The following is a 225,334-nucleotide window of genomic DNA, read 5'->3' on the forward strand; positions in this document are numbered from 1 at the left end:
ATAAAAGTTATCTTATTTACAAGATTTTTAATATGGTGCTGGATATATGTGATTTTATTGTTATTGTAATTGGGATTTAATAGAGCTTTTAGGACAGACTAAGAATCACTGTAAATGTTGATAGACAAAGTTTTGTTTCGTAGTGAAGTGGCCCACTGAACAGCTTGATAGACAGCATCTTCTTCAGCTTGATATGTGGAGATATCTGTACCTTCTAACATATTTTGGGCAAAATATGTTAGTTTGGAGGAAGATACAGATACTTGAGCAGACACGAAGGGGGCTTTTGGACCCATCTGTGTAGATATTAATGTCTGTGTGGTTATCCATGGAGCAAGCAGATGACACCAAATGTGCAGTACCCTGGGTATAACCTTGTTTACAGGGTGATGATCAGAGATAGGGTAATTGCAATATGGTAGCATTTGAACAGCCGTAGATAGGAGTAGAGACTGTTGTTGAGCCTTGATGTTTGTAGTTCTGATGTAGTAATTCAGAACCTTTTCTACAATACATAGTGGCAAAGAAGGAGCTCTGCTAGAATCAGAGAGGCATTAGTAGAAAAAGTTCTGCAGCACTTTGAAATTCTGATGGCAAACTGTCTTTGAAGAGAGAGTAATTTACTTGCTACTGAATTTTTACTAGTTACATGACTCCAGCTAGAGGCCGCGTAAAGTAGCATTAGTTGTATTGCCCCATTATATAGAGTTTTATAAGCTTTATGACTTAGTCCCCCGGTGCACCTAGCACATTTTAGCAGCGTGTAGTTTATTTTCTTGGCCTTAGCCAAGATGTAACCAATATGACAACGGAATGTGGTTTCTATTCTCTCTTGTTTTATTTTGTATGACGTTTCTGTTTACACGTGCACTAGCTGGTCGATCTGTCAAAGTTTTTTGCGTCCTTTTGTGAAAATTAAAATTAATATAAAAATGAATATTATGATGTTGGTTAATGATGATAATAAAAAGATTGTTAATAATTAAAAAATAAAGTTATTAAAATAAATTGTTTATTCGAATTTATTAAACTTGTAGATAATAGTACATATTCAATCACTACTCAACCGATCTACATAAGACAAGGGATATTCCAGGGTCATTCTCTCTCTCCACTGTTGTTCTGCTTGGCTATAAACCCGCTTTCATTCATACTAAATAAGTATGAAAGGAAAGGCTATAAACTGAAAGATAGTATCTGGGTTAATCATCTTTTATATATGGATGACCTTAAGGTTTATGCAAATAGTAGAAATAACCTAAAAGTATTATTGGAAAGCGTCGAGATTTTTGAAGCGTCGAGGACAAGTGATATAGGGATGGCGTTTGGACTGAATAAATGCAAAGTAATACATATAACTGCAGGACGCAGAAGCAGTGCAGTAGGAGAAGGACATATACTACTGAATGGAGAAACTTTCGACCAACTTGCAATAGGTAATAGATACATATATTTAGGAGTGCATGAATCAGGAAAAATAGAGCATAGTATTATTAGGGAACAGATAACAAAAGAATATTTTAAAAGGATTAAAAAACTTTTAAACACACACCTTAACTCACGTTATCAAATAAAGGGTATAAATACGTATGCTATCCCGGTCTTTACTCATTCGGTATAAGCAACTATAAAAATAGTGACCTAAAGAAAATAGATGTTAAAACACGAAAGCTACTAGCAGTAAAAAAAGTACATCAGCAAAAAGCAGAAGTAGAAAGGTTGTATTTGCTAATAAATCAGGGAGGAAGAGGACTATTAAATATAGAATACATGTATAAAGCACAAATAGTTAAATACAACCAATACCTAAAAGAGGAAAGTGATCATCTGATTAAAGTAATAGTAAAGCATGATATAGGCAGGGATAAATACTCAATAATAAAAGAAGCACAAGAGATAGAAGGTGAATTACATCTACCACGAGGAAATACACATACAGATGAAGAAATTAAAAAATCAATAATAAAACGGCATAATGATGTATGGAGAAACAAACAATTACATGATCAATTTCCTAAAAGGGTATTGGATCAGGGCAATATAGACAGAGAGCTTGCATTTGAATGGATTAAAAAGCAACAAATAGCCCCAAGAGTTGAATCATTAATATTTGCTATTCAGGAGCAAGCTGTAATGACACGACAATATCAACGTGACATATTAAAGGAGCCACTGGATGGGAAATGTCGCCTTTGTACGACCAAAGACGAGACCACGCAGCACATTATATCAGGATGCGAAAAATTGGCGGAGACTTGTTATGTAAAACGTCATAATAACCTTGTCCAGTACGTCTACTGGTGCCTGGCCCGAAAACATAAAATAGAAGTTCCTAACCAATGGTGGAAGGAAACATTAATCCAGCCACAAGTTAAAGAAAATTGCACGGCCAAGATCTTATGGGAAACTGATGTCACTGTATCTCACAATAGACCGGATTTAATTTATGTTGATAAAAATTGCAATAAAACATTCTTAATAGATATAACTGTATAATCAGATTACAACATTGGTGCTAAAGAAATTGAAAAATTAAGTAAATATCATCTTTTGAAATCTGAAGCTAGCCGTCTATGGAATACACAGATAACTGTCATCCTTATAGTAATAGGAGCAACAGGAATAGTAGCAAAAACCATAAAGAAATACATAGATCAATTAGAATCCAACATTGACATCAGCATTCTTCAGAAACAGGCAGCCATACACACATCCCTCATACTCAGTAGAGTGCTTGATAATACTATCTTTGTGGTCAACACACCAGATCCAGTCAAGCATAATATGCAGCAATCTCAAAACATACAGCAATCTTCAGACACGCAGCAATTATCAGATAGGCATCATTCATCAGTTAATCCAGAGTTACCCAATACGACTGTTGAGACTAGTACACAATGCTCATCTGGAAACCTTTTAAGAAGAGGAAAAGGGAGGAGAAGAGGAACTACTTGCACTTAAAGTGCATCTAATGCAATAAAGGGGTGGAAACAGATACCTTCTTTTCTGTGGGTTACGGGACGAGGTATTTTTTACTCCGATGTAAATCGTGCAGAAATAAAATAATAATAATAATAATCAGTGCAGAGCCCAAACAGTTAGGAATTGAAAGTTGAAATTTGGTACACAGTTAGGGTACGTCACGAGAACGCACACTAAGAAGGGATTTTTTGAAATACCTCTTCATGGTGAAGAGGGACAGGATTAAGGCTTAACACTTCCATCAACAATGGAAGTGTTACGTAACAATGGAATTGTTAAGAGAAAGCGACGTGCAAGACGCAGATGCAGTTTTTTTCGTTTTTGCGGGAAATCGAACATATTTTTAGACCCATCTAAAAATTCTGTAATTAGTCTGGAAACAGGGAAGACCTAATTCTTGCATTCTGTGAAAACGGGTAAGGTTGACTATTACGTAATAATCTTCATTTTCGTTAAAACGGTTAGGAGTTGAAAGTTGAAATTTGATACACAGTTAGGGTACCAAATTTAAGTTCTAAAGTGTTAAGCAAGGGCGTCGCCAGAGGGGGGCAGAGGGGCAGTTGTCCCTCCCTAGACATGCGAAAAAAATTATTTAAATGCTAAGTCATTTATTGCCCGATTTATAATTCCCGCGCGAAAAACCCAAGAAGATTATGTTTTAATTAAAATAATAGTCTTAAGCTTCTTAAAATTTATGAATCGTTTTTATTTTACCTACATACAATTCATATCCTCTATCAATTTATATCATCTTGCCCCCCCTGGCCCATTGGCTGGCGACGCCCTTGGTGTTAAGTAACAATGGAAGTGTTAAGTAACAATGGAGAACAAGAGAAAGCGACCTGCATGATTTACGGGCTCTGGAAAAAAAAAAAAAAAAAAAAAAAAAAAAGAAAAAGAGTAATATGCTAGAACATATTCGATTTTCAAATTTAAACAGATTAGTTCGGTTTTTCTCGACCTTTTTTCTTTAGAACATTCGATGAAAATCGAACGATATAATCAGAACACGTCGTGAAAATCGAACAATATTAGAACATTCGAGTTTTAAATTTGAACTTTCTTTCGAATACTTAGTTTGTTGATAAAATTACTCTTTTTCTTTTGTGACTATAACTTAATAATCTTAATTACCGCTATCGTTACTTTTGCCCGAGCAACGCCGGGCCTACCTGCTAGTAATTATATATTTTGGACCTAAGGTTTTTAGGGTTTCATTAAAAAATTTATTTTTGTTAAAATCTTTCTGTAAAACTAGCTGACCCGGCCACACGTTGTTATGGCTCAAAATGTATCTATTATAAATGTATAACACTTCCCCGTAGGGGGAATTTCAAAAAATCCCTTCTTAGTGTACATTCTCTTGACTTACTCTATTAAAACGCAATCAAAAACGCATCTAAAATAGTATAATAAAAGCCGAGTTCTTCACAGTAAGCCTTAATCCCGTCACTTTTCCCGCTGGGGAATATCGAAAAATCCCTTTTTAGTGTATATTCTGTTGACGTAACCTATTAAAACGCAATTAAAAACGCAAAAAACCGCACGTAAAATAGTATAATAAAAACCGAGTTCTTCACAGTAAGCCTTAATCCCGTCCATCTCCCCCCACTGGGGGGAATTTCGACATGTATATTATATAAACACACGTGCGTATTCGAATGCAACGGTAGAAACAAACGAACGTTATATTTTATTTATGCTTATAGAAAATGATCTGCTTCAGTCCATTCTCACAGAAAAGCAGAATGCCTCACAGAAAAGCAAACTTAGGTCGTCAGAAGGTAGCGCCATCTGTTGGACATAAAAGCTTTAATCCATATATAAATATATTTTTGAAAGGGGGGAAATGGTGTAGGGGTATAAAAAATAGATAGTAGCCGATTCTCAGACCTACTGAGTATGCATACAAAATTTGGTAAAAATCGGTAAAGCCGTTTCGGAGGAGTACGGTAACAAAAATTGTGACAGGAGAATCTCTTATATATAAAATTCTCGTGTCACAATGTTAGTTACCGTACTCCTCCGAAACGGCTTTACCGATTTTTACCAAATTTTATATGCATATTCAGTAGGTCTGAGAATCGGCTACTATCTATTTTTCATACCCCTACACCATTTCCCCCCTTTCAAAAATATATTTATATATGAATTAAGGCTTTTATGTCCAACAGATGGCGCTAACTTCCGACGACCTAAGTTTGCTTTTCTGTGAGAATGGACTGAAGCAGATCATTTTCTATCTATCTATATAAATAAAATATAACGTTCGTTTGTTCCCACCGATTCCTTTGAAATTTTGACACAACGTTGCATTCGAATACGCACGTGTTTTTTTATAATATACATGTCGAAATTCCCCCCAGTGGGGGGAGATGGACGGGATTAAGGCTTACCGTGAAGAACTCGGCTTCTATTATACTATTTTACGTGCGGTTTTTTGCGTTTTTAATTGCTTTCTAATAGGTTACGTCAACAGAATATACACTAAAAAGGGATTTTTCGATATTCCCCAGCGGGAAAAGTGACGGGATTAAGGCTTACTGTGAAGAACTCGGCTTTTATTATACTATTTTAGACGCGTTTTTGATTGCCTTTTAATAGGGTACGTCAAGAGAATGTACACTAAGAAGGGATTTTTTGAAATTCCCCCTACGGGGGAAGTGTTATACATTTATAATACATACATTTTGAGCCACAACAACGCGTGGCCGGGTCAGCTAGTTATATATATAAGATTATGCCTAAATATTATGTAAGATAGGGAAGGGGAGGGGTATCAAAGAAAATATTACGGTTTATTACACAGGGGTGGGTGGAGGTCTAGTACGTAATTTATGGATGGCCCCTAAACTGCAACTATATATAGCTTAAAGAAACAGAAAGATAAGTTTTTGAACTTTTACAGTAACGGTGATGATCAAAAACTAATGAAAAATAAAAAAAACACACATTACATAAAGCAAAAAACGAAAATCTTGACCGTGTGATGATTGAATGGGTTCAACAACGAAGTGAAACTTGCCATTGATTGGTTAGTCATGAAACATAATAGAAAATACCATGAAGAACTAAACATTGAAGTTGAATGTGAATATTCGGAAGGCCGGCTGCAGAAATTTAAAAAGCATTAAAATAGCTGAAAATCTGTAATGAAAAAGCTTCTACTAATTAGAATGCAACTGAACGCTACATTGAGAAATTTGTCAATATGGTATCTGTGAAAACCTTAGTTTAGTTTTCCAAGATCCAAAAACAAGTTGTAATGTAATGTTGCATGTACTGTACATTATGTATATTTTTAGATGTTTTTCATAGTTTTAGCCAGTTTATGTTTGAAGTTTTACTGTATTCATTACTTAAAAAGTATGCTAGTAATTTTATGGCCTATCTTTATCTCACATCATTTACTACACTTTCGCTTTTTCTAGCACCTTGTCAATGTGATGTGAGAATCACATAAACTATTGATATAATATTATTTATAGCCTTCATTTACCCCATTCATTGAGAATATTTGTAAGGTTCATTGCAGAGACCCTTCTAGTCGGAGCGTGTGTATTTTGCATAAATCTGAAATATGAGAAATTTTTAAGTCAAATATGTGTTAACTGTAAATTGTATTGATATCCCTACAGTAGGGGTATCCATAAACTAAGCACATATGATTAAGAAAATTTGGAAAAGAACAAGTATTCAGACTTACAGTACTCATCATATCAAAACTAACATAATAGCTAGCATGATTAATAGTAACGGTATAACCAATTTCATTCGTTCGGTGCTAATACATGATTCAACATAAATTTGAATTGCGTAATTATATTGTTATTTTGTTACTGCATATTATTTCAACAGATTTTAAAAACAGGAGTAGCTTTGTGATTTCTATAAGTTCTTTTACGTATTAGAATAATAAACTTAACGTTCCGCCGTTGCTATTCTGTTATCCTGGGACAGAATCCCTAGTGTGATAGCACTGACTGTAGTGTATCATTTATTTCTTAGGGCTGCTGATTAGTGTTTCACGTGTTTTATGCAGTTATGTTAGTCATACTAAATAACAAACATTTATTACATATAATACAGTATTAAATTATATACATATTACATTGTATTTGTAGGCATATTTTTAGCACGAAATACAGCTAAGAAAATAAAAAGAGAATTTATTTTGAAGATCAGGAACAAATAAATCCATTTTATTTTGTTTGTTATCGGAAAATTTGTTTGGTTTTATAACAAATTTTAGGAACGAATTATGTTCGAATATCGAGGTTTGACTGTATATATTTATATAATATGAAAGTTATATGATAACAATGTAAGAATTGTATGCACTACATAATTCAAATATTAAATTTTAATCTATTTTAAGAACGATATAAGATTTTATTGACTTTGGAAGAAGTAGAGTGTAAATGCCTTGTGGAAGCTGCCAGTTCTTATGAAGAGATAATCGAATAGCTTCAAGATGTTTCAGTCCGGAAGGATACAACGATCGTTGCACTAGTTGGGGTAAGGCCCCGTCTCTTCGGCTATCTTGACCAATTCGTAACTGCTCGATGCGTTGTGATCGAACAGTATCCTAACGTTTATAATCCTCAGATCGACTTAAGGTATACATCTTAAGAGATTATCTGACGCAGATCTGAACTTCTGCAAACAGTCTGGTGTCATTCAGTTAGCAACTCGAGATCGAACAAGTGACGTAGAGCGATACCAGCCACAGAAATAGAATCAATAGCAATAAGAGAGTCTGATTTTGTCCAAAATAGCAAGAGTAATCGGAACTGTAATTCCAGATAGCAAAAACACACGAATGGATTCTATTGTTATAATACAATGATCTGAGAATGGTTAAAAAATAATAGAAATTCGTGATTGTCGGTATAACATTGTATAGTTTTCTCGAATAAATCCTTAAAATGATAATAGATAGGATAAAACTCGCACAGAATATCAGCGACTAATGAGTGTGCAATATATACGAAACACACACGTACCAAGTGATTGAGTACCATCTAAGAATCGAGTGTAGATACGAAACTGAAATGTATCTTGATATAGTTGACATTCGTTCCTGTAAATATTCAAAGCATTCTAAAATTCTAAATATCACCTGCAATCCGGTTAAAATGAACACATTTATTATAAGAACAAACGTTTTCAACTGTTTTTATTATGGATTCGGATTATGGAATAATAAAACAAATTTCAAAAAAAAAAAAATTAAATAAAATAGAACTCATTAAACATGTGTGGTTGTCTCATGGGTGAAAGAAAGATGAAGAAAAATAAAACGAAATCAAAATAAAATACAAAAATAATACGAACAATTATTTATTGTTACATCGTCACAATGCCGGGCTGCAATTTTTAATCATATTTTTAATTTATTTTATTTAAAATATATGCTCTCCACCTCAAATTAGCAGTGTCTTTCCCCTGTATATCATACTTTTCCTTTAACAATAGAGTCGTGTAGTAGATCCAGTTCCACCAGCTGTTTTTATTTGCACGCGAATCTTATAGTGTATTTTGCATTTTGATTTTCACTAAAAGTAATAATCCCATATACATTTTAATATCCTTTTTAAAGACTGCATAAAATGACTTCAAAATTTAAAATTTTTCTGTATACAGTGATTTCATGAATTATTCCCTACTCACATTTTGCGAAGAACTTACTCAGATATATGAAATGTAAAATTTTTTCTCATATTTATTTAGCAAGAAATCAACTAATATACGAATTTATGAATAACATTTGAGATTAACTCGAAATTAATTATTCTTTCTAGAATTAAATGCGTAGGAATATGCTGCCATCTGTTACCAACTAACTTAATTAATTGAATTACTAAAACTTTATGTACCTTTTTTACAGTTTTTTAATTTTTTATTTTTTGATATTATGTAATAACGTAGTTGTTTTCAAAATTATTCTTTTATTGTCTTTTACTTTTAACGAGTAATCTGCTCAAATTTTTCAAATGAAATTAATTTAATCAGTTGCATTAATGCTTATTTTTCTTAAGTCTACTAATTATTGACGTTGATGGGATATTAATATTTTAAGAATTGTAATATTTTTAAATCAAAATATAGAAATTTTTAATAGATAACTGAAAATATATAGTATCATGATATACAGTATTAATTAGATTTGTTATTATATAATACAGGTTTCATAAAGAGGTCGCGAAAAGTAATTCATTGTATAGAGGGAAAGAGGAAAAGTGGTATCTATGTAAAATTTTGTATTATATTAGTGACATACGAATTTATTCTTATAAACCTACTTTGATAGTCACGTGAGTAAATTATCAGTTAGAAAATTTTTGCAGAACTTTTTAAAATAATTTCTTCAATGACAGGGAGATTCGTGAACTATTGTACACATAATTAAAGGGGAGGGAGTTTATTAAAAGTACCGTATGCCATTGTATACAACTGAAACGGAAGGCGTCAAAAGTGGCTCAAAACTTTACACATTATTAATGTTGGTTCTAGTAAATCAATCATGAAAAATTTCATTTAGATATACCATATATTTAACTGTTAATTTTTAAAAGTTTTATTTTTGCCATTATATAACAAGAATGAGTTTTTAAGATATTGTCCGTTTATTTTTAGAGTGACATATTGTCAACTTGCTGGCAAGTTAAACGTTTTCTCAATTTTCTTCAAATGATTTATCATACGATCATTTTCTCTTTCTAATTTTAAAGAATGTGTACAGTGTAGGAAGCGATTTGAAACGTTCTAAATTTTTCTAACTCGCCATTATCTGCCAGAACTTTAAATAAATTTCTGTTCGGTTGAGCATTCCATACAATTCTGGATACAAACATACAGTATATTAGCCCATGTGTGAATAAAAAGTATACTCGTTTGTGGGTCTATAAAGTACCGTACAAAGCAGTTGAATACATAGTACGGTGCCCTATGCAACACTCCAGAAACAAAAATGAATCATTCTGTTACTCAAAGGTTGAGACCCTAGCGTTACGTAACGTTTTTGTAAACAATCCATCCTCTTGTAAAATTTCGTAACGTTTACCTGAACATCCATATTTTCGTTGAGTAATTTATGGACAATCTCATTATATATAAAGATTAATTAATATTATGTTAGCAGGCTTTATTTTAATTATTTATGTATATAATTAATATTGCTCGGGCCGCTGTTCACCATCCCTAGCGAACGGTATTAATGGCAAAATTGTCGTTGTCTATGTAATCTTTAATGTGCGTTGACAATCAAGAAGTTCATCAGGAAAACATATTAACATGCCAAAAATTTATCTTCATTTCACGTGTGGTACAAAAAGGCATTTCGGTATTTATATTTCTTATCCAATTTGTAACGTGATACATTGACTGGGTTGTATCAACCTGCCTCTTTGAATGTTGATCAAAATTGTAACTGTTTTTATCTTTTTACGTAAATATTGCACTGTAGTCATTTTAATCTACCAGTATCGTTTCTACAATGTAAGAACTGCTACTAGATCGGGAATGCCGTGACTATTCATATGAACATTGGAATAAGCAGAGTGCCAAATAGTGCCAATGGGATGGAAAGAGTAAAAAAAAAACTAAAATATTAATGTTTGCATATAATTGCGATATGCTAATATCTTAAAAAAGGCATTACTAGTTATATATTTAATTTTCAATGATATCTTTCTTAGTCTCAAGCATTTCCTATTCGTAAATAAAATACTTTTTCATCTGTTTTTATAAATTATTTTCTAACGTTTGACAAAACCTTGACAATTTCACTTTTTTCCACCAAGTTGTATTGATTTTTTTTTCATTAAAGTATTTCGTTGCTTTTTATCGTTTAATTACTTTGTTTAGTTTCATTCGTTAAAAACAGTTTACCTAGCTTCCATTCCGTTTTTCAAATATCAATATGTAACCGGTTCAAACACCGTTATTCTCTAGGAATTATCACATCCACAGATTCCCAAAATTTGGGTAAAATAAAGTTGTAGATTGGCTAGTATTTTTGGAATTTGTGGATGTGATAATTCCTAGAGAATAACGGTGTTTGAACTGGTTATATATTGATAGAACTAATTATGAGGAGTTTGTTGTAGTAAAGAATACTATGTATGTATCAGTGTTTCACAACCCGTGTGCCTCGACTTACTTGTGTGTCGCGAGAGTGCCCCAGGTAGTCGCGAAAATATTAAATAATTTTTAAAATTTTATTTATCTTTCATCATTTTACCGTGGCCAACCGAAGGAGAAGGGAGAAGGAAGTATTCACTAAAATGCTGATTATTGCGAAATTTGTGGCATCAGCCTACCCCAATTCACAAAAGTTGAGTGCATCTATGCGTGTGCCCGGGTACCAACTCTTTGGTTCTTCTATCAACGTTATGTCACACCAGTTTAAAGACTGATACTAGCTCTACGCATTGGTTCAAGTAGTCTTTTTATTTTTTATAGTATATTGTATTTGTAAAATTGTGAGTTTTTGTCTAGGTAAGTTTAACTGCTGTATTTTCAATTTTTTTTATTAACCGTAATTTATTTTAAATTTTAAATATTTTAAACAATGAATAAAATTAAAAGCAAAAATCGTGAAATTCTACTTTCTATGGGACAAGAACACAGCGTCTCCTTGTCAAATATTTCTCCCCGAATAAAGAAGTTACGCAAACAACAGACACAAATATCACATTAAGATTAAAACTTTTTTTTACTAATTTTTGTTAAATAAATAACTGTTTTAACTGTAGCCCACTTGGTTCCATCGTATTTGAATTATTTCTTTCGTAATAAACAAAAACATATGTGAAACGTGATTAGGGCAATTTTAAACATTTTATTTAAAAAATTATGGTAAAACAATCCCAAAAGGTTGAGAATTACTACTGTGCTGTTGTGTATGATAGAAATATATTATTATTATGTTGGGTTAAGTGAGATATAGTCGGTTAACACCGGTGGCTGTGTACTATGCCGGACCAAAGTCAAGGCATAGTAACCAAAACAGAAATTAAAGAAGTGTATTAGTGTGTGTGTCTGAATTCAGGAATTTTCTCACAATATGACATGTATTCAATATAGTGGCCTTCTGTAGTGTGATGTATGTGTTTCTATTCAATTGTAATGTGCCCAGGCTTTTGTGTAGTGTGTGTGGTATGACACCTGTAGAGGAGAGAACAACAGGTACAATAAGCACCCTATCCATCCTCCACAGATGCCTTATTTCCTGGGCGACTTCTGTGTACTTGCTAATTTTTTCAGTGCATGCGTTTTGTATATTGTGAGTGTTTGGAATGGATATGTCTATAATGTATGTGATTTTATTGTGTTTGTCAATGAGTGTTATGTCTGGTCTGTTGTGGTAAATTGTTTTATCTGTGATTATGGCTCTGTCGTAGTACATTTTGTGCGTGTTGTTTTCCCAATACTGTCTGTGGAATGTATTTGTAGTATGGTTCGTGGATGTCTACTAATTTGTGTTTCTTTGCAAGCTCTTGGTGTATTATATTTGCTACTTGATTATGTCTGTGTAGATAATCGGTCTGTGCCAAGAGCTTGCAACCGGAGGTCATGTGTTGTATAGTTTCTGGCATGACGTGACATTTTCTGCATGTGTCATTTGTGAGTGTTGCATCTTTGAGTATGTGTTTTCTGTAGTTTTTAGTATTTATGACCTGATCCTGTATGGCAATCATGAATCCTTCCGTCTCACCAAAGAGGCATCCCCGTGCTAACCAGCTGTTTGACGCAGTTTTGTCAACAAAATCCTGGGCCAGATCATAAGGATGCCTGCCATGGAGTGCCATTCGAGCTCACGATTGCTTAATGGTGTCTATGCTTTTTATATGTTGCGGTGTGTCCATATGATGTGAGTGTAAGTTTAATGGTGTGTTATTTGAGTCTGCTAGAGTTACTGTTTATGTAATTGTGATGTTTCTTATTTTTTGTAGAAAAACTCTCGCAGTGACTGTATTTGTTTGTAGTGAAGGTTAACTATGTCAATCAGGCCACGTCCGCCATCTTTACGTGGAAGGGTTAATCTTTCTGTGGCAGATTTAGGATGATGTTGTTTATGCTTAGTAAGTGTTGTTCTTGTTTTCCTTTGGAGTTGCTCAAGATTTGTGTGAGTCCAATGTGTAACTCCAAAAGAACATGTAAGTACTGGAATGACATATGTGTTTATTGCTTTAACTGTATGTTTTGCATTTAACTGTGTTCTGAGAATAGCATTTAACCTACTTTGGTATTCTTTAATTAATCTTTGCTTTATTTGTGCATGTTCTGTTAGTTTGGCCTGTTGGAATCCTAAATACTTGTAGAACTCGCCCTCTTCCATGGATTCAATAACATTTCCATTTCCAAGTGCAAAATCTTTTCTTCAGGATTCCTTTTTCTATGTGAAGTGTTTTGCATTTATCTAGGCCAAATTCCATTTGTAAGTCCTTGGTGTATGAATGTGTGATTTGTAGGAGTTGATGAAGTTGTTTTTGTGTGGTATATATAAAGTTTTATGTCATCCATGTACTGTACATGAGATGTGACAGTGTAAACTGTGTTGTTTTTTCATGCCTGATATTGTAGCCATATTGTGTGTTGTTTAACATGTTGAATAATGGATTCAAGGCTAGCAGAACCAGAGAGGACTCAAGGAATCTCCTTGAAAAATTCCTCGCCTAATAAAAATTTGGTTTGTTTGTATGGAAGTGTTATGAACCCTGAGATGTAGTGTTGTTCTCCAGTGCTGCATAGTGTTTTGGAAGAATGTAATGAGTGATGGATGTATTTTGTACATGTGTAGAATATGTAGCAGCCAACTGTGTGGAACACTGTCGAATGCTTTTCTGTAGTCTATATATGCCATGTGTATGTTTCTGTGTTGTTTGTGTGCTTGCCGTAGAATCATGAATCTATGAGTAACTGTACTTTGCATCCCCTGTGATTTCTACGGCAACCTTTTTGTTGTTCCGTTAGAATGTCGTGTTCTTCAACATGTCTGTATATTTTGTTTGCGATACAGGATGTCAATAATTTGTAGAGTGTTGGAAGACATGTAATTGGTCTGTATTGTGTGGGGTCTGTGGTATTGTTGTTTTTAGGTTTCATGTAGGTGATGCCCTGAGTAAGAAAATTTGGCATGTCTTGTGGATTGATGATGATGTGTGTTAGGTGTTTAGCTAGTTCCTGGTGCAGTGATGTAAACTTTTTGTACCAGAAATTGTGAATGTTGTCTACACCAGGTGTCTTCCAGTTGTGTGTTCTGTTAACAGTGTAATGGAAATCATGTATGTTTATTTCAGCACAGGGCATAGTTGGTATGTTGTGCAAGTTTCTGTTCTCCTCCTCGATCCAGCCTGCATCAGCATTGTGCGTGACAGCACTGGACCAAAGAGAAGACCAATAAGTTGTGAGTTCTTCTTCTGTTGGTGTGCCACTGTGCTGTGTATCAGTGCTTGCTTTGTTATTAATTTGTCTGTAAAAGAGTTTTTCATTGTTTGTAAATAATTTATTTTGTTGTTTTCGTAGTGTACATGTTTTGTATCGTTTGAGTCTACGTGCTTTGGCAGCAAGTTGTTGTTTTAGTGTATCAATTTATTCTGTAATGCGTGTGTTGTGATGTTCGTGTTTTGTGTGTGTTTTTATTTTCTTGAAAATGTTTTTGAGCTGTTTCCTTAATTGTTTCCTTATGTTGTTTTTAGTGTATTGTATCAGCCTGCCTAATTGCTGTCTAATGTCATTTATTTGTGTTTCTATTCTTCTCTGCCAGGCAGGCTTATGATAGAATTGTGTTTTCTGTGTATTTGTCTGTGATTGTACTTTCAGTCCATGATGTGTCACTACTGTGACTGCCCCAGCATAAACTAATGTATGAATGTCTGCGAGTGTAGAAATTGAATAAATGTAGTGTGGTAGTAAGTGAGTGTTTACATAATTTAATGTTTTTCCTACTTCCTTCGACGTGTTGATTTTTGGTATTCGTGGTCGTTGTGTGGGATCTGTGCCTGTATATTTAGTGAGTGTTTCCTGAAATATAAGTGAGAGCATATTAACTAAATCCATGTCTATGTTATCAGTGATGGATGAGGAAGTGTCTGTAGTATCATTAGTGGTAATTGTTGTATGTGTGTTATTATCAATGCTTGTTGCTAGATTATCCTGACAGGTTACATGATCTTCATTAATGTTAGATGTTTCTGTGTGTTGATGTATTTGATCAGCAACCTGTTGTTTGATAAGTTCAAGTGTTGTTTGTGGAATAAGATTGTTGTGTATAATTGTTCTTTTTTGATCAACAACCCTTTGTTCGGTGACAGTGAGATGAGGATACTGTTGTGTGAATCTAGTTGTTGTAGTGGTGTAGTTGTTGTCTGTATGCTGTCATGTTTGTTTCGAGTTTTGTGATGGTGTAATAAGTATGGATGATAAACTCGTTCATTTCTATTGTCCATTTCATCCGTTGGCGTGGTTTTCCAGCCTTTGTGGTCTGTGGATGCATTGCCACAGAAACACCAAGGCTGGGTTGGTTCTTCACATCTGTTGAGGGCATTGCAGTAGCCATGCTTGGGCCGGTGCTGCTTTCGCCACCGGTAACCAAGGGAGACTGTGGCCTATTTTTCGAACGTGAACCTCTGCCTAACCCACGAACGCAGACCTTGTTAACCCGGGCGACGTCCGAGCCGGTATCACGCTTTGATCTGGTTATTACCATATTAAATATCTCCACAAAATGTGGGTGTGATCAGTCTTAGCTTCATTTCTCCCCATAGACCTTACTGGCATGGGTGTCCCTACCAGGAGCTTGTGCTCCAGCCTGCATTGCCCTATGGATCAGTAAAATTACTGGGCTCTTCCACCACGACCAGGTGATGACCACGGGAGAGTTGTTATTATTATTATTATCATTAAAAAATCTATATAAAATTTAAAGCGTTTATTATGTTTTAATCAGTGAAAACTTCTCTATTACGAAAATAAAGTCGAAATAAAACAGAAATCGTAGATACAAAACTGCCTTTGAGGTAAATGGAATCAAAGGTTCATAGTAAAAACAATGATCGAATACTTTATTACATTGAACTCTTAACCAGATTACTTTTTATATCAAATCAAAAATGATCAGCATTTTAATGATATAAATGAGGTAATTCATTAATCTAGAAATTATTAAGGAATGTAGAAAAAATTAAATGATAATACAATCTCTGAAAAAAATGAATAGAGTTATCCTTGACAAAAAAGAGACAAACATCTTAAAGCCGAAAATCCTTTATAGTAGGTTTTCCGAATGCAATAAAAATTGAAAAATTAGTTATTTTATCTATTTGTACTTATGTACAGTACATATGTTTGTGTAATTAAAATTAGGTACATATGAGAAGTTTAATTTCACAGAAAATTTTTCTATAGCCTACGTATTACTATTTATATAGGCCTACTCACCGTAATTCTTAAACTGTAAGAAACAAGTTAACGATCTAAATCGAAATAAACAAACAATGTTCATAAAAAACACAATTTAAATTTTACAGAAACAAAAAGATTCTTATTTATTTGTCTTCGGATGATGTTATATCGAGACATTCCGGTTATGGCGAGAAGTTAAAAGCGGTGACTCTTGAATTTGAAAAAAATAAAAATAGAAATAACCTGTTAATTTAATTACGTATAAAAAGCATTTTAAAATTAACAAGAAGTTAATTTTCATATATGATATAAGGATCGGAAACTTTGTCCGTTAAATCGAGGTTTTACTGTATTGTAGATGAATGTATCGATAAAATAGAAGACAGAGCGCTGTTTTATACTTGTCAATAATATATACATAGGTTATATCTTTTATTATTTCTAACATTTTAAAAGTAATTAATTTGTTATATTAATGAACGCATTTATATACGTAATTAAATTAACAGGTTATATACAAGTGATCGTCGTGCCAAGTGATCGTCGTAAGCACTATATTGTGTTCATAGTCAACCAGGTTATATACATATAAATCAAGAATATCTGTAGAATAATTCTACAGATATTCTCGATTTATTCTATTATTTTAGCTCATTAAACAATACAAGCATATGATCGAAACGTGAGCAATAGATTTGCATATTATAAAGCGACTTCTGTTCCCAGAGAACTGAAATTGTAGAATGTCTTATTAAGGTACGAAAATTTTATTTATTTTTTCTGGTATATACTACAATTCAGTGACGTGCCGTCATTGGAAGCGATGGAAGCGCCGCTTCCACCTTCCAATGACCTTCCCTTGTATTTTATAAAATATAAATTTTCATATATTAACGTACTTTGCATTAATTAAAATTAATATTTTATTATAACTGCATTATGTATCTTTTACAAATTTCTATACTATCATACATGTGAAAAAAACGATAAGATTGCTATTGTATATTCGAATAATTCAGTGGCGGAAAGAATGTCGAAACCGGGTCAGTGTCCAATCAGCCAGATTATAGGCATTGGCACATGCGGTTTACAGAGCACCAACCTCACCCGGTTTAGCTGGTGAAAGCTGCACACGTATAACGCTTCTAATTTTATATCTCGGACCGGTTCTGGGCTGTTAGCCGCCTGCCTGTCAGCTTCCAAGCAGCCAGATTATAGGCATGGGCGCATGAGCTTTACACGGTTTAGCTGGTGGAAACAACACACGCATAAAGCATCCATTTTATATCCAGGACCGGTTGTGGGCTGTTAGCCGCCTGCCTGCTAGATATTCGGCCGCCCTCGCCCGATTATGTGAATCATGAGTAGACTAGATCAACGGCGGGCAATCCTCGGCCCGCGGACCAGCTACGGCCCGCGAAAAGTTTCTATCCGGCCCGCGAGATCTTTAATAGATTATTCAATTGGTAGTTATTTTTCCAATTCTTTGTAATTTTCGAAAACGATAAGAGAAATAAATGTAGTAATTAACTTTTTATTTATTTATTTCATAAGAGCCAGAATTTTACTTAAACAAAAGCTTAACCGAACCAATCACTAGCTCAGTACAGTGGGGAACTGATTTCCGTGTACACCTGGTACTGAAACGAATTACTGTACAGTAGTTAGAAAACAAATGACTATTAAGTTTAGCATATTTAGATTTATACATCTATGGTGAGAAACGTTTAAAATTTACAACAAGGGCTGTTGTAAATTTTAAACGTTTCTGTCGCGTCCTTTGAGATATATTAGTGATGCGACAAAAGAGGCATTTGACATTGACCGGTATTGGCACCCTCGGGATTTGTCATGCATGAATGCACTTCACACCTACCAAAATCGTCTCTGATTTCATTCATGAGTCACTCGTAGGGAGCAATTTTAACTAAGTGGATTGTTTTAATATTTAAAAAGTAAAGAATATTTTATATTATTTTTATATATGTTTCTTCGCAAAACTATATTTAATTATAACTTTCTTTAAAAGTATATTCATACAATTGAATATTTTGTACCAGGTATGTATAATTGTATATTATCACAAATTTTATTTTACTAAGTAAGTTTTAATAATTTTATTTTTAATTTTAGCCTTTATATCGTGGCTAGCGATTTAGACTGTAATTGTGATATTGAAAATTTACTTTAAAAAAGTTTCGGCTCAAGACCATATAATGAAAAAGAAAACATTATTAAAAGAGAAAGACCAATGCCTAAATTAAATATAAATACTTCAATAAAAAAATTTGTTTGACATTTTCACGATAAAATTTACGAAGACATAAAATGGCTTTGTGAATGCATAAAAATGAAAAATTGTTTTGTTGGCCTTGCCTATTATTTTCAAATGAAATTAGTGTGTGGAATAATAATGGCTTTGACGATTTAAATAATTTGAGTAAAGCTAGAAAAAGACACGAAAATCGTAAATGTCACATCAATTTATTCGTAAAATTGAAGCAATTTGGAAATCAAAATAGAATAGAATTTAACATTAGTAAACAATATAGAATTAATATTGAAAATTATAACAAGATAGTTACGGCTAATCAGTGGCGTGCCGTCATTGGAAGCGATGGAAGCGCCGATTCCACCTTCCAATGACCTTCCCTTGAATTTTATAAAATATAAATTTTCATATTTTAACGTACTTTGAATTAATTAAAATTAATATTTTATTATAACTGCATTATGTATCTTTTACAAATTTCTATACTACATGTGAAAAAAAAAACGATAAGATTGCTATTGTATATTCGAATAATTCGGTGGCGGAAGGAATGTCGAAACCGGGTCAGTCTTCAATCAGCCAGATTATATAGGCATTAGCACATGCGGTTTACAGTGCACCAACCTCACCCGGTTTAGCTGGTAGAAGCGACACACTCGTAAAGAGTACAGCTTTATATCCCGGAGCGGTTGTGGGCTGTTAGCCACCTGCCTGTCAACTTCCAAGCAGCCAGATTATAGGCATTGGCGCATGCGCTTTACAGAGCACCAACGTCACGGTTTAGCTGGTAGAAGCGACACACGCGTAAAGAGTACGCGACTTTATATCCCGGAGCGGTTGTGGGCTGTTAGCCGCCTGCTAGATATTCGACCACCTTCGTCCGATTATGTGAATCATGAGCAGACTAGATCAACGGCGGGCAACCCGCGGGCCAGCTACGGCTGGCGAAAAGTTTCTATCCGGCCGGCGAGATCTTCAATAGATTATTAAATTGGAAAAATAACTAATTAATAGTTATTTTTCCAATTCTTTGTAATTTTCGAAAACGATAAGAGAAATAAATGTAGTAATTAACTTTTTATTTATTTATTTCATATTTGCAGACTAAAAAAATTACGAGTCACAAGAAGGCGTCAATTAACTACTACGGCGCGGAAAAAAACGTAAAATTTATTCTGGCCCATGTTATAAAAAGGGTTGCCCACCCTAGACTAGATTTATAACAACCCAACCGATAGGAGTTTACTGGCACGTTTTTATGATAGTTCTGTATAGTTGACGGGAGTTTAAAAAAACTCCATTAAAATATTTGATATATTTATTCTGCGTTTATTCCGCTCTCCCATCTTATATTACTTACGGATTTCAATGTTAAACCGGTGATATTACGATTTAGTATGTCCCATCTGTAAAGGAATGCAAAAAAACGTGTACAATTCTAGTACAGTGTTAAAAATTAACTGTTACTTTGGCAGCATCATTTACAACCAAATTTAATGAATGAGACGTACAGTACATACAATGGTACAAAAAAAAGCTCTAGAATTTATTTTCCTTAAATTTACGATTTATATATCCGTTGTCATAAAAATTTGTCTTTCCACTGTTTTCCCAAGACTACAGATATTCAGGTACAAAGTAACTGGTTTCGACTTATTTCTACTTAAGAAGTGACTGAATAATTAAGAGATTAGGGAATGGGGACATAAATAAAACCCTGTTGAAAGAGCCAGAATTTTACTTCAACAAAAGCTTAATAGAACCAATCACTCGCTCAGTACAGTGGGAAACTGATTTCCGTGTACACCTGGTATTAAAACGAATTAGTTAGAAAACGAATGACTATTAAGTTTAACATAGTTAGATTTTTACAGCTACGGTGAGAAACGTTTAAAATTTACAACAGCCCTGTGGCGTCCTTTGAGATATACTAGTGATGCGACAAAAGAGGCATTTGACATTGACCGGTATCGGCACCCTCGGGATTTGGCACGCACACACTCACTACACACCTACCTGGACCGTCACTAGTTCCATCCATTAGCTACTCGTATCAAGATATTTGACTAAGTAGATTGTTTTAAGATTTAAAAAGTAAAGAATATTTTATGTTATTTTTATGTACGTTTCTTTACAAAGCTATATTTTAATTATAATTTTCTTTAAAAGTATATTAATACAATCGAACAATACATTGTACCAGGTATGTATATCCACCGCACATTTTATTTCACCGAGTAAGTTTTTATAATTTATTTTTAATTTTAGCCCTTATATCGTGGCTAGCGATTCAGAATGTAATTGTGATATTAAAAATACATTTAGAGAAGTCTACAGTTTTTACTGGCTTATCGAACAAATGAATACGAATGGACCCTAGACCAGTAATTCTTAACAGGGGGGCCGCGGCTCCTGGGGTCCATAAGAAGTTTGCCGGGGGCCGCCAAATTATGCAAAATTTCCTTCAGAATATAATAAAAAGAAAATTGATGTATAATCCGAATATCGTATTGAAAAGTGAAATAAGAAAGATAAAGTTTTTCTATTTAGTTTTTATTTATTTATTTTGTATTTCTTCCTACATACAACTTTGTTAGTACAGAAGAAATAAATGTAAATATGCTACTTACACTGCAGTATTTACTTCTTTTATTCCAAAGCAATTTTAAGAAACTATTAATGCTTGGAATTTTAAAAATAATTAGGAAAAATAGTAGGCTTTGAAAATTTAAATATTTTTGCAAAAGTTATGCAAAATCCTTACGACAAGTGGGCGTTTTAGTTTTAGTTTAGTTTTAGCATCGACGTTGAATCGATTTATCGACATGTTTCTTATTTTATTTTCTGTTAAAAATTAATGAGTTTTCATGTTTAATTGTGAAGTTTGAATGTTATTTAAATAGATAATGAAATAATAAAGTTATGATTTACATTTATTATATAAAAAATAAAGCAATAATAAAAAAATCAATTTATTATAGATAAATTATCAAATTATCAAATATAAATTATTATTAAAAAATGGGGGTCACAAAAAATTATGAAATATTTGGTGGGCGGCGATTATAAAAAGGTTAAGAACCACTGTCCTAGACCATCACTGACGCGCAATTAACTGATTGCCCCTGGAAGTCGGCTTCTTACAGAAACACAGCTTCCCTGTCATCAAATGTCACGGCACGCCATTGCGGCTAATAGATGTAATATCTATTAATTTAGATACAATATATGTTTTTTATCAAAGCAAGAATTGGCATTTAGAGAGCATAGGAAATGTATTGAATCTAATAACAGAGATAATTATATTGAACTTGTTTATTTATTAAGTACGTCAGATAATCAATTAAAAATGCATTTAGAGAAGTCTACGGTTTTTACTGGCTTATCGAGCAAATGAATACGAATGGGCCCTAGAATCTAGGATGGGCAACCTTTTTTATAACATAAACCAGAATAAATTTTACGTTTTTTCTGCGTTTTTTCCGCGGGTTTAGTTAATTGACGCCTTCTTGTAACCTGTAATTTTTTTAGTCTGCAAATATGAAATAAATAAATAAAAAGTTAATTACTACATTTATTTCTCTTATCGTTTTCGAAAATTACAAAGTATTGGAAAAATAACTACCAATTTAATAATCTATTAAAGATCTCGCGGGCCGGGTAGAAACTTTTCGCGGGCCGTAGCTGGTCCGCGGGCCGGGAGTTGCCCGCCGTTGCCCTAGGGCCTAGGCCATCACTGACGCGCAATTAACTGATTGCCCCTGGAAGTCAGCTTCTTACAGAAACACAGTTTCCCTGTCATCAAATGTCACGGCACGCCACTGCTACAATTTATAAAACGTTATTTAAAACGTTAAAAATCATAGATTAAACAGAATGATAATAAAAATTAATTTTCACAATTTACAATTCCGTATCTTTCATCGATGCGGAAGACTTGACCCGCAATGGAATATCATTGCAATCAAGTGTCTTCATAGATGTAATTGTAACCAGTCAAATAGTTTACAATGTTTCTGTGGTTTACCTTAATTAAGTAATCAAGATTAAACAATCATTAATAGAAAACAAATAAGTGATATTTTATATCACAACTTATATATATATATATGTATAACTAATACACTTTTTCAATATTACTTCCTAAACCTAACTTAGATTAGCTTCAAGTCCTCAAAGTGGAATGATGCCCGAATCAGTCACAAATATGATCATTTTCATATTGTGTTTATATATATGTGGTGCCCGTCTCTCACGCTGATATGACTTGGTCGAGTCCGATATCGTGCGCAGACATCCTGCGCAGGCGGGAAAAAAGACGAACCGTTAGAGTTAGAAAAAGAAGAAACGAAGACGTAGCACGAACGACGTGCCCGCTTCAAGACGATTAATACCCGTTTAATAATTAGTATCACGATGATTTGTTTAGTGTTCTTCGTTTTGTAATGTTTTCTGTATTGTATTAAAATATACGTCATTATATGTCATAAGAAGCTCTTCGTATTCTTAAACTGCGTTCTGCATATGCTTCTTAACGCCCAACCCAGCCATCTTTGGACACCACATATATATATTATATATAAATCTGAATTTTTGGATACTCTAAGTCCAAGACTGGATCAAATGATCATTTTGGTACTTCCTATATCCGATTCCTTCAATATTGGAATTATCTAATTACCAGATATGCATAATATTTGCCTAAACTTGTATATTTTACAATACAACTTCTTCGTCCCTTCCATTATCCATTTGTCTTTATATTTTATAATTTTCAAAATTTCTCAACTTAAGTTAGAGTTAAATTAATGTGTAATAAAATTACTCAATTAATTACGCCATTAATAATATTAAAGGTGGTTTTTGAAGAGAATTTTAAACTAGACTTTGTCATTGACCTTAATAATTTCTCTTCATATATCTGTTACCAGGCATATTATAACATTTCCTGTATTGTGAAGGTAATTCTAGTTTACACGAATGTTCTTTCATAATAAATAATAACGATACATTAATTCAAGAATTTTTTAATATTTAAAAAATTATGCAATGAAAAAAGATAATGGTTGCATTTGATTTAATTTAAAATACTAGAATAAAATTTAATAAAATATTAATTTACAAAAATCAAATTTAAATGAAAAGAATAGTAAATTTAATACTGTAATTCCAGCAGAACATCACAATCTACAAAAGAATATACTGTATATATATATTGTAGTGTGTCTTTCATTGAAATTTAAGATCACATTTAAAAAATGTGATCTTAAGTAAAATGTACCAATAACAAAGTTAAATATAGTCTACATTATGTATTTTCCTGTTGTAAATCCTAACCTAACCTTAATTTTTTTTAAATTAATAAATGAGCACAGATAAATTTTTAATCACTTAGTTGTAAAAAAATTAGACTAAAATACACTTAAGAATATGAGACGATGCTTCTGCTATCCTTTACATAAAAAAACTTCATTAAGTTTTTCATGGAGGATGCGAGAGTAATTTTAAAAATTCAAGGATGCGGGACAGAAATATAGGTTAATATCCACTGGTTAAAGCATATCTGAATATCTTAAAAATCATGCGGGAGAAAATTAATTAGATGACTTATTTCTCTTCAACTTTAAGGTTATTTACTACATATTACGTATAAATACTTTTTTATTGCCTTACTATTTTTTTAAATTAGTAAAGCAATAAAAAGTATTTAAAAAGTAAAGTGGTAAATAAAAATTTTTAAAATTATGTAAGTGCAAAAAATATATTAAAAATAAACGTTGTCAATTACCAATGCCAGATTTGCTCATAAATTTTTATAATAATAAAGTCATACAACAAGTAATGTCGAATATTAATGTAAAATGTATTATTTACAGCTTTGAATAATATGATTTTGTTTAAATATACTGTACTATTGAAGAGCATAATCATTTTGTATTTTTCATTTCGTTCGTTTTATTATTTTTCTCATTCTTAAATTTCCTATTTTTCTTTCTTTATTGTTATTTTTTTAAATAAATTATCACTTCACTTAGTGTTACATCCACTTCACTTGCATCTTTCTCAGTATTTCCAATTTTTTCATAATAAGTTAATTAATACGATTTTCTAATGTTTAAAAATCGTTTAACAAAGTTCATTTTTTTGCATTTAAATTGCATTTATTTTGAATACATTAGCATTTATATAAGCATCACTATAATTTTGTGATAAGTAGAAGAAAGTGGCATATTGGCACTACCCCAAGAAAAAATGGCTCTTACAAATACTAATTGTGCAGGTACAAAAAGTTCTTTATAAACATAATTTATATGATCTATTCTTTTAATTGAAAAAGCACAATGAATTGTCCTAACATATTTTACACATAAAGAAAAAATTTGCAGTATGCCTCACCAATCGGGGTAATTTTACCATAACTTACGTGTAGTGTGTCCATAATCTACGGCACAGAATTACTTGACAGTTGCAGTGAATTTTAGAAAAGCAATGCACGTTTTTCAATATTAGATCCCAGTCAAAATAGTCAAATACAGCTTATTGTGATCATTATATTGCTTGAAATGACTACTGGCAAGGAAGAAATATCACAGTCACATTCAAATTAAACCTTCCAGCGCAATCTTCTGCAGGTCGCATCTAGAAAGAGTTTTTAACGCTTACATACGATAAAAATCACAATGAATGCACATGGTAATGTAGTTATATGACGGCATTTTTTCAATTATTGTGACGCCATTACCCAACATAATATTGCGAAGAACTGTTATATTTGAGAACAAAGTAGGTAAGAAGTCTGTTGCATATGTATGTCAACTTACTCATTAATAAACGTAGTTTCATAAGAAAGTTATAAACACAATAGAAATTGTTAAGTCCATATGTTTTGATTTTTCGAGTAAATAAAAATTACATCGTATCAGCATCAAAGCACAAAAATAAACAGCACATGGAAGAGCAGTAATGGCTTCAATTGAACACGTTTGTAATTGCAGCTGCTATCTATTGGGAATGCTGCCCGATTTCTGATGTACAGTACATATCGAATTACTTACTAAGGATGGCGGCAGTATCCAGGATAGTGGCTATCTCCTACTTATTCCTAAAATTTGCCGGACACTATATCGGGTCAGATCGGAACCTCTTTTACGAACGAAAAAGAATTTTGCCTGCACATTACATCGGAAGTGTTAGTATTTATAATTCAATTTAATTTCATAGATTTCCTCCCAAGCTCTTTCTTTCTTGACAGTGTCACAATAATAATCGGAAACTGCTGAATTAAATGTATTAATTTCTCTTTATCAATCATTTTGAATAGAAAGAAATCATAATTAATCGAAAATAAAAATTTCCAGCAAACAGAAACAAGTATCTGTTTGCAGCCAATGATGCAATAAAAGGAAGTCGTCAGAGTGTCTGAGCACCATTTCGAAATCAATCAAACTACTCCTCTGGAAATCGATTCCTATCTGATCCAAATTAGTGTAAGTGATTCCATTTGAATATTTGTTATTAAAAAATTCCTATCGTTCCAATCCGACGTATCCTAGCGTGCGGCAAGCTTAAGAGTTTTTATCAATTACCATATTTAACACTTACATATATATATATATTAATACATATTCTAGAATAAATAATATCTTTTAAATTACCATACAAAGTTATTTTAAATAATATTGTTATGCTAATATATACTTATTTATTATAAACTAAGCATTTTAGTAAAATTACCACAGCATCTACAAATATGCCCACTTTTGATTTTCATAGTATAATTCTCTATCTATCTTTTTCTCATCACTATTATTTATATTAATAAACACACCTGATTTATATTTGCCGAGTTTTTTTTTTCTTTATTCCGAACGTTTTCAGCCTACTTGTATAGGCCATCTTCAGGCTTTTACATTATTCGTTCCAAATGGAACTCTTTGTTCGAATTTATTTGAATTTGAACTTTTAATAATTTATGTATATACGAGAGTAAATAAAATAGGCCGCGTTTCTCTATGCAGCGCTTGAGAATCGCTTTATAGCGAACACATTGAAACTGGTTTCTAATTGGCCAACACTGCTTGTGACGTTCATTTCGCTTACACTCTCGCTGCATAAAGAAACGCGGTAAATAAAATAGTTAACTAACAATAATCTCAAAACGCGTTGCAATTTAACGAAAAACACAAAAACATAAAGTAAAAATTAAAAACAAAAATAAATAACAATAATTATATCAAATTTAAAGGAGTCTAAATACTACTTCCTATAATTTCCAGATCATATTCTGGATTATCAAAAAAACTCGGCAAATATAAATCAGGTGTGTTTATTAATATAGTATAATTCTCTATGTAACTTTTACTAAAGTAATAAAAGTTAAATGAAAATTTCGTCTTTAACGTTGAAGAATTAAAAATCAAAATAATTTCTGTATTTTCGCGGATTGTCTGGCATGTCGGCCTATCCGGGAGAGACCATGAAATCATTTTTTTCCGTATGGTAAAAACCGGCATGCCGGTTTGGGTGAGATTATACATCCCTTTTTAGAACGCGCATTAAAAAACAAACGGGTTTTTATTCTAAAACTGTGAAATTGTCAGTATTACATCAAAAACTACTATTATATCTTTAATTTCTTCATTTTGTCCTATTTCTAACGACTTAAAGAACTCGTGGAATTCCGAAAGTACTTTTGTAATTTTATTGCAATCTGGTTCAAAACGCAAAAATAAACATATTAAATTTAAGAAACTCGCTGTAAATTATCTCAACTTACACCAATCAGCTTTGTATGAATTTGAGAGGAAGGTGTTATTTTTAAGGTCAAGGTAACCATCTAGGTTAATGTAGCCCACACTGACTAACTACTGCTATTACTAATGTCAATATTCAATAATGAATTTTAAGGCAATACAAACAAAGTTTGAGTCCTTTTTTCTAATTTGCATCCTTTATTCCGATCAGGAACCACAAAACAGCAAGCGACTTGAAGTCAAAAAAACTTCTAAAAATAACAGACGAAATACTATTAAATGATTCACAAACAATTAAAAATGATCTTCGACGCCGACCTGTTTTTGTAGGCTACGGCGTCGTCAAGATCATTTTTAATTGTTTGTGAATCATTTAATAGTATTTCGTCTGTTATTTTTAGAAGTTTTTTTGACTTCAAGTCGCTTGCTGTTTTGTGGTTCCTGATCGGAATAAAGGATGCAAATTAGAAAAAAGGACTCAAACTTTGTTTGTATTGCCTTAAAATTCATTATTGAATATTAACTAAAATAATCCTGGGCTATTATGTACAAGTCGTTAATTGTTTTATTGTCTTGTAAAAGTAAACAAAAACCCTTCCTGATTTTAAGTCAGTCGAATTACAATGTTATTATTTTATTGTACTCGGAAAAATGTTTTCTTTAACGTTTAATTCACAATTACTTTTGTTAGATCTGATTAATTTTACATTTTAGTTGTACAGTAGAGCGTCGATAAGTGGAACGTCGGTAAGTGGAATGGCCGGAAAGTGGAACGATTTTCAGTCGGACTGTGTCGTGCTGAATCGAATGTTTTTGATACTAAATTTACTTCTAAAGTATAATTTTCATGTTTTTATATTCTTTAATATATTTATTTTGTTTGTACAAAATGCAGAAATAATTTTTAACGATACAATAGCCTCGATGATTATTATAAAAATTTTCGTTAGGCTTAAAATCGACGAAAATTCAACACGAAGCGACACGCAACGGAGAAAAAATTCAACAGGAAGCGATACGCAACGGAGAAAAATTTGAACATCGGACAGGTTAATGTATTTTTTCGTACAAAGTCGGAAACTGGAACAAATCATTAACTGGAAGGACCCCAGTCCCCAATTGGTTCCACTTTTCGACGCTCTACTGTATTTTAATTGGTATGTCGGTCTTTCCTGTTTATATAAGGCATGCCGGTCATTCCGCGAAAATACGAAACCAGTGTATTATTTTGGATTTTCACACGCAAATTCTTGAAAAAAAAAAATGGTATGAAAATTATAGACATGAAAGAATTTATTAACCTGAAGATTATGCGTGGAAATATATTCAAAACTAAACACGAAGGTTTTACATAAGGGTTGCCCAAAAGTCATGTTTACTTTTTGTATGTTACAACTAACCTTGTGAATATGCAGCGTAAGCTGAGTTTATAACAACGTATTTTTATTTTTCCTAATTGATATAAAATTGTACTGCATCAATTTTGTTACAGTTGATATAATGGATTACAAAATAAGAACAATTTAGTCTTTACGATGATTAACTGACTTTTGGTCCACTGTATATAATTACTGATTTTTTATTATTATTATTATTAATAACTGCATCTTCTGTAACGAGATGAAGTTTGTTTTGTGAATTTTTATAGTTTAGGATTATAATATTGCTTTTTGTTGCAATTTACATTTAGCCTAATGATTTTTCTAATATTCTAATGACTACTTAATCTCATTTTATTGTTAAATTTAAAAATTCTTTTTCATAATAAGCTTACTTATTTATGTGGTATTAACCTAATTTAACATAATCAGGTCAATAACGCGAAAATAGGTTACTGTCTCTTTGTAGGCCTGTCATTGATAAAAGCAGTGTTAAGCAATGAGAATAAGCAAGTCACATATACAGTAGGACAATATAAAACATATTGTTTCTTTGTAGAGTATAATATAGAAAGAGGAAGGACATTTCTTATTGTTAATCAATATTCTGAAAGATGTATCAAACAAAATGTCTCGTTGTCTACTACTATTACCTCCAGTAATAGTAACAGTAGGAAGTGCAGTAAACGAAAATGGCAACTTCGCAATAGAGAAGACTGTAACGTTCTATGTTCTGCAGTTTGTAAAATCGAAATCATTCATCATTATTCAACGTGAATAATTTGCAGGAGCTGTAGAACTGTAGCTGCCGACGGAGGGGTGACTGTAGTAAGAATTTGAGTATCCGTTAGATGTGTGCCATGTGACAAGAGGTACACACACTGAGAAATTTTAACAGACAGATGTGAAACTTAGACGTTTTCTAATGTTTTGATGTACTGTACATTACAATGTTCTCAGATAATAATAAACATAATTACTATCATTTAAAATTGTATCATTCTTTTTGGAAGACTGTACGGGTACAGTACATGTCGATTACGGCATAACCTGCACATCTGAAAGCAAACAAAGCACAACAAAAAATTCTAATTTATATCGTTACACAGAAACATCAAAGATTTTCCGGTAACTTACCTTTGGTTCTAGAGCCTTGTCGAATTTACCCAGTTTGTTATATTAATAAAGGTCATGTAATAACAATAATAACTTATATCTCTGACCCATTAATTACGTTCACCGTGACTCTAAAACACCGCGAACTGATAAAAACTTTCTGTGTCATAAAAATCCGAAGCAAAAAATGAATAAACAAACATCAAAACTAAGTATTTTTGTCCTGTTAAAAAAAATATATTATTGGCAGTGTTCTCAAAACAATTCAAGCAATATGATCTATTCATTTAAAATTTATAAGAAAAATTTTACGAGAGTGACTTGCCTAATGACATCTTTGATCGCTCGTTGATCTAGTTCGTCGGTTGCAAGAATTTCAAGTGCAATCTAGTAATTTTGTCTGGATTAAAGAAAGTGCTAGACGGATACTCTATGGTGTGTATCTGTAATACAGCATCAGAAATATTCATTTTTAATTATATCATTTTGGCATCATTAGTGATACTATTCTTTGCATTTTCAATGTAAGAAAATTAATATTTTAAAATAATTTATTTAAAGATCGTACATATTATTTTCGTTTGTTGTTATTTGCCTTATTCAAGAATAACTATTAGATGATGGAGAGATTTAGAAAGTAATAATTTTTTGTAATTAACTTCCAGAATGGTTCTAGACTCTTTCTAACGACAGCATTTATTACATTTATCTTGAAAAACTGATCTAATTATCATTTCAGATGGATTTAATAAAATAATTTAAATTATTATAGATACTTTAATATAAAATAATTATCATTTCAGATGGATTTAATAAAATAATTTAAATTATTATAGATACTTTAATATAAAATAAGTTATGTTGAGTTCATGTACTGTGTAAACTGTACGATAAGTATTCGTGTATAATAGTCTTATATAGGCTAAGTATACATACTAAGAGTATACTTATAGGAACATTTACCGTAATCCTCAGATAAGTATATTTACTGCATGATAAGTATAGATTATATCAGGTATATAAATAAACTTTCGACATAATAAACTCTCGAAGAATTGAGCTAAATTATAAATTAAACATATATAGAATGTCAGAGACTAACAAAATTGTTAAATATATAAAGAGATCACTGTAGTGTATAAAATAAAAGCAAATATTAAAATTACGTTTAAAAAATATTTACAATTCAAAAGATATAAACTAGAATATCTCTGAAGAATTTTTATTTTTGGTTTGAAAAAAAGAAAGTTTGGTTTTGAAAGATAAATAAGTCTCTAGTCTCTAGTTAACGGACTGCAGAATTAAATTTTGACCACTTGTTTAGCTATGAAATTGACATGAAATCTAATGTGCCGCTAAATCGAAGTATCTCAACAATAAGAATAAAGTTGGAAAAGCCCATTAATCCTACCAAGTTTGGATTTTTTTTTTTTTTTTCAAAGATATTAATAAGCTATCACCTAAACTATATGTGATAGCTTATAGCTGGGAAAAAATTGGAATTGATCAAAATAAAAGTCCAAACTTGGTTAGCCTAATGGACTCCCTTACCTTATATAACTTATAGTATCGAGATCTATACAAGACCGTATGAGACCCGGGGGGTAGAGCGAGTTCCTTTTACTTCTTATCAAGCACCTTTAGCCTGCTTTTTTCACAAATGAAATACGCAGAATGTTTCTTTATTAATAAAAATCAATCTTAAAGATTTTATTTCTTGTTTGTAAATATAACATTAATTTTATAGTGGCCCCTAAGATTTCTCCGGGCTCGAGAAAAAAATTCCTTCTCTACGGATATGGATTTACATACAAATTTAATTTTGACAGTTTGAAATTCATTTGATTGAATGATTTCTAAATTTATAAATAAAAACATTGTATAGGAGCAAAATCAAATAAGTTATTCTCAAGTCATAAATATATATTATTTTTCCACAATTGAATAAAAATGAGGTTATTATTTAAATATTGTTACTAGGATATTACTGTACTTCTGAAGATAAGTTACATTCCAGATAGGGAACCAAATTTGAACTTTATTGTCTAATCGCCAGACAAATTTTATCTTTTAAAATTAAGATATTGCATTATCCGACAAAAGATCAAATAAATAAATTGATAGCCTAAATATCACTCATCGCTATCATTGTAAAAGTTTTATTCGTTTTCAGGTATATTAAACACACGTATTTTTCATAATAAAGCATTGATAAAATATAATTTTTTAACAGAGAAATCATTTTCTTAATTACGATTAATTTGGAATTAGATTTAATTGGAAGTAACTTGACAAAATTTAATGTAATTTGCATTGAATAAATATGTAAACTGTAATCAATTATTTAATATTAAAATGTTACAGATAAGGAAAAATATTTAAATTAAAAAACATTGTTTATAGACAGACTATAAACCTGTTTAATTACAAAACAGTTATTACGCTTAGGAATATAGTCAGTAACAGCGCCGGATTAAGCCTCTAGCGCGCCCTAGACAAAATTTAAATTGGGGCCCCATTTAAATAAGTTGCTTCTAAACAAATATTATACAGTCAAACCTGTTTTTATGCGGGGATAGGGACCTCATAAAAGAAAATGCATTAAAAAAAATCGCGCGAAACTTCACGAGTGGCTATAAAAAATAGTTTTCGCAACACAATTTAAAAAATATTTTTTTATGCGGTGAATAGGGACCGCATTAAAAAGTCTCACGTAGAAAATAACTCGAAACCGTACGAAATAACTAGGAATTGCTTTTTTAACTCCTTGGGCCTTTTTCTGCAACACCTAATGGGGAAAAAAATCCTCTAAGAATTTTAATTTTTATATTAATTAATTATTTCCACTTAAATACGAATCTAACATTAAAAAGTTAAAAATAATCGTTAAATAATGATTTTATTTGATAAATATAGCTGCAGGAAGTGTTATTTCATTTAACAAGGCCTGAAATTTCACACCTGCAGTCTAAAGCTGGAGGGAAGCTAACTTACCGCATCTGTTCAAATATAACATAATATTTATGGTTTTTATGCTATTAAAATAAGAGGGGACCGAAATAAACGTATGAGAAAAAAATTTTACTGAATAAAAAATGAAAAAACCTGCTTATGTCATAGAAAACAACCAATAGAGTTTTTAAAAATTCTACAGGAGTCAATTATGTTTCAATTTGATTGAAATTTTCATATACCGCACAAAACAAATCGCACAAATAAAAATCGCACAGAAAAAGACCGCACAAAAACAGGTTTGACTGTATAATGTGACATTAGCGTAGCTAGCATGGGTGACACCCGGTGCGGATATCGTAGTGTCACCTTTTAACTCTTTTATAAAACACTATTGAATTGTAATATCATCAGCACTCAGTTTAATAAGAGGAAAAAATAGAACTATATTCCTTCAACAAGTGAATGAAACTTTAAAATGTATTTAAATACTGTATTATAATTTTAAGATAATTTACTTTAACATTAGTATCTTATTACCGATTCCGAATTTAGTTATAATGAATCATTATAAAGTTCAGATTGTATCCTGGAAGATAAAAGCGATATGACCTTCGTAAAACTGCATGATAAATGAATTCTTCTCTACAAATGAATGATCAAATTCCAATATTTATAAATAGATCCATTTACGTATAGAAGGTATCGTATTTCCATGATTTGTTTCCGCTAATTTGAATAAATTTTTGTGATATTGAAAAGATAAAAATATAATATAGGCCTACGTAATGAATCTACTAATAACCATTTCAGGAGAGTTTATATTTTCTATAGAAATTACACGAATTTACAAGCTTGAAGGTTTTAATTAATTAAATTTTCATATAATAAAAAACTTTAATAAAATAGATATTCAATAAGCTACATGGCAAAGGTGCCGCCATATCGTTCTGAAGGATCCTGCTTCGAATCCAAATAAGGCTCAGAAGTTTTGAGTGGATTGATGTTATCACTACCCGGCCTTTCCATTGTGGACTGGTATTATTCGCAAAATATTTCATAGAATTTTTGTTTTAAAAATAAAATTAACTAATGTAATTTGTCTTGCTGGTAATAAGAAGGACTTTTTTTCTATTTTGTTATAGCAGATCTACATATTGTATTTCAAATTTCTAGATCGATAGATCTTTGAATATGAAAAAGGAAATTGCCCATGTATCTATTTATTAAAATATGTTTAAAAATACAAGGATTTTGGTATTTTTAATAAATAGATGCCTATTTAGCTGTAATAAATACATTGTAAACTAGTTATCGGTTTATAAAATAAATTGCAATGAAGTAATTAAAACATACCGAAGCAATTACAATGCTGTAAGACGTTTTGAACATGTAATTGATGCAAATGGATTGCACATTGAACAAATGTTGTGAATAAAAACTTTTTGCGTGTTTCCATTTTGTGTTTCTTGTTCTTCATGCGCCCTTTTTTCACCTGGTGGTAAAAATTTGAACTAAATATTTTTGCGTTTTCCTTTTCCCCATGGTCCATATAACATACATACCAAGTTTCATCAAAATACGTCCACGAGAACGAGCTCTAGATAGATCTGAGTAGGGTAACTTTAATTATAACCACCCTGTTGTTCGTTGTGGATCAAGATCAATAGAGACTACTCCACTCAGACATATAGACACATATACTACGAGAACATACAAAAAACAAAAAAAAGAAAGAAAAGAAAACCTCACTATTAGGTAATAAATATATTCTAGATCTACTCACAAATAGAATTGATTAAATGCTTATCTTACTCTGATAAAATATTCTAGAAAGTAGTTCACTAATTTATATCATTTCAGCCGATCTTTGGACGAGAATGAATCTTATATAGAGTTAGCCTAAGTAAAACAGAAACGTCGCTAATTACATTACATATAAAAACATAAAACTATAAAAAATGGATTTACAAAACTAATAATCATGCTTTTTTTAATACGAGAAACGGTAAAGGTTAAATAATTTTGTATTTTTTGACAAGACTGTTGCCAAGACTTACAAATTCTTTAACTAAAAAGTAAAATTAACTCGATATAAGCAGAAAACAATCATTAAATATTATGAATTATATAAAATTAGTTCGAAATCTAACTGATTATTTTTCTAATTTAATTAAAATTTCGTTTATCTCTTTTAAAATTATGCATTTGCTTTCATATAAAAGCATATTAAAGTTATTTCATAAAGTATTTAATATTTTTATTGATAGTATATGAAGCATATCAGCTTCGAATATATAATTTTATATATAAAAAACGTTGTACTGTATGTACTGTACAAAAATTTTTTAAAAAGTTGCAGAAATATACCAGAATTGCAAACTAATTGGTACGTAAATTTTAATATGTAGCATCAATAATCTAATCAGTGGCACAAAGTAATCTTTTCAATAATATTACTTTGTACCACTATTAAAATGTGCTGGAAATTAGAAAATAAATTAAATTGGCGAAAGTTAGCACAACACGATATTTACTTTGTACAGTACAGTAGGATCAATTATCTAGGTATTCTTGAAACTAATAGAAGTGGAAAAGTGCCAAGTGTTTAATAAATAACACGGTCTTGTGTTTGATGCTCAGCTCATCAATTATCTATTTAAAAAATTAATATTGACAAAAAAAACAAAGAATTTTAGAATAATAGCTAAATTATTTTTTTTATTTGTTGTACATTTAGTTGTACATTATTGTACATTAAGTACACAAAAAATTTAATTTCAGAAAATATTTGTACGAAAAAGAAAGAACTTTTAAAGCCAGATGTTTTCAAGTTCTGGGATTTCATACAGGCCATGCTTATTCTGAATCTGCTTCGGCGGTTTGATAGCTCTCAATACACCTTCCAGACTAAACTTCATAACATCAGCAGAATTTGGCTACTTCAGGCTTTGACTGATCATTGCATGGCTGCAATTACAACCCTATTAACACTGCAATATTTTCACTCGTGTTCAAAAATGACAAACTTCCCGGTTGGTTTTACTTACATTTTCATTCTGAAACAAATACATCTTATTTTGTGTGCACTCAAAAACCGACAATGAGAAATTTTTCTTGCTCATTGTCGTTGTTGGCCCTTCCCTTCATTATTTATACAGATCAGCTCCAATGGGTCTTCCCTGGTTTTATTTATATACCAAGTATATAAATAAATAATTTAATTGTGCTATAAATTAATTATTAATTGTAGCTCGTTTTAATAAAGTTTCGATTCAAAGCTCCGAACCTCCTTTTTTAGTAAAGTCTGTGATGAAGTGTAATAATTACTGTATAACATATTCTAAATAATAAAATAAAAGCATTCTAATCAATTATTAAAAACATAATTATATTAATTTTCTTGAATGATGTAGTTATGGCTAGTTTTCTGATATTTCTTATATTTTATTTTATAAATCTTTCAATATTTCAAAATGACTATTAGGCGAAAATCCTTAAATCCTCACTACTAGCACTTAAAAAAGAAAATTTTATTTAAACATCAATAAAAAACATAGTGTTACCTTCAAATACAATTCACCTTGGTGACTCTGCCAAGGCCTCCTCAGTACAGTTTGACACCACAAAAATACTTTAAACTTCAAATCACAATTTAACCATGGAGTTTGTAATATTTTTGTGCTGTCAAACTATATTGAGGAGGCCTTGGCAGAGTCACCAAGGTGAAATGTATTTGGAAGTAACACTATGTTTTTTATTGTTGTTTAAATAAAAAATTTCTTTTTAAATGCTAGTAGTGAATTGTTCTTGTCATACCTCTAGAACAGTGGTTTCCAACCGGTGTTCCGCGGAACACTGGTGTTCCGTAAGCATCTTCCAAGTATTCCGCAGATTTAGTCGCAAATCGGAAAGTGTACAATCGTATTCGAGCCGCCGAATATCAAAAAATTAAAATCATAAAATTTTCATAAACTTAAATATATATGCACGACTCGTACTTATGGAGTGTACTACTGTTTCGAATAAGATAAAGGCAATGATAAAAACTGAATGAAATATGTAAAAAACATCAGGCACAAGTTTCCCATTAAAGTTATTTAGATATATTTTTTCCTGTCTTAGAATTGGCGTTAATAATATGAGTAGAGATTTTGAATTATAACTGCTCAATTCTAATAAAATAACTGATGACAAGCTTATGTATTTCATATTAACTTAAGTAAGTGTTCCGCTAAAGAAAATTGCTCACAAAAGTGTTCCGCATCCTAGAAAAGGTTGAAAACCACTGCTCTAGAAGTAAAATTTGAACGAGAGTTTTCGTAAACCGACCCCATTGAAAGTTTTACTTTGCAGTCTTGTTTACTTTATCATTTTCTTATCAAAGTGGGTATACTTTGTACATTAAGGGGTTACTCTGCGCCACTTACCAGGTGACATTGTCTGGCCTGTTGTGATAAAATCGTAAACTATAATGATTCTAGTTCTCAGTTACTCCTATAAATAGCATCACAATCCATCCACCTTCTTGAAATAATCAGACTTTCCATAATTCTTGTAGTTCAGCTTAAAAATTTTTTCTTTAAAAAGCTGGCAAGAGCTCTTGCTCGACTTTCCCGATACTCAAGAACTGCTGCAGTTATTGGTTTTCGAAGACGAGTAGGGAGGGATTCGTGCTTTATTCCAAATTTTGATGGCAGCTTCAACAACTAAAGTCGCACGTTCCCGGACAATGTTTTTTTCAGTCAGATGTAAATGAAAAAAATAAGCCATTACCCGTCGCTTCGAAAGTAACTTATTTCTAGGTATTTCACGTCACTGCTGTCCGATTAGTCAAACATTCGTCATTATAAAACCTGAAACTAGTCGCACTCAGCCTTAGTTTACATTACAATCATAAATTTGGAGTGCACTGTATTGTAATTTCCTGACAGCCAGAACATTACTCTTGAGTCTTTACTGGGAAACACTCTTGGATAAACTGTACTCCTTGGTTGCCTGAACTCACTGCCACAACTGGTTTGAATTTATAGTCTACAGTAGGACCTAGATTGTTCCAGATAATTCGATATAGACTATTATAGAACATGAGGTAACAATATTGTATTCCTACTGCTGTACTTAAGTAGGATTTCTATTTAAACAGTGAGTGGTCTTACGCTTTGTGTTGTGACATATTGCAATTTTATCACATCATGATAGTGACCCATAAATATTATTCAAAACTAATCAAATTTTACCAAATTTGTTCGTTTTTATGGACGGATACTGGAACGGATTAAACCGTTCCAGTATCCGTCCATAAAAACTTGCCCGTTCAATTTTCCAAAACTTAAAAATAAAGACCGCCCTAATACTGTATATAGACCATACTTCATCCACAGCAGAGTGGCTATGTCCATAGTAGTTAGTATGGGAGTGATTGTAGGTTTTCACGTTTTTATAACTGGTCCCATTTACGATATTGTAACTGGTCCCATTACTTCTTACTGATATGTTATTTATGTATTTCTACTTTAGCCATAATAAGGATTGGGCAATATCATAATAATTAACTTTATTCTCATTTAATAATCACATTTATTAATAATCACTTCTTGTCATTAGGATTTAAACAGGTAAGATTAGGTTTATATTTCTCATAATCATTGGGTTGCAATTTGAAAAAAATTGTCGACCTATAAATTCCCACTGTTATCTGTCCATCTGTCTGTCTTCCCTTAATCTCGAGAACAGAGTTAGATAGGTGAACATCGAGACAGATATGGAAAGCTTGAGGACAGGAGGTCCCGAATAACTATATACAAATTTCAATTCAAAACTTTTCCTCTGAAAAGAGTTGGCTAGTTGATCGTCACGACTCTATTGCTGACAGAAATGTATGATGTACTGTACAGGGGCAAGACAGTACTAATTTGAGGTGGAGAGCAAATATTTTAAATTAAATAAATTAAAAATATTAAAAATTGCATCTCTGCATTGTGACGATGTCATAATAAGTAGTTGCTCAGTTTTCTATATGTAATCATGTACTCATTTTATATAATTTATCTAATTTTTGATTTCATTTTTTAATTCAATACGATTTGGTTCTGTTTTTTATCTATATATAGTAGTATTTTTGTTAATAATTAATTATGCATTCTTCTCGTGATTTTCATTAAATTTTCTTATATATACAGTCTATACAGAGTAATTTCATTTATCAATATCAATATTTAATCAAGGAATTATGTTACATTGGAATTAAAAGCGTTAGAAAGCATAATTAAGATTATAATAACTTCAAGATAAATAAAGAAATTTAAATATAATTTTTAATTACACGCATAATAAATTTAAATTTATTATATTGTAGTATAAAATACTTTTTTTATTTACATTAATTATAAAATTATCGATTAAAGAGTTAAAATAAAAACATAAAGTTATTTTTAAAAAGTAGTTAAAAAGTAAATTTCCAGGACGTAAATTTTTTTTTGTCTTAAAGAATAAAAATAAAGTTGAAATTTGGCAAAAGTGCAAACAAACGATAACGTACTTTTTGAGAAAACAACAAGCGAATAATTTCTAATGTCTTTCAATAGATAATATATATCTTACTTTGCAATATATTGTTTTCGAAATATCTTTATTTTAAAAATTACTGGCAATATACTTCTAGTTTTCAATTTTTTTTCAAATAAATAAGTTTATTATTATTATTATTTTAATGGAAATGGACATAAAATTCGATTTACAAACTGATTTTTATAAGCAAACTGTGACCAGATCATGCAATATTATTTCATTAGAGTAATTTCATTCATCAATATAGAATATATATATTTTAATATATATATAGAATATATATATTTTAAATAGTATTTAAAATATATATATTCTATTTTAAAGTTAATCGTTAAAGTACAGTCTAAAATTTGTGTTTAAACGCCAAAATCACAATCCGATTTTATGAAGTGTAAAGCTATTTTTAACTAAAATTGAATCTTTTTGCCAGATATTTTGCATTACAAGAATTTTTTTTTATTTGAAATTCATGCTTTTTAAAGAAAAATCCAATAAAACGTCACGAAAGAAATTATATATTTTTAATTAAATTAATATTTTAAAAAATTGGATACTAAATTAAATTAATATTTTATAAAATTGGATACTATAAAATTGGATACTATTAAAACAAGCTTTTTTTAAATGATTAATTTAAAAAATGTCATGCTTTTAGCTATTAATAAATTTATAATATTAATTAATTCTAGTAACTATACATTGTTATAAATGAAAATCTAATATTCAATATAAAAAACCTCTATAAATTATATATCAACCATAAACAGCAGTAATGGCGGATCCAGAAATCTCTAGAGGGATACAGAAAGGAAACAATACGCCTTATAAAATTTTTTCTACTCGAGATATCCAGCTTTACTCGGGAAAAAATCCCAATAGGGAGTATAATTGCGCTCTGCACACCCCTAAATTCACTTCTAAATAGCAGATAGCAATAAGATTCATGAAGAAAACCAAATCTTATATAGTTTTTTTTTTCCATAGTTAGGCGTTGAATCTGCATATTGACCGTAAGTTTAGCTTCTAGCTGCGATTAGAATTGTGTCAGACTCAGTTTTCTGTTAGACTGTACAGTACATAATATATAATTCTGCAAAGAAAGATGTTGAAAGGAAATAAATTCAGCTCCTATTTACACATTTTTCCTGTCAGATATATTCACCTCAAAATTCTCATCTTAATGCGAATGGACATTGTTTACATAATAAAGTCTACATTTTAATATAAATTTCAATTTTATTTTAATCATTACTTTTTAATATATAAAATAATTAAAAAGTATAAATGCTATTAATTATTAGTTTACAAATAATATATTTTTGTAGTTATATCCTTTTATAATTTATCACTCAAAAATTTATTAGGAAAAATATATATATCGAATGCTTCGAATTTAATCTAAATTACAATAAAATAAATGATTATACTTAATTAAAAATTATCTTGAAAGATGATAAATTGAAGAGAAATGAATCACCAGGTCTCTTCCGGTACAGTAACCCCATTTCTCTTCGGTTATTTTTGTATGTTCTCAAAACCGATTTGCTAAATTTAAAAAAGATTCAAACACTTAACATACCAATTATCTTTAATGACGTAAACCTCTTCACTTTCTCTAAATAAACGGTTTCGTTTACATTTTAAAATTAAATAATTTTTTAAAAATTCTTTCCAGAATTATTAAATATATTTATATAAATCTTTCATGTTAATAATTTATTAATTATTTAAAATTTCACAATAAAAAAATATATATGTATATTAAATATAAAATTAAATAATCATGTGTTGTTAGTAATCAGGTATAACATTTTATAATTATAAATATATTTTTGTTGTCTATAATTATATTATTTATAGTGTAATGTTTATATGAGGTATGAGAAAGTAAGGAAAGTCTTCGTCTCAACCAAATGGCCCTACTGGACCGCTTATCATAGGGGAAATAGGGCCATTTCGTCAAGCCACATTGTACCAGAGCCTCAAAACAAAAAATACATTGTTACAAATTATTCAATCCATCGCATTTCTTGTTTATTTAGGGCAAAAAAAAACTCTATTTTTTGCTAAATTTTATTATTTAAAAATATAATACAATTTTTTAACGTTATTTTGTTCCTTAATATTCTGAAGCTTCAAAAAAATTAAATGGTTTGGCCTCCCTCGACAGATTCTAATTATAATGCACAAACTAATTTTAATTTCATTATTTCACTCTCTAATTATTTCTATCTCTAAGTATATAAATAAATAAATAAATATAAAACGTAAAATTTTCAATTCTATTACAGGTAATAATTAAATCAAATTTTATTAATTTATTAGTTTTTATAGATCTTGTAAAGAGGAAGAATAAGATCTGTCAAGTCCCAATAGCCTAAACATTATTTCAAAAGATAACATCTTGAATTCTTTTAGTCTTGTGTGAAGCATTTTGGCTTCCTCTTCTACCACTGTTTTAGATGATTCGATCAATCTCTCTCTAATTCAACAAATTCTGACATTCAAACATCAACATTCCATATAAGTCCGCCAATTCTAGAATAGAATCTGAACCTTGAACCACAGTTTCTCTTTCTATAATAATATGTGTTATTTTTTTTTAAGGTTTTTTTTTAGAAGATTGGGTTGTTAGCCCGACACACAAGTCACAACCTTCCTCATTTACAACATAGGTTTGGCTCAGACAACGGCAGTGCTAAAATATATATATATAGTTAACCATGTTTTGTTTTAGTGTACGAGACACGCTTGCTAATATAAAACGTAAATCGAATTTAAAATGCGTTTTTTTATTTTAAAAATAAATGAACGATAGTTAACTTACTTTCGAGTCACCTTATATTTATAATTAATGAGACATTTGTTAGTAATAAAAAGTGACTAATGTTAACTACTAAAACAACCCAACTTGTTTATTTTTAGTTTCATTTGTTGTGGATAATCGATCGGATAATTTCAGATATAAATTTAGATATAAATAACTCTAAAAATAAATATTCAATGAAAAACTAAATGCGAATGACACTGTGTGTATATATACTCTATAGCAGTTATTTTTACATAAGATATCGTGGTTTATAAACGATACACAGAATTTAATTATAATTTTATATTATCAGGATCATCAAGATGGGGAGTTGGGGATTTTTTCCGGGAACGGAGAAAATATAGAAGCCCGTTAATGGTTCCTATCACTATAAATTAATGTTATTCTTTACTAATAAAAAATAAAATCTTTAAGACTGCTTTTTATTAATAAAGAAACTTTCTACTTATTTCATTTGTTCAAGTAGTAATAATAACAACAACAACAACAACAAAGGAGCCCGCTGAGGAACGAAAGAGTCCCGTTCTACCCCGGACCCTATACAGCCATGAAGATCTTACAAATATACGTGGCACTGTGGCAGAATCCGAGGAAAAACGGAACTCCCTATATTTTTTGGTACAACTAACGAGATCTTCAAGAACTTCATAACAGACCCTACAGCACATGTCTGCTCTGTTGTACTTTAATATTGCCCTTAAAACTAGATTCACGGATTTACATTGTATATTAAGGTGGTTAGTTTCCCAGGTTGCCTCAAATGGTCCATAATTCGTGTGCTGGAGTAGACAGTGACAATGAAAATGCTACTCTCATTCATTTGCGAATTTTTTTCGTTATTTAAAAAAAGAATAAGTTTTTTACTTAATCTTTAAAATTTTTTCAAGCAAGTGTTCCATGCGCAATACAACTAATTTGACAAAATAATGTTTAAATAAAGCAAAATAAACTAAAAAAACAATGTAACTTTATCATTGGTTATTTTTAAGTAATAAAAATAAGGGATAGAACGGCATATTTCAAAAATAACTTATTTTACAATATTTAGTATTAGAATATCGGTAAAAATGCATGTAGCATTATTAGCTTTAACAGAATAACGTATGTTAACGGAAAATTTAATTAGTATAAATTAAATCGATGATTAAAATTTAGTATTTTTATATAAAAATGTAAATAATTTAACGTAAAGAAAGTAAGTAAAATTGCGATACGTTTACAAAAACTATGTTTATTATTGTAAAATAATTATGTTTCTAGTCTTTAAAGTAAACAACTAAAGTATCTAACAATATTATTTATATGGGATTTATTATTTAGATTTTAGTAACTATAATAATTTTTTTCATAATTTTTCATAGGATTATAAATAAACTATATTATAGACTAACGTTTACAGATATAAAATTCGAATGAAAATTCTCTTTTTATATCACTTGCACGTCAATAAAAATGTATCTGTGTTTAATATAATAAATATGCTTTTATATAATTAAAAATTCGGTATTGATTATTTTCATATTATTTTGAGTCATTTTTTCCCACCTTTGATGTAAGCAGAAAATTGGAAAACATGGGAAAATCAGAACTTAGTTAAATGTATTTTTATTGAAAAGCACTCATTTTGTCAACGTAAGTAACCATTTTCTTGCACTAGATATTCTTATTCATATTATTTGATGTTTTGTGCGGTTTATCTTCGAAAAAATTAAAGATTTTCATTTTTATTCTTGAAGAATTCTTATGTAGATCTATATAAAATCCTATAGATCTGGGCGTATCCAGTATTTTGAGACTATGGTGGCTGCTCGAGGCAGATTCGGGGGGACTGCGGCAGTGCCCCTTTTGTTTTTCGAAGAACGTTACTCAATCACCTTAGAATTACTTTAGTTTCCTAATCTAACCTAACTGAAGTCGTGTTATTATGTTTATTTTTGTTTTAAAGTAACAAAACTGATTGCTTTGGTATGAAGAGGGTACTGCGACACCATAAGCAATCCTTTGGTGTCGCCTCGAAATTCAGTTATTTTGGTCTTCTATAAAACCTTTGTTATATCAATTTATTCCTACTTATATTTCTATAAATAAAATTTAACAGAAATTAAAAACAAAAATGTTTAAGTTAAAGTTAAAAATTAATATATATATATATATAATACATAATTTTATTATTACCAATGACTTGTATTTCAGTCAGAATTTATTAAATTAATTTAAATTATTTAATAATTAAATTAAAAGATGAATATATCTGCTAGTTAAACAATTATTCATTTTCTCTATTAAAATTTTATTTGTATCAATAAATCTATCTTTAATTTAGGAAATTATATATTTAAAATAATAGCTAATATGATATTTTAAGTAACATTTATCACGAAATTATATAAATAAAGTTATTACATTTATCAAGTGAAATGACTTGATTGCATTATATTGAAGTATTGAAAGACAACTGTTCAAGATAACAATACTAAGAATTGAATTTCGTTTTAGATTGAGTGCAAAACGAAACTAGATTCAATCCGAAGTTGCAGTTATTATGTTTATAAAAGTTTCTTGGTTTATTTACATATAAAACTTTTATATTGAATTTATTAAATTACACTCCAATACACCGTAAACTATAATATAATCTTAATTTCTCTTTTATTGTGAGCGAAATCTGAAGTATGGGTGGAAAACGAACTCTTAAATTGTTCGTTATCCATGTTAATTAGCGAGAATTCGAATTTAAATTTCTCATAAAGATATAGACCTTATTACCCAATTCATCTAAACCCAGAAACATATATATATATACCAGAGGCGTAGCGAGGGGGCAAGGGGGTGTATCTGCCCCGGGCGCCACTCACAGAGAGGCGCCCAAATGGTCTCCAAGACAAACTATATGTGTTTCTAGAGAGGGAGAGGGAAGGGGGCGCCAATAAAGTGTCGTGCCCCGGACGCCAGTTATGTTCGCTACGTCACTGATATATACATACGTACATATATATATATATATACATACATACATACATACATATAGAAAGAGAGAAATTTCAAAAAATTACCAGTATAAAGTAAAATGTTCCGCTAATGCTAATAATTTAATGTTTAAAAAATTGTGTTTTATTAACACGAATGCATTATGCTGAAACATACACAATAATTATGTATATGTATCACACTGAGGTATATTTTCGGAAAAATCTGGCTCCTATCCATTGTAAATAAAGCATTTATTAAATAATACTTTAGTTTTTACGTTTAAACAATTCTGAAAAAAATTATCATTAATAATTTTCTTCAAAGTTATTACTTTATTAAATACTTACTGACAAATATTTATATGAATTTTTAAATTTCGTAATTAAGATCGTATCAAATTTATGTAAGAATAAAAGTAATATCTACAACATTTATGACAATCTTCGAATAGTAAAAGATGTTTACTTATTAATAAGAATTCGTCTTTCAAAATCCAAAACTAAGAAATATTTTCAGAATAAACGAGATATTTTGCTCTAATACATCTATTAATAGACGAGATATTTCATAATAATAGTTTTGAGATAAGAAAATTGAAATTTTATTCATTTATTTCACGCATTTATTCAATTCCTGTAAGTGAGGTTACATGAACTACAAATACACAGAATCGTAAATGGAAATACAATAAATATGGCATATACAACAAATCAGTATGATACCAATAATTTTGTTTTTAGCATTAATATATGAATATGCTCCACAGTTTTACATGACTCTTCAGAAGGCGTCATTCTTAGAAAGTTTCTTAATATTCAATAGTATTGGTTTCTAGATTTGTACTTACTTGTTAGTCAGAGGTCTGATAATACTAGTTACCCTGTGATGTATTAAAATAACATAGTAATAATAAATTTTACTATACTTAACTAAACTTTGTTACAGGGAGAGTATCAGACTCGTCTAATATCATTTATCATACGACAAAAATATAAAAATGTAAATTTGCATACATCATGAAAAAAATTACTGTATATAATCTGTAAAGAATATTATTAGCAGTTCTTAATCGATTATTATAATTATTTAAAGTTATGTTTCTTAACAAATTCTTTTTTCTTATATCTACTATGCAAGAATTAATCGAAAGATTAATAACAGACATTTTTTCCTAAGCAGTATAAATCATAAAAATTTTAAATTCCTCCTTAATCAAAACAAGTTTTTAAGTGCAATTGAATAGATACAAAATTAATTTAGGCCCAATCACTATTTTAACGTCTGTAAATATTCGTTATGTCACACATCAAACTATAAGTAATCTCTTATTGTTGTTAAGTCAATACTTCATACATATTTTTTTTAAAAATTAAAATGAAAGTTTTCTATATAATAATGGAGTTAGAGAGATTTTAAAATTAAAAATCTAAATTTTTATTTATATTATCCAACACAAAATTACTCTATAAACTTTTAAATTAAGTTTATAAGTTTGTAACGTAGTTCTTTTATCAGTCAATGTTATAGAGATCTGACGTACATCGCGTATCATTATAATCACATGCTTTTGATGAAGATCACTTGAATGTCTTTTAAAAATAATTTCACTAAATTTAACAAATTATTTTTGATATTTCTAGATCTAGAAGACTTTGTAAGTTCAGAATAATGGAGGTTAACTCAATTTCATACACCATATTAATGTATAATTGCATCACAGTACAGTAGCATCACATAAGTGATACATTACTCAATGTATATATGATGTTATATATATAGACTAGTCTAGAATGCCTATTCGTATGCATACGTGTATACATGCATTTACTGTACAGTACAGTACATGTGAGTGCATGAGTAAATACGTCTGAAGTCAGTGGGCGTGTTCTTGCACGTGTATGCATAAAGCTAAATTAAAACAGCACTTCCTTTATAATTAACGTTAAAGTGTTAATTATTAAATTAACAACTTCTAAGGAAACTTAAATACCAATTAGGCATATATAGATTTGGATAAATGATATTTAATTACTTGAAATTTAATTTCAGCACGAATTCCTCTAAACATGTCGAAAATTCCCCTTTATTCCTTACTTAGAATGCATTTACTAAATGATTATATTACTTAATTATATATTAAGCATAAAAATAAATATTACGATATTCTTCTAGAAAATTTTTCATAAAATTTCTAGAATAATTGAAATTGCGCAATTGAAATAGCGTGACGTAAAATTTACGCTAACGAATAACATCCGTGAATGGCTACAGACATCAATGTAGATGCATTTTGGAAATAATTCAAATCTCGAGACGCCGTCTACCATCCAAAATAGTTTTGCAACTTAATGTGACTAAGTTAAGACGAATGTAAGTATTATAAATACGGATTTAGTCCATTGAATGTAAACAACAATCTTTAAACTTAAAATTTATAATAATAATAATAATAATTCATATTAAATAATTAATTAAATATAATTACCGCTTTTATATATAATTTAACATTTATTATTGTATTTTAATACGTGAACTTCGCTACGAAACGGACTTAGCAACAAATATCTTATCCAGAGAGTAGGAGAGATGAAAAACAAAAAAATAGGTTTTAAAATTATCTAAAATTCTGATTAATAAAAAAAACTCTTAAATTATTTTATTTCTTTACATATTTACTATATTTCACTTTTTAAAATTAATTTAAAAATTATAATATAATGTTTCGTTTTACAAAACTTTAATTATATTTTAAACCAACAGATGGCGGAATATATATATATTTAGATTATATTTAGTAAAATCTCGTATATAATTTATTAAAATTAACCGGTTATTTAAATGATAATCATATTTAATATAAGAATTTAAATAGGAACTAAAATAATTTGAATAAAACTTTTTTTCATTGGATTAAGTCGAAGCGTGCGAACATTAATTCATAGATTAGATCTTTGACGTCATATACCCTCCTCTTTCAAATCACTGTTTTATTGGTTAATTTCGCAGCTACGAGAATCACACGTTGTACCAATGATACGATTGGACGAATTTAAGATTTCACGTGAACAGTAGTTATAGTCAGAGACCGAAATTGGAGCGAAAGGAAAAGGACGTTTAAAATTACTTCATGGTGTTTGAGGGAGTTTAAATGGCCATGCATGCTAAGGTAACTTCTATAAAAATTTTTTATTTTTATTTTTTACTCTATACATAATAAAATTTTAAGAATAAAATAAATATAGTTGCAATATTGGCTATGTGTCAAATTTGGATATTTTTTTTATTTATTTATTTTTGAAGTGGTCCAACAAGTTGTCGCTCCTCTCAGCAGGAAATATTCTTTATATTAATTTTATAATAGGTGACATTGCACTGAAAACGAATAGGATAACTATAAATGTGCATTACTGTGCGCCTGTATTATAAATGACGTCATTTTTGATCACACTGTGTGACATTTAAACATCAAATTTATTTTATTAAACTAAATTATTCAGCAAAGTAATTTTTAATTATTATTTAATAAATTTGCAGCTATTTTATTTATACTTTTTGGTTAGCGCAATATCCTGCAAAATATACTGTAATTAACGCTACGTTTCTGTTTTATTTTCAATTTAAAAGCCTGTGTTTCTTGTAAAAGTAATTTCCAAACTTTTCTTGTTATAAAATAACATATTAAAATTGATTTAGCATTCTTTATATAATAACAGCTGTAATATTTAACCAATAATTTATTAGAAACTATACGCCGCTACGCATTCTTTGTTCAGAATAGTATTTTGCATTAAATATACACATAATTTATTATTATTATTTTAATAATAAAATTGATATTCCTAGGTTTATTGCTGACATAAGAAATACCTCAAAACCACAATGCCTATCGATCTAGAGATGTTTTTATCTGCTAGTCCACCTTCCTTTACCCATTCTGCATTTTTGGACTTTCATTATGACGTTTACTATCGAAATGCTAAAAACAAAAGACCCATCCCACAAGTGAAAACACAATTAACAAGATCTTGTATTAGCAATCAAGTTACTTCGGTGAAATCGAAAAAGAAAGTACAGTTTGCTGATGATAAAGGACAAGCTCTGACCATTGTTCACATATTACCCGAATTACCTCCAGAAGGAGCCGATCTTCAAGAGGTAACAAGGGGACTTAAACCTCAAGTGGCATCAGATACAACATGGCAACCGGCTTTTGCTCAACCTTCGACCAATTATGCAGATTTTCGCTCCAAACTGGATAGCTGTAACGTTTGTTTAGAGAATGCTGTCGTTCGCGAAGGAGAAGATACGATTACGGGTACCATCAAAGTCAAAAATATATGCTTCGAGAAAGAAGTTTTAGTACGAGTTACGTTCAATCGTTGGATGGAATATTCTGATTATTCGGCATCTTACGTGAATAGTGCATCGCTGATGGATCAGACTTCTGTTGACACTTTTGCTTTCTCTGTTCCCATACCGTCTTCGGCTGAAAAATATGAAGTGATTTCTTTTTGTATCTGCCTGAAAACACCTACAAGTAAATTCTGGGATAATTACGATGGTTCAAACTATCGTATGGTGCTAGTAAGGAGGAAAATAAGAGAACCTTCGTGCACCGAAACCCAGAAAAAATTTACCGATCTTGATACTGCTGATTTTGACAGATGGTCAGAGTTTGCTAGTTGGAACAATTTAATAACTATTGGACCTTATTGGTAATTGGTATGAACAAAAATATTCTTGTACATAAATGTAAATATAAACTATAAATACTTGTATATAATGTGCTATTAAAGTAATTAATTCTTATATATTAAAAATATATAGTTAACATCAATAAGATTATTCCCTTATAATCAACGAAACGAGAATATTTAAGTCAAGAATTAGATTTATAAGATATGTAAAGTAGGTCGAACCGGAAATTTTAATTCATTTAATAACGCGCAACAATTAGGAATATTTTCAAAAATTAGTTTTATTTTCACGAATAAGTCATATCTGTTACTATTGAATTCAATATTCTCATATTATTGAAAATATGTTAAAATTTAATAAACAATTTTATTAGTAAATAATTTAATCGGCAAATTTCGAAATTCTTACGAACATATTTAAGTGATTTCGAATGCTCTTAGAAGTTACAAGATTTTTACAAATACTCTTGAAGTTACAAGGTATTTATGCAAATAACTTTAAACTTTAAGTATATTTCAACAGATGAATTGCTGTTTATTTCCTTCATATTTCTTAGATAAAAAAAACCTGTCCTTGTCAAAAACTAGACTAAATTATCTGGCTTCATATTTGACCTAATAAGCAATGGCTGAGTTTTCATATTAAATTATTGCGTTTTTTTAAATCAAAACTATTTTCTTTTCGTTGTTTTTAATATCAAATTATTAATTTAAAAATTTATCAAATGAAAAATAATGAGAGCATTTTTATCGTTTCTTTTTATCAGTTTTGTTACGCGAATTTTGATCGATAAAGCATATTAAGATAACTTATCGAAAAACTTAGAAGATACGCAGAATAGTGACAATATCTATTCTCTTATTTATTTTCTTATGTTTTATTTACTTAACGAAAAACTCAAATTTTATAAACAAGGTATAATATATTTTATGTAATATAATATACGCTTTTATATATTTCGAAATTAGCAATTTTTATACCAAATTTCATTGAAAATACACCGAGTTTATATCGACTTTTAAAATACAATTTTTTATGGAGCTTCCAAATTAAAATTTTTATAAACATTTTTTAAGAATATAAAACAATTTATATAAAATTTATGCATTTTAAACAATTTTAATATACTATTATTGACCTATATTAATTTAAAAACTTTGATATTTATCAGATATATTTTTTTTATATATATAAACTTTATCACGTCAGCAGTTGCGATAGACAAGCGGATTTAAATCTCTTTTTTAGCAATTCAACAAGAGATTATTGGCTTTAGTGGACGGCTTGATTTTCCTGTAAAATCTGCATTCGTTCAGCCATTATTTATCGATTTAGCAAACGAAAAAAATATTTTTAAAATCATTAAATTTTTGTATATACAGTATTTAATATATGCCACGATCACTATTAACCAAGAGAAATTTTTAAATGTAATCATATTTTTTCCATATAATTGCATCATAAACGGTGTAAAATTCATTGCTTAATATTTAGAAACTTCTCAAAAATTTTTTTAAAGAATGTTAAAAATGATTTCATCTGCATTTATTTTTAATCTTTATTTAAATATTTAAATCATATTTTATCAACTTTTCAACTTCACACGTTGACCAACATTTCATTTAAAAACAAATGAATAATTTATTTTTAAATACAATTTTAAAATAATATAAACAATGAAATTATCACACGTATTTATAATAATAATAATATAAATGAAAAATTATTAAATAAGCTTTAACAAAATATATATTCAACGCACTTATTAATTAGTTATTTTAGATTAAAATTTAGAAAATTTAATTAATATTTTAGGTTAATATAAACTTTAGAATTATATTATTTATTATTATTATCATTATTTATTAAATTTTGTTTGAAACGTCTGGAGAAAAACACTTCTATCAAAAGATCGAACGTTAACACTCGTTATTGCAACACATCGTATCATATTTTACAAGATGTTTTATTTTTATTATATATTATATATTTAAAAAGTATTAATTTATTTTAATTTTAAAAAATTATTTAAAATTCTATAAATAACAAAATTATTTTCGAAAAATATTCATGTATACACTTTCAATTGCCAATAAATAAAACTTTGTTATTTATTAAAAATAATTACTTACATTAAATAATACTTCTGTACAAATAATTCTACATATCTCCTCCATTTAATTAATAAATATTTCTATAACCTTAACCGTAAAGATCAAACATAAAAAAAAAAACTAATTTAGGAGAATTTATAATTTTTCCTTTTATTAAAAATATAAAATAAATTTCAAAATATATTTAATAATTTCTCGTTAAATTTTCACAAAAATAATTACAGGAATTATTCGATAAATAAATTCAGTTTATTTGCATGTAACGTTCGTGGAACGGGAAAATGCCCAATCCATAACTGTACTCGAGGCCGGATTTAGACTTGTTGAGATCCTAAGAGGCCTTAATAACTCTAAATCCGGTGGTGAAGAAGAGAAGGCCATACAACATATAGGAGGTCCTCCGCTTTCACAAGTAATAATAAATTTAAAAGGCCCTAAACCTGCAGCTCGTTTAGGTGCGTAACGTCAGCCGTACTGCACTAATATTGATGATGATGTTTACGGCAAATTTAAAAAACAATTTAAATTGTTAACGTAGCATTTTGTAAAAGATAATCTAAAAAATTTTATCTCGCTGTTTCTGATAACAGATTAAAAACATAAAAAACCTTACTGTATAATTTAGATAATATACTCAAAATTACGATATAAAAAAAATATATATATATTTTTTTTCTTTAAATAATCTCATTTAATCTCTTAATATTTGCATTCTGTCTTTATAAATACATTTAAAAATAACAAAAATATATGTTAATTTTAATAAAAAACAAGATAAGATAATACTCACATGAATATAAATAATTGCATAATGATGAATTTTATAAATATAAATGCAAAATATTACATCTTTAATGATAATAAAAATAATAATATTTTGGTTTAATTTTCTCATAAAAACGTCATTAAAAATGAATCGTGCTCTTTGTTAAGAGTCATAAAAATCAAGATTTTAGTAATTCCAGGATATTGTAATTTTTATTACTCGAATGTAAGGATTCTAAAAGCCTGATGATCCATTAAAAATATTAATTTTTGGTGTTTCTTTTTAAATATTAATACTTTTATTTTCTTACATATCCTGTATTGTATATGCCCCAAACAGACTGTAGAGATAATATTTATCTTGAAATTATCGAAGGAATTTTTGATAAGTGTTTCTTAACACCCAAACATTATGAAAGATTCTATTTAATACGGATATATAATTTTAAATTTTGTCATTCGGCAATAAAGTCTGTTGTTGCCGGTTAAAGGAACAACCACTTGAAGGATAAATTATGACCTCTCGAAAAACATCCGTTTCTGTTTATAGTTGGGGTGAATGATTCGTTATTTTAACAAGAGATGTTTTCTAGATATTAAATTATTAAAATAAAATTGAAAGTTATGTTTATGAAAATTTAATTATATCATCGCATATTTTAAAAAGTTACACGTGGTATTTAATTTTGTAATTTATTATCGCGCCATCTGTTGAGAAATAGAAATTATTTTTTAATAATTTAATTAGAATTGAATATATTTTAATTAGTTTTATAAAAAAAAATTCATTTTTTAAAAAGTTTTATATTATAATTAATACGTATACGAGATGTCTTTATTCTTTTAGACGGTGTTGTAATTATTTAAATAATAGCGCCATCTGGTGAGAAAGAAATAATTAGGAAGGTTTTAAAATATTTTATGTGTTATTTTAGCTATCGTTTAAAAATCGTTTATCAAATAACAGGAAAAAAATATTTTAGAAGTTATTTTAATTAGACACATAATTACGTAAGACAAGAAAATTTTTACGTGGACGTTTCGGATTTATTTTTAGATATACGAATATAAATAAAAATATGCACAAATTTAAAAAAAGAGTTTAAAAAGTTAAATTTATAAAAGCAAAAAAAAAGAAATAAAAAGAAGTAATAAATAAAAATAGAAAAAAATAAAGAAAAAAAAGGCACCGGTGGGATTCGAACCCACGATCTCCTGTTTACTAGACAGGCGCTTTAACCAACTAAGCCACGGCGCCACGTAGGTCCCTTTTCTTAACGTTGAATATCAATACACATCCATAATTGTTTATTTATATTATCTGCTTTAAATGCTTTTCTTATTGCAAGTTAAGCTCATATATATCATTTAATTAAAAAACAATAACGAAAAACTAATTAAGTCTTAGGTCGTTTTTAATCGTTTTAAGTTCGAGAAAAGTTAAAAATAAAAAATGTTTCCATTATAAAATACTAAAATATAAATAAATATAGAAAAATATAATATGACCACAATACCTTAAAATAAACCATCATATATAGGTCCTATCATAAGGGGAGGCCACTCCTGATAGGACCTATATTTGGCCCATAGATCATATTTACAAGGGCCTCAATAGCATTACAAATTATTTATTCATTACACTGCATTTTTTTTCCTATTAAGAAAAAGCCCTTGTTCCCCCGCATTTTATTATTTAAAATTCTCTCGTCATATGAAGGACCTCTCAAAGATCAAAAGGGTCTGATCTCTGATTGATCACGTTGAAACTCCAGGAGTCCAAATCATATTCACCGATATCTATCAAACCGAAGCTTTATTAAAGAAAAATGAAAGAAATAATTAACAAAAAAATATGATATTTAAGTTAAATTTGATATTCATGACCACAAAAAGCAGAAATGCCAATGTCATTTCTATTAATATTTTCAAATATTTATTTTGGACTAATTTTATTTTTAATACTATCTGCAATTATATAACACTACATTTTTGTTTCACTTTTATCTTCATGTCTATTTAATTTTATGAACTGAAATAGAAATGCATATAAAATTTCTTGGCAACTAACATTGGCAAGTGAAAAAATTTGAACTTTGGGTTTCACAAGTGTCAAATATTTTTTTTATTTTTGTTCTTTAAATATAGTGAATGAAAATAATTTGGAAGAGAATTTCATAGTATTTAAATCTTATATACTCTAAATAACTTCTTATGTAACTTCCATACATCATATTCAAAAAAAATAAACATGAAGTACGAATGAAAACAATGCTTTAAAGCAATTCAATTATTACTTCATTAACTATTTATAACTTTTAAAACATCTTACAATTAACTGTTTTAGTAAATAGAAGTGTTTAAAACAAGTTCATTTACCTCTAAAATTTATGCCAACATTTTATTTTTGGAAAATAATTTAAATATTTACAAAGGTAAACAAATTGTTTAGTTATTTACAGCGTGTTTAACGATGATAATAATTAATTAAAACTGTTTAATTAGTGAATATACAGTATATCAAAGTTTGATAAGAAGATGCTATAATTATTCTCCAGTATCTTTTTTTAAGGGGGTAACATATATTTACAGCTTCACAAATGAGTTGACATTTAACTAGACCAAACTTAAGTCAACAGTAAGAGAGGTGAATGTAGTTATTGTAGACGAAATGCCAAATGAACTTTCAACAAATTACATAAGCACAAAATATATATATTTAAATGTTTAAATAGATAAATATATTAATTTACTTAACACAGTTGTTATTTTAAGAACAGATAAACAGTGAGTTTAGGTTATGAAATTCTAAACAGAAAAATACACTAACTGTTTCTAACACATTTCACTTGGTACAAATTTAAAGATCATTAATAATTTTAAACATTTTCAAACATAATAATCCTCTATATACTTTTTATTTAAACTGTATATTGACTTAAAATAGTTTATAAAAAAATTCATACCTATTCCTTACATTCAAATACTGTATATAGTTTTTAGGGATGTGACTTTATATTGTACACACAGTATGTATAAATAATTCCCTATTTATAAATACAGTATGTATAAGTAATTGACTATTTTTAGGTCTGCGTACACTATTTTTGAAAGATCAAAAGTGACACGACTTTTATAGGAAGTTTTTATTTCCTAAAATGCATTAATTATCTGACTAATTTTATTTTTGATAGTAATCGTTTGACGAAAACACTATTTTTTTTATAGTATTTTACAGAATGTTTTAAACATTTATAAGGCATTTGAGGAGAGGAATTATTCATTTTTTGAATTTTTTAATATGTTTTTGATAAATGTTGTTTGTTTATGTATAAATAATCATGTATATAAAATATTAGTCTAATTACAATATCAGGAATCCGCCAGCGCTAAATCTGAAATTGACACTATCTTTTACAATTAGCAAATTGTTTTATTTTAAAAAAAAACACTTCATATATTTAAATTAGTTCGTGTACAATATTATAATGTTGTGACATAGAATATCGTTAAAATGGAAAACTGATAATACACTTTTTTTAAAAATTTTAAAAAAATTTTTGTGATTTCCTTAATGTTTTTCAAATGGTTGCCGATTGGTTTGTCAATAGTGTAATTTACAGAACACAGCGCTATATGAGAATTGTTAGATTGGTAGATGAGGTGGTAAAACATCCTTTTGGAATTCGTAGGTTTTTTGGTTTTTAAAGTTTACAGAGTTTATTTTATTTAAGTAAGTAAATGTAGAAAAAGTTCTGTTTTAGACCTGTAGGGTTAAAATTATGATAAAAAACTGATATCGAGAATGTTAAAAGCCTAAGCGTCGTCTAATTTCTGCTGTGTGTGTAATATCCATGCTGAGGTGAGGTATGGTTTACAAAGAATTTATGTGAGTTTTCTGATTTTTATTTGTGTCCTGTAAAATATTTTATATATTTAGTTAGCTGAAGAGGGGCTGATGCCCGAAACGTTGATGTATGGAAAAAACGTACTAACTAAATAAAAGATTCAACTAGCCTAGTGTTGAGGAAAATGTCACTTCATTGTGCCTGTACACAATAAGCAAATACAACACGGTTTCAACAACATCATCAAATACACTTTGCGTTGAAGTCGGACAGACATTTGAAATCTTTGATAAATTAGATTTGTATTTTTGTATTGATAAGTTAGATTTAGGCCTACAGAAAGCATGATAACAAAGCAGTAAATGGGCATAAATGGGCATAAATTTCAGATTTAGAGTAGATAAATTATCCTATTCAGAATGCCTAATACTTTAAAATAGAACGAATCGTTCGATTTAGATAATCGAACGATTCGTTCTATTTTAAAGCATGGTAGGCAATGTTTAAGTTAGAGAAAAGTTCATTCAAGCGGTTACAAAAATGCCTTATTCCACAATCGAAATTTTGCACCAAAAATTATTAAAGGATTTTCATAATTGAAGGATTAGTATTTGAACAATCAAATGTTTATACGAATGAACTTTCCCAGTTGGAAAACACTGTACTAGATAGTTGAGCAGTTTTCTATCACATGCTGTAAGGACAGTTGGTAATCAAACGAGATACTTAAATGTTTCTTGCTTTGTTATTATGGTAGACAATTGATAAAACATACTTATTTAAAATGAAAACACGTCTTCGACAAATTATTAATTTATCAGTTAAAGTGGTAGTAATTAGGAATAGAATTTTAAAAATTGTTTGCAGAATTGATACTGTTACGCATAATGGGGAAAAAGTAAAGTGATTTAATTATAATTTTAGTGATGTTTAAATCATCTGGGAAATTGCAAGAATTTAGCTAAAAGAGGACATTTTACAGATTTGAATAATTCATTCGTATAAATATTTGGTTATTTAAATATTAATCATTCAATTATGAAAATCCTCTGATGAAATCATTAGTGATAAATGTTGTAACTTGTGACTATTTGTACTGTACATAAACATTTATAAAATAAATCCGAAAAACAACTTTTTCAAATTTTGTTTTTAGAACATTTAATGATAATTAGATATTCTAATGTAACTTCGAAAGAATATAGCTATTTTTTCATTTATATTATTAAATACTATCAATCTCAAGATGTTAAAATAAATGATAATTTGACCAGCATTCAGAAACATTATGGATCATTTCCAGAGGAATTTCACTTTGGCGCTCACCGATGTAAGCAAAGTTGAACTTTACATTCTTTTTGAAATAATAAAATTATTCCGCGTAGCAAGGGCGTCGCCAGGGGGAGGGGGAGAGGGGCAGTTGCCCTCCCCTAGAAATTCGAAAAAGTTATTTAAATGCTAAGTTTTAATTAAAATAATCTTCTTAGGCTTCTTGTAAGTTAGAGAAAATGTTTTATTTGAGATATTTCTTTTCCGATACATAGTAAATGATTAGAACTTTATGAATCGTTTCTATTTTGCCTACATACAATTCATATCCTCCAGTGGCGTGCCGTCATTGGAAGCGATGGAAGCGCCGATTCCACCTTCCAATGACCTTCCCTTGAATTTTATAAAATATAAATTTTCATATTTTAACGTACTTTGAATTAATTAAAATTAATATTTTATTATAACTGCATTATGTATCTTTTACAAATTTCTATACTACATGTGAAAAAAAAAACGATAAGATTGCTATTGTATATTCGAATAATTCGGTGGCGGAAGGAATGTCGAAACCGGGTCAGTCTTCAATCAGCCAGATTATATAGGCATTAGCACATGCGGTTTACAGTGCACCAACCTCACCCGGTTTAGCTGGTAGAAGCGACACACTCGTAAAGAGTACAGCTTTATATCCCGGAGCGGTTGTGGGCTGTTAGCCGCCTGCTAGATATTCGACCACCTTCGTCCGATTATGTGAATCATGAGCAGACTAGATCAACGGCGGGCAACCCGCGGGCCAGCTACGGCTGGCGAAAAGTTTCTATCCGGCCGGCGAGATCTTCAATAGATTATTAAATTGGAAAAATAACTAATTAATAGTTATTTTTCCAATTCTTTGTAATTTTCGAAAACGATAAGAGAAATAAATGTAGTAATTAACTTTTTATTTATTTATTTCATATTTGCAGACTAAAAAAATTACGAGTCACAAGAAGGCGTCAATTAACTACTACGGCGCGGAAAAAAACGTAAAATTTATTCTGGCCCATGTTATAAAAAGGGTTGCCCACCCTAGACTAGATTTATAACAACCCAACCGATAGGAGTTTACTGGCACGTTTTTATGATAGTTCTGTATAGTTGACAGGAGTTTAAAAAAACTCCATTAAAATATTTGATATATTTATTCTGCGTTTATTCCTCTCTCCCATCTTATATTACTTACGGATTTCAATGTTAAACCGGTGATATTACGATTTAGTATGTCCCATCTGTAAGGGGATGCAGAAAAAACGTGTACAATTCTAGTACAGTGTTAAAACTTAACTGTTACTTTGGCAGCATCATTTACAACCAAATTTAATGAATGAGACGTACAACGGTACAAAAAAAAGTTCTAGAATTTCTTTTCCTTAAATTTACGATTTATATATCCGTTGTCATAAAAATTTGTCTTTCCACTGTTTTCCCAAGACTACAGATATTCAGGTACAAAGTAACTGGTTTCGACTTATTTCTACTTAAGAAGTGACTAAATAATTAAGAGATTAGGGAATGGGGACATAAATAAAACCCTGTTGAAAGAGCCAGAATTTTACTTCAACAAAAGCTTAACAGAACCAATCACTCGCTCAGTACAGTGGGAAACTGATTTCCGTGTACACCTGGTATTAAAACGAATTAGTTAGAAAACGAATGACTATTAAGTTTAACATAGTTAGATTTTTACAGCTACGGTGAGAAACGTTTAAAATTTACAACAGCCCTGTGGCGTCCTTTGAGATATACTAGTGATGCGACAAAAGAGGCATTTGACATTGACCGGTATCGGCACCCTCGGGATTTGGCACGCACACACTCACTACACCAAGGCCGGATTATCGAATAGGCAAAGTAGGCAAATGTCTAGGGCCGTAATTCGGAGGGGCCCGGCTCCATTAGCCATTGCCTAAAAAAAAAAAAAAAAAAAAAAAAAAAAAAAAAATAGGCCAACAGCCATCCGTGCGTGAGAAGTAATCTCTCCCACGAGATCTCTCGCACCATCTACAAATATTCCTAGGGCCGCCTCTCATAGTAATACTGATGTATGGTTATGATTCATTTTCTAAATTTATACTTATACGTCGCGACATCGCATATTCGATGTAGCGTTCAAGTTGCTCGAGTGCAAAGTTATTACAATTCAATAGTGTTTTATAAAACAGTTAAAAAGGGTAACACTACGGTGTGACTTGGGGTGACACCACGATATCTGCACCGGGTGTCACCCATGCTAGCTACGCTAATGTCACATTATATAAGATTTGTTTAGAAGCAACTTATTTAAACAGGGCCCCAATTTAAATTTTGTCTAGGGCCCGCTAGAGGCTTAATCCAGCGCTGCACTACACACCTACCTGGACCGTCACTAGTTCCATCCATTAGCTACTCGTATCAAGATATTTGACTAAGTGGATTGTTTTAAGATTTAAAAAGTAAAGAATATTTTATGTTATTTTTATGTACGTTTCTTTACAAAGCTATATTTTAATTATAATTTTCTTTAAAAGTATATTAATACAATCGAACAATATATTGTACCAGGTATGTATATCCACCGCACATTTTATTTCACCGAGTAAGTTTTTATAATTTATTTTTAATTTTAGCCCTTATATCGTGGCTAGCGATTCAGAATGTAATTGTGATATTAAAAATACATTTAGAGAAGTCTACAGTTTTTACTGGCTTATCGAACAAATGAATACGAATGGACCCTAGACCAGTGATTCTTAACAGGGGGACCGCGGCCCCTGGGGTCCATAAGAAGTTTGCCGGGGGCCGCCAAATTATGCAAAATTTCCTTCGGAATATAATAAAAAGAAAATTGATGTATAATCCGAATATCGTATTGAAAAGTGAAATAAGAAAGATAAAGTTTTCCTATTTAGTTTTTATTTATTTATTTTGTATTTCTTCCTACATACAACTTTGTTAGTACAGAAGAAATAAATGTAAATATGCTACTTACACCGCAGTATTTACTTCTTTTATTCCAAAGCAATTTTAAGAAACTATTAATGCTTGGAATTTTAAAAATAATTAGGAAAAATAGTAGGCTTTGAAAATTTAAATATTTTTGCAAAAGTTATGCAAAATCCTTACCACAAGTGGGCGTTTTAGTTTTAGTTTAGTTTTAGCATCGACATTGGATCGATTTATCGACATGTTTCTTATTTTATTTTCTGTTAAAAATTAATGAGTTTTCATGTTTAATTGTGAAGTTTGAATGTTATTTAAATAGATAATGAAATAATAAAGTTATGATTTACATTTATTATATAAAAAATAAAGCAATAATAAAAAATCAATTTATTATAGATAAATTATCAAATTATCAAATATAAATTATTATTAAAAAATGGGGGTTACAAAAAAATTATGAAATATTTGGTGGGCCGCGAGTATAAAAAGGTTAAGAACCACTGTCCTAGACCATCACTGACGCGCAATTAACTGATTGCCCCTGGAAGTCGGCTTCTTACAGAAACACAGCTTCCCTGTCATCAAATGTCACGGCACGCCACTGATATCCTCTATCAATTTACATCATCTTGCTCCTCCCCTTACCCATTGGCTGGCGTCGTCCTTGCCGCATAGACTTTCTGTTAATAGTATTCTACATTTGAAGTCTACGTTTTCATTATGGGCAGTATTTGATTTTTATTATCCGCATAGTAAATTTCATTTCCTGGCATTTACATACCGGAAAGAGAAAAGTACTGTACTTCTCGTCCATTTGTTGCAATGTTAATAGCAAAATTACTAGTAACTACCGGTAACTATATTGCTCAATAGAAGATCGTCGACAATTATTATGTAAAAACTTCTAGAATTAGGCAGAGCCCGCGCTCTGCCTAATTTTGGAAGAGGTCCTGCGCGCAGAGTGGCCCTGCACTTTCAATTTCTAAAAAAATTTGATATAATTTTTGTTTTATATGATTCTTTTTCGATATAACTACAGTAGAGCGTCGGTTATCCGAAAGCTTTCCAGTCGGACTGTGTCGTGCTGAATCGAACGTTTTTGATACTAGATTAACTTCTAGAGTATAATTTTTTTGTCTTTATATTTTTCAATATATTTATTTTGTTTGTACAAAATAAATAATTTTTAACGATACAATAGCGTCAATTATTATAAAAATTTTCGTTAGGCTTAAAATCGACGAAAATTCAACACGAAGCGACACGCAACGGAGAAAATTGTCAACATCGGATAATATATTTTTTCGTACATAATCGGTTATCCGAAAAAATAAGTTATCCGAACAACCCCAGTCCCCAATTGATTCGGATAAACGACGCTCTACTGTATATGTATTTAATGTAAAAGCTAAAGTGACGAATAAATTATGCTTATTAAAGTTTAAAACTTTTCGATAAAAAAAATTTTTGCACATATTTTGGACCCCACTAATTTTTCCCGAGGTCCCGCAAAATCGCCAGTTGGTCCTGGCTCTGACTATTCGTATTACGATGAATAAATTAAATGAGATTCTCTGCAGCAATATTAACATAAACTATAGATGTAATATTTGTTTGCAGAAAAATCATTTCACACGAATTATCGCGGAAAATTTGCGTAACTTGAATCATCAATGCGATTATTACATTACATTTCTAAATTTACAAGAAAAATGTTAATCTTGAGCGTCCTATCAAAATTGTATTGTATTCATTGACAATTAAAGTATCAGCCTACCGCTCTGGCGATCTGGAAACAAATCTACATATGCTAAAAAAAAAACTCTAGGACTTTTTCGGGAATAGTCCGTCGCAGATACATCGAGCACAGTCCCTCACCTCCCGGACGCTACCGTTTTAGGCCTGGACAAACCCACAATGGGCTTTACAAATGGCTTTCTTAGTGCCCACAGGGCGGAAAGAATAAAGAGGAAGAAAAGGTCATAAGGGAACGAAATCATCATACTGCTGGCGATGAACTGGCAGCCTCGACGTTGGAGTAACGATTGAACAGTTGAACGAAATCTTTTATAGCTATTTTCTGATACTATCTTATGGCACGAAATGATAATTTTTGATGATGATTTTATAATACAGATAAAATGCAAATAGAACACGTATGTTTTGCAGTGCATATAAAGTTTTTATAAGTGTTGTTTTTAGGGATAACCTGTTTAAATACTCTTTTGTGAACACAAGAACAGACTTCTTTAGTTGATGATTAATGTATAAACATTTATAATGAAGTTCACACGAAGCTTATTTGAGAGAGAGAACTTTAAAAAGTACTTGTGAAAAAATAAATTAGTTATCACAAAGTGATCTTATACATAGAAAAACCATAAAATTATTTATCACATCAAATTAACTGGTTATCAGAAAAGAAAATTATGTTTAAAATGCTACTTTGCATGTTAATAATACGTTTTGATTCATTAAGTTAAAGCACAACCTTGTTTTGAATTTTTAATTTGAGTGATCAAAAATGTGACATAATATTGTGTAAATAAGTTTAAAATTTTATAAAGGGATGACTGGTTTTATCAACAGAAATGATTTTTGCATAGGTGCTAAATTTTATCCACCTATTTACAGGTATACCTCGTCTTATGTCGGTAATTGGTTCCAGGAGAGGCGACGTAAGTCGAATTCACTTGTGTAGTTACGACGTAAGTCGTAGTTTCGACTTACGTCGATAACTAAACGCCAATAATGAGCACTTAAAGACCGCTAAATAAGACGACAACACAGAAACACGTTTTCATGTTTTCTCCTCTAGGATTTATGATGATTATATTAACATTTACTGTAAATGTGCATATTTTAATGATTTTATATGCTTTTAACGCTTTTCTAGTGATATTACGACTTCAGTGTTTGTGGCGGACGGATTTAAAGTCAAATAAACTGACTTAAACTTGATTTTTATTTTTCCATATACTTTTTTGACAAACGACGTATAATCGGGAACGACGTAACTCGAGAGTGACGTAACTCGAGGTATACTTGTATATAGAAATAAAATGATGATGATGATATCCTGCATTCTATTGTATTTGATAATTAATAAATACAATATGAAATTTGAGCTTTTATAACAATTCCTTTGTTTTGTTATAACAAATCATACTTTTTAATTATAAGTTACTTCCATTGAATAATGATTGTATTTTTTTTTTTTTTTTGCAATGAATCATATTTTCTAACCATTTTAAATATTTATTTTGAACAAATCACTCATAAAATTGCAAGATTTCTATTTTTATACTGTAATGATATACCTTAGAATTAGTAACAATAATCATATGTTAAAATTATTATTGATATATTTAAAATATATAGGCCTATGATTATTTTTATACTGTTTATATATTATTTCTATATTGTCACGAATAGGTTATATCTTCATTTCTAACATATACTATTAATTCATTTAAAATTTCCATTCTGAAGATTGCTGCAAAAGAATTAAATTATAGTGTTTATTTATTTTAAACATTTCTTTGGCTAAATATTTTGCTTACTGAAATTAGTGATAGATATCAATATATATAATGAATTATACACTGTTTGTATATAAAGATTGTGTTTATAATTATTTCTTTAAAATTTAAGTGATGTACTTTATAAAACGTTTGTAAATTTATGGGAATATTTATAGATATACTTTTAATCTTAACACACAAAATTTCAAACATTATTTAGAGTCCATTATTTTTTCATAATGTTTTCAAGAGAGGATAAATCTTATCCATGTCAATTAATGCTTAATTGAAGAGTTTTTAATAAAATTCTAATTAGAATTACAAGAGTGTTTCAAAGGAGGAATTCTATCTGATCAGTATCAGGTTGAGCATTGATGATGACCTCTCCCATGCCCTGATTTTGAATTGTCAACTGGAGACAAGGGAAAACTGATAAGAATGCAGAATTGAGAGAAATCCTTTAAAAACTCATGTTTCAAGTACTCGATGTTCTTTTCTCCAAGAATCATTCCTTCTCCAAGATCTATCCTTTCATTGCCAATCTGTGATCCACCAAGATATACTCCCACTGCTTAACAAAATCCAAGTTCTCTATATTGTGCATTTGAGCAGCCAATTGTGGAAAAATGATGCAGTTGATCTCACATACCAATCTAATCCAAACTTCCTACAAAACTCCCTTGGTGATGATCCCATATTGATTAATTTTTTTTTCTTATATAAATGAAGAAACTAAACAATATTCCAACAAAGAAATTAAATTATGATGATCTTAAGTTGGTAATAACTTCAAATGGTAAGTCATTTTATATTTATAAGAATAGATATATAATGGATTACGTTGATACACCTCATGGAAGATTTTTACATATTGAAAGATGAGTGTTTTTTTATATTGATAATTTTTTTTTCCTATATAAATGGAGACATTGAAGAAACTAAACAATATTGGAAAACTTCAAAATATTCCAACAAAGAAATTATGAGTTGGAAATTGATTATGAATATCCAATTGAATATATTAAAACAATATCCACTCGCTTTGGTGAGAAAAATTTAGTAGTTCTTAGGGATAGAGAATTGGATGAATTTCAAGTTTTTCTTCCTGATCGTTTTAATAAAAAATTACAGAATGAAGATTTAAAAGAGATGAATAATTTTAAATTTGTATATGGGGGTATGAGAAATTGTGGGAATAAATATAAAGCTCATATTATTGAGTTTGTTTGACTTTTTTTATATTTTCTTTTTATAAAAAATAAATTAATGAGATTTAATTTTGTTTACATTTATTGATTTTGTTAAAATTCATAAAATTTAAAAGAATTTAAATTCAATGAATTTGATTAAATTTTTGTTTAAATTCAATGAATTTTAGTATTGATTTTGATTAAATTCATTTAATTTTAAAAATTTAAATTTTGGGGGCAGAACTCTCATTTTCTTACTACTGATCGTTAACAGGGTCATTGACCCTGTTAACGATCATCACCAAGGGACCAAGTGAATATGTCCAAAGTGACTTTCAGAATTTCCCTAAACTCTTTCTCCTCCAACTGATTAACCAAAGGAATATTGTAAAGACAAAATTAGCAAAATTTTGTAAGAATGTTTTTAATTTTATTAAACAGGCTCAAAGTGTAAATGGTAAGCCTGTCTCAGTGTCTACATCACACCCATGTATGACTTTCTCGGCCCCTTGACCACCCCAAATTTGCACCCCATCGGCTACCCTACACTTAGGCAGCAAATTCAGCCATCAACAAGTGTAGAAAATGTGGAGGGAAAAGACTTTCCCAAAGATATTTGTAACCGTAGCAAGATAGCCGTAATGATGACTAATTACTTACCTACATTGATTTTGTTTTCTAGCAAGATAGCATAAGGTATCTCTTTCACTCCATACAAGATTTATCTCTCTTCATATATAGATGCAAGAGGGGATGCCACAAGATAATGATTGCAACATTGTACAGTCATTTCTAATTAAACAGCACATTTGCTGTGAGGTTATAATCAATTATTTCCATCATCATTATCATCATCATCATCATCAACATATGCAATTATATTTGTGAAGCTTCATTCAACTCTTAGGCCTGCTTTTTGGTACACAAATTTTAATCAGAGTGATAATTATATCAGCATCAATGACTTCTTGTACAACTGCAAGATGTAAGCGAAATAAAAACAACAGATTTCAAAGTTACAATGAATTGAAGGTTGAATACTTCTTTCAGAATGATAATTTAATAACAGATATATCAAAATACTTGATGAAATACATTTTTCTGAATTTAGAATTGCAGAATGTTTTTCTGAATTTAGTTAATGAAATAACTACCAAATGTAATGCCAAAACCTGCAAGTAATATTTCATAAAGCATGTACTGATTAAAAAAGTAATTGTCATAATTTCTTTAGGGCAGTGATGGCAAACCCATGACCCATGTGACAATTTCAAGATACTTTCTAAATATTCAACATGGGTATTAGATTTTATAAGTTATGAAAAGTTTTTAAATCTATTAAATATATTTTTATATATAGTTTGAAAACAAAATCTTAAAGACTACTACTGTGATTATGAATGTCAAGTAGGAAAATTACATCAAATGAAGAGAAGCAGATCTCACAAAATGAAATATTTGGTTTCTATATACATTAGCATTTTCTTCTTATTATTTAAAATTTATTTTGTATTTTTCTGATAGAGGTTAAAATGTTACAAAGTAAAATTGTAAGCAATTTTTATTTTTTTTAATCACTCAAATTGAATATTTTACCTGTAATTTAGAGTTACTAGGTTTAAAATTCAATTTTGACTCACCTTGACCCACCTTCAGAAAAAGGTTTGCCATTTCTGCTTCAGAGTTAAAAAAACCTATTATGCCTCATACCATTCTTACAAATAATTTTAGTACATCACACACATTTTTAATTTCTAGTTCTTTACTAGCACTTTGATATGTTTCATTACATACAGCAGTATTTATTTACTAATTAAATATGTTCAAGTGAAATAAGTGAAAAAATTTCTCTCATATTAAAAAAAAATACAGTACTGAATATTGTTATATATTTCTAATATTAAAAATATTTCTATATAATATTTATGTATATTTATATATAACTGTTTACAGAATTATTATTATAATGTAATTAACTATTCATCACGTAAATAATTCAAAAAAACACACACAAAAAATACAAAAACATTGTATAATGAGATTATAATTTCCTAAAATTTATGTTACTATAAACCATTTATATAATGTAATAAGTTTGTTTTATGTTTAATGTAAGTTATACATATGTAAGTCAGGTAATAAGTCAGGTTAGTAAACCATGTCTTGTATGCTTTCATATATTTAATATATCTTGATACATTACTGGGTATATCTTGGCTCAATAAATACCTTTATTTCAATATGAAATGCTTCATATTTCACAGAAATGTCAGATCACATAATTATCACAGATGCACTGTACATAACTTTTTTAAATTCAAATTGTTTTAATACAAACAATTAGAAGACTGCAAATGTTTACATGTATTAACATAAATCTAATTTTTCATCAGTGAAATTCATCTATACAATTCTAATCATATAAGTTATAGAATTTCTTCAATATAAATCTATTATAAATTATTTTCATAATAAAAAATTGTTCCAAATAAATTTTAATTATGTTAAACAGATAATATTAAACTTGTTTTAACAGAAATATAAAATGATATTAATATAATATGTAGAATATAAATGCACTGAAGTATTAAGGCCAACACGTACAGTTGACAAATTTGAGGTTATCATTAGTGTCAATGAAAAATCTAACCAATGATCTAGGTTAATTAGCAAGATCAAAAGAAATCATTGGTTGGACCTGTCATCTTAATTAGTCATCCACATTCATTGACCTTTAAATTTCAATATGAACACAATGTATAAAGTGAAAAATGATACCTGTAACTTTGCATCTAAGTTATATTTGATACATTGTTTCCAGAAGTTTCTAAAATTCTTTAAATTTTGACTTATATAAATTTTTTATTAATGCAAATATATTGCATAATAAAATATTTATTTATTTTTTAAATTTAATTTCTCTATAAATATTTAGAATATAATTTAAATTTATTTTACTCGTTATAATTTTTTTAAATTAAAATTTTATTTACATAATTATTACTTACTTTCACATTGAAATTTTTGGCATTCTATCTGTTCAATATACTCTTTAACTAATTAGTAAATTTATTCTATATGCTTTCACTTGCAAGTTATAAGTAGTAAATATATTTAAAAATTAAACTGAATAAAAAGTTATTGCATACTGTAGAAATATTTTAAACAAATATATATATAAATAAATATCACTTAAAATAGTTAAACAAACAAACATCTCAAATTAGTATAAAATAAATATTTTACAATATTACTAAGCTATCATATTGCTTTATAATGCAACTAGTCCTTCAGCAATAGATAGATTCCAGAGAAAATTTTCAAGTGAAGGACCAAGTTTCTTTTCTTTCAGATCTGATAAAGATATTACAGGAAGTCCTTTTGTTTCAGTACTTGCTAATGATTTTAAATAAGTCAAAAGTTCTGTTGTTTTTACTGAAATTTCCTGAAAAAAAAATGATTAGTTATGTCTACTTTCTTTGAAAAATAACAATATAAAATGTAATTCATAATGTATAAAATTTTAAAAGTAAAATATTAATTTTATTATATTGTAAGATTAAACTTAATATTAAATATATTATAGTGTGTATTAAGAATTTTTGTTATGTAATACAAACAAACACAAATGAATTACAAAAATCTATAATTACACTTCATCATCTCAGATAAAATACCCCAAAAAAATATTTTCAAATATCACCAAGTTTTGTTTATAAAATAAGATCATAAAGTATATTAAAAATTTTAAATTCTCAATTTTGTATAATTTACAATAATTAAAAATAAATAAAACACACAGGTAATCCTTGACTTTGAAATATAATAATTTTATACTTCTAAATTTTCATATGCCAACTTCACCCTTTTTCATACATTTTCATAAAACAAAAACAAAATTTCAAACTATCATTTGACAGCATTTCTGCCAGATTTGGTTTCAGTAACAACTAATTTATTTGTGAAAATTAATTTTTATTGTCAGTTTTCCATTTAAGCTATGGTTTTAATGTTTTATGCATATAAAATATTCACTATAAAAATGTGAAACTTTCCTATATTGGTAAAAGATTTTATTGTTTTTTTTCTAATTCTTTGTGGTAGCTCACAAAGAATTAGAAAAAAATAATCTTTTTGAAGGTTGAGAAACAGTAATTAGTTCACTTTATCGAAAATTCATATTAATGATTTTCAGGGTCAAGGTTGTATAATTTAGATAGTTATGGCTTAATAGGTGTCAAAATCTGTAAATTTTATTTTGAATTAAATTTACTAAATAAAGATAAATAAAATAAAATTTATTTAACAAACAAATTAATGTTCCAAATGATTTACAAATCGAAACGCGAGGAGACTGCATTTTCCATTTAAGTGTGTAGCACTATACTGGAATGGTTAAACAAAGCATAGCTAAAAGAAATCCATGTTTTTCTATTGAAGATCAGAAAATATTTTCTGGCACCAAAAAAGTAAAAAAGGAGCCAAATTTGGTGCAAAAGTAGCCAAATCTGGCACCACTATGTGCACATTCCAATATGTGACCTAGCATATTTTTGAATGGGACCATATCCATTCAAAGAGGTGGGCATCTTTAAACTTTAACTCCTATTTTCCAAGTACAGTAGAATGATCTGCTAAAACCAGATGTTTGAATTGTTCTACAATCAGAGGTCATACCTGTCTTTGCTTACTAGAAGAAGAAAATCTAGTCCACTCAAAAATGGAACATTTCTTATAGTACCACTTTTTATTGATCACATTGAAAAATGTAAAAAGCAACTATTACTGGAAATAGTTATTTCTTGAGGTTGTAAAGATAATTTATACAGTAGTTCTGTTTAATGAATTCTGGTAAAATTTTTGTTCACTTTAATGCTGAAATTTAAGATTGCAACAATGGTATTTTGCCAGGGCAATAGTAAAATTCACTTTATGGATGTTTGTTTTAAAGGTAAGTTGACTGTATTTCTTATCCCATAAATGTTTTTGTACTCAAACTGGTTTATTAAGTTTTACTTTTGATTAATTTAAGTTTAAAGAATTCTTTACATAACACCTAATTTTTTTCTTTTTTTTTACAAATAGAAGACAAGTCGCTCCAAAATTTTTTATCCTAATTTTTTAAACCTAATTTTTTATCAAAATTAATCAGGAATTTCAACAATAATAATACTTAAAATATTAAAATAAATGAGTTTAAAATTATTTACAGAAGAAATCTCAAAATATTTCTTCTGTAAACTGAATTATTCAATAAGAAATTTTTGTTACTTAAAAATTTTAAAACAACAGAAAATTAATATATCTTTCTTTGTTACCAATTTGTGTTATATAGGTAAACAGAGAGTGAGAGAAAATTAAGCACTTAATAATTTCAAAATTTCTAGCAAGTTTTTCAAAGTTGTTAATCACTTCATATTTTCCTAATCTTATAAATCATATAATAAAAAAGTTTGCAAACAACAAAATCTTAAGTTATATTTAAAATCTTTTATTTTATAGATAAAGTAGGATACAAATGCAAGTTTAGAACTCACCTTAATAACTTGTTGATCTGAAGAATTTTCATTTTCTGCATGTCTCACCATATATACAGCAATATCTTTGTGCATTTTACTCATAGTAAAAGTTTCTGTAATAAATTAAAATATAAAATTAACTGATAGAAAGTGATTTCGTAAATAAATTAAATTTTTTTTAATATTTAATTTCTATTCAATGAATATAAAAGATTCTAGTGAAAAATGTTGAAAATTGATTTAGTGTAGTTTTAAAATTTAAATATCTTGTTTATAAAATATAATGCATCAATATTGCTAATAGACTATACTTAGAATTCTAAAGATACCATAGACAATTATCTAGTTGAATTTTAAATAACTTAAAAAAAAAAAAAACTGATTTAAAGCTTAGAATATAATATAATATAATATGAAAATTAGAACTATTGAAAATATTTTTGATTTTCATTTCAATAAATATATTTTCACAGTTATTAATAATTATCCTACAGTTTATCCAATAATAAATATCAATTTATAATTTAATGTTTTTATAAATTTTATAGTTTAGATTTACAGTATTTAAATTAAAAATTAAAAGTAGATGTTACTTAGGAATTAGAACTAAGCTACAAATTATAAACTAAATTTATATTATTCAATAAACATAAATCATAACACTATGGTATCTAATTAAGTTCTTAATGTGTTTTGTTATATTTTCATAGAAAGGAAATTCAAACTGCTAACTACCCACAACTAAAGTGAAAAACGTTAATTGGATGAAGTTAATTGAATAGCAGACTGAACAATAGGTGAAAATGTCCATAACAATTCTTATTTTTGACTTCCTTAACAGGTAGTTTGAGTTTCCTTTAATTTAAATATGATTTCTGAAAACTTAAGAAAAGTTCTAAATAAAAATTTAATCTTGAAAATGGATAAAAGTTCAGAAACCTTTTGTTTGGTCAAAATCATATCTGTTTAAAATGAAAATCAATGCATTGATAAACTAATGAGATTATTCCAGTGTTAAATAAAAGCTAAAATCATATTTAAATAAAATTTGAAAATATTCCACGTGTCATAATTTATGTTGAAATCAAACTTTATTATTTACTTTATATGTGCGCATAATATTACATAATCCTTTTTAATGATTTCAATAATCAGATGAGACTATAATTCATATAATGTATCATACATAAGCAAATATAGTTTTTATATATTGGGTTGTTTGGAAAGTAATTTCATTTTTTTTTTCATGGAATAAAAACTGGAATAAAAACAATTTTCTTATAATATACAAATATTTTATTGAATTATATATTGACCATTTTGGTCAAATACCTGTTGCCATCTTTCTAGTAGTAGCATGATTCCACATTCATAAAAGTTTTGATCTTTGCTTGCGAAAAACAAATCCAAGTGATTTTTGACATTCTCATTTGAAGTAGATGTTTTACTGTTTAAAAATTTTTGTAAAGACTGGAACAAGTAATCAGAGAGTACCAGATCTTGCGAATATGGTGGGTGTGGTAGTACATCCCATCTAAGCTGTAACAGTTTCTGACCAGTTATCAAATTTGTGAGAGATCTGTCATTATCATGGAGAAACACTACACCGTTTCAGTTGATCAATTCTGTTCTTTTCTGTTTGATGGTATCACTCAATTTGTCCAATTGACAGCAGTACACTTCCAAATCAATTGTGGAATTGTCTAGTAGAAGCTCGAAAAAAATTCCCTTAAAATTCCCACCAAAGAGAGCATCTCTTTCTTTAAGAACATATGGAACCCATATATTAAGCTTTGAAATGAAACCAAGTCGTTTCAAATGATCATAAACGATTGAATTTGACAAATTTAATCTCTTAGCAATTCTCATGTTGTTATTCAGCAGTTGTTATTCAGCAGTTATTCAGCAATTTCTCATGTTGTTGTTTTCTTCAATCAATACTTTTATTTTGTCTTCATCAGCTTCAACCGGCCTTCCAGAATGTGGTGCATCTTCAATATCAAAATTGTCAAGACAAAATTTTGTGAACCAGTTTTGGTACTGTCATTCTGTCAACACATCTTCTCCATACATGTTGCACAATTTTTTTCTTGCTTGAACAGCATTTTTATGTTTTTGGTAATCAAAAAGCAAAATATACCAAAAATGCTGCTTTCAATTTTCCATATTTGATGGGACACCAAAAAAAAAAAAATTTCACAGAAATAAACAAAATTTCTTTACAAATAAGCCTTGAAATGTCAGCTGTCAAAATATATAATGACAATGCGATTTACAATTAAAATTGCAGGTAAAAATACAACTAATTCCTCTGGTAGTAAGAAATGAAATTACTTTCTGAACAAACCAATATTTATATGTAGTCTTCTTCATCCTGGCCTATATCCCAAATTATTTGGGTCCCAGAATGTCAATTCACGCCACGTTGGTCTATCCCTAATTGTTTCTTCATCCACTCCACAGTCCAGTATATCCTTTTTTACACATTCAATCCATCTCTTCTTAGGTCTTCCTCTACCTCTATATCCCTGTACTCTCATATTAAAGTGCCTTTTTAGTGCCTTTTTTGTTACATGTTCCTCATTCCTTCTCACCACATGCTCAAACCATGTCAGTCTGTGGCTTTTTATTTTTTCTGAGATAGGTGCTACCTTTAAACTTCCTCTGATGTAGTCATTTCTAATCCTATCCATCCTCGTGACCCCGCACATCCATCTCAGCATTCGCATTTATATGTACAGTATTTAGCTAAATACAGCAGTCTCTCTTTAGTGTCAACTTCGAGACCATAAATAAGGATTGACATTAAGTGCTAGTTGACCTTAACAAGTATTATGCAATTTTAGCCTCAAAGAAAATTATATTAAACAGATATTTCACTATACATTTCATTGTAAAACTGCAATTTGTTTTTATATAAATTTTTTTATTAAAAAAGTACAGAAAAATGGCAAATATATACAATACATATACATGAAAGATCCTCAGTTATAAAAAAAAGTCACATATAAAAATACTTTGTTCTTTTTCTTAAAATCTGTTTTGAAGAATTGTATTTGTTCTCAAGTACCCTTTTGTCAATGTATTCATAATTTATCAATATAAGTAAATGCATTTTCAAAATTTTCTTCACTTTAAACAACAAAAACAAAAAAGAGAGCATCTTTTAAAATAACTTAGTAACTATTGTATCATCATACTCACAGTCATTAACTTCACTATCACTTTCTTCATTCCATTTACACATACTTGTTAATTTAGATTTTGACATTATAAAAACAAAAATCCTTAATACAACTGTTTAATTAAACAATACACTGGTCTTTCATATAATATGCATGCTGACAGATTTTTAAACCATATTAAGACAGCCAAAAGCCTGAAAAATTATGAAATTGTGAATATAAAAACAAACTATATTGGTGTATATTTTGCTGAAACTTCCTGAAAACACAATATTAACTCTGGCAGGTGTAATTGGAAAAATTACTGATATTACTTAATACACTATGAATACACTTCAAACTAGAAAAAAGATTGACAGTAACCATTAACTGTTTTCTCCTTAAATACACTAAAGTATATGAAATCAAAAACTGATGATACTAATAGTTGACACTAAATGGGGTAACAAGTGTGCACTGTAATATCTGAATAAACCATCATCCTGCACTTTTAACAAAAATTTATTCTTAGCAATTAAAATTTTTGTTATAATTTTAGAAGTGTTTTCATATTTAAATTTAAATTCTATCAAGGATTAAAAAAAAATACATATGTCAATAAGAATTGTATTTCTCTATACAGAAATATATGGATATTTGAGATTTTATAATCTCAAATAATTTAAAAATTTCAAACAATAAATATTGTTTGGTCAAACATACTTGTGAAAAAATATTTTAAATAATTGAGTAGAATAGTGCAAATACTACCATCTTATAATCTTCATTAATTAATTTTGATGACTGGGTGGCCGGCCTAGATGGCTAAGACCTGCTTCTACTTTTTGAGGAACCTAAATTTAAATCTAGGTTAAATTGTCAGAGTTTTTCAAAGTAGTTTGGTTCAGATATATTAGATCCTTCCTTACCTGGTCATCCTACAACATAGCACAAGATGTGTCAATGATAGAGGAAAATTTCCATCCATAATTATTTGACATGAGTTAAAGGATTTACAACCAAAAATTAAAGATAAATCATTCTAATTAATTATAAGTATTCTAATATATTTAAAAACTATTTAATAAAAAATTTTAAATATGCTATTATTATATTTTTGAATATTGCATAATTATTAAACATACTGCCAATAGTCAATAAATTATTTTGAACAAAAATTTAAATAGATAATCCATTGTTTACCAAATCTCATCACAACTCTCTTATTATGTGTAAGTGAGGTTATTATTAAGATTGTCTATTTCTACCTACTTGTTAAAATCAATGTAAATTTGGAAGTAAGTTTAGATAAATATTTTTGTGCCATTAAAGCTATAAAATATGAGAGAGAGTTTTCTGACTTTCATTTATTATGTTGAATAAATTAGAATAAAACAAAATAAAATGCAATTTCTGTTGTACCAAACAAAAAAAAAGAAAAAATTTAATAAATTTATCTAATTTAATTAAATTTTCTAACCTTTAGCATGTGTTGCTACTGATATTTCAGTGGCTGCAAGATTCACAAATATATCATATAATTCATGCCTTCCTTCAACTGCTGCTATTTGAAATCCTGCAACATAATTTGGATTTGAAGTTAAATCAGCCATTTCTTCTTCTATCATATCAACATCAGGATATAAAATATCCCAATCCTGTCGATGCCACACTAAAGCAGGAAGTGCCCTAGAATGAATAATTATTTTATAAGTAATAACAATTTTGTTTCATTTTGTTGATAAAAATTTTTTAATTATTTCTAATTAAAACAATATAGTATAACAAAAATATAAAAAAAATAATCATTATATTATTAATGATCATTTTATATAAAGGAGTAAAATAAAATTATAAGTAAAAGTAACTTTTCATTATTATTTTATTAGACATGTAACAAATACTGAGTCAATAGTGATATATTGGTTTATGAGAATGTTCCCAATATATTAGAATCAGTACATTTTACAAACATACTTCAATCATTTTTGTTTTTTTATACACATCCTTTTTCCATGGCAGGCATTCAAACTCAGCAATGGATATATCATACTGTAAAACTAATCCACAATACACAATGTCTTCCCTGCATGTGATTTTCCACCAGTGTCATGACATGGTTGTTGTCACGTTTGGAGGGCATCAACTTGGTAGGGGCTGTTGCTTACTGATGGGTGCAGATCTGGCAAATTTTAAATGTTTTTGAATTTTTTTTCCTAAAAACAATGCTGGAATAAGACCTAGGCAAACTGGAGTTACAACTGCAGATCTAAAAGATGTCCATAAATCAATTTGTAAACTTTTATTTTTTATGTTTGTATACAACAATCCAATTCAATTAGTATTGTCAAATGATTCACCAGATTATTTAGTAGACTATATTAAGTCTAATTTAACAATTAAAGCAATAGAATAAGACAGCTGAGAACCACAGACCTAAAGCCATTCACAGTTTGCACCATGAGTAATCAGTATAGTCATACGTAAATTAATTAATAGCTCTGAAAGTAACAATCAGACAAAGATGTGTGTAGTGATGTAGTGTGTAGTGATGTGTGTAGTGTAGAGTTATATTATTAATGATCATTTTATATAAAGTGTGTAGTGATGTGTGTAGTGATGTAGTGTGTAGTGATGTGTGTAGTGATGTAGTGTGTAGTGATGTGTGTAGTGATGTAGTGTGTAGTGATGTAGTGTGTAGAGTTATATTATTAATGATCATTTTATATAAAGGAGTAAAATAAAATTATAAGTAAAAGTAACTTTCCATTATTATTTTATTAGACATGTAACAAATACTCTGCTTCTACTATATAGGCAACACATCTGCATGGCAAGCAGAAGTTATAGATTCAAATCCCATTCTGTGCCAATTTTTTTCTTCCAGAATATTCTAAATTTAAATTAAAAATTAACTTATTTTTAATTATTAAATATATCAGAATTTATCTAATAGCCTACCTCTAGCTGTTTATCTAATTATTAAATTAACTTCAATATAACTTGATAAATAATCTGGTGGATCATTTGACAAGACCAAAAAGGAATTGAACATCCAAAATACATCTGAAACCTTGTGTGTAGGAAAAAAGAAATAAAATTGTTTCAGCCAAAACCCCATGCTAAATTAAGCAAAATCATTTATTATTATTTTTGAAAAAATTATATAGCAATTTAAAAACATTTTTAATTATTTATATAATTATTATGAAAAAATGAGATCTTATTTGTATTATACGAGGGCTATTTTTTAAATAAGGTCCGTTTGTGAATGAAAGTGAGAATAATGCACAATCATGGCAGTATGCATGCGCTTCTGCTCCGAGCAAGCTTGGCGCGTGTTTTGACGCCATTTGCAGCCATATCGTCTGTCTGTATGCTGAGCTGTAGAAGTTTAAAATGTTTAAGAAAATTGAGTCTCCCACCAACTGTGAGATACGATCTGTTATTCGATTCTTGAATGCAAGAAACTTGGCAGCAGTGAAAATTCACCGTCAGATTTGTGAAGTTAAGGGTGATAATGCTATGAGTGAAAGTTTGAAAATGGGTAAGAATGTTCAAGGATGGGCAAGTTAATGTGCATGATGAGCCACGCCCTGGCCGACCTTCTCTGATTTCTGAAGATTTGATTCGTGATGTGGATAACAAAGTTCAAGAGGACCGACGATTCACGATTTCAACGTTATCAATTGAATTTCCACAGATTTCAAGATCAGTTTTGTATATCATTGTTTCGGAGAAACTGAATTATCGAAAATTGTTTTCTCGGTGCGTTCCAAGACTGCTTTCTGACGATCACAAAACAAAAAGATTAAACAGTGCTTTATCGTTTTGACTCGATACGATCATCCACACAGTCCAGACCTTGCACCCAGTGATTTTCACTTGTTTCGATACTTAAAGGAGTTCCTTGGTCAACATTTCAACAACAAAGAAGAAGTGAAAACTGCAGTCGTGGATTGGGCTTCTTGACAGGCGGCATATTTCTTTGAAGTCGGAATTCAAAAAATTGTTGAGCGGTATGACAAATGTTTAAACAAAATGGAAATTATGTAGAAAAGTAGATAAAAGTATGTAGAATATGGAAAAAAATATATTTTAATGATATTTACAGTATTTTTCTTCTTATTAAAAAACGGACCTTATTTAAAAAATAGCCCTCGTATAATAAAAACTGAATGTAAAAATAATATTTAGATATAAATAACAAAATCCATTTATATATAATTACTAAATCATAAGAAAAAAATAGTCAATTTATATTTCCTAACATTTGTCTTCAGATTACTTTTAGCCATTTTCTTAATATCTAATCAATATATATTATAAAAGTAAGTGTACAATGTGCGTGCCGCTAAAACTCAAAAATGAGTCCTGGTACGATCAAGGGAGTTATATGGTGTGGTAGCCCTCTATCCCCCATCCATGAAGAAGGTTCCCGTTTTTACCTGAAGGGTGTGCTGTTGAAGATATAAGGGCTGGAAGTTTTGCCCTCTAGAAATTTCTAGAACAGTCCAGAACATTCAAGAGTATTCGAGAGCATTCCACAACATTCCAGAAACATTCCAGAACATCCCAGATCATTGTCGAACATTCCAGAACACTCTCAAATACTCTCGAATGTTCTGGACCCAGCACAGAGCCCAAACAGTTAGGAGTTAAAAGTTGAAATTTGGTACACAGGGTACGTCTTGAGAACGTTTAGAAGGGATTTTTCAAAATTCCCCCATGGGGGAGAGGATTATAGCTTATCCTGAAGAATTCTGCTTCTACTATACTATTTTAGATGCAGTTTTTTTGTGTTTTTGACTGTGTTTAATAGGGTATGCTACGAGAATGCACACTAAGAAACGATTTTTAGAAATTCCCCCATGGGGAAGAGGGAAAGAATTAAGACTTATCCTAAAGAACTCAGCTTCTACTGCACTATTTTAAATGCAATTTTTTGTTTTTAACTGCATTTTAGTAGAGTACCATGTGGGGATGAAAGAAGTTCATTCCTTAACAATGGAAGTGTTAAGAGAAAGCGGTGTGCAAGATTTACAGGCACAGATGAGGTTTTTTGTGGAAAATTGATCATATTTTTAGACCCATCTAAAAATTCTCTAATTAGTCTGGAAACAGGGGGAACTAATTCTTACATTCTGTGAAAATGGGTAAGATTGGCTATAATGTAATAATTTTAATCTTCGCTATCGTTACTTTTTTGCCTGAGCAACGCCAGGCTTATCTGCTAGTTGAGAATATATGTAACTAATAATAACTGGTTTAAACTAATCCAATTGTTATTTATTTCATAACATTCTAGAAAAACTTATTATAATCATTAATAATAAAAGTGTGCATGATACTGCTAATGTATAACAATAAGTATGATACAATTTCTAACAAATAATTTTAAATTAAACAATAAGTTTTTATTTAAAAAAAATATAGTTTAATTAAACAAATTTAAAAATCAGAAACTAATATTATAACTGTTGTTTTAAGCCCTTTTTATTGTCTAAATCTATCATTTTCATGAAATAAAGAATATCTTAAAAATTTCTTAAGCCAAAAGTTCTATTAATATCTGGTTAAAAAACATTTGGTTAATTTATCTTATAATATGCTGTATACTAAAAGTGTGTACACTATACTACTGCAGTAAAACTACTTATACTACTTAATCATGATATTAAAAATAAAACACATTTTATGATGTAAAATTTATGCTGCTTCATTTCACAAAATAAATTAACACGAATTATTGTAAACTTTCTTCCTTATAAATAGAAACATTTAATTACAGAAGATTGCTTTTAAAGTATATTGATGTATATATTATGTATTTTGCCTGATGCAAATCAGTTAGTTGACATCAATTAGAACCTAGGTATACAGAGTTATTCAAAAAAAATGATGCAAAAGTAAAGCTGGGACCATATTCTGGTCACTTATGTTTTGTCTCTTCTTTCAGAGATGAATGACATCAAAACGAAAGAGAAAATTTCTCTCTCAGAGACAGAGGCAATTCTGGTTGTTCATAACAACCTTGTCTTTGTTGTTAACATTCTATTAGATTGATTATACATGTTTGGATTATCTGTGCACACAACACAGTACAGAATTTTAACCAATGAAATTGTAAAATTTTTGAAAATGCAGGGTACAAAATTATAGATCATGTGATAAGGAAAGCACAAGGTTCAAATAAACAACATAAGTAGACAGATATGTGAGATCTGGATTTTATCAGTCACTTTTTGTAATAATTCGTTTTAGGAATTTTCCCCTAGTATAAACATCCTGTCGAAAAACGGCCCTGGACGAGAAACTATGCGTCCCCGGCCAGATAACTGTCAACAATCCTTTGTTCTTAACTTGTAGCCTAGATCGTCTTGCAACCTTAGTTTACACTTAGCGTCCGAATTCGTCATGTATTTTGAATCCCGGGAACACCTATGACACAAATCGTCATCCGCTTACAATCACGTGACCGATTTCCCAGGCAAAAACTATAAAAGCCACTCCTTCCACCCCCTCGGGGGAGTCTCTTATCATCTGCCGGACAAACGTCGTCGCTTGTCGTCACCGACTCGGACCTTCTCCGAACGTCTCCGCGCGCAGTCGCGAATATATAAAACAGTGCCTAATTCGAATACTAATCTCCCCATCGAGGATATCAAGTGCTAACTCTATAAGGAACTAAAATGAGGTATGAACCGAAAATGTAAGCTCTCTCTCTCGAACATTACGCGACTTAGGGAATTTAGTCAGATTTTGTCTTTGCGTCCTTTGTTAAATATTAATAAATCTTGTTTTAATTGTTATATGGTCTCCTCTTTGCCTCGATTATCGCTTTGCCTTATTGTCGACCCCATCAGTCTCACCTCCTATCCACTTGCGTAACACGTAACGATCAGAAACGAAACAGCCATCCTTGACAAGTGAACCGGAACCAGGAGATACGACTTTCTCCTGACCTCCCCCGTTCTCACATATCGGTTAGACCGATCTCACATATTGGTGTCAATCGAGTGGGGTTTCGACTTATTCGGCACCCCCCCGTTTCACAGATATGTTTTTGTTTTGTAATGATTTTATAGATTGTAATGTCAAATTGTCTTAGGTAACATTGTGTCTTAACAAATAGAAATCTCAATAATCTAAGTTAGTTAGAAAAGTTTGTGTACTTAGTTAAGGAGAAATTAAATGGTAATATTTCAGAAAATACTTAGAGATGGATTGCTGGAAGTGATAGATAAGATTAGCAGCATATTCAATGGTTCAATAATTGATGTAGAATCATTTTAAAAAGATGGAGATAGTGGCATTCCCAAGTAGTAGATCAGAAGCATTGTCTCTATGTCAAAATATTCTTTCCTAAGATAGAGAAGGTTCTCTAATACATTGTGTAAGACAAAGAAGCATCTAGTTGTCCATATTGGATATAAGTGAAATTAAGGTTACACATGAAAGACCAGTAAAAAGATGATTATCACCTCATCTCTGGTAGACAAGAGAATCTTCAAGAGAAAAAGTCATCCAGAATTGCATTTTGAGAAAAGCAATGGTCTCTCAAGACGTAAACAAATGATTAGCCAATCAGTGGCCAGCTTATGATGTATGACTGTCTCTTAAAGACGAGAGATGACGACCAGAATATGGCCCCTGTCTTATTCATACCTGAAATAACACACAGTAACAGTAATGAACTGTGAAGACAAAAGAACTCACCAATTTCCACATACACATTACAAATGTTCAAAGTCAAAACTATTGGTCACAACAATTGTCAAAGATAGTAGTCCAGTTCTACTGAAATGTGTCCCAGCATATCGTCTGTATCAATTCCACTGATTCAAAGATGCTTTGTTTCAGGTCTTCAAGGTGCTGTGGTATTGGAGGATGATAGTGTCCATCTCCAAAGTCATAATACATGAACAACGTGAACATAAAAGCATCTCTAAAACAGTGGAATTGATATCAGAGGATATGATGGGACATTTAGCAGAGCTAGACTACCATCTTTGACAACTGTTGTGACACCAATAGTTCCCACTTTGAACATTTGTAATATGTATGTGAAAACTGTTGAGTTCTTCTGTCTTCCAGTTTATTACTGTTACTGTATATTGTTTCAAGTATGAATATATCAGGTTTACTTTTGCATTATCCTTTTTGAATAATCCTGTATATCAAATAATTAAATATAGAAAATCAATCTTAAATACAAACAGTAATATAAAGGTAAAAAATAAAGTAAACTGCAAAATAAGATAAGATAAAATAAATATCCCAAAATATTTTGGAATATTTATTTTTTTTTGGTTTGGCATTGCAATTTATCACTTAAGCTTCATTTGATTCTATATTTGAAAGATTAACAGACATATACTTATATAATTATCAATAATTTACAGAATATTCTACTTTATATCAGTTCAGACTAAAATGTTAGGACTTTTTGAAAATGTTGAATACAAAATACAACATACCTTAAAAAGCTTAAAAGGTAATCCAAATGATGATGATAAACAACAATACGTTTCTTCAAAATTAAAGCTGTATAAATTAAGATAGTTTCAAGGCCAAACATCCTAATGACAGCTAAAATTGTAGTAAGTCTAGTTAGAAATAAAAGATTTATTTTTCCATGAATCTAATAAATAAATGATATTTGAACTTATTTAATTGTTGAATGTATTTCTTTTACTCTTTAAAATGCTAATTAATTAAGGAAATTAAATATATTACATGTAAAATTTTATTTGTTGCAATCTGCTGTATATAAGCAGAACCCTAAACCCTGTTCAAAATTTACTGATAATTTTATGTTCACCATGATGTAATATAATTAGAAACAAAATTGATAATTGACTGGAAATTAGATAGGCATGATTTTAATGATGTAAATAAATCAGTAATCTTTAAAAAGTTTCCCTTAAAAAATATATTTAATATAAAAATATGATATCAGTGAATATGAAATCATATGAAATTTTAAATATACATGATGAAATCAATAATTTCAGCTCAAAATTTGAATCATTCTTAAAAATTATGCCAGAAGCAATCTTTTAAAAATAAAAAGATAAAAGCATAAAAAACACCAAATTATGCAACAACAAAATGTCGGGTAAATATTGAAGAGTGAGCAGCTGAATTGAATGTAAAAATCAGAAGATTGACACTATTAATGAAAAAGTCTGTTATATGAGTTTGTCATCTTTGAGCAAGAAGCAAGAAATCAATGTTTTCAATCAACTGTCTCAAAAGCATCTTTTTTTTTTACGAATGTACAAGGAGATTCCAAAAAATAAGAAGGCCACTGGTGGTCAAAGTGGAATGTGCTTAAGCAGATGTGAGAGAGGAATATTTGGTCATATTCTGATGTATATGCAGCTCTGTGGAGGCAGTTTCTGTAGTGCAGTCTTAAAGGAAAGATGGCTGCTCCTCATACAGTCTCCTGAATGCAAAGTATGTGCCATAATCAGGTTTTTACATATTAAGAAGTTGATGCCAGCAGAGATCCACTGGCATTTGTGTGAAATGTATGAGCCAGACATCATGAGTGACAGTATGGTCAGATGATGGTGCAAGCAATTGACAGAAAACCAATCCAATATGCACAACAAAGACCATAGTGGCTGACCATCCCTCGTTAAACCAGAACTAGTGGATATTGTGCAGCAAGCAATTGAACAAAAATGGACACTTTACAGTATCAGAACACTCCTGTCAGTTTCTGCAGATCTCCCATGCTCTGCTATATAAAATTCATACATTTCACTCACCAATAATTTAGTAAGTTGTCAAATCACAGAAATGTTTGTTACATTTTTAATTTTCAAAATCTAAACTTTTTTTTAAAGCACTGAGATTTGATTGGTTAATTTGTTTTTACAAATAAGATTATTACTATAGGGACAAAATGTCATAAAATTTTGAATTTTATGTTGTGCAATCAGAGGCACAATTTTATACACTACTAATCTGTCAATTTCATATAATCATCATCCTTCACATTAAAAATGGGAAAGAAAGCACACAAAATTAGACATAAAATAATCTCCAGATCTTAAATTTCAAGTTAGCAAAATTATAACTATTTTCATTTATAGAAACATTATAGCAAAAAACTATTTTGATTTATAGAAACATAATCATTGAATCTATAGGAGTTAAATTGGGAAAAAAATAAAATTTTAAAAATTCAACCTAAAAAAGTTCAACTTATCAAGAGTCTACAGTATAAAGTGTAATTTATAAATCTTTAACAAAACAAACCTTTTATTGGAACTGTAGAAAAAGAAGTTTTCTGATCAAAATCTTTTGTTAGAAAAGTTCCATTTTCTTCTGTTGCACAACATCCTTTAATAGCAACTGATAAGTAAAGACGAAGCATTGCTGCAGGATCTCCAGTTTTGCAATACGTTTTACTTAATATTCTACACAAGGTCTCATATTTCTCAGGATTAAAATCCTTAGTTTTCAAGACAAGAACAAATTGTCTAACCTAATAATAATAATTAAAATTTGTTTTATTTATATTTATAAAATTATTTTATGATGATTAAAAGAGTGTCATTATGTTACTAATTTCTTAGTTATTAAAAGAACACTTTATTCTGTTGTGTCTATTGAGCATAATAGTAATAATATATTAACAACAGAACTTCACACAATCAAATGATAAAACTGAATTCCTTACTGGGCTATAACTTGGCTAATTAAATATACAAATATTAGCCAAATTATATATAATTAAATCTATATATTTAATTGACCAAGTTATAGCACAATATGAAATTTAGATTTACCATTTAATTATTAGTATAATTCAGTCTTGTTTTCTATAATATATAATTAACCATATGCAATATTTAGCTTTTTTTTTTTTTTTTTTTGAAGCAATGATATAGTTTTTCAAAAATAATAATATTAATTATTATTAGAATGCAAGAGAGCTGTTTATTTTCATAGTCTCCAAAATTACTTTTAAACACCATCATCAAGAGCATTGTGCTTTGTTCTTTTTCATATGCCTACACAAAAGAATATAAAAAAAAAACAAACAGAAAAACACCAAGATACAGTATCTACAATACTTGCCGATAGCTGTACTTTTTACAGTTTTTATTATATTTCATTTTTGCATATTTTGTTTATTGTTTTTTTAAATTTATATACAGGGTGTATCAAAAATAATAATAGTGTTTTAAATTTGTATAAACTTGTATAAGTAGTGTAATTTGTATAATCTTACTTGCAGTATAAAATAATATACCATACCTAATATAAAAACTTTGTATATTTTTCTTTCATAACACACATCCCAAGTGCTCTTGTATAATCTTACTTGCAGTATAAAATAATATACCATACCTAATATAAAAACTTTGTATATTTTTCTTTCATAACACACATCCCAAGTGCTCTTGTATAATCTTACTTGCAGTATAAAATAATATACCATACCTAATATAAAAACTTTGTATATTTTTCTTTCATAACACACATCCCAAGTGCTCTTGTATAATCTTACTTGCAGTATAAAATAATATACCATACCTGATATAAAAACTTTGTATATTTTTCTTTCATAACACACATCCCAAGTGCTCAATGTGGGAATCTTTCAATCACAGAACATATCCAACTAATATGCAGTTCTTCCCACACATGTCAACATGTCTGGTATAATAGATGCAACAGTCAACAATCCTGTGTCTCAAGTTTGGTATGTTCAAAGGTAGTGGTGGCATACAAATGTAATTTTTTACATACCCTCAAGAAAGAAAATCACATGAATGATGTCAAGGAATCTTGGAGGCCATGGGAACAAAGCAATGTCATTCGGGAAGTAACAGCCAATCCAGCAATGGGAAAATTTCATTCAACCATTCTCAAACATCCCACAAAAAACGGGGGCATACCATCTTGTAGCCAAATGACATTCCATAATCCATCCTGAAGCTAAGGGAAGGCTCAATTCTAGAGCATATCAAAGTATGTATGTCTTGTAACAGTTTGTTCCTTGAAAAAGAATGGGTCATACACTTGCTGATTGGAAATGATAAAACTGCTTTACAGTATTAACAGTCAAAATTTCCACAGCTACTTTCTTTCCATGTGTAGGTTACAAAGACAAATGTTTGTTTATACAGGGTGTTCAGAAAGTCACTGTGCACTTACATATCTATTAACAGACATGTTTCAATGTAGAATACAAAAGGTAAATAGAATGTCAATTATAAACAATGTTGAAAGTGACCTCAATTAGCATCAATACAGGCTTGGATCCTTCTTAAGGTCCATTTACACACAACAGTGACATGCCAGCACAGTGATTAGTATTTACACACAACAGTGATGTTTCCATGTTGTTGGCGAGTCGTCATGGACTTTTCTGAGGATGAATTGGCTATGATAGCTATATGTTTAGATCAAGAATTAAAAGAAATGCAATCAAGAAAGTGCTGCAAGTGGGTACATCAAGCATAGACAAAAAATATCAACAGAATAGGAGTTTCATACTCTTTATAAAAAATTGAGATGACAAATCTATATTTTTTGAATTTCCCAACATGCATTTTGTATTTTATTAAACAAAACAGAGAAAATATTCATTTTGTACCCAATGTCCATGTATTTCGAATGAGATAAATCAAATAAAACAGGATGTTGACGCACGATTTCAATTAAATGTTTGTCATCCATTGAAAAACAAAATTTACTGTCAGTGAAAATATTGATCCTGTCAAATGTACTTTCAGAGTACGATCATGCCACTGCCACTGTGCAACACTGTGACGGACAAGTCTGGACAGGATGGTTTAAAACTAGGTCAACGATTTCCCACAGGCAAAAATTCAGTGTACTGTGCTGGCATGTCACTGTTTATTGGTTTTTAAAATAATTTTTATAAAAATAAATTTATATCATTATAATTAATTTATTTACAAAATAATAGATTCTTCTCTAACTGCATTTAGCTTATACTTGAACTTCGACACAAAAACTTTTAAAATGCAACCTTTTTTCTTCAAATTTAACATTTTCGGCCATTTTGAAAGGCCTTTGTCAGAAATAGAACAATTGAAAGATTCTGATTTCTAAACTGACATTTGTTCTGGAACTTTTTAGATGTCTGGTGCATAGCTCATATATAAATAATTACAATCTATATTGGTACTTATACCAATATACACAAAATATATATATATATAAATTACATGAATAAATAACTAACTAAAATACAATAACATAAATAAGTAAATAAATACGTAAATACAATAAATATGTAAATAAATACAAAAAAATACATAATACAATTGCTAGTATAGAGAATCCCACCACAGTGCCTGCTTCTTTAACTGTTCATCCCTTTATTTTATAATAGAATATTCAAATTAAGCTCACTCTCCAAGCTGCTGAGACTTTACTGGACTTTCTAAAATTTATTGCTAGTCCTTCTTAGTACGTCTTATATATCTGCCATGCTTCTACATATTTCATGTCTCTTGTCCTGGATTTTTTGTATTATTTTAGCCCTTTGCCAATCAAGAGTGACTTCTGTCAGGTCTGCTATAACCTATGTTGCTAGTGTAGTAAAAGTTGCTCATTCCGCACATTCCTTTCATACTCTTTTAGTCTTTCTTTTAAAGATCTCTCTGTGGCTCCAATGTAGTATAGTTCTTTTTGTCGCCTTTCATCTTGTACTGGTATTCTATATACTCCTGGAGTCAAGCTCTGGTCTATGTCTTCCTTGTCTGTGCATAGCATTTGGTATATTGTAGGATTCCTGCTCCTACTTCTTTGTAAATATTGCTTAGAGGTGCCATATATTCCATTACTAGGGAAAGAATAAAAGAATACACTGTAATAGAATATATGGTACCTCTAAGTTAAAGAAGCAGGCACTATGGTGGAATTCTCTATACTAGCAATTATATTATGTATTTTTTTGTATTTATTTACATATTTATTGTATTTACATATTTATTTATTTATTTATGTTATTGTATTTTAGTTAGTTATTTATTCATGTAATTTATATATATATATTTTGTGTATATTGGTATAAGTACCAATATAGATTGTAATTATTTGTATATGAGCTATGCACCAGACATCTAAAAAAATTTAAAAAGTTCCAGAACAAATGTGTATTTAGAAAACAATCTTTCAATTGTTCTATTTCTGACAAAGGCCTTTCAAAATGAGCAAAAACGCTAAATTTTAATAAAAAAGGCTGCAGTTTAAAGGTTTTTGTGTTGAAGTTCAAGTATTACAAAATAATAGTATCATTAATCATTAATGTTTAAAATTGTGCACATTATAATTTATATTTCTTATACTATAATTCTTACCCTTGGTAGTTTATCTGCTTCAAATACTTCAGATAAATATAGGTAAAACCAAACACGTTGGAAATGATAATAACGAAAAGTAATTTGTTGGGAAACAGATGTTACTTCATTGTCTAAGTTGCATTTTCTTAATAAAAAGGATTTTTGACTAGGTGTAATTGATGGAAATGACCAGGTCCATAAGACATCTTTATTTGTGTCTTTCTCTGAAATTATTAAAAACAACAATTAAAGCAACTGTTTTGAAATATTTTAAAAATTTATTGGTGACTCTGCTATGTTGCTTATATTCAGACAATATCACTCAGCTGTGGTTTTCATAGTCCCAATGAAGAGAAGGTTTCACATTAACATACTGACAATATCTGGAAATCATCCACAGAAGAATATTTAATTGCTGGTAGCAGAAAGTCACTATTTTTAGTTTTAAAATAATGTTACACTCAAAATGAATCACTGTGGTATCTCTTCCTCCTATGAAATGAGAGGACATAAAACGTATCTAATGCAAACTCTCATACTCATTTTCAAATAATTCTGAATAAAAATAGACAGGTTTCCCATAGACCACAGTTACAAAGATTCCAGATAGTACCAAACCATGTTGTCATAAGCCTTTTCAATATGAAAAAAATAGAAACAAGATATTCACAGAAAAACATTTCAAATGTTAATCTCTAAAAGTGATAAATTGTCTGTTGTAGACTAGCTGTGTTGAAACCTACTCTGATAAGACAAATAGTAGTTTTGTATCTCTAGGCAATACACAAGGCACTCACCATTCTATTCATAACTTTGCATAGATAGTTGGTAATAGCAATAAGGGTGATAATTAGAAGGACGATTGGGATAATACCTAGTTTAGAGAATGAAGTACAATGGTTATAATGTCATGCATCAGGAAATTGCAAGACATTTCAAGATTCAAAATGTCATAGAAATGACCATTGCAAAGTTAATAAATTTTTTATATTTTACAAAACTATAAATGTCAGTACTGGACTTTCTGGCTACAAAACAAATTATAATTTCAACAATAACTATTATAAAATTCAAAAGTTACAAATAGCAAATTCAGTATTTAGAACAATAAAATTTAGTAATTAGTATAATGTACAAAAACTACAATTATTCAAAATTGGTAAACCTGAAAAGAATCTATCCTTAATCAGCATCAATTAATCAATCATTTATTATTCAACAGCAATATACTGATCAGCAGGATTGAAGACTGACTAGCTTGCTTTATCAGTTTGACAATGGTCTCTTATACAATGTTGATTTGCATATTGAATGAATATGCATACAAAAATATCAAATATGTCTTAATACCAAATTCTGAATAAAAATAGATAGGTTTCCCTGTAGAACAGAAATGAAGATTACAACTATCTGGACTTTCTTGAATGGACACTATCCAGAAAATGGAACATTGAACATGCCAATGATTATGGTATCAATTAGATATCCCACATGTACAGTACACCGATGGTTAGATCAGCATTTTCCAGCACAGTGGAATGGAAGGGTGGTCCTGTGTTATGGCCAATACACTCTCTGGATTTTTCATCGCTGGACTGTTTTCTTATCATCGCTGGACTTTTTTCTTAGGGGTTGAAAAAAGAAATGTTCAGTTTCAAGATAGAAAGAAAACAAGGAACAACTTGTACAAAGTATTCATGCCGCTATAGCAAAAGTATTGTACAACAGTGTCGGTGACTAGAAAATATTCGACATTCAGTTTGTTGGCATGTTGAGATGTGCTTCAGGAGAGGAGGACATTTTGACCATCTACTCCATTAATTAAATTAGGTAGAAGTGAATGTAAGTAGCTCCAATAGTGGTACTTCCAAGACTATGGCATTTAATTACTTAGCCTATGTGACTATGCCAGCTTCAAGTAGCCCACTTGACTCTTTGAGGAGTAATTGATGTTATAGTTATTTGTAATAGTAATTTGTGGAAATACTATAGATTACCACCTATGGAATTTCAGGACTTTGAGTATATATCTGAACTGAGGGGGCCGAGACGAGTTCAACGATTCCCTACTTTTGGACCAGAGACGAAAAATAAGAAAGTTATAGTTTTTAAGTTGTCATACTTTTTTAATGTTTTCTTGCAGATGGCACCGTAGTTGTTAGTGCTGCCATCTCGTGGTAAAGTCTGCAAACAAATTTAAAAAAGCACTCTGAACGGCAAGAAATTGCACGAACAGTCAAATGCCACTTCCTTTTTTCTCTTTTATTCAAGAACTGCTGTGAATCAATAACTAGTGACGTTAAACAATTGACGACCTGCCGGCGGTTCCCCTCCCGGAGGAGTCCGTCGACAGCACGAACAATCAAACGCCAGTTCCTTTTTTCCCTCTTGTTCAAGCATCGCAACTCCCGATTGCAATAGCATGGTCGGCTCGTAGTACTAGCCAGCTGAAAGCGATAACGAGACTGAGGAGCAGTAGCATAGCGAGGGGGTGCAAGGGGGTGTATCATGCACTGGGCGCTACTGCAGAGGGGTGCCCAAATGGTCTTCAAGACAAACTATATGTGTTTCTGGAGGGGGAAGAGGGGTGCCAATAAAGTGTCGGGCGCCAGTTATGTTTGCTACGCCACTGCTGAGGAGCCATAGCCCCAGAGGTCAATAAGCGCGAGAGTGTGAAAAGACTTAACTCGAACTGTAGATGATCAGTGTGCTCGTGGATCAACATCTGCCTTTGTTGAAGGTATATATGGCCGATTTGCCGGACTGCCTGTTAAACACGGGATAGGCTTAGCGGAGAGAGCGATGCGACTCCCGGTCATTGCACGATTGCCGAAAAAAGTATGATAACTTTCTTACTTTTTGCCTCCGGCTCAAAAGTAGAGTACCGTTGAACTCGTCTCGGTCCTCTGAGTTCAAATATATACTCAAAGTCCCGAAATTCCATAGGTGGTAATTATAGTACATCCATATTGGTATAGTAATTGATGTTAATTTTAGAGGGGGCTTGCACCCACCCAGGCACTGATAGCGAGCACAGAGGCACACATCTACATGCAAAGCACGTAGAATTGACAATAGACTGATATGTGATAAAAATTGACCTTCGTACCACAGGGGCTACCTAAGTGCAATTTTACCATTGATTATCAAACATTTTCAGACAGCTCATTTTGAGAGAATACTCGTTTTGTAAACAAGGAACATATATCTTATAACAACATATAAGTTAATAATTAAAATGACGATATAACCTTTGAAACACCGTAGTTACTAAACTATAGCAAATACACTAAATTTCCATGCATTATTTACTCTACACAAACTCTTCTATCACCTGTCAGGTTGACCTTATCTTTTGGATCGCCCTGTAAATTAAAATTTATTCAAACATGTTTTTGCATAAAATACAATAAAAATAAGTAAATAAATAATTTGATCTTATTACAGTAAACTGTTATTAACTTTAATTAATTATAAACTAGGATTTATTTCACTACAATACTCTAAATACATAAAAATACATATATTTCACCTATCAAACCCGAAGAAATCAAATCACTGAAAGCTGCCATCTTTGAAACTTTTACGACTGCTGGAAAAAAATTTTCATTTAAGATTCTGTTAAATTAATCACTTTTTTAAAATTTTCTAATACTTTATATTTATAAATTTAAATTATTTAATATAATTTTAATTAACGAAATAGTTTATAATAATATTCATAGACATCAATTAATAATTTTTTAAAATATCTTATTTTAATCTTAACATTGCTAATAATAAAAATAACAATAGTTACCAAATTAAAAAATTTTTAAAAATTTCTTTTTCCCCCTATGAACTCTAAAAGAGACTTTTTTTTAAACAAGTTCATTATGGTTTCGACCGAGTGTTTTTTAACTCTAACCGCCCTGTGGGCACTAAAATGGCCTCTTTTTTAGTAGACTCATTATGGGTTCGGCTAGGCCCACAATGGGACGGCCGGGTTCCGACATATCGGGAGGATCACTCTCCGAAATATTTCTGGGGATTTATCGACCCGTCTGGATTCGAAAAAATTTTCGGAATTTTCTGGTGGCAGCCTACCACCCGATATGCTGCCACTTTAACCGCTCAGCCATCCGGACATTTAAAAGAGGCGGTCGGATAGTAAGGATGTTGTTATTGGTATTATTTCGACCTGTCCGGATTCGATTCCGGATCTCCAGAACGATAGACTGCCATCTTAGCCAGTCAGCCATCCGGCGTTTAATCAAGACATTTTAATTTTTTTATGTTATACAATAAATGCATTGTCTGGTGAACCCGCTTTAACCAATCCAATGACATAATCCGTTTCAAATGAAACAAGTTTTTCCATTGTCTTGCTTACCCAGTTATATTAACCATTCGGTTAAGCGTTTTTCCAATTTCTGAATAACACCGAGAAGTTTAAGTTAATATTGACACAATGATTCTATGTAATAAGACCCAGGGAAAATGACGTATAGATAGTTTATCATGGTTCATGTTTATTATCGATAAACCAATTCACAAAATATTGATTTTTAGTCGAACCTCCGTAACTCCGAGAATTTTTAACTCAAAGTCCGAAAGTTTTCTTCAACTGACTCGAGTTAACCATGTTTTACTGTAATTATCTTAATTCAGTTTCTTTTTTTCAATTTCCTGTATAGCTTATTTATTTATTTATTGTGTAAGTTTCGCACCTAGAACAGATCTGTATTTTTTTTTTTTTATCACTAAAAAACCACTCTTTAAGATTGTTATATTTTTAAAATTTTCCCGCAAAAGTTAAAATTTGTATGTAGAATCGAATTATAAACGTTTTTTTTAAATTAATTTTTTTAAAATCTTTTAAATTTTTTAAAAATATATATTTATAACGTCAGGTAGTCGGGGAAATCCATGAGCGATCAAATAATAATTGATAGTTTATTAGATAGATGAACGTTAATTTTATTTAAATTAAAATTTCGGAGAGTTTATGAAAATACTGTATCAAACTCCAGTTCGAGGAATTCAAATTAACCAGTTTGATTTAACATGTAAATCCCTGTTTGATGATCGAAAAAAGAAAATAACTTCCAGTAAACGCGACTTCAAGTTATCTCGGTTTGAGTTAGCCAGGTCTCACTATATTATATTCTATTGTTTAAATTAATAACAAATAAGTAATATAATAACAATTACTTTCTAAATTAACAATGCTAATAGATGAACACTTGTTTAAGAACCAGTTTATGACTATGAAATTTCGGCAAATTTTAATACTTAATGTAATACTTTTTTGCATTAGTGTAGGTGTAGAAAGCAAAAATGAATTTAAAGTGTTAAGGGAAAAGTCTTTGCATAATATTATTGACGAGAACACTATAGGAAACATAGCGAAACATTCAAGTTTAGAGGCGAATTCAGAATGCGATGAATTTTCTTTCTCTACATCAGCACAATCATTCAGAACAAAAGCGAAGAATATGTTCAAAGAAATTTCGAAGAAAAATGTATTCTGTAAAAATTTGCAACAAAAACTAAAACCACGTAATATCAACAATGCGCTATATTTTCCAGTTTTTAACATCATAAAACAATTAATTTTGAAAAGAAACATTAGAAAAGCGGCTGAAAAGAATTCGAAAAACAGGAAAATACTCGCACGCCGAAAGCGTAAATTATTGTTCTCATTTTCGAATAAAAGAAATCAGATTTTCGGTGCAGACAACAGAGAATATGTGATGAAGGTACCTGGAAAATTCAATAGGAGAGCTGAGAAGAAAAAATTATTTTGGTTAAACGGAAAGCTAAAATCTAATGACAGATATATATCACAAAGTACTAAGAAAAGATTTTCTGTATCAAAAAGAAATTGGAAAAATAATGAAAAAAAGGACAGATTAAAACACAAAGAAAACTATTTAGACAACTCCCAAATTTTCGATATTGATAATAATATTGAACCGTTTAATGATATTAGAAGAGCACATAAAAAATCTTTGATGAACAAATATTTATACATTAGAAAACTGGATTCGGTTTGGAATAATAATAGACATAAATTATTTTGGAAGAAATCAAACAGGAAACAAAACAAAATAAGTGCTCGTTTGTTAAGGAATTTGAAAAATGTCGCAAAGAAAACTAAATATAGTAGTCCGGACACATCTAATATATTTCAAGTGAATAAATATGAACACACGAAACGTAGTACTCAACTACTATATATTGTCGAAGTGCTTGCAATAATAGTCATGGCAGCTTTTGTTGTTCTTTATATTTTAGCACTGATCATATTTTTAGTACAAATAACTATAAGACAATTACGCAAAATAAAAGCAAAGCAACAAGTTGTGAAAAAAAGAAAGCCTCTTAAATCCACTACTAACATCCAACCTACAGAAAAACCTTTACTTAAAAGCTCGAACACGTATCGAACAGAAATGCCATTGTTGGAGATTGACTCGCCCAGTAAAAATGATAAGGAAGAATTATTTATATCTAAGAAGGGTCCAGTTAATAATTATGTATCAAAGAAATATAATGTTTATGAGAATCTTTCCAATGCATCGTCGTGTGAAAAAAATACAGAAGAGCCTGTTAAAGTCACATTTGAAGTCAACTACTTAAATTTACCTACAGAGGATGATCCATTATTAATTGATCAAGATGATGATAAATTAGGATAAATAAAATAAAATAAATAATTTTTCTAATTTTGTAATTTTAAGTAATTTCGTAATTTTAATAAAAATAACGACGACGAAATTTGTCTGTATACACAGTAGACCCGGGCTTACACGGTACTATACTAAATATTTTTCCGGTTTGGCAGGTTTCCATTTTGACCAGATTTTTAACGTGCGTTAAGTCGGGCTCACAGGCGCCGGATGGCCGAGATGTGTAGGTGACAGCCTACCGCTCCGGTAGACTCGGGATCGAATCCAGACGGGTCGGAAAATCCCCAGGAATTTTTCGGAGGTGGTCCGTCCGGATATGTCGGGCCCCGTCCCTCACCACCCTGCTGCCCCATTGTGAGCCTGGCCGAACCTCCCCGTGGGCCCTCTTAGTGCCCACAGGGCGGAAAGAGTTTTAAAAAATGGTCGGACTTACGATGGGATAAACCGGATAGTAAGAACGAGAGCTAATATATCCGAAAAATTTCCTGTGATCATCAATTGGATTCGATCCCGAGTTCCCCAGAGCTGTAGGCTACTTCGGCCATCTGGCAACAATAACATATTAGTATTAATTAATTAATTAAAATATTTGCGAAACTTTCGAACTAAAAATTAGACATAAAATCAAGTATTTATATTTATTTAGCATATCGATCTTATTTCTTGGATAAAATTTTATGATGATGTCACAATGACGTCAATAAGTGGTAATTTTGAATTTATGTTTACGTTTATCGAAAAATAAAGGTGGCGCATCGGAAGAAAAGCCGATAACGGCCACACCTTCCAGTATAAACCCACGAACAAGAACAAGAACAAAAAATAAAGAAGTTATGGATGATTATATTGCTATACTTCATTCGAAAACTAAACTGCATTTATTATATAATTTTATGAAACAAGTAGGTATTTTTATAACAGTTTCTTTACTGAAAATTATTTTTAAAGTTTTATATCAACATATTGGGAGTTAAGAAAGTGTAAGAACAATCTATAACAGAGGGGAAAATGAACGTTACAAGATAAATAATGACATTAACGTACCGTATGATACATTAAAGCTTTCATTTTTACTTTTACTATTTATTGCAATATTATGTACTAGTTATGCTTGAGATCATAATGGGATATTTTGTTAATCGAGTTAAATATTCAGATGCAATAAACATTGTTTTGAACTTTTCATTGTCTAAAATTCAGTGAAGTAACTGAAATAGTGTTAACAGTGTGTAAGTTAGAGAAATGCTACATTTTGATCTAGTTAAGAGGCCATCTTTAGTTATGAATGTATATAAGGGGAATGCCAGTACCAGATAGGAAAGATTGGAGTGCACTGGCATTGAAAATGTTGTCATTTCTTCAATCTTACTCATTGTTAAAGGTATATTGATTACTTTATTAACTTAATTACAGTAGTTAGTTTAACTTTATTGTTCAAAATTCAGTACAGTATCTAATTATATTTAAGCTTCCATAATATATTTTTTATTGTTACAAGCAATTGAAATTCAATGTAATTTGTTACAAAAGAAAGATTCTGCATAATATTGAACATAAATTTAAATAGCTATGTCAGCTGAGAATCATCAATTGTTTATCAGTAACTTATTTATACATATTTTATTAATATAGATTTTAATATCATTATCTCTTTATCTTAATGTACTTTTAGGTGGAAAACTTGTTAAAGACAAACTGTGGAAAAATTTCAAAAGAACTTCTTAAAAATTCAGAAGAAAGTGCTGTTTTAATAAATATAGAATTTATCTTGAAAGATTTAAATGCCATTTGTGATCTTAAAAATAATTTGTGTGGAAAGTATTATATTGAGGTATTATATTATTTATATTAATATAATTTTTTATATTTTTATAAATTATTTCTACATAATGAAATTTAGAAACTATATATATATATATATATTTTTTACAGGAATTTAGAAATCAAGTAGATGATGCTTATTATCAACTGAAAAGTGCTATAAGAATTCTAAAGGCTTCAGTAAATAAATTATCTTTAAATTATATATCTGAGACAGTTAGAGAACTGGTTGCTGTTGATATAAAATTTATATTAGAATCTGTTGTAACTGTAAGTTTATCTATTATAGTGATTTACTTTTTATAATATACTATTGATTTCTGAATTACAACTTTTATAGCACTTCTATTAAGTAAACATAAGAAATATTGAAAATATAAATGAATAAACTAATTGAACTATATTAATTTAGAAGATAATTTTTAAAAATTATTTACTTATATACAGATAGATATAGTGGTACCTTGTACTTCAAACTTTCCAGAGTTTGAATGCTAAATTCAAGAGAAATTCAGATCAGAGTTTGAACAATGCTTCTTTGTTTGAACTGTGCACACACACAGTGAAAAAATGCAATCACTAAGTAAATACTAGGGTTTCTCGTTTCCTGGTCTTTTGCTTGTCCCGAGATTCCGGGATAAAAGTGAACTGTTTCCCAGTATTCCGGGAAATCCTGGGATAGAATTAATTATTTTTAAGATATACAAAATATCTTGAAATCAAATGATATAATTATTTTTCATTTTTTAAAGTAATTTAATACGTTTCCAACCTCCAAAATCATATTAATAATGCTGTGTAAGATATATATTAAAAATTATCTTTGAATTACGTAGAAATGTACACCAATAATAGAAAAAAATTTATTAAAGTTTCCTGGAAACTGCAAACAACAATAAAAAAATGTGACTTTGAGTTAAGTTGAAAATTTAAAAAAAAAAAAAAAAAAGAATTTAGATCAAACTTCTAACTTAGAAGGTAATTTTTGTTTTTTAAATAAAACATAATATAAAATATTGTAAATTTTTATAAGATTTTAAAAAGCAAAGATGGTCAATACTTCGATCACTCAATCTAATTCTTATTTTAGTAATAAAAAGTCTTGCTACCGAGAATGCAGTGGCGTAGTGTAGTGGTGAAGTCTGCAAGTATGTAGTAGTGTAATTTCGTAGTAGCATAGTGGTGGCAGAGGCAGCCCGCCCCGGGCAGCACTTTTAGGGGGCGGCAAAATTTCACAATAAATACACAATATACATTACACCTGTACAATACACAATGATGTTGATTGTTCTTTGCCGAACAGTTTCTTTAGAATTACTGTATATTTTAATCTATTGAATTGAGATACCTAAATAAGGGGGCAGCGAAATTTTCCTCCGTCCCGGGCGGATGACACTGACGCTACGCCACTGCGAGAATGCCCTTTCCGATTCAATTGATGTGACTGGAATCGTGTTTAATGCATTTAAGAGAAAACAGATGTTATGTGTTTTTTTCACCCGTAGCCTGGAGATTTCTAGTTCGTTTTCAAGATTGTAGTACTTCTTTTTGTTCTCTAGTATTCTTGATTTGTCTACCTTGGCTGCTTTAATAGCGGTATTAAGCTTGTAGCCCGATAATTCAACAGTTTGTTTGTCTTTAATAATTAGGTTTGTGAAGAAAAACTTCATACTTGCAGACTTCGTACTCGTTTTATATCCTGGCCCAATTTGCACAACCTGGCGTTATGCAGTTATTGAAGCTACTGGGCATGGTTAAAAACTAAAACAGCATAATCACAATTATTCCAGATATTACAGTTTCTGACAAGTAAAGAATTTTCAGAATCCTGCCACAAATAAGCTACGCATTGATTATTGACCATTTGTGACATGCCCTAATGAGCAAAAATTTAAAGAACTAATAAATAGGTTTAAAATTAATAAATACAAATGTATTCTGACAGTTTATGAATTAATTATATTTTCTATTTGCAAAATTTCCAGAACTTTAACACAAAATAAGAAAAAAGCGAATTTTTTAGAAATTTGCAGGATTTCCTGGGATAAGAAAAATTTCCCAGGATATTTCCCGGGTTAAAAAACAACCGGGATCCCGGGATCCTGTTTGAGAAACCCTAGTAAATACCATCTGTTGTTTACCCAAGTTGTTTCTTGTGCTTGTTGTGAAAAGTTGTGTGTTTTCAGTGCTTTTTCACTTTAATTTTGATGTGTTTAGTTACATATATAAATAACCCTTGCATATTAACCATTGCATCCAAGAAAGAATAGTGTAGAAGAAGCAAAACCTAAGAGAAATGTTGTAGTTTTAACAATTGAAGTGAAAAAGGGACTTATTAAGGAATTTTTACCTTAAATTATGTGTATTTGTTGTTTAAGTTTATCAAAGTGGGTATTGTTTAGGGTCTGGGACTGGATTAATTCAATTTCCATTATTTTTAATGGGGAAAATTGTTTTGGACTTTGAAATTCATTCATTTAGTTGCAAATAAAGATTATTGAATTTCAAATATATTAAATTTTATAAAATATTCAATTAACTTATCTTCCAATACTTATAGTTTTTATTAACAGTACAAAATATTGATGAAAAGATTCTGGAGAATATTTGTTCAGATCTCAGTTCAACTTTATTTTCATTGAAGACACATTTTGGTACACCTCATTACAGCAGAAAATATAAGGTATGCTTTATATTTTAATTCTATTACAGATTTTTTTTGCGAAACTGAAACCATGTTGCTATACTTTTTATTGTTTAAACACTACGAAGTGTAATTAATTGACCACTAGGCATTCTTTCATCGTTTTATTTTTTATTCCTTTTTAATGAAAAATAAAAGGATGAAAGAATGCCTAGGTGGTCGATTAATGCAAACTTCATCATGTTTAAGCAACAAAAAAAAATCTATTACAGATGTTAATTCTAAAATAGAAATAAATGCAACTAAAATTAATTTTTATTATTAGGAATTACTGCTTTGTATTCAAGAATTTATTTCTGTTGTTCAAAAACAATTGGAGGATATGATAAATAATGAAAGAAAATATAAACTGATTGTAGCTTTAACTGAATTCAAGAGATTGTTTATTTTATTACATGAAGTGCAGTTTATGACATATTCTAATTTAACACAATTAAAGGTAAATATGTTTATAAACTTATTTAGAAAATAAGCTTTACATTTATGTGAATGTCTTTTATTTTTAAACAATAAAATATAAATTTTTAAAATTTATATTTATTAATTTAATATTTTATTAATTTAATTTAATAATAATGTAATATGCTAATATTATTATGTTACTATTGGATATTATAACTAGTTAAATAAATTTTACAAGTTGATAATAGATTTCAAATAAACACAAATTTTATAATTAATTGCTACTATTAATTAAAAAATTCATACTTAAGTGCAAACAAATGTTTTTATGCTTAAAGCAGTTTTAGAATATTGGGAAAAGATTAAATTCAGCAATCATATAACACTTACATATATTTATCATGGTACATGAATGTAAGTATTACATGATTCCTGAAATGAAATATGTATATAGGCACTTTTGGACAACTTGCTCTTTTATATACAATACTTTGGTACTTTGAAATTGCTTTTCATACATCAGATTTTTGCTTTTGTATATTTTCAGCTGAAATGCAAAAATTTCAAGTTATTGTGCAGTAGTGCTTTCTATCAGTTTTGTTTTTGGTAATGTATTAATAATTTCTGGCAAGCATCAAAATCACATCTGATACTTAATTTGTATTTTCTTTTCTGTTTAATCTGTGGTTTTTATGTTTTACATAAGTATTACTTAAAACCATAGGTTAAACAGTTTTAGTTTTTACAGTGAATTTTTTTTTCAACATATTCACAGTAAAAACTAAAACTTTCCTACTCTAATGAGATATTTTATAATTTTTTTTTTTTAGCTTTGTAGAAATGGAATGCCATTATACAATGCAACTCTATTCTTCAGCTCTTAGACATTTGACTTTCATACACATTTTTAGGAATTCGTTATGTTCAAAAGTTGGAGATTGTATTAAATACATATTAACTCATTTTAATAAGATAATTTGTTGTTTCTTTTTTTCTTGCTAAAAAACATTGAGTAAAAATTATCAGACTTTCTATGAAAGGCTGATAATCAAATCTGTTATATAATTTGAACAAAAAAGCTATAACAACCTCAAATATCAAAGTAAGAAAATTATTAAAAAATATCCTCATACAAAAAGCTTTTTTAAAGATGTAGCTATAATAGATATAAAATATTGTTAAAGCTACATAAATTATTTTTATATCCTCGTCCTAAAGAAAAATGTCCATGGAGTAAAAATGCAGTAATTAATAAATCAAACGTCCAAGTACCTGAATATATTATAAATATATTAGTATTGGGTTAGAGCATAATTTACCAATGGATAATCCAGTTCTAAAATTGGCAGCAGAAATAGATAAGAGAATTATGAATACGCCTGTCAAAAAGGAAGAAAAAGAGCAAATTAAAAGCTTCATTGTTGATCAATTTGAATAAAAATGTTTATATATAGTTATAAAATCAATATATACTTTATTAAAACAAATAAAACAAAAATACAATAATTCATAGAATAACATATTATAAATTTTTTAGGAAACAAAAAATTTTGAATTATTTATTTAGGGAAGGTAGTTCCACACAGCTATTTTTTTATGCTGTATTAAGACAATATTAAATATAGATGTAATTTTAGCATATTAAATTAATGTTTTAATTTAAATATTTTACATTTAATTTATTTTAATTGTCAGCAAAAATTTTAATATAATTATAATTTGATATTTTAAAGAAATTATCCATTTGGAATTATATTATTGCTGAAATGAATTTTTATATTGAGAAAGTAATACAGTTTAACAAAAATGAAAATTTAATTGAAGACTACAAAGATATGGGATATTTTGTCAATAAGATTGATGAGGTAATATTGCTAATTTTAATTAGTTTAATATAATATTTAAATAATTACTAATTTTCTTTTTATAATAGTTGCTTTGTCAGTTATCATCAAAAGTATGTCTAAAGATACAGAATGGAAAACTGGAACAGTTATTAGAAGAAATATTACAACATAGCATGGCAGTTTCACATTTCATAATTAGTAAGGAAAACTCTATGAAGGATTTGTGCCAAAAGGTTAATTTTTATATTATATAAATTTATTTAAATTTGAAATAGCACAGAAAATTTTTAAATGAATTAAAACCTAATCAGAAACAACCAAACACCTTAAGTTGCTGAGAAAATTTAATAAATAACAAATGTTTTCAGCCAAATCTGTTGGCCATCATCAGATTAAACATATTCGAATGCAAACACAAAATGGAACAAAAAATTTAAATACAAACAAATAAAATAACGGATAAAATATACATATAAGAAAGTAAAAATTAAATAACAAAAAAATATAAAAAATATGTATAGGTTAAATAAATAAATATTAATAAACTACACGAAACTCTAATAAATGCAAGAAGTGCATTTATCAATAAATTATACGAAATTCTGACAAATACAAGATATGCAGTGATAACAAAATCAAGGCATTAAATTAAGAGCTATCAAACCTCTTAATTAAATATTTCCGTGCCGAAGGCAACCCTTCAGCATCCCTGGCATTAATGCAGGCATTGTGTAATCTGCTCTTAAATATTTCAATTTTTTCGGCGCAAAACGCTAAAGTCGGTGAGTGTACAGGTTTAATGATGTCTGCTTCACCCCACTTGACTACCGAGCCTTCAACCTGCGCCGTCTGAGATAGAATTGTGGCGTTAGATCTTTTGCTGATGTTGTATTTGTGCTCCCTCAATCTAATCCCTAAGCTTCTATTAGTAACTCCAATGTAGTTTTTATTAATGCCTAGTTCTTGGTTTTCATAAGGAATTTTGTACACTCCAGCCATTCTTTCTTTATCAATACGGTCTTTGTCGTTCCTTAATAATTTGTACAAGTTGGGAGCCCTCTTGAAAATTAACTTGGTATTTTTGCAGGCTGAGATTTCCTTCATGATAGCTTCTTTCATTCTGTCATACGTGAACTTTGTGAATTTGTTTGCGGAAATCCCCTCTTTGAGCTTTTGTTTTGTTATTCTTGTAGTTTTTGATTAGTGCGGTTATCATATCCGCCCTGTACCCTAGAGTTCTAGCGATATGCGATATCCTGTAGATTTCTTTTTGTCTATCAACCACACTACTGCAGTAGAGAAAAGCTCTGCGAACAAGGGCACGGAAAGCAGCCATTTTGTATTGGTAAGGATCATTCGAACGCGATGGAATGTACAAAGGGCTATGCGTTGGTTTTACGTACACTTTAGTGATCAAATGTCCTTCCTTGAATTCGATGTCAATGTCTAAATTGTGTACTAATAGAAGCTTAGGAATTAGATTGAGGGAGCACAAATACAACATCAGCAACAATCTTGACATAGGACTTCCCATCGGGACTCCCCTTTTTTGTTTGTATTGACGGCCATTAAAAGCGAAAAAAGATTCATAGCAGACTTGTGTGAACTTGTATTGAGAAGGTTAGAAAAGAGTGTTATTTGTGGCTTCATGAATGACATTATGTATTTTAAAAGATACGTGGACGATGTCCTTGTAATATGGAAAAATGACCAGAAAATTGAGGAATTTATTAATAGAATCAACAACAACGATGACGGCCTCATGCTAAAGATTGAACAGACGTGTTCCACACGGATACATTTTTTAGACATTGACATCGAATTCAAGGAAGGACATTTGATCACTAAAGTGTACGTAAAACCAACGCATAGCCCTTTGTACATTCCATCGCGTTCGAATGATCCTTACCAATACAAAATGGCTGCTTTCCGTGCCCTTGTTCGCAGGGCTTTTCTCTACTGCAGTAGTGTGGTTGATAGACAAAAAGAAATCTACAGGATATCGCATATCGCTAGAACTCTAGGGTACAGGGCGGATATGATAACCGCACTAATCAAAAACTACAAGAATAACAAAACAAAAGCTCAAAGAGGGGATTTCCGCAAACAAATTCACAAAGTTCACGTATGACAGAATGAAAGAAGCTATCATGAAGGAAATCTCAGCCTGCAAAAATACCAAGTTAATTTTCAAGAGGGCTCCCAACTTGTACAAATTATTAAGGAACGACAAAGACCGTATTGATAAAGAAAGAATGGCTGGAGTGTACAAAATTCCTTATGAAAACCAAGAACTAGGCATTAATAAAAACTACATTGGAGTTACTAATAGAAGCTTAGGGATTAGATTGAGGGAGCACAAATACAACATCAGCAAAAGATCTAACGCCACAATTCTATCTCAGACGGCGCAGGTTGAAGGCTCGGTAGTCAAGTGGGGTGAAGCAGACATCATTAAACCTGTACACTCACCGACTTTAGCGTTTTGCGCCGAAAAAATTGAAATATTTAAGAGCAGATTACACAATGCCTGCATTAATGCCAGGGATGCTGAAGGGTTGCCTTCGGCATGGAAATATTTAATTAAGAGGTTTGATAGCTTGAGCATCAAACACAAGACCGTGTTATTTATTAAACACTTGGCACTTTTCCACTTCTATTAGTTGATGTCTTTTATAACAGTTTTGCTTTTTTCTTTTGTTATGTATTTCTTAATTTTGCTACTAAGACTTGATTTAATAAGTTGCGATTCTGGCTCAGGAAGGTTGTTACATACTCGATCTAAGTCTGGTATAATATCAAGAACTTCCCATCTATTGGGGCCACTAAAGTCCAGGCCTGCACGAATTGTTTCAAGGATGTCCTCAGGAATTTTAACCTGTGATTTGTTTTTTACTAGAGATTCTTTCCATGCGCTAATCTCCATGTTGGGCGGATACTGAAATCGTTTTACTAATTTCTCATGTTTATTGGCTTCGTAATCGCTTAAATTTATAATCGGGTCGATTCTTTTGTTTGAGTATTTCGAATTTTTGTCGTTTGATTTTTTAAAATTGCGCTTTAATCTTCTAAGCTTTATATATTTATACTTTATGGCCGATCTTAGTATTTTCAAATTAAAATAGTTCCTATCCCTTGTCGGGATTGCTTTAGCGATGGACTTAGGAAGGGAAAGTGTTTTAAGTGTTCTCTTTTCCCTTAGATGTGTTTTTAAGTAGTTTATATCGATAATTATTTTATTAATCTCACCTTGCGTCCTGTCGATGTGCGTAGTATCCATTTTGTTAAGCTGTACGTGTGAATTTTCTCTTTCTCGATGGAATTTGCCGTTTCTATGACAAAAATTTTTATAATTTAGGTATTCTTGAAACCGTGTTTTCTTATATGTTGAGCATCAAACACAAGACCGTGTTATTTATTAAACACTTGGCACTTTTCCACTTCTATTAGTTGATGTCTTTTATAACAGTTTTGCTTTTTTCTTTTGTTATGTATTTCTTAATTTTGCTACTAAGACTTGATTTAATAAGTTGCGATTCTGGCTCAGGAAGGTTGTTACATACTCGATCTAAGTCTGGTATAATATCAAGAACTTCCCATCTATTGGGGCCACTAAAGTCCAGGCCTGCACGAATTGTTTCAAGGATGTCCTCAGGAATTTTAACCTGTGATGTTCCTAGAATCTTTCCTGAGGACATCCTTGAAACAATTCGTGCAGGCCTGGACTTTAGTGGCCCCAATAGATGGGAAGTTCTTGATATTATACCAGACTTAGATCGAGTATGTAACAACCTTCCTGAGCCAGAATCGCAACTTATTAAATCAAGTCTTAGTAGCAAAATTAAGAAATACATAACAAAAGAAAAAAGCAAAACTGTTATAAAAGACATCAACTAATAGAAGTGGAAAAGTGCCAAGTGTTTAATAAATAACACGGTCTTGTGTTTGATGCTCAACATATAAGAAAACACGGTTTCAAGAATACCTAAATTATAAAAATTTTTGTCATAGAAACGGCAAATTCCATCGAGAAAGAGAAAATTCACACGTACAGCTTAACAAAATGGATACTACGCACATCGACAGGACGCAAGGTGAGATTAATAAAATAATTATCGATATAAACTACTTAAAAACACATCTAAGGGAAAAGAGAACACTTAAAACACTTTCCCTTCCTAAGTCCATCGCTAAAGCAATCCCGACAAGGGATAGGAACTATTTTAATTTGAAAATACTAAGATCGGCCATAAAGTATAAATATATAAAGCTTAGAAGATTAAAGCGCAATTTTAAAAAATCAAACGACAAAAATTCGAAATACTCAAACAAAAGAATCGACTCGATTATAAATTTAAGCGATTACGAAGCCAATAAACATGAGAAATTAGTAAAACGATTTCAGTATCCGCCCAACATGGAGATTAGCGCATGGAAAGAATCTCTAGTAAAAAACAAATCACAGGTTAAAATTCCTGAGGACATCCTTGAAACAATTCGTGCAGGCCTGGACTTTAGTGGCCCCAATAGATGGGAAGTTCTTGATATTATACCAGACTTAGATCGAGTATGTAACAACCTTCCTGAGCCAGAATCGCAACTTATTAAATCAAGTCTTAGTAGCAAAATTAAGAAATACATAACAAAAGAAAAAAGCAAAACTGTTATAAAAGACATCAACTAATAGAAGTGGAAAAGTGCCAAGTGTTTAATAAATAACACGGTCTTGTGTTTGATGCTCAACATATAAGAAAACACGGTTTCAAGAATACCTAGGTTTGATAGCTCTTAATTTAATGCCTTGATTTTGTTATCACTGCATATCTTGTATTTGTCAGAATTTCGTATAATTTATTGATAAATGCACTTCTTGCATTTATTAGAGTTTCGTGTAGTTTATTAATATTTATTTATTTAACCTATACATATTTTTTATATTTTTTTGTTATTTAATTTTTACTTTCTTACATGTATATTTTATCTGTTATTTTATTTGTTTGTATTTAAATTTTTTGTTCCATTTTGTGTTTGCATTCGAATATGTTTAATCTGATGATGGCCAACAGATTTGGCTGAAAACATTTGTTATTTATTAAATTTTCTCAGCAACTTAAGGTGTTTGGTTGTTTCTGATTTAATTTTGCTGAGTGAGTTCACTTCAATGTTAAAACCTAATGTAGTCAAATCTGATTATTTCAAATTGGCTAAATTGAATCTATTACTAATCTCATTAGAATTCCTATTTAAATTGGTGTAGTATTTTAAAATACAATTAATTCAAATTTTTTTCAGTATAAATTTGAATAATTCAAACCGAATGTAATTCCTGTTTTTAAAAGGAAACTTAAAAGAGTAAAATGATGTTAATTAATTTATAGAATAAGTATTTTTATGGGATTCCCAAATCACGTTCTGTAAATTTCAAAGATGTGGGCAAAATTTGTCAAATATTTCAGTTTCGAAAATGTTTGAGTTTAGATAATGGAATTGTTTAGCTATTTTTTTTAATAGTGTCTAAGTAAGGAATATATGCAAGGTTATTTCTAGCTGAAACAAAAAAGATGAAAGTTAAAGAAGGGGAAAAGAAAATAAATAGAAAATGTCGCTAAAGCATATGAAATGCTAAAACACATTAGAAACTTGCAGAAAGTAGTTTAATTTTTGAAAATTGATAATTCAAATGTCAAATTTTTTGTGTTTGAATTAAATATATTTGACTCTAGTTTGTAAAAACAACTAAATTTTTAATGTAATTCAAGCAAGACAAAAAACTGTTGTATAACTGTTGTAAAGTATTAACTTTTCTTTCTTATAAATTCAATTATTTTAACCTTATTTTTATGACTTAAACATTTTAAAATTATACAAGTATTGTTAGAATGCTAAAACAGTTTATCTTTAAATTTTAGGTATTACAACAATACAATATTTGTATGAATGTTGAAAAAAAATTGGAAAATAATAATAATGATCAAAAATTGAAGTAAGATTAAACATATATAACAAACTGTATTTATAATAAACATATATTTTCATATGAAATATAAATTTTGTTAATTGATGTATTAAGGATTGATTTTTCACAGACAAGCTTTGATTTTAGAAAGTGAAGTTTTATTGGATGATATAGATTGCTTGGAAAGACAACTCAACATAGAAATATTGAAGTTAATAGGAAACAAATTTCCAAGATTGCAAACACTTTTCAAATCAAATATGGATTTTATCTTTAATTTGAAAGTAAATAATTTAAATAAATATATTTTTAAATGATTATTTTTTGATATATTATTATAAATTTATCTAATTACTTATTCACTTATAGAATAAAGAAACAACAGCCTTTAATTTAGATTTACTGTTCAAAGATTTTTATGAACAAGCTGATCTCCTCTATCAAATCTGTAGATTTGCTATTTCATGCTCAACTGATTTTTTTAGTAAGTAGAATAATAATAATAAAATGGACTATGTTGCTTATTTTTTTTATTTATATTATTCCATTTCAATGCACAATTATTTTTATATGATATAAATATTTCCTATGTGGATATTATGTTACAAACATTGCAAATTCACTAATTTTAATGACCTATTTTAACCTTATTTTTTTAATATGATATAAATAACAAATATTAATGACTTCTAACTTTTATATCAGTTTTTTAGCCAATTTTTTAGCAATTAATGTATTTTTCAATAATTTCAGCTGTTTACAGAATTCTCATTATAGTCGACCGTTTGGAAAATTTTGAACCTGAAATAATTCCTGTTGTAAAAGCATTTTATCAAGACCAGAGTAGAGAGAACCTGTATCAATTAAAGTTTATCAAAAAGGAATGGAACTATTTCATTAATGAACTAATTTATAATATAATAAAAATTGCTGATGCAACAGCATTTCTCAGAATTTTGAGTAAGTCATTTTTAAGTATCTTTTGAAAAATATTTTTCTTTGTAACTGATAATTTCATACTTCATCTTTGTCCACTTTGGACATTCTTGTGAACTAAGACTTGTTATACTGAGGGAAGTGAATCACACAATTTCTACAGGATAATGTTACACCTTTAATGTAGCGTAATCCTGTATGCTACTACATTTCAGCATTTTGGGACAAAGCTCTGAATTGGCCCAAAATGTTGAAATGTAGTGATATACAGGATTATGTTACAGTAAAGATGTTTTGCCTAGAAATTAGGTGATTCACTTTATTCAGTACTAGCTGACCCGGCCACGCGTTGTTGTGGCTCAAAATGTATCTATTATAAATGTGTAACACTTCCCCCGTGGGAGAATTTCAAAAAATCCCTTCTTAGTGTACAGTACATTCTTTTACGTGGTACCGGGCTTGTACCTTTGTATGGCAATAAAGAACTTGAACTTGTACAGTACATTCTCTTGACGTACCCTATTAAAACGCAAAAAATCGCATGTAAAATAGTATAAATAGAAGCTGAGTTCTTCGCAGTAAGCCTTAATCCCGTCCCTCTCCTCGCTGGGGAATATCAAAAAATCCCTTTTTAGTGTATATTCTGTTGACGTACCCTATTAAAACGCAATTAAAAACGCAAAAACCGCATGTAAAATAGTATAAATAGAAGCTGAGTTCTTCGCAGTAAGCCTTAATCCCGTCCCTCTCCCCCGCAAGGAAATATCGAAAAATCCCTTTTTAGTGTATATTCTGTTGATGTACCCTATTAAAACGCAATTAAAAACGCAAAAAACCGAATGTAAAATAGTATAAATAAAAGCTGAGTTCTTCACAGTAAGCCTTAATCCCGTCCCTCTCCCCCGCAAGGAAATATCGAAAAATCCCTTTTTAGTGTATATTCTGTTGATGTACCCTATTAAAACGCAATTAAAAACGCAAAAAACCGCATTTAAAATAGTATAAATAGAAGCCAAGTTCTTCACAGTAAGCCATAATCCTGTCCATCTCGCCCCTCCCCAGTGGGGGAATTTCGACATGTATATTATATGAAAACACGTGCGTATTTGAATGCAACGTTGTGTCAAAATTTCAAAGGAATTGGTAGGAACAAACGAACGTTATATTTTATTTATATAGATAGATAGAAAATAATCTGCTTTAGTCCATTCTCACAGAAAAGCACAATGCCTCACAGAAAAGCAAACTTAGGTTGTCGGAAGTTAGCGCCATCTGTTGGACATAAAAGCCTTAATCCATATATAAATATATTTTTGAAAGGGGGGAAATGGTGGTCTTCACATGTGCCAGAAACCTTCGTGGGAGTGTATTAAACAACTTCCCGAAGTTTCATGGCAATCGGATAAATGGTGTGGTAGTGCATGAAGGACAAACACACACACACACACACACACAGACATACATTCATTTTTATATATATAGATAACAAGTCCTACTTCACAAGAATGTCCATAGTGGACAAAGACTTAACCCTTAGCCTGTCGTTTGCCACGCCCCCTTACCCCTTATTTTGTAAAACGGCCAAGGGCAAAATAGGTGAATCAGGCAATATTATTTTAAAAATTCACCAAAAATTAAATTATTATTTTATTCATATGAAAAAATCACATATATTTATCAATATAGTTAGTTTTAAATACGACATTTTTCAATAAAGTTTGTTTGAAAAATTTATGAGAAAAAAAAATATCATATGATAACTGACATTCAAACTCGAAAATTTGTTACTTTTTGTCAAAATTAACATTGTCTAGCTACTTCATTCTTATTGTCACTGAGCCAGAACGACATAGAATATTGTTCTGTATAATTTGATATAACATTTATACATGTATGTGTATTCGTTGTGAAATTATCGCAAATTATATCAAACATCTGTTCAAAATCTGAACTTTATTCTGCTTTCAAATAATATAATGAACTAATATACTTTATTCATTTCATATCAAACAAGATTATATATTTTTGTAATAAACATATGATTACCAGTAGCAATAGATGTAACATTTGCTGATATTTTAATTTAAAAAAAAATTAAAAATTAAAAAAATTATAAAATATCAGAACTGAAGGTCATAACTTGAATATTTATAATGCATTAACATATTATAGCATTAATGAACTTATTATAGTAATATTATTGCATGAATATGCTAAAAATGAAATAAAAAATTATCAGAAAATGAAAAATTAAGAAAAAAGACCGATAATTAAAATTTTTTAAGTCAACAAAACACCACCTGGACAAAAATATGTGAAACAGGCGATAAACAAGATGATGCCGTCAAGTGCTGACATCTGTTGTCGATAAATTTTATAAAAATTGATTGTTAACAGGGTAATGATTAATCGGTACCCTGGCAGTTTTGCTAAACAATTAGGGTAACGATAGATTGGTACCTTGGCCGGGTAAGGGTTAATACATAAGTAATTAAGGACAAGAAGCATGTATTTAAATTTCATATCACTTTAATAAATTTTTGATTATAACTTTAAATAACTTTGTTAATCTTAATTATTATGACAATAATAATTTTTATTTCTTTCGAGTTAATATTCCATGAAATGATTATGTAAATTAATCTTTAAATAACATATTTACTTTTTAAAGTAACAAATATTTTCTAAACAGTTTTTTTTTATTGCTTATGGGATAAAATAATAACTTTAACTATTTCATTTTTCTAAGTAGAAAAAATATTCATTTATTTATTTTTCTTTTAATATCATTCTAAGTTATATAAAAACCATATTAAGAATATAACATTCCATTATTTTCTGTAGTTCTGATAACAAACCAGCAATGAGTTGATAACTTTCTCAGAAAAAGTTTTAAAATTGTGTATGATGTCATTTTTTATTAAATTTTGTTAAAATACATTTCATATTATTAATTATTATAACATAGTGAAAAGCTTAATTTTGAGGGTAAAGATGAGTTTTATAAAAAATTGTAAATGCTAATAACGAGTAAAATCTTCATTAATTTCAGCCACATTCAAGATGTGACATGTGGACCCCATCTAGTTGAATATCTCTTGACCTTTCACCACCAACATTTGATAGTATCAATCTCCCTAATATAAACCTCCCTGCAAAATATCAGAAGTTTTCAACACAAACATCCATACATATAGAAAAAATCTTTCAAATTTTTTTTGTATTTTTCTTGACATTTCAAGGTCCTGAGTCCAAAAATATAAAAATCTAGTGGGGGACATTTTTTGACTGATCATCATACTTTCCTTCTGTTATGTATAACAGTTGGGAAAGTAAAAATAAAATTGAATTCAAATGTTTCCATAATTTGATCTTGAATTAAATGTAGAAAAGATTATAAAACTTGAGAAAATGAATTTTTTATTTCATTTATTTTAAAAAATGTTTTAATTTGCAAATATCTTCAGGAACATCATTTATTAGTTCATTCTTCCCATATATCTTTTATTTTATAAAAAGAAATTACTTTGATGTTGTATCTAGTTTTATAAGAGAAAATATAGTTTTTTTCCTACATTTAATTTAGAATGTAATTATGGATAATTGTTTTTATTTATTTTTATAAATTGATGTTTCATTTAAATTACAATTTACTTATTTAATATGATTTTTTAATTTTTATTTATTTTGAATAAATATCAATTTTTAAGCACATTTAACAATTTTTAAACATTGTATTCTTAAATTATTAAGTAATTATTGATAAAATAGAAATACTGGGGACCAATTAAACAATAATTAGTATTGATATATTATTACAAGCATCATTATTGGGCTGTAATTTTCAAATTGCAGATACGTACATACATTCCCACTGTCATCCATCTGTTGTTTGTCTGTCCATTCATCCTTTGTTAATGTTGAGAATGGAGTTAGAGGAAAATTGAGACCAGATATAGAAATCTTAGGAACTGGAGGCCCCGATTAACTGTGTATGACCTTCTGGTCTGTACTGGAAGTCATGCGATTGTAATTTAAATGTTTCTTGAGAACAGAGTCAGACACATGAAAATTAAGACCAGATAAGGAAAGCTTATTTTTAAATTAAAATATGATTAAAAATTGCAGTTTGGCATGATGATGTCACAATAAGTAATTGCTTGTTAACTATTACAGTTCTTTTATGGTATTTATATAGTACAAAAATTCATATTTGTAATTTCATAACATTAATTTATATTGTGGAAGAGAAATAAATGATTTTCTTTAAAATATAAAAGTCTTCATAATTAAATATTTTATAATAAGAGAAATTAAATTTTGGTTTAATAGTTTATAAAAATGTACAGGGTGGTTTTTTTTTTTAAACTGATGGTACTCAGAGACATCTGTAGAGCAATCTAACAGCTGGACTGTTACCAAATTTGGGAGAGTGACTAAGGACGACATGGGAAAGAGATTCCACAAAGAAAAAAAGTAGTACTCAAATTAGCCGGTAGGGGTGGATTTGGCGCTGTTGTAGCGAAACAGCTAAGAATTTGTTGAAGGTCCACAGGGGACTGTTGCTGGTAGTAGCAGCACCTGGGAAATGGCATTACAATTGGAAATGACGCCTTCGACGGTATGGCAAGTTATGCGAAAAGTTCTCAAGTTCTATCACATTTTACCTAAATTCAGGTGAAAATGGCCCTCATCTCCCCAAAGAATTACCCACGGCCAAGCATCATCCATCTCTATCCTGGCAAGAAATGTCAGAGCAAATGTCAACCGTGTAGCATGGTTGTTTGGTTTTAATTCTTGCACGTGGCTTATCTTGTATGGATAGAACTTGAGAACTTTTTGCAGAACTTGCCATACTGTCGAAGGCGTCATTTCCAATTGTCGTGCCACTCCCCAGGCGCTGCTACTATCAGCAATGGTCTCCTGTGAATCTTCAACAAGTGCAGTCTGTAAACCTTTAACAAATTCTTAGCTGTTTCGCTACAACAGTGCCAAATCCACCCTTACCGGCAATTTTGGGTACCAGTTTTTTTCTTTGTGGAATCTCTTTCCCATGTAGTCCTTAGTCACTCTCCCAAATTTGGCAACAGTCCGGCTGTTAGATTGTTCTACAAATATCTCTGAGTACCATCAGATTAAAAAAAACACCCTGTATATATGTACAGTACACATTTTAAAAGCTTTTATTGTACAGTGGTGTCTCATATAACGTACTTAATCCATTCCAGGTGCATGTCTGTTATACAAAATGCATTTTCCCATAAAAATACATGTTAAAACATCTAATTCGTTCCGCAGCATAAAATAACCGTACTTTATCATTATAAAAATGAACATGGGGTGCGTTCTTTTATTCCTCCGCATAACTCTTTGCGAGCGACATCCATTTAAAAATTCCTGCGGAACACGTTCCTAAATTCCGGTGGGAGTGCGTGCTGTTGAACGGCAAAAACGGCCGCTTGTAGCAGTAGTTTATGGTGGAAAGCAACATGGCGTCCTCCTTGGCTCAGATAGTTTCGTTTACGGGTCCATTATGTGGTTTTATGAATGAAAATTTAGAAATTGTGAAAGCGCAAGTTAGTGCACACGGTGATGTAAGTGTCTTTACGAATTTTTTTCGAATGGTAGCCAGCATTCTAATTTTTTTCGTGGCTATTTTGAATGCACTTTCAACAAATAATCTATTTTATGGTGAAATTTTACAATTGGGACCCTTCTTTTGCCTTTAAAAGCTCATATTTTAGAATTATAGATTCCTCCATCACGATACTATCGATATTGCGAGCGACTGCCATCTTTCTTTCTTTCACCGTCGTTCCTAAATGCCTACAAATAGTAGCGCACTTCCATAGTAGCAGAGACACAGAGCGACTGCTATTAAAGAATGCACCCATGGAGCAGACATCAATTATGCCGGAAAGTCTGTTGCTCGAGTCACGTAATGACCAAACAGAAAGTCTGTTGTTCGCAGCATCTGTTATTCGAGGCATACGTTATACAAGGCAGCACTGTATATTAAATAACAATTTTTATACATATCAGTTTTTTAAAACAAGTTTACATTATAACATTTAATTATAATTATTTTTGCTTCACTACAATAAATAAATATTTTTCACTAGTTGATTGCCTGTCATATATGATGGAATATACATAGTACATAGCAAAAGTTCAGAGACTTTGCATATAGTTCCTTGCCTTGAATAGTTTAACCCCTTTTCTGTCACTTTCACATCCATATGTTGATATGCAATGATCACTTTTGACTTTAGTGTATTAATTGAAGTACATTATTGTCCAAGGGGATTGAATAGTTTGAAGGTAGTTGTGCATTAGTGTTTTAAACTATTCAAGGCAAGGAACTATACACCAAGTCCCTTTTGTATGTACAGTACTATGTATATTCCATCATATATGACAGGCAACCAACTAGTGAAAAATATTTATTTATTGTAGTGAAACAAAAAATTATTATAATTAAATGTTATAATGTAAACTTGTTTTAAAAAACTGATATGTATAAAAATTGTTATTTAATATACAATAAAAGCTTTTAAAATGTGTACATATATACATTTTTATAAACTATTAAAACAAAATTTTATTTCTCTTATAAAATATTTAATTATGAAGATTTTTATATTTTAAAGAAAATAATTTTATTTTTCTTCCACAATATAAAATTCTATTGCAAAGTCCTACTTGTAAAGTTTACCTACTTATTTTGCTGTATTTACAAAGAAAATGTTGTTTCCATTTAATTTTTTTAAAGCTCTTTTTACCTTGTAGGTATTAAGAGAGCCTTTTAATCAAGTTCATTGTGAGTTCAGCCAGATCCACAATGGGATGGCTGGGTAGTGAGGGATGGGATATATCAATATATCTGGTATGGACTACCACCTGAAAAATTTCTGAGATTTTTCAAGCCATCTAGATTCATTCCCTGGTCTCCAGATTGGTAATCTGGCAGCTTAACTGCTTGGCCATCCAATTATCTGTTTCCATTTATTAGAAGTTTCATTGTGCATAGTACAATCATAAAAGTAAAGTTTATTTTAAAATGAAATAAAATAAGTATAAACAAAATAAGAACTAACTAAATTGAAGAAAATAAGTTATTTAAGTTAGCATGGAAAGACTTACTATCAACTGTGATAAAATAGCACTCACAAATAGAGATTTTGGTTGAATATAATTAACATTTCCTCTCTGCACTTTCTAAGCCATTAAAAAGTGCTGTCATATAATTAACACTTGCCTAATATTACAGAAAATGATAACCAATAGATAAAAAATCATGAAATATTTTTATATAGCAATTATTTTTTGTGGAATTATTTATATAGCATTATTATGCTATCTAATTATGTATATATATATATATATATATTATATTTTTATAGACAAATTTTATTAATCATGATAATAAAATGATAACTAGTACAATAAAAATGTTTGCCGTAAACATTTAAAACATCCAATTTCTAATAATAGCTGCTTGTAATAGATAGAGAGAAGCCAGCACCATATGCTAACATTGATATAGTATTATACAATAAATGGCACTTGGAAACTATATATTTGTGTTTATGATGATGAAAATAAATATCTTTATTTCATAATTTATTGCACTAATTTGATTAAAATTGTTTGTAAATTAAATTAAAATTTTTAAAATTGTTATGTATTTTGTTAAAAATGTTGTTTATCAAATTTTTTAATTTTGTGATTAATTTATCTTATATATATATATATATTTAGGAATACAGATTGAAAAGGAATGTAGTAAATTCTTAGACTGTGAGAGTGTTTTTGCAGATATTAAATATGTTTCAGCATCTTTGAAATTTTTTGTTTGCATAATTTCTTTTAATTATGACTCTTTAACATCATCCGAAGATAACAAAACTCTTTATTGAAAACTATTGAAGAATTAAAAATAAGTAATTTTAAATCTTTAAAATTATTCTATGAATATAGTAATTGTATTATAAGTTTAAATTATTAGTACAAGATGTTTATAAAACTGAATTTTAGAATACAAAGTTATAAATTTACAAATTGTATTAAAAATAGTAAAAGTGGAGAATTTTATTATTTATAAGTATGTTAAATTTTTCTTGAGTTTATTATTTTTGAAATTTGTTCTTTTAATTTTATTTAAAATTAAAAATACATTTATCTAAATTTTAGTAACCGATTATCGAAATTTTATTTTAATGAATATAATACGTATATATACAAAATACACATTAATTTATAAAATGTTTTACAATATTATATATTAATTATTAATATCTAAATACTAATTTAATATTTTTCAGTTGACTGTATAATATCTAATGATGATCAAACTGCCAACAAGGAAGATAAAACCAAATTAAAGAAGCAATTGATGATAATGTTACATTGTATTGATAAAGTTTTTAATTCTTTGGATGATTTTAAAAGTTCTACTGTATTATCTGAAAATAAGAGTTCTACTGAAGATATTTCAGATACATTTGATACAAAGAAATTGCAAACTGATTTAGATTCCATTGAAAAAAATGATATAATTGATAAAAAGCAATTTACTTCCATTTTAAATAATGACAAATGTGGACAAATTGATATAACAGGTTAATATTTTTCAATTTATTCTTAAGACTTTTAGTTAATATTTTAATTAATACAGTTGATTTTACTTAATTGGGTCACATCATGGAATAGATCATTTGGCCCAATTATGCAGATGTTATTCCAATAAGCCAAACACAAAAACCACTTTTTCCATTGTAATCTAATAGTAATGTATAAAACAAGAAGGGACAATTACTGAAAAATAAATTAAAGACAGATAGTTTATTTTTACTACAATCCTTACAAATCACCAGAAGTCACAATCTAACATGGCAAACACAAGGAGAGAACAATATTTCTTGTTTGCAGCAAAATGTAATGTGGTTGTGTTCAAAGTTTTAAATAAGTGATGATAAACAAACGTAAAAATTTTATTACTTGTCTATACTTGACAAGGTTTGTATAACCCAAGAAATAATAAATAGCTAAATTATAAAAGATGTAGTATTTTAAATTTTTCAATAGTCTAAACTGGCTATAAATAGCCCAACTTGGCAACATTGATTGTTTTTCACTAGGAGTACATTTAGATGGTAAGCAGCCAAGTAAGCAAACCAATAGCACAACCCATTACATATGAACCAGATTATGCCATTTGTTTGCTTACTTGGCAGCATGCCACAGTTTCTTGCAGGTAACTCCTACAGAGTTCAAACTGCCTTGGGTAAATAGACAGATGAAGCAGACAAAATTACTGTTTCTTGTTCCATTCTAACTTCTTTTAGGTTTAGCAAATTCAAGAAGAATATCTGTAGAATTACATTTTTAACTTTAAAGTCATGCTATAGCACAACTTGTAATATTGACATAATTGCAATGTAACTAGAGGCACACTATCTACAGTTTGTCATTCAAGCTTACAAATTTACATTAAATACATTGATTTGTTTCTGTTCTTTGCATTTTGGACCAAATAAATAGTTCCCCCAATTGATGACCCAATTAAGCAGAATCTACTTCATGATAAATTTTGTATTTAATATTACATGTAAAGTTTTAAAAAATTGGATTTATTTTAAACATTCATGTTTTATTGAAATATGTACAAGTACACTACCAAATTTCTGGCACTCTTTGTTCCAAAGCCTTGTTGGATTAATCATTTTGCCATATCAACAAACCTCTAATTTACTAATTATATCTCCCATGTGTATAAAGTTACCATGGGCAGCTAGAAACTTAAATTATTAAATATTAAATGCATGTAAATTACATTTGACACCATCACTGATACTCTCATAGCTAAGGTTAAATTTAAGCAAAATAAACTGAGACTATTGCAAAATTGCAATATCATATTAACAAGTGTAAAGTAAGTGAGTCCTACATACAATGCCATTTGTGGTGGCCCAGTAAACTAGTCTGGTGGCCATAGGAATTTCAAGTTTCCTCTTGTAATTTTATCCAGATTAAAGGTGGTACCAAAACATCTGTTGCCAGAAATTTGGTGGTGTACTTATATACCAAATATTCAATGTCTGTTGTCTGTATTTTAGTTTAATCAAACTTTTGTTTCATAAACCCAACCAACAACACTTATCATATGCTAGCCAATGTTTATTCAACAATTAAAACTCAGGTAGGCATTTTGACAACAACCAATGTTGCCTCCTCAGTTTTAATTTACAATCTTTTTTAACTAGTTTATTTAACCAATACATAGCACTATTAAAATCATTATTTCCAACTACCTCCCTTCTTTACAATATCATATAAAACTTGATCTACAACCATAAAATCAATAACATGGAATATCATTTTTGAAAAATTGTTAATATTTTTTTAATAATTGTTATTATTGCTGTTAGCAACCAATCTTGATAACAGAATTTTCATTGAAGTAACCTTTTTTGCCATTGTCCTCCTCCACTAAGCAGTTTTGGAGTATCATTGTAATGGCACTCCAAAACTGCAGTCTACTATCCACTCCTTTATTCCTATACTCACATTTCATATTTCCTTGTAAATAGAATATTTCTATGCCAGAATCCTAAATTATATGCTTTGTAAAAGTATAAACTGTAAAGATCTGTATGGTAATTTATTGGATCCAAGGAGCATTACACACGTTACTGTATTTATATATATAATATAAGTTATATTGTGAGATCCTGGACTTGACAAAAAAAATTTTATTCAAAAAACATAGAGGATATGATTATAATTTTTCCCACCGACTTACTTCCTTGTTTAAGGTAACACATCGAATGTGTCACCAGGAACTTAACAACAAAATCGGTATTGGATGTGGAGATTTACTTTACCAAAAAAGGGCAATGGAAGAAAGGGAAGGACCCCCAAATAAAAGGCAATGTTTGATGACAACACAGTGAGTTCATCCGACAGAAGAGTCAGTCATCATCAAAAGTTCACCCTTGCTAGAGTTGCACTAGTGCTCAGATACCTTACTGACATTGAAGATTCCTACCTAATGTCTTTCCTCCCTCCAACGACCCTCCTGTCACCTGAATAGTCCGAATATCAAGATATCAAAACCTTGCCAAATATGCCAAGACTTTCCAGAGCCATCCATCAAAATTTCCGAATCATCAATTCATCATGTTGTCATTTCAAGTCCTTAACCCTATTGGCAACGAAGCACATCCTCAGATCCTTTACAAGGTATCTATGTAAACTCTATGCAAACTCTTTCTCTCTCAAGACTAGAACTCACGAGGATAGTTAATATTGTGTACGAAACCTTTAATACAAAATATTAACCTTAAAAAATATATAAATGGATAACCATAATGTTCAACCTTCCAATGGTAAACAGCCTATGTTTAGCCTGTTGTAAATAGTTTATAGTTAATAAACAGATAATTGTTATTGTTAAAAGTGTGTTTGGTGCACTTCTTTAAAACGCACTGTCTCTTCTGTCACCTCCATCCCGGATCCGATCACCTAAATACGTGCAAAAAGGGTTCTGTGTCTGTCCTGACAAACTTGTCATTGCAAACACAGTGTCAACCCTTTGGTCCTTTGATACCAAAACAAAGGGGACCCTTTGGCATTGTCACAATATTATTGGAAATCAAATTAGGTCTTGGATTTAATTAATAAACAGTTACAATTAAAAACTAAAAGTAATTCAATTTTTATTAATTTGATACATAAAAATGTTTTTAAATGAGCCATGTAATGAAAAAAGATTGAATCATTTAATTGAATTTAAAGAGTACTCATGATGATCTAGTGATAGAGTACTGGATATTGAGTGAATGAATCATGACCAATCTCACTGATCATGATTCAATTACTGCTGGTTTCCACCTATTATGGCTCGTTCAAGTTTAAACACCACCTCTCTCTTTTTCAGTGGGCACTCAGAGAGTGTACTCTGGGTGGGATAGTCAGTGTCAACATGGGAACTGGAAGAAAAGTTATTTTTGTATTTATAATAATTAATATTGGAATTTGTCAATAAATGCAATATTTGAAAATCTTCAAAAGATGTTTGAGTTCTTATGAAATAACTTGCTATGTGTTTTCCAAGTTCTTGCTCCATTAACGTTTTTCTTCTGTATTTATTTTCTGTTTACAAGCAATGGCATGAAGTAGCCATTAAGGCTTTGCCTGTATTTGCAATAATAAAGAATATAAAAAAAAATTATTATAATGGTTTATTTCACAGCTTTTTAACTAGATAACAGACAAGTATTTATCTATCTCTTTAGTGATATAGTCTTGTTTGACTTTGTTCTTATATAAATCATAATTAAATAAAAAAAAATAACTGAATATAAAGCTATTCTCTGACTTCTGTAATATTTGAGCTATGTAAGTTTTTGTTGGCCAGTGCAAACTTAGAAACCAAAGGGGAAAAACCACTGTAGTTACACTCCCTGGATCTTGAACAATACTCTGCCAATGCCATGTACTGTACAGTACAGTATATTGTCCTTTTCATATTTTCGATTATAAGGTGTTTGTATTATCATTTATTTTAATCTTTTTATCATTCATATCAAAGCATATCTTTTTCGTTTTTACTGTGCAAGAGATAAAAAGTTGAATTAATAATTATATTTACATATTTGTTGAACTTTTTTTTTTCATTTAAATTCAGTGTGCAAAGTTGCTAGTACTGCAAAAGCATTTAGGAAAAATTTGACTTTACATAAATTTCTGTGTAATACAATCATTTGATAAGTCAAAGAGTGGCTGCATAGTTATGTTTCTTTTAAGTTACAGCTAAAAATGTAGTATTATTTTAAAATTATCTTATGATTTTTAACTTTATTTTCTATATAATTAAAATTTAACTGTTGGAAATGATATGGATTTCATTAAATCGAGTAAGATTTAATAAAATCCATATCTTTACTTACCTTTTTAATAAAATGAATAATAATTAATTACACGAATGTGGAATATGTTTTGTTTGCTCAACATCTAATATATATATTATAATAGTATACAAATTTATTTATTTTATTACAATGTAAAATTATAGATGAAAATTCTTACTTTTTAAACATTTTGAAGTAAAAAAGATGTTACTTTTTCATCATATTATGATTTTCTCCTTTTAGTAATCCTGAATATATCCTGTGTTTTTTAATTAGATATTTTAGAAAATATATCATCATTATCTTCTACCTTCAATAGTGAAGAATTGCTTGAAAAAGCAAAAGATATGAGCAACAACAAAAGAATTGCAGATCTTTCATTTCATTTCTCATCTAAATGTACAGAATCATTACAAGAACATTCTGAAGACATGTTAAATTACATCCAACCAGATATAACAAGAAAGATTGCTTCTGAAAATTCTTCAAAGGAAGCAATATCCTTTTTTAACAGGTATTGGTGTGATGATTTGGTACAAAAAGTGACATTTTTGTATATCATTTTTAACAATAATTGAATATGAAAATGTTATACAGGTACTCCTCACTTTACGACCTATCTGCTTAACGACCACTCGCACTTATGACCAATCGAGTTTTGACCTGCAATTCGGGGAATCCCCTTTCTCAGCTTAAGTGTCGGTCAGTGGCAAATGGTGACATGCGCACTAAGTGTACTATAATAGTCTTTTTATGAATAAATTTGAAGTTTGTTGCATAATTTGTATAATTTTCAACGATCCTATATTCCCGACGCAAGCTCCTCGCTTATCAACCAGTTCTCTTAACAATGTAGTCGTTGGAATGGAACTCGATTGTAAAGTGAGGAGTACTTGTATTTAATATTAAGTTTTTAAAAATAATTCTGGAAAATTTACTTTTAACTTTTCATATACAGTTGATTCCATTTAATTGGGCCACCAGTTAATTGGGACAGCCACTTTATTGGGCCAAATTCCAAAGAATGGAAACCAAACTAATAAATTAATACATAATTTAATTGCTTAATTGGGACAATAGCAGGAAAAGAATTTAGCAAGTTTTGATATATTAGGGATCGTCTGAAAATATGTAGACACTATGTACACATAGTGTTACACCCCAATGTTGTGTAAGCCTGATTGGCAGAGACAAAGTGATTTTGTCTTTTGCTTGGGCAGTTCAGTTTTTCTGGAAGGGTCTCCTTAGCGGGACGTATCACATAGGGATCCCCTCTGAGATGGACCTGAATGCGAGCTACTGACCCTGCTCTGGATTGGACCAGATGTCCCTTTAAAAGTGAAGTGACAAAGTCCCGGACAATTTTTCGAGGTTTCTCAACTGAGTTGGAAGACAGCGAGAGTTTCCTTGGAATTTATTGTGTGCATAATTATGTCTAGATTCGAACAGCAGCCATCCGATCATTGAGACCAGCATCCAGAGCTGGCGGATTCTACAGACACTCGTGCCAAAGTGGCCCATCTCCAAGTAAAGGAAACTGCTCAAAGGAAGACCGTAAAATGACTTTTGGTCAGAACATGTTCTAACTAAAAAGAGAGAAAGGAAAAATCGTTCGATCAGGAACAAATCGAATGGTCAACCTTTGTGTACATCACTACTAATACTGTATTTGGTAGGATTTCTCACTTCCCGGTCTTTTGCTTGTCCCGGGATTCTGGGATAAAAGTGAACTGTTTCCCGGGATCCCAGGAAATCCCAGGACAAAATTAATTATTTTTAAGATATACAAAATATCATTAAATCAAATGATATAATTATTTTTCGTTTTTTAAAGTAATTTAATATGTTCTGTAACCTCCAAAATCAAATATTAATAACGCTATGTAAGATATACGAGTATATTAAAAATTACCTTTGAATTACGTAGAAATTTTCACAAATAGAAAAAATTTATTAAAGTTTGCTGGAAACTGCATACAACAACAACAAAAATGTCTTCGAATTGAGTTGGGAATAAAAAAAAAATGAACTTAGATCAAACTTCTAACTTAGAAGGTAATTTTTGTTTTTTTAAATAAAATATAATACAAAATATTGTAAATTTTTATAAGATTTTAAAAAGCAAAGATGGTCAATACTCCGATCACTCAATCTAATTCTTGTTTTAGTAATGAAAAGTCTTGCTACCGAGAATGCCTTTTCCGATTCAATTGATGTGATTGGAATTGTGTTTAATGCATTTAAGAGAAGACAAAAATTATGTGTTTTTCACCTGTATCCTGAAAGATTTCTAGTTCGTTTTTGAGATTGTAGTACTTCTTTTGTTCCCTAGTATTCTTGATTTGTCTACCTTGACTACTTTAATAGAAACATCATAGCCCAATAATTCGGCAGTTCGTTTGTCTTTAATAATCAGGTTATGAAGAAAAACTTCATACTCGCAGACTTCATACTCATTTGTATCCTTGCCCAATTTGCACAACTTGGCATTATGCAATTATTGAAGCTACTGGGCATGGTTAAAAATTAAGACAGCATAAGCACAATTATTCCAGATATTACTGGTAAAGAATCTTGAAAGTCCTGCCACAAATAAACTATGTATTGATTATTGATCATTTGTGATGTGCCATAACAAACAAAAATTTAAAAAAACTAATAAGTAGGTTTAAAATTAATAAGTGCAAATGTATTCTGACAGTTTATGAGTTAATTATACTTTCTATTTTCAGAATTTCCTCAACCTTAACATAAAATAAGAAAAAAGTGAATTTTTAAGAAATTTGCAGGATTTCTCAGGATAAAAAAAATTTCCCGGGTTAAAAAAACAACCGGGATCTCGGGATCCCGTTTGAGAAACCCTAGTATTTGGCAACACTAGTGTGATGCAAATCAATTATCTATTGTTGTGAGTCTGGCAAAATAATAGTACAAATATTTTCTGTATTTTGGTTTAATAAAACATTAAAATAGGTACCTAATTATTATTTTTACTTATTTATTTACCTACATATTACATATTTGATTTTAGAATTTATTATTAGGTCATTTATTTGGGGCAGCTGCTTAATTGGGCCAAAATGGATTAGTCCTAACGTGTTCCAATTAAGCAGAATCGACTGTATTTGTAACTCTTCAGAAACTTGTTTCATATATTTATTTTTAAAAAAAGTAATTTATTATATTTGTTTTTCTAATAGTGGATAATATAGAATTTGATACTATTAAGAATGTAATATGTATTTTTAGATTTTTTTCAACTTTGTTCAGACCTTTCAGGTATCTCTTAATGTTTTAACGTAATGTTTCCCATGAAATTTCTTGCAAATTCTTTTAATGAGAATCTATAATTTTAACTAACTATACAATTAATTTTAAAAGATTGAAAACTTTTTCAAAGCTTCTTATGCATAGAAAAAATATTTAAATTTTATAATTCAATGTTGAAAAGGTTCAATTATTAAACATTGATGTATAGTACATTAATCTAGTTTGAATTTCATTAATATTATTTTTTTTCAATAATGTTTGCACATGCATACCTACATTATTTCAACTCAAAATAATATGAAATACATAGTAGAATCAAAAATAAACTGAATTTTCAGCACTGGTTTTATTATACAACACAGAAATTCTTATGCCACACTATCTTCAAAGTAAGCTCCTTCTGAATCTGCACACAATATACACTTGCCAGTATCTATATCACTTTTCAAAACTGGCCTGAAAGTAATTTTTTATGATGTCTGTAATGACACTGCAACTTTCATTCTGCTGCTTATTGGACTGCATTGCTTCAATATTTCCCTTGTTTTAGGGAAAGATAAAAGTCTGTGAGGACAAAATTAATAGAGTAAGGAGATTAGGAAATTGCTATTATGTCCTTGGTCAGATATTTACTGACCAGCATAAACGATGGAAGCCAAGCTGGAAGCTGCAGTGACTACAGTTTTTAAAGTCATTGCAAAAAAATTACTCCACTGACAAATGACTTAAACCAGACAAGGGCAAATGCAGCTCTTGTTGAAAGTGTTAATTTCTGTTTTTTATTATTTTTACAATTTTATTTTTATAATTTTGTGAAAATATGTTTATTAAAAAAATTCAATATTTGTTTTATATTATATTTATATTATATTAATAAAATTGCACGCCTTACCTGTACTATCCGCCACAACAGTACAGAACTGCGGCTCCCATGCATTTTGCAAAACCTACATTTTGGCTCTCACTGAACTCTTGCTTAAACATTAGCAGAAGTATGTAGCTGCAGAAGATACTTATTTTGAAGGTGGTTTATTAATTATTTTTTATATGTTTATATAAAAATAAATAATTTTAATAAATATAAAAATAAAGAATCTTTATACACAGTAGAGTTAAATATAGGTATCCCTTGTTTAATGTAGGAATGTTTAAACGAAATTAATTGCAGCAATCCCTTTATTAATGTGGCTTTAACAGCTATCTTTACTTAACATAAGATATTTTTTCTCAGCAAATAAAGTATTAGTGAATTTGCTATTTTTGTGGCCAGGATGATTTCTGATATAGATACCTAGTCTAATTATGATAGTTGTGAAATTTAATACATTACTGTTAATGCAATATTGTATTCTTTGTTTAGAAGATAATTTTAAACTTTACTTCACATTTTGTTTATGTAAAACCAAACAAAATGTCTGCAGATAAAATGCATATTGGGCAAATAACGTATGCTTTTTAAGTTTTGTAAAAGATGTACCATTAATGCTATATAAACAGTAAAAAATATCTGTAGTATATGGGCAAGATATTCCTAAATGTCAGACATGTGAAATGTGGTTTCGAAAGTTTCGTTCAGGAAATTTTGAACTAAAGGATACAAAACATAAAAACTGTTGATGAAGAGAAATTTCAGGAAGAAATTGTTAAAAATTGATGAATAACAACTCACGAACGTGAACAAATCTTAGTGTATCACTAACATAATGATTGTGTTCGACATGCATTAAGTGGGGGAAAAAACTGGATTGAGTATAATTTTATATGATGAAGGTAGGCAGCTCTAAGGTTTCATTTTACTTTTTAAATTAGTTACTCATTTTTATCATAGAAAACTTTTCTTACAGATGACAAATTAAAATAAAAATATTTGTTATTAATTGAAAATTTGTTCTAGATGATGGTGATTGTTTGGTCAAGTACAAGAGGTACCAATGTACAGATTTTGATAGACGCAGTAGCATTGAGGGATTAATTAATCACACTAACATAGGGATATCTGTAAACTAAACTTCTAATATAATTTTTATTATATTAACAGTACAAGTATTTCCAAAGAACACATTCAAAATAAGCATTTTCTACAGCTATACACTTCTGCTAGTACTTGTACTGTTCATATAATCATTAGTTTATGTATATATAACTATAGAATTTATGTAAGTGTGTGTGTATTAGTATGTACTATCTATACTATACTGGAAAATCTTTCAACTGTATATCTGTATAATGATTTTTCTTACTACTTAGTTAAAAATTTAAATTCTAAATTCATTAAGAGCATGTAATACATTATTACTTATATAATACAAAAGTACATTATTAAGCATTGCTAAATTTATATTTATAAATATTTTTTCTTAATATTTTCAGAATAAAACTTAGGAATTCATTATCTCAACCTAACTTGAATAAAAAATTACAAATGATTTTTGTGAGTATTTTCAAATTATATTTATTACAAGAATTACAGTAAAATAGTAACATAATTAAGAATCCAATTAATTAAAATCATCTTATTTAGATTACAACCGAACAAATAGATCTTTATATGAAAGATATAAATGAGGATGAAATCATAGGCATCTTGAAACCAATTTTAATATTGTTAACAGATTTAATCAAACTTTCTGAGAAGACAGATTTTGAGGTAGAGTACATATTTACTGTAAATAATTAAATTATATTAAATTAAAATTTAATTTATTTAAAATAATACAAAACTTAATTTCGCAAATATTTTTTGATTTCAGAATGCAATTTTTGATTTAACAAAAATTCTTGGTACAAAAACAGAAGCTTTTTCTAAAATTTTATCAGGATGGATTGTTAAAACGAAAAATATAAAGTAAATATTCTTTTATATTCTTTTGTAAGTGAAAAATGTATACAGTAGAGCATCGATTAACTGACCCCCAATCAACCGTCACATCGGTTAACCGACCGCGTTCTAGTCGGCAAATTCAGGTGTCCACTAGTGATGTGGCGCTACAATATTTGGCTATGTCTTGGCTACTTTAATATTATTTTTGTTAAATTTTTGTGTGTTTTAGCTGGCAACACTGACTCGACCATAAAAAGGAGGTGAGTATTTAAACCAGGCTTAATTTTCTGTTTTTCTTTATTTTTGTATTTATTTTGTGCGAAAAAAAAAGAAATAATTTTTAACGATACAATAGCGACAATTATTATTTTAAAAAAAATTGTTAAGCTTACATCGATGAAAATTCAACACAAAGTAGGTTAATAGCGATATACGTACTAATATACTAATTACATGAGATATACTAATATACTATACTAATAATGTATTTTTTCATACTTTTCGGTTATCCAACCAACCCCAGACCCCAATTGAGTCAGATAATCGATGCTCTACTGTAATATAAATTACAACTTTTGTCAATGAAATTTTTATATTTTTAAAATTCTTAATTTGAAGATAAAAACAATAAATAATTCTGATGTTTAGTTGATTAACACTTGAAGTCATTTAACTGAAAAATAAATTTTACTTGTTTATTTTGCCATTTCTATAAGTTTTAATTATGAGAGTAGAAAATTTTGAATCAAGTGATATTTTTATATTTCTGATTTAAAAACTTTATCAAAAATAATTATAGGATCACTAAGAAATTGCAAAACTTAAGTGAACAAATACATCTATCATCATCTCAGCTCTGCATTTTAAGTAATATTGAAACAGAAGAACAGAATAAGGTAATTTATATGGAATATTTAATAAATGTTTTGTAGGGAATATTTAATAAATATAATAGCTGGGACAATAATGAAAAATGAAATAATTCATGGTTAGAAAAAACAATAATGTCTCCATAGCTTGTGCTTTTTCAACACCTCAGGAAATAACAGTCTTTATGGAGTGTCAACCTTTTATTTGAGGCTACTTATCAGCCTCAATATTAGCGAGGTTGAGGCTGAAGTTTTAAATGTCAAAACGTACGTCAGACATTCAGTGCTGCTTTCCTGTAAGCCTAGAAGTTTGACAATAGTGTTTGGAAAGTCAGTGGAATCATGCTCGACATTCCAAATGTCATTGTCAAACTTCTAGGCTTGCAGGAAAGCAGTGCTGAATGTCCGACGTACACGTTTTTGCATCTAAAAATTCGGCCTCAACCTTGCTATTCTTCTAATTGTGAGTATTTTTATAACTTATATTAATTCTGAAATTTTTAAATATATTTATGATAAATAAATTTTCATAAATTTATGCCATTATTTAAAGATATATTTGCTCAATTTAGTAAATTCTATATAAGTAAATAATAACATTCAATCTTTAATAATATAAATGACATTTGAACAATGACAAAAATGAATTACAACTGTTGAAAATTAAATAAATCATAATCCATTGCAATTAAATTGATTTTAATACAGCATATTTATCTAAATTCCATTTTGTTTCCATAAATTTGATATTAAAGAATAAAAATATACTGATGTAATTTGTGAAGTGGATTCTTGTCTTACAATCCTCTACTTTCATGACATATAAATTTTATAATTGCCACCATATAAAAATCCAGCAATGAGTTGCATGACTTTCCCAGCAATAAAGTTAAAATTGCGTGTGGTGCCATCTGTTATGAGAATTTATTTTATTAATTATTATAAAATGTCCAAAAGCTAATTTTGAGCATAGAGATGGATTTTATAAAAAAATTGTGAATGCTAATAATAATAAAAATCTTCATCAAGTCAAACTCAACTTGAATATGAAACATGATCCCTCTCTATCTCCCACCTACTCAACCTTTAAGCAACCAAAACACAGCATCAATCCCCTAATACACAAACTTCTCTGCAAAATATGACATTTTCGACAAAAGGAGTTATTAAGCTTCAAAGTGGGTGAACAAAATCATGCCCACACACAAACTAACATCCATACATACAGAAAAAACTCAACTTGTTTTTATTTCTTGGCATTTCAAGTCTTCAGTCCAAAATTTTAAAAATCTTGGGGATCATTTTTTCACCATTTGCCTTACATTCTGTTATATATAACAGCCAGGAAAGTAAAATGTTTAAATGCCAAAATTTTTGATATATACACAAGCTAGGAAATTAATAATTCAAGTATTTCTAGCAATATAATTTAACAATATGAACTTGCAGTAGATTATCTAATCAATATGCAGTAGATTATCTAATGACAGTTTTCTGAAACCACGCTGTCACAAAAATGGCAGTTTATTGTACTTGTTTTTAGTAGCAAACAACTTATAAATAATTATTCAAGGGACAATTCATTATAGTCATGTTTTCATGTTAAAATTAACAATGATTATAAATATTTATATGTTAGCAACTACAACTTTGGACTTTGTTGGAATGTACAGAAGAAGTAAATGAAGTTTGTCATTTTTCATTTTGCATAAAATCAAAGTTTTTCACTGATGATAATCAGATATTAATAAATATTCATACAGTATATAGCTTGCTGTTTGATCAATCTTTAATAATTATTTATGATGTTAACATTATCCATTACTACTCTATTTGATTTTATTAAAATTAGGTTTTAGAAATTTTATGATTATAGTTATTTAATAATTTTTAGAATATTTTTTTTTCTAAATCACTTATTTTCATATACAGAAATATGAAGCTGTGATTGAAACTGTTGCTAACTTATCAAATCAAGTTATACAGGTTCTTCATCAAATCAAATTTATAGAAGGAAAAGTATGTATCTGGTTTTACAAATAATTCTTCTTTAATTTAATATATTATATTTATATAATATTTATAAATTATATATATATTTAAAATATATTATAGTATTAAAATAAAACATGTATAATTCCATTGATAGAAGAAATTTCATGTTCCTGTTTAATTAAAAGCTGGTTTCCTGAAGCTATTGGTGTTTATTTATTCTGCTGATAGATGGATGATATTATTAGATAAATATATTATCTCTGGAATTTAATAAGGAACTTTCATTAAACACATATAATAAAGATGAAATACAGGCAGTCCTCACTTTGCATGTGTCTGTTATGCACATATTTCAGTTACTATCACTTAGTTAAATTTTAACTGTTTTTGTCCCCCCAAAATGAATGCTACCTTAGAATGCTTGAAATACCAGTCCCCCAACAACATGGTTTAAATTTCAATTACCAGAGTATATTAACTATGAGTAATTGTATAAAGTACAATCTTTACTTCTCTCTTCAGTGCAAAAATCACTAAATCTGAACAACAAATGTGCATCACGATTAATGACCAATCATGTCACTTTTTTTGAAAGTCACTGTACATATATTATTTAGTTCATACAGAGACAGGAAGCCTTGTTGAGATTTGATTTTAATTCTGTTCACTTTCCATTATTTAGATGTCCATTAAGATTAGTTCTACTGTATATAAATTTATTACTTAGTAAGATTTTTTTTCATCTAATACATCTTGTCATTTAACAATTGCCATTATCTTAGATATGTCCAAAATGTTGAAACTTTTTAATTGGAGAAATTATCACTGCATTTTAATGTAACAATCTATTTGGTATATAAATCACAAACACAAATTTTATATTAATTCAAATAAAAACGCTAGCATTTGCAAATTACTTTATAATCATTTTGCTTAATAAGTTTTTATAATTCATTTTTATATTTACCAGGAAATTAAAGTGCAAGATACAAAATAATTGAAAGGCAAGTTAACGAAGAAATATTTTTATAATAGTTGTGTAAAATTATTAGGAATTACATACAATAAAGATGTTTTATCAAATTTTTAGTTTTTTTATTTCTTTATTAATGCATCATCACTAATTACATATTAATTAATAAGAAAAATTTCATCTGTTCCACTGACATGAAAATGTGATTTGACAATACAAAGGATTTTCCATGGCCACAACACATCCACTTCTGTTCTGGCAAGGTGATCAATGCAAAACAATTACCGTATTTACTCGCTAATAAGATGATTTTGCATATAGGACGAGATGTGACTTTAAATGAAGGCAAAAAAAAATTAGAATTGTATTAATAAATCTAATTTTCTTTATTTTTATCTTAAAGATAAAAATAAAGAAAATTAGATTTATTAATACAGTTCTAATTTTTTTTTGTTTAATCGCAAGTAAAATATCAAATGAACGTAAATGCACGCATTATCCCAAAAAACATTATTGGCATTTTAATTTGTTCATGTAAAGTTGGACAATCAGGAACCTTTCAATTCAAAACTTTTGCTTTTCCTATTGTTATTTATCTTTACTCCTGACAATACACAAGAACGATTGAAACGACCCAGATAAAATACTTTTGTTTTTAAACACCAGAGGATGAGCATCCAGTAAAAAAATGCAAAGAATCCTTTGCTTACACATATAAGATGACCTAGGTTTCTGAAGCAATAAAAAATGAATAAAAACCTTGTCTTATATGCAAGTAAAATGGTATTTACTGCCAATAGTTGGCAACAAGCAAGTGCTGATTGTGGCTGATCTTGTATGGCTAACAATCCATCAATTTTCTCTATACCTTCCACACTGAAACATGGGATAATCCAACTGCAGCTACAATGCTTGTGCACTACTGGACTCTGAGAGTTGAATATGTATTGAACTGAAATGTTGATTAAAGAAATCTTCACTGCTATTTAGGTTAGATTGGAACCTTCAAATTTGTTGTTATAATCCTGTTCTAAACTTGTTTGTAAAAGAAATGAGAATAAATCAGATTGTCTAGAGAAAATTTTGAGGTTACAGACCATGCTTTCCTTTAAAATATTGCTGTGCAGAAATCATCATACATTAACATTATTCTATAAGTTAATTTTATATAAATATATACAATAACTATTTGACTTATTAATTATACAGAAAATATAAGTTTAATTATTTAATTTTATTGGTATACTGCATAATAGCATAAATTAAGCATGCAAAGCATAGATAAATCCAAATTCTTGTCATAGGAATTAAAGAATTTCTAATCATTTACTCATTAAATAACAACATTTACTTATTTTATAAAAATTTATTCTCAATCATTATAACCAATTCCATTATTTATAAAATACCAAAATTTTAATTTATTAATCTCAATAAAGCAACAATGTAACAACATAAACATCAACCCAATTCTATTAGATATGCTAGATGAACTGCCAGATTATTTAATGGGTTGTAACAAGACAATTTTAATAATTGGAAATAATTCTAATTGTAAAGAAAATTGCTTTATTTCTAATTGTTAAATTAGCCTTGTTATAGTCCAATAAATAATTTGGCAGTTCAAATCTAAAGCTGCAATAGGCTCTTAAAATATTTGAAAGGATTTGAACAATTTCAAAAATCACATTTAAAATTAAATTGTAAATTCCATAAAAATGATATTTTCAGTATGTTTTTGCATAACTCCATTGAAAGGAAAGATTATTTTACTCCATTCAGGAACTTATTAAATTAAATAGCATTTGATTGGGAGTAAACTTTATTAGTGGTTTTTAGTTTGAAGAATAATTATAGTGTAATTCCAATCCAGAAAAAAATAATTCTAATTAGAAGAAATTTAGAGTTTATATCAATTTTCATAAAATATGGAATGTTATTTACATACTGTTGGGATTCAGAAGAATGAAATAAATTTGAATTTTTAAACAACTACATTTTTGGAAAAGAGAATATAATACAACAATATATTTGATAATAGCCTCATGTCAGTGTTAAAAAAGAAAGGAAAAAAAAAAACAGTACAGGTACTCCTCACTTTACAACCTATCTGCTTAATGACCACTTGCACTTATGACCAATCGAGTTTTGACCTTCAATTTGGGGAATCCCCTTTCTCAGCTTCATGTCGGTCAGTGGCGAATGGTGACATGTGCACTAAGCGTACTATAATAGGCTTGCGTGTACTATAATAGTCTTATAATACTATAATAGGTTAATATAGTACTATAATAGTCTTTTTATGAATAAATTTGAAGTTTATTGCATAATTTGTATAATTTTACAATGATCCTATATTCCCGGCACAAGCTCCTCGCTTATCGACCAATTTGCTTAACGACATAGTCGTCGGAACGGAACTCAGTCGTAAAGTGAGGAGTACCTGTATTCAAACCAAGGAGTTTGATATAATTTTTGGATTTTTCTTGGTAAATGAAAGTTGAATTTCTGGACTCTTCCAGGAATGAGGTTTGCTCAATTTTGACACATGAAATGGTATAAATCATGGATATGTCACAATTGTACATATTTAGTAGAATAAATTAGTAATCCATTGTTTTTTTATACATTAATTAGTATTTCAGTTTCACCAACGCCTAATTTTTATCTGCACTTTCCCAGCAATTAGTTTCAACGACAGCACCGGCCAACAAGTAAAAAAGCAAAGCCATTTTTGAGATGCGACTATATCTTGGAGAGTGCAAGCAATGCATGCGCAAATCTCGCACTTGTGTCTGTTTGTAGAAACAGTCTCAGCATTTTGTATTTTCTTTTCACTCAGTTCTCGGTCCCCTGACTACCTACAAGTCTGGTTTATTTATGTGAGCATGATTGGGCACCAAATACTCTGTGCCAAATTGCAACTCCTGACATGTACTCCATATCTGTAAGGTGAAAGGTCTTCGTTGACAGCAGCACAATTTTAGAGACGAGACATAGTCTCATCAATTATACAGGAAAATTGCTCTGAAGTTGGTTAAGGCTAATTGCAAACTGGAATTCCTTAAAGATTGTGCTGACAAAAGGGTGTTTCCAATGTCTATACATAGAATTAGCATCCCAAAAGAGTGCAATGCATTAAAGAGAAGGTTCCAAATGCATGTTTACATAAGGCCGACTAGGCTTCTAAAAAACAAGAAGTATGGAATCCTAAAGGAGTTTATCGAATTAGAATCCAGAATGGAATCCAGGACCAAGAAAATCCAGAATGGTTAAAAGAAATCAATAGCAGTGTGGTAAAACTAACAGACCGGGTACAAGATAGCTTCAAAAGAAAGTATATTAGAAAGATGAATTGGATCCTAAATAAACAAGCTCTGCACAGAAAGAAAAAGGATATAAAATTGTATGTAATTTCAGACCAGATAGAAATACTGAAAGATATGGAGAGGGTGTTAAAGAATGGGCCCAATTACATTCAAAATGACAAAAATACATGGCAAACTTCAATGGCTGAAATGGAGAGAGGGATGGTGGGTCTTAATAATGTAGAGAAGGATTATTTTAGATGGAAAATGGTATCCAATGAAAAGGGATCACATGAGCAGAAAGGAAAGGAACAGTTAAATGTAAGGTATACAAAAGAATGGCTAACAAAAAATTAGTCGGTTCTAATGAAGGCAGATAAAACCAAACAAATGGTAATTATGAAAAGAGGTCATCACAATGAAGCCATTGAGGAATGAATATATTAGAAGAACTGAATGTGAGATTGTGGATGAAAAGATAGTTACATTAACTGACAAAAAAGTTAAAAAGCTTGAGAAAACACCACTCACATCTGTCATGATGTTCTTGAAAAGAGCACATAACCCCAACCCACAGATGCCTAGAATCTTTGCATTTGCAAAGACACAAAGAGAACAAGTAGATCAGACCAATGGTGAAAAAATGTAATGCACCAACATATATATTAGAGAAGCACTTAAAAAGTCTATTTCTGAACAACTAGAACACAGTAATTATGTTGCTCATGATCCAAATACGTCTTGTAATTCTTTTACTACCTTAACTTTAACAAACAATGAAATAGGGACTGTGATGGACTTTGAAAATCTGTACCCATCTATTAATCTAGCATCTTGCTTCAATGCACTCATTGAATTCATAGTCCAACACAATCCGATGTTATCGACATACTCAGAGGACATAAATAGTCTAGCAGACTTGATGTGCTATTAATCCTTTTTTTAGATTCAACGGGGTGACATACAAACAGAAGAAAGGTGTCCCAATGGGAAGTCCTATGTCATGGACTACTGTGCGAACTAGTGCTATGTGAGCTGAAAAAAGACATCCTCAAAGATTTCGTCAAAGACATAATCTACAAATGGTATGTCGATGACATACCATTTGTAGATAGATAACCAATGAATTCAAGAATTTTTACTTGCAATCGATAATAATGCTAATGGTTTAAAACTAAAACTGGAACAAAAAAGCTATATACATCTCCATATTTTGGACACTGATATAAGATTTAAACAAGGAGATATATACACAGGTGTGTATTTAAAATCCACATATGCTCCTCTCTACATACCATCTTGGTCCAACAACCCATATAAATATAAATTATCAGCATTTAAAGCACTCATTAGAAGAGCATTTTTATATTGTACCAACATGCAGGACTGTCTCAAGAAGATTAATAGAATTAAAAGGGTTGCAACAACTTTGGGTTACAAAACTGACACAATTGAAGGGCCAATCAAAAAGGTTACAGAGAAAATAAAGGCAAAAAAGATACCACCTCAGAAGGAATTAACAAATTCACATACAATAGGCATTTAGGAGGTGTGGTGAATGAGTTAGTTTCTTATAAAAATTTGAGAATGGTCTATAAAAGAGCACCCAATATCTATAGCTTACTATGGAATGATAGACGACATAAAAAAAAGAAGAGAAAACTGAGGTATATAGAATACCATTTGAAATCAACAGTTAGGAATCAAAAAAGGTTATGTGGGTGTGACTAGAAGAGACCTGGCAGTACGTCTGCGAGAACATAGATACAACGTTACAAAGGACACAACACAATATTAGCGATTATGGCAAGACTGAAGGAGCAGATGTAAATTGGAAGAGACGAAAGTCATTAAAAGTGTGCACTCCCCTTCCATTGCATTGGAGATGGAAAAGGTAGAAATTTATAAAAGTAAAATGAAAAACCATTGCCTAAATGCTAGGGATGCTATGTGCTTCCAACAGTATGGAAATATATACCATATTTACTCACTTATAAGATGATCTTGCATATATGACGAGGTGTGACTTTAAAGATCAAAATATAGAAAATTAGATTTATTAATACAATTTAATATTATTTCGTTTAATCACTAATAAAATGTCAAATAAACGTAAATGCACACATTGTCCCAAAAAACATTACTGGCATTTTAAACTTTAAGGAAAAATCTTGTAAAATCAATGACATAATTTGTTCATATAGAGCTGGACAACAGGAAACCTTTTTTTTTTTTTTTTTGCCAATTCTTAATGGTCGAATCCACACTGATGAATTTCTCGAATTCCGATTTCTAAATAATCATCTGTTTTCACAGGAATGGATTAAAACTTATATCAAGCGCCCATGTAATTTTGGAATTTAATTTAAAAGCTTTGCTTTTCCTATTTATCTTTACTCCTGACAATACACAAGAACGATTCAAATGACCCAGATAAAATAGTTATGTTTTCAAATACAAGAGGGAAAGACATCTGATAAAAAATGTGAATACACGGTTCACAAAAATTATTTGCAAAAACGTAAAGAATTTTTCGCTCGCACGTATAGGACGACCTAGGTTTTTGAAGCAATGAAAAATGAATAAAAACCTCATCTTATATGCGAGTAAATACAGTAATAGAGAAAAGAATGGGACTTAAAAACCCTTAAAGCATGTTTCTTTATAGTTAACTTTGCTTACTATGTTTTATTTATTTATTTCATTTAATATACACATTTCTTTCAATTTATTTTAAAATTAAATTATTTTTGAATTTTAAAAATGTAAAATGTTTGAAAAAGATATGTTCTATTTTGGAACATTTATAGTAAACCTGATGATGGTCTAAAGTAAATAAGTTGAAAATGTTTTGTAAAATAAACGAATTTTAAACTCAGCAAAAAATTAGGTGTTGGTGAAACTTAAGTAAATTATTTGCTAGGAAAACAGTGGATAGATAATTAATTAGTATAATTTCTGAAGAAAAAAACAAGATATTCTTTAAATGTTAACAAAATAATTTGTTTTATTTTAAATGAAGTACTTACAAACAACTTCTCATACAATCACTGGGAAGGATAATCAACACACTAGAACCATTTTTTTTTTATTCCAGTAAGAACAAATTTTAGTTAAAACTAACGTTTTTGACCATAATCATGGTCTTCCCTCAGGCTTTTGAACAGTACAATTCAAATATGGAATGTATCAAACATGTTTAAAATTATTTTAAAATTCCAAAATGTTTAAATGTTAGAAAATAATTTTTAGCCGTATGTGCTCTACAATAGTGATAAAAATATCCTTACATCACCACAAATAAATAATAAGATGTAATTAATGGTGTAGAAATGGTAGCTTTATGCTAGGGTTGCTCTCGTTTTTTTCATAGCACCACCTCCATGCATATGAAACACAGACTCTGAACCTGTCAATGATCATACTAAATAGGTTACAGGCTCAAGTGAAATGATTCACACAAATTCCCTTGGCCAAGGCATGGAGGTTCAACAGGGCAGTGGTTGCCTCACAGACACTCCTAGGCTATTTGCGTTTGCAAAGACACACAAACTGATACTGTCCCTGAGACCCATTCTGGATAAATCTAGGTCTCCTACTAGGTTGTTTGGTGTGCGGTACAGAACTTTATATCTGAGCACTTAAAGGGGTATGATTGGAATGTCAAGAACTCCAATGAACTAATTGATATTTTACAAGTTAAGGCAACAGGCATGGCATGCATCACCACCTTAGATTTTGTCTCCCTATACTCCTCGATTAAAATACAACCATGCTTCTGTGCACTCAGGGATCTGTTACTATGCTGTGAAGGGGCGAGTATGCATCGTAAACATGTATTGGAGCTAATGCACCTCTTATGCTATAGGTGCATTATGATATCGCCAACCAAAGGCATACCACTGTCCTAGCCACCTATGCCATGGACCCCAAAATACAAGCTGACCTGCACAAGGTCAAATTGGTGAAAATATCAGGTCAGGTTGAGCACCTTTGCAACCTGGAAGCATTAGAAATATACAAAGCAACTGCTTGGCCAGCAACTGTATTATGCAAAAGATGCTGCTAGTTTCGTATGCATGGTGCTATGAAAAAAACAAGAGCAACACTAGCATGTAGCTACTGTTTCTACACCATTAATTACATATTATTTATTTGTGGTGATGTAAGGATATTTTTATCACTATCGTAGAGCACATATGGCTAAAAATTATTTTCTAATGCTTAAACATTTCAGAATTTAAAAACAATTTTAAACATGTTCGACACATTCCATATTCAAACTGTACTGAGGAAGACCATGACTATGGTCAAAAATGTTAGTTTAACTAAAATTTGTTCTTACTGGGATAAAAAAAAAAGGTTCTAGTGTGTTGAAGTACTTACATAATTATTTCATATAAATTAAAATTAAACAAACAACTTGACACCTAAACACTAATTCTGGCAATAAAATGAACAAATAAACTTTAATGCTCGAACATTTTCAGCCGTCTTTCAGAGGCCTCCTCCTTATCAGGAATGTACAAAACACAAAAAACAGTTCTATCTTTTGAAAATTTCTAACCGTCGAATATAGCTGTGTTCCAATTCTTAAATATTTAAACGATGTTCGATACAAAAATCATTGTTTACAACAATATAAATTAATTATTTAAAATAAAGCTATAAATAAATTAAATTCAATATCATTATATTATATTATATGGCATTGTAAAAGTTAGTCCGATGTTTTAACCTATAAACGATGTTTGATAAGGAAATTGTTTCCTTTACATCGCAGGAAGATAAATACATAATTATACATAAAAAATTATCGTTGTGCTTTGTGGCATTGTAAATAATACTTCCACGATTGTGGAACCCGAATATAGTCAGAGTTAATGCAACAGCCCTTCATGCCCTCTATAATAAATCTCAAGATCCTCCAACGAATGTAAGTCGTGTCGGTCAAAGGCCCTGTGTAAAACAGTAGCTTCATCCCAACATGGAGAAACCCTGGGTTCGGTAGCATACTGGGCTAGTGCAGAATTATAATTCCCCTCGGACACATAATATTTGTGGTCACGTATTCTAGCCTCAAGTGATCTGTACGTGGATCCGATGTATGTTATATGTCTATTGAAACGCTCATCCTGCAATAGAATGTGATACACTCCTGGCACTTTCTTGTCATTTCACTTGTCTTTTGCATTAGATAAAAGCTGGAAAATTTATAATAGAATTGGTAAGGATTAAAACTTGCACTTAACATATAAAACAGAACATTTTCTGGCTTTTATCTAACGTCCAATGACAAGAAAGTGCCAGGGGTGTACCACATTCCATTGCAGGACAAGTGTTTCAATAGACACATAAATACATTGGATCCACGTACAGATCACTTGAGGCTAGAATACGTGACCACAAATATTGTGTGTCCGAGGGGAATTATAATTCTGCACTAGCCCAGTATGCTACTGAACCCAGGGTTTCTCCATGTTGGGATGAAGCTACTGTTTTACACAGGGCCTTTGACCGACACGACTTACATTTGTTGGAGGATCTTGAGATTTATTATAGAGGGCATGAAGGGCGGTTGCATTAACTCTGACTATATTCGGGTTCCACAATCGTGGAAGTATTATTTACAATGCCACAAAGCACAACGATAATTTTTTATGTATAATTATGTATTTATCTTCCTGCGATGTATAGGAAACAATTTCCTTTTCAAACATCGTTTATAGGTTAAAACATCGGACTAACTTTTACAATGCCATATAATATAATATAATGATATTGAATTTAATTTACTTATAGCTTTATTTTAAATAATTAATTTATATTGTTGTAAACGTAATGATTTTTGTATTAAACATTGTTTAAATATTTAAGAGTTGGAACACAGCTATATTTGAAGGTTAGAAATTTTCAAAAGACAGAACTGTTTTTTATTTTGTACATTCCTGAAGAGGGGGCCTCTGAAAGATGGCCAAAAATGTTCGAGCATTAAAGTTTATTTGTTCATTTTATTGCTGGAATTAGTGTTTAGGTGTCAAGTTGTTTGTTTAATATTGTTTCAGTTTACATGTGCCTGTATTTTTGTCAAAATTAAAATTGCATAACAAACCATAAATTATATGCAATACTAAATACATTTAAATTTATATATGAAAATAAAATTATCATCATCTCTTAAAAAAATAATAATAAACATTGAAAAAAATAGTTCGTGATTTCTGTGCAAAAAATAATTTCATATAATTTAACATTTAAAAACCTACAAATTTAGATGTGTAATTCAACTGAGACACAAATATCTAAACTTTCCTGTGTAATTAAAATTTAACATCTAATGTAAATTCTATGATATTTCCAGGTCCTTCAATGCACTTTGCATTTTTACCATGAACTCGTTTCCAAATTGTATTCATTTGATTCAAAAAGTTTTCTAACCTCTCAGTAATTGTAAATATTATTGAATTCAATTGATGACTAAAAGTAAAGTAAATCTCTGACATATCACAGTTCCAATTAATAGAACCTGATAAATTTAACTGAGTTATTGGAATATTATTATAATTTAAAGAATGCAAAAGATGTTTAATACATGTGGCATTTAATCTTGGATTTGCACTTAAATTTAAGTATTGCAAACTTTTGCAGAAAGTTATGGCTTCTGTAATTTCTTCCAAGTCTTCATTCTGTAAAGAACAATCACTAAGATTAAGATGCAATAAATTTGTCATTTGAGGAAGGAATTCTTTAAATAATTCTCCAATATTTCTTTCTCCAGATTTTATAGTTGAGAATAAATCCAATTTTCTTAATTCGCCCACATATAAATTAGTAAATAATTCTCTTAAACCTGATATTCCTAATTTATTGTTTGCTAAATAAAGTTCCTGAAAATTATTTTTCGTTTCTTGAAGAAAATTTCTATCTTGAAAAATACAGCTTTCCACATTACATCCACTTATATCTAATGTTAATAGAGAAGAACAATATTTAAGAAAAGAAGTAATTGGAACAAAATCTGGTCCAATTGCATTATATGCAATATCCAATTTTTCTAAATTTTGCAATGATTTAGTTTCTGCACTTTCAATAAAACAAACTTTAGCAATATTTTGTATACCAGTTCTCATTAATCCACAGCATCTTAAACTTAACACAATAAGATGATGTAAAGTAACCAATGATGATGCTAATAATGTTATTGCTTCATTATTTAAAAAGCAACCACTAATATTCAATACTTTAATATTTTCTTGATATTGCAAAGCAGAAAATAAAGGTTTAGCTAATTTAATATTGAAATTTATATTTTCAATAGAAAGCTTTCCAGATATTTCTGTCATTTGCAATTCTCTTAACATCGATTGATATTTTAAACCAGTGTCACCACAAAATTCTTTAAAACGTTCAGTAAGTAGAGGTATTTCCCAATTTTTAACAACTGCAATCACTTCTTCACAATTTGTAAGGACTAAGCCAATTGGATCTGAAGATGAAAGAACTGCTCCATCAGAAGTACTTAATAGCAAATGTGGTTTTTTACCAATTAAACTGTAATATCGTCTAGATGCCTCAATTTCTAACCAACTGATTTTCAATTCAAGATCGTTAACTGGAATTAAAATCATTTTATCTTCTACTTTAACTTTTAAACAGAAAATTGATTTTGAAGCAGTTTTAGATGCATTTTCTGTTATATTTTGACTTAAGTCTTTGCAATTTTCTGTGCTTGTTTCTGTATTATGAATATCTGAATATTCTATTTCATTATTTACAACAGAAGTTGTGATATTTGATAATTTTGATTGTTTTAATTTTCCTTTTTCTTTAGATTTTGAATAAGTTCCTGTTTCATAACTTGTTCGCATTTTTTTTGATACATGCTTTTTTTCTTTCATATCATCTAATAACCAATCTTTAACAATCTTATCTTCATCAATAAGAGCTGTAGTAACTTTATCATTTTTGATGTGCATTTTTGGCATTTGATTAGTTGATAAACCACTTTTTCTTAAGTTAGACATCACTGATTGATATTCAGAACATGCATTAGTTGAAAAATCTATCTCATTTTCTAAAATATTGTCTCTTGCATAGATATCATAATCTTCATCTATGTTTTCATCACAATTGTATAAATCTGCAGTTGGAGAAATACTTGGAGAACGTTGTCTTTTATCTATATTTCTTCTACTTAATTCATTGTTGGAAATTGTTAATTCCTGAAAACAAGTTAGTTCTTCTTGACCTATCAGCTTTAATTTTTCGGACAATTCATCTTCAAATTTTAAAATTTCATTAAGTTCTCTTGAATCTAAATCATGGTGTGCTCTTTCTCTCCATTTTCTCAAACAATCTAAAGGAGTTTCTCCATTATGAGTTCTTGATGTTATTGATGCTCCTTTATCAATAAGTAATCTCATTATGTCAATGTGTCCACAATTGGCAGCATCATGAAGAGGAGTAATTCCTTCACATAATTCTCCACCATTGTCATTAACCCATGCACCTTTTTCTATTAGATAATGTACTATATCATAATAACCATAATTTGAAGCTTCATGTAATGGAATCCAGCCACAGTTATCACGAGGATTGACGATATGACCATTTTCAATAAGATGTTTTACAAATTTAAGATTTCCTTCAATGCACGCTCTGTGCAGAGGTGTTTCTCCAACATCGTTACGCTTTGAACCGAGTTTTTTTCGAGATCTTTTTGAAACATTTTGTATTTCATCCTCAGCTTCATTATCAGTGCAATCAGATAAATCTGACAATGAAATTTCATCAAAATAGTCAGGATTATCATCATAACCTGTATCAGAATCTGTATCTCTGTCATCAAAATCGAATTCAATAAATTTTTTTTCTATTTCTTCTATTTCTTTCTCTTCAAATATTTTACATTTCTCTTGGAGAAGTTTCATCTGCTGTAAGCATTGATACTGTAATTTAACTTGTTGACAATTCTCTGCTAAATTAAGTGCATTTTTATATATAATTTTTAACTGCTTATAATCTTTTAACAGTTCAAGAATATCTGCTATTTTTAAAAATGTTTTACATTGTTCTTCCTCATTTCCGCTGTAACCATTCAATTCCATTTGAAAATATTCAAGTGCTTTATCATACTGCTCATCATCTGCATATGTTTGAGCTATAGAAAAATAAATTGCAGTCAACTCATTATCTTTTTTTCCAGCTTCTTTTAAATTTTCAAGTGTAAAAATATAGTATTGAACAGCAGGTTTGTAACAAGAAAGAGATGATAGTATATCACCAATTTTTTCTAAACTCTGAGCCTTTCTAATTTTTTCCTCTTCTGATAACAACTTAAGCTGAGTTTCAGTATTACAAATCAGATATAATCCTTTTAGATATTTTTCAGCTCTTAATTGATCATTGTTTTCATTTGACTTTATTTTATATGCCTTTTTACAACTTGATTTTGCACCATGAAAATCTTTAAGCATTATCATGATCTGCACTTTTAACAATAAAGAATCACATATTAAAGTTTTATCTTTTAAAATTTTAGCAGATGATACAGCTTCATCAGCTAATCTAAGAGCAAATGTCAGATTTCCAAACTGTTCGTACACATTTGCCAAAGAATATTGACATCGATGCAGATCTTCCGTCAAAGAATGTTTTTTCGTTAAAAAGATAGCTTGTTTGATACTCTCGGCACACCGAGAGACATTTTTTCGTTTGTTATAAATCAAACCCACATTTAATAATAACCGCGCTTTCATTTCCGCATGTTCCTTAGCAGATACTTCATCTCTCAACTCTTCAACCAACTGTAAACTTTCTGTAAACGCATTTTCGGCTTTATCGAGTACGGACAGATTCCCGTTTTCGACCATGTAATAAAACGTTCTACCCAAAGTAGCCCATGCTCTTTGTTCTTCTAACTTTGAACCAAGTTTCACAGATAGTTCAAGATATTTTTTACCATAGCAAAGTGCTTTTTTATAATTTCCCATATCACTGTAACATTCACAAATTCTTCTGTTAGCTATAGCAACGCCTAATATATCATTTCGAGATTCTGAAATTTGTAATTCTTCCTGATGAGCTTCTAATGCTTCTTCACAATTTCCAGCTTTACTAAGAAGCTGTCCTATGTAATTACAAAGAACTGCAACATCTTTCCAATTTCCTTTCAATTCTTCTTTATGTTTTTCCCTTTTTAACTTTTCTAATTCACTCATATTGATATATTATCAATCCAATTAGCCAAAACGCATTTTTAAACGAATGAAGTTACATAAAAACTCAAAACAACATCCAGACAACCGAACGTTTACAAATGCCGCCAAGAAACAGAATGTAAGTGTTGCCATAATAATAAATAAAAATTAGCGATAGCAAAATCGAAACTAATGGTGATGATAAATATGAAATAATTATCTACATAAAGCATTAATTTAATAAAAAATATTATATAAAAAATTAAGGGAAATATATTTCTGCTGACTCTCAATTGTCTCATTATTATTTAATGGCTGCGTTCAGCAGATTCAACAAATTATAACTGTAACTGGATTCGCTGAACGACAAGTGACGTATGCATTGAAACAAAAAGCCTCATTGGTCAGTTTCAGGTAGCAATAGGTAGCGTAAATGAAAGACGCTACCAAATGTAATGTCAAATTTACTCCCCTCATGGGGTTCAGCCGGGGTTTCGCTGGACGCCCTCTTACAAACCGACCACCGCCTTTGCCTCATTTATGGGGATTGGAATGCTCATCATCCCTATTGGGATGACGAGTGCGTCCGCCCTGACGCCGCGAGTCGCGCTCTCTTCGATTGGTTTTCCTCTGCCGACTTGTGCTGTTGGAACTCGGGGAAGCCGACCCATTTTCGTCCCAACGGATCGTCAGCCATTGATTTGACTTTTTGCTCCCCGGACTTACTGGGTTCCGCCTCGTGGCATCCATGCCACGACTCTCTAACGAGTGACCATGCACCGATCTTAATCACGTTAACTCTTCCGGGCGCCCCTCACCCGTCGGCCCCCTCGTTTACACCGCACCATAAACTGGAGCCAATACTCCGCTCGCCTTGATCAGCTCTGGTCTCCCGAAGGACTACAACCTACCTCATACAGTACCTTTGTCGGCCAGCTCCACGAGGCGGTGTCGGCCAACACAACGACCCGCCCTCTTCCTTCTTCGGAGCAACCACCGTGGTGGACCCCCGAATGCAGCCGCATCAGAGCAGTTACATTCATTTGATATTTTACTTGAGATTAAACGAAATGAAATTAGAATTATATTAATAAATCTAATGTTTTTTATTTTGATCTTTAAAGCCACACTTCGTTCTATATGCGAGTAAATACGGTATGTTATTAGTTTATTTCATTATTTGTTTGTAATTTAATTTGTCCGTACTTGCTTCAATATTGTTTTCAATCCGTACTTCCTTAATTTTCTTTAGTCTTTTTAATTGTCTCCTATGGACACTAGAGAGTCTTTTTCTACGGCCATTATGTGTTCGGCCAGGGTCTCCAACACAACACCTACGGGACGAAATTCCTGAGTAGCTCGCGCCCAACTAAACGAAGAAGTTTTCCGCCAGGCATACAATGGGCAATCGAGCGGTAAGAAACAAAGTCCTCTGCAAATGTACACACCGGAAAAATTTCTTAGGCTTCCCTTTCGGACACAATGGCCGCATTTCTTTATGCAGAGATGCTCGATCGCTATACAGCAAAGTGTTTCTAAATGATGCGCTATCATGTAGCGAATCGTTTCTAAACGTTTGTTGCAGCAAAGATAAAGCAGCTTTTTCGTTCGCTACACGTGCAATCCGAATAAGCTAGAGAGACAAGCAGACTCCTTTACTGCTAGACAACCCTTGCCGTTGGTTTGAAAATGGTAACCATAAGTTACCTCTTCGCCCGCAATCGTCATCATTTGCTATTATCTACTATTTCTTTTTATTTATAACTTTTTCCGCCCTGTGGGCACTAAGAGGGCTTCTTTTAGCAAGCCCATTATGGGTTCTGCCAGGACCACAATGGGGCGGCTGGGTGGTGAGGGACATCCGGTCGGATTACCCCCCGGCGAAAAATTCCTGGGGATTTTTTCACTCGTCTGGATTCAAATCCGGATCCCCCAGAGCGGTAGGCTGCCACCTTGACCGCTCGGCCATCCGACCATTTAAAAGAGGCGGTCGACAGGCCGGATGGACAATTCCAGAAAAATTCCTGGAATTTTAAGTGTTTTGATTTATTAGTATTACTTTTGTTGTTGGTATTATTTCGACCTGTCTCGTCATGGACACTAACTGATTTAAATTTCATCCAAATCGGTTTATTGGTCGTGGAGATATTAAAGGTCAAAGTCGGGACTACACGTGGCTGACTTTCGAGCGCTGTATGATATAAAACACAGTGACGTAGCGAGGGGGGTGCAAGAGGGTGTATCATGCACCGGGCGTCCAAATGGTATCCAAGACAAACTATATGTGTTTCTGGAGGGGGAGAGGGGCCCAATAAAGTGTTGGGTGCCAGTTATGTTCGCTACGCCACTGATAAAACATTTCATTTTTAAGTAAATTTTTACTTTCTGAGAACGTATAACAAGAATATTTAACTTTATCATATTAATGCTATTAATTAAATATACATTTCGATAGAATAAAATGAAAGTACTTTTATTAATCTTCAATTATTTTAGGGTGACGTAATTTAACGGAAAATGTTACATACATATTTCATAGATTGCAACTTCCGATAGCGGCAATACTTAGGCACGATTTGTAGAATCGTGACCTCGGTTCATTCATTTTTACCTTCCTTTTAAATTTCGTATTAAAAATGACGTAAAGATTAAAGCAAGGTAAAAATATCATTTTCTCTTCAAGTTCATTATCAGCTTTAAAAAAGACGGGGAGAGAAATTGAGTATTTTTTAACGTTTAAAAAAAGTCCACATGTAAATTTAATATGAAGTCAAAGTTTTAATAATTTAAAGGTAATAATTTCGTATAAATTTAATATACAAAAGTAATTTTTCTTTAAATTAAAAACCGATTTATAATCATTCCTTATCTAATTTTGAATCGTTTATGGTGATTTAAAACAGATTTCAGTTCTAATTAACGCAATTGTATTAGATAAATAAGTCAGTATTTTTTAAAATAATGTTATTTCAAAATTAAATAACTTCATTATAGCTTATTTAAAGTATAGTTTTAAAAGTTTGTTTTTTAAATTGAATTTTGATTTAAATAACTTAATTTTTGAATAGAATATTCAGTTATTATATGATTTATTTACTGTAATTGAAATTAATAACAGAAATTAAATTATTTTGTCTCATGGCTCTAGCTAAGTTGTAATTCTTGTTTATAAATTCTGATGGATTTAACCAATGTGTTTGATTTGACTACTTTCGGATAAAAGTCTGTAATTTTGATTAGAAATTGAAAATATGAAATTGGTTAATTGGCTAGAAAGCCTGTTGAGTTTTATAGTTAAAAAATCTTAACTGACTTTAGATGAGATTTGTATCAGAGATTGGGAAACCTGCAGCTTATTGTGATTTCTTGTATGGCCTTATAAAATATAAAGTAAGTTTAATTTTGCTGTTATGAGTTTTTAATAATGAAATAAACCTCTGTTTTTCAAAGTTAAACTGATATATTTTGAAACAACAATTTTCTAAAATTTGCAAAAACATGTTAGAACTTTTGACAGGAATAATTTCTGTCATTTTCAGATGTAAACATTTGAATGCTGAATAGTTTATTAGAGTTGTTCATGATTTATTGTTCTCTTATAGTATGGAGGCATTTTGATCTAAACGAAAGTTAACATATGCATAACACAGTTTAGACAGAATTTTCACTTCAAATTTTGAAGTAGCCATATTTTGAACTAATTAAATTTGATAACATGTAAATCTCTACATTTCCAGCTGGGACAAATAATACAGTTGTGAACTAACAGGATTTTGAACTATTCCAAGTTCAAATTAGCAAGGATTTCCTGTATTTGTAAATACATGAATTAAGAGAAAATATTAAGACAATGTTTATTAAATTAAATAAATAGAAAAGAAATATATGTACACACAGTGATCCACCCATTTTTGTGAATATTTGGGACTGAATAATCCTTCATGAACATTGAATCCTTGAAATTTTCAATGTTAAATTTGTAATTTGTACCAAGACTTTATGTATTACTACTGTTTTAAAAAATTTTCAGAAAAATGAATGGTTTTATTAAATAAATATACTATGCAATGGTTTGTAATATTGCAAAAGTCATCTTATTTAAGCCAAAAGAAAAAAATAAACAAAACAGTAACATAACTTATGACAGATATCATACAAATGAGTGAGTGCAGTGATCCTTTAACAGTGCACCTTCCTGAACATCCAGTTTGTGCAGGTGCCAACTCTATTTTACAGTAGTACATAATCTATTTTTGAAAAGGTTGAACTTTCCATAAAAATTGAAATTTTGGAGCATAAATTTTCAATCACAAATGATCAAATTCCCAAACACTGATGATCATGAACATCAAGTAAATTGATATTATACATTCTAGAGTGTTTTATGTTAGTTATACAGGAATGATAATTAAGAATAAATTTAATACATTATTATATTCTCTGAAATTATGAAGATATATATTATGTTGTTTTTATTTTATTTTTTATAGCTAAAACATAGAAACAAGAATGGCTGATATTACAGAACCTGTCTTAGTTGCTGTTTTATATAAAAATTCAATTACTAATCAACGAGATGAAGATCATTCATCTATTATTGGTACAATTTTAATTCACGATAGAAGTGTTAAATTAGAAAAATTAAGAAGTGAACTTAAAAGACTAGTTCCTGCATTACCTTCTGAATTTCAGTTTGTTACTAAAGAAAGGTAGTATTTGATTTAATTTTACAATATTTAATATATTATTAGCTTTTAATGATTTATTTTAATATTTTCTTTACATAAAAAATGTATGTCCTACCTTCAAAAAGCATTTTTCTCAGAACATAGTTTTATTTTAAAATAATTTTTAACTACATTTCCAAACTAAAAGAATAAATGTATAATAAAAACACCAATCTTTGATATTCAGTTAATGTATTAAATAATCAAAATTGTTTTGATCTTTTGAAGTCCATCATCCGTGCTTTCAAAAAAGGAACATTATTTTGAAAATGAGAGAACATAAGATTCAGAACATCCATATTCAAAACATCATTAATTTGAGATGATTATTGGCATTTGGAGCATTGTTATTTCAAACTTTTAAAAACACGAAACATTATTTGCACGGAAAGTTTTTGACAAATCAAAAAATATTCTTGAAAATACAAAACATGGGGCATTCCATATCTAGAAAAAGAAAAACAAATCCATTTGAAAATCCATAAATTAATCTATTTTATATCTTGTAATTGAATAATTCTCTCTACCAGTTTAAACAATGGGTAGGTGGAGAGCCAATGTAGGGTACAGAGAGATTAATCAGACAAAGAATTAGAATAAGATCAAATAAAGTAGATAGAAAAATGATATAAACTAGATGAAGAATAAATTAAAGTTCAAACAAAGCTTTTCAAGCGAGAGAAATAAAACTCTGATGTATACAACTAATGCATGTTGCTTTTTTTTCAGCCTGATATATTTCTAGTTCCAATTGTTTTAGATTTTCTATATTTTTTGTGGAATGGATTTCTATCCATGTATTTGATCTACTCTATTTGATCTTATTCTAATTCTTTGTCTCATGGAGCTTTTAAATGGCCTATATTTTTTAGGACGTGGAAATTATTCCTTGTTAAAAAATTTTAAACAATCTTCAAAAAATGCATAGAATAGAATGTTCCATGCATAGAACGTTCCATGTTTTTAAAAGTTTGAGATAATGATATTCTAAATGCCAATATTTGTTTGAAATTAATTATGCTCTGAATGCCAACGTTCAGAACTGAATGTTCTTTTTGAAAACACTGGAGATAAAGATTAGTGTTTTTATTACAATTTTGTAAAGACTTACATTATAAATTCATGTAAATCTTTTTTCTGAAATTTAAAAATTAAGCTATCATGGTTTAATTTCTAAAAATTAATTCAAATAGTTTTTATTTGAATTATAGAACTCAAACATATGTATTGAAGTGTGATGTTGTTTGGAGCTTTATGGAAAATTGCTAAAATAAATTTTTGAAAAAATGAGTTAGCTAGTTTGGAGATAAAATATAAGGAAGTGAGGTCTTAAAAACAGCATAAAAGATATTTAGCATGATATTGTAATATCTCATACTGAATAATCTGTATGCTGAAAAAAAGGTCTATAAAGTAGAAATTATTGTAGTGTCATTAAGCACGAAATTAGTTCATAAAAACAATTAAAATGCAAATACTTCTGCCTTTGTTATGTAAAGCTTCTTCAAATTACAATATTTGAATAGAGACAGTTTTTGAGCACAACAAGAAAATGATTTAAATTACAATTTTTAATTTGTTTTAGTGTTATTTCTCATGATTGAACTTTTTATTTGCTCACCTGATATACTTTATAATGATGAAAGTCATAAAATCAAATGAAGATGATAATTCCTGTAATCTGACAATGATGTTGTTGTCAATGTAATTACACAAATAAATGTAATTTTTTCCCGTTCTAGCAAGGAATCTATAACGGTTGTCTAGAGGAAATGTTGAAATGTCTCAAACTTGGAAATCACAAAGTAAAACTAATATACCAGTGATATCTGAAATTAGAGATGCAGAAATATTTTAAAAGTGGTCTTAATTCAGGGAATATTTAAAGCATAAGTAGTGCACTGACTAGCTCCCAAAAGGGCAGATGTGGCACAAGCACAAACTCATAATATCCATGTTGTGCACAGTACTTCATATTGCCCAATATGCAGTTTGCAAACTCGATCAATCTGCCATTGATCTTTGATGAGAGGTAAACAAGAACCTCTGCAATGTATTTACATTTAGTATTAAAATTGTATGAGGAAGATGCTATAATTGCTAGAAAAAAGGTATTGCAGTGGATCATGAAATGAATATATTGTAAAGAAAAATTCTAAAAAATCCAGGACAAAATATATTTATATAAAATACATTGTTAAAATACTAAGCATTAAAGACCAATATGAATACATTATTCTTGTCTTCTCTGTCATCCCTTTCAACATCAAAGGAACATGATTCACACAGTGGTGTTGACCTTTCTTTTTAGCCTACCTTCCCCACCTATATTTATGTAAATCAGGTAAAAAGTTCCTTGATGTTGTGTGGATCATGGTCATGTGATGTTGAAAGGGATGACAGAGAAGACAAGAATAATGTATTCATATTGGTCTTTAATGCTTTGTATTTTTACAATGTATTTTATATAAATGAAATAAATAACTAGTTATGAGTAACATTATATTGTTGGAACAGGTTGAAATTACCCGTTCATTCCAACAATGTAATTTTTGTTTCATGTTATTCAGGTTCTCACAACCTGAGCTTCAAAAAAATATTGCAGGAAAGACTTTTTGTACAATTTTTAGAAGCTCAGGATCAGAAAACAAGTATTCATAACAGTGATCTAATGGACTGGGCACTTTTGAGTGCTGCTGAGTTAAGCAACCACAGCTTTGGTAAAATGAATTGGTAGAAGGAATATAACAAAATTCCATCTCCAGACATTACATACAAGATGAAGCAAATATTGCAACTTGCATTGACACATTTTTATAGCATGCAACTGCCAAAATACAGTCTTTCTCAACAACTACAATTTACAACAGCAATTAGTTGGGGTTTGAGAAGGAACTTTGTGCCAGGTACACATTAGCACCTTTATGCTTAAATCAGGTTAAAGCATGTGCCCAGTTGCTTCATAGTTAACACTTTCATGTATATAATGCCAGTAATAAGTATGGATGTATTTCCGAAATCATATATCTGCTTGCAAGAGACAGTCAATACATGTGGAGCCAGTGTATAAGAGTCTATGTTCGAACCCTGAAACTTCATAATTTATGTCTCATCTTCCAGTAAAATGACCAAAGCAAATTTGGATTGATTAGGTGAATGACATCTATTTTCAACACACAGGATATTTTGCTTATACGGGGTGCGACGTGAGAACTTCTTTATTTGAAACGTGCGCCACACAGTGACCATTACTCCTTGGAGAGTGGGGTTGAGTGCATTCGAAAGGGCATGGCCTAATGTTTTTTGTATGGTTAGTTTAGTAACGATCATGCAGTGGACGAGAGAGGAGCGCACATTCAGGAAACAGTTTAATATCGCATCTGCAGATCATGTTCCTGGTCGAAAATCAATTGTTCAGTGGGTAGACATGTTTATGGATACTGGTAGTGAGCAGAAAAAGAAACCAGGACCTTCAAGAACCACTAGGACACCAGAAAATGTCGAGAGAGTAAGGCTGATGATTTTGAAATCCCCTAAGCGATCTGCATGCAAACATGCAGCTGCACTTAGAATTTCTGATTGCACAATGAGACAAATTCTTCATGAAGACCTGAGATTTCATCCATACAAAAATTGGCAGTGGTGCAACAACTTAATCCATGCAATTTTGTTTGAGGGGTGATCTTCAGTGGCCATCACGCTTGCCAGATTTAGCCCCCTGCTGATTTTTCTTATGGGGATATCTTAAATCCTTGGTGTATACCAATCGTCCAAGACCCTGGGTGAGTTGAAGAACAATATTTGTGCTGCTATTGCCAACATAGACACAGACATGCTGGACAAAGTGGACCGAAACTTCCGATTTTGACTCTCCAAATGTATTGACCAGAACAGAGGCCACCTTCAAGCTATCATTTTTAAAACCTAATGAAATAAAACTTTAAATGTACCTCTATGTAAAGAAAAAAGAATTAATTTAATTATTATGCCTTTGTGTCCTTTATCATAGCATAAATTTATCTTTGTATACTACAGTGGCGTGCCGTGACATTTGATGATAGGGAAGCTGAGTTTCTGTAAGAAGTTGACTTCCAGGGGCAATCAATTAATTGCGTGTCAGTAATGGTCTACGGTCCATTCGTACATAGGTGGTGGCTGTAGAGACAAAGACGACAAGTATCTGACAAAAACCGTTTATTTTAACATAAAATAAACATACACTATGTACAAAATAGTTTGCTTTAGGACAATCGGCCGTTCGGACGTCCCGAGCGTCGATGTGGTTCTTTGATGGTCGATCGAAGGTCGCTCCGGGACAGTGGCGTTGACGAGTCCGTAAGGCACGGGGAGACTTCATCCGTTGGAGTCGGGGACACGGTCTAAGTCCGAAGTGGCACGGGTTACGGGTTGGCACAATAGACGAGAAATTTTTATTTATTTATTTATTTATTTTTTTTTTTTTTTGCGCGTTGACACACGGCGTTATGGTTATTCGGAATGTTAACCGAGTGCCAGGCGTCCTCGATTGTCGGAGAGATTATATCAATCTCCGTTCTTTCTTTCATCCATTTTGATTGGTCGTTCTCCCTCAATCACGCTTCCCTAGTGGTGGGTCCAAGGTTACTAAACGTAACGAGACTCTTACCTGGAGAGTGAGAAAAGTCAAAATCGAAGATAAATTCAATCTTCCACCGATCATAGAAAGATTTCTTCCGCGATTTATGGTTACTGCCTGGCAGTTTGATATAAACAATGGGTGTCCGACTACAAGCGACTTTTACTTATGTTTTTTTAAACTAATAAATTTTTCTCTAAATTAACCGTTTTTTCGCGTCTTTCGTGATGGGTCAGACCTGTACGGTACATGACATTTCCATAAAAGTTTTAAACAAATACTGAAAATTACAAAAATAAACAATTTATGTATTTTAGTTCTAAAATACAAATAGTACATACGTAATACAAATTGATATGATACAAACAATGATAGAAAAACTTGTTTTTTTAGTTTTTTATAAACTAACTCTATTCGGCGATTTTTTCCGCAAAGTCGTTAATTACTTTATCATAAAAGTCGCTGGTCGTCGACTCCATCGACGCATTTGAAAGCTCTCTTTCTATCGAAAGCAACGCCAGCGATGACAATTTTTCCTCCGACCGAGTGTTCCTGGCCAATGTATGAATTTGCTTCGTGGTCGAAAAACTGCGCTCAGCAGACCCACCGGTAGATGGTACCGTAAATATTAATGATATTAAATCATATAATTCTTTTAATACGTCTTTGTTCGGATCGACATTAATTATAATATGTTTTATGTTTAAGAGTTACTTGTCAATATAGTCCGGACACGAATATAAATATTGCGATTCGCTACGTAATTTAGATAAATCAAAAAATTTCCCATAAAATTTATTTAATTTAAAGAATTAAAACACGCTCGGAAAAATTGTTAATAATTTCAATATTATGAAAAACATCTAAAAGTGATAAAAATTTTAAAGATTTTGTCTGAAAATCTGTCAATATAATTATAATTTTCTTTTAATTATACTTTTTTTTTATTTTTATTTTTTTTAACTCTTTCCGCCCTGTGGGCACTAAGAGGGCCTCTTTTAGAAGGCCCATTATGGGTTCGGCCAGGTCCACAATGGGGCGACCGGGTGGTGAGGGACGGGGCCCGACATATCCGAACGGACCACACCCCGAAAATTTCCTGGGGTTTATTCGACTCGTTCGGATTCGATCCCGGCTCCCACAGAGCGGTAGGCTGCCACCTTGACCGCTCGGCCATCCGGCCACTTTTTTAATTATACTGTAATTAAATATAACTTTGTAATAAAACGTACATAATGTACAAATGTACAAATGTACAAAATGTACATAAAAATAACATTGAATACTCTTTATTTTTTAAATCTTAAACAATTCACTTAGTCAGATAGCTCCCTACCCAGTGGCTAAGGGATAGAATCGTTGGAAGCGTTACACGTGTGTAGTTTCCACCAGCTAAACCGGCTGAGGTTGGTGCTCTGTAAAGCGCATGCGCCAATGCTCTCTGGCTGCTTTACACCATTCAGTTATCCTCACCTTGAAAGCTGTCTCCGAAGCGCTTCCATTCCGCCACTGACATTCGAATATACAATAGCAATCTTATCGTTTTTTTCACATTTAGTATACAATTTTTTAATAAGATACATAATGCGGTTATAATAAAATATTAATTTTAATTAATTCAAAGTACGTTAAAATATGAAAATTTATATTTTAGAAAATACAAGGGAAGGTCATTGAAAGGTGGATGCGGCGCTTCCACCGCTTCCAATGACGGCACGCCACTGGTATACTAGTACATTTATCAATTAACAGGACTTATTATACTGAAAATTATGGATGCAGATATTTAGTCTTACAGATCAGAAATAATATTTTTTATTTAGTTCACCTGAACACATACACTTTAGGTGAACTAAATAAAAAATATTATTTCTGATCTGTAAGACTAAATATCTGCATCCATAATTTTCAGTATAATGAGTCCTGTTAATTGATAAATGTACTAGTATACAAAGATAAATTTATGATAAAAAAGAATTCAATTGATATCTCCAATACTTTTTGTTTTATGATTTTTTTAAAATAAGGAAGTTCCTGCGCCACACCCCGTATGAGTTGATTTCTGGTCAGAAATAACAAAAACAGAGTGATAGTAGAAACAACAAGCAAGATTCAGTTGTTGGACTGACAATTCTTCTGGCAGTAGAAGAATTTGTATTGTCAAATCATGGAAAAAATTATAGCAAATTCAAGGAGTTCATATATATTTCAATGAGATATTGTTAAATTGTAATCCTTCATGCATTACCAATTCTTTTCACCAAAATTTAGAAATGTGATTCAGTATGCCTAGTACACTATATAATATATCAACAACCATCTAGTATCTTTGCAACACCAGCTGCTTTCTGCCTATATATAATTTTAATACTTATATTTTATTGTATATTATTGGAATAATTTTTCAGTTATTTTAATTTTTTAAATTTAATATTACTTCAAAATGTTTATATAATTAATTTCTTGAATTACATTGTTTTTAGTGTGAATATGCATATAGATGATTAAAGATATTTTACTATAAGTGTAATTTGTAATATTTGTACAGTTATTTATTGACTTTATTATTTCTTTAGTTGGCCTATTGCAGATATTTATGAAAGTGAAATAAAAGCAAGTCAGATTATTGGAATTGATAATATATTAAGAATTTGTAGAAAATTTGGTATGCTAATTTTATTATTTTTATTATTGTTATAATTATATATTATTGTAAATTAGTTATTTATATATATATAATTATTGTCTTATTTCTGATGATATTCAAATTCATATTATACAAGAACATGTATAAATGTATAATATTATTATAATATAATAACAATAATATTAATTAGTAAAAGAGTGATAAGGAGTGTCTTATGCTGAGTATTAAAATCAGAGTTATAAAGTATACTTAACCTTCTGTGAATCAGGTGAATAAAGGTTACAGCTTGAACCATGTGGGATTAATTTTACCCAGAACATTATCTATTTATAAATATATAATTTGAATAAAAATGCACTTTAAAATGTGTTTTATCATGTTTTATTAAGTATAGATCCAAATAAAACATTTATTTTTAAAAAATAAATTGTTATAAAAGACAGACAAAAATTTATCTACTTCTGACTAACTGAAAATTGAAACTGTTTGTAGAACCAATTTTTTTAAATATCCTTTTTTGTGATAAAATTTTAATACTTATTAATATAATCTAGACACAGTAATTCTTAAAAAATAAGAAAAAAATTAATTTTTATAGTCTGTCTTGGTGAGATCATTCAGTGCATAATTTGTTGCATTCTCTGCATATAAAATAGTGTGTTCTTGACATATTGGTGAAATAATTTTATGCATGTATTCAAGTCTTACGACACATATTTCTTTGATACTCAGAGCATCTCTGAAGTATTTTACCTCATTTTGGAAGTGTTTCTTGAGTTTTTCCAAGATGTTCTGGAAGTTGTGTATGTAAGTCTTGGAGTAGTCTCTGATTATCTTTTCTGTTCCTTATGTGTTCTTATAGTAATAACAGTCCCAATTTCTTAATAAGACTTTGTTTTTTTGATTAGTTTTTTCCCTTTTCTACTTTATTATTTGTTATGTGTATTACCATAGCATTGATGCATGCATGATTTAGTGTAGCAAAAAATGTGGTGAGTGGCCAACATTTAGAATTGTGTGACATGTCATATGTTCTTGCAAGTTTATCCACATCAACTCCATATTTGTTTGATTGTAAAACATTTTAAAAGATTGTTTCCTTTTATCTCTACTTTCTGTATCAACCTTCTGATCATGGTATAAGGTCAACATTATATGTACAAACTTGTGTGGTTTTGAAATGTAGGAGACAAGAATAACATCTTTTCGAAATCCAAATAGAGATGATCTTTCTTTGCACTTTGCCTTGTGGTGGAATGCAGATTTTGTCTGCTCAAATATGGCATTACAGATGATTCAGTGTTTGTTGATAACTCTGGCATCTGCTTTACTATCAGAACCTGATTGCATACTCAGATGATCTTATTCATTGTCACTGTCAGGAAGAAAAATGTCATCATTGGAGAAATTGCTGTTTTCTTCCAAAAGAGCTGAAGAAATGTCATTATGCTAAAACTTATGTACATTTTATGGTTTCTTAAAAAAGACATGCTAAAGTATCAATATGTTTAAAAAAAGCAATTATAATCTAAAAGCTACATAAAAATACACTATGTGACCTTTTCATACTTTTTCATCAGAGTAAGAAAGGTATTGTGCAACAGTATTAAATATTGGATTTCTTTTATGCCAGATCTTGCTCAAAATTAAATCATCATTTAAATTTATTTTAAAATTTGTTGAAATTTTTATAATTTTTCAGTGCTCATGTAATTTTCTTTTTAATGATATTTCTTTCAATGAAATATCATTAAAAATATTACCTATTTACCATTAAAAAGAACACTATTTACTAAGATCTGGCAACCAACAATAACAGAATGGTGTGGTAGTGGACAGCAATAACAGAATTTGAATAATTATATTTTATTGCATGAATATGTTTTCTAAACCTGATTTGTAGCTGTCTTCCTATTTCTCTGACATATTGAAAATTGTGGTTGGCAACTGCAAGAGAATTTATACACATTATCATATAAAAAAAAAAAATCTGTATCTATCATTTTAATATTTCAATTATTATTTTACTGTTTAATAATTGTATTATGTAGGATTGGTGCTAAAAGAATATTAAATGGTTAAAAAAAAGGTTTTTTAACCATTTAATATGTGGTCAGTATTTTAACCTGCATCTCATTTGGTAAAATTATATTTCTTATGTATTAACCTATAGTAGTATATATAATATAATTGTAATGAATATAATAATTTTGCTGGTTCTATATGTATAGGCATACTTGGCTAATAAGGCAAGTTAGGTTTCAGACCACTGCTTTAAAGCAAAAATTTCCTTAAAGTGAAACACTATCTTTTATTCAATTGCCAGTGCATACAAAAGCATAAAAACATTTATGCTATCATTTATTAAGTGTGTGATAGTGCTAGGCCTTAAAAAAAGATTAAAAAGTAAAGATAATAAATAAAAAAAAACTTCAAAATCCCTTAAGAGCATAGCATGCACCAAAAATAATAAGCATGGATACAAAATATATTCAGTTATTAATTGAAAAGTTCCATATTAGCAAAGCACTTTAAAGTAATTCATGACTGTAATTAATGTAAATATAAGAAATGTTAAATTTCAATTTTTAAAATTATTTACAATTGATAAAATTTCATTAAAATATAAGCTTTTTAAAAATTTAATTTTATTAGATCTTCCACCAGTTGGTATAAAATTGCAAGAAAGGTCAATAGGATTCGTATTTGTAAATCTAAATAGCACATTACAACAAATTCGTGAAATTATTCAAAGTGAGGTTTGTAATTTATTATTATTATTATGTTGGGTTAAGTGGGATATACTCGGTTAACACCGGTGGCTGTGTACTATGCCGGACCAAAGTCAAGGCATAGTAACCAAAACAGAAATTAAAGAAGTGTATCAGTGTGTGTGTCTGTATTCAGGAACTTTCTCACAATATGACATGTATTCAATATAGTGGCCTTCTGTAGTGTGATGTATGTGTTTCTATTCAATTGTAATGTGCCCAGGCTTTTGTGTAGTGTGTGTGGTATGACACCTGTAGAGGAGAGAACAACAAGTACAATAAGCACCCTATCCATCCTCCACAGATGCCTTATTTCCTGGGTGACTTCTGTGTACTTGCTAATTTTTTCAGTGCATGCGTTTTGTATATTGTGAGTGTTTGGAATGGATATGTCTATAATGTATGTGATTTTATTGTGTTTGTCAATGAGTGTGATGTCTGGTCTGTTGTGGTATATTGTTTTATCTGTGATTATGGCTCTGTCGTAGTACATTTTGTGCGTGTTGTTTTCCAATACTGTCTGTGGAATGTATTTGTAGTATGGTTCGTGGATGTCTACTAATTTGTGTTTCTTTGCAAGCTCTTGGTGTATTATATTTGCTACTTGATTATGTCTGTGTAAATAATCTGTCTGTGCCAAGAGCTTGCAACCAGAGGTGGTGTGTTGTATAGTTTCTGGCATGATGTGACATTTTCTGCATGTGTCATTTGTGAGTGTTGCATCTTTGAGTATGTGTTTTCTGTAGTTTTTAGTATTTATGACCTGATCCTGTATGGCGATCATGAAACCTTTTGTCTCCCCAAAGAGGCATTCCTGAGCTAACCAGCTGTTTGATGCAGTTTTGTCAACAAAATCCTGGGCCAGATCATAAGGATGCCTGCCATGGAGTGCCTTTCGAGCCCACAATTTCTTAAGGTGTCTATGCTTTTTATATGTTGTGTTGTGTCCATATGATGTGAGTGTAAGTTTAATGGTGTGTTATTTGAGTCTGCTAGAGTTACTGTTTTATGTAATTGTGATGTTTCTTGTTTTTTATAGAAAAACTCTCGCAGTGATTGTATTTGTTTGTAGTGAAGGTTAACTATGTCCGCCATCTTTACGTGTAAGGGTTAATCTTTCTGTGGCGGATTTAGGATGTTGTTTATGCTTAGTAAGCGTTGTTTTTGTTTTCCTTTGGAGTTGCTCAAGATCTGTGTGAGTCCAATGTATAACTCCAAAATAATATGTAAGTACTGGAATGACATATGTGTTTATTGCTTTAACTGTATGTTTTGCATTTAATTGTGTTCTGAGAATAGCATTTAGCCTACTTTGGTATTCTTTAATTAATCTTTGCTTTATTTGTGTATGTTCTGTTAGTTTGGCCTGTTGGAATCCTAAATACTTGTAGAACTCGCCCTCTTCCATGGATTCAATAACATTTCCATTTCCAAGTGCAAAATCTTTCTTCAGGATTCCTTTTTCTATGTGAACTGTTTTGCATTTATCTAGGCCAAATTCCATTTGTATGTCCTTGGTGTATGAATGTGTGATTTGTAGGAGTTGATGAAGTTGTTTTTGTGTGGATGCATAAAGTTTTATGTCATCCATGTACATGAGATGTGACAGTGTAAACTGTGTTTTTTTTTCGTGTCTGATATTGTAACCATATTGTGTGTTGTTTAACATGTTGGATAATGGGTTCAGGGCTAGGCAGAACCAGAGAGGACTCAAGGAATCTCCTTGAAAAATTCCTCGCCTAATAAAGATTTGGTTTGTTTGTATGGAAGTGTTATGAACCCTGAGATGTAGTGTTGTTCTCCAGTGCTGCATAGTGTTTTGGAAGAATGTAATGAGTGATGGATGTATTTTGTACATGTGTAGAATATGTAGCAGCCAACTGTGTGGAACACTGTCGAATGCTTTTCTGTAGTCTATATATGCCATGTGTATGTTTCTGTGTTGTTTGTGTGCTTGCCGTAGAATGACTGAATCTATGAGTAACTGTTCTTTGCATCCCCTGTGGTTTCTACGGCAACCTTTTTGTTGTTCCGTAAGAATGTTGTGTTCTTCAACATGTTTGTATATTTTGTTTGCGATACAGGATGTCAATAATTTGTAGAGTGTTGGAAGACATGTAATTGGTCTGTATTGTGTGGGGTCTGTGGTATTGTTGTTTTTAGGTTTCATGTAGGTGATGCCCTGAGTAAGAAAATTTGGCATGTCTTGTGGATTGATGATGATGTGTGTTAGGTGTTTAGCTAGTTCCTGGTGCAGTGATGTAAACTTTATGTACCAGAAATTGTGAATGTTGTCTACACCAGGCAGTGCCGGTTCTAGGGTTTTGAGCGCCCCGGGCAAAACAAAATTTGGCGCCCTTTCAATACAAGAATATACAAATATACTGCAAATTAAAAAAAGTAAAAAAAGGCAAAAAATCAAAATTACACAATAAAGAACTGTGTAAAAAATTTATTTATTTAAAGCACGGCAAGTGTTGTTAATGCAAAGTTTACAGAAAGACAAAGTTATTTAACCATTAAGGCGTATGACAGGCGCCAGTATCACTTTGACTATTCATAATTTTGTTGATATTTGTAATTTATAAATTTGATCTCGTCTATTTTTTGAGTAGATTGTTGTGATACGTGATACTGATTACAAATTATCCTTTTAAAATAAATAAAAATAAACTTTTTAGAGATTAAAAAGCATTTGTCTGCATTAATGTTGTGTGATAAAAGCCATAAAAATTCTTAGGTTTCATTATTTTAATTAGTAAATTTTTGTTTTTGAGTTATTATGAATTCTGACTATACAAATAGTTTTCTTTGAATAGTTGTAATATTATTTATATCTGTTGACAATAATAAAATAATTAGTGTTGTGACCTTTATTTGGTATTATTAAAGAAAAAACAATTTATTGCTTACTAAAAAAGTCGATGTCTCATGAAAAATGATCAATTTTAATTTATAAAATCTAAAAAAATAATAAATGTAAAAAATATTTTATTTTTATATCGGTGCCCCTCAAAATTTGATGCCCCGGGCACTCGCCCAGTTTGCCCGCCCCTTTATCCGGCGCTGACACCAGGTGTCTTCCAGTTGTGTGTTCTGTTAACAGTGTAATGGAAATCATGTATGTTTATTTCAGCACAGGGCATAGTTGGTATGTTGTGCAAGTTTCTGTTCTCCTTCTCGATCCAGCCTGCATCAGCATTGTGCGTGACAGCACTGGACCAAAGAGAAGACCAATAAGTTGTGAGTTCTTCTGTTGGTGTGCCACTGTGCTGTGTATCAGTGTTTGCTTTGTTATTAATTTGTCTGTAAAAGAGTTTTTCATTGGTTGTAAAAAATTTATTTTGTTGTTTTTGTAGTGTACATGTTTTGTATCGTTTGAGTCTACGTGCTTTGGCAGCAAGTTTTTGTTTTAGTGTATCAATGTATTCTGTAATGCGTGTGTTGTGATGTTTGTGTTTTGTGTGTGTTTTTATTTTCTTGAAAATGTTTTTGAGCTGTTTCCTTTTATTATTATTATGTTGGGTTAAGTGAGATATACTCTGTTAACACCGGTGGCTGTTTACTATGCCGGACCAAAGTCAAGGCATAGTAACCAAAACAGAAATTAAAGAAGTGTATCAGTGTGTGTGTCTGTATTCAGGAATTTTCTCACAATATGACATGTATTCAATATAGTGGCCTTCTGTAGTGTGATGTATGTGTTTCTATTCAATTGTAATGTGCCCAGGCTTTTGTGTAGTGCGTGTGGTATGACACCTGTAGAAGAGAGAACGACAGGTACAATAAGCACCCTATCCATCCTCCACAGATGCCTTATTTCCTGGGCGAGTTCTGTGTACTTGCTAATTTTTTCAGTGCATGTGTTTTGTATATTGTGAGTGTTTGGAATGGATATGTCTATAATGTATGTGATTTTATTGTGTTTGTCAATGAGTGTGATGTCTGGTCTGTTGTGGTATATATTATTATTATTTAATTATTAATTATTATTATTATTTATTATTCAATATTATTATTATTATTATTATTATTATTTGATAATGTGAATCCACTAAAAGTTTTTAAACTCTATTATGGTATAAAAAAATTAAAATAATCAAAACTTGAAAAATCACAAAAAATTACTTACTGCAAACATAAATACTCATAAGTATTTATAATAATTAACACGTTAGTCTAGTCAGATATTCAAAACAAAAAATAGAATAAGAACAATTTTTTTTATCAAAAGATATCCAAACTACCAAAAATTAATGATTCTCCTTTTTTAAATAGTTATTTTGAGAACAAACAATGTTTAACCTAGTAAGAGTTAAAAAAGTACTGTAGAAACAATACATACATAAACATAAAATACATAGAAACAAATGTGTGTTATCCTTAACACACAAAATCAGAGTAAATTATATATTGAAAGTACCAACAGAACTCAAAATAGTTTTAGAAAAATTTAGTTAAATCAGTTTTTGTAAGTTGCACTTTTAAATTTGGAGGGTTTTGAAAAGGAAAGCACTTTATTTATAAAAATTTCTTCTTGAAAGTTATTTATGATTGTAGAAAATTAAACATATGTTATTAAATGTAAGTTTTTTTTAATTAATAAATAAACAATTTAATGATGCTGGAATATTATTAAAAATTATAATCTTAAAGTAAAAATTTCTATTTATATATGGATTATGTTATAAGATTCCTCAAATTTGGGAAATAGAAAGATGAGTATTGCAAAGCTGTTTATGTAAAGAGCAAATATGTTTTCAGATAAATGCTATTTTAGAGCTTTGAATCAACTGATTCTTAAACAACTTTGGAGTCATTTGTTTTATTAGGAATTTAAATATTATGATAATCAAAATAATTTGAGTTAAAATCATCATCAAAAATTTAACAACAAATTTATATTTTAAAACTTTTTAAATTAAAAATTATTTTAAAAAATTCAATATCTTGAAACACAATTTCACATAATTTTTTCACATCAAAAGTTCTATTCTAATTTAATGTTTTTGAAGAAGAGCTACTAGAGAAGAAAATTAGGGGAAAAAATTAATATTAAAGTTAATTTAAAATGGTTTTAATTTATAATTTAACTTGTGAATATTTTTATTTTTTTGTTACTTTTAATTTTAAAAATTATTAATTTATGTATTAATGATATTTTTCCATAGTTACACAATAGTTTACCAGATTCATTTATATATATAAATCAACAAAAACAATGGCCAGTGTCAAAAGAACAAGAATGTAAATTGATAGGTTGGGACATATTATATCATGAACATTTCATGTTGAGTTCTAATGCAAAGTCCTTTCGTGCCCTATGTAAAGATAGTTCTGAAAATATAAAGCGAAAAAAATGCAAAACTAATAGGTAAATATGGATTTTATAGTTAATAAAATATCTTAATAACCATATAAAAGTTATTATTTATTATAGTGAAAGAGACAAGTTAATGGAAATGTCAGTAGCAGAAAGACGAAATTCTCTCCCTAATCTAAATTTCTATCAAAACAAGAAAATATTAATTAGTTATGTACGAGCTGAAGCTTCCAAACATGCGAGGGATCTCAAGAGAGAGTTAGCTGATTTAGGTTTCAATGTATTTCTTGTAAGTAGATATATATCACATCATTTTGAATTAAAAATCAGTAAATTATAATATTGATATTGTAAATTAAATTAAATTTGAAAAAAATTTATTACAGTGAGAAGCTGAATATGATGTTGAAATTGAAAAGTGTTATTTTTGCAGAGTCAGTTAAAAAATAGAATGATATGCGTTTATTATATCATATATCTTTTATTTTGCAAGTAATTAAATGTAATTATTTTTTTCATAATCAGTAAATTTGACTATCAGAATTGATGAATTAAAACAAAAAGACTGAAATATTTATTATTATTTCTCATATTTAACTTTTAAGATGTTAGATAATGATAATGAATGTTTTAATATTTGAACTGTAAGTTTGTAACTGTAATATTTGAACTAAAAGTTTTTTTTAGTTAATCATGTTTTCTTATTATGAATTTTTAATCTTAATTTCATATCTTCATTATAAATAGATATTAAAAAGTTAATCAATTTGTGAAATTTAAATGTTTTGTAGAAATTTTCATTTTTGATTTAATGTATACAGAAAATACATTACTAAGTACACTAAAAAATTTGTACATAAGTGGTATTAATAAGTTACAGTCATTTCTTTGTAAAAAGGGCTGGCAGAAATTACAATTTAATAAAGTAAAAATTACATTACAGATACTAGACATATCTTCACTTATTGCCATGTCCAATCTCCAGGAACAACAATTCTCCACTGCAGAGACGACCTTTCTTTGTAGGCTACTACTCTGCACAAATATGTAAAACAGTCTAAAATGTCAAAGAAAGGTCGTCTCTGCAGTGGAGAATTGTTGTTCCTGGAGATTGGACATGGCAATAAGTGAAGATATGTCTAGTATCTGTAATGTAATTTTTACTTTATTTACTTTATCAGGTAAAAAGTACCTTGATGTTGTGTGGATCATGGTCATGTGATGTTGAAAGGGATGACAGAGAAGACAAGAATAATATATTCATATCGGTCTTTAATGCTTTGTATTTTTACAATATATTTTATATAAATGAAATGAATAACTGGTTTCCTGATTGTAAATTGAAGGAAGGTGAATTTATGACCTGTCAGAAAAAAGGTTTGTCTGTGTTTTGTTGGAGAGGTAAGAGGGATGTGATGATTTTAAGTATGATGAGTAACAACGAATTCTCAGATTCTGGTAAACATGACAGATCAGGAGATATAATAATGAAGCTGAATTGTGTTAGAATATAATTGCAATATGGGTGGAATTGATCTGTGTGATGGAGTGATACACAATTATCTGTGCATGAGAAAAATGGTGAAATTGTACAAAAAAGTGTTTTTTCATATGCTGGATATTTCACTATATAATGCTTGTGTTTTGTATTGCCAACATACAAAAAAACAGATATAATTTCTTGATTTTCAAATGTCTGTTATTAGAGAAATGATGGAAAAGTCTCACACAAGCAGACATGTAACCTGCAGTGGTCTACTGTCATATGAAAATCCATTAAATTTATCTGAATGGCATTTTACCAGCAACAGATAAGAAAAAAGATCCAACCAGAGTTTGTAAAGTCTGTTCAACAAGCAAAAAGCAAGTGGAATCACATTACCAGTGTAAACAATGTTCTGTTCCACCATACATTGTTCTTTGCTTTGAAATTTACCATACTAGAATTAATTTCTAAAAATAAAATTTTTTGTTTTTACATTTATTAATAAGTCTATTTTTTGTGTGCAAAATGTAAAGTAATTTGGAATGATACAATAGCCACAATTGTTTTCCTAAAACGTGTGATTGCATTAGGCTTAACATAAAAAAAAAATTCAATGTGGAGTGACACACAACAGAGAAAATATTCACCACGTGATATCATATATCATATATTAGCCAATAGATAGAAGTATTAATTGATGTAAAAAAGTTCTACATTTTCTCTAATGGGTCTCATGATATAGACTAAAATGTAATTGGTGGCCAGGATTTCCCTTATTCTCCTCTAGAGTACATATCTAGAACATTACATGAATCATAAACATTACATGCACATGGATTATAAATATTGACTTTGTGCAATAATTTGTTCATGAACATCTTTGCAGGTTTTTCAACCAAACATAACAGTATAACCATGTACTGTTTCATCTTCAGACTGATTTCAAGAGCTTATATGAACAAATTAGAGGTACACAGCAGCATGTACTGGTACAAAATGTATGGCATGTCTGCAACATTCAGATCGTATATTACTTGTCAAATTTTGCAAAAATAAAAAACATCCAGTAAACTAGAAATTTTGATTATCTGGAACCACTCTAGTTCCATAGGTGTCAGCTTAGTGAACTTCTACTGTTTCTTCTGTAGTTAGTTATTTTTTGAAGGTATATATAATTGTCTGCTGAACAATTTATTCTATAATAATTATAAAAATGCAATATAATTGGAAATTTGTTTAATATTAATTTTTAAAAAAAATTATTAAAGCTTGATCTTACAACGTATAACTTTTAGATCTGTAGCATTAACAAAAGAATGGAATAAAATTTGTTATGAGATATAGGACACAGAAATTTTTAAACAAATATTAAACTAAAAGAAAGTTATGAGACTTACGAATTTATTATTTCTCTCTTACAATAATTTTAATCAACTTATGTACAAGTCAAAGTTACAGTTAAGCTATGCAAACTATACTAATTAAGTATATATCTGGTAATCTTATGTATTTATTATCTTCAAAGGAATGATTTTGATTTATACATTTTATAAAAATTAGATTTCAGTTATTATTAGTATTATAGCATGTAGCTGGCATTGCTTAGTTTTTTTGAGGGGGTGGGAGAATGGTAAGGTTAGGTTGGAAGAGAGAGATTAAAACAATGGTCTTAATACCTAATAATTCTTCTTAATAACTAAAATGCACATTAATTGATCTGGGTATTTAGAATAATGAAACTGCAAAAAACAAAAAATTGCTTGGGTTTAAGTTAAGAGGGGGTGGACCTTATGAGTGGTTGCAGTGAGGTTTTCCACAATCCAAGAATATTCATGTCAAATTTGATATGGATATGGTCCAAAACAGAAATCTGTCAAACTGAGAAAAATATTCAGTAATGTATGAGTCTCATTCAAGTTTCACTGTACATGTTAAATTCTGTTAAATCAATCTTTTATATAAATAAAACTTATACAATATAGTTAAGTCTAAGTAACTATGAACACAACATGAAATGTTTTGAAAAAGCCACCATGCATATACAATATGTAGTGCCATCTAGCAGAGTTACATCACTTTTCCAACTTCTTTCATGTTTTGCTACTTTCTCACCAATTATTTTTTTAATATTAGATTTCCAAATATAATATCATACTTCATTAGTACAACTTTTTTATATATAATTGCTTGATGAGCTGCTGATTGATATGTGATGTCTTGCCATCTAGCAAACAGAGAAACAAAGAGAAAGACAGAAATCTGTTACAGTTTAATTTATATAATATAGATTTTGAGATCATATGTATGTTTAAACCTTCACCTGAACCAACAGATTCAAAATATGAAGTTTGGTTAAAATATATTCAGGTGCTTTTCTGTGATGTGGCAACAAACATCCAAACTGACTTTGACTGAACATTACAGTTTCATTTATATAGATTGTATATGCAATAAAAACGGTATTTTAAAATAAATGACATTTTATAAATTAAATTAATATTAAAATTATTGTAGAAAATTCACATTTTAAGTTATAGTAGAAGTCCAGCACCTACAAGATCAGAGTAATGCCAGATTACCAGATGTTTTTATATTTTTGCAAAAATTTGATAACTTATATATGATTTGAATGTTGCAGACATGACATACATTTCATACTAAATATGCTGCTGTATGCTTCTGATTGGTTTACATATATTCTTGAAATCAGTCTGAAGATGATGCAATGCCTGATTATACTGTGTTAAGTTTGGTTGAAAAACCTGAAAAAAATGTTCATGAACACATTATTACAATATGCATATTACTGAATTCAAAACACATGCAAGCTCTAATGAAGCAATGCTTCTTCAGTACAATACAGTATGAACTATGTATTGTTCACTGAATTACATTGCATAGGAGTTTGAGGTTATAGGTAATATTCTTGAGACAATATTTATGGAACTTTTTCATCCAGTACCCTCTGAAAAGTAGCCAGATTATTGTATACTTTTTAGGTGTAATAGATTTTTAAAAATTCCAGATTATCATTGCTGGATTAACATACTCCTATTGTAGTTTAGTTTAAAAAGTGAAGAAAGTAAATGGAATAAATTTGAATTTAATTTTATATCATCATATAACTGACTTCCTATTGTTCCCTTAACTTCCTATTTGAGTATCAAGAAAGTCATGCAAGACACCTTGCTAGTTTATAATTGATATTACCAAATCTATAAATCTTATTTTTCAAGAATTTATCAATTATTTTTCTGTAATACAATAAAAAATATTATATTTATTTATTATTAAAAAACATTTTATATCTGATAATGATAAAGAAATACATCATTGCTATTTATATATGTTATTATGATAAAATACATGATCTTAGTATAATTCATAGAAATAAAATATCTAATACATGTTTGTTATATTATAATTCAGATATTTGAGCAAAATAAAAGAATTATGATAGCATCATTTATATATATATATGTGTGGTGCCCGTCCCCCGCACTAGCGACATGGTCAAGCCGAATGTCGTGCGCACCCATTCTGGCACACGCGGGAAAAGATGAAGACGAAGCTTAAGCGCATTCTTCTCCCCCGAGGCGAAAAGAAGACAACGGTAAGAGTAGGAAAGGAAGAAGCTACGACGTGTCCGCCTCAAGATGATTTGTTAGTGTTCTTTGTGTTGTAACGTCCTCTGTATTATATTAAAGTGTACGTCCTTATATGTTATAAGAAGTTCTTTGTGTTTTCTTAAACTGAGTTCTACATATGCCTCTTAACGCTCAGCGCAGCCATCCACAGACACCACATATATATATATAAACTATTTCACGAATATGTAGTTGTATAAAAAACAGTACACGTCCAAACCTTAAAATAAATTCTAGGATATTTTTATGCAAACACGAATGTTTTTGATCTGCACAGGAGAGATCTTCAGGTTAAAATGCTTTCGAATGGAATGCGGAAACAGAACATTCTTAGGATCATTCAAAAAAACATATAAACAACAATATTTTAAATTTTAATTTAAAATATTCTTGTTTATATGGTACATTTATATAAAATTTAATTTAATTTTAATATCCTGGAATTTCTTCTAAGGTTCGGATGTGTACTGATTTTTGTTAATATATTCCAGGCTTAGTGTTGGAGCAATATGTAGTTGTTTTTAAATAAATGGATAGCATGTATATTTAATGTATCAACTTTCAACTAAATATATGTATTTTTCTCATAAAATACTTTTTAAATATTGTTAAAAATTTTAGTTTTATATAATTATTTTCTATTTCGATGGTCTCAAAAATTAAAATAAAACATTTTGATATAAATTAGATTAATCAATTAGACAAATAAGATTTTTACTGATTATTCAAATAACAATAATATTTAATCTTATCAATAGTTTCTTTATTTTTTCTTTGTGTGTGTGTATGTGTAAATATGAAATTATACCATAGAAATAAGATAAATAAACTGTGAAAATTTTTATTTCAAATCTTTCCTTAATGTTCTAAAAAGAATTACATTACATAACTACATAACTTTCATTAGTTGTATATATTTTAAAATATAAATAATCTGTAAATATTTACCACATTTAAAATTTTTTTGGAATTTGTGGTCAATTTTATTTACCAATATATTTTTTTTAACTCTAAATGAACACATACCATATTGTTTTGATTTTTATGCATGCAATAAAATTTGTTTATTATTATTAGTATTATTATGTTGGGTTTAGTGGGTTATACTTGGTTGACACCAGTTGCAGTGTACTATGCTGGACCAGAGTCAAAGCATAGCAACCAAAACAAAACAAAAATTAAATAAATGTGTCAGTGTATGTGTCTGTATTCAGGAATTACCTAACAATATGACATTTATTCAATATAGTGGCCTTCTGTAGTGTTATGTATGTGTTTGTATTCAATTGTAATGTTCCCAGGCTTTTGTGTAGTGTGTGGTATGACACCTGTAGAAGAGAGAACGGCAGGTACGGTACAATAAGCACCTTATCCATTCTCCACAGATGCCTTATTTCCTGGTGAGTTTGTGTATTTGCTGATTTTTTCAGTGCATATGTTTTGTGCATTGTGATTGTTTGGAATGATTATGTCTATAATGTATGTGATTTTATTGTTTATCAATGAGTGTGATGTCTGGTTTGTTGTTGTAAATTGTTTTATATGTGATCATGGCTCTGTCATAGTACATTTTGTGTGTATTATTATTACTATTATTATCTCAAGATTATATTTTAAAAGATCTCATATAAGATCTTTAAAATGTGCTTTTACTTTTAAGATCTGTCTAAATCAGCAGTTGAGGAACCGGGGTAAATTATCCCAAATGGGATAAAAATGAAAATATTGGGGGTAATAAGGAATTTCTTCAAAACCTAAAGAGTAAAAGTTTTCAATGAAATTATTGTGTTCCAAACTGATAATTTTATTAGGTTTGTCTATTATTTATTATTTTCAGTGTAAAATGATTCAATAAATAGTGTTTAATTTAAATTTGTATTGATTTTTATGCATGCAATAAAATTTGTTTATTATTATTAGTATTATTATGTTGTTCCTGAGGGGGGTAATGTTGACTTACACAAATATATTTTAAGGTAATGGCTAAAAAGTTCCCTGCCCCCTAGTCTAAATGATATTACTTAGACAATTGTCATATTTATTTATAATAAAAAATTTTTATGTGATTTTTAGTTATATATTAATTATATATAATTAGTTATATATAAAATTATATTTTATTTATATAGGATATTGATGAAATACAAGCTGGAAATGATTGGCAAGATAAACTCAATGATGCTGTTGGAAGTTGTGAAATTTTTGTGCCATTAATCACCCCTCAGTATGGACTTACAAGATGGACTAATAGAGAAGTACTTTAAATTTTGTTTTTGTTTTTAACATTACATTATTTGATGATACAAGGTGATTCGGCTCTTGTGGATGTATAGCTTTCTAACGGGTTAGTTGTTATTTATTTATACAAGGTGATTTGCTTGGAACTGAATACTTGTTTAATACCTCACTTTTTTCAGTCACATTTGAATAACAAGTAATGTAGAACATGTCTTGGTCAACTGGTTCATCATGAAATTAAGAATCATTCTGTTTTATGTTTCATGCTCATCTTTTTATTTTATACAGAGATATTCCCACATAATAAATTAATTCTTAAGTGAATCACCCTGTATATTTTAATTCAAAATTATTAGAAAATTATTATTTTTAAAATAATAATTTATACAATATTTAAACTGAGTAAACCTTGACACCTTATTGTAATAAATAGAAATATAAACTGCTTTTTTAGTTTAAGATAATCCAAAATATTTCTTTCTTATAATAAAAGTTTTGACTATATATAGAGCAGGTTATATTTCTACAGTATATATTATTTTTGAAGACTTATTATTTAAGGTTTAAACCTATGAAATTTTTTGAATATTTTTGTTAATATGGATTATTATGAATATTATTAATGTTCATAATTATTGTTAAAATGAAATTTTTTAGGCACATTATAGAAGGTCCATAATCTGTGTAAAAAATTTCATATAATTTGATGAGGAATTACAATTTAAAAAAATTTGATTTAAATATTAATTTTGGCAATATTTTTATTAGTTTAGAACAATGAAACACATTAATTTATAGGTTGTGTGGTACTTCAAATATAAACTTCTTAATTCTTAATGTAGAAGAAATATTATATTTCAGTTATTTTCTTATTTGAATATACAGGGTGGTTCATTTTAATCAGTCTACTGAATAACTCAAAAAATACCCATTCTACAGAAAAATTCAGTACACCAAAATTATTAGACTTAGGGGGCTACAAGATGGCATAATCAGTTTTGTCATAGATGTTGCTACAATTGATAAATGCAGGTCAACTTCACTTTCGTAAACAAAAATTTTCATTTTTTTTATTGCATATTATGATTCTACATAAAAAATTATTATCTGAAACATTTTTCCCAAAGATGCATATATTAGAAGTTATGTGACTGCTACATTATGCACATCTGTAGTTATCTGTGAAGTTAATTGTAAAAAGGATAAAAAAAATGCTAAAAAACATCATTAGGAAACTGTTATTTGGTGGAATCATTCTTTTTCTTTGAATAATGAACTGATACAAATGCTTGTTCCAATGTGTTAAAGTTACCAAGTTTTTGATAAAGAGATCTTGATTCAACCAAATATTAATAGTTTCCTAATGATCTGTTTAGCATTTTTCTTGCTTCTTTCAGTGAACTTCATAGATATTCACATGCTGGTGATTAGTTTATTTGTGGTAGTCATGTAAAACTCCAAATACTCATAACTTTTTGAGCTCACCAGTGGCTAAATGGATAAAACCACTGAACACTGGTAGTTGGTTGTCACATCTTGTCAATAGGCTGGCCATGCGGAGTTTTTCAGGTTTTTTTTCACATTTGTAACACTTAAATAGGGTCCAATTTCTCTTAGAAAGCCATCTTGAGAGGCATTCCCTCAGCAGATTGCCCATGTGTTGAATTGCCATGAACAAATGAACTAATCATAACTTCTTATATGTATATCCTTCAGAAAACTATTTCAGATAAAAGTTTATTTTTTTTGTAGAATCATAATATGCAATAAAAAATGAGTTTCCATTTAAGAAAATGAAGTGACCCAGTTTTCACCAATGTAATGCCATCTATGATGTAACCAATCATACTATCTTTTGGCCCCTTTAAACTGTGACAGTTTTGGTGTAATGCATTTTTCTATAGTATAGTATATATTTTTTGTTATTCCAGTGGATTAAAATAGACCACCCTGTAAGCATATAAGAATTTATCTAATCTATAGAAATAAATGGCTGACTTAATGTGTCTTGTCAAACAAATAAATTATCATTTGAAGTTTGTTAATGGTATTTACATTTAATAAAATACAAAAAATATAAAATACAGATGATACAAAAAGTCTTCTAATTCTAATTTGAAGATAGATGTTAGAACAAATTATAAATTCATGTATTGAAAATCATTAAAATTTATTTATTAATAAGGTGATAATTTTATAGCTAGATATTAAATTATATATACAAATAAATAACATTTCTTTTCAGATTAAACTAGCTGATGTGATGGAAAAAGTTATAATACCAATAAATTTTCTGGATCACTGGCCACCTGATTGTTTAAGTATTCAGTTCTGTGCTCTTCAGTATATTCCTTGGAAAACTTTAGGGGAATTTGAAAGGGGTAATTATTAAATGAATTTATTTATTAGATTGTTAATTAAATTATTGGAAAAGTGAATTCATTGAAATACTAATATGATTTTCAAAGAAAAAAATAGAAAACTTTTTTAATGTTTTTCAAATATTGAAAAATAATTTGTGTCTCAAAAATTTATCTACTTATATTTCATAATTATAAAAAGTGAATCAATACATATTTTGTCAAATTATATATTTATTAGTTTAAAGTTAAAATGGTTAAAAGTTATTATTTTTAATTTCTAATTTATATTATTTATAAATGATATAAATTTGTGAATTAATAATAATTTTAAACTTTTTCTTTGTAAAATTAAATACATTTTAATGTTTAAAATTTTGCATAAGATTAAATTTAGAGTTAAATATTTATTAGAACTTTATCGTTTCTTTCTTTAATCACTATAAAAAAACAGTTCCAGATAAAAATAATTCTTTTGAAAATTTTTTTGAGATATTTTGTATTATTTTTGAATTTTTAAATTCTGTACATTGAAACACTATTTTCAATTTCTATAAATTTTTAAAGAGACACATAATTTGAAGATAAGCATAAAAAATTAATTTGGCATTTACTTTATGTCCAATTTGCACTTTTCCTTCTTTAGACTTTCTGTCTGAGAGAACTGAAAGGGTCTTTTAATCATACTTGTTATGGGTTTAGCCAGATTCACAATAGAAGTGACTAGATGGTGAAGGATGAGGACCCAACATATCTGGGCAAGATTACCTGTGAAAAATTTGAGGTTCCTGATCATTCAGATTAGATCCCCAGAGCAGCAGGCTGAGCTTTAACTGTCTTGACTATCAACTATTGAGTTCCTTGTACAGAGGGGTGTCAAAAATTATTGAACAGTGTTTTATTATATTAGAACAGAAATTGAGTAAACTTGCTTGTCAATTGTGACTCTCTAGCATTTTGGATGCCCACTATTTTTGCCAACTCTGCATTTTTGCTGAGTTCTCAGATGCACAGTAACAGCAACAGATAGCATGGCTATGCTGTAAAGAGAACTCCCCTGCATTGGCGTTTTCAGTTTTGAAACTAAGTCAAAGTAGATGAACTCAAATTGGGGCTTTAAAGAGGATGTGACAAGATCTCCCACTCAAACTTTTCAAACAATTCAGTCATGTGTGCAATATATGATCTGCATTATTGTGGAGAATCTGCACTTAAAGCTGCAGGGTGGCTGGTCATATTTCTGTGCAATTTTTGGCACATTTCCTGAATAAAACTCAGTAAACTGTTCAATTTTAATGTGCAGAACCTGAAGCAGGCCTGTAAATGAGATGAAAATATTTGTTTTTAATAAAGTATTGCTGGAAGACATAAAGAAGATATGAGATTGATTGTTGAATAAATTTGCAATAATACTAAACTGTGACAGTTGAGCTGACAGGCATTCTATTTATGAGGATGACACTAGCATGACTTATATGCACAGATTGTCATTTTCTTCTTTTTTGACTATATCCTCCACTTCTTCAATTTGGGAGATGGGCTTCACCACTTTCAGACTGAAATTTCAATTCAGGTTCAAATCTCTAGTCCAGAATTTGTCAGTTTGTTCAAGAAAATCATTTCCTTCATCAGTAAAACTATCTCAACAATAGCATCATGATAACTATATCCAGCTGAGTTTGCTTCTGCTTCAATCAGGTGGTGAGAAACCCATATGGCCAATATCTTGCATTTTCCCAAAACCACCATCAAAATTGTAAAGACAGAATTGTATAATATCCCAGTTGCTGTTGCAATATCATTGCATCCCTTGTGATGATCCCTATCAAGAAACTGATGACACATTCCACTGTATTCTTGTCCTGAATGGTCTTCAGTTATCCCAACTTCAGTCATCCCAACTGAAGTAGTTACCGTAGCATTCAGAAAACCCCAAGTTTTCTGAATGCTATGGTAACCTTGATGAAAACTAGATAATTATCAAGACACTGTATTTCAATCTATGACAGAACCAACACAAACTTCAGTAAGTGCTGCATAAATCTCTGTCAGTGTTTGTCCATGTAATGTTTCATTTTTGATGGACAACAGCTGATCATCATATGTGACAGTACTCAAACTATCCTTATTGGAACTATTGCAAACATAGATGTGCTTGTCTTATCCCTAATCATAACTATGCAAAAGATGGGAATGATTGTATCATTTATGTGTGAGTGTTGCCAGGTTGTACATTACTTTTTGACTGATCTCTATACTACTAGAATATAATTAAACACTAATGGAAAGATTGTCTCTGCTAATACTGTTTGTGTTCCTGCACTATGAGAAAGACAGGTTAAATAAATGCCATATTCATTTTTTATTTAGTATGAAAAAGATATATTGAAGGAATAACAAGAAAATTAAAATAAATTTTGTACTTTTGATTTTTATTGTTGTTCATAAATTTATTTAAATATTATTCTTTAAAGTTTTCTGTTAGAATGACTATTATTAGGCAGCTTCTTAATATTTTATTAAATTTTTTAAGGAAACGATGCCAATTCATCAAAAATAAAAATATAGATTATAAATAAATCTAATATGATGTTTCATGTAAAATTATTTAAATAAAATTTTCAAATTTATGTTTATTCAGAATATATTATATTATGTAATATTTTTAATCAGCATTTGATCATATGGCTCTAATAGATTTCAAAAGTAAATTTGTTTTAAAGAAAATTTATTTATTCAAATGAGAATCTCTTATTTCAGTAAATAATTGCAAATATTCTTTTTTAATAAATATAAAACATAAATAAGGACATTAAACAATTCAATAATATTATATATTGACAAAAATTATTTATTATTATTTAATTTAAGCATAAATAAAGTAAATGCTTAAATTACTTTTAAATTAAATTAAATAACACCAAAAAACCTTCAATTAAATTGTTTAAATTAAAAATTAATTTAAAGAAATTAAATTTGAATTAATTATTATAAATGTCAAACTTAATTCAAATATTATTTGGTAAACTTAAATAATATTTTAAATTAAATTTATATGTAATGTTCAAAGATGGTTGACTTCCTTGACAATCTTCCAGAGCATTGGAAAATTTTATATTTTTCAAATTTTTAATATGAATGTTGTATTGCAGTATAAAATTTAAAACTTTAGAATGTTGGAGGATCTATATAGCTTTCTTATTTTAATATATTATCATAACTAACAGATTTTTGTAATACTTGTATTACTTTTCTAAATTCATTATAAAATACAGTTAACTTTTTATAAAAAGATTGCTTTAACAGTCATTTTATAAAGTGATCTTGTCCATCAGTATTCAAAAAAACACACCTTTAAAAAAATCCAGCAATGAAATTTAATAAATAATAATGTTTTCGATTAGTATTTATTAATTTTTTTATTCATTGTTTATACAATATTTTAAAAATTTTTTAAGTTATACAAAATCCATAAGTCAGAACTGGAAGAAAAATATAATTTTTTCATATATTTTACAAGTAAGAACAGTATTTATTAAATTTCATTGCTGGATTTTTTAAAGGTGTATTTTTGATTATAATCTATCCAGTTGATACAAAATATATGTCTATCAGTATTCTTGTTACATTTATAAAATTATACGTGGGTGGGTGGGTGGGTATAAAATTTATGGGATGAGGGTGCTGAAGGTGTCTCCAGTTGGCACTGTAAATAACTGAAGATGGTTATATCATATTTAAATATGTCTGGATCAGAGATTGGAGGCTCAAGTAGTGTAACTGGCAATGCATCCACTCATGGTAAGTGAGAGTTGCATGTACGAGTCCTGCTCCAGGCCAATTCTTTTCTTCCAGAATATGGACTGTTTATTTTGAAAGTGGTGCAAATCCATTTAAAAAAAAAAAATGAAATATCACATAATTTATGCTTAATTCAGTGTAAACTTTTTATTTATAACTAGTTAGTATTTAATATCTTAAAAAATGCCCATGCTTTGTCTAGTTTAAAATTTGCTAGTAAAAGACATTGCAGAACCATTGATTATGAAAGTGGTGTAAGTCCAGTTTGCATACACAGGTGTCAGGTGTCAGGGTCAGTAGCCTTGACACCTGTTTATGCAAACAGTTGGCTTACTGTTTCACATTTGTTTTATTTCATGTGTCGAGTGTTACTATTTTAGGTTACTTATTTTATTTTCCTCCTAACATGGATAATTTCATATTAGCATCAGATAGTGATATAGGTAAGAAGAAATGGTAAATCAATATTATTTTAAAACAATTGAAAATATTTATTTTATTTTGTTTTGAATTAATTCACATAGAAATAAAACCCATGAATATAAATGAAAGAAAAATCTTAGAATCAGAGGATGAAGATAATTCCACTATGAAAAATAAATTAATGAAACGTAAAAAGAGAAGAATTATAGAGGTAGAATCTTCATCAGATGAGGATATCGTTGCCGAGAACTTAGATTCTGCAGAAGAAAATAAAGGAAAATATATGCAACGGACAAACAAAATTAAGCAAAATGCCAGACAAGATTACTATACAAAAAAAGGAAAATTCATTCCAGCAAAAAAAATTTGAATCCAAAAATTGTAACTGCTCGAAGAAATGTATAGAATGTGTTAATGAATCAGAGCGTGAAGCAATTTTTGATAAGTTTTGGAATATAGGTGATTTTAATAAGCAAAACGTATTTCTCTATTGTAATGTTCACTGTGAAACTGTAAATAGAAGAAGGCCAAGACATTATTCGGGCACTCCAAGGGCATATGCTTATAAATTTTACCTGGTCACTTGTGGTGGAAACATTTTAGTATGTAAGAAGTTTTTCATTGATACTTTCAAAATATCTACTGGATGAATTTGATCATGTCTTAAAAGCGCATGAGAATATTCTGAAAGATATGCGTGGAAAAATGGATGGCTTTTGCAGAAGAACTAGTGAACTATTGACAAATACAGTCGTAGAACACATAAAAAGCTTTCCGGCATTTGAAAGTCATTATACTCGATCCCAAAATCCAGAATGGTTGTTTTTGAATCCTGAATTAAACATAAGAAAAATGTATACTTTGTACTTGGAAAAATGTAAGGAAAATAACTTGAGTTCAGTTAATGAATGGACATACAGGAAAATCTTTAAACGAGATTTCAAGTTACATTTCCATTTGCCATGTAAAGATACTTGTGCAAGATGCAATTTCTTTGATATGAAAATTAAGACAACAACTGATGATGAAGAAAAGGCAATTCTTGTTCAAAGACATGATGCTCACTTGAAAGATTCTGAATTAGCAAGAAAAGCATTACAAGAAGACAAAGTTCTGACATCAAAAAATGGCGATAAATACTTTGCCTTTTCTTTTGACTTACAAAAAGCCTTACCCTACCCCAAATTATCTGTCTCAATCGCATATTATAAGCGAAATATGTATGTTTTAAACAAGGGATTTCACAATTTCCATGACGATAAAGTTAATATGTATGTGTGGGACGAAACCACTGCTTCCAGAGGATTGCAAGAAGTAGCTTCTTGCTGTTTGAAACATTTACGAAGTGTAACGACTCAATCTCATGTTATTGCATACAGTGATATGTGTACTGGGCAAAATCGAAATTTAAAAATGGCATTGATGTTGTTGAGGGTTGTCCAATCGTTTGAAAATAACATTGAAACAATAGATCACAAATTTTTACTCTCCGGGCATTCATACCTTCCAAATGATGCAGATTTTGGTATTATAGAAATGGCATTACGAAAAAAGAATTTCCTGTACACACCACAGGATTATTATGATGTCATAAAAAAATGTAGACAATGTAATAAATTCATTTTGCATGAAATGAAACGAGAGGATTTTGTTTCAACACAAAATCTACAGAACACAATCAAAAAACAGATAAGCAGAAACACTAATGGAGAAAAAGTCAATTGGTTGCAAATATATTGGATGAGATTTCTCAAAAGTGCACCATATACTATTTTATATAAAACATCAATGGAGGACAAAGAATTTAAGACTAAGTTTATTACCAACACATCTGGGAAGATTGCCAAAATTTGAAAAAATCGACCTGACGCCTTTATATCACGATGCTAGACCTATTACTTACCAAAAATATAAGGATATGGAGCAGTTATTACCCTACATACCTCCTGTGCATCATGAATATTTTAAAACACTGCCACTTGAAGAGTATAAGTAAATACTACCAATATGTTATGTTAATTTTAACAATATAATTAACATTTAAAATTAAAAATACTACTTCTATTTTATGTCTTGTTATTATTTGTAAACAAAATTGGATTAATATGAAATATTTTAAGTGATATTTGATTTTTAAAAATTGAAATTAAATGATTTTTACAATTGACTAATTTTGAAAGTGGTGTAAGTCCCTTTGCAGCTCGTAAATATACATTATTTTAGTTAAATTCGCCTAAAACAAATTTCTATAATCAATTTACATATCGATAAATCAGTAAAAACATTGCCAGACTTGATATAATTAACCTATATTTTTTTCATTGACAGATATGCTATACTTTCTTTTTCTCGAAACAAGAGAAAATGGACTTACATCACTTTCAAAATAAACTGTCCATATTTTAAATTATTTAATAAATATTAATTTAATTATAATTATTAAATTTAATAAGAGATGGCATCTAACACCTCCCTATAATGACAAATTATTTAGTAATTAATTAAATATAATTGCAGAAAAGTATCCTGATGTAATCTGATGGTTGTTTGACTTTACAAATTTATTGGATTTTGCGATGTTTAGATTGTTACTACTATTATCCTCACAGCTACTATTATCCTCACAGCTACTATTATCCTCACAGCAGTTAAGTTTAAGTGATTTTTGCAGATCCAAAGTGTTAAAAAAATAGCATTTAATAATTTGCTCTTATAAAAAGTTTTTTGATATTCTCTTTAATACTGTATATAAAATGCAGTGTGTGCATAAATTGTTTCTAAGTAAGCTAGAAACACATAAATGTGTGCTTATTACATTTTGTAAAGCAGTCAATGCATTTAATTTCTGGTGGTAAAAGTTTGAATTATTTTTTATTTTTTAACTTTCCCAAACACATTGATTACAAGACTTTATCGACATAAACTACTTTGTTATTTCTTTCTAAAAATGAGAAATAATATTATAATTATAAATGTTTTCTATTGTAAAATATAAATTTGTTTTTTCATTATGAAATCATACTGAGATATTTGCTAATATTTATGAAAAAAGTGAAAAACTAGGAAGAAGAAATAAATTTTTCAAACTTTTTGAAATAATGTATGTATTTCACTGTAGAATATCTTTCTGCAACTTCAACTCCATATGATTAATTGCAGATTAGACAAATCTTTTATAATAATGTTATTTTAAATTTTAATTAATAATTATGTAGAAAGAAATATTTATGTTGCTGTAGCAAAAATCTATGGCGAAGAGGATAGAGGAAAAGATATAAGATTTTGGGATCAGCCCTTTGTACGTCGTGCTGCAAAATCAATTGAATTAAGTTATAAATCATTTACAAAAGAACCTGATTTGTATGCACCATTAGTTCGGGTAGGTTAAATAAATAATTTAAAATATTTCATTGCTATAAAATTAAAATCAGAAAATTTTAGATTTTAAAATACATTTTAATTGTTTTAGAATATTTTAGATAATGTTTTAACACATTTTTATTTTATTATATATAATATCTTAATTGAAATAAGTAATAATCTATGCATAGTTAATATTTTTTTCACAATAGTTTTAATTGTTTTTATTTCAGCTTCTTTCAATAATTATATTAACAGCTAGTTTCTTAATAGTATCTTGCTGTAAAGTTTGGCTTTTCCATGAATGATTCTGAGATCAAACTCTAAGACAAGGTCAGTGAGAGGGACAGATCTGACCTCTCAGTGGTAATGACCAAACCAAGCAAAAATTATAAGAAAAATACTATGTACTGTACATCGGGATTAATAAACAACCCTGTAAAGTTAATGGACTTTAATAAATAGAAAAGGGTTATTATTAAATGATTGCAATAGAAAAATTAATTAAACAATGTATTAGTATTTAGTAATTCTATGAGTAACTTAATCAACAATGTAAAAATAGCAAAACAATTTGTATACACCAGAGCAGTTTCAAACAACCAATCCTAAATATTCAAATTCATCTACAATCACTAGCACAAACCTCTCCTCAACTTTACCTTGCTGCCTTCAGTTTACATGTATTCAGTATAACAACATCACAAGTGCCATCTATCTCATTTACATAGTCCCATGGACCTATGCTTAACATGTGTCTCACAACTCTAGTCCTGACAAATCCTGTAACATTTATTTAGTAATGAAAAATGAGTTCTGTAGTCTTTTTTGGTTTGTGTCAAAGTTATTTATTCTGCCAGATGTTCAGAGGCATGTTATAATTGCATTCTTCATATCAACATGTTGACTAGTAAGACGTTTTTGAATTTTGTTTTACTGATCAAGTGTGTGAAGCAATGATTGTAATTAAACAGAATCCCCAAAATAAAATAACTAAACAAAAATAAGTAACCAAGTTTGAATCAAAGTTGGATTCCTCTCACTAAGAAGTAAACTGCTAATATAATTATTGAAAATCTGATTTTGTAAAACAGAATCAATTCTATTATTAATACAAGGAATAATAATAATAATATATTTGTAGATGACAGATATGAAATTAAAACTATTAGATTAAGTTAAATTTTAATATTATTATTTAACTAATAATAAAGAAAATACAATAATATACATAGGACTTCCTAAATATCAATTCTTTACTAATGAACTGGCAATTGTATTATTATTTGATGACATATACTAGTTCTTTAAAGTAAAAAATAATTGTAACTTAGAAATATTTATTATTAATAGAAGCATAGTTATGACTTTTATTCACATACCACAAAGATATAAATTTACATATTAGATAGAGTATATGTTCACATATAGATTTGCTTTGTACAGGGTGTTTCATAATGTTTTGACAATTTCAAAGTTGAATAACTCGTGTTAAAACTGAGATACAGTGACGGTGGTGCCCTCTATTAGTAGTGCGGACTGTCAACTTTCATTTCATATAGGTTACTATGTAGTGTCATGCATACTGGTTGAAGCAACATTGTGCGTTCGCAGTAGAGTGCTATTTTTGCGTCGGTGAATCTGTCATGCACTTGCAATGTGAATTTCATAAACATTTTAAGATTCAGCTGCAATATACAATTCCTGCTCATGGAACAATATTGAATTGGGTAAAAAACTTTCATGAAAATGCCAGTGCATTGAATCGAAAGTTGACCGGCCATAGGAAGACTACAAACTTCCGAGAACATCAAATGTGTGCATAGCAGTTTACAGAAAAGCCCTTGTGTAACTGCAAATGGTCATCATTTGTCCAATGTAGTATTTCATAAGTAAAATTGAATAAATTTTGTACCTTGTGTAAAATTTTAAACTTTTTTAGTGCTTAGTTTATGAGTTATTCAACTTTGAAATCATCAAAACATTGTGAAACACCCTGTATTTGTAAGGGTTATCAGGAATAATCAATTATTAATTATTAATATTTCTGTACTTTATAGTTTGATTTTGTTACTTTTCTTTTTATAAATTGAATAATCATTATCATTTTCTACTCTTTCTTGCCAAAAATCTGAAATATCTCTTTGAACATATATCTTTCATAGCTAGAAAATAAAGGTGGTTTCTTATCAATTCCAATGCCTAAAATTTCAAAAATCAGCAAGAAAATATCAACTAAATTAAAATGGAATATCACCAAGTATTGAAATAAGTAACACGACTTGTGTTTGTGAATCACAAAAATATCAAATTATATTAGTTTTCAAATAATGAAGCCATTATTATATGAGATATTTATGCATTTACCAATGTAAAGTAGCTGATGTAACACCACCAATATTAGAAATTAATACAATAGGACACACTTTTAATGAAGTAAAACAAGCAGATAAAACTTGAAATTGATAATCCATGTTTCTAAACTGAACATATTGTTTAAAGTGCTTTAAACTGGAACTGAGCTTCGTTGCTAGGTTTTAGAACAGTTTGTTATAATCCCTCTGACAGATGACATTTGAATGAAATAGATCTTTGTTTACACTCAACAAATTAAATTTATCACCAGAATTAAATAAGAGTCAATAGCAACCATAATCAGACAGATTACAGTAATTTTTCTTATTTGAAACATCAGATATAATCAGTATAGTCAGCCAACAGGAATCTGCCTTCACTGATTTGTTAACATTCAAGAAGACAAGTCTTGCATCTTAAAACTTGTTATTTTATTTTACCCTATTTTCATTTGACTATGTGTATAAAACTCAGATACAAATAAATATCAATATGAGCAAAAATTGCTTTTTGTGTAAGACTTTTCATATCTTGCAGGATTAAAACATGTCTGGATTTAATGTAAAAATGTGGATTCCCATTCTGATATATCTGTCAATGTTCAAAACAGTGTAAATTAAGAAACAAAAGCACATTAGAATGATTCTCACAGATATAATGCTATATCCATATAGTATTTTATATGTGCATCATTATACAAAGATGTGTGTATATCTTACTAAAACTAACCTTTCAAACACTTCTAGTGCAAAGTTTATTATCACAAATGTTTTTGGCCTCTTTCATAAACTTTCTATGCAGGAAGTGTGTGAAAGGTATAGTTTTAGTAAGCTACTTGTTTCAGTTCCTGTATTCACATATTCACATGTGTCTATATCTTTTGATCCTTGCAAAATAGAAAAATTTAAAGGCGATTTTTGAAATTGGGAGGATTTGTTTCCTACAGGAATCACCTATTTAAAAAGAAATTTTTTTTCATATTGTTTTGAGCTTTTTTTTGCCAAAAATGTTTTTGTAAATGAATTCCAATTTTTTTAAAAGAAATTATATGAAAATAATATTGCTTTACAAATTATGATAAATTATATCATTGAAAATTATTATTAACTGTTATAATAAATAACACATGATAAATAAATATAAAAGGTCTTTTTCTATAAATCTTTTTTTATTTTTAAAAAGTTTTTAGCAGTCTGTAGAACTGTTCTTTGGCATGATGTATATTTATGTGTTTATATTAGTTATTATTATATATATACACTTGTATTACAAAATGATCTGCCAGATTATTTGTTGGGCTATATCAGTTTAACCACCTACCTCTAGCCAAATTACTTTGTATTTGATTATTAATTAGCCTAGCCTAATAAATAATCTGGCAGGTTGTTTGGTTCTCATAAGTTTTTCATTTAAAATATTCATTTGCATACTATTGAAACCTCTTAATATTTTTTAAATGTTTGTCATATTATTGCAATGAAGTATGATTGCATATTTTGATAATTACTTGTATTATACGAAAAATAATTTTTGATAAAAATATTTAATACTGTTTAATAGAATAATGAATTAATAAAAGATGTTTTAATTATATTTTATTTGTGAGCTTTGAATTGAGAATTTGATAATTTAGTTATGTACAGAAGTTATTATATTTTAAAATGTTTCTGTCAAAAAAATTTATTTAATAATAATGATGATCATTTATTTTAGAACCCTTCACTAAGAAGTTATCCCAGTCCTATATCTGAAGAATATTCAATCATAAATAAACCAAAAGATGGTGTACCTTTAATTGTTATAAGTGTTCATCCAGATCAAAAATCAATTGTAAGTAATGCTATTTATACGTATTGTTAAATTTAATAGTTGATAAAAGCAACTAGATGTTTATTAAATTTTTAAATATTACATCATTATTAACTTTTATTATAAATTTTTATTAAATTAATCAGAAATTATTTATAAATAATATAAGGGATTATATAGAAATTGTCAGATAACCTCTTTTAGTTACTTGATACTTAATGTCTTAAACAAGACATTACATATCAAGTAACTATGAGAATAGAATGAATATAAAGTAATACAGTAGAGCATAGATTATCCGACTTAATTGGGGACTGGGGTTGGTCGGATAACTGAAAAGTCAGATAACCGAAAAGTATGAAAAAATATATTATTAGTAGGGTAGATGTACCAGTTTTGGCCAGTGTACCAGTTCTGGCCAGAAAACAAATTTAACTTAAAAATATAATCACCACATATTCAAATCTGTCCAATGAAACAAACTTTTATTGTTAACTGTTCACACAGTTAACAATAAAAGTTCGTTTCATTTGTGATTATATTTTTAAGTTAAATTTGTTTTCTGGCCAGAATTGGTACTACACTGGCCAAAACTGGTACATCTACCCTATAGTGTATTAGGTCTGGTTTAAATACTAGCCTCCTTTTCATGGTCAAGCCAGTGCTGCCAGCTAAAACATGCAAAAATTTAATAAAAATAATATTAAAGTAGCCAAGACATAACCAAATATTGTAGCGCCACATCACTAGGGGACATTTGAATTAGCCGACTAGAACGCGGTCGGTTAACCGATAAGTCGGTTAATTGGGGGTCGGATAATCAATGCTTTACTGTATAATAATAATAATTTTATGTAAAAAAATATAAAGTTTAATAAATTGGGTTTCATTATTATTAATTTGTTTGTAATAGTGAATTACTTTTTAGATTTAATGTTTCTTAGTGTAAATGTTAAAATTTTTGAATTTATATATAATTTTTTTAAATTCATTATAATGATATTGAATTAATGTAAATGCATATCTTTAATTCAATTTATCTAGCACTCATCAGAAAGTACTGTAATTTCTTGCTTGTAATCAGTGTAGTTTGATGATGTGTATTATAGGTTACTGTGTATAATTATCTGGAAAAAATTGATGTAATATAAAATGTAACAAACCAATATAATCAAAATAGCTAAGCCAGCAACATCTGTAGATTCATCTAATTACAACATAAAGTGATGCAAAGATGATTTTAAACAACACAAAAGTTCGTGTTCACAGTATAGTGCTGTTTCTTTTATTTGCCTTGCCACCGTAGTATCAGAAAGTGGTATGCTATTAATGTCTTTAATAAAATTATATCCAAGTTTGCAAGAAATTACATCTATAAGACAAGGTTTTATTAATTTTTCAGCAATAGTATATGCTTTGTCCTCTCTAGCAATTTGATAACATTCGAAAAGAATCCTCAAGAGATGCTTTGTTATTAGAAAACATGTATTTAGAAAATGCCTTCTTTTTGCTTATTAGATCCTCATGTTTCATGTTTACATTGAAAGTATTCGATGTAAACATTATTCAATAGTTTTATTACGTAGATATGGATGATTCAATTCCAAATGTCTTTTTAGTTTGGCTAGATTTAACTACTGTTACTAACAACACATTTTTTGCATTCAACACACAATCCATTTGGTTCATCTTTATTTCCTGTCCAAGTAAACCCAAATGCTAAACAGTTTCCATCATATTTCTTCTTTTTCATACTGCCTTCTGATAATTTACATATCTTCGTATCAGGTAAATGTTCTTCTGTTTCAGAAGATAAATTAGAAGCACTTTTGTCATTTATTGTTGTGGCCGTGGCTGTATTTTTGTCATTTCTTTTTAATTATCCAGTTTTTAACCAGAAATCCATCTGAAATGGGTTTATTAAAATTATATAAATTTTATGATTAAAGCACTAGAATTACAAAAGGCTTACCTCAAACACTTTTATAACAAGTATATGTTGCAGAAAAAATAACAGACTTGCAGAACAAATAACAGCCAAATTATAAAAGTACAATTTACACACACTTTAATTATGGTAAGCAGGTTGAAATGTCCACTATTTGAGGTTGGCACAAATACTCACATTCATATGTGACTGGTTGTTGAATGAACATACACATTGATGATAGTTTGACACTCGAGCAGTGTTCTGCTTCCCCATACTCCCACTCGCACTACTAGTGACATATCAATGTAGCAGCCAGTGCATAGCCATGGATGCTGTGGGCTTGTTCAGTCAATTCAGAATGTTTTATTTTTTATTTTTATTATTTTCATCATTTTGATAAATATTTTATGTATGTTTATGGAATCCTTTATGATATTTTGTGGAACCTCAGGGTTTCGTGGAACACAGTTTGAATAACACTGGTCTATACAAATAAAAATTAATTTATAACAAGAAAATATAAGTTTTGAGTCATAAATGCAAATATTTTTTACTTAGTTTAAAATATTTCATAATAATGGTTAAATTTAAAATTAATATTTAATCATTTTATAACTAGCTAAATATAAACTATATTTATTATAGGGAAATGATTTGAGGAATAAATTACAAAATAAGAATGTTGAAGTTTGGTGCTCAACAGATGATTTAGACAAAGATTATGATTCATGCAGCTCAATAAGTAGTTCACCAGTTACCCCAACAGCATCTTTACATTTTGTAGGAAGAAGTCACAGTCCTGCGTACAATAGCAGTCAGTCTGATAATACTTCAGAATTGGGAAGAAAATCAAGTTTTCAGTTCTCAAATCATTTTGAAAATGGAAGTAAGTGAATATTTAAAATATTTATTATATTATAATATTTAATAATTTTACAAATTTCAGAAGATATAAATATTAAGAAAAAATGCATTTTAAAATAGACAAGATAAATACAATTTTATTTGAAATAATTTTCTTAAATTTTTAAAAAATTTTTGACCAATGGTCTGTAATTCCATAATATCATTAAAGATTAATAACTGCATCCTTTTATGCATGATTATTTTGTCAAGATAGAGTTGCTGCCTTATAAGTTTAATTTAATTTGCAAAATGTATTCAAATTTAATCCATACAAAAAGTCTTTTTTTTTTCTTTTGCTTGTTTGACATTTTAAAAATGTGAAATTTTAATTTTAGAATATACTCAGTTTTAAAATTTCACTAATTTCAGAACAAATAAAAAAATTTGAATACAACTTTTTATTTTCCAGAATAGTCTTTCTGTTTTAACTAGCTTGTATACTAAAGAAATTCTTATTTTGATTAATTTTAAATACTTCCACAGCTTGCATCTGTTAATAACTTCTAGCTCCCAGGTATATTAATAATTAATTTAAAAAGTGGCAGAATTACAACAAGAAATCTGACATTATCTGACATAACATATAAATATAAATCAAATAATGTCAGATTTCTTTAGCTATAATTTTGCTATTTTTAAATTAATTATCTAAGATGAACAACTTAAATTTAGAAATATTAAAAATACTGATTATTTAAATTTATTTTAAAAATTTTAAAATAGAATCAAGATAAAATTAATTTGTATTACAGTCAAACCTGTTTTTGTGCAGTGGATAGGGACCGCATAAAAAAAAGTCTCACGTAGAAAATAACTCAAAACCATACGAAATAACTAGGAATTGCTTTTTTAACTCCTTGGGTCTTTTTCTTCAATCCCTAATGGGAAAAAAATCCTCTAAGAATTTTATTTTTTATATTAATTAATTATTTCCACTTAAATACCAATCTAACATTAAAAAGTTAAAAATAATCGTTAAAAAATGATTTTATTTGATAAATATAGCTGCAGGAAGTGTTATTTCATTTAACAAGGTGTGAAATTTCACACCTGCAGTCTAAAGCTGGAGAGGAGCTAACTTAAGGCATCTGTTCAAATATAACATAATATTTATGATTTTTATGCTATTAAAATAAGAGGGAACTAAAAAAAGTATGAGAAAAAAATTTTACTGAATAAAAAATGAAAAAACCTGCTGATGTCATAGAAAACATCCAATAGAGTTTTAAAAAATTTTACAGGAGTCAATTATGTTCCAATTTGATTGAAATTTTCATATATGCACAAAAAAATTGCACAAAACAAATTGCACAAGTAAAAATTGCACAGAAAAAGATCACACAAAAACAGGTTTGACTGTATTGTAAACTACACAATTGTAGGAATTGACATTGATTTCACTATTATTTACTTAATGATATGTTTCTAAGAGAGTTATTACAAAACAAAAAACATTGAAATAAAATGTTTTTAATAGGTTTGACTTCTTACAAAGAATTGAGAATGGTTATATACAACTGTAACAAAATTTTGATATTTTATCAAATATCAATAGTAATAAATAAATAAAAATCAGCTTACTAATTGATTACAAAATTAATTAACAATTTGGAACGTTTTAAATCATAAGTAATTTTTTAGTCTGTAATTTAGAAAGAAAAAACTTAAAACTATTGAAGAAGTCATAGTTATTTAATAGATAAGCATTTTTCAGGGTTATACAATCCCAAATTCAGATCTATTACATTTGTTGTTAATATTCTGACAGTTCAAACACAGCAGTTGCATATTCTTGCAAACTTTCAACCAAACCAAGCATAAACATAAGTTTGAGATTTAAGACATGAAATCCATAAACCAACTGGTACATAAGAAGTCATAACTAACTACAGTTAGTTATGACTTGTTGTCTCTTCATCACTTCAATACTTTGATCATTTCAACACTTTTGAGATTTTTTTTCTTTCTAACGTATATACAAAGTCATTTGTTCCTGTTTTGTGTTATTAATCTATTTTAATTTAGCAAAATTTTTAGTTTAGTTAGTTAATAATCTGATATAATTAGGCAAATTATTATTTTTAAATTTGTAGAAAGTTAATATACAATCCAAAATATTTATTTTATTTTATATTTTCAACAGTAAATTTCTCGCAAATTACAAATAGTCAAAGTTCTACAATGCCTATATCAACATTGAATAAATTAAAAGTTTTTAAAAAAAAATCTGATGAAGCTAGTTTGGTAATAATACTATTATCACAAGCATATTGTTCTTCCAAGACATCAATCAAACAGGTATATTTATAAATATATAATAATACGTATTATGTATTAAATATTTATTGAATATTTATTGATCTTTATTTAGGTATATTACTGTGAACATAGAAAGTGGACAATTGTTATCAAAACAGAAGAATTTAATATGCCAAATTGGATTACACACTTACTAGATGTAAAGATTATTGAGGTATTTCATTAAAATTTATTTAGATAAAATAAATAACACAGAAACAACTAAGATACCAACGAAAAAATTAAACTTTTATCATACATAACGTTGTCATTCATTTACAACAAACATTGTCAGGTATTATCAAATAAACTGAACAAGAACATTTTTTTAAAATGGATCAAATAAATCAAAATTCAAAAATTCAATAATGGACATGTGCATTGACATGATGTCTTATCGTAGACCTGATATTGTTGACACTCCCCTATTTAAGGAAAAGGTTGAATTCAGGATGATTTGAAGATGTGAACTACCATGTGGTGGTGGTGTTAGATACTGAGGCAAGAACTCAGTTTACAATTAACACCTGTTTATTAAAATACAAGAGACATCTTACAAAGGTTTAGGAGAACTTCTTTTCTTAAAACTAATTTGACAGAATATACAGTAAGTCTGGGCATTGTTGATTTTCTTGGGTATACGATGTCTTGGTAATACAAGATTCCTGAGGCTTGTTGCACCTTCTTATTGATGGATTAATGTCCTTAATGGATAGTGCACTGATAAAAGAATCAAAGAAACTGACTCACAGGAGGGTGAATATTTGCCACTCTCTTCCAATTTGTACATATCACTCAATCAAAAATAGAATTGTATTTGAGTTTTTGTGATCATTGGAGAAAAGGTTGAATTCCTATTCTACACTCTCTCACAAAATGAGTTTTCTTGCAATGTTTTATTGACCAAGAACATTTTTATATAAAAATAATTTTCTTGTTTAAAACAAATATTGGTTGAAGTTTCAGACTCTGGTTGGACCTTATACACCATAGTTCTGAGGAGTTTAACAAACGCCTGCCAAGCTGTAAAAAGAGAGACAGTCTCTTCAAAATTGCCTTGTATATCTCAAAGATCTTGAGATGTTTGAACTCTGCTGGGTCCACTGAGTAGTCTAACAGATCAGCCTCCTGAAAGTTGATCAAATGCCATCTTCCTCTACATATGTAGTTAGTGTCATGTTTGCCATCTTCTTTTTAATGTTATATTGATGATCTTTTATTCTCATCACTAGACCCTTGGCTGTGGTGCTAATATTAACAAGTGATCTGTCCACCCTTTGGTCACATAACAGGATGGAATAAACACAGGTCATAATGTATCAACAGTGTCCATGTCATTTTTGACTATCAAAAAAATGATAGGTGGTCTCTTATAAACAATCCTAACACTTGTCATTTTTGCAATCTTCCTATATATGTTAGAGTGCATTATTATATGTAACCACCCTAAAGCTATTTTCCTGCAAATTATATATATTCTTGGAATTATCCTGTTTTTGCAACAAAAACCTAATTACACCCAGTGAAAAATCATGCTGTGTTGCCACTGGTGTGATTTGTTGTCATTTTTCTTCTCTGTTCCTTGTTGACAAACAGTGGGTGAATGTTATTCTAACCAATGCACAAAATGCTTTGATCTTGTACAAAAAAGGATCATGTGAGTTGTATGGTATACATAAAGGAGAATATGCATTCTTGTGGTATGTTCTAGTGGAAATGTTTCAATTTTCTATCTTGTTCAGTATATCCAGAAAATGTGCTTCCCAGTCATTGGTCTGTTTCACCCATAGCACAAAGCTTTAGGGATTCCCATTCACCATGTAAGAAATGATTTCACTCCTTTCCACTTTTCACTTCTGATATTACATTTTTAGCATTGTTTTTTGCTTTGTACATTTGGTTTTGATTTCAGTTTCAATTCTGGTTTTAGATCCAATCTTCATTTGCATTCATCTTTATTTTTGGATATAACATCAATCAACCCTTTAACAATGTTGTTTGGGGGGAAAACTAACATTATTTTATTTTTTCTTTTCAAAATAAGGTAACCAATGTTCATTCACTTTCAGACCTGTATTATTATTAATCCTATTTTCTTCTGGAATCTTAATGATTTCAAAGTGTTCATACAATTTGTTTTATTACATCTGGAACATATCTTTAACGAGTCCTTGTTTACATTGCAATTAGTCTGAATACAACATTTAGCTACATCTGATAACTGAAAATTATTTTTAATTGCATAAATATCAATGTGTTCATTAAACTTCACTTATAACTTTCTCTCTGTTTCACCTACATAATTTTTCATACATAAACAATCAAGCTTATATATTACTTTATCCATTCTAAAGTATTAGTTATTATTATTATTTATATTGTTACAGTTTAATTTTCTTGTAATAAATTTAATAATTCATTACAAAGAAATTCAATTTTATAATATAAGAATAGTCCCAGAATTATTAAATTCTGGGACTATTCTTATATTATAAAATTGAGTGGCAATTTTTTTCAGAAATTTTTCTTTTTAGTAAACAATTTTATAAGTTTTATTCAGATTATTAATACTTCGGTTCAACTTTAAGTTTCTATTTCTATTTCATTTAATCATTTTTTAATTACTACTAAAGGATAATCATTTAACAAATACATATTAATTATGTCAGATATTTTTTCTTTTGACTTTTTTGGTGAGTTGTTCTATTTTTAATTTTGTTAAATTAACCTCTTATACAATATGTCTGTATTATTTATACTATATCCAGAATTGTCATATAAATTCAATTTACTTTTAACAAATAACTTTAAATTATATAATATATAGTACTTTGTCAATTAAAGGTCTACATTTAATTGGATTGTTATGGGTTTGAACCCTTAATGTAAAGTTCAAATCCTATTCAGAAAGGCTAGATAAAAATTTATATTGATTGGTACTTATTATATTATTTATTTTAATTTCAGACCTAACCTAACCTTTTTCATTTTTGAAGTTTTCAAGTTTTTTGTACTCATTATTATTTAATGTCTTGACTGTTATCAAATGATAATTTTCAATATCCATCACTGTTGTTTGTTTAGTTTTATCAGCATTAATTAATTTCAATGTATTATCAATCAAAAATTTATTTGTTCATTCTATACTACTTTTATATTTATACACTTTAATTTTGTTTGTTCATTTAATTTGTTTCTTAATACTATATCTTCTAGTTTTATTCTTATGTCTTGAGAGATTGTTGGGTCTGTTTTATACAAAGTACTCTCTAAACTACTGCAGATTCTTTTTTATGGATATTTATCAGACTATTAAAATTAAAAACCTAATGATAATAACTGTTTTATATCTGGCAGTATCAAAATGCTTGTTAACTACTAAATTATCTAACCATCTGAACTTATTATTTAATTCCAAAATAATTATTATTTAATGTTGGATACTATAATTTTCTAACTAATGTTTTATGTTCTTTATTAAAATGTACTCTATACCAGTGATTCTCAAACTTTTTCAATCCACCGCCCCCTTTGTTCCATAAAGTTATACCCAACGCCCCCATGTGAGAAAGGATTGGAAATATTCTTAGGAAAACTTTTCTATGAATCTCACACTTTGTGCCCTTACCGTACATAGTTCTCGACATCTGGAAACCATTAAATGCAATTTTTCCTCTTATCTGTTTGACAGAGGAAAGGGAACTTTTACCTTTGATCACCATTCAGTACCCTGCCTCCAGCGCCCCCCTAGATTTACTCACCGCCCACAAGGAGGCTTTATCGCCCACTTTGAGAAACGCTGCTCTATACATTTCATTATCTATTCTATCATTAATTAACTTTGTTGTTATTGTAGTTCTTAGACAATTAATTTTCTTAATATGTACTTCTTATATTTTAATTACAGTAGAGTATTGATTATCTGACTCAATTAGGAACTGGGGTTGGTCGGATAACTGAAAAATGGATAACCGAAAAGTATGAAAAAGTACATTATTAGTATAGTATATTAGTATATCTCATGTAATTAGTATATTAGTATATCGCTATTAACCTACTTCGTGTTGAATTTTCATCGATGTTAAGCCTAACAAAATTTTTTTAAAATAATAATCGTCACTATTGTAACGTTAAAAATTATTTATTTATTTTGCACAAAATAAATACAGATACTGTAGTGTATATTGAAAAATATAAAACAAAAAAAATATATTTGGGTTACATATTTTAAATAAAGTAGGCCTATACATTAGAAAAAGAAGTCCAAAATTTTCTTTTGCTTTACAGCTGACAGTCGTTTATTTTTTGCCACTAAATCTCGCACACGTTTTAAAAACAGCAATTGGATAGCATCAGTAAATAAGCCTCGTTTAAATACTGGCCTCCCTTTCATGGTCGAGCCATGTTGCCAGCTAAAACACGCAAAAATTTAACAAAAGTAATATTAAAGTAGCCAAGACATAGCCAAATATTGTAGTGCCACATCACTAGCAGACATTTGAATTTGCCGACTAGAACGTGGTTGGTTAACCGATGTGGCAGTTGATCGGGGGTTGGATAATCGATGCTCTACTGCAGTGGTGGCCAACTTTTGTGCACATAAGATCTACTTTTTATCGTAAAAATGTGTCGTGATCGACTTGTTATCATAGGCATAGTCTAAGTGGGGAGGGGGAAGTGTGAAATACATATATGTTTATACACTGTTTCAGTACGAAGAGCACTCACTGCTTATGAGTCGAGTCATAACTGCATGCATACAGTTGCGTTCGGTTACAAATTAATACATTAAGTCAAGACATCGCTAGCGATCGACCAAAATTGGCTTGGCGATCGACCGGTCGATCGCGATCGACTTGTTGGCCACCCCTGCTCTACTGTACTTTAATTTTAATATTTTAATTACTTAGGAATTTAATTACTTAATTTCTCAATTAATTTTATGTCACTTTATTGTATGACATTCTTTATTTTCATAGACAATTGTAGGGTCTTAAGTTTTACAGTTTCCCTTAAACATACTTTCAAGAACCGAATGTCTGAAATATATCCCAAAATATGAAATTGTAGGATTTATTTTTTGTTAATAAAATAATTAACAACACTATAATTAAAAAGCATTATCATTGATGTACAAGTCCTAAATATTTAAGCAAGAAGGTCAGTTTAAAGAAGAATAGTTATATAAGGACGAAACGCTTAAAGCAAGTCTAGGAATTGAATTGTTTGGGTGTCATTTCATTTTGGTATTTAACAATATGGTAACCATAAACATGGGTTATCATTAACTTTTCCTATTAAAATATTTTAATTATGTAAATAGATAAATATAATATATTATCTATTTACAGAATTTTTATAGATAAATATAATATATTAACAAAATATATTTTAAATTTTTTTTCTGTTGTTTTTTTAGTATTTAAAAGAAGAATCTTTGAAAAACATTCAGAATGAAGTTAAAAAAGCACTTGAAAGTAATATTTTATTAAACTTCAAATCTGAAGATAAGAAAATTCAACGAATGGTATTTAAACTTGAATTATCAAATAAAGTTTTATTCGAAATTGAAAATGTAAAAATATTTAAGTAAAATATTTTTCTCTAGGCTAAGCAATTACTTTTGAAAATGAATGGACATATTTCTGTATATGTAACTGGAAATACAAAATTTTATAATGCCAAGACTGAAAATATTTGTCAGTAAGTATCATAAAAAGTTAATTAAAAAAGGTTGCATTAATTGAAAAAGAAATTGATATGTCAATGCTCTAATTTTTATTTTATACCAATAATGATATAAAAAAGATGATCACCAAATAATTAAATTAAATTAAATAATTTAATTAATGGGTTCAAATAGCATAACCCAGAAATCATTTCTATGATCTGCTAACTGTTAATGTATATTATTTTTTTATTATATAAAAATATCATCAGAAGTATAATGACTATCAAATAATAAAGTTGATTTTAGCTAAATTTTGGAAGTAATGCATATATTCATTTTATGTTATGTATTAACTTGAAACAACTTAACCTGAGGTATACCTGTATATATAAATTGATAAATTTTTGAAAGAAATATTAATTTCAAAATTTTGTTCTCATGTTGTTTAATTACAAGTGTGACATCAAGATATTATGCACATTAAATCATGTAATTGATTGGGTGATTACAAAATATGAAACCAAATTTTCATAAATTTTAAGGATTACTAAAATTATTTTTGTTTATAAAAGTCAGGAAAAAATAATTTGTTTTAGACCCTTTCTTTCTTGACTTTTATTGTATAATACTTTGTTATTATGTTATCAAGCAATATAAAAACTGTTTTATTTATAATTTCTCTCATAATATTCTGAAGGTATAAACTTATTTTATTGGTTAAAAATTATCAGCTGACATAGAAATCAATATTTATTGAAAATTTAAATACTACCAAAGATCTTAATTTTCATACTTGGAGACCACACACAAAAAACTAGCATTTCATAAATGTACTTTCAGAGAACACTTACTATAATACAGTTGGCTTTTTACTAAAACAAAAGTTTAATTTGAGTAAATATTTAGGCTTTAAATTTTGTAATGTTTTATTCAGTACTAATCTGTTTATTTTATAGGTATCTTCTGAAGATTAAATTAGAATTGAAGAAAATGTTTTGTTTTCAATGAATATTGATTTCTCTAACTAGACAGACATAGTTTTATGATTAAGAATCCTAAATCAGTTTACTTAAAATCATTTTAAAAGAATGAAAAGTTTTTATAGTGTTTATTTTTTTAAAATATATACAAAGCATAAATTTAAAAATTTCTTACAAATAAAATGCTGATGATATTTTCTTATCTTAGTGCTATAGGTCAGGAACTAGCAACATTAAAATTTCTCACACTTGTTACTGGAGGCTTTTATGGAGTGTGTGAAGCAGTAGGAAGAAGTTTTTGTGAAGATAGAGAAGTCATTGGTGAAAAACCTGGTCGTGTGTTTCACATTTTGCCTAAACATGACGATAAGGTTAAATATTTAATTTTTATTGCTTTACTTAATTTGTAAGCCATCAGTATTGACAATTTATCATCATTTCAATCAATTAATAATTTTTAAAGCTGTTCCTATTTATTTTAAAGTAAATATTAAAATTTTTATAATTTTTTCTTTTTCTAAATTTTTATATTTGTAATTTCTATTCTCTAGGTTTCAGAAGGATTTCAGATAAAAAATAAATTATCTCTGAAATGTTAATAATCTCTAATAAATATTTTAAACATGTCTAACTTTCACAACATTAATATTTCAGTTTTTCCTTGAACATATAGAATGTATTTTTAAAATAGTTTTATTTCAGAGCTTAAAGTAGTATTGTTTTAATAAACTTTATTTTATTCGGCAGATTATATTATATTGTTTAATTAAATTAATTTGTATGTTTAAAAAAAACAGTAATTTTAAATTAATTATTTCTTAATCATAATTTTAAATGTTTAGTTAAAATTTTTGAAATTGTTTTAATGTTTAATTACAAATTTACATGTTATTTGTTGATATTGATTTTTATCCTTTAATTATTTATTAAATGAAATCATAGAATCAAAGTAAAATCATAATTTTTTTAATAGGATTTTTCACTGAAAGGTCGACAAAATGTAGATGGTACATTTCAGAAAGTACCCTATGGTCAGACATTTTTTATTGGTGACTCAATGCAAGAAAGAGTATCTGTAGTTGCATCAGTTTTTGATATATGCATTGTTATAGAAGGTAATATGTCAAAAAAATTTTTTTCAAAAAAACAAAAAAGCTAATTCTTGTAATTAATTAATAATATTTTAATAATTAATGAGATAAGGTGGTCCAAGAGTTGCAAATGAAATTCAAGAATTTGTTTGGAATGATCAAATTGTCATTCCAGTTATATCGACTGGTGGAGCTGCTTCAGGAAAGTTTGGAATATCTAAAAGAATATTAGAAGTATATAAATTATTTTTCTAAATATATGTAGCATAAATTATTAAAAGCATATTAATGAACTTTTTAAATCTGTTCTTAGGTACCTCCAGGTGTTAATGAAGAAGATTGGTTAATTCTTGCAAAGCAAGATATTACAGCTGATGATGTTGGTAGAGCAGTGAAACGAATTGTTTGCAGCTTAGTAAAAAATAGATCATCTGGAGTAAAACATAATAGCAAAAATAAAAATGAAAAAATAGTTAAAAATAAAAATGAAAGAATAGTTAAAAATAAAAATAGATAAGTAGTTTTAAATATATATTTTAAAAAAATTAAAATATATAAATTCCATATTTTCCATATGATTTGAATCTAATTTATTTATGCTTTTACTATATAAGAGAATATAAACTTATAAATATTTCTTTATGAAACATAAAAAATTAAACAATGGATAAGAAACAAAAACTAAATGAAAAATGTCTTTTAGACATTTTTATGCTGATTCATTATTTAACTTTAATGTTATATTCAATCCATTCTAAATGACCAATTTAAAAACAGATTATCAAAGAGAAATAACAAAAAATTTCAGATTACAATTAAGTTTTGAACATAGTTTACCTATAATGTTAAATATATATAATTTTATTTTGTTGTAATTTGTTTTTATATGGAAATACACTTGTATATGTGTAAGTTAAGTCAGTTTAGAATCTAGAAAATATAAAATACAATAAAAATAATTTTCATAAATGCTCAAAACTGAATGAGCAGTTTTAAATATTTCTTAAAATAATAATGTATGCTGTTCATAGTATTTATCTATTAATAAAATGTATGTCTATATTTTATTATTAAATAAATTTGTACAATTTTTTTTTATTGAAGTATAATGGTACAAAGCTTTGTGCAAAGGATAAGTGAATATTTACTGTAGCTGTTACACTGCATCTTTTGAAAGTAATTTTTGCAGAAAATGAAAGCTTTTCTCTTACAATTTTTGGTGATAACAAGGTCCACTAATTTAATTTAATAATTTTAAATTAACATCCTCAGTAATAGTTACAGTAATAACTTATTGGAAGTGGCATTAATATTTGGCTCTATCAGCTTGTTTTTTTATATACAGGGTCTGGAAGAAAAATGGACAATTATGAATAGACTGTTATTAATTTTTAAATATTTTAAAACAAATTATCATGTACAAGATTTCTAACAACATATTCTGTCATTCATGTTTTGAAGATGACAACATTTAAGTGATCCTCATGCATGCGCATTCTTCACATCTTTAAAGTATGTTATGCATAGTGGTGCAACATATTCTTGGGTATGATGATTGCATGGCAAATATTTTGTCTTAAGAGTTTCAATATTTGATAGACAAAGAATATGGTTAAGATTGTCTACAAAATATTGAAACTTTTAAGGCAAAAATTTGTCATGTAATTAACATACTTGAAAATATGTTGCACTGCTCTATGCATGATATACTTTGAAGATTTGAAAAGTGTTTTCACATGAATGAGGATCACTTGTACGATGTCATCTTCAAAAATAAATGGCAAACTATGTTGCTTGAAATCTTGTATATGAAAGTTTGTTAATAAATATTAATAAGTTAATAACTATCTATTTATAATTGCCCATTTTTCTGCCAGATTCTTTATTTTAGAAAATTTTATATTATTTGAATTTTCTTTTGTTTTTGCTTATATTAAAGATTATAAGTAGAAATTAATTTCAAAAATTTCTATAAAACTATTTTTATATTACACAAATTTTAAAACTAATTTTTATGAACTATTCAAGTATGAAAACTGATAGTTTGGTAATTTGTTGTTCTCATAATGATAGCCATAAGTCATCAAATTTCTTTTGAATTACATAAGTTGTTATAACAAAATTAAAAATATGTTTCATTAATTTAATAAAAATTAAAAAAACTATAAATCCAATTATAACTTTTGCAGATTCAAGTAACTAAGAAAATTCTGAAATATTATATCAGAATTTTATTATATTTTATTACAAAAAAAAAAATTACTCAAGGGAAAGCATAAGTTTTCTTGATGAATTTTTCATTAATTTTCTAATAAATTATTTTGTTACAGGAGATAAAATTTAAAAAATTGATAAATTATAATTTAAATCATTTCTTAAAGTAAAAGAAAAACTTTTTAAAATGTTAAAAATGAGAAAGATCATAAAAAGTAGCATTTTGTTATTCTTGACTTATTGAAATGAAAATCTTTTCAAAATTTGTAATATTCTTTTATCAAGTTTTCATTCACATGATATAGAAATCTGATCTGACATTTGATGGTTATGCACACAAGTGCATCTGTTAATGCAAACAAGTACTTTAATAATGACTACAGATATTCTAAAATATATACAGTAGAACCCCAATTATCTGACCCTCTGATTAACTGAGGCTCTGCATTAATCAAGGCTAACCCGTAAGTGATTACACTACCTTTTTTGTAATGTAATTCATAAAAAAAACTTTAAATTGATTTGATTCTGTTACTCTTTATCATTTAATTTCAATGTGAGACAAACCATATTAAAATGTAACTGTAGTAATATGCATTTTTATTCTTAAAAGTTGTGTGTTGTATTTAACTGCACAACATGGGGATGTATATAAAACGTACAACTCCCCAACCAATAAACGGTGTGAATAACATTTATGTGATGAACATTTTCGTTATCCCTTCTGGGCACTTCAGGTCTCTTCCTTAATTCAAATCAGGCTGGCAGTTAAAGTGCCTAGAAGAGGTAACGAAAATGTTTGTCACATAAATGTTATTCACACCGGTTTATTGGTTGGTGAGTCATATGTTTTGTGTGTGTTATCTGTATAAATAATTGATGAAAAAATTGTTGTTCTTACATAAGATTTAATTCAATAAGATGTAAAAACAAGAAAAGAGACTTAAAAGTGTTACTGTAAAAATTTCTTATATTTGTAATTTTTAATCCAAAATGGTCATGGTCATTCATTTTATCTCAGTTTTTGGTTTTCCAAGTTAGCATTGGTTCACATTTCCTTGGATAATTGGATTCTACTGTATTTCAAATGAGAATGTCTTTAGTAAGTATTCTGTTTGTAATTGTTAAGTTTTAAGATCAGTGGTTTTTCTAAGGTTAATCCTTTCTGATATTATTTATTATAGATAAAGATTTTCTAAACCCTATATTACTTTTCAATATGGAGATTACATTTTTATTAAACACAGTGCAATCATATTATATTTGAATAAATTGTAAATAAAAGTATTTCAAATGCAAAGATGATATGTTCAGTTGGAGGTTCTTTAATTAGCACCATATTCACCAACAATGTTTTAAATTGAGTTTCATAATCCAAAATTTTGATCTGGTAATTCTAGATTAAGTTAAGGTTACTTTACTTTTTGTATTTTTCAACTTAATTTAATACTGGATTACAAAATCCTTGAATTGAAATGAAGAGCAATGTTAAAGCTCTCTGATTTGTCCAAATGTTATGATGTTTATATATGAATTGTCATTTCTAAACTAAACATGTAATTTTAATACTTAGTAAACAATATATTCCAACAGCAAAAGAAACTATACTAATTTTGAGGTAGAAGTATTATTACTTGTAAATTGTAAAATATAAAAATATCTTAGAAAATAAATATAAATGTGGTAACAGGTATTGAGACAAACATAAATAAAGAATATTCAGTAGATACAGAGTATAACATTTACCCAGAAGTTATAACACAACAAAATAATAAGCAATTATTTTCTTACAAAAACTTAAAAACTAAAGCAAATGAAAATCAAGTGGAAAAAAGTGTAGACCTTTTTAAGCTGAAAATTCTATGATGTTAGTGTTGGATAACACTGTAACATCATTGTTAGTGTTCAATTTTTAAAAACCTTAAAATCATTAAAAAAATCAAATAAGTCCATGTAGATTTACAAAAAAATTTCAAATAATATATGCATTAATCTGTAATTCAAGAATTAACTTACCAATAGCAGCAAATTAAATCATGATTCAGATTTAAGAATTAAATTTAGAAATAATACATTATGAATACTGATTTTAACTGAATTTGCAATTTAAATGTTACTCTAGATTTAACTCAAGGTAGTGAATATGGATGTAAGAATTTTACCTGATTTATAATTATCTTTGATTTGAAATCATGAACTGTAAAATTATCTTTTCTTTGATGAATTTCTCCAAGCTGTTTTTAAATAAAGATCACTAAACTAGTTTTTTTTATAGTGAAATCTTTATCAAGTTTTAATAAATGAATTATTAATTTTTTATGAAACAGATATTATGATTTGACCATAGATTAAATATTGTCAATTATTTAATCCATGAGCAAATCATGATTTTTTTTTATGAGTGCTATGACAGTAATTATGAGAGTCTGGAATGGGTTCAAACTATGATCCTCCATGACAGTATAGGCTATTCATAACTTACAGCATTCATTTTCTTTCTATCTCTCTAACTATCATAGAACCAACATCTTGATTTTAATGAGTGAAAATCAAATTCATTTCATATGTTATCTTTCAGAAACTTAGAATAAGCTTTCTCATTTATAATTTTCTCATGTTTAAATATAACTGAAAATTTAGCAAGGAGTCTATAACAAGTAGTGCATTGAGATTTACAAGACTTATAAAAATATAATAATGAAATTTATAGAATTTTTTTGACATTTACAGAAGTTGCAAACTGTTCATTTAGATTTGATTGTGCTGTACATTGTTATCAGTTATTTAATGTTCTATAAAACATATAAATTAAAACATACTTATAAAACTTTGCTTATTGCAATCAAAGTTTCAGTTATTGTTATCATTATCTTCAGATAAATAGACATTTTTAAGTTGTCTTTTTGCAATATCAACCTAAAATAATGGCTGATAATGTGCAGTTGTTATTGGTTATCAGTTTTAATCAACGTTTTAAATTTTAATTATTTACTCACAGTACAGTAATTTAAACTGCTGGTGTTTGTTGCTGTAAAATTATTATTAATAAATTTTAAAGTTATACATATTTTTTAAATTGCTTTAACATGTCCATTTAATATCAGTCAGTAAAATCAGAACAGTAGTCTTGCTCAATTACCTTGCTTATCATCATCATGGTCCAGTCCTAAAATGATTACAATAAGCAGATGCTACTGTGTTTTTATTACAAATTATAGCTGATAAAATTGTATAGGGAAATATGAGATTATTTTTTGCAAGAAGTAATTCAAACTATGCCTATTTTGATATGCCTACCCTCTTGCATAAAATAACCTCATATTCCCATATACAATCTGCTTTGATCTTTATACATTGGAAATAGTAGTCCAAGTATTATAGAGAATTTAAGGAATAAAATTCATTATTGTGTAATATTATTTTAATGAATGGATTTCAATAAAATTTTATTACTCTATTTGGGGTTAAATCAAGCATTGAGGAGACCTGCAAAACAGACTTCTCCCAAAGCACCCATTAATCAATATCTCTCCTGAACTATCTTCATTACATAGGGAACCTTGTTTACTTTTAGAACAGTATCTAAAATTATTGGTTACAGCTGTGCTGTTTATGTAATAAATGTACAAAGACAATGTTTATGTTCTGTGGCTAGAATCATCCCACCTGCTCTTATATTTAATAATTTATAGTTCCATTAAATTTTAATTCTACAATGAACTTAATGATAAATTTGAAATTCTTTTTGAAGACAGATTTTTTTTACAAAAGTACTTTTTTGAAAATCAAAAATATTTATCATCAGTTCAGTTGAATTATATAATGAGAAAATATTAATTTTTAAAAAATATAATCGTATTGTTATATAACTTACTTTTTTTATAATAGAACATTATTTCCATAGTTTTTGTGTTCACACATGCGCACACACAGGTATATATTATTTATGCATGTACTGTACTGTACATACATACGCACAACTTATAAACGAGATGGGTTGACAATAAAAATAATAATAATAATAATAATAAATAAAAGTGCAGAGCCTAAACAGTTAGGAGTTGAAAGTTGAAATTTGGTACACAGTTAAGGCATGTCATGAGAATGTACACTAGAAAGGATTTTTCGAAATTCCTCTCCATGGGGGGAGAGAGAGGGGTTAATAAACTTTGTGTAATTGTACAGTGTTGTATAATTGACCAAGGTGCAACTGTTTGACAAACATGTGAAATAAAAGTTAGTGAAAATAAGCAGCTAAGGGGTATGCAAGTCAAAAAACGTTAGAATCCACTGATCTAAACTACTAAAATAATCTTCATAATAATCTTCTCAGTCACATTATTATGTTTCTCAATTATTAATTTAATTATTCATTGATTTACAGGTATCCCTTTGCTTAACACATGGTTTGATTAACATGCAAAATTAATTGTGGCAATCCCTTTTTATATGCAGCAGACAATAAATTCTTGTCAATGATTTTTATATGCTTTTTTTAATTAACACAGCTTTAACAGCTGTCTTTACTTAACATAGATATGTTTTTCTCAGCAAATAAGGTGTTGGTGAATTTGCTATTTTTATTTATTAAAATAAAAATATTTGTTATTAGTCGAAAATTTGGTTGTATGGGGATTGTTTGGTGTATGGGGATTGTTTGGTTGAGTACCGAGGTACCTCTGTATTTGATTAACATGATTTTGATATATTTGATAGCATTGAGGGATTAATTAATCATGTTAATCAAGGGATACCTGTATTTTGGGTAACTTTTGAAAATAAAAAATTGAAATGTAGTGTCAGATTTGATGTTCAAATGTGCATCAAATGATTTGTTGACTTATGGTTTGATATTAATAATAAGTTGGTATTATATTCTATTATATAATTTAATTATAATACTTTAATTAATTCAAATTAGTGATTGCAATTTAATTGCACATATTTAACTTCATTTATAATTTTTATTTCATTCAAAATTTATTGCAAAATATTAGATTTAAGCCTTTTATTTAAAAAAAAGTGCAAAGAAAAATTGGTATAGTTTTCTGCATAAAAGCTGTAAAGTGAATGAAACGGAAAAATGACCTTAACAATGCTACTACAGCTATGTTATGTATATTCATTTCCAAATAATAGTTAGAAAAAAAAGTAAGATATTTATTAGATTATTATATTTTTCTAAATGATTGTATTCACTTTACATATTAATTTAAAAAAATTAATATAACTATTGGTGTTTCTTCATTATGTCATTAGAAACATTATTAGTTTTCTAAATGAAAGTCTTTTTGAATTGAGTTAACATTGTGGCAAATAAGGAAGGCAAAAAGCAAAAATACTAAAGTACTATATAAGAAAGCTTAAAGTGATAATATTTATTGCAAAATAATTTGTTTCTTACTTTTTCTCATTTAATTTTAATGTGAGACAAAATATTCATATTAAAATTATAACTACAAAATATGCTAATACAGTCAAACCTTTCTATAATAGAACCTGTATATGCTGAAAACCTGACATTAACGGAAAATTTCTTTGTTTCCTTGAATTTATTGCAAAATTTAATGTAAATTAACTTGTATATAGTGGAACCTGTCTATTGCAGAAACAGAATGGAAAATCCGGTTGTATAACAGAAAAATTGGTATCTTTATCTGATTTAACACAAATTTAACAAGAAGTTTACAAGCCTAGCATGTACAAATCATAAAAAAGTCAAAAAATGCACATATGCAATGCAAAATATGACTGCTGTATTACAGTAATTTTATTGGGATTTGAATGGAAAGTTTTATTAACAGCTGTTTTTACTTAACATAAATATGTAAAGTAATTATAAGTTGTGAAATTTAACACATTATTCCTGATGTGAGCTTTTATTCTTTGTTTTGAAGGTTATTTTAAACTTTTTTACATCACATTTTGTTTGAACAACATCAAGTCTAAATGTCTGCAGATAAAATGCACATAGGTCATATTAAGTATGCTTTTTAAGTTTCATAAAAAATATCACACTATACAAACAGTAAAAAATACTCATACTGTGTATGTGGAAAATGCTTCTAAACTCTGAATGTATTAAACATAGTTTTGAAAGTTTTGTTTGGGAAATTTTGAACTAAAGGATACAAAATGTATTGGCCTCCAAAAGCTGTTAAAAAGAAATTGCAGGAAGAAATTAGTGAGGTTGAGGCCAAAGTTTTAAATGTGAAAACGTGTATGTCGGACTTTCAGCGCCACTTTCCTGTGAGCCTAGAAGTTTGACAATGGCATTTGGAATGTTGAGCATGATTCCACTGACTTTCCAAACACCTTTATCAAACTTCTAGGCTTACAGGAAAGCAGTGCTAAACGTCCGACATACACGTTTTCGTATTTAAAACTTCGGCTTCAACCTCGCTATTGTTAAAAATTGATAAATAACAACTTGTGAATTTGCAACAAATCTTAGTGTGTCACAGACATGTATTGTTGAAACACTTCATCCACTTGAAATGGTTGTAAAACATGCTGATGATTATGTTCTGCATGCAGTTTATTTTATTTTATTTTTCACTTATGAAAAAAAAAACGAACTGAATTAGGTATAATTTTTTCTGATGAAGGAGGTAGCTGTAAAGTTTTATTTTATTTTCCAATTGGTTACTCATTTTCATCTTTGAGAACTTTTTTACAGATGAATGAAAAATTTAAAGTTAAAATAAAAATATTTGTTATTAACCAAAAATTTGTTCTAGGGGGTGGTGATTGTTTGGTTGAGTACCGAGGTACCACTGTACTTGATTAATGTGATTTTGATATATGCAGAACACATTGAGAAATTTATTAATCACATTAATGAAGTGATAACTGTAGTAGGTAACTTGTATCTAGTGGAAACCTGTCTACTACGGAAGAGTTGTTCGGTCCCTTGGGGTTCCATTATAGACAGGTTTTTAACTGTACATGCAATGGTTTTAAGGATATAAATGTATATGTAATAATAATAATAATAATAATAATAATAATAATATACATTTTTATCCTTAAAACTATTGCATGTACTAGCTTTATAATAATTGATATAAAAAATGTTATTTTTTTTATACAATTAAATTCATTAATCATAAAAAAAAGAGGCTTAAAAGTAATACAATATAAATCTTTTATATTTAAAATTTTTAATTTGAAGTGGCCATGGCCATCTGTTTTATCCAAGATTTTAGTTATCCAAAGTAGCCTTGGACCGTACTACCTCAAATAATTGGGGTTTTACTGTACTTCTCATTTTTACTAATGCGAATTTCAAATATTTCACAAATGAATTTCAAAGAAATTCATATATTTGAGTTATTTGATTTGAATATCATGATGGGTACTAAAGAACATTGTTCATTAATTTAGGAATTCAAATACCTGAGTATAGCTGTATATTTCCCTGCAAATCCTGGAAATTTTGATTGCGACTTGAAAAATCCAGATATTATTTCATTTTACAATAACAGTCAGAACCCTGTATACAATATTTCCATGAATTTATTATATAATCATCCACATGTATGTTTCTTTATTGTTACAACAGATATTTCATTTAGTTTCTTTATATGTAAATTTTGTTAATACTGTATTTTATTAGAGATGTAATATTAAAAAGCTGTCTAATTTATAAGTACAGTACTTACATCATCTTATTTTTTTTAATATTATTTTTTTCTCCTTCACTGTTTTAAAGATGTTACATTAGATCATAAGATTCCAAAATACAATATTTCTCTGTCATTTTCTTTATAGTTAATATTACAATTTTTACTGTTATTATTTTAGTAACTTTAGTATACGTTAACTCAATTTTTGCACACCAAATTTACATTTTCATACATTTTTCAGTTGACAGGAAAATTTTTGGGCCGTTGTGGTGACACTTTCTGTAATTTTTGTTTTGATAGCATCAAAAATTTGGGTGAAATTTAATTTTTATTGTCTGTTTTGTTTAATTTGTAATTTTAACATTTCAAATATTTTATACTTGTACTTTATGTATTTACTGTAAAAAATTAAAACTTTCCTATATTAATAAGTTTTATAATTTCTCTTTTTAACTTTCTGAGAATAGAATTCCCTTTTTAATATGAAACTCTAATGCTTGATTTTCACAGACATTTTTAGCAATGTATTATGTCCAAAACTTGAGGACCACCTGTGTTTTTCAGTTTGTATTCATTTTTCATTATAAGTCTTAGAAATATTCCTATCTTGGTTTTTATAAAATTCAATCTGCAAAAATTTTGCTATGTATTTTTAAACATTGAAGAGTTTAATTTCTCCAAGTTTCTATTCTTCTCTTATTTGAATCTATATAATTTATTTTGATTCTTTATTCATAAATTGCTTTATTATTATCTAAAATACATTTTTAATTATTAAAAATACAAAAATATATTTTTAATAATTAAAAAAGCTGTTTTAGTAACTGTAATGTTTTTTTTTTTTTTGAAATGCTATATTATGATTTTTTGCACTTAGATTCTTTGGTCATTATCTTTGTACAATTGTTTTAGTCCATAGTTTGATTTCTAAGGCAATTTTTTATTTTCTTGGTTAATTATTTTTATTCTCTATGATTTAACTTCTGAATTTTCTAAGTAGCCAGTTTCTTTAGCCTAAATTGTTTGTTTTGAGTTTATATGGGATAAAAAACTTATAAAATTTAGATTAAAATTATAAACCTATTTTAAAGTATTTATAAGATAGTGATACAAATTGTTAATAAATATCTTGACTCAATTTGGAAATATATTTATTATCTATTTTATTTGTTTCTTTTTAATAACATGATAAAGTTTAATTTTAATATGTTAATAAAGTTGCATAAAATTAGAAATGTTCAAAATCTCCTCTTATATAAATGCCATCCAAAAACAAAGTAAAGAAAATGTAATCAATTTAAACAAATTTGTATTAAAATCGAAAATTAATAAACTATATTTAATATGATATTTTTTATATAAAAGTATAAACACAAATCATAGTGTAATTTTTAATAGTTAAACATTGCTCAAAAACAATCCAGCTTTTAGATTAGTGAGTAGAGGTTGTAAGTTTGAATTCCATCCTGGATTAATCTTTTCTTTTAGAATTTTTTAAATTATCTAATTGAAATTTAGAATTTCTTATTATTAATCTTAGTTGGCAGCTTAATTGCTTATCTCTAAGTAAAATTTCATAATTTGATTAATAATTAGCTTAATTATAATTTTAAAATGTCTTTAGATATGACCTTAAAATATTTTTAGATATGTTTGACTATATAAAAAAAAGGAAAGAAAAATTTATGTTTAATTTTTCAGAGCAAATTATGCATTAAAAAATCTTCACAACCATTATATTTGATTTAATTATGTTTTCATTTTAAGTTTCACGACAACTTTTAAAAAAATGAAAAGAGTAAATGTCAATCATGTCTGACAAAATTGCAATTTCAATGTCATTATAAAGACAGTTTTTTGACTTATTATTAATTAAACCTATTTTCTGATTGTTTATTATTAAAGGACTTGTTTGTTGGATGTGATAAGAGTAACAAGCATCTTTAATATCAACTTGTCTACTTACTATTGTTTGTTGGCAGTAAAATAAAAGAAATGTATATAGAAGTAAAAAATTTACATTCTGAAAAAGTTTATATTCTCTATAGCTATAAAATAATATTTCATGTAAAAAAAACTGATTTTTCATACAAAAAAGTTACAATTTAGCCTTAAGAAATAAAAAAAAAGCATTCTATATAAAAGTTACACAGAATTGTATAATAAAAATAATCTTTCTCATTTTTGGAATATGAAAAGTTCAAATGTTTGTAAGATAATAAATTTTCAAAGATATAAATAGCATTTTGACTGAAATGGCAACTGTACAATTTAAAAATTTACTATCAATCTTACAAAAACTTATAAAACTTTGTCATTTTTGATAACTGATTTGTTAAATTTGTTATTTTAATAATTTATAAATTATTCTATATTGCATTATAATTAAAAATATTGAATAATGTATTTTGATTTAGCAATTTATTAATTTTAAAACTCGAATTATTCAAAAGTTGGAATAAATAATGTACCATTTTACTGAATTTTTGAGAATTGATTATGCAATATGTAAATAAATCACATTCCATCTTATTATTAAAGATGTATTAATCATTTACTAATAATTTGTTAAAAAATGATACTGTAGTAAAAAATTAGATAGGTTACAATTAGATGACTTTATATTTTTATAATGAATGTTTAAAATATTTTTTGTAAGTTGTTGTTTACTGAATTATATTGGATAATGTTGAATTTGAAAATGATGTTATCACAAAATAAATTTTGTATCTTTGTTGAAGAAATAAATTTTTATTTGTTTTATTATTTTGTTTTTTAAAGTTTGAGTTATTCTTCACAAGAAATCTTTAATAAGAAATATTAATATCTTAGAAAAGAAAAGTTTATATACAAATTCTAAAAAATCAAAGTAATATTGAACTTCACACTTCTACATCATTAGAATTATTGTCATTTCTAAAAAGTTATTTTTTATTTAAATCTTAAATTAAATTTTAATAAATTATTTTAATTTAAAATTAAAATTGAAGACAAAGTCTGTCAAAATAGCTTACTTTCAATATATTTTAATATAATTATCACTGTTTTTTTATTAATTTTTTAATTATTTGTTTTGTTAAATTTACTGAAATGTAATGAAGTTTTCTGGAGAAAATTAAATAAAAACTGTAAATTATTATTGTTTTTTTGTTTAGAAAGTTTTCTTTAATGAAAATTTTAGTGTTATATTAATTTCATATAACTCTTTTCTTTGAGATTATATAACTTTAAAAATAAATTTTAATAATAATTTATGAGAATATTATCATCTACCATGTTTGGTTTTTTCTGTAAAATGTTTAGAAGTGATTTGTAAGAATGTATTTTTTTTATTGATCTCTCTTTTCTCTGATGGAAAGGCTACTTATAAGTCACCTCTTTTATAAGTATAAGTATACTGTAGTCATCTAAAGAATAAATCTAGACTTTTCTGATTGACATGCTGTTACAATGTATACTAACATATTAAATGAATTAATATGTAATTGATTAATTAATGCAATTAAATTAAATTTTAAATGTTGATTACAGAATAGAGTTAATTTCTAATGTCCTAATAAATTTTTTTCTTTTAAATTAATGTCATAAAATTGCTTGAGAAAGACCTAGACAATGACTGTTTATTTTATATTATGAAATGGGATTATTAAAATTTATATTATCTGACAGTATGTATAATTTATTGATAAACAGCCAAATATAATTATTATATACTTTAAATATTAGCATAAATCAATGAAATACATATCTTTATTGTAAAAGCATTTTTTAAAACAGGATTTTTTCTAATTATTTTTTCCTTACAAACTTTACTGGAATTAAAACTTCTTATTTCAGAAAAAATATATAAAGAGACATTTAAGGGTAACATACTGCTAACAAATCTAATACTTGCATATTTGTTAGATAAGCTAAAACTATTATTATAACAGATAGTAGTTGAAAGTATACATTTTTATATGTTTTTAATACATAACTAACTATTAAAGGTTACAAGCTTTCAAAAATCTTCATGTTTTTCATGATGATGATGGCAAAATTTTATCTATCATTTTAAAAATATGATTGATTTATTAATAATAATAAATAAAGTAATTAAATTACCTGTCCATTTTGATACTAATAAAAAGATCAATGTCTATCTGGTAATCTGTATATTAATATATAGACTGTTTGTTTTAACAAGAATCATACCTTCCTAATATGTTAGAGGAATTTATTAAGAAATAACTAAAATGTGTTTGCTAATTTTTTGGTTGGGCTTTTTGTGATTGAAGATAAAATGTCTGAGGATAATATAAAGTAATTGTGAGTAATAAAAATGTCTGAATTTTAGAAGTTACTATTAAATTCTGTTTTCTTAATGAAAAAACCTTATTTATTATTGTGTAGTCTCCGCAAGCACGTGGTTTGCGGGTATGAAAGGAAGTGGAAATGAATAGTCGGTAGAAGCGTATAGATAAACAAACAAAGGTTTATTAATTACACACACAAAAAGGGGGAAATGATCGCCTGATTTAAACAGGCAAACAGCGTTCTTAACAAAATTAAGGATGACAATAACACTAGGATTACAACAGTAATTAATCGCGAGACTAAAACTAATACGCGATTAAACCTTAAAAAAACTATACAAACATTTACAAGATGGTAGATACCGTCGCCGTATTTCGTGGGACACGTAGTTACGAAATGAGATTCTTCTCGCTGGTTCTTGTCCTTTTTTTTTTCTTCCTGATCGGCTGCTCTGCTTCGAATCCTTTCTCTCGTATCTTCACCGCTCCAGATCCCCGATCCACGAAACAGAAGAATGAAAAATGCCTCGACACGTGGAAGTCATCCCTTTATATCTCCCACCATCCGGGAGCTTTTTCTTTTCCTCCCACGTGACCCTCCAAATAGCCAATCAAAAACCACGGCACAGCAATGACGACAACAGACGGTACGGTACACAACAAAATGGCCGTGCGTTACATCTAAAACCCGATACAACAACATATACGCGACGCGACATAAACGAAAAAACAAACATATAAATAGAACAATCGAACAAAAAAAAAAATACATAAATATATACATATAATTAATAGCGGCGAAGCGCTACATATCTCCCCTCGGAGACGATTAACTACCGTAGTGTAGCCTACGGAAGTCAATCTCACGATGCCTTAGGTTGTACGGTCGCTTGCTTATGCCTTCGTCAGCGCTATTCCCCTGCGGAACGTCGTTACCAACACCCTTTACCCTAACATCACTGCTCCTCAATCTCCTGTTCCATCTCCCATCTTGACCCTCCTCTTCATCCTCTATTTCATGATCGCTAGGTTGCCTTTTTCCTCCCCTTTTTCTCTCCCCACGCCTAGTTTTTTCTACCGGTTCACCGTAGCACATCTTTATACGGTCAACATGGACAGTCTCCCTGTCTTTGAAGTTACACCCTTCTACGCAATACGTAGTCGGGTTCACGACTCTAATGATGCGGAAGGGTCCTTTGTATTTATCCGCGAATTTATTTTTCTTCCCCCCCTTCTTTCTCACCCAGACCTTTTGTCCTACTAAAAACTTCTCCAATTTTCGCCCCTTACTCCCGTATTCTCTTCTTTTCTCGTTAAATTTGGTAGCGCGTTTCCCTGCCGACTCCCTTAGAGCACGAAGTTTTGTGATGAGAAACGTCCTACGCTCGTCAGTCGTGCTTTCATCGACGTGTTGTTCGAAATTTGGAATGCGGGGATCTATTCCATATAACAGGAATGCAGGCGACTCGCCAATTGCCAAGTGGTGCGAATTATTATAAGCGAAGCAGGCCGGATAAATCATCTCATCCCATTCCGCCCCTCCTCTCTCCGAGGACTTTGATATCATCTCTATTAGCGACTTGTTAACTCTTTCACATAACCCGTTTGAACACGGTCTGTAGGCTGTAGTAATGTTTCTCTTGATCCCAAGCCACTTACAACAATCGGAGAACAGGGACGAAAGAAAATTCGTCCCCCTATCCGAGATAATAGTTTCGGGTGCACCATAACGACAGATTATTGAGTTAAAGATAGCATTGCTAACCGACCACGCAGTTTGATCTCTTAAGGGGTGAATCTCTACAAATCTCGTGAAAATATCGATCATCACAAGGATAAAGCTATTCCCTTGACTCGTCGTATTAAGGGGACCTATGATGTCGACGGCGATCTTCTGAAAAGGGGCATTAGCCACCTCATTCTCCTGAAATGGGGCCTTTCCCTTATGAATATTGTGCCTCTGACACTTTTCACAGGTCCTAACCACTTCCTCTACTTTATCCTTTAGGTTTCTGACATAATAATGCTTTTCGATGCTCATCATCGTCTTCCGTACTCCCCAATGCCCCGACAGATTATTATTATGAATAGCCTTGATTAACTCCTTGGAAATGTCTTCCCCCACGCAGACCTGGTTGTGATACTGATCGCGCGCCCTGAAATAACTTTGCCTATATAGGCATTCGTCCACTACTATATACTGTGGCATCTTACTCCTTATGCCGTTACCATCAGGAGTTCTCATTAAATCCCGTTTAATAGGTCCAAAAAATTCGTCTCTGTCTTGCGACAAACGTATATCGTACCTATCAGGGATAACAAATTTCGTGGCCCCTACCTCAACGTGATATACCCCATTAACGTTCCTTGACAAAAAGTCCGCCACATTATTATTCACGCCCTTAACGTGCTGCACCTCGATGTCATAATCCATGAGCTCCATCACCCATCTGATTAAGCGATTGCTTCCGTTTTTGATGTTACTAAGAAAGACCAACGGCTTGTGATCGGAGAGAATTATTGTCCTTTGCCCCAAGATTAAAAACTTAAAATGCCTCAGGGCCATGATTATGGCCAAACACTCCTTTTCTATGGTCGAGTAATTAAGTTCAGCCCCCTGAAACCTCTTACTGAAGTAGCCGATCGGTACTAAGCCCCCTTCTCTGCGTTGCTCTAGCACTGCAGCAGCCGCTATCTTAGAAGCATCGGTGTGTAAGAAAAAGGGTTCATTAAAATTAGGGTGTGCTAATAATGGCGGTGTGGCGATGGCTTCCTTCAACTTTTCGAACCCTTGCTGGCACTCCAGACCCCACACAAATTTTTTTCCCTTCTTTGTTAACTCGGTAAGCGGTGCGGCCAGGTCAGCAAAGGACGGTATAAAATTTCGAAAAAACCCTACCGCGCCAAGGAAACTGCGGACACCTTTCACGCTCTGGGGCGCCCTCACCATTCTTATGGATTCGATGTTACTCGGGTCCGGACGTACTCCCTCCCTACTAATTATGTGCCCTAGATAACTAACTTCTTCCGCTAATATCTGGCATTTTTTTGGGTTAAGTTTAAGGCCTTCGCTATTCAGGGTGCTGATGACGCGATCGAACAAATCAAGGTGGTCCTCTAATGTTTGGGAAAACAAAACGATGTCGTCTTGAAAGACGAAGCAAGAGTTCCCTACGAACTTAGCCAAGATTTTCGTCATGACATATTGAAAAAATCTCCCACTGTTCTTACCCCCTTGAGGCATCCGGCAAAGTTGGTATTTGCCCCAAGGTGTGGAGAACGCGAAAACATGCCTTACCCTGGGATCCAAGGGGATCTGAAAATAACCCGCCTTAAGGTCTAGAACCGAAAAATATTTATTCCCATTAAGCTGAGACAATATGTCATCGATCCTAGCCATCGGAAAAACCTGCGTTTTCGTTATTTCGTTTACCTTCCTCAGATCCAGAGTGACGCGGAGCTCGCCAGAGTCCTTCGGAACGACGTGTATCGGGGAGTTCCACTCTGACGTGCTCTCCTCGCAAATTCCCGCCTTCAGGAGATCATTAATTTGTCTTTTGAGGGCAGGCAAGTAGCTGTATGGGATACGGTATTGCTTAACTTTTATCGGACACTCAGACGTCAATTCAAGGGAGTGCACGTGATCTTTGGTCCCCGATAACTCTGAAACTTCGTTAGCCACAGCGTTTGGATACCTTTTTAACACATCAATCACCCTTTCCTTAACCTTCTCCTCAAGGTGATCCAACTTCCATAACTCCGTCTTATCACCTAGCTCAGTGTTTATATTAATGGAGAAATCCCCACTTCCCCTCAGGTTCGTACTATTCACAACTACTCTGATGCCAGTCAGCAGCTCTGGGTGTTGGCAAATAACATCCATGCCGAAAATTAAGTCATAGTCCGTCCCCTTTGGAAAACTCAAACTAGGAGCCTTAACACATACCCTACACCCGTTCTCGAATCTACAATCGATAATTACAGCCTCATCACTTCTCAGGAGAGCACCTGACATTCCGCTTATACAGGAATCATTAAACACAACCCAGTTTCTATTCTGTTTTCTTATATTTTCAGCTAGCTCGTCTCTAATAACGGTCCTTTCCGCGCCCGTGTCGACTAGGCAAGTAACCATGGTACCTAATATTAGACCTTCGATTGTCGGTAACCCGCGTCTGGATAATTGGATCCTCGTGGTCAGTTCCAATCTCACGCTCTGGCCATCTGTCTGACCTCCCAAATGGCCCTCCATTAGTTTAAATGCCTACGCTTATTGCACTGTCTAGCCAGGTGCCCCTTCTCCCCGCAAGCATAGCATCTTCTCTCATTGCTCCACTTTCTATCGGGATTCCCATTTCCCTTCATACATTCTGTTAACGATGCGACCGACTCCGTCAATGCCCGTATTTGACCCTCGAGCTCTGCAATACGGCTGTTCACGCCATCCTCTTTCTCAGAGGACGAAACCTTATGTTCTGAATTCGTGCACACCTCGCTCATTATTTTCCCTTTTCCGCAAGCCGCCTCAATCTCCTCCTCTTCCTCTGCCCTACATATCGCTTGGTCCAAGGTGTCCGGATGTTTTTGCATTACCTGCCTCCGGATGTCAGTGGCCAAACCTCTCAAAAAACACTCTTTCACAGCGTTATCCCGGAGCGTGGCCAAGTTGCTGTTATGAGCCACGGCGCGCGAGAACAAAGACCTTATGCGGATTCCGTACTCACAGACTTTCTCTCCTCTCTTTTGGGCTATTTTTAGGACTTGACTGAAAGGATCTTGTTCTTTGTCCCTCCGATCGAAGCATTTAATGAGACCCCTCTTTATTTCGTCGTAACTCGTGATGCCTTGGTCCCTTAGGTCAAAAAACACCGACAGCGGTTCACCCTTAAGCCTGGCCTGAACCACGGTTACTTTGACTTGCTCCTCCCAACCTGCGAGAGACGCCACGTTTTCCACCGTTTGAAAGAAGCGACATATATCCAAAACATCGCCTGGCGAATTCGTAAAGCATGGGATCATCCCCATGAACCCGGTAACAATAGGGACATTACTGATCCCCTCCATTGCCAATCCGGATGATACTACAGTATGGCTTTCCATAAGGAAAAGAAAAAATTTTCAAACCCGAAGATGTGCAGCGCAGCGACGAATACGTTACACAAATAGTAGGGCCTGGAATGTGCGACGGACTGAACGAAAATGAAATGAGGGGATGTACGCTAAACCGACTATTCACTATCCTGTCGCGGACGCCAATGTAGTCTCCGCAAGCACGTGGTTTGCGGGTATGAAAGGAAGTGGAAATGAATAGTCGGTAGAAGCGTATAGATAAACAAACAAAGGTTTATTAATTACACACACAAAAAGGGGGAAATGATCGCCTGATTTAAACAGGCAAACAGCGTTCTTAACAAAATTAAGGATGACAATAACACTAGGATTACAACAGTAATTAATCGCGAGACTAAAACTAATACGCGATTAAACCTTAAAAAAACTATACAAACATTTACAAGATGGTAGATACCGTCGCCGTATTTCGTGGGACACGTAGTTACGAAATGAGATTCTTCTCGCTGGTTCTTGTCCTTTTTTTTTTCTTCCTGATCGGCTGCTCTGCTTCGAATCCTTTCTCTCGTATCTTCACCGCTCCAGATCCCCGATCCACGAAACAGAAGAATGAAAAATGCCTCGACACGTGGAAGTCATCCCTTTATATCTCCCACCATCCGGGAGCTTTTTCTTTTCCTCCCACGTGACCCTCCAAATAGCCAATCAAAAACCACGGCACAGCAATGACGACAACAGACGGTACGGTACACAACAAAATGGCCGTGCGTTACATCTAAAACCCGATACAACAACATATACGCGACGCGACATAAACGAAAAAACAAACATATAAATAGAACAATCGAACAAAAAAAAAAATACATAAATATATACATATAATTAATAGCGGCGAAGCGCTACAATTGTATGTTTTTTAAATTTTAAATTAAAAAAACTTTTTAAATCAAAACTGTAATGCATGATATTTTCAATATTGAACAAATAAATAAAATTGTTCAATATTCTAAATGTTAAATAATAAAACTTAGCTGGTTATTTAACAAAGTGCTTTCATTTTTCATTTATTTTTAATGTGTAATGCATGAAGTCTATTTCTTGAATATCATACGATTAATAAATATAACATATATAATAAACATATTTACTTGAAATAAATGAAAGCAAAGAATAAAAATATGTTAAAAATTGAACATAGTTATAAAAATTTTTCAAAATAAAATTTCATATAATACAATATGATTTTAATTTAATTTAGAAGTCTGTTTAAAAAATTTACTGGATGCTGTAATTGTTTGTAAAGTACAGACAATGATAGACAATGAGTGTATAATTTTTTTACAAATTTTTAATTAAATATTCATTTGAATACTGTGATTGTTACAATTTATTTTGTTTATAATGAAGCTAATTTATTTTTTCCTAGCTTGTATAATTTGATTTAAATGAAATTATATAAATAAAAAAATTAATTTTTAAATTTAATTGTCTAATTTATACTGAAATTTTGAATGCATTTCTAAACTTTTGTTAATTTGATTTTTTATAACTACAAAAAACTAAAACTGAATAACTGGAGTAGAATAAACAATAGTATTTAATCAGTAATTAAATATATATTTTTAATTATGTTTATTAGCTGCCTTCAGGTTTGAAATGCGACATTCTACTTTGTAATGGCTTGTTTTTTTTAATTTACAATATATTTCAATTCTGAAGTTAGTTAATAAATGCAGCTGGAAATGTCTGTTATTTAATTATAATTTATTGCTGGAGTTAAGGTTTCCAACTTTCGAAGTAACAAATTCTGAACACATTATGGAAAAAAAAACAAAACTTGAAAAAAGTGATGAGCAAAAGAAAACTTAAAATTAAACTTGGGAACATTTTTTCCTTTTAAAATCCAAACCATTGACACTTTTTTAGCAAATGGATTTAATGATTAAACCCATTTGCTGGAAAATTGTGATTGGTTTTCAATTTAGAAGTTATCTTTTCAGTTTTGTTATTAGATTTTTTCCTATTCTTGATGATGATGATTGATGATTAGATAGTCAGATAGCTGAGACAGTTAAGGGGTCACCCTACCATTCTGAGGACCAAAGGATTGAATTTGGGTGCACAACCACAAGAATTTTTCATGGGCAGTCTGTTCTGGATATACCAGGCACTTGTCCCCTTGCCAACCTGCTGCCCCATTGTGGACATGTCTGAGCCCATGAAGAGCTTGTAAAAGAGAAAAGTTAAAAAAAAAAAACACTTTGTTGATTATTTGAAAATTTCCAGTTTTTTTTCCCAAATAATTTAAAAAAAGAAATAACTGAAATTCCAAACAGATGCAACCCTAACTGGATTAAAAGTTATTGTTTATTTTACTGATTTTTATTGTTTTATATGTTTATTTCTAGACATCATTTTTGTTATTTGCAAGGTGTACAAGGTGGCCTAAAAGTCAGTTAAAAGAGATTTATTTTTAAGATTATTCTAAGAATGGTTAAAACCAATTTAGAACAGTTTTGTGTTCTTATTTGTGATTTAATAACATTATTGGGAGGGATTAAAACATGGGTGCATTGCCCAATAAAGCAGCTTTAATACAGTTGGATAAGAAAGCCAACGACATAGCCCATTTCATTTGGAACAGACTATGTCATTGGTTTTCTTATCTAGTTGTATTAAGGCTGCTTTACAAGGCAAATTGCACCTCATGAATAACCTGTAGCTGTTCCAAAGTGGTTTTAATTATTTTTTAATTATTTTAATTATTTTTTAAATGCTATCTCAGTTAACAGACTTTTGGGCTTCTCTGTATCTAAATAATTAATGCAAAAATATTTATTGAATTAATGTCAAACAATAATCAAATAATTTATTGTAAATTATTTTTTTTTAAATTTATTTAAAAAGAAATGTGCATTTAAAATTTTATAAATTGTATCATTGTTTCTATAAATTCAAAATTTATCATCAGCTAAATGATGAATCTAAAATAATTTTAATTTGTACTGTACATTTAATGATTGAAGTTTTCATAAAACTTGTTATAAAAAATTAAGCACAGTAATTTTTAATATGGAATTTACAAAAATATAAGGTTAATGTTACCTATTGTTCCAAAATGGCGGCTCGTCTCTGATTCAAGGGAACAGAAGAAAGAAAACAGTGGGGAAGCATGTTCTAACCTAACCTATTCTAATAATTTGGTTGGTAATAATTATGGTAATTTATTAGAATAGGTTAGGTTAGGTTAGAACATGCGTCCCCGCTGTTTTCTTTCTTCTGTTCCCTTAAATCAGAGACGAGCCGCCATTTTGGAACCATAGGTAACATTAACCAAATATAATAAGTATAAAATTGTAATTCAATAAGTATAAAAAACAGTCATACAATTTTTACAATTAGTAGTTCCTTGAAATAGGATAAATATCTTAATTATAATTATATTTTAATTATATTATTTACTTTATACCTTAATTAATTATATATACCAGGGGTGGGCAAGCAAGAGTTCAATGGGAGCCGAAATGTTAGTTTTGCAAAATGCATGGGAGCTGCAGTTCTGTACTGTCGTGGCAGATAGTATGGTAAAGTGCGCGATTTTATTATATAATATAAATATAATATAAAACAAATATTGAATTTTTTTAATAAACATATTTTCACAAAATTATAAAAATAAAATTGTAAAAATAATAATAAAAAACAGAAATTAACACTTTCAGCAAGAGCCGCATGTAACTGAAAAAGAGCCGCATTTGCCCATGTCTGATATATACCTTTATATTTTAATTAAAAATAAATAAATGTTTAATATCATCAATAATAACAAACAAAATTTTTAATATATTTAATAATTTATTACAACCTCATTTAGTAGCTTTATCATATAGAATTTTATTTAAATATAAAATGAATCATTGACATAACAATGAAAAAAATGTTATAAATGATTATTTTTTTCATTGTTGAAGAATAAAGTAATTTTTTTACATAAAAAGTTGTAGACTTTGAATATACTTCCAAAGATGAGAATATATTACTAGTAATAGAAAATACTTTAGTTAAATTTTAAAAAGTTTTAAAAATGAGATTGTAAAATTCAATTTAACTTTTTTTTTTAAATGATATTTTTTCAGAAATTTTAAATGCTTTTGAGTTATGCACCTATCCTCAGGAATCACCTAAATAAATAATTAGTTGACTCCTGAGAATGGGCATGTAACTCAAAGGCACTTGAGATTTCTGAAAGATTTTCATTCTAAAATGGTAATTTAAATTGAATTTTATACTTCAAGAGTTTCTTTAATAAGTGTATGATCCAAATTTATTACTTGCTATTTTAAATTTAACTTTTTTTTTCTATTTCCCCTTTTTTTGTTTTTGAAAGAGAAATAAGAGAAAAATTATAAATAATGTTTTTGTTATTATTATTATTATTATTCAATTATTTTATAATTGAAATCAGCTTTCTACTAAATAAGGTAATAATATTTAGTTCTTGTATTTAAATATATAATATAATAATAATTATATATATATTAATAGTTCTCTATTAAGATATACAATATTTCAAAAATCACTCAGTGTAATTAAACAGAAAACCAGATTTAAAAAATCAAATACAATAATTTGAAATGACATAATTATAAAGCTAAAGCTAACTACAATTATAATTATTATTGGAAATTTGCTATGAATATTAAATTAGTTTACCACTTTTGTATACTTGATAAGTTTTGAAATATTGGTTCTAATTTTTCATACTTTCAAATTAAAAGTTTACATTGATTATTATTTCTATTTTAAACTGTTTAGATAGTTTAAAATAGTTTGTCCTTAGTAAAATATTTTGATAATTATCTCAACAGTTATTGGTTTTAGAGAGTTTTTAAATTGGAAAAAAAGCACAAAAAAAGAAGAACAAACAATTTCTGAGTTTATTCATTATAAACAATTTTGATTTGACATATTTTATTAACTTTGTTGAGTTGCAAGAATTTATTTAAAGTTTTTTATAACAATGTAAAAAAGTCATTTATAGTTTACAATTTACTTTTATTGCATTTTTTTTATAAAGGTATCTTGCTAAATTCCTTATTGTTTATTAAGATGCAGGTATACAAATTTAATTATTCAGGAAAACTTTATGTAAATATTTATCATTTTTGAAAAATATTGTCAAAAATCAAATAAAATTTTGGCAAGGAAAAGACATACATATTTCTACTTCAAAATTTTGTTTACTTAAATTTGTGCAAAAATATTATATGGGAGAGTTGTAGACTATTGTCATCTCAAAATTTAATTGGTCCGTACAATAAAGAAACTGAAGGACAATATGTTTTAATAAGAAAATTTTTGTTTAGTTTTTTCTATCATTGAAAGATTCTCAAATTCTTTTAAAAATGATTTATGAGATTACAAAAGCATCTTCTTCTTTGCACTTTCAATACAGACAGAGAAGCAAATGTTAAGGGGTAAGCACCAACCTTTTATACAGATTATATCAGTATCATTGTTTCTAAATTACAATTTTATGAAGTTAATGAAAAATTGATGATATAGGTAAATACTACAGATAGCAAAAAAAAACTTTCTTAATTTATTATTATGGTAATATTTATATTTCATTATGATTTCCATATGTTATTCACAAGAATTTCTTAAGCAACATTTAGAATTTTGCTAATTACTTATTGAAATTAATGTAAATATTATTTATCAAAACAAATGTTCTAGAAATATCATTTATATTTAAAAATAGTGGTAGGCACACATTGAAAGCTGTAATGTAAATGAATTGTAAAATGTGTTCATTTTAAACCAATGTTACAGAAAATAAAAAAATTTAATGTAAAAAAAGAACACTAAAATTATTTTAAAAATTTTCAATTTAACATTTCATTAAATTTTTTATTTTCAGTAACATCAGCTTAGTGTACATTTTTAAAAATTCATTTATCATTTGTATTTGCAAATCTCAAAAATTATTATGACATTTTAAAATGTTTGTTAATAATATGTAATTATTATAAACTATTTTGTATTTAATATATATATATATATATATATATAAATAATTTAAATAATAAAATAAAATAAAATAATTTAAAAATAAATATATATATATATATATTTTATTTTAAATTATTTTTTCTTAGAGATGTTTTAATGATACAATGGAGAGTATTCAATAAACTTAATTCCATTTGATGTATTAGCAAATATTTTAGCCTTAGAACTGATAAACAAATTTAAGAATGTAAGCTGGTAATAAGATAAATTTAAAATACTTTTTTTATGGTAATTATTTAAAATACTTTAAATAATATATTTTTAAAAAATTTTTACAAATTAAAAATTAATTTGAAA

General features: G+C 29.3%; 8 protein-coding genes, 1 long non-coding RNA gene and 1 other non-coding gene across 14 annotated transcripts; 6 read left to right on the plus strand and 4 right to left on the minus strand.

The window, feature by feature from the left end:
• Positions 1-1,318: 1,318 nt before the first annotated feature.
• LOC136983130 (uncharacterized) lies at positions 1,319-2,961 on the plus strand. Its single transcript, XM_067279766.1, has 3 exons — positions 1,319-1,436; positions 1,577-2,383; positions 2,501-2,961. Exons 1-3 carry the CDS (start codon positions 1,319-1,321, stop codon positions 2,959-2,961), a joined length of 1,386 nt encoding a protein of 461 aa, XP_067135867.1.
• Positions 2,962-47,500: 44,539 nt separating this feature from the next.
• LOC136983114 (protein phosphatase 1 regulatory subunit 3C-B-like) lies at positions 47,501-50,054 on the plus strand. Of its 2 annotated transcripts, none has more exons than XM_067279753.1 (3): positions 47,501-47,604; positions 48,241-48,400; positions 49,078-50,054. In XM_067279753.1, exon 3 carries the CDS (start codon positions 49,114-49,116, stop codon positions 49,951-49,953), a length of 840 nt encoding a protein of 279 aa, XP_067135854.1. In that variant the 5' UTR covers positions 47,501-47,604; positions 48,241-48,400; positions 49,078-49,113; the 3' UTR covers positions 49,954-50,054. The 2 variants fall into 2 exon arrangements, with proteins under 2 accessions (XP_067135854.1, XP_067135855.1); XM_067279754.1 differs by lacking the exon at positions 47,501-47,604 and adding an exon at positions 47,742-47,811.
• A 3,941-nt stretch (positions 50,055-53,995) lies between these two features.
• On the minus strand, positions 53,996-54,069 carry TRNAT-AGU (transfer RNA threonine (anticodon AGU)). The gene has a single exon. It is a non-coding gene; the product is annotated as a tRNA-Thr (tRNA).
• Positions 54,070-68,420: 14,351 nt separating this feature from the next.
• Positions 68,421-92,247, minus strand: LOC136983111 (DENN domain-containing protein 10-like). Of its 2 annotated transcripts, XM_067279748.1 has the most exons (8): positions 92,161-92,247; positions 88,647-88,852; positions 84,562-84,790; positions 82,770-82,881; positions 75,770-75,978; positions 71,144-71,238; positions 68,853-69,051; positions 68,421-68,732 (listed from the first exon to the last, which is right to left on the minus strand). In XM_067279748.1, the coding sequence occupies exons 1-7, from the start codon at positions 92,198-92,200 to the stop codon at positions 68,878-68,880; spliced, it is 1,065 nt and encodes a 354-aa protein (XP_067135849.1). In that variant the 5' UTR covers positions 92,201-92,247; the 3' UTR covers positions 68,421-68,732; positions 68,853-68,877. The 2 variants fall into 2 exon arrangements, with proteins under 2 accessions (XP_067135849.1, XP_067135848.1); XM_067279747.1 differs by having other exon boundaries at positions 68,421-69,051.
• A 3,693-nt stretch (positions 92,248-95,940) lies between these two features.
• Positions 95,941-122,319, plus strand: LOC136983108 (uncharacterized). Of its 2 annotated transcripts, none has more exons than XM_067279743.1 (15): positions 95,941-96,049; positions 96,131-96,204; positions 96,975-97,133; positions 97,235-97,393; positions 99,684-99,806; positions 100,093-100,266; positions 101,963-102,094; positions 102,163-102,309; positions 107,986-108,059; positions 108,163-108,316; positions 108,402-108,516; positions 108,786-108,992; positions 116,730-116,911; positions 117,293-117,589; positions 122,159-122,319. In XM_067279743.1, exons 2-13 carry the CDS (start codon positions 96,136-96,138, stop codon positions 116,885-116,887), a joined length of 1,671 nt encoding a protein of 556 aa, XP_067135844.1. In that variant the 5' UTR covers positions 95,941-96,049; positions 96,131-96,135; the 3' UTR covers positions 116,888-116,911; positions 117,293-117,589; positions 122,159-122,319. The 2 variants fall into 2 exon arrangements, with proteins under 2 accessions (XP_067135844.1, XP_067135845.1); XM_067279744.1 differs by having other exon boundaries at positions 122,202-122,319.
• LOC136983131 (uncharacterized) lies at positions 117,188-131,920 on the plus strand. Its single transcript, XM_067279767.1, has 9 exons — positions 117,188-117,200; positions 117,293-117,589; positions 122,159-122,396; positions 127,523-127,583; positions 127,674-127,799; positions 127,903-127,997; positions 128,773-128,869; positions 130,775-130,861; positions 131,808-131,920. The coding sequence occupies exons 1-9, from the start codon at positions 117,188-117,190 to the stop codon at positions 131,832-131,834; spliced, it is 1,041 nt and encodes a 346-aa protein (XP_067135868.1). The 3' UTR covers positions 131,835-131,920.
• A 9,507-nt stretch (positions 131,921-141,427) lies between these two features.
• LOC136983101 (tonsoku-like protein) lies at positions 141,428-145,396 on the minus strand. Its single transcript, XM_067279730.1, has one exon. The coding sequence runs from the start codon at positions 145,336-145,338 to the stop codon at positions 141,439-141,441; it is 3,900 nt and encodes a 1,299-aa protein (XP_067135831.1). The 5' UTR covers positions 145,339-145,396; the 3' UTR covers positions 141,428-141,438.
• Positions 145,397-148,015: 2,619 nt separating this feature from the next.
• On the plus strand, positions 148,016-200,287 carry LOC136983103 (uncharacterized). 2 transcript variants are annotated; one of them, XM_067279732.1, is made up of 19 exons: positions 148,016-148,109; positions 149,808-150,026; positions 157,236-157,324; positions 159,962-160,065; positions 165,249-165,451; positions 165,518-165,689; positions 172,663-172,788; positions 175,017-175,152; positions 182,571-182,734; positions 186,784-186,900; positions 189,455-189,695; positions 191,859-192,013; positions 192,087-192,188; positions 197,433-197,540; positions 197,622-197,716; positions 198,873-199,035; positions 199,638-199,779; positions 199,868-199,989; positions 200,069-200,287. In XM_067279732.1, exons 2-19 carry the CDS (start codon positions 149,827-149,829, stop codon positions 200,270-200,272), a joined length of 2,643 nt encoding a protein of 880 aa, XP_067135833.1. In that variant the 5' UTR covers positions 148,016-148,109; positions 149,808-149,826; the 3' UTR covers positions 200,273-200,287. The 2 variants fall into 2 exon arrangements, with proteins under 2 accessions (XP_067135833.1, XP_067135835.1); XM_067279734.1 differs by lacking the exon at positions 148,016-148,109 and having other exon boundaries at positions 149,294-150,026; positions 182,595-182,734.
• LOC136983124 (uncharacterized) lies at positions 179,528-181,209 on the plus strand. The gene has a single exon (XM_067279760.1). The coding sequence runs from the start codon at positions 180,049-180,051 to the stop codon at positions 181,207-181,209; it is 1,161 nt and encodes a 386-aa protein (XP_067135861.1). The 5' UTR covers positions 179,528-180,048.
• Positions 199,609-200,259, minus strand: LOC136983116 (uncharacterized). Its single transcript, XR_010881983.1, has 2 exons — positions 200,073-200,259; positions 199,609-199,972 (listed from the first exon to the last, which is right to left on the minus strand). It is a non-coding gene; the product is annotated as an uncharacterized lncRNA (long non-coding RNA).
• Positions 200,288-225,334: the final 25,047 nt, after the last annotated feature.

The sequence above is a fragment of the Centruroides vittatus genome, unplaced genomic scaffold (assembly GCF_030686945.1).
Source record: "Centruroides vittatus isolate TY-2023 unplaced genomic scaffold, ASM3068694v2 contig_876, whole genome shotgun sequence".
NCBI classification, from domain to species: Eukaryota; Metazoa; Arthropoda; class Arachnida; order Scorpiones; family Buthidae; genus Centruroides; species Centruroides vittatus.

Coding starts and splice junctions, on each gene's coding strand:
- LOC136983130 (XM_067279766.1), top strand. CDS start 1,319: ATGGCGTTTGGACTGAATAAATGCAAAGTAATACATATAACTGCAGGA. Junction 1,437..1,576: donor TTTCGACCAACTTGCAATAG/GTAATAGATACA, acceptor TATCAAATAAAG/GGTATAAATACGTATGCTAT. Junction 2,384..2,500: donor GCCACAAGTTAAAGAAAATT/GCACGGCCAAGA, acceptor CTGTATAATCAG/ATTACAACATTGGTGCTAAA.
- LOC136983114 (XM_067279753.1), top strand. CDS start 49,114: ATGCCTATCGATCTAGAGATGTTTTTATCTGCTAGTCCACCTTCCTTT.
- LOC136983111 (XM_067279748.1), bottom strand. CDS start 92,200: ATGGCAGCTTTCAGTGATTTGATTTCTTCGGGTTTGATAG. Junction 88,853..92,160: donor GATTTCTTCGGGTTTGATAG/GTGAAATATATG, acceptor TAATAATTTCAG/AGAAAGACACAAATAAAGAT. Junction 71,239..75,769: donor AGTAGCAACACATGCTAAAG/GTTAGAAAATTT, acceptor AATTTATTACAG/AAACTTTTACTATGAGTAAA.
- LOC136983108 (XM_067279743.1), top strand. CDS start 96,136: ATGGATGATTATATTGCTATACTTCATTCGAAAACTAAACTGCATTTA. Junction 102,310..107,985: donor TGAAGGATTTGTGCCAAAAG/GTTAATTTTTAT, acceptor TTTAAATTTTAG/GTATTACAACAATACAATAT. Junction 108,993..116,729: donor AGCATTTCTCAGAATTTTGA/GTAAGTCATTTT, acceptor ATATATATTTAG/GAATACAGATTGAAAAGGAA.
- LOC136983131 (XM_067279767.1), top strand. Junction 117,590..122,158: donor TGGACAAATTGATATAACAG/GTTAATATTTTT, acceptor TTTTTTAATTAG/ATATTTTAGAAAATATATCA. Junction 128,870..130,774: donor AAACAGAAGAACAGAATAAG/GTAATTTATATG, acceptor TTTCATATACAG/AAATATGAAGCTGTGATTGA.
- LOC136983101 (XM_067279730.1), bottom strand. CDS start 145,338: ATGAGTGAATTAGAAAAGTTAAAAAGGGAAAAACATAAAGAAGAATTG.
- LOC136983103 (XM_067279732.1), top strand. CDS start 149,827: ATGGCTGATATTACAGAACCTGTCTTAGTTGCTGTTTTATATAAAAAT. Junction 199,036..199,637: donor TGCCTAAACATGACGATAAG/GTTAAATATTTA, acceptor TTTTTTTAATAG/GATTTTTCACTGAAAGGTCG. Junction 199,780..199,867: donor TATATGCATTGTTATAGAAG/GTAATATGTCAA, acceptor TAATGAGATAAG/GTGGTCCAAGAGTTGCAAAT.
- LOC136983124 (XM_067279760.1), top strand. CDS start 180,049: ATGCGTGGAAAAATGGATGGCTTTTGCAGAAGAACTAGTGAACTATTG.